The sequence below is a fragment of the Colossoma macropomum genome, unplaced genomic scaffold, assembly GCF_904425465.1.
Source record: "Colossoma macropomum unplaced genomic scaffold, Colossoma_macropomum, whole genome shotgun sequence".
Taxonomy (NCBI): Eukaryota; Metazoa; Chordata; class Actinopteri; order Characiformes; family Serrasalmidae; genus Colossoma; species Colossoma macropomum.
In genome coordinates, this window is record NW_023494810.1 from 20,534,318 (window position 1) to 20,750,416 (window position 216,099).

At 38.2% G+C, this 216,099-nt stretch overlaps 2 protein-coding genes across 8 annotated transcripts; one reads left to right on the top strand and one right to left on the bottom strand.

The window, feature by feature from the left end:
• Positions 1–40,413: 40,413 nt before the first annotated feature.
• On the bottom strand, positions 40,414–172,604 carry nfasca (neurofascin homolog (chicken) a). 7 transcript variants are annotated; one of them, XM_036559906.1, is made up of 31 exons: positions 172,456–172,604; positions 114,648–114,708; positions 104,393–104,568; positions 98,927–98,944; positions 95,616–95,721; positions 94,619–94,815; positions 93,735–93,857; positions 89,372–89,542; positions 84,875–84,986; positions 82,662–82,846; positions 81,283–81,414; positions 81,018–81,161; positions 80,139–80,250; positions 79,706–79,872; positions 78,439–78,586; positions 77,894–78,024; positions 76,391–76,432; positions 74,819–74,920; positions 74,471–74,668; positions 74,173–74,243; positions 73,472–73,694; positions 73,264–73,379; positions 72,065–72,275; positions 71,184–71,306; positions 70,180–70,353; positions 64,152–64,397; positions 63,581–63,700; positions 59,721–59,870; positions 56,820–56,951; positions 55,486–55,555; positions 40,414–45,340 (listed from the first exon to the last, which is right to left on the bottom strand). In XM_036559906.1, the coding sequence occupies exons 3-31, from the start codon at positions 104,484–104,486 to the stop codon at positions 45,112–45,114; spliced, it is 4,047 nt and encodes a 1,348-aa protein (XP_036415799.1). In that variant the 5' UTR covers positions 104,487–104,568; positions 114,648–114,708; positions 172,456–172,604; the 3' UTR covers positions 40,414–45,111. The 7 variants fall into 7 exon arrangements, with proteins under 7 accessions (XP_036415799.1, XP_036415800.1, XP_036415798.1 ...); XM_036559907.1 differs by lacking the exon at positions 172,456–172,604 and adding an exon at positions 139,612–139,932; XM_036559905.1 differs by lacking the exons at positions 104,393–104,568; positions 114,648–114,708; positions 172,456–172,604 and adding an exon at positions 100,086–101,179.
• A 13,093-nt stretch (positions 172,605–185,697) lies between these two features.
• On the top strand, positions 185,698–194,224 carry LOC118799636. The gene is made up of 4 exons (XM_036559603.1): positions 185,698–185,758; positions 190,178–190,908; positions 191,550–191,719; positions 192,755–194,224. The coding sequence occupies exons 2-4, from the start codon at positions 190,207–190,209 to the stop codon at positions 193,626–193,628; spliced, it is 1,746 nt and encodes a 581-aa protein (XP_036415496.1). The 5' UTR covers positions 185,698–185,758; positions 190,178–190,206; the 3' UTR covers positions 193,629–194,224.
• Positions 194,225–216,099: the final 21,875 nt, after the last annotated feature.

Below are 216,099 nucleotides of genomic sequence, written 5' to 3' on the forward strand. Positions count from 1 at the left end.
ATATATATATATATATATATATATATATAAAACATTAATTCAGTAAATAGACATATATGAATGTCAAGGTATTTTCTGCTTAACCATTTCCAGCCCTCTCCTCATGCCCAGTATTATTTGTAGTTATTCTCCAACACTTGGTTTGGCTAATTAGTTAAATCATGTGTGCTGGTGGTAAATTTGAACAAATCCATGCAATGCTTTGGGGTGTCGAGAAGAAATCTGGAACCAAACTTTTGCCCTTCTAACTAGCTTACAAGAAAGCAGTTACTTTATGAAACTACATTTACGAAAACAAAAAATTAAAAAAAAATTCTAAAATTTTGAAATTGGTTTTAGAAGGAAAAACAATAGTTATTGCCCAGATAAAGAGGTCTAAACAGACTTTTTAAATAAAGACACACATTCACTGGCCATTTTATAAGGGACACCTGCCTTGTATCTACATGCTAATACCAGCTAATAATGTTAGTGTCACAGCTACCACCCAAATAATACCTGCTCAAATTATGCAGAGAAACAGATGCACTATAAAAACACTGTTAAACTGCAAAGTGCACCTGTATGGTAAGTGGACCTGATAAAATGGACACAGTGTAGATACAAGGTAGGTGAACTTAATAAAGTGGCCAGTGAGTACATATATTTGTGGTGTCAAAGTTAACATGTTAAAAACATATTAATGTGATAAATGATTAATGCCATTCTTTTTTTAATGTCATTACCACGTTTACCTAGTTCACCTCAAAACATCAGCAGTACTCCAGCCTAAAGCCCAGCTGCTCACGCGCTAACAGCGATTATTGCTAACAGCGATTGTTGTCCTTTCATTCAAATAATTGTCTTGATAAAACCAAAACTTTTTCACCTACTGCCATGATGAATTTGTTTATCACTGAGGTATGTTGAGTCTAAAGTATGATTCATGAGCAGAACACACCTCTGATGCCAGCAACATTAGTAATATCATTAATGTTAGCAATGTAGGATTACACTGGACAGTACTAGTGGGAGGAATGAATAAATCAACCAGCAGCAAACTAACAACAGCAACAGCAAAGTGGAAAACTTAAGTTTCTTTCGAAAAAAGACGTAACAAAGTGATATGAGAGCAAAAGGCTACAATCACAGAGGAGTTTAAAACATGCAGTTACTGATGCTCTCACTATGCCAGGGGTGTCTAAAGTCTGGCCTCAGGGCCAAATCTGGCCCATGGACAGATTTTAAGTGGCCCATGGCTTCTCTTTTAGAGTGAGTTATAAGTAGTCTGGTTGCCAACATTGTAGTTTTTTTTTCACCAGATGGTGGTATTTAGCTTAGCCAAAGCTACAGCCATAAAGCACAAACCTGACACTGAGAACTGATGATTTTGGTGAGATGGAAATGTGAATACCTTTTCATTAAGATGTGTGTGTCTCATATATCAAAAGATTGTGATGAATGTTATACCAATAGATATGTTATACCAATAGATATGAAACAAAGCATGGATGTTACAATGATATTCAGGGGAAGAGATAGCAGAGAAACTAAAGCAACTGCAGCTACCCAGATCTCACAGCACTTCTTCTCTTCTCATTAGAGCAAATCAGTAGTTCAGTAAATATTAACTCTTTAAGGCCAAACAAAAATGCAGCTAATTATGCCATTTAATATTGTGTCTCTCTCTCTTTCACTCTGCCTCTCTTTTCAAGATTGAAGCACTAATAAAAATGAGCTGTGCACTACCTTTGAACATTCCCTTCCCTTTGTCTCAAATCAAGAGCAGTTTCTTTCAGGGGAGCATGTGTGCACCCTTCCTCCACGACACCCACCTCCTTTTCACACCTCAGTAATGAAAATATCATGGTGCAATTTTCACACATATACGTTTGACTGGAAGCGCACTGCCTGGTCTTAAGGAGATGCAATCACTACAAAGACTGGTGCAACATGCGCAAACATCTTTCAGAATGAATAAGGATTATGTGGCAGCACACTCGTTCACATACAGCACTTTATGTGTTACGGGTTGTGCAATGTGTTGATATGACTGTGTTGATGTAGTTTTATGATAATAGGCCATTAATGTTTAGTGAATGTGGCTTTATGGAGGCTCACGCATATCTGCACGTCCACAGCAGGTGGTAAATGTTATTACTGAATTGCTTCAAGCTCTCCCATAAGTTCAGTCATGTGTCTGAGGAAGACATATGCAGCAGGCAGGCAGAAGAGGCTAAAAGATCTTATCACGGAAATGGACATGAGGATATGAGCCTACAGCGGAGCCAGACTTTCACTTCACAGCAAGAAGTAACTATGAAGAAGCACACTGAATAAAATGGCAAACATAAGTTGTGATAAGACGCTCAAAGGCAACATGAGGGGTGAGTTCAGCAAAAGTGGGACATTTTAAAAGATAGACCTATAAGCTTCATGCTTCATGCTTTAAGTGATAGGAGCCAATCAGATGTAACTATTATGAATAATTAGCAAAGAGCGCTTGTCATTCAGTGTTTATTTTTACTGGTCAGGCATTGTCGCTGTAGGAGTGGTCACGATCTGAAACACACGGTTTAATGGCCAAACAAATCAGAATACTTTGAAGGGTAGATTCACTGATTTAAGTTTCTGCACAATTCAGTCAGTGAGTTGTAAACAAAGTCATTCAAAGTTCTTTGATTTGAAAATGTGCACTATAGAGAAACATACCGACTCAGATTTCTTTACAATGATGGTGACAGGAACATGGAGTCGCAACTGGGTGATTTTGCAACAGCAGACCAGTGCTGCATTACTAGTTAGTTACAAATACCAAAGATAGAAGTTTGCTGACTGTGGGTGAACTAATCTAAGCCTTTTGAACATCTGTTATTGAACAGCATGAACCCTAATGAACAGCATAACGTCATAAATTTGTTATCCGGAACCCCCCTAGAATTTTGATTTTGAGCCAAGAGGTTACCTAAGGTGTCCCAGACACCCCAGACACCCCTGTTTTTCCTGTCACACTGCAAATTTTTAAAAAAGTTAAAAAGGACTATTTTACAGATTGTGACCACTCCCACAACAATGATGCCTGGCCAGTAAAAATAAACACTAAATGACAAGCGCCCTTGTGCTAATTATTCATAATAGTTACATTTGATTGGCTTCTATCACTTAAAGAGCAATACAGCATGAAGCAAATTGGTTCCTCTTTATGATGTCCTACTCTTGCTGAACATTAATGAACAAGCTTTGGTTGAGAGAACCTAAAATCCTCTTGCCCAGGTCTTCAACTAAGTGCCACAAAACAGTCCCACAAAACAGACATCCTTCCCCAACTAATGAATCAAGCCTTGTGGTTAAAACCCCAAGTACAACCCTCTGGAGGTCCCCCATCCTTTTCTCAATGGGTCTTTTTTACAGGGACTGCTGGCTACTTTTTGGGAACAAGCCTGAGAGAGAGAGAGAGAGAGAGAGAGAGAGAGAGAGAGAGAGAGAGAGAGAGAGAGAGAGAGAAGAGAGAGAGAGACTTTGACTTTGAAGCGTCTTCAATACAACATAAGGGTAAAGCCAAGCATAGACAACTAACTGACACAACAACAGAACCACCACCACCTTACAAATTCACCAAAACCCCCACCTGCAACTCCCCATACAGCAAAAAAGAGTCCACATCATTAGTAAGGCTATAGTTAGTATATTCCAAATTAAGGTGCTTTAAAATCAGCCCCCTCACCATCAAAACAAGGTCAGTTCCTCCACTTCCCTTAATTCTGGTCTTCCTGGTACACTGCGAATTTAGTTGCTCCATACAAAAAGTTAAAAAGAACTATTTTATCCCTCCCTGAGGCAGAATAGTTTTCTCTGTAAATGAACAAGCTTTGGTTGAGTGAACCAAAAATCTTCTTGCCCCAGTCTTCAACTAAGTGCAATATCTGGCATAGACGTGGACACTGAATAAAAACATGAAACAGTCTCAATAGTCCCACAAAACGGATACCCTTCCCCAACTAAGCAATCAAGCCGTGCCATGTGTCTGTTTGTGGCAAAAAACCCCATGTACGAGAGAGAACAAGAAAGAAAGAGTGCACTTTCAGATAGATAGATAGATAGATAGATAGGTAGATAGAGAGAGAGAGAGCAAGAAAGTATGTGCAAGAAAGAGCAAGCGTAAAGGAGAAAATGCCTGAAAACTCTCAAGTTCACTGAACACGTTGGACACCTTTTAAAGTCATCTTGGTATATTATGTTCATTTATTACTCTGCTTTTAAGAGCACAAGACCAGTATGTCACATGGTCTCAACGGCCCTAAATGTGTATATAGCTATCAACATTAGGCTGCTAGGAAGCCAGCATACAATAACACATACTTTTCCTATGGGCTTTGATTTAATGAAGTATTAATTTTTTTATTTAACAAAATCACTGTGCTTGTTATATATAAACTCTAAAAGTGCTAAGCTCTAACATACTCTTTTTTTATTGCTAAGATTTGGTTGAAGATAAAATATTGGTTTGAAACAAAACTCTTAAGCCATCCAATACAGAATTGTTCAGTCAAACATATTTAAGAGAAAATTTGGTATAAAATTTGGGCATGTCAGAGGCCATAGTGTGAAAGAAGTAGCTGAATTTGCAGGTGTATCGAAGCATGCGGTTCTACAGGTCTACCAGCAGTAGCAAAAATCCCAGTCTACAGGAAATTCTTGTCAGAATTGTGGCCGAAAGACGACACTGACGGACAGGGACCACCAGTGTGTTTCACGGCTTGTGAATAAAAATTACTTCACTTCCAGGCAAGAATGGCTTTTCGAAGTCAAGGCAGGTCCTTCACAACCAATTTCTGAAAGAATACTCCGCAGGGAACTGCATACCATGAACATATACAGCAGAGTGGCACGCAAGAGGCCTTTGCTTACTTCTGCACACAAACTTGCATAGTTACAGTGGATGAAGGGACACATAAAATTGGACTGTTCATGACTGGAAACGTGTTATCTGGTCAGATGAATCTGGTTTCTGCCTGTTTGTGAATGATGCTAGGCATTGTGTTCATCGTAGATCTCAGGAAGCCTTCAATGTAGACTGTGTGCAAGGTGTGGTTCAAGCTGGAGGAGCTCTGTGATGTTCTGGGGGTGTTTTAATTACACGGAAATGGGTTCTTTGGTTGAAATGACAGTAAATTTGAACCACAGTGCCTACATTGAACTGCTGGACAACCAGGTTTTGCCTTTTGTTCATCATCTTATTGAGGAACATAACATTCCTATCCCTGTATTCCAAAATGACAATTTTCCCATTCAGAGGGCTGCAAATGTGACTGATTGGCATGATGAACATTCAGGAGCATTCACACATGTGGACTGGTCGGCAAAATCCCCAGATTTGAATCCTCTTGAAAATCTGTGGGACTACCTGGAACAGCGAGTAAGATGCCAGGGAAGGCATTCACGAAATCTGGCTGAGCTGTGCAATTCTTTGATGCAAGAGTGGCTGAACATTAATGTCACCTACACCCAGAAACTTGTCCAGTCCATGCCAAATCAAATCGCAGCTGTTATTCATGCTTGTGGAGGTATAACACGCTATTAGGTATGTTTCAGTCACAGGTGACCAATTTTTTGTCCAGTGAGCTTATCTATGTATGTAATAAGAATTTTCTAAGTTGAACTCTAAACCTTACCCTTATCTTAAGTTTGCCCGTCAAATTTAACAATAAAATGAAGCATAAATCTTGAAGAACAAGTGTTTATGAAGTCAGCATCATTTGTTGGTGGTTCTATGAATTCAGGTTATTTTTTTACAGAAATTATGCAAAAATAAATACACAAACACTCTTAGACACAACACAAATGCTCACACGCCCCCACAACACTCACACACTTACTTAGCACTGATGAAGAAAAAGAAGGCCACTAATTGATCCTGCTGCCTCAGGATGAAGTCATGCAGGGAAATTAATTAAATGCTCCCAGGTTATGTGGCTCACATACTCTGAGTACATGGGTTTTAAATTCATTTATCTGATAGGATTCTGGGAAGTTCCTGCTCCCCCTCGTACCCCCCACCCCCTGCAGTCTCTCTTTACTCGGGGACTGGGACGGGATCATTTTTCAGGCCCAAATTCCCTCGAGATCTGCACACTCCCTGTCTCGAGCCACTGGCCACTCACTGCCTTTCCACTCCGCTCCCTGCTGTCGTATTAATTTTCATTTTGACTGCTCGAGCCTCAACAAATCTCGTCAGTGCTGTCAGGGCCGGGGCGGCGTGTCTGTGTGTGTCAGGTGCTCAGCACGCTTGTGTTCATTCTTGTTTGTGTGTGTGTGTGTGTGTGTGTGTGTGTGTGCATGTGAGAGAGCGCACGACAGAAAGAGAGAGAGAGAGAAAATGAGACAGAGGGATAGTGTGCCTCAGTTTGTATTTGTATTCATATATTTACAGCGCAAAAACGTCCTGACTTTTGAAGGAAAACCAGAGAAATCAATACAGGCCAAGCAAGTTTATTTATATAGCACATCTCATACACAAAGACAATACAATGTGCTTTACATAAATAAAAGCAAGAATAACATTAAAAGGAAAAATAAAGACAAAGTGCTTAAGAGTGAAAAACAATTTAAAAATGGTGATGTTACTTTTCCAGCATGCTAAGTGAGTTTGGGTAGGTGTTTGTATAAATGTTAGTGTGTTTGAACATAATGTCAGTGAGAGCTTTGGGAACAGCTTTGTTGGGAGGAGACAGCTGGATCTCATTGGTTTTAAGACAGGAAGGATGGCTTTAAGTGGTAGTAGAGCACACAAAAGAAAAGAGTGGACAAAATAAATACTGATAGATTTGATATACACTTAGCGTAGGAAGCTTCTGTGTAATTTTCTGTTGAATATATGTTTTCTGCTTTTTTCCTGACACTGGAAAATAAAGAACTTGTACTCAACGGACATGTTGACTGGAAATCAAATAAACAAAAGGGTGGTCTCTGATCTTTACACAGTACTGTATTTGGCGCCACTCTTGACAATGTGTAAAAACAAGCATAGTGTGTGTGTGTGTGTGTGTGTGTGTGTGTGTGGTTTCAAAGCCAGTGTGATATACTATCTCCTGGATCTCTTTGTTCTGCACATGTAATGAATAGTCATCGTTACTTTGAAACGATGCCGTCACTCCATGTGCATCTGCGTGCTGACTGAAAGGGTGGTGCCCACCGCAATGAAATGAAATGAGGCCACGAAAACATAGAAAGGGTAGACTTTAAAGTGATTGTGAAATTTGTATTGCTTTTGTTCTTTGGCAGTTCTATTGATTTGCTTAGGTTTTGCTAAATAATTTATTTATACCCCTGTAAAAAATGCACAGGTAAACATCAATCAATAAGTATTTGCAACCTAAATTAGGACATAGAAAACATTCTGCGCCTTAATTGTTTTATTAATTTTGTTATTTTGCCCACTGTAGCCCACTGAAAAGATTGATTTTAGAAACCCAGGTTTACTTTACCAAGCAATGGTGCTTGCTCACACATCAGTATGCTAAATGGGTATTTTGAAAGAAACATAACATAATGATTACATAATTGTAGTTTATTGACTAGACAAAAAGACTGCAAAATCCAGCATTCCTGATTCTCTGTCTGCAGCCAGTGAACAGCATACACTATCATAGCATATACTTGAAGGAACTTGGGCTGCTTCTCTGCAAATGGTACTAAGGGCATTACATATTATATAAGGAGGCATGAATGGAGCAATGTACCAGGACATGTCTAAAGAGAATTCAATGTCATTAGCCAAGAACCCAAATGGGGGGAGAAGATGAACATTTCAACAAGACAGTAAGACCAAATATACAGCCAACTCAAGAAAGGTCTCAGAAAAAGAAGAAGGCCTAACTAATTGGGCCCAACTGCCCAATCTCCTGACAGAAATTTGTGGTGCATTTTGAAGTTGTGAGTCCTACAGAGAGACCCTTGTAACCTTTGAAAATTGTTTGCCAAGGAGAATGGACCAAAATTGATCCACAAAGTTGCAAAAAGCTAATTACTTTTCACTGTAGATGTCTCAAAGCCATGATTGCCATGATTGATTTATGATTGCTGGGATTTATTTATGCTTACAAATTCATAAATTTTGTCTGTTTCAATAAGCACAAAGTGAAAACACATTGGACAAAATTCTGAGAAACAGAACTACAGATATTAAGGAAAGAATTGCTGAGAAATAACAATATTTTTTTTTATTTTTAGTCAAGAAACAATGTTTCTTTACACAAAAATATTGTTGATACTACAGAAAATATGCATACAAATGTAATTATTACATTTTAAAATTCAGCTTTGTTATTGTAGGAATTATATGTTAATATGTAAGATTTCATTTTTAATTGGTAAGAATTCAGTTCTTTTTCCATTTCATTATAACTGCAGTATCAATTTTTACTCATATGAATTAAAGTTTCACATGTGGTATTTTTATTACAATTAACAATAAACTGACATGCTGAATTCTAATCACTATAGCAAATTTTTGATTTTATTTCCTGTTTCTCTTGATCTTTTTACACATGTTAAAGCTAAATTTTAGCTAGTAAATATCTAATTCTAGATTTCAATTTGAAATTAAACTTCCACTAGTAAATATTCAATTTTGACTAGTAAAATTTCAGTTTTAAAATTAATTTTAACTAGTAAATATGTTGTTTTTACAGGTAAACTGAATTCCAATGTAAACAGACAAACAAGATTAAAAGCTAAAACTGCAAGCAATATAACAAATTCAAACATGTTACTTGGATCACAAGCCAAATCTACTTTCCATACTCAGCAGGGGGATTCATGAAACATCAAATTTGATGTAGGAAGAAGAGGCTGTTTTAAGTACAGGGCCAGTTAAATCTGAAATCCTACTCAAGCAAGTAGTTAGAAGGTTTATCATGATGTTCAGTCCAAACAGATCACAATGTGTCTTTTCAATATATTGGTGAATCAGCTGAATGTGTGAACATGCATAATTTATTGATGGCCTACATGTGCGACCAAACATGTTTGGGAACATTCTAGAAAATATTATTTACTCCACATTAGCTTCTTACTGTGTTAAATAACTTCTAAGATACTTGATTGAGTAATATGTACTTCACACTAATGTGATCTGCGTTAATTCTAATTAACTGAACTGATGATTTTTATGTACTACCAAAAAACGAAATGTTAGATTTGCTTAAAGATGTTGTCTAATGGTTGCATGCTACCGTTTTAAGTAGCTTTTAAGATGCTCAATCAAGTAATATGAACTTAATATGGTTATGTTTTACTAAGTTCACAGGTGCTACTGTGCTACTTAACTGTTGTAGAATTACGCTCAACATTATGTTACATTCGTAATTTGCTCTTTCAGTCTACAGCAATATAGCTAGGCATTTCTTCATAGAGTATAACAATGATTCACACACAATGGGAGGTAGGCCAGCAAGAAAGACAACACAAAGAGGGTGAGTACAAGAAGTAAAACAACATGCAAATATGCCAGGATGGAAAAGATGTTGAGTTTTACATTGACCAAACAAACCTATAAGAAGTAAAACTGACAACTCACCTAATTTTATTGAAACAACAAAACTCTATTACACTGACTTACATGCATTCATAAAGCAATATCAACGAGACAAAACTATTAAAACCAACAACAGAGCGTCACAGTAAATCTGGCAGTGCGTTTTATGATTCTAACCCATTATGTGTGTAAATCTGAAGTGGATATATTAGGCTCAGATGTACCTTAGCAAAACTGTCTGAATACTTATTTATTTCTCCTAGCTGTAGTATATGGTATAAAAAATGCATTAACCCTTGTATTACACTAACACACTTTGCATAATTCACCTTTGCGTACTTCTGTGTTTTGCACTTTCATTTTGTTATTATTGAACAGAGCCATACATTGTTATATATTCCCAGATTAAGCATAACTTCAGCTAATAAAATATGTAATTCAGTAAATATTTCTACACACTAGCACATATACCACAAAAACACAGTAGCACAAAAAAACAAGCTTAACTTTTTCAGTCACTATGAATAAAATGTTAAATGTTAGAAATTTTTACTTCTTCTCTTTTCCAAGTTATGCCCTTTTTTTGGCTTGCGTCCTTTTATAGAACACAGCTTATATATTGTCACTGACCAAAGAAAAACATGTATTTCCAAAATAGTAACTTTACAGGGAACAGCACAAACTTTTTTTTAAAGTTTTAATGTAAGTTAATTGTGTATGCTGAGAAAAGTTTGTGACAGTACAGATTTCCTAAAGCAAAGTAACTTATGTAACAGCGCAACCATGTCTATCTAATGACCATGCAGTGGACATATGAAATGTAGTAGTATTAATTTTATTTATAAAATGTATGTTTCATTTTATTAAATATTCATTTTTATTTTAAAATGTACATTAAAACTATGGATACGGCTGCACTGAGGCTATACTGATCATTACTCTGGCTGAGCTTTTTTGCTCTTTGCTTACAGTATCTAAGCTGGTTGGCTCCAGTCTCCCTGAAGGTGGCCCAGGCTCCATCTGTTACTCGAAGGAGATCAATAGCAGTGATTTCTAATGATGTCTAAAAGCCCTGGGTAACCCGAGCGCTTTGCCCAGGGCTTTGGGCTGCTGTCCACTGCCATCTCCCTGAGTGATGACCCTTTGGAGACCAGTCCAGCCGTGGTCACAGCCCACCTAGCCTCCACTCCACTGAGTCATCGCTGTGCCCATTGTAAACAGCTAGAGAGAGAATGCAGCGCTAATTGTTTTTCAGCTTTACAAATCCAAGGCTGTGAATGACTGATTCAAGGCCACAGCATCGACAAAGAATGATTTCAACTCACAGTTCGCTCAGCCGCTTAATAGAAATTAAACAACAGAAGGACAGCCGTTTTAGCTGCAATTTAAAATATGCCAGACTGTTGCTTATTTGATGTTAACTCTTAGAAAGATAAATAAATCATGGTGTAGATTCACAATATAATATTCACAAAATAACTTCTCATTCATATCTCATCATATGTCACACATGCAGAAATTCTACAGTAAGTTTGGATGCTAAGCATTTGTTTAATATCTCATTTGTGCTTAAAAGTAGAAGAGATATTTTATCGTGATTTGGATTTGATTAGAAGTTATTGTAGTGTATACTGTCTTGTTTTTTGGGTGGTGGGCTACAGGTAGGAAATATTTTAAAATAATCAAAAAATAAAACGTAATAAATACATAAGATAAATGATACTAATTAATATAACTGTAACTGTATAATATGTATTCTGTGTAAGCTCCTTAATTATCCTCATTGTAATTATAGTATCATTTCACGCTCTCCTGATTTTCTCTCACAATCTATCAGCTCTACATTATGACCTTTTTGATGACCAAATAACAGGCCTAATATTGTTCATTATACCTCTTGTATCTTACTGCTTAATTATTTCCCATTCGGATTTTTGAAAGTCAACCTCTTAAAAGAGCTTTTAAAAACTAATGAGAGAGCTCTCTATACTGCTAACAGCTAGTAATTCTGTAATTCTCCCTTCATTACATTAGTAAAGAGACATGTTTTAAATGTTGGTCTTTACTGAATCCCTGTAAAACTACAAGGATATTTACTAAGCAAACTAAAAGATGTCAATATTAAACATTGCTGGCATGAACTGCAAGTAGGTCTAAACAACATATCTTTTTTCATTAGTCATTAATTTATATATATATATATATATATATATATAGAGAGAGAGAGAGAGAGAGAGAGAGAGTCAGGCCGATTGGACATGCAAAAATTAGCCCCTAGGTGTGAGTGTGTGTGCGATTGTGTATGTCTGTCTGTCTGCCCTGCAATGGACTGGTGACCTGTCCAGGGTGTATCCTGCCTTCTGCCCAATGACAGCTGGGATAGGCTCCAGCACCCCACTGTGACCCAGAAGGATAAGTGGTTTAAATGATGTATGTATGTATGTATGTATGTGTATATATATATATATACATACATACATACATCATCTAAACCGCTTATCCTTCTGGGTCGCGGTATATATATATATATATATTTAGACGGGGAAAAAAAATCTAGTTGTCAACAGGCAGGTTTGGTGGTACAACCAAATTGCACCACTGTATGTAATAAATTATTTAATTACATTGGAAAAAAGTGCCCTTAGCCTTTGAAACCCAGTGCTAAATATTCCAACTGTGATTCATCCATCCACTCTCATGCAGAAGACGTCTGGTCGATGGATCTCACTTTATTCTCTTTCCTTTTCTTTCCACTCTGGGGCAGTGGGACAATTAGCATTTAGATGAAGAGTGCTTTAAGATGCTCCTGGCTGTGGATGTCCCCATCTCTGAGTCTTCTCTGCCCCTGGGGAGGCTGACTGAGGGAGTATTGTTGCTCATACCTGACGGCTCACACCTGGGCACAGGCCTCCAGGGGCGTACTGAACCATCTCTGAGACGGGCACCATCACCCCTGGCTGGCTGTGTGTGTCTGATGGGTTAGAGGGTAGCAGAGTGGTTCATTCTAAAAGAAACTCTGCAGAGCACTCTCTGTCAATCTGCAGCAGTGGTTTCTGCATAGTCCAAGGATATCCAGACACATATTGAGCAAACTATGACTCAGTAATTTCTGTTGGGGGTTTGGTAAGCTCTGAATAAAGAATGTGGAATTCTGATATACAGCTCAGAGGCTTAGATTTTTGATATACAGCTCCACTTTATTCGAAACACCTACTTTGTACTTCCACTCACATTTGTAATAAATGTTCCTCAGTCGTTCTTGGCTTGTACATAAAATTCTAGGAAAACCTTTTAGTACATATAAAACCTTTTTGCGATGTGGAGGATCTTTCAATATTTAAAAGAATCTCCACCCTTATACCCTTTAAAAAAGAATCCACTGAAAGGTTCTTTTAGAATCCATAAGTCGTTCTTCTATGGCATCATTCCAAACAATCCTTTTGGCACTTTCATTTTGAGATCCACCTATATTGTAGTTTCAATATGTAGGTATACAATTACAGCCTATCTGTTGTCATGCAACTATCAACCACCCTCTACCACATTCATCTTTGGTCAGTTTCTGACCACAAGACGACTGTTGACCAGATATTATTCAGAAAGTGGATTATTGTCAACAGATGTTAGTTGCACTGGGTTTTACTCATGTTAGTGTTACAGCACCCAAAACACCCACCCAAGATATAACTACATTATAAGTGTATTAACTGTGTAAAGTCATCTACATGCCTTTTACCTTCACCAAGGCCCTATTCACACCTGCCATTGATGTTGATTGATTGCCAATGGGTCTTGGACACACAGTGTGAACCAATCACTTAAATTAGTGATTCTTAAACCGGTCATCAGGGCCCCCAGTCCACATTTTGCTCCAACCCTATGTATAATGATGTATGTTGAGAGGCAGAGTCAAACTGTGGACCGTCTGGTGGACCCAAACAATTTAAAATGCAATGTTCTTTCAGACCACTTACGAGTAATCATAAAACAATACATGCTGTCCAGCTTTTCTTAGCTCAAATCTTTCTGAATTAAATGGCATCACCAAACTCAAATCAGAAGCCTGCACTTGCGCAACATCACAGCAAAACGAAAAAGCTGTTCATCCTTGCTCCTGAGAGACCCAGGTGAGATGAGAAAATAAACCATAAATCTCAGCCCCGTTTCAGCATCTTTATCTTTAGAAAGTGTCAGGCCAGCCGCTCTGCTGTACAGCAGCAAATCCCAGCGCAGAGACGAGTGCGCAGGCAGCGCTAATGCCATCTGCCTGTGGGACATCCTGTGACAGCGCACCGCAGCGCTGCCAGCCACGAGCAGGTGATGGGTGATAGGAAGTCAGCATCACACCTGTGCCGAGCCAAGCGGAACAAAAGCACAAACAAGAATTCGATATTGTGGGACGTGGGACTGTCATCATCTACCTCAGCCCACTGCAGGGGGTACGGACCACTCTTCAGGGCTTTATGTTAGACACTGAGCTTATGCCAGTTTCTGGGTGCATCAGGAGTGGTCTGATATTGCTTTCTGATCTCAGTGCTCATACTGTAGTATGTTCTTTGGATATCATGCTCTAGAACATTTTTGTTTTTGATTAAAATTCAGGATGGATGATGACATCTGGAGCTTAACTTTTTTAATGGTGCATATTAATGAACTTAAGTGACATCAAAGTGCGAATTTGCCTCCTGCTGTTTGGCTTGCCCCACAGCCTGATAATGAGACTACTAGTGCGCATTTAAGACAAATTACTTAAAGTCAGCGTGAATCTTACAACCTCATTTCCAAAAAAGTTAGGACACTGTGCAAAATGGAAATAAAAACAGAACGTAATAGTGTGCAAGTTATTTAAACACTATATTTAATTGAAAATAGTACAAAGACAACATATAGTACAAGTGCAATACTAGTGTATATTGTGTATATGTGTATATATTTAGAGTCGGTGTATATATATTTCTTTTTTCTTCTTATATATATATATACACACACACATATATATATATATATATATATAGTTTTTTTTGTGTGTAAATGTGGCAATAAACATTGATTTGAGATAACAAATGTTGAAACTGAGAAATTTCATTGTTGAAAAGTATTTGCCCATTTTGAATTTGATGCCAGCAAATGCCTGTGTTTCATCACCTCTTCTTTTAGCAACACTCTGTAAGTGTTTGGGAACTGAGGAGACCAATTGCTGTAGTTTTGAAAGTGAAATGTTTTCCCATTTTTGCGGTGTTTCTGGATCCTGTTTATATATGGTTTCTTCTTTGTATTTGTATTTAACTTGCATTTGTGTATGCAGAGACAAACCGTGTTCGCAGACAGTGGTTTTCGGAAGTGTATCTGAGCCCATGCTTTTTTATCCAGTGCCACTTGATGGCCTGAAGTTTTTTTTAGCTTTGTCCCTTGATGCGGATTCTCTGAATCTTTGAATGATATTATGTACCATAGATCAAGGGTTCTCAACCTTTTTCACCCCAATGCCCATCTGTGTATAACTACAAAGCATAGCCACCCACAGGAAAACTAAAATCAACTTTTTTTAAATACAACTTTATTTTTCTTTTCTTAAATACTGACACTGAAAAGCTGAGAATTAGGGCCTGAAAAAGATCAGATCAGCCATTCCGGTTCTCAGTAGGTTTGCAAAATCTGCAGCCATGTTAAAAAACATAAAACATGTTAAAAAACACATTGTTGTAGTAATGTTAAAAGGGGGGAAAAAAAAATAAACTAATAAAAATGTACGAGGTAGATATTGACTATTTTTTTAAGCTGCAGCCCATCATATTTTCACTGAAAATACTCCACTGGCTTTCCCACAAGAGTAATTGTTTGGTCTCGAGATGCCTCTTTAGTTTTGAGGGTTTTTGTAAGTGTCATTTGGAATTGCCAGACCACACTCCATTCACTGGGCTTTTGGATTACTCTCGTCACAATCAACAATAATGATAAATCTTGCTTGATATCTGCTTCTTTGTCTTTGGCTTAGCAATTTAAGTTTAACCACTCAGGTCACTGATGCTCAGCCAAATATACGCTCTGCGATCCATGAATTGAAATCAAAAGCATATCTTCGCTATTATTTTATGTCTGTTGTTTTTAACGGCAGCTTGTGCTGAGTGTCTGTGAAAAGTCAGTCATGAAAACAGTTGTAATGCTGACTGAATGGCGCTGACGTGCCTCTAGAAGAGAAGGAAAACCAGCTCTACTGATGAATTCCCTCATTTGTTCACAGAGGCCGTTTCCATCTGCAGCGAACTGTGATCTCTGGGATGCTCTTTTTATGCCCAGTCATGTTACTGACCTGTTGCCAATGAACCTAATTAGTTGTGAGATGTTCCACCAGGTGTAGCATTACACAACTTTACCAGTCTTTTGTTGCCCCCCTCCTTTTGTTGCTGCCATTAAATTCAAAATAGCATATATTTTTCAAAAAACTGTAAGATTTCTGTTTCAACATTTAATATATTGTGTTTGTACTATTAAATAATGTAAATGATTTAATAATTTGCACATCATTGCATTCTGTTTTTTATTTAGATTTTCCAAATTTTTTTGGAAACAGGGTTGTACAAAGCCTCTGATATTCCAGCAACTTTTAGTACTTTTATCACTATTGACTTTTCAAAAGCATTTGATAAAGTGGCTTTGACTGTTGCTATAAAACATCTGCTACAGTTAGGAGTCAGGCCTGCCCTAATGCCATGGCTAAATGATGCTGTCATTTTGAATGAAAATGACTTTGAAAATCGTTGGAAGTATGTGAATGATTTAAACCTCATCCATGTGTGTTGAGGTCCCAAAGTAACCTCTCCTCAGATGACCCTGGACAATCTAGACAAGTGGGTTTACAGAAGTCAAAGGACTTTCAAGAGGAACCCACCTCCCTCCACACCTCTTTACCTGTCTGGACAACAGTTACCATCTCGCAACATTATCAAGATACAAGGAGTTTTGATTCAGTCAGATTTGCAATGTGACCATCAGACACATGCTATCGTCAAGTAAGCAAATACAAGACCTCATTTCTTGAGAAGGTTAAGAGGAGCTGGAGTGGCTATATTCGTCTAATATTAGAGTATGTCTGTCCAGCATGGCATGGAAATCTGACACAATGTCTCTCGAACCAGATTGAGACTACTGTCCAGAAACCTGCATGCCAAATTATCATTAGAAGGGCTTATTCTACGTATCAAGAAGCGTTTCAAGCTCTTGCACTACCAATACTCCAAGAGAGAATCCTCCAAGAAGAGAAAAAAATGAGAACAGATGGGTTTGAAAAGTCAGTGACAGTTTAGTTTAAGTGGTCCTTTTTAATGCCAAAACGAGGGTTAGGATTAGGTTTTAGGTTGAGATTAAGGTTAGGGTTAGGATTTGGGTCAGGGCTAGGGTTAGGTTTTGCACAATGGAAGTAACATTTATAATACGTCTACTTAATGTAAGTAATGTATCAACAGTACATCTTCAAGATATTTACTTCAATATATTCAGATGCTCCTCTGTACGGTTAAATGGTTCTGTTCCATAACAGGAACCTGTTCAATAGGGTTCTTTACAGAAACTTTGAAAAACAGTTCTATATAAAAAGATATTCTATATATCTAAAAAGGTTTTGCTATTGTTAGAAGTCATAGACTTCTGTTTAAAATACCTACTACATTCTGCTCACATACTGATTGTACACAAAAAGTTACAAATGAGAACAACATGAATATCTTCAGGACACCAAAGATACCCGGATGATGTACTGCTCTGGCCAAATATTTCAGTACACAGCCAGAGCAGAGATCCTTTCCCAGGGGGAGATGGCAATCATTGGTCTACAAGGCCTAATGGTGCGAGCAGGGAACCACAGGCTCTGAGTGATTGAATGGGAGGAAAATATCCAGGTACCCCAAACAAACTGCTGTTTTGTGGACATAGACAGTATTATAACAAACTGACTGCCCTGTCATGTATCTTCAACATGTTTTCTAACTTATGTTCATTTTTTAACAAGCTATGATGTGTCAAATACAGCTTCTATGAGACAAGTAACAGCAGATGATGTTATGTCAGTTATGATTAATTTACGGTACTGCGCCAGCATCATGGACAACTCGTTTTCTTACATTGCCAAATGGAGACAGTACAACCAACAAAAGATAAAATACTGTGAAAAGGACTGGTACATACCTTTATAGTTTTCTCTTAAAAAGTAAAATATAAATAAAATATGTTATACTGTAGAATTTCTCAGACAGTAGCTCATCATTAATACCTTAGTGAACCTCCCAAGAACAACTCATGAATCTCTAAGAATTAGCTGGCCAAAGTGGGCTTGTTCATGTCAAATCAGCTTTATTGATGTCAATTGTCATTGTTTTATACCAGAAAAATAAGCTGAAGCAGGACCAAGTAGCACACATTTAACTGACAAGCCAGCAAACATCAAAGCCATGCTCTGTTTCCATTTAACTTTATTTTACAATCTTCAGACGATAAAGCTTTGTTCACATTACATAACAGCTATTAGCAGACAGTTACCAAGAAAAGGATCTCTAACAGTGACTCTAGTTTAGTTTAGTTTAGTTTAGTTTAATTATTCAATTTAGACTTGCGGGGACAATGCACATTAAAAAAAACATTGCTGTGTCGTTGGCTAATTTGTTCTAATTTTCATGCTATTAGCTAACCTTAGCTAACCTTAAAGGGGGACTGCACCATTTTTAAAATCTCTGCATAAGTCAAGCTCTAAGATGTAAACAAGTCAATCAAAGTGGTTTGATGTGAAATGGTTCCAAGGTCACAATGTCTACAACACAAGCACAGTTATTTTATTTACTTTCTAAAACCACCAGTGAACCTACATGTGTATTCTAAGTTTTTCAAATAGTAAAATAGTGGCCAATCTGAAAAAAAGAGTTTACTATTTTTCCTCTAATTAAATGAATTTAAAATTAAATGTTAGGACATTGTTTTTCTACATTAGGAAATTGAGTTAAAGGGGTACTCCACCGATTTTGCAAGATTACTTAATCATTCAATGGTTTATCATTCAGAGTAGTTTGGTGTGAAATGTGCCTTTCTAGAGAAATTTACCGAGTTAATATGTTCACGATTATAGTTCTAGGACTATATTATAGTTCTAGAACCAGACTACCAAAGCATTTAAAGGCTCTAAAAACTACATCCCGTTAAATTATTACACAAATTGGCTATGAATGCATTGCTTGATACTTGAGACACTGTTTTGTGATAGTTTTGTTATAAAGTTTTGGCCTAAAACCCATTTTTAGCATTAACTTTTACTCCAGGATTACTTCCGTGTTTCCTGTCAAAACTGCATTCTCAACTGAGATCAATGCACACAAGCTAACGTGCTTTTGTTGTTACTTGCCTGTAGCTACAGCTACATGGCTAATGCCAGCAGCAGCTTTTGTTTACAGTTTATTTTTACAGTTTTCTTACTCTTCTTCCTATTTTGGGAGATGGCAGTGTATGTGGAGGACTTCAAGGAGGTGTGTTTCCAAAATGTCATAGAGTTGAACCAGAATGCACAAATGAGTTGCAGCGGCTTGAAGAGGAGGGAGCCAAAAGGGAGAAAGAGAGAGAGAGACTGAACCTGCCGGTGCCAAAGCAGAACAACCCCGGGCAAATAGAAATTTACGGTGTCAACAACAAACTACTTGCTCAATGTACCAGTATATGGGGTAGGACAGTGAGGTAGATAGTTATTTTATTGTGTGGCCAACTTTAGACAGTCTGTAAGCTAACAGCTAACAGTGATATATGCATGGTGGCTAATGACAACTTTTTTGTTCTACTCACAAAAGTTTTTTACCTTGATTCCAGTTTCTGTGGTGGAATATACAACAGAGGGAACAGCAGTTTTCTTTAGCAGCCGGCAATCGAGGAAATCCGCTTTGCATTTTTTCACTGTGCTCGAGTAGTCTTTGTCAGTGAAGTTGTTCAACTTTATTTGTGGGTAGCTTTAAAACAATTAGCCACAACTTCAGGATTTCTGGTACTTGTAATGGGAACTGGAAAAAAAACACTTCGTACTGTATTTTCTCAATTTATTTTTGCATCCTACTGTAGTGCAGTTCACCACCACTGTGAACAATTAACCAGCAAGGTGCAACTGTGGTCTGTCGCAGCCCCTCTAATGATTACTCACATAAGCTTTGAGTTTTGCTGACAGCGTGTGACGCAACACTGCTTACCTAAACAACAAAATGTGTGCAGGGCGGAGAGGTACGTGCAGGGGGCTCTAAGGAAAAAACGGTACCCACGGAAAAACATATTTTTTCAAACTTAGCACTATTTTATCATTATCAGTGTGACTTATAAACACTTATAAGATACATGTAAGCTCACTGGTAATTTTGATAGCAGATGAAATGGTGTTATTTGTAGTGTAGACTTGAGGGCGTCTGGTTACTAGTACCACAATGGTGACCAACTTTGACTCTAAATTTCTCTAGAAAGGCACATTTCACACCAAATCACTCTGAATGATTTTGTGAAAGTTCGAGCTACGACCCTGCTCAGCAAGTGTAGCCCTTGACCAAAATATAACCCTGATCTCTGGAGTGGTAAATCAAATTTCATTGTTGAACTCAGAACCATTAGCCAACTGTGCTTGCACACAGAGGAATTAGACCTCCACATTTAACCCATCCGTGCAGCGAAACACTCACATACATGCACACTAGTGAACACACACACACTAGGGGGCAGTGAGCACACTTGCCCAGAGCGGTGGGCAGCCCTAACCACGGCGCCCGGGGAGCAGTTAGGGGTTAGGTGCCTTGCTCAAGGGCACTTCAGAATGTCTATTGCAAGCCAGGCCTTTTCATCCAACAGTGGATTAGTGGCTGACCACACAAATGCTCTTTTGACTGAATGGGCACAAATTCCCACAGACACACTCCTGGGGGGCGAGGGCAACTCCATATCATTGCCTATGGTTTTGGAATGGGATGTCCAACAAGCTTAAACAGGTGTGATGGTGTCCATATACTTTTGGCCTTGTAGTGTATGTTACAGAGAATTGATACTAAACTGTGCAGTTTACAGGAAGAAGAGTGGGCTTATGTTAACAAATACTATTATAAAACCCACTTTCCCCATGCAGTAATAAAAGTGAGTTTATCTTAATGTAATCTGATTGAGTAGTCTCCACTTTTCTTTTTAGGCGGCTTGCCACAAAGGCCTAAATGAATAATTTAAGCCATATGGGAAACACCCTGCGGTGGTACTATGCTTTCTGTACGCTACTGAATTAGCAATGCAAGCAGAATAAATCCTGCTCTTTTCCTGTGGCATGTGCAGATGGCCGCATATGTAATTTGAGTCTGATTAATATTGCCATCTCAGCCTGTCTATTGGAAACACAGAAAAAATTATGACAGATCAAGGGGGATGTTTAGTGACAGGAGAAGGGGGAGCAAACCCAAAACAGATGAGGCCCCCCAAAACCCTGTGTCCTTCATACACTCACCCCTGCTCTTATCTCAGCAGATGGGTCCCACGGGACGAGACCCATTAAACTCCATTATCTAGAGAGAGAGAATATGAGACAGAAGCATCGATCCATCAAGGCGAAGGGGGGAGATGCCTATCATCTCTTGTGGTGGTCTTCCTGGAGGGCCTGACATTTTCGGAAGACCCCTGATGCTCAGAGGTGACTCCGCTTTGTGGATGCTTTGTGTCCAGCTGTTACTGACCTTGGCTCGGCTCCCCTGCTGATCTTAAGCGAACATTACCCCAGCAGTCCTGATCTCATCTGCAGACAGAAAGACTTTTAATTGTGGAGTTAGACGATGATGTTTTCAGTGCGGGGCCTCACTGTGAGCACAGCAGATAAAAGAGAAATGCAGAGTCGGCAAACCAGAGGAGGAACAGCAGCATCTCCACAGAGTTCAGATACAGAGATAAAAGAGTCCAGCTCCATCACCGTCAGCAACAGTGCTAAAGCTGGAGGAGTGGAGGAGATCCACCCAACTTCTCCTCCTGTCTCTTTCTCTGTCTTTCTCTCTCTCTCTCTCTTTCTCTCTCTCTCTCCCTTTCTCTCTCTTTCTTTCTCTCTCTCTTCCTCTCTCCCTCTTTCTGTCATTTCTTTTTTCCTTTCTGTTCCTTTGTAGTTGTTCTTTACTCTCTCTCTCTCTCCATCTCTCTCTCTCTCTCTATCTCTCTCTGTTTCTTTCTTTCTCTCTCTTCCTCTCTCTCTTTCCATTTTTCTGTCATTTCCTCTTTGTTTTCACTTCCTTTTTAGTTACTCTTTATTCTCTGTCTCTCTCTCTCTCTCTTTCTTTTTTCCTTTCTTTCTTTCTTTCTTTGTTTCTTTCTTTCTAGCCTTATCTTTCTTAACTGTCTTTTTCTCTCCCACTCATTTTCCCTTTTCTTTCTTTCTTGTTCTCTCTCACTGTCATTTGCTTTCACCTTTTCTTCCATTCTCTTTTATCTTTCTTGATTCTTTTTCTTGTCTTCCCCTCCCTTTCTTTCTTTTTCTGTTCCTCTTGCTTTGTCTATTTATTTCTTCTTTCTCTTTGTTGTCTCCTTTCCTGTCTTTCTCATTCTCTCTCTCTCCTTTTATCTTCTTTCTTTCTTTCTTTCTTTCTTTCTTTCTTTCTTTGTTACTGTTTTTTTTTCTATATTGTTTCCCCTTTCCATGTCTCTCTTTTTCTGTTATTCTCTCTTTCTCACTCTTTTTCCTCTCTCTCTCTCAGTCAGGCTGTAAATAGTGAAATGAGAGAGTAATGAAAACATCAATTCATCTCAGATTAGGCTTTCTCATCCAGACTGAAAGGTTGTGTAAGATGAAAAGAAGCGCACTAATTGGTAACAGTGAACTCAGTGCCATCTGCGGTGGGGTGACTCTGCTTTAGCAAGTGATACTGTAAGATCTGAACTGCTTTTAATCCCAATAGAAGCAGAGCATAAAGACACATTTGTTCATGTAAGACAATGTGGAGAAAAGTTTTTCTGAAATTGCTTACTGAATCTGAACTGTGTGAGAAGCTCAAATGAATTTCAAACGTTCATGTATATCGTTTAGTCTAGCCTTTGCTTTAGATCAATGAGCGACAGATACAATACAATGTAGAAAGTGGAAAGGGGAAATTAAAAACAAACACAGTCTCGACAGCACGAGCCACATATCATCTTCTGACTCGGAAAACGCCAGACGACAGCAGATGTAATGAAATGCGTATTTGAAAGATTAATAAAGATGACTTTGAGGGGCTCATGATTAATAAAACATTACGTGCTTGTTTTAGCCGCCCCCTCGGCTCACAGCAGGCTTCACGGTGAGTGTATTTCATCTACTGAGACCAGACGCTCAGCAGGCACTCGAGCATCACCCAGTCATTGACGGAGGGAGGGGGAGAAGAGAGGGATCCTCTGTTTGTGTCATGTGAGCTAATTGCCATCCAGTGGCATCTGCCCATTATGCCCACTGTGCCGGCCAGTGGGTTCATTATAAACCACTCTCATGTGGCCTTGGGGACTCGCCCTAGGAGGACCCAGAGTTAAAAAAAAGCACCTTCTTTTATTTTTATCTATTTTAATGCAAGTTCGGGATTTCAAGTGTTTTCAAAAATATAAAAACAGCTAAGCATGATTCTGAAATGACTGAGAAAGCTGTATAACATCAATAATAAATAAATAAATGAATAAATAAATAAATAAATAAGACTTCAAGAGCTGTGAACCTGTCATGCTCCAATATTCTAAAATATGCTAATGAGAGAATTCCAATATGATGACGAGTAACTTACAGCTACACTGAATGTGTGAGATGTTTGGACTGTGTGATTAAGAGCTACATTGAATTTCAAATTATGAAAGTATGAGATTTATGTTCCACATCTGTCTAATTCACTGTCAACCATGGTGTATAACTGTCCTAATAGTAGGTAACAGTAGTTTAGCATGCAACAGCTTCACACAATATCCATGTTAGCACCAGAAAACTTTTACTTATCAAACAGGCCAAAAAATAGAATAGATCAATTCTGGCTCACTGAAAAGCAATTCCATGCTCTGAGCAAATGATGCTGTCCCTCACTCCACTCCCACTACACACTGCTCACATACTTAGGTTTCATTATGTGCATCAGAGGCTAGCATTAGCCTTGCGAGCGGACAAAAATCATTTTATATCTGCAATTCTGAAGAATAATGACGCAAATCTGAGCAAGTAAAATCGAGTGACTGGTGTTGGATGACAAGAGAACAGAATCTAACCTGTTCTGTGATGTGGTAAGTTTTTAGCCTATTAAGAAATTGCTAATATAATCCACTGTACTTTGATTTGCTTAGATTGATGATTTGAAGATTTCACTAATTTAGTTTCTGGTTATTAATAATACAGTGAGAGCTTATTTGTTTCCGCTGTGTTCCATCTCATCTGTTAAGTCTGCTCAACTCTTCGATTCTGTCAACTCCATGTTTTTACCTTGTAATTGGCTTGAACATTTTATGAAGGCCTGTGTAATATATGAGAGAGTTTGAGTAATGTGAGTTGGTGTTATTACCAACTTTATGACACTGCCCACGGTGCTCACAGGTGCTGTACGCACAAACTCTGGCCACAAAAGCGTTTTTGACACATCTGCCTCTACAGTGCAGCGCTCTGCACCCTACTCCACTATTGAAAACCAAACTCTGCATTGTCTTCATTAGGGTTACAATAAACAATTATTAGAAATGGTACAAAGAACAAAAAACAAAAATAAACAATATTTTTCAGAGAATGTTGAAGAGAGGATGAAGCTTAAGTTTGCCAGCTCCTTATTAATTTTTTTATTTCACCCTAAATGGTGTCTGAGGTTGCATTCTCAGGCCTGAGCAACTGCTACATTGTTTAAGGTGGAACAGAAAACTTGGATAAGAACTTCAGCTTCGGGAAAAAAGAAACAAGATAACATCCTACTGGTTAGTGATGAAAACTGTACTTTAAATCTGGTGAATAAAGGTTCATTGTCAATTAAAGTTAAGCTGCAGTTGTGATTTTCTCAGCTTCCCCTCGTCATGCTCGAGCTCCCTTCATCAGCTTTATTTTGTAGGCAAACTGTAAGATGTGTTCAAACAGTCAGCTGTAATCATTTATTAAGCTACCGGATGCATACTATAGGTATACTAGATATATCTACTAGGTAATCTATGCATTTTCATTGTATCACTGTCTATAACTACTCAAAGAATTGGGTAAAGTACATTTAGGATGGATGCTATATACCTTTATTACAGGTTCTGGTGCTGTCTTGGTTAAAATTAAGTCTAGGGGTGTAGAACTCCAGAAAACTCAGGTGTATTCCCCATTCGCCGAAAGTAAAAAAGCACAGTTTCTCTTTTGGTGAAGGTAAGTGAAGGGGTTTGGAAACCAGGAAGCAAGGAGTGTTTACAATATGTATAATCGTATATTCATATATTCATTCATTCATCTTCACATTCTTAATGAGTGTAAAGGTTCAAGGATGCTCCTTTGCCATTTTTAGTAGTTGGGAAAAACAATAATACCTCCAAATATTTAACAATTTATTATTTCAACACTGATTATTTTTTATGGTTCAAATTGTGACTTTAGGGGTATTTTAATCTACATTGTAAAATTACTTATTATAAAGATTATTAATATGACAATGTGTGATTCCAAACAGTAATGATTATTTTCCACCCTTTCTTATTTGTTATTTTTTGAATTACTGTTGTTTTTACAACAGCTAAAAGTGACTTTAAAACATAAACTTTGTTGATAATGAAATTTTGCATTTACACGGAATTAAAAATCTATCAAAAGCATGTTTTCTTTATTCTGTGTTTTTTAAATCATTCTCAATCTGCTGCATGTGTTGCATACTGTTGATTACCATGAACTATAAGATCTGTTCCCACGCACTTAGAAAAGAAACTCCACTGACTCAATATATATATTTGATAGAAACCAATGGGCAAGTCCTGAAGAAGACAACATTCACTGTTCATAGTTATCAACTTAATGCTTGTTGAACAATGTTGGAGTATTTCTAAAACAAAGTAAAGCCCTTTTTATGACAATTGTGTGTATGAAAGGTGCTGTATAAATAAAAAATTAGTTGATTGGTTAAAAAGGATTTGAATGGGTGGATGCTGAGGGCTGGTTAACGCAGGAAGCGGTGCAGCCTTATGGCTCTTTTGGCTCTTTGTACCCTCCAGGATGTTTGCTCCTGCCACTCTTCTCAGTCGTCTCTGTGCTGGTCAAGATGCCTTAAAGTGACATTAATTATTGAGAAGCCACTGAGCGATGGATGCTAGAGCTTTTAAGCGCAAAGTGCTGCCTGACGTCCAGGCCGGCCCCCTGTGACAAATGAAGGGTAATAAGATTACATGCACGCTCTTTGTTTTTTTACCCTCTGACTAATGGACAGTGTGTGATGGATGGTGTTCAGACCTGATTAATCGCTGAAAGGTGCATAGATGCATTGATTAGAGTACCATAATCTCCCTAATGTTGTGGGATCAGCTAATTAGCTTTTAATATTACGTGCGGGTGCAATAATGTTTGATTAGCAATATGAGCATTTAATGTTGGCCTACAGAGCTTACAATGACGAAATATATGTCTTTCTCTTTTCTCCCGCTCTCTTTCTCCTCGATCTCTGACTCTCCCAAGCTCTCTCCCACTTTTTCTGTCGCTTATAGTTTTTTATGTGCTTCTGTCTCTCTTCCGCTTTCTCTCTGTCACTGTTTTCTTTCTCTCTATCTTTCTTTCCTCATCATTCACTTCTCTATTTTTTGTCTTTCATGGTCTTTCTCTCTTTCTCCCTGTTTATCTCTCTTTTTCTCTCTACCCCTTTCTTCTCCTTATTTCTTCTTCTCTCTCTGTTTCTCTCTCTCTTCTCCTTTGCCACACACACAAATATATGAATAATTACAGAGACTCTAAATAGGCTGTAGAGACGAACAAATGCTCTCTATCTCTCTCTTTCACTCACTCACTCATTCACACACACACACACACACACACACACAGATGGTCAGTTAGTTAGATCAATACCACTCCTGTTAGGGAAGTGAGAGACAGGATGGAGAACAGCAGAGGTTTAATATCTGTTCTAGTGTAGTAATGCATCTTTGATGCCTTTCTGTGGAGAGATGCACACACACACACACACACACACACACACACACACACATACATATGAAACACTTGCATATACACACAAATTACTTGTGCAGACCCAGTGGCACAACTAATGGAGGGCATAGTCACCCATGACGACTGGGCCCCTTAAAATGTTTAATTTTGCCCCTTCAACAGATACTGACACAACCCATAGCTCACAGAAAGATGTCATTTGTCAACAGCATACCTCACCAGTTAACTGCCTACAACACCAGACAGACAGGCCAGATGTCTGTTTATCTCCCTCTTATTCATAATGCATCTCATCCATGGTACCTGGTTGTGTGCGTGTGTATGTAGGTGTGCATGGGTGTGTAGGCGTGTGTGTGTGTGTGTGCGTGTGTGTGTGTGTGTGTGTGTGTGTGTTTACATGTGTAGGTGTATGTGTGTGTGTGTGTGTAGGTGTGGGTGAGTGTGTATGTGTGTAGGTGTGTGTGGATGGGGGGGTTTGGTGGGGGTGGTGAGAGATTCCTCTTCTCAGACTCCTGACCACAGAGGGCTGTGGCATCTGTGGGATTCCTTGCCACTGTCGCCCCTGGCTTGCTCACCTGGAGGATTTACATTTCATGTTGAAACTTTGTTCTAAACGGATTTCTGTGAAGCTGCTTTGTGACAACATCAGTTGTAAAAAGTGCTATACAAATAAATTTGATTTGATTTGATTTGATTCAAATCAAATCAAATTTATTTGTATAGCGCTTTTTACAACTGATGTTGATGTTTCAACTCATGATCCCTTTTTCCCTTATGATTGTCACCAGACGGTCATGCAACTCTGATGCAAAATTACATAAAGAAATAATGAAAAGATATCAAATTTAAAAAAATGTCAACACTTTATTCTAGTTATTTATTTGCACAGGCAACTGCTGTTTATTTAAGCAGACACTGTTAGAAATAAAGGTTCTGTCCAAGTACATTATTTGTTCACCAGGGTACAAACAATGTAAATGTACCCTCAAAGGTACAACAGTGGGCACCTTAAATAAGTTTTTCCTAGTGAAAAAGTATGTATTTGTATCTTTTCATAAAATGAAAAGCCTGGAGACAAGACAGGGTGTCTGAAGTCAATACAGCTTAGAAAATATAATTTCAATGGATTATGGTACAATTTTGTTTCCTGAAATGTACTTATGAGGGTACCACCCCAGTTGCCTTGACTTTCGCAGTTCCCCTTAACTTCCATTTCCGAACTGTGGAAATTACTCTGACATGTGTGTATAGCCTTCCCCTGTTTTGTAGGCATAATTTAGCTTCATTTTCATATCACCAGCCAGCTGCTAAGAGGGGCCCCTGGTTGTTGAGTACAAGGTTTGAAGAGTCAGAAAATTTATTATGTTCCAGAATTGTCTGGAATCAGCTGGTAATTCCTAATGACAATTCTTAACCTACCCAGTCCTAACCTCTCAATTAAGGCCTAATGAGTTAATTAAGCCTTTAGACTTTACAACCAGAAAGGTGGAAACTTTTACACATGCCACAATTACATTTTTTCTATTTTTTAAGTTAATCAAATATAAAAACCTGTGTATTAACATTTGGAGATATTTTTGATAGTGGTTTTTTTTTCACTTCACAGATCAATAAAATATGTAATCTGGCCTGTAATTTACTGTAAGACAGTATTGACATTACATGTCTCTACATGCTCACAGTCAGTGAATATGCATCATACATCATGTTATATCTAGAGCTACTGAGGCAGAATGAAGTCATCGAATGAAATAGAATATGACTAAATAACAGTGATAGTGTCTGACTAAGTGTACACATGTGGGCAGTGTGTGATTTAAAAAACCTCCTGGACTGTTCTTCATTAGTAGTTTCTCTATATATGCATATACACAGAAACACAATAACATGCACATTTGCTTTGCACTCATCATTAACTTGATCAGAAATATCTATATTGTACTTCCACTCACTGGCCACTTTATTAGAAATACCTACTGTATAGGTTTACTCTATAGATATACAATTACAGACTGTAGCCCATCTGTTGTCATGCACAATATGTCACCGTTTACATGTGTCATCAGTGGTCAGTTTCTGACCACAGGGTCGCTGTTGACATTATCTGGGTAGTAAACCATTCTCAGCAGTGACAGTGAGGTTTTAGGGTTTAGGGACCTGTTTAAAACTATTTATGTGGACAAAAATGTGTTTTGCTTATGCAAATACCCTATAACATTACAATACATACGAATAAACATAAAAATCAACTCACTGATGCCCCCAGCCACTGCATAGTTTTGTTCAAATCTACCTCTTGCACACCTGTTTTAACATTAAAATGCATTGATTAGCAAAACAAGGTGCTGAATAATAACTACAGATGATATTGTGCTGCCATGAGCAAAGGTTTGGAAATGATTTGCACCAGTAACCCATCTCTTACCTGTATAGATGAGAGACTGAGATTGTGAGAAGCTAGTGCCGAGCCTAACTCTCTCTGCTAGCCCAGTTTATGTCAGTTTAGTATTTCCTAAATGAATTTTGTTGTGGAAAATTCCTCCATGATCCCAAAGCGTCTCCCCATCACACAATGCTACCAAGCTGGGAAGGTGAAGGTGCCAACTTTCAAAGCCAGTCACTGCATCTTTTTGAAATGCTGCTAATGTGATGTTAATAGACGTTTCAACACACTTGGAGGAAATACTAACTATCAATTCTGTTACATCTGCTGAAAAATACCCACAGTGGCTGGCATTGTGCTGAGTGATGGGGAAGAGGGGGACTAACCTACCCGCTCAGAGAGAACGAGGCCAGTTATGCTTTCTTGGCTGCCGGCCACAGATGTCTGGGAATCACTATGAATCACACACACGATTTCCTAACAATAGGACAAATGCCTAGATTCATTTGATTGCATATTTTTTTCCTCTCTATATATGAAAGAGCCTTAGCCATGTTTGGCTGCACTCTGTATACTGGCTGCATCATGTTGTAGAATAAGCTATTAAAAGCCACATGTGGCTTGTGAGGTACACAATAAACAGGGGTGGAAAGAGTAAAAGAATAAAAGTATTAATAAAGGAAATTAGTCAAGTAAGCAAATAAGTTTATATAAAACTACTCAGTACTTACTTTGAGTTTTTTGTATATTTGTAATCACAATTTGAAAATAGTGGTTGGTTCGGCTGTGTCATTGGGAATAAACTGTACAAGCAAAACATGAACTTACATTAGAAACAAATGACAAAGTTTTGAGACCTAAGACTGACAGTATGTGCCACTAGTGCACATTATTAACCCATCTTTCTGTGTAAACTGTGTAAAGCACATGGGTTGCATTAACCAGCACATATTTCATGATCTAGATTGTTTCCAACAAAGTAGTTTGAAATCCATAAATGTTTATCCCTTTAAAATCCCAGCCTTGTTACATACTAAAGCTTTTTATTCAGTAACTACAGGGATGTCAAAACAAACTGGCTGAGCTATTCTCAGGTTCTACAAGTGTGGAATAAAACTTTGGCCCACCGGTGGGCCCTGGACATTTATTTGGTTAATGAAGTCAGTCAGCTAACTGCTTGTATGCTTCCTTAGGGTGGAAGCTGAGGTGTGAAGAACTGAAATTTCAACAGATTTCAAGAGGCAGCTCATAAGAATGTCTCCTTTAATGCATTTGAAAATGAATGAAGATGACAAAGTCATGTGTTTTGGTAAAATCATCCTCTCTGTCTAAACTTGAAGTATCTGAACACATCAGCTAGACTGTAGTACTGTAGCATTTTTAGAGTTGGCACTGCTGGGCTTTAACTGGCTTTGAGAGCTAAATGTTTTACATTTTTTGTTTTACAAGCTGAAACACAAATACACATGTATTTTTACTCTATATATCTCGTATTTTATTATAAACTAATTAAGTAAAATGAAAAATGAAGGAAATGTAACAGTACTTTGTTTTAATTCTACTCAAAAAAGCAACATAACAAGCACTTAAAAGAGATTAAATGTGATTTGTTACTTTCCTCTTCTGAAAATAAATGATGCTGGGCTAGATGGATGGGTCACACAAGGTGTGCACGGAAACTAATAGACTACAGTCTGTAATTGTATCCTACAAAATGTATGTGTTTCTAATAAAGTAGCTCATGAGAGTATATGAGTGCAATCATATCGTATGCCTTTATACCAATCAGTGTCATTTTAGTGCACTGGTAAACTTAACTTCACAGCCATCAGTGGGAGGTGTGAATAACAGGGCTAAAGCTTTCATGTAGACCGCAGATGACTTACCCGTTAGCAAACTCTAGAGGTGGCCTCCGTGCCCCCGCTGCTTCTGAGTCCAGAGCTAAAGGCCTGGCCAAAAGTCCCCAGCCACCCACATGAAACACAGCAGCCTCGGCTGTCCACTGCATTGAAGTGGCAGGTGGCTGTGGGGCATGGAGCAGCACTGGCTGTTATGATCAAAAGTTCACTGCTGCTAAATCCAATGTCTCTTCCAGGACACGATTTTGAAGCTATATTGAGTGTTGCAGAGGCAAATTCTCTCCACAGTGAAGATATCACATTTCAGAGAGAGCAATATGGCAAAAATATAAAATTACAATACTGGAAGGCATTTTCACAGTGCATGATATGAATCAGGATATTTAGGTTTTTAATCTTTTTTTTTTTTTTGTTCTAAGGAACACAAAAATAAAAACACCATTTGCACCATTGCACATCCTGTTTCGCTGTTAAATAGGATCTGACATGATTTACTAAACAGACGCAACAGTCCTTTAGCATCCATAATAAGATCTAGGGAGCAGTCATACGACCACAGGTGATGCAAAAACTCAGGCTGGTAGAAATTACAGCCCAAAACTTGTAATTTTATTGCCACTACTTGAGTTTTATCACTGAGGAGACCTGTACATCCCCCTGATAAAGCATCCTATAAATAAATCTAATAAACCTTTCAGGTTGTTTATTTACCCAGTACAACATATAACCATAACCATCTATCTGTATTGTAAATATTTGTCCTTTACATTTTTGACCAGTTTCTTTTCTGCCAGACACAGCAAAAGAAATGACTCACCTTTGAGCAAACACAGGTTTTGTTCATTCTGCTGTCTGTCTGGGTGGAGAACAATGTGCGGTCTGTCAGGCTATCAGGTGTCCTTTCATTGCCATCTACATGTTTGTTAATAGACTGTGCCCATGGTAATACCTGAAAGTTTATCCTCATTCCTGTTGTCACTGCAGGAAAAAAAAATCATTCCCATAATAGGAAAATGTAGGAATAGAAAATCTGTAGTGTTACCACTGTACCCATTCCCATGCAGCTATCTAGTCCATGCTGAAACACTCTTTATAACTTCAATTAATGGGTAGAGCTAAACTGTTTAGGTGGGTATATGTAAATGCAGTGGTTTTCATGACCTTAAAAACAGGCTAATTTTGTAGCTGGATTTCCATGTAAAAACCATATGGGCTGGAAACTGAACTTAAATCAATGTTTACATGCTTAAGATTTTGCATTATTTTGGCTCTTTAAGAAGCTACTTGTTACTTCGCAGTTTGTGCAGATACTGTCCACCTTATTTTTCATGTAACCTCTGTATTTTGAGATTATGGCCAATATATACGGTTAAAGATTCTTTTTATTACTGTTTTAGCTAAGTCATGGAAAATGTGTCTACTTTTGAAGTTTTCAGGTCCCATTAAATGTCTCTGATGCAGTACAGGAAAGTTATGAGCATGAGCCTCTTGAGAAAGAGCAGTATTTCAAAGGACATATGAATGAGCTTCATAATCACTTCTGGAAAAAGCCCAGTTAGTATTGTAAAAATCTGTGCACATAAAATCAAACCAGATGAAGGGCTACCAGTTGAACATCACTGGTTTCTGTTAATAGACTCTCTTTCTCTGGTTTACACTTGGTAATTTCTGTAACTGGATATTCTGCCCTCATTAGAGTAGGACAAGCAAGTTAGCAGAAAGCTAACAGGATAATGCTACATATATAAAATATTAGACAAACTCTGAGTTCAGGCCTTCACAGAAAATGTACTTTACATACAAAGTTGTAATGTTACTTAATCCCTGTTCCGAGCTTAAAATGTCTTCATTTAAACTAGAGCTTACAACAAAATCCAATACAATGCTGAGTTAACATACCATAAGAGGAGCATTATCTTAGCACTCATTCAAAAAAAGTAAATTAACAGATTTTTACATGAAACATTTCTAGGCAATGCCATTGCTTTGCAATTGTATGCATATACTGGAGAGTGTGAACAAAATTATAAAGTTGAAATTAATTATTAGCTTTACTAGCATAATTAAGTGGTGTAGGCTATTCATAATATTTTATTACGTAACAGTGGGAAATCTCAGCCACTTTTTATTGTTATCACTACAGCAACAAATCAAATAAAATCAAGCTGATTCATCTATGTAATATATCAGTCCATGCACTTTAAAGTATTACCCAAAAAATATTTTTACTGCCATTGCTTGATCAGTTATGGACCTTTTTATCTCATAACAAAAATAGTAAATGCTAAATGAACTTTAAGTTGCCTACCAAAATGGCAGCAGTGCAATTGTGTGATGTCATCAGAATACTATGAACAAAGTTCAAAGTCTGACTCATGCAGGTCTAGGTTTCTTGACAGAACAATACAAACATCAACACAAAAGCATTTAAACATCAAAGTAATGAAGATTATTTACAATTTAGGATGTTGTTATTCACATATTAGGCTGTTGTTAGAATTGAACAAATTTAGACTGTTTACTCTTTGTAGGAACTTTCCATAAGCCACTCATAGCATCATGGGGCGTAGGAATAAGGTGGACTGGTTGCTGTTGTTTATAGGCTCTTTATAATTTCTCCAAATATGTCTTTATGATACAGGCGGTTGTTCAGTGTTCTAGATGTACTGACAATACCCATGATAAATGAAAAATCAGAAAATCATATTGTATCAGAATAAAGATAAAGTATCACGATATTTCCCACCACTAATTACATCTACATGGCAGAGAACAGTTAAACCTGCCTGTACATTACTACCAAACCCGCTGAAGGTCTGTAAGGTTCTCCTGTGTGATCTAACTTGAACTAAGTGTGTCTCTGTGTAACAATGCCCCTGTGAATCTTAAGCTCATGTCTAATGGAACAGCCTCATTGATTTGTTTCCTCGCATGTGAACTCAGATAATGCTCTCTTTGGCACATTTGACATATAGCCATTTTTATTACCCACATAAAATGGTCAACTGGCGCTGTCAGCAGTTAAGCGAGTGGACGAATATGCCTGTAGAATGTGAAATATGTCTCACATCTCACAAATATGTCTCATATGACTCATAGAGAAATCACTAAGCAAATAGGTACACTACCATAAACCTGGATAATAGCCCACCTTTCCATTCCATGTACATGGAGTTAATGCACTTAAAAGCTAATGGTGATGCTTTTCACAATACAAACACTAATAACTAGCCTTGCACTTCTCGCTAACCCTTTTAACATATTTCAGAAAAAGAAGAAAAGTGCCATCGGATAAGTGCTCTTATTAAAGAACTACCCCAATCTCATCTCTTTCTGCGTCATCTGTAAGATATGGTTGATTACCACAGACAATAATTTCAATGTGTTTTCCTGTATGTAAAACACTGACTGAAAAGCTACTTGTAATAGAAGCCAACAGACAGGTGCTTCAGTATTGTAGTTCACAAAATTTACTTAAATTTTTCAACCAAATCTCTAATGGCCACATCGGTAGCAAAAGGTTGAGTACCACTGACAATGATTTGGATGCATTTCCCTACATAAGGAAAAGAACAGAAAAACCAATGACTCAAAACATGCTTGTAATAAAAGTCAATGGGCAGGAGCTTCAGTACTCTGTGCCAGTGTTTCTCAACCCTGATCCTGGGGGCCCACTGCCCTGCACATTTTAGTGCTTTTCCTGCTCTAACTTTAACTAAAAAATGAGCTAATTAGGTGGAACACGTGTGTTGGGAGCAGGGAAAACGCTAAAAAGCACAGGGTTGTGGGCCTTGAGGACAAACTTCACCTAACCCCTTATAATCCCAGACTTATTACATGTTAAGGTTTATTATTCAGTAACTACAGGGACTTCAATGCATGCTGGTTGAGCTATTTAGGTATAAGTGCATAATAAAACTTTGGGCCATGTAACGGGTTAAAGCAGGAGTGTCCAATCTTATCCACAAAGGGCCAGTGTGGCGGCAGGGTTTCCTTCCGAACGAGCAGGAGAACACCTGATTCTACTTGTTTAATAACTTCAAAAAATAACTTCAAAAAAACTTCAAACTACTGATCGTGTGCAATCCTGCTTTGTTGGAAGAAAAACCTGCAGCCACACTGGCCCTTTGCGGATAAGGCTGGACACTCCTGGGTTAAAGCTACACTTCTGGGAATCTGGAGACCTCTGTGGATGTGAAGAAGAACAGTTTGTAACTGGTTGTGCTTTAAAGTCTCTGAGCAGATGAATCTGATAATTGTGAGTGCGTTGAAAGCACATTCAAAGAGAACTCAGTAAAAACTTGTTCTATATAGCACCAAAAAGGGTTTTTCTATTGCTACAAGCTTGACATCATTACAATTGCAGAACCCTTTTTGCTGCTATATAGAACAAGTTTTTACTGAGTTCTCTTTGAATGTGCTTTCAACTTTTCAAAAAGGTTCTATGTAGCATTGTCTACACATTCTACATCAATCTGAAGAAGCTTTTCATGATGCAGAGAACCCTTTAATCATGCAAAGGGTCCTTTGAGTGTTCGTGGCTCTATATAGATCCATTTTCTTTACTAAACAACCCTTGAAGAACCATCTTTTTAAGAGTGTATACTTAGTAAAATAACCAAAACCTGTTGACTTTAAGCTGAATTCTACAGATTTTTCTAAATTTCAGCATAATTAATCGTTGAGATGCAAACAAAGTCATTCAGAGTAGTTTGGTGTAAAATTGTGCATAGTACAAAAACTTAAAATCTCAGCTTATACAACTGTTGATAATGGTGAAATAGTGGTAAATAAAAGAAAAATAAAATATAAAAATAAAAATTACTTTTAAATATATTACAATTAAGTTTTCCTTGGGGATTGTTTTGCCTTGTAACACCTTGCATGTACCTTTCTGTCAAGAATGGATACAAAAAAAATCAGTTTTAGCCAAAAGCTTATTTCAAACTATCGTAAAACAATGTCTCAAACACACGCAGACTTTAGAAGCATTACTTCAGATGTCTGGTTCCTATCACCACTGTGAACAACTCTGACTTTCTCTAGAATGAAGCATTTGATGTCAAACCTGTTTGAAAGACTTTTCTTTACATCTTAACGTAAGAAAACTTCTATTCTAAGTTAGGTTCTATTCTAAGTAAGACGTTCTCGTCCATGTTAATCAACTGTATGCTACATATGCAACAGATAGACATTAGGCTGGACAACCCTGGAGTATTCACTTCAGTAAAGGTTTCAGCATCATTCAGTGTCAATGACCACATGGCCCACTCCATTCTTCTAACACATGCTCTACTGCGCAGCAGGTTATTTTGCCAGTGTGGCTGCATTTGTAAATTGAAATAGGGCAAGATGCATGTGATAAATCATATTTGCTGGGGACCAAGGGGCAAGTTTTTTGGCAGTAATCCTGTCTCTGGATGCTGTCCCTTTAGCTGGACGGGGTAATGAAAATGAATTAAGGAGTGAATTAGAATGCAGCGGGATGCGCGGGAGCACTCTGTTAGATTAAGGCGGGAAGCAGGACAGGTTGTAATGCAGCACCTGGCAGGAGTTTGTGTCAGGAACATCTGCCTGTGTTTATTCTAATTGTCCCCGATGGGGGAGAGAGAGACTGAAACAGAGTGAGATAGTGAGAGAGAGACATAGAGATAGTGAGAGGAGAAGCATCTGCTTTGTGAAGTGAAGCTAAAAACCCCTGTTGTTCGCGTGATTTCCCAAGCCGCAGCCTCTCCAATCTCTCTATTGCCCTCTCAAGGCTGAAGAAGCAAGCATGGGGCTCAATATGCATTTTCGGTAAAGGCTACACCTTTCAAAAGTCCTTTCATGAAAGAAAAGATAACGTGACATAGCTTTGAGCTTTATGCCCCTGCACACATGCTCACATTATCATAATAGTGAGCTCAGTCAGTCAAATGTAACACAAATTGGCAGCAATGTCACATCATTAGCATACGTCTGCTCAGAAAGCACAATTAGTCTAATACCTGACTCCAAGCAGCAGCCTTTCCAAGCAGCACGGACACGTTCAGCTTAGAGGCGAGACAGACCCATCCGGTAACCTGTACACTAAACTCTTCCAGACACTTTTCCATTACCGAACAAGGGATACAATTAAAAATCATTTCAGTTTTGCGGTTTTGTCAGCGCACCCCTATAATGGGAGCAAGCGAACACCCCTTTATTCAGAAAAGTAATTACTGAGCCCTATCTGCAAATGAAGAAACTACAGAAGCTCAGCAGCTATGGATATGTGTTAGCTAATGGCTTCTATTAAGCACGGGTGATATGGCAAAAGTGTAACATCACAACATTTTCACAGTACATTTTCTACAGTTTGTGAAGCTTCACTGTACAGTTTGTAGACACCTATTCATCTAATGTTTCTTCTGAAATCATGACTATTAATAGATGGTTTGTCCCCACTTTGCTGCAGTAACAGTGTTTACTCTCATGGACAGGCTTTGGAACATTGCTGTGGTTGACTGGATTCAGCCATAGAAGCATTATTGAGGTCAGGTGCTGATGTTGGATGATCAGTTCTGGATCACAAACAGCACTCCAACACAGGCACTGGATAGAGCTCCATGACTAGATAGATTGCAGTTGTCCTGCTCCACAGCCCAGCACCTGGGGGCTTTATACACCTCTAGATGAGACTTGGCATTGAGCATGGTGCACTTAAGTGTGGCTGCTCCAAAACGTTTTCTATAGAGATTATACAAGCTCTGTGCACTCAAATGAACCTCTGTACAATTCACTAATTAGAAGGGGAGACCAAATACTTTTAGACAGGAGGAAAAACTTAAGGGGCTTATAGCCAAGTTAGCTGCCTGTTACTATGCATTCATAGTATCAACCTCAGAGTAATGTAATAACAAAACCTGCATAGAGATCAGCACCTCTGCTTTTTTGGTGACTGGGAGACCAGGCTAATTGCTCTTCCACAGTTTCTTTATTCAACACATAATAAATAAAAAAATAAATAAATAAACAGGACTACTGTAATCTAAACCAATTTTGATGATAAGCTAATTAGAAGAAGAATGAAATGACATAACAGCTCACTTCCAGCTTATCCTGAATTCCATGCTGGTCTGTGCTGTTTTTAAGCAGGGCTACCTGGAGTTAACTGGAGGTTTTTGTGGTTTCTTTCTTTGGATCAGTTCTTTCTGATCTTAACTTTAAAATGATTGTCCAGGCTATGATATTTTAATATGGGCAATTTGAGATAAATTCAGGAAATTACATAGATACATCACTCTTATAAATTACATTACCAAACTGTGCTATAACTAATCTATATCCTGTGCTATAACTAATCCAGCTCAAATAGGGCTTAAGTGTGTCTTTTTTTAGAACTGACAACACTCATGATTAGAACTCAATATATCTCAATAAGGACAGCATATAGTATATATATATATATATATATATATATATATATATATATATATATGTATATATATATATTTATATATATATATATATATATATATATATATATATATATATATATAATGTAGAAAAATAAAAATCAACAAAAATGGTTTTCTTTGGATAGTGACAATGTATATATGTGTGACATGCGTCACCTTCTTTGAGGGACAGCGAGAGGTAGGGGGCATTAATATTTACTAGTCTCGCGGGGGTCAAGCCAGAATGTATTCACTTCTCTTCAATAAAAGATGGCCATAATACATTTGCTCTCTGTCTGCCGAATTCTGAGCTGATTTATCGCCGTGGAGCTTTTATTAATCTTACTGCTGCTTTCTTGTGTCTGCTGTTTGTAGTTGTAAAGGGACGGACGCTGGCTGTGCGCTTTAATGGACACTGCATAAGCCACTGTGGACTTCCTGACGAGGGGATAAATCAATGGAGAGATATATCGCCCAGCAGTGTGTGTATGTGAGTGAGAATTGCCAGCAGCTCCAACAGAGCTGTAATCATGAACAATACTGAGAATCTGGCAATGTGTTTCTCAAAAAGAAATAAATTTCTGCAGGGACTGAAGGCAGTTTCTAAGGACCAGATGAATTTGTGGTCAATCAGCACTAGACTGGTTAGTTACAAATATGTACAATATTACTTCATCTCTACTTCAAGTTTTCAAACACTGAATTGTCAGTTTATAAGAAACACCTACCTTGTACCTACATTCATTGGCCACACCATACCATATATGTGCGTATGTTTACAGTTACTGACTATAGCCACCCTCTAACATGTCCATCAATGGAAAAGTATCACTAAAGGACCAGCTCTGACCAGATATTATTTGGGTGGTGGACCATTCTCAGCATAGCGGTGACACCAACATAGTAGTGACATATTAAGCAACATATTAGTGTGTACTGCGCTGGTCATAGCTGGATCTACCATATTGCGTACACCTACTGACCACTTTATTAGACACACTCACCTTCTACATGTACAGTTACAGACAATAGCTCATCTTTTTCCATGCACAATTTGTTTGGTCATCCTCTAGTACTTCTTCACTGTTGGCTGGGTATTTTCAGGACTATCCTCAGCCTAGCAGTGACACTAACATGTTAAAAACCCAGCAACAATACTGTGCCTGATATTCATGTACCAGTCCCCTTGCACTGATGGATGAGGCAGAGACAAATTGTGTATATCAACAGATGGGCTACAGTCAGAACCTACAAAGTGCACCTACATGGTAGGTGTTTCTGCTAAAATGGGCAATGTGTGTAGCAACAAGGTGTAAATGACTTTTGGGAAAACGGAAATTAAAGAGGCTTCTAACAGCTTGCATCAACTTCAATTTATAGCCGTCAGATCACATTCAGATTTCAGCTGATCACAAAAAAGCTACGATTAGATCACCCAAACCACATTCAACACAAGTGTAAATGGAATGCATTTTCTATGTCCATAGAAAACAAAGGTCTTGACTTCATTCTTGTGTCCAAAAAGTTTTCTGGATAATGGTGGCAATGCAGTTATCAGCATCTGCAAGACAAATGCTTCTCTTCAAATGCTTCTGGAAAGGCGTTTTAGTGAAGTGTAAATGAAATCCAGCCAAAGTATATCATTGCAATTCATTGCAATTCGAACATGAAACATATCGCTACTGTCGAAAGAAAACATTGTATCTCCAAAATGAGAACTTTACAGGAGAAGGAAAAAACCTACTTTACTTTTAATGTAAGTGAATAGAACCAGACTTTATTCCAAGTTAATTTGGGCCATTTCTTTTGGTCCATTCTTCATGAAATTTACACACAATGTAAAGGGCAACAGGCATTTTCAAATTATGTCAAAAACTGAAAAACAATAAAAATGGAGATGGAAGGTTTTCTTCCGACAACAGTGATATGTTAATGCAAGATGTAAACAGCCACAAAGTGCCCCTAATTACTAACTGTAGATTATTTAAATGGTTCAATGTTAAAAAGCAAACCTGCTAACACAAATAATGTGCCAAGAAGTAATATTTGTCATGACTGATTCACAGTTGCACACGTTAAACATTAGCAAAGACACAACCCAAAGGTAGAGAAAATGACACAGCTTTACTATAAAGAAAGGCTTTTCTAGCAGATTAAGTTGCAGCATCTCATCATACACGCATACATGGTGAATATGGTAATATGCCATTTTTCTTTTTGACTAGATTTACATACAACACTGTTACCCTGCAGGCAGAAGCAGTAAATCAAAGAGCTGTCTTGGGACACTGATGACAGAAAAAAATGGATCAGATTTTGATACAAAACTAGTGTTTTAAATAACAACAACAACAACAGCAATAATAATAATAATTTGAATCTATGGAATACAATGTGATAATTCTGCTTTTTACAGAATTTGTAACAAACAAAAATCTGAGATGAAGTACAATGCTGCTGAAATGCTGAAGTGCATATCTATATTTTCAACTCTTTGACACTTGATATTTAAAACACATTTTTTCTAGCTGAGTAGAGTATACTGACTAGAGTAGTGTATACATTTAGCCAGAAACCAGCACACAGACAGACTGATGATGTAAGAAAGACAGAATAAATGGAGGTGCAAAAACATATTCATATAATATCTGTTCTGAACTTTGCCAGTCCATTCCCTTTTTGTCTTTATGGAAAAAGAAAAGCATCTATGAGGACAGCAAAAGTGGCTGTCAAAGAGGTGAGTCCAAAGGCCCGAGGTGGGGAAAATATAGACACACAAAACAACTCCTATCTTCCATTTCCAAGCAGGTTTGGATGTACCATGATCATTGGCTTTCTACACTCTTAAAAATGCAGGTTCCTAAATGGTTTTAGAGCTAAAGTCTTAGGAAAGACCTTTAATTGGTATAGAACCTTTATATTATGTGCAGGTTCTTTAAACTAAAAAAGTTTTTCACGCTTCCATTGAAAGGTTGTTTTAGGAAAACCAAAAGTGGTTCTATGGCATCGCTCCAAAGAACCTTTGTTTTTAAGAGTGTGCGCTTCCGTAAAACACTGTTACCCTCAAAGTGGTCACTCTAAACGACTACAAGCCTCAGAGATCACTGTCGCTATTCCTCTGTGCTCTTGTGAGTTGTCTGTGCATGTAAATCATTATCTGTAGGCTGTGGTAAAAGTTCTGGTGGCAGATTACTTGATGGAAATGAAAACAAGGACAATGAGAAAAACAAACAGGTAGAATATTGCTTTGAGGTATTGGAAAACGCAGAAACTGATGAAAAGTCCAACATGAGGTTTCAATGAGTTCACCAAACAAAGCTCTCTTTAACGTGAAGGCATTTATCGAGGACATCGCCTTGGACCTGATTTAGAGCCCTTCCACAGAGTGGTCAACGTCGTCAGTAGGATCCTCTAATGTCACAAGTGAAAGGCATGACAGGAGAACAGGACTGCAGCCTGATTGGACGACACTGAGGCGAAGTGGCGTATAAACAGGAAGTGACAAAAAAACAAAAAAAAAACAAACGTACTTCGCCTCACACACTGCCATTTGATCACCAAGACAAAGATTAAGCTTCATCCTCTGTAGAAAGGTGCAGAATGCTACACGAGTTTTGGAGCACTCACTATGTACATCATCATGTAAGATTCCTAGAGAACAGAGAGAACAGCTATGCCACTTACATACAGTACAAAACAAAGAGGGCGCACAAGTTAGCCTCATTCAAATACCCCATCAAAGACCATTACTGAGCCAATCATAAAGGTTGAGTGTAAGAAAATATCTAATCAAAGCTTAGTAATATTTGAAATGCATTTACAACATCTACCATTTCGGGTTGCACTGATTACTTGTTGTTCCACTCCTTTGTAAAGTGTGAAGTCGAGAAAATCAATATTTACACAAATTAAAGAGGACACAAGACCCTATCTGAGCAAAATAAATAAACAATATTTCCTTTCTGTGTCATGTAAAAGTGTACATTAAATAAATTCTAAATATATCAACACATTATAACAGTAATACAATAACAGTAATACTAAAAGAGCAGCACAATCAAGAGACAAAAACGTACATTTAATGGCAACATTATAGTTTGTTAGTTTACAGCAGAAATCCATTGCCCATCCATTGCCACATAGTATGGGTCTAATATAGATCTATTAAAGTATATATTTACCTTACGTTAGGTAAGAAGCTTTCGTGATGTAGCTTTTAATCTGTGTTGAGAGTCACGATTAGGTGACCCTGTGAGACAAGCAGTTAAAATTGGGTGTTCATTAAAGTCAACATTAATCCATTAGTCCTACGAATGTTATAAATTAAATACAAATAAATACTTGATTCTACATACAACCAGCCCTCTGGGGGGAAGTGACTATATTGGTGCAGTACAAAAAGTGGCGCTGTATTTGTGAGTGCAGAAGCTTAGTGGTCACATCCACCACTTTTAAGTGGCACTAGACTTACATATGCATGGCTTTTGTGGGCAGTGTTGAGGCCAAGCTCTAGAAAGAAAGCATGCGTCATCTGATGGCTCCCCTAACATTGTTCGTAACTAATTTTCATACAGTCTCTACAACTGACCTATCCACGCTCCGATCACAAATGCATTCATTTGTAGTTGTTGCAAGGCTGGACAAAGACGTCTGCTACTCAATCCGAGCCTTATGTGGCCTGACATAGTATCAATTTTCGGGCTGGATTTGGGCCGATTTTTTATGTACAACATCAGGCTTGTGTTTGACTGATTTTTTATGCAGTAGATTTGTTTATATTTGAAGGAATATGCCTTGTAAATTGAATGTAATTTAATGTTTGTGTAAATTTAACACAAACATTTTCTCTTCTTGTGCTCTCTCTCTCTCTTTAGTATAGTCTTGTATGTGTGCAACAATGCCTTACTACACTTAAGATGCCTTCATTGTGAAAACATTACGTCCTGGTCATTACACCAGACAAAGGTAGTATTTTAAGTGGTAGTTAGGTAGGTCAGTGTTGGCTACCACAAAACCTCAGCTATAAGTATGTTGAGTTTATTTTAGTTCATTTTCATCATTCATCTCAATCACTTAGTAGCAAAGCAAAGCGTTAATGCAAGAATCCATCTCTGTTCATACGTGCAGGTGGGTTCGGGCCGGGGTTTGGGTGTCAAATTTGGCAGTACAAAACTGGGCCTGTTCGGGTTGGGACTCACAGGTAAGGGACGGGTTCAATTTCATGCCCGTGCAGACCTATAAGGAGAACTTATAGCGATACCAAGCTGGGTTATGTTGTTGTAGCTAATCAAAAATATTGATTACAATGACAATACTTGATTGTCAAAAAATCTACTTAGCATCTATCCTAACTTTTAAAAAACTTATTAAAAATAAATATCGTTTGAAATATGATAATAAATGTAGGCATTTGAACAAAAAAGCTGCATTGTGTGCTAGAATTTCTTACATGGATTTTCCTACAAAGCAAGCCTTGCAACAGTTGCTATAAAACAACACATTTTTGGACAGAGCATAGATAGGTCAATTTCCCAAAAATATACGAGATGAAAATGTTAAATAAAACCATAATTAAATACGTGACTGTTTCTCTCTGTTAAGAAAGCCATTCAGTATTTACTGCTTCTGTTATGGCAGTCCACCTACATTTGCATCTCAACCCTCTTAAACTTCCTGCACAAACTGTTACTAAAACAAAGGACTCGGCCCAAATACTACAAAAAATGGTGGCCGTCAGGTCCATCATCATGATCATCATTTTCGTCATTCCCTTTATTCTAATATTTAGTGCCAGTTATGAAAAATGATTATACAATTGTGTTTTTACCAACATAATGTCTCCCTAAAAGAGATAAAGTCTTCTTTTCATCCTACCCATTGTCTCTTGCACTAAAAGTCTACCATGCTTCAAAATAATATCTTTCTCAACATTTTACGAGTGATGGTGCTTGGGTTGGGACCTATAAATGTCAGTGGCGATTATGGCAACGCTAAAGCTGCAGCCAATGAAAATGTACTTGCAAAAGCTTTCGATAAGCAGCAAATGAAAACATACATATCTGCAGGGAGGATGCCAGGTATAGGAAGTATAGCATTTCAGAGATTTAAGGTTTAGCTTTTCGCGCAAGACAACATTTAAAAAAGAAAATGAGAAGTTTTATCACCCGATTTCAAACCAAAGATAATGTAGTGTGGTAATACATAGTGCATAGCTTTGAATGGCACAGCAAGCTGCGCCGGCACTGATTACAGCATTCATGTATCTTTTTTTTTGACACATCTATCGGCTGTGAGAAGGAAAAAAAAAACAGATCTTTCGTTGCTGAAATATCAATATGATAAACGCATTTGCCAACGTCCCTTTGTGGAGTCGGCCCACAGTTGATATGTCACAGGACTGCCGCTTGTGTCTCCTTTTCTTTGATGCTAGCTACAGAGAGGGAGTCAGGGGTAAAAGCGGGTTCGGGATTTCTAAAAATAAAATAAAAAAGCCACACAAAATGCTTGAAAGTCCCGAGTTGCCGTCCCTTTCCCTATGCCCCCTTGCCCTATAGTCACACTACAGTCTGTATGGGGCTTAGGGACACAGGCACTGTTCTAAATTCCCCTCCAAATAGCGTGGGGATGGGGTTTGTTTTTGACCTTTGACCCTCTTCTTTTCATGGGGACAAGGCATCCCAGCATTCTGTGTAATATGTGTTTCCATTTTGCTCTCTCTCTACATATATTGGCTTAAATATTCGTGTATTTGCGGCCTCCAGTTTCCTGGCGGTGCTGTCCCCAGGGCAGAGCTGAAGGAGGCTCTACGCCAGTGAGTAGATGGCATTAACAGGTGAAGTGGCCTCCGAGCTTTCATTGCCCTCCGTCTCCTCCTTGTCCTTTTTGACTGTGTACTGGCCGATAAAAGAGCCATCCTCGTTGAACTGCCCGTCCCCTCCCTCTCCATAATCCACCAGACTGTCATCGCTTTCCTTCACATTTCCATCCAGAGATGTCTGGCTGCCCTGCAAAGGTTTGTTGTCCTCATCGCTACTGTTGAAGTGATAGAAAAAAAAAACACAGAGTGATGTAACATCCCACTTCACAGCTAAGGGTCTACATGTGTGAACAATATACACTATATGGCCAAAAGTATGTGGACACCCATCCTAATTATTCACTTCAGGTGTTTCAGCCACACTCTTTGCTAAAAAGTGCATAAAATCAAGCACATAGCCAAACAGCAAAGATCAACACTGGCAGTAGAATAGATAGAGCTCTTGGGTGGAGCTCACTGACTTTAAACATGGCGTTTTCATTGGATGCCACCTTAGCCACAAGTCAGAGAAATTCTTGCCCTGCTAGATCTGCCCTGGTCAAGTGTTAATGCTATTACTGTGAAATGGAAGTGTCGGAGCAACAACAGCTCAGCCATAAAGCAGCAGACCACACATAATCAAAGAGCAGAGCTGCCAAGTGCTGAAGCTCATGGTGAATAAAAATCACCTATCCTCTGTTGCATCACTCACTACAGAGTTCCAAACAGCCTCTGAAAGCAACATCAGCACAGGTGTCAGGAGCTTCATGACATAGGTTTCAATAACCAAGCAACTGTACACAAGCCTAGGATCACTATGCACAACGCCAAGCAACGGCTGGAGTGGTGCAAAACGCCACCATTGGACACATGTTCTCTGACAAATGACGCTTCGCTATCTGGGTTTGGTGGGTGCCTGGAGAACGCTACCTACCTAAGAGCACAAAGCCAACAGTAAAGTTGGGTGGGGGACAGATAATAGTTTGGGGCTGTTTCAGGGTTTGGACTCAGGCTCTTAGTTCCAGTAAAGGCTAATGTTAATGCCTACAAAGACAATTACAAACTTCCAACTTTGTGGCAACAGTCTGAGCACTTTCCTGGTGCAAATGACTGTGCCCCTGTGCACAAACTGAGGTTCAAAAAAGACATGGCAGTGTGAAGGAACTCCTGCACAGAGCCCTGACCTCAACGCCACTGAACACTTTTGGGATAAACTGGAATGCTGATCGTGAGCCAGGCCTTCTTGTACAACATCAGTGTCTGACCTCGCAAATGCTCTTTTGACTGAATGAGCACAGGTACTCTACAAAATCCCAGAAGAGTGCGGCCTGTTATAGCTGCAAAGAAGGGGGCAACTCCATGTCAATGCCTACTGTTTAGGAATGGGATGTCCAACAAGCTACTGGTGTATACATACTTTTGGCCATAGAGCACATTAAACCCATTTAGCAAAAAGGTGAAGAAAAAAACATAATTATTAACTGTTAACAAAAAAAAAAACGTATCCACTGTCCTTTAGTTCGGACATCCAGGTGAAGCCACTTGTTTGTTATTGATGTTTTTCCTGCTGCTAAGAACATTTTAAGAAGATACTTGGTTTTTCACCAACAAATGAGAAATTTTAAATTATTAATAGTAATTGATCTGATTCTAGAATTATAGCCAATAATTATGGCTGGTAACTTGGCATAATTTTTGCCCATGCATGCACTGATGCAAGCATAGTCATGCTCAGATGTTGTAGAATAAAGATGGATGTTTTCGCAGCTTTAGAAGAGAACAACAGAAAAGCAGTTTGCGACAAACTTTCAGAAGGAAGGAAACTCATTAAGGACTTTCATTGCTACTAGTCTACTTAGTCATTTCAAAAATTATCATTCCACTGATCTATATAAAGTCTAGCATCATATACGTCTAGCATTAGCAAGAAAATTAACAGCAGCAAAGCAGGGCAAAGGCATCTATAAATTGGACAAATTTGAAAAGGACTGTTTTATTTTATTATTTTTAAATGATTGGTTATGGGTATCAGCAAACACAAGGTATTAATTATTAATTATCAATGTTGTCCTTGAGATTTTATATCAGCATGTGCCTATTCAAGTTGTCTTTCCATTTCTGCACTCCTGAAATGGAATTGCAACCAGGATAACGAATAGTTTGAAACCAAAGAGTCCTCAGAAATAGAAAACTTTGAGCTGCTTTGCTCTTTTGTTACTTTTCATTGTGGATATCCGAGAGAAAACCGCAAAGGAAAACCTTTGCATTGGATAGCAAAGAGGCAAACTATTTTTTGCAGGAATATCTATAATTCAGGAGCTTTCTCACAAAAGTAGAACTTGACATTTTTTTTCTTCTCTCAGAAAACAGACAATAGAGCAAAGATATCAAAAACTAAAGCACAAAAACAATAGTTTCATCCCAGGAGAGAGCCACTTTTTGAGGTGCACAAAGCACAGTGGGGGTAAGGAGGTGGGTGGGGGGGTGCAGATGCTTTGCTTATTGACAAAACACTTCTGCAGCCCAGACACTCATTCATTATGGTTCAGGTAATACGATGGCAAATTACCAACACATCTATGTTCTACTAATTCTCTTGCCCTCCGTTCGCAGACATATGATGCTGACACTGAATCTGCTCACAAGTATGAAGGATAATCATGCAAGAAGAATTAGAAAAGCACATCTGCTCTGTCACAGCAGGCACAGAATTGAAGAGCACTACAGAACCTGGGTAAGGTACTTGAGAGAAAAAAAGATAAAAGGCTTATAGTGCAGACTTTTACAAGATCTTTTCCATTGAATGAAGGATTCTCATTTTGTGGACGATGCTGAAAAAATCAATCAATCAAAGAAGGTGTGACTGACACTATTTTTATCCCACTACAGGACCTTATGATATACTCAAGTCTTCTGTATTGCAAAAATGCTTTCATCCAGTGTACACTTCACAGAAACAAGAAGCATCAGCCAGCCAAGAAGATTCGTCATCCACTTTATTAGGAAGGCCTACCTTGTTCGTCCACTCACTGGCCATTTTATGAGCCACACCTATCCGCAGTTTAGAAAATGTACGACCAACAGATGCCTTTATGAAGTCCGCTATATAAGTGCACAATTACAGACAGCAGACATCTGTTTTCATGCACAATTTGTCAGCCACCTTCTACACCACTAAATCTTGGTCTGTTTCTGATTACAGGTCTGCTGTTGTAGTCCTTAACAGCTGTTCTGCGGACAGAAACTGACCACTGATGAAGGGCTAGAGGAAGACTAATGTGAATTGTGTGCAACAGATGGTCTACAGTCTCTAACTGTAAAGTGGCCAGTGGTGTACAGCGTATGTTTCAAATGACAGTTGTGATATAATGTGGCTAGAGGACATGGTTCCTTGCATGCACCATGCTCTGAAACCATGTCAGCTGGAAGCCCACATCAGTAGCATTGTCACTGTGCTTAGGGGATCACTGAGGCAAAACAACAGAGGCAATAATGTGAACATTACTCCTTAAGTAAAACTGGTTTGAAACCACGTGTTTGGCACAACATATTACTATATTCAAACCTCCATTAAATTTAAAAAAAGGAACAGAACAACGAGAAACTGCTTATAATCAGGGCTGGGTATCAAAGTTCGAAATTTTTACAGTACTGCCCAAATGACTTCAATACTACTAGAATTAGTACATATATCAGATTTTGAGTTATTTAGTACTGAATTTCAATACCTAAGTAGTCAGTCTTAGCATTCAAGATGTGTGTTGCACCTTCTCATTTGAGACCAAAGAGTCTAAGCAATGTCTCCCTATGGGGAAAACAGCATTTTTAAAAATCACGCACTGTATTAAACTAAAATGTTCAAAACTTTATATGTTCTGTTGTGTGTACATTTTCCTCTAAATGTCATTGGATCTTCTGAATTTACAAGGACAAGGAGGTGAAATATGAATGTTGCTACATGCAAGCTAACACTGCTGTGCACTGAACTGACATCATAAAACTGGCATCCTCACCAAAATACCCCACACATTCCAGCAAGCTTTGTCAAATATCTCAGTTAAGCTGTTTGAGTATCTGGTGTTGTTACTGAATAAGGTAAAAGTTTAGTGGTAGACTTACTGTCATAAGATGTCAATTTACTGCACAGGAATGTTAGCTTGCTTCTAGCATGGATGTAGCAATATTCATATTTTGACTCCTTAATGACCTTGTAATTCAGAGGATCCAGTGACATTTTGGGACTAAAATGGACCTTGTTTTCAGGTTTGGAACACACAGACATACATAAAAACTTGCATACCCCAGTCAAATGACATGCTTTGTTGATTTTCTAAGTGAAAATAATTCTCTTAGAAATATCTGCAAATTGTTGTGCAGTTTCTTAGATTTGCTGAGGTGAACACATTGGAGTGTAAACATACAGGATAAAATACATTATAAAATGTTCCATAACCTTTGTACAAGCCACATTTTATATTTTATTTAAATTTTTCGAAAATGTGAAATGTAGCAAATCAACAAAGCATGTAGTTTGATAGGAAAAGCGTGGTTGCTGTGCTTTGGGAAAACACTGATCATTTTTCCGATTGGGAAAACCTCTAGGACTCAGATTTCTTTATATTGGCATGATGCTGACTACTAAATGATGCTACATGATCAAAAGTGGATGGAGAACCTCACACTCACTTCTGGCTTAAGCCACATCCACTTTCAGTTTGCAATTGAAAAAAGGTATCGATATCGAAGTCTACAAGATATCTGTATTAGTATTTTAATGATATCTCTTTACCAATACCCAGCCCTACTTATAAGGAATTTTTGTTTTAATCGATTAATGACACAGGTTGGGACTACAAGATAAATATGTTACAACACAAGACAGGAGTGACAAACCTAACTGAGAAATGTCAAAATGATCAAACCATGTCATTTCAATAATGTTATAATGTAGTTCCAAAAAAAACAAATTCAGCAGGGATTCAGCAGCAGGGTTAAGGTTTGGCCAGAGGCTATCTGGTGAAAAAATCTGTTTGTTTGATGTAGAATACATTTAATCTAGTTGATGGATTAAGGTCAAACCACAGGTCAAATAATGAAAAATGTTAAAGATGCTGAGTGAAATCCACTCTTGCTAAAACATTGGGGTGAGTGTTTTTACATCCTGGACAATGTCGTTATTGATTTAGGTGTGTGTGTTAATCGATTAAAACCAAAAACTCAATGCAGATGATGGGCAAACTGATATTAAGGGAGTCAAAAATGCTCATTTTTCTTCTTTCATACCTTTCCCTTTCAAGAGACCTTCAGGGAACAATAGGGAAAGAGAGGGTTAAAAACAGAGGATGGAAAACCAGTTGAAAAGACAGTTGAGTCACTGCAGGGGGACTGCTGAACACAGAAACCAGTGTAACACTTGTCTTTTCTTCTCACACATTCTTGTCCCTAATATTCTATTCAAGACACGTAGAAGCTGCTATTTTTGTTAATTGTGCATTGAATGCAGAGCAGACGTGCTAATTATTCTGTTTGATGTGAATGTAATCTGGCTAATCAACATCCTACCAACCATATCTCAAGCACAGTGAAATCAAACATTTTAAAATCAAGAAATATGTTGTCATCATATGCCCGCACTGATAAAAAATTATGTCTTGGCAAGTGGAAGCATTTTAACTGTAGGCAATACGTCTACCTTTTCATTATGAGATTGTTGTAAGATTAGTGTAAGATTATTCAACCTATTTGTAGACATTTTTACTTGCTTTTTTTTACTGCACTGGAAAAGCACTTTTCTTGTTTCAAGGCAGAGTCTGCCAATGCAGTAAGATCCGTTCCCTTTTGTTAAGTAATTTTAGTAAAAATGGGCATAATGATTTCAGTACAAAAAGCAAAAAAAAAATTTCACTTGAAATGTTAAATTGTATTGTTGACATGCCCCTCAATCTCTTACAAGGGTCTCTCCACTGTTTTCCACAAAATCCACTGTCAATAATCAAATGCAGGCATCTAGGTGCATCCTATCAGAGTAAAGTGAGCAGGGAGGAGGGAGGGACTTAAAAAAGGAGCAGGAGTTAAAATAACATTCTATTTAAGAAACAATCTGTGCAGTATGACTAGTGCTTCTTTATAATACATAAAATTCCCAAAACTAAATTTAATCTTGTCTTCAGAATCGACAGTCGTACTGAAAATAGCTGTGTCATTGCAACCCTGCTGGAAATGAAGTTGAATGTTCTAACAATGTTGTAACAATCTTACAATGAAACACATAATAGATATATTGACTAAGGTGCTTTCACTTGCCAAGGCATCTTTTTTGCAGTGCAAGGCTTTAAGAACCTAAACATTTTGCTAGCTGTTTCACTGCATGCATGTTCCATGTGGGTCTGACTTTATTTGACCTCAGAGCAGGCTAGAGCAATAACATCATTACACTACATGCAAGAAATACAGTGGATTTCAAGTCAGTAGCTGCAACACTGGGTTCTTGCTGTCGAGTGCTGCTTTTTCAGCAGAACAGTACCTCAAGGGTGTCAAACAGGGCCGGAGGGAGAGGCACTTCGCCCTCCGTTGCTACTCCAGTGAAATTGATTTGACCTCTGCGTCACAGAGTTGGTGCTTTTTAAATGTCAGCCATCCAGCAAAAACAAAGCAATTATGCTTTTACAGGGAAGAGACAAAACCATCTTTTACTGGCCAAGCAAAGCGCTTCAAGACCCGTCAAGCTGTCTCGGGACGCTCTGTTAAATACTGACTTTGTTTGAGCCTCATTAATGACAGGCTGTTAATGGACTATAATAGGGTGGGTTTAATGCCCATTGGCACTGATTATTGTCAACAGTGTAGCTTCATGATTGAAAGTGCAGCCTTATTTTGAATAAAGACATGCCCAATTACGTATCTGACACCCCTGAAGAACTAGATTGCTGACTGGACATCAGCTGTGACTCCACCTTTCTAGCCAACTTCCCTTTAAGAAAAAAACAATAGACCTCTGAGCGACATGCCCAAAAAAGGACTCCAGGTCTAAGCCAGTTTTGCCTATGTGAAAAATGAATTGTGCTACTGAAAATTGCTGCTGTGGCACTCCATGGCAAACAAAAATGTCCCAAAGTCAATATGTTTTATCCTCTATATATTTTTTCCCCCTGAATGTCACTGGATACTCTGGGTCTTCTGGCTACAAGCAGGCTAACACTCCAGTGCATTTAGTTGATATCACTAATTTACAGAAAAGTAACGCAACTAAAAATGGAAGCTTACTGTACTCAAACTGTAGGCCACTACTGCCAAAGCCACCTCACTACCCTACTTGACAAAGCTTGCTAGTTTGCACAGCGTATTTGTCAGTCTTTATTGCTGTTGTCAACATGCAGTAGTTTTAGCTTGCATGTAGCATGTATGTAGCCGTTATCCTTATTTGAACAACCGTGTAATTCAAATGACACGTTTATGTTTGGGGGAAAATGTACATAGGACAAAAGATATAGATAACGGGTACCCAAACGTTGTGTCTTAGGGGTCTACAATGCTGAATTTGCGGTTGGTCTGAAAGCCAAATAACAAAACGATGCAAAACGATGCAAAAAACGATGAAAAAGGTATTTTCTAATAATACACTATATTTTGTTATTAAAATACTTCAAAAGGTACAACTTGTAAAGGAAATCTAAAATTTAATTAAGTCATATACAATATGGAAATATGTTCTCAAATTGAGTGAGGGGTGAAGGTAGAGCAACTTTCTGGGCAGCCAAATCAAATGTCCTCATGGACCAACTTTAGGCAGCACGGGTAGACTTCGAAACTCAGTTAACCACATAGTGCCATTCATTCTTCCCATGAAAAACAACTAAGATCCAGGACTTGTCCGGATGCTGACAGCAAACTGCAAAACAATGACACATCCTCAGAGGTCTATAACATGCTCAAGCTGACAGATGCTGTGTCAAAACCAAATACCTGTTCTCATTCCTTAATAACCAATCCGTCATTTTCAGTGATGGAGGGAGAGAGAGGAAGAGGAGGGGTCACAAGGATGGGTGGTAAAAAGGACATTTAACAGTTTAGACGACAAAGGAGTTAGAAGCAGAGCTATTGAGCGCACGTAGAAGACAGATCTTAACATGGATTTCCACTAAAAAAAGGACTTGGCATTAGAGAGGCAATCAATTACAGCAGATTTGTGGTTTTGAGTCTCTTGTCAGGGAGTACATAGTAAGATGAACTGAATGTGTGCCGCTGAATGCAGAACAGCTGTTGAAGATGTTAATAAGCGGCTGTGTTTTGCAGAAAGTAAGATGAAACGTTTTGCCTTGTTAGTGCACCTGTTAGTGAATGTTTTCCATTCAACAAATTAATACATTATAGTGGAAAAGCACAAGCATGTTAAAACAGCTAATGCTAATGAATCAGTCTTTAGTTCAGTCAGCATCTGTAATCTGTATCTGTGCATCAACGCTTACTGCTTTAGTTTTGCTAAATTATTCAAATATAATTACACACTAAATTATTTAGTGAGTTACACAGTGAACTTCATGTACATTTTATATCGACAGCTTTGAGTTTGACTTTTTATGTTTCCTTCTATGTCAAACAATGACAATCATGGCAAATTACGAAAATGGAAAAAAAAATGTTTTTTCTGTCTGCAAAACAAGAAAATACTTAGGCCTGTCACAACTGTGACAAATAACTGTCTTTGTGAGCAAGGATTTTAAGGTCTTTTTTGTTAATTCTATACAGCTATTAACATATAAACCTAAAGTTTATTAGATGTCAATACTAGTAGCTTCCACCTGATGACAGACACAGCTCCAGTTCAAATAAACAAACATTACTCTCAGCTGCCCTCTAAATATGTTATGGCACTAAGTGGGAAGTTCGAACTTTTGTTGTAGTAAGACCCAAGACATGTCTCTATAAATTAATGTTCTGTGTTTTCTTCATTTATTTACCTCCCAACAGATGACTGTATTGACAAATATAACCTTTTATTAAATCATTTCATTCTAAGAAACAAAAACACTGTATTGACTGAAAGTTTAGAATTTGCACTTTCTACAGAATTTCTCTTCTTGTTTCAATGAGCTCACAGTAAGAAACTATTATTACCAAATTACACTATAAGGTAGATTTCCAATAAGACTAAACAGCTATCATAGGTCACACATAAAATTGTTAGTGACCGTGCCAGCGCACTTTGACAATAACATGCTTTTTTCACTACTATGACTGCAGCTTATAATGAGGTCAAAGGTACAATTAGCACCACACTGCAGTGCCTTGATAACTGCCAAATGGCATAAGGACTGTGTGCCCGAGCAGTATGGCATAAATGCGTGCCAAATGTAGCCCATCCCTTAGTCATCCAGAGTTTGGCTATCTGAAGGAAGACTAGAGGGGAGCAGGGCAGTTTTGCTGACCATTGTCTGGAGCTACTCTCAGCGAGGCCACAGCAGAGAGCAGTCAACTCCATGGCAACCGCCGCTACCTCGTTACTTGAGTGACCGTTGCCCTTGGCAATGCTTGCCCAGCTCCTGCTAGACAGAGAGCTTAATGGGATCAGTGTTTCTGTAAAGCATTTGGTTAGTTTAAGCGTAACAAATGACTGATTTTTAATGTTTTTGTTTCTTTAAAGAAGATTTTATGTAAGTTATTAAGTTATTCATTAGTTTTCATTAATACAGAGAAGGGCTGCTCCCGCTCATCTCTCTATTACGTCAGAGCTAACCTGAAACAGGCAAAAGAAAGGCAACTCACCAACAGATAACACACCAAATACAGCAATAAAATATTAGAAGGCAGAAAGGTAAATAAGCTCTCCTCAGACAGAAGAGGAGAAAATCAAAGTGGAATCTTTTTTGCTTAAAGGGGTCATATCTTGCACTTTTTGGACTTTATCTTCTCCCCCTTAAAGTCTACTTATGATTTTTTGTGGGTTAATGTACCATAAACAGTCATAATTCATTTTACATGACCATTTTCCAACCCTTAGAATTAAACAGGTTGATTTTGTTACTGTGTCTTTAAGCCTGATATAGTTAAACAAGCTCTGTTCTGACTGGCTGCCCTGTATTGTGTCGCATTCTCTTAACTTTGAAGTGAATGGAAGGACTGACTGCTGCAAATTCAATAGGGGAATATATATGTATGCGCTGGTTTTTGTAACATCACAAAACCAAATTCAAAATGGACTGTTTTTGGGCAGTTTCCAATACTGTATCCATAAGTGTATGGAACATTTTGAAACCTTAAAACTACATATTATATACTACATATGGCAAAAAAGGGAGGAGAAATCAAGTTTTTCCATGATATGAGCCCTTTAATGTCAGAATTCAACACTGAAGTTTTTTTGTAAAGCAGAAGACAGACTTACTGGTAATCAAATGATCCATCCTGGTCTTTCTGGTCTACAGGGTCCAAAGGTAGCTCTTTTTTCTCTCTCACTGAGGAAAAGGAAGGAAAATAGGTGCACAATAATGGGAATGATTAGAATATAGAAGCAAATAAACAAATATAGACCTATTACCACATGATCTGTGATCACTGTGTAACACAAATTGATTTGACATAGTTAACAGTACATATAATAGGCTATCTCTACATTCATGAATAACCGTTTGGAACTGTCATGAAATATTACAGCTCCACCTCTGCTGGACTATCTCTGCTACACTGGATGGTCAATGGAATATGTCATTTGTAATAAAAACCTTGTGTCTCCATTTAAAAACAGCCACTGCTCTTTGTATTGTATGTGTATTTCATGATAAATGGACCAATAAAATGATATGTTACCCCGACAAGCAACTGTGTACATTTCACTCTGACTCATGAAACAAGTTCAGATGGAAAAATTGACTAATTTGTCCCCCTTTCTATTCTAATGAATCGGTTTCATAGCATGATTACAATTTGACAACACAAACAGCAGGTCTGAAATCACAGTCATGTTTTTTTCTGCTGTTGGTTCAGTAAATTAAAATTTTTAAGAGCCAATATTTTTCTTGTACTTTCTTTTTTCTCTTTTGGGTCCACTTACTTGCGAAGTTTACAAAAATGGTCGTAATTCATTTTAAATTACCATTTTCCAGCCTTTCTGTATTCCTTAGAATTAAACAGGCTGTATTCATTACTATGCCAGATATATGACTGATATTAAGATAAATGAGCTCTGTTCTGATTGGCTGCCCTGTACTGTGCCTCACTAAAAAAGCACTCAGAGCTGAAACACCCCTTAGAACTTCATTATGAATAGGTGGATATATGATTTTTGTGACACCACAGAAACAATATATTCAAAACGGCCTGTTTTTGCAGCCTAATACAGACTAAATGGACCAGGTAGTGAATAGCACATTTTGATACTTTGTATTACTTCAAACTCCTTTATTTTAAAAAAGCAAGGAAATTGTGTTTTCCATGATATGGACCCTTTAAATCTAGTTTAGAATACTATAAAAAGTGGGAATGTGTGATCTGACTAGATCTCTATGGAGTTTACACTTTACTCCCTCTTGCAAGTAAAAAAATAGATCTGACGTGTAAAAAAAAAACACAGGACAGCCAGCATGGACTGAAAGATAACTTAAAATGGAAGCATATCTGGTCCATCACATACAACAGGACAACTAAAATCTCTTCGGAAATCAGCCCAATGTGAATTGGCCTTTGGAGTGTCATTATCTTTACAGCACTGTTAGTGTTTACCTGGGTATTTTCCTCCTCGGCTCCTCTTTATGAAGCAAACGATGAGCAGGATGAGCACCAGAAGTGCAATGGCACACATGAGACCAATGAACCAGCCCTGCGTGGCAATGTCTACCTGGTCCTTGCTGTAGGCTATTATAAAACAAACATACACAAGGGAAAGAGAGGGAAGAATGATAGAGAGAGAGAAAGAGAGAGAGAGAGAGAGAGAGAGAGAGAGAGAGAGAAATGAAATGTATGTTTCCTAGATGGACTACTCACCACCATTTGTCCTGTGACTTATTACAACCAAATCAAAATCAGATCTTTAATGAATGTCTTTATGTTCCAGCAGGCAAAGCCTTCACTGACAACCGTCCTTTATCAAAAACACATTAGTGGAAGGAAGAGCGCATTAGGACCTGCATTATCAAGCCGTGCACTGTGACAACAATATCAGCACAGAGTCGGCGTTTTCTCAAGAGCTATTAAGACAAGTAAAGGAGCACATCCCTTTCATTCGCCTTTACAAGTCCTACTATGTTCTAATATCTGCATCCAATCAGCCAGGATTCAGGTTCTTAGCCCTACATTTGTGCTTGCTTAGGGCTAAAATGTTGTGCTATGTTAAAATCACTTCTTCAGGGTACTTGAAGTAGGAATGTGCATGGGTATAGTTATACTTTGCTATCAGATTGCTTCTGTTATTTCCAGCCAAAAAGTGTTCAAACCCAGTCAAAATACATGAAAAACACCCAAAATGTACACATCAAAAACAGTCTAAGGTCATATTAACCATAATATGAAATAATATAGCAATTAATCAAAATGCTTTTATGTATCGCTAGATGGCACTGTCTGTCTTTTAAACAAGTTTTTTTGCATAATTGTTGTATCTCTTTCAATTGAAGGTATGGATTATTTGATTTGCATGTGTATGTGTATTTGTATTCTTAATTTATCTTTTAGTTTCTTTCATTTTTGGCCATTTCAAATTATGTAAGCCAATACCTTCAATTATTAGACTTTTTAGCTCCCTAAACTTAGTAACAAAGCTTCATGTTGAATGAGCCCTAGAATGTACTACAACCTGATTTCAAACAGAATTAGCTGCCATACTGGGTGCCGAGCATTTGCAGGGTTATCTTGACAGTCCATGTAAAGGTAATGTGTTTTTCTCATCTATGTGTTAATCAGGGCAAAAAGACATATTATGCTACTCTCATCCAGACACATTCAATATGCTTAATATCATAAACCGGCCCAAGCCAGAGGGGAAACAATGCTGAACGAGAGATAGAGGATCAATATTATATTCTGCATGCTATTACAGAACACAGCGTGGGAGATTTCATCTGGCTTACCACACCTGAGGCACACACTCATTCCATGATCACAGGTTTCATAAGAGAAAAAAACAGGGCTGTTTTCTTATCGATTTGAATGGCTTACTGAAAGACACTACAATCAATGAAACCAGGCGACAATTCCAGAGGCAAAGCTTTGTTAATTGACTCATTCGTCTATGAAACACTGAAAATAATTGCTTACTACTAGCACAAAAATATAACTGCTTATTAGGAATATTATTGTAACTATTCATCGCAAACGGCAATGACTGTACATTTCAACACAGTTACATTATACTGCCCACATATTGCACTTTCTTCAGTACTCTCAGTGGAAATGTCTGTGGCTTGTTAAATTGCTCCCTTGCTGTGGCTCCTTATAAAACATAGAAAGTTTAATTTAGACACAGCACATAAACAACTGCGTGAAACACATTAATTGAAGACTTTTGCAATTAGCTAAGTGCAGACTCCAAACTTGAGATAATGGTTAACGTACACTTAAATTGCTTTATTTATGTGCAAAAACAGCAAAAAGAAATCTGATGAATCTGAAAAGAATCGTTAACCTCTTAAACTGCAAGTGTTTGTGTTCTCACATTTTAATTGCTCTTTCAAAACTACAGAACTTACTCAATAGTTTTAAAGTAGTTACCAAACAACTTCCTAGGAAAGTCTTAAAGGGGCCATAATGTATAATCGTTCTTGTGTTTTGTTTTTTTTTTTGAATAAAATAATTCATTTTCAGGCTGCAACACACCTTATAACTTCAGCGCGAATGGGCAGGGCTAAACTGCCTTAAGCTGACTTGGACCGCTTCATTCATGTGACTTTTTTCTTCTGGTGTTTCTCAGTGGGAGAGTGATAGTGGATAAGTAATAGCAAAACTTTGTTTTGTTAACAAAGGTAATTGTTTTTGATTTATATGTAGTTCATAATAGTTACCAACTTGAAGTCTTTAACATGGATAACACAACACTCCACACGAGAGACCAGCATTTTCCATGTTATTGTTACTGTTATTCTATTAAAAGTATGTTTGTATGACTCCTCACACTATTCTTCCCTAACATTTTAAATCTCCAATCATGAGTGTGTACTAGAACCCTACATGTGTAGTCTTCAGACATATTATTTAGTACAGACTCCATCCACATGCTATTGTGAAAGCCTGAACATTATTAAAAATAGGCTACTGACACCTGCTTCTTCATCGCTGGATGGGCAAGCGATATGGATTTAAGGAAGAAAAAAGCTGTATGGGAGAGGAGGTCATGTAAAATTAGCTAGAAAGTACACAGAAGATGAGACAGACAAACAGGCAGATACCTTCAAATGCACCTTGTTGTGTTTTCATTTCAATACATATACTTCATGGCCTGGGGGAGTGAATGGTGCGTTTTGAAACAATGTTAATTTAACAATGTTTATATACTCCGTCAACCTCTTTTATTTCAAAAAAGCAAAGAAAATATGTTTTTCAGGACATGGACCATTTAGGGTAAATAACTAATAAGCCTGCAGCTTAGAGTATTAGGCCCCAGTTCTGATCTGGTTTCAGGCTAGCCCTCACCTCCGCTGGTCTCAAAGGTGACATACTCGCTGGTGACGCTAGGCTGCTCGTGGGAATAGACACGTAGCCGGTACTTGGCCCCAGCTGTCAGCCCAGCCAGTTTAATGGGGGGTTGATGTTTGAACAGCACACTTTTCATAGGGCCATTACCTTAGGAGGAGGAGACACAAGAGGAGCGTCCATCAAACCAGGACAGAGCGACCTACCATAACGACGACTTAAAGCAGACAGGCAGCAAAGCCGTCTCTTCCATGAGATGGTTAGACACGCTGATTGAGACTGGTAAGCCCTCCTACTGTATCTTTCAGTAAGAGAATAATCATCTGAAGACTTCAAGAGGCAGGCCGAGGCAGTACAAAGTTTTCTGAAGAAGTCTCATTAGCAGATTGCTGAAGGAGCGATCTGTCTGAGGTCACAGTGTAGTTCTCCAGACAAAATGATCGAAAAAGAGAGACAATTCTGTGAAGTGATAGTGAATGGTACTGCTGGCCAAATTCTGGACAGTACTTATATGGCTCACATCAAAGTCTAGCTCCGGGAAATTACAAGAATGATTTCAGCAGTCTGATACCTAACACAGTCTTTGATGCTGAGTTGTTACTTAATACTTCCAAAGGGGGAGCGATAGAATAAAACAATGAGCTTACAGGAAAAAGGAGATGCACCCAGTCTCAACCATCTACCGACCTTATCTCATCTCAGAGGAAGCCAGACACCACTAGCATAACACGCATCGTCTTTCCAGGGTCTCCATAATAGTGAGAAGACATGAGCATGACTTCAGTAATGCACCATGAGCTTCCTTAAAACTCATGCTGGTGACAGCATGCAATGTGCTAAAATAAAATGCTTGGCCAAATCTTACTGCCAAAACAATGTCATTACACTCTTAGAAATAAAGGTTCCTAAATGGTTCTCGACTTGGATGTAGCATTCTAGGAAAACTTGCAATTGGTTTGGAACCTTTCAATTGTAATGAGGTAATGTAAATTTTAAAATATATTTAAAATATTAAATAATAAAATATTAAATATTAAAGGTTCTTCACACTCACACACATAACAGAAACATAAATTGAAAGGTTCTTTAGGGAACCAAAATTGGTTCTTCTATGGCATCACTCAAAATAACCCTTTTTGGCACCTTTATTGTTAAGAGCTGACCACAGCCTTTCCTGCAAAGCACCGCATGGGCGTTTGTGACGGTTAGCTTAAGCTACATAGTGAATGACACAAAGAGGACAGCTGAGACACATTATCTCAGCATCTTGGTGTATCATTTGTAGCTTTAACTTTTTGAAAAACTTAATGGAGAAAAAATCTCAGCATCAAAAAGTAATTTTCCTCATTGTCTCTGCCATTGTACTGGTGAAGATAGAATACATAGTGTATATAATTACAGCAGTGTCTTGAAAAAAAGTGCACAGTGCAATTACTGTGATTACTACAGAATGTCTGAGATTTTGTTCTGCATAATAAAGAGAAACTTCAGCCCCACTTTATTTGGACAGCCTCCTACAGATTAGCAAAAGATGTTCAAATTGTTAACAAACTATGTGGTCAAACTCAACAGTGTTAGGGTTAGGATTAGTACTGGGTTTAGGTTTAGGGCTGGGGTTAGCGTTAGGTTTTGGGTTGAGGTTAAGGTTAGAGTTAGTCTTGCAGGGCCAGATCTGATCTCATAAAGATAATACTCGACTGGGGACAACTTGTTATACTTTTGGTGCTGGACTGCAGCAAAATCTACCGCTAACAAGGGTACAGCCCCTCTAAAACACACCCCAGATTCCTCTAGTCTGGGCTCTTTTACCTTCTAGAGTTCAATCGTTAAATAGTGAAACACTATAAATTAGCACATCCTTAGCTAATGGAACAGTTTTTCCCTTCTCTTTATACTAGTATGCAACAAATAAACACATAAACAAGTGCCTTAAAAAATAATTTTAGATTTGCTTTAGTTGTTAAATATGGTTCTTATTAAAAGTGAAGGGACATTCCAGAAAAATATGGAAGTTGCTCATGGTGGAGATCATGTCTGGACGTGCGAGACTAGGTTATTGTTAAAGTTTAGGGTTGGGAACAATTAAGGTGAATTTAGGAGACATTTAGTTAGATGCCAGGGAAGTATCATCAAAACATATAAAAGGAGCAATCCAAATAAAGAGTTACTGAACCCCTTAAAGTACCATCAGATCAAAAATTTTCCTTTCCAGCCTCACGCTCTATCAAACAGCGCAGCACACACACAGAGCATGCGGCAGCCAGCTACTTCTCTGGGCAGAGAGAGAGAGAGAAGGAGGGCAGGATTGAATCAATATCCTGTGTTGTTAGGAGACATGTCCGTGCCAAGGCTCCTTTATACTGTGCCTGTCTGCGTATCTGTGTGAGCTTGTGTTGACCTGATGCAGTTCCATGATATCCAATCTATCCCTCTGCTCCTCTATGCACAGCACAGTGGGTTCATATTTTATAAACCTCTAGCTGGCCGGCTTTTACACTATCACAGAGTGTGATTGCATCACTGTGCCCTTGAGCGCATGATTCAAGGTTGAGGACATGATGATGAAGCCCCATAGAGATGACCCTGGGCTGGATACATTAACCCCCTCATTATCCCTCTGCCCGAAAAACATCTACTAGCCAGGCCCAGAAAGAGACAGCAGAAGTTTGAGATGTACATCAGGATGTGCCAGCCAGGCTCATGCAAACTGCTCACTGACTAGCAACTGTGAGGCAAGCTAATCAGTAGTGGGGCAGCCGAATAAGGATATTAGCATAAAAGGCACATGGGGGTTGGGGCAGATAATGATGATCGATCCAATGATGATGATAAATATAGATAAATGGAAGACAAGAAAGAGAGAAAGAGAAAGAAAGAGAGAAAGGGAGAGCGCAAAACAGAGGGAGATTGTTGTTAGCCATTGGCCAGCCAATGCTAAATGCCTCTAATTCTTTTTCAACAGGCTAATTATAAAGAAAAGCTTTTTGACTTTGTGGCTGCAAAACATAGATATGCTTTAGCAGTACATCATAATCACCAAACGAAATACAAAAAGCCATTAACAGAATATGGCATTTACTTAATGTAGTTACCAGACTTCGCCTGTGCATTAGGCAGAAAGGTAAAAAGCTAAAGCTAATATCTAGCCATTAGAGGAATAGGCAAGAAAAATGTTTTGAGTGTAAAGCCTGTGGTGTAATGAAGATTGGAGCTGTTATGTCATTTTGATCCCTACTCAATGTTTCAAAATGACCTTCAATCCAATGCTAGTTACACAAGAGGCTCTTGTCTTCTCTCTCATTTTCAACCGCTCTCTCTCCCTCTCAAATTTTTTACTCCAATCTCTCCCTGTTCCTGCAAGCCACCAGAGAGAACAGGAGCTTCCTAAAGGGAACTTCAAGGACTGCTGAGGACACAAAACCGAACCCCACAGGAGACACAATGGCAGGCTCATTTCATCCCTCGGAGATGCTAGATAAAACGGAGCAGTGCCTTTGTTCTTTCCAAAAGTGTCTGGGAGGAATATCTATCAGTATCATCATACAAAAAGGATGTGAACAACTTGCAGAGCCACTCTGCTTGTAGCTGAGCGATATGATGAATGTTTCATCATTCAGCACAACATGTAGCTCACTTTTTATCATAGCATAAAAGTAGCTGGGGCTCACAGCGATGTCTATGGGTATTGGTATATAGCACAAGTTTCGGCAGTAAACTGTTTGGTAAACTAGCGCTCCGTGTAAGTGTTCATATCCTGAGACTGGGTCTGTTATACTGGGATGATTTGGGTCTCCAGCAAGCCCTATCAAAAGCACAAGCGTTCCCTTCACAAGCCCTCAGCAAGTGTGTCTGGGTCTTACTGTCCAGTGTGAACTCTAGCACAAACTCGCTGCTGTCAACAGGGAAGTTGTGCTTCCAGCTGACGTTAGCATAGTCACTGTTAGCATCCACGGTCAGATTCCAGATCTTTATATGCGGGGCTAAGCAGAACAGGTGGGAGAGGAGTACATTTTACAATTCTCAACCACAGGCAACATCAAGGGCTAATACTTACTACATCAGCACATTAGAGCTACATAACTTTAATGTTTTCCTTTTATGCGTCAGAGTCTCCTCTAAGCCCCACAATCAAATTCTCTAGCGAGAGTCTTTTAATCTCATAAAACAATAACAAGCTAATTGGATGCTACTGTCGATACAAATTCGTATCAATGTCAATACTAATTTGGGGAAAGTGCCTTCTTAAGGGTATGGGGCAAACATCAGTCAAGTCCCTGTCAAAAATGGCCACTTTAGCTAGACAGGGTGTCTATGCTATGAATAAATCAACAGCGGGGTCCAGCTTAACTCTCCTTAGCTCTTAACTGCTACTTCCATTTATATTTAACTTGGTCTTGTACAGTGACAAATTGGTGATGTCTGAGGAAATACCCAGCATGTTCATATCCACCCGCTTGATGGTGAAAGGTGGGGTAGGGAGAGTTGTAGTGCTGGAGGTAGTAGTGGTGGTTGTAGTTGGAGTTGTTGCAGTAGTTGGAGCAGGAGTAGTGGGGGTAGCAGCAGTAGTAGGGGCAATGGTAGTAGTTGTTGAGGTACTAATGGTTGTAGTCGGGACAGTGGTTGGGGGAAGAGGGGGAGGAGGAGTTGCAAACACCAAGGCATCTGTAGAATCAATCACTGAGAGAGGAAGAGAGTAGTAGTTAAGCACAACAACAAAGCCTATATAGCGGCACCACAACATGAACAGAGATAATAAAGAGAATGAGCATGGACTGTGATGTTGGATAGAATTCCCACAACTTTAGATAAACACAGTATGAGTGTGTTTCGAATAATCTTCAGAATCTGGCAAATTTTGTGAGGGTCCCGATTAACTGTTCAAATGGCGTCCAACTGAGCTGTCAGATGACTGGATGTATCATAGTTGGCTGTCTTGCAGTTTTAACAGTCTCATGAACTGAAAGTCATAATGGCCCGTATTCATCTAAGCTGTGTAGGAATGAGCACAGATCTAACCGTCCTGAATGACGTACAAACTGTGTCTGATTCAGTGCGTGGAAACCAGCGCACAAGTACCTTATTTGCATGTCATTTGCAACAGACATGCCCCAATTTGCCCTCATATACATATAATTTACATGAAGTATGCCCTAATTCATGCTGATGTTTCAATAGTGAGCCAATAAAAGAATAAAAGAATTTAGGTGAAATTTGTGTGCACTCATTTTACAATCAGACATGACCATATGCAACTTTGATAAATGAGGACCAATGAGATTTCTGAAGCTGTACACTGCAGATAGCCTTGGTTATTTACCGTAACATACTGAAAGGCATATTACAGAGATGGCATATTGTTATCATCAATGGGTATCGGTAATGGCCCGATATCTGAAAATGCTGGATTGGATGAAAAAGAATGAATCTGATAGAATCCTGAAACAACTCTAGCCTGAAATAGTGTACAAACACACATTGTGTGATGTCATACTGTTAGCTGTGTATTTCTTTCTGTGGGGTAGTAGAGATAGTATGCTATTATGCTATAGTATTATATCAGGGCTGTAAGATTAATCACTTTTATATCAAAAATGCAAACTGTTAATATTGGTATGTGAGTTAATATTGGTATCAGTATGGAACAAGAATAAGAATAATAATAAGTGGTTTTGTGCCTTTTCTAGCCTATTAGTCTGATTTCAACCAGCTGATAAATTCACAAAGTGAATTAAGAAAATTTCACTCGATAGACCCTTGTCAAAAAAAACAAAATAAACACAGTCTGTCTTTTTTTTCCTTGTTTGAGACTGATTGCAAATGATGGCACAAAGCTGCTTGCTTGTTTCTCAATGTTTTTTGCTGGGTACTCAGGACATAGGGTCATACGGTTTTAATGAACGTAATTATCTTTGTCAGTGAACAGAAATGTACATAGTGGTTGTGTTTTGCATACAGTGAGAGCACTCACATCGTCGCATGTCAATCGGGCCAATTATTTTTGTACCGTCTGAGCATATACATTGTAGGCTTTGGCTGTACAGGTTCAAAAATGGTTTCAATCATACTATGTGTGTCTGGGTTTAGGTTTTGGCATACAATTTAAGAGTAAATTCATCCTTGTCTTTCAAGTAGATAGTTGTTCACACTGCACAACAGTGCCACCAAGCGGTCATCTGTTTTAAATATCCATTCCTTATTCTATTCTAACTTGACAGCAAATGGAATTGTGGGAAATCCATCAGTGGAAACACATCCACCACCATAAACTGTACTGTAACAATGCAAGAATAGAGATCCTCTTTACTTCACATTATGTTAAAATAACATAGTGAATAACGGACAATTAAAACAGAATAGACAGTCTTATACCTTCTTATCTTCACCTGAAGTCCTTAGAAACAAAGCCACTTCACAGTACCATAACCTTCCATTTTCCCAATTCATGCAAAGGCAGCCCCACAAAATATGCACCAAAACAGAGCTTGAGCATCTCACCAGAACCAATCGACAGGCAAAGGATGATATGTGAGTGACATAAGAACAGCTAGCAGGGTGCTAAAAAGCCCTTAATGGCCAAGGTTATGCCTGCAAGAGGAAAGCCCCTCTCAGCTCTGTGGTCTTGCCAAACCAAGAGAGAGACAAGCTGGTGGAGATGCTTTCCACCAAGTTCCAGTGAATGTGGACTGTCCATTTCAAACGGTCAACCGGCAAGCAGCTTGGTGCGCTCTTACCTGCAGTATCCATATGGGCGACAAAGAACATGGGCAACCACAAAACAGGCCAGAGCAAAAAAGTAATCAAAAGAGGTGGCAGAAGCGCAAGCGTTAGCGGTGAATGGCGTGAGCAGTGAATGAGATGTGGCCAGCCTCTTTATGGACTGATATCAGCGTGACAAATGGACATTTCCTAAACTTCTCCAGAGGAAGTTCCAGGCTGCATGCTCAAACCTCAAGGTGATGGGAAACCAAATCAGGCTCCTCAAAGCCTCTGAAGCGAATCAGTTTAGTGAGTCTTTCATAAGAGGATAAACCTCCAATGCTCCTCCAAGGTAATTGTGATGATTGTATAACATTGCTGGTGGCACTCTTAACCCCCCTCCAAAAGATTATTGCTCAACACTAATACACCTTGTTGCCAGGCAACAGGGATTACTAAAAGAGATCTGTTTCTTAAACATTTAAGTGCCACCCGTTTATAAAAACATCACTTACCTGCATGTTTAACCCTTAGAAGTTGCAATTTTCGAAGAGTAGGGTATAATTCAGAATTAAATATTTCTCGCATTTAGATCATTAAGATCATTAAACTTTCACCCGATACCACTTTAGTAGATATTTAGTAAGTAGACAATTGAGCACAATTTGAATTGAATGAAAAGTTACTGTTGTGTGTACAGTCTAATTTTGCAGAGAGAAAAAAACATCCATTTTTGTCACCAAAACTAACTGAGGTCAAAATTGCAGATTAAAACCTGCTAAATCGAATGTGAATGTAATTGCGTAATAAACCATGTATTTAAATATGCAACCATGTAATTATGTTTGAAGTGTATAGAAAAACAAAAGTAACACCTGGACTTCTAAGGGTTAATGGCGAAATCCGAATAGCATGCTGGGGTCGTCCAAAGGGGGCATGTGACAGGAAGGGATGCTGGGGCAAAGGTGGCAGGGTGCCATCAGGGATCGGAAATCAAACGATACAGAATAAGAAAACAAAGGACATTACTGATCTTATCTTAATAAATCCAGAACCCATTCATAAATGTACCTACACAGTAATAAGTGAAGCCCTCAAGCAGAAAAACCTAAACTGAACTAAACTGTAAGTAGTGTAACAGCTTTCATCTAACTAAGTGTCAGTAAGCAATAACAGCAGTGTAGTAACACGTGTCCCATCCCTGAAAGCACACAGTGATATGGACCAGGACAGATGGACAGACAGACGTACTGAAAGACAGCTATTAGTAGACAGTGCAGTTTAGATCTTTTCATAACTGTGCTGCATAAATTCGTTTATATATACTGGTATATAAAGCTGTATAAGCTGCTATATAAAACCTTCACCTTTACTAAAAAAACCTTTGAAGAACCACTTTTTATAAGATGGAAGGCACGAGGCAATCGCAATCTCATATTTCGTCCATATTGTGCAGCCTTAAATCCTGATATCATATTTATCTGTATCAGTTCAGGGTTGGTAATCAACCCTTCCTTAGGTATTAAGCACTGAACTGCACTGTTGCAGAGGATGAACAGACAGACAGAGGGACAGACAGACAGGCAGACAGTCAGGCAGGCAGGCACCTCCTCATTACCTACACCTGCAGAGTCAGTACCTGAAGTGATAAAGTCTTCTTTCACACCGAGGGAGGGAGAGATAGAAAGAAAGATAGACAGGAGAGGAAGGAGGAAAAGAGGACAGGTCAGGGCAGGGAACAAAAGAAAACAAAGAAATCAAAAAGGCTGAGAGAGAAAACCACAAAAGGCAGAGTTAGAACCACAAAATGGCAAGCAAGCTACAAGAAAAAGGGACAGAGATAAAGAGAGAGAGACAGAAAGAGTGCTTCTCACACAAGACAGAAGGGAAATGACAGACAGGACCACAGACAAGAACACTGGGTGGTTGTGCTCTCAGCGACTGATCCACTTGCTGCTCCTAGCAACAGTAAACAGTGGCGACTGAGCTAGGCTGACCTAGAAAGATGGCCTGGCGATAACTTCAGCGTCCAGTCAAAGGCGTTCTTCATAAGGTTTCAGTATTACAAAAGACGCCTCTGTTCAATAGACCAGAGCAAAGCTGTGTCTCAGGAGACGTCTTTTACAAAGCTCTCGTCTAATTCCTTTTTTAAACAAGCTGAAACACTTAGTCTCATAAATGCCACTGAGCCTGTGCTCCTGTACTGAAATTTGATACAGCTTTGTAGCAGAAGCACCTTGATAACATGTAAAAAAGTGTTTTAACACTGTCCCTGTGTCTCAAATTAGCACTACGGACTACAAATCCTATTACTGCATGAGACAAGCCTAAGCTAACGGTTAGCTAACTTTACAACACCGGTTGCCATTAAAATGAACGTTAGCAAGCTAAAGTTACCTACAACCCAAACAATCCCAGTGACTAAGAAAATTAACAAAAGTTAGCAAGCTAAAATTAGCTATAACCTAAACAAACCCAGTTACTATTAACATTACCTAAAATTAGCAAGCTAGTTAGCAAGCTGGTTAGCTATAACCTCCCTTCTGAAAAAAACAGCTGGTTTATGATGGTCTGGTACTGGTTTAGCTGGTCACCCAGCATGATACCAGCAAACAAAACACAACATATGCTGGTTTTGCAGGTGACTAACCATGACGGTCTATGCTGGCTTATCTAGCAGGGCTAAACAATACTTGCTACCATTACTATTAACAATGGCAAATGTTAGTGAATTAAAGTGAGCTATAACATGTCCAAAAATAAATTATATGCTCTACAAATAAAGTAACTTTGGGTTAAACAACTCGATAAATTGGACAGTTGTAAAATTAGATGACCCCATATATGACCACACACAACTGAATTCTGTTTAAAAAAGAGCTGTAGTACTTGAGTCCAATCTCAGATGAGTCAACATCATTTCTTAATTTAAAAAATATATATATTGCTTTTTCCTATTTGAGCCATTTAAAAATTATTTTAATTTAACTGTCACTAACGTCTGCTGACTCGCTCTAAAGCAGCTCTTTGTGAAATCCATTAAACTATTCAATGTGAGAAATAACCTCTAACCTCACCACATTCAGAGCAGGACCTGGCTGGATTTATTTAGAGCAGGAATTAGCTGCATTCTTTTAAAACAGGTAGCGGTTGCATTCATTCAGAGCAGGCTTTCAGTCCATAGCATACTTGTGTTTCTAAGTAGAAAAGAAGATATTCTATTATGATTTGAATTTAATGAGTTATTTACGTACAGTTTTGTTTTGTGGAAAGAAAATCTCTCCTTTTAATTTTCCAGTAATTTGTACTTTAAGCAGAAAAAGACTAAGGCTTTAAGAGGACTTTGGGTTTTGATCTTGACCTGGTCTTGGTCTTCTTTGGACTTGGTCTCGCTTTCATTTGCCTTTGGACTTGTCTTGGACCAACAAAGGTGTTCCTGACTACAGCCCTTGTTAAAACCCACTGTACTGTTAATAAAATAATCTTTAACTGTTATGTTGGTTGGCAAACACAGTCTACTGTTAATGCACTACCCTGGTAGGAGAATTATTTGTTGCAATTATTCTTAATACTACATTAAATTATCCTTTGAACACTGGTGTATTTTATCATATTGTAATTTGTCCCTGCTTCTCATTCTACTAAAAGTATGCCTAACAGTCATTAAATCACTGTAACACAGGGTTTCTCAAATGTTACAGCACTGACAACCAATGCAAGTGACAAAGGGCACAGTCAGTGGCATACATATGTATTAACTCACCTTCATTGGCAAAGTGAGGCGACTCCTCAGCATAGACCTCTCCAGCGCCAACCTGCGTCCGAGCAGACAGGTAGAACTTGTAGCGGGTGAAGCGGTCGGGCAGACGAATTGTATATTCTGTCTCGTTGGGGAAGAAGCTCTGAACTTGCTGACTGCCCACCTGTGTCCCATTAACTAGAAGATCAACAAATATAATGTAGGAAAATTAGGAAAAAGAGCACCAATCACTGCTGATGAGGAATTAATTTGTCATTCCTCTTCCTAAAAACAAGAAACTGAACTGGATGTCTGTCATTATTTTTGTATTGTTGTTTATTTTATTTTTTATTATTTTGTTCTATGTTTTATAAGCTTTATGCATCATCTGTGCAGCACTTTACTTTTATATGTGCACTATAAATAAACACTTACACAGTTACCTTACCTTTTTACAGCCAATTATACACTCTTCAAAATAAATGTTCCTAACAGGTTGCTGGCTTGAATGTATCAAAAACTGACAGAATCTGTACACTATATGAAGGTTCTTTTAACTTTAAAATTGTTCTTTACATCTTTCTTTTAACTTTAAAATTGTTCTTGTACATCTCTTGGGAACCAAAAGTAGAACCTTTATTTTAAAGATGGTGGTTATAGTAGAGGTGGGCAACATGATATCTTAACAGTATATATATATATATATATATATATATATATATATATATATATATATAATATAATGATATACTACTAGGTGTAGTAGATGAGGTTATTTAATCCTGAATTCCTTTTCATTGGCGTGGATACTTTTTGTTTTAGCTGTATTTAACAAACCTAGCATTCATTTTCAAAAGAAGGCTTTGCATTATTTAGTCAGGTGTGCTCAGAGTAGTAGTGGGACTAATAGAAATAAAGTGTATCTCCAGGAATACACCTGTACCATCCTGCTTTACATGGAGCTACAAATAAAAGCTTCTCACTGTGCATGGACATGGACAGACTTTTCAGATGTAAAGTGCGCTGACCTGTATTATACTTGAGTGTGTATCCGATCAGAATGCCGTTCGGCTCAAGAGGCTTGTCCCACTCCAGGTGAATGGTGTCTGTGTTCCTCTGAACAATTTTGAAGAACTTTGGAGCCCCTGGCACTATTGATGAGTTACAACAGAATCTTATTATTCAGGCACAAAACTTCAGGGTTTGTGACAATAACAACAGACAGTTCTACTGAAATAGAACAAATATTAAAAGAATACTCCAGCAAATACATGATACTCCATTAAAATGTTCTTATTCAACTTTCAAACACTGGAACAACACAATAAAATCCAGTGTCATTCACTTCAATTCCAATGGAACATTAGTCCATTCAGTTAAAGAATGAATTATACAGATTTACAGCTTAATGTACTTAATGCCTTTGATTTAAGAAATCATCATAATGTGCAATGTTTACTGACAGAAATCAGTGACTACTTACTGGCTTCTATTGTACAGTTGCATGCAAAAGTTTGAATATCCCTGGTCAAATTACATGCTTTGTAGATTTTCTAAGCGAAAGTAAGTGACCAAATCTTTTACAGGGAACTGACTTAATGGCATTTTTTCCTGCACATTTTGATGCACAATTTGAATTTATTTGCTGAGTTTAACATACTGAAAAAAACATACTTTATACAAAGTGCCATAACATTTGTACAGGCCACATTTTAGGTTTTATTTTTTCCACAATATTTTAAATTCAGCAGATTAACAGTAACTGTGCATTCAGATGTGCAAAAATGTGTTCACATACAAGTACAGAGATACATACTGAAATTATCATACAGGGTAAGCAACTGTATGCTGCAAATGCAGCTTATAGACATCAGGTTAAAAAATGTAGTAGTATGAAGAAATCTCCTACCGCCTTCCTTGGTCTCAAACTCCACTATTTTGCTGTGTGGTCCCTCGAATTTACTGTTGGCTACGACCATGTACATGCTGTATTTGCTATAAGGGATTAGATCAGTAAGGATGCCAGTGTTCTGAGACACATCACTGTAGAAACCTTTCGTCTTCTTCTCTTTGGTCACCCTCAGACCCTTCACCAGGCTGGCCTCCCTCCAATAGTACAGCTGAGAGAGCAGACAAGAAATGTGGAAGACTGTTTACCCCTTTGATCTGGTCCAAATGCCACTGGCATGCTTTTGATCTTGCTGGAACTGCGACTGTTAATGCTGTAGAACCGCATCAAATGTACGCAACTGGAAGGTGGTACCGATCCAGCTCAAATAAGCACACAAGTCTTTAATCCTCCTCAAACTACCGTTCCACTTCTCTGATTTGGCAGCCTTTAAGGTCTCAGTATTTGGGCTGTATCAAAGCACACCCTAAATGGCCTTAATGTCGACACATTAGATCAACCAACTTCTCTTTGAGTTACTATTACAAATGGTCCACACTGTTCCTGTATCTTTGGTTAAAATACTGACATAGTGAGGTCTTCCAGGACTGCTAAATTAAAATTAGATCCAAGTATGCAAATTCCAATTCATATTTACAAATTACATGTTGACAATGTTCACACTGAATTATTAGTTTTCTTTTACACTCTTTGACAGTTGTGTGATTTTTTTCAGTTTCTTTTTTTCTCTTTTATTCTTTTCTTTTCTCTTTATTGACCATATTTGACCAAAAAAAAGCAAAAAACAGAACAGGTCTACAGTGAATTGGCAAAATCTAAACAAATCTTAACAAATAATCTGTTTTAACATTGTTTGTAAAGAAGCTATGCAGACCGGTGGTGCCATTGCCAAATGTAAAAATGTTGAAAGTTTAATTTCATTAAAGCTGCACTATGTAACATTTGGGGATTTGGAGACTTCTCTGGTGAAAATGTATAATTGCATGCAATGTGTGGAAGCCTTTTTTGGAGGCTGTGTGTGTGATGTTACTACATAGAGAGGTATGACATTGTCTGAAAAACTCCTTCAAAATCTGATTCGACACCTCTGACTTTAAGATTTATGAATGTAGGAGGAAATTTGCGTACGCTCAGCTTACCAACAGATTTAAGTGTACACAACTTTGAAGACTAAACGTGTAACTAATGTAAGAACTCACTCTGTACTCTTTAAACTCTCCGTGAATGTTGCTGGGGTCGACAGGAACCCAGTGCACGTTCACTTTGGTGCTGTCGATCTTTGACACCCTGAGGTCAGCAGGGGCAGCAGAGGGCTCTAAGAAAAAAGACAGGAATACATACAAGGAGTGAAAAAGAAGGTGAAACGTGTATTCAGAGGTGAACATACATTCAAATGCTGGTACTTACTGTCCTCTCCTGAGTGACCAATGACTATGTTTGATTCGGGGCCTCGTCCAAAGTCATTGACTGCCTGGATTTTGATCTCGTAGGGGACATACGTCTCTGTATCCCTGACCACGTGCTTTGTACTGGTGGTGGTTACATTATTCCACTCCTCCTCATGGTCTTTCCTCCTCCATGATACAACATAACGTAGCTCAGGTCCATTCCTTTGTGTGTCCAATAGGGGCTGGGAGCACAGTTGCATACATTAAGTTTGACAAAAAAAAGATTAGCTAAACCACCATAAGTATTTATGCAACTGTCATAGAAGCGATGTAAAAACCATTATCCACAACTTGTGGTTGTAAAATGATTTTCACATGCGGTTAAATGTCTGCAATGTGACGCTCAAGTAAAGCAGTATTTTACACTTTAGACCATTTGGTGGCCTAGCATGTCTTGTCTAAATTGATTGGATTTAGCCATTTTAATGTATCTGAAGTTGGCAGTGGGTCACTTTCCCAGTCAGTCCTGGACTAAGTAGCATTTTGAATGAAGATTCTCCTCTGAATAAAAACATAGTCCAGGATTAATGCCTCATCAGTAAAATCTTGTATTACTGATGAAAATGTCATCCTTTATATCAGTAGATAATTAATACTGGATGGTTCGGACTCAGATCAGGGCGAAAACATGATTGGAATAGAAACTAAACCAGTTATTACCTGCCAAGTGATCTCCATGTTGGTCTTTCTGGTGCCCCACCCTTTAAGGCCACTAGGGGCAACATCAGGGGCTGAAAAACACAGACCTTTCCTTTAGCATCCAGACTTATAAATATCCTCATAGATATACACAGGATCAAAGCCTCAGCTAAATGCTCGTGTCCATTATGAAGTCCATAATGAATGTAACGCACATTCGATAATGCTCGATAATGCATGGTGCTCGTAGTTAAGAAGCTTTCTCCTTTCTCACTGAGGCATTTGCCTTTAATTACTGCCCTTGCCCTAAGCCACTTACGAGCTCCGCTGGTCTGGTAGCGGGTTGAGGGGAGGCTGGGGCGGCTTTGGCCCACGCTGTTAATTGCGATTACTCGGAACTGGTAATTCACAAAGGGAGACAGCTGCAGGATCACTGAGTTCTGGTCGCCTGCATAACTGGACAGATTTTGCCATTCACCTGGTCTCCACCGGTTCTCTTCATATTGAACAAGGAATTCTGTTAAGATGGAACAAGAACAAGGAACAAGGCAAATGAATCCCAAAATCTATAGTTATGTTCTAGTTATGAGTATTCAAGTTTTCTTTTAAGAACACAATATGCACATGAAATGTGCATGTGTGTGCGATGCACTGGCGAGAACCGTACGGGTGACAGGGCTGTTGTTTTCATTGCCAGGGACCCAGGTGAGGCGGACAGAGCGCGCTGATAGGTCAGAGAGCTCCAGGTCCTCAGGAGGATCAGGACGATCTAGAAGAAACACAGCACATCTATAAGCAAACGTGATGTATCTCAGCACAGAGAGACAGCTTGCTTAGGGGAGTTAACAGTGCTCTATTATTATTTTACAGTTAACAGTGCTCTATTATTATTCTCTGATGTCCATTTACTTTTAATAAGAACCATATTTAACAACTAAAGTAAATCGGGAAGATTTTAATGTGCAAAGTCGTAAAAACAGAACTGAACACTATATAGATAAACTTAAGTCAAAAGTGTTTTGTAACTTTAACCCTATGTTTAAGCATGCTTCTCTGGACATGGCCAAAATGGTATTAAATGTTGTTTTATGTCTGAATTTTTCAAGTCATTTGCCTCATATGTGCATTCAAGACGTGCGATTACATCTACTACCATCAAACAATGCCATATTTGGTGAATATTATGTCATTCATGCTAACAGTACCAGAGCTTAGGCTTGTCTAGAGAATCAGGCCCTAAAAATGCAGCTTCGTCTAGAGCAGATAAACAAGGGAAGTGACACTGCAGACAGTGCAAGAGAAAACAGAGGAGCAGCAAGTAGTCTGGTGTCCATGTTAGGCTAAAGGTTAACCCAAAGAGACAGGCCATTCCTTTCACATATTACTGTAATGTCTTACATCTGGTATGACAAACCTAATGCTGGTATACCAGCCACTGCTATTTTGTTTGCTAATTGTTATAGTAATATTTGCCTTTGCAATATTGATATCACAAAAGGCTGTTATATGCAAATGAGGCTCTAATTAGTTACAATCTTTTTTTACTTTGTGTTTACAGTTCCAGGTGAGTTTTGTGGGTGTTTTTAAGGAATTAATGTATTCATGTAATGTAATAGAAGTCAATTACTTTGTCGAATCTCTTTAACCACGTTGCATTATTAATTAACCAATGCAGTTTAATTAACCAATGCAGTTTTTTAATGTAATTCTAATATTTTGTAAATATCGTGGAGCCCTAGTGCAAACAACCATGTACAGTATATGTCATAGGAGTATGTTAGGGGTATAACAAAACACAAATTTCATGATACAATGTGTATTGTGTACACATTTGCACCATGATATGATACAATTTTTGATACAGCATCAAGACAGAAATGCAAGCCTTCATTTTTTGGGTACAAGTGAATCTGTCACATCAAGAATGCAGTGCCTTGTGAAAGCATAATTAATACAAACAAGCAGTTTTCGCAGAAGAAATACATTTCAGTACACACTGTGCGTTTTTTTCCTCAAATGAATATTGATGTGTGTATAGTAACACCCCTAGAGGATGTGTACTTATCTTAAATAGTATGCTTTCAAATGTAAAAGATTTAAATTACAATTTACAGCAGTTTTGCAGTAGATAAATCAAATAGTAGATACAATAACGCCTGCAGAGTCACACTAGTCATTCAGTCATTAAAAAAAAAACAACTCATACATTGTGTGAGAGCACAGAGGAAGGTCATGTTACCTGCGAAGGCACTAGGTTTTGAGGGAGACAGGGAATCATCCTCTGTGAGGTCAAATATGAAACGTTAATGGTTAGTCAGTCTATTAGTAAAGTGATTAAACACTCAAATGTTTAGTGACTATGCTATTGAGCTAAGTGGGCAACCAAACTACAAAGCAACACCAAATACTGACTGTAGACAGTGAGTCAAGCATTGAACAGACATGCACTATATGCGAGGGATGTCCCGATCCATTTTTTTTGCTCCTAATCTGATCCGAGTAAGAGGAATTCCACTGATTTTATAAAATTACAGCATAATTGGTTTGATTAGAAATGTGCTGTTCTAGAGAAACTTACCAAGTCAGAATTGTTCACAGAACAATGTGGCAGAAACCAGGGAACAGATTCACAAGTATCTTAAGAAAGAAAAATTTCCTACATACTACAGAAAAAAGCTGAGATATAATTTTATTCTTCAAAAAAAATCCTAAAATTTTCTTAATTTCTTTCTTAACGTCTCTCTTAAGGACAATTACATGTGGTACATTCTTACATATCTTCTTAACCTCACAACGGTCTCATTCTTGTCCTAGACTGTAAGTATTAAAAGGGCAAACTTCTTAAACTGTAACTTCTGATGATTTTTACAGTTATATGATATATATGTATATATATATAAATGTATATACAAGGACGATTTTCCAGTCAGCTATTTCCTCACCTTTAGTGATTTTGTTGAATGTATGGTTTGTCTTTGTTTTACCTTTATTTTGCTGTACTAGGGGCCTGATGTGAGCTGCTAATGGAAATAAAGGCAATGGTATAATTTCTGGTAGTCTGTAAAATCTAACATGATATTAATGGTCTACATGACTAATGACCTACAGCCTACATGCGAAAACAATTAAAATTTTTTAATAAATAAAACTTTCTTCAGGGAATATTTGAGAACTTCTTAAGTTTTTTTTGTTTGTTTGTTTTCAGGTTTCGAATAATGCCCATTTCCATGGCATAAAACGCAAAAGAACGGGGACTGGAATTAGATCCAGTTTGAAAAGCTGTAATAATATGCCTGGATGGACTCATTTGGAATGTATCAGGACATCCCTACTATATGTCATGTTGAACACTACAGCATTGTCTATGAACTAGAAGAAAACAGATATTCTTAAAGTACAAAAGGAAGTACATACACAGTTTAGGTTGAACATCATGGATATTGGCCATTGGATATTGAGTTACACATGGCAATATCCACAGTAATGTATGTTAAAGTCTAAGAGAAGTGTGAGGAGTGTGAGTAAACATTAAAGCAACAGAATAAGCATTCTGTGCATAAGGGAACAGTGTATGACTCTGCACTAGATTTGTCAGTGTGTTTCTGTGCAGGTGTACAGGAATACATGTGCGTGAGTATATGTATGAGCATGCATATAGGTTTCTGTGTGTGTAAATGTGTGAGTGCGTGTGTGTGTGTGCATGTGTATGAGCATGTGTGTGTGCATGTGTGTGGGCATGTACCCAATACAGTAAGGCGGGCAGAGGCAGAATCTTGATCTAACTCTGTTGTGACTGTGCATGTGTAGGTTCCCTCATCGTCACTGTGGATGTTGGGGATCGACATTGAGTCCTCGTCCTTCTTATACTTGCTCCTAAATGCAGCATACACATTTTTAGTTACATTTAAAATAAACATATGATGCACAATACAAGCAATGAAAAAAAAGAACTGGGTTTACAGTATTGTGCAAAAATCAGAGAACACCCTTCATTTATTTAAAGTCCAGTCATAACAGTTCTGGTATGGAAGTCTGAAAGGATGCATAGCTGTCAAGAGTAGGAAATGGACAAAAATAGGAAAATTTGCAAATCTTCCAAGAAGCTGCTGGTGTTCAGAACAAGGACCTGGGCCCAGTGTCCAGACTCAACATCACTTAATGTGTTTGGGATCATGAATATGAATAACAGCTGTTTTCACTGGAACTAAAATAATTGGGGGGGGGTGGTCCTTAGACTTTTGCACAGTACTGTATAACCTGTAGTGTAAGAAGTCTGTATTTCCATACATCCAACCAAAACTGAGGGGCTTGTCATCTTTGAACCAGCTGACTGTGACAGGGAGTGTGTGGTCGTGTTTGATTCTGCAGTCAAAGCGAGCCAGGCTTCCACGATTGGCAGACAGGTGCTCTGGGATCCGGACTATTCGTGTTGGCTCTGGAAGAGATAACATACTTTAACACCTTTAATGAAGAACATTACACTGTAAGAAATAGAGGTACAGAGCACTGAATGAGAGCCGTCTAGTTCACTTGCCACATCACTTCCATTTGTTTTATTAAAAAAGATATTGGAAGTAAATTCATTATGGATCATTACAAATACTTTGCTTTAAAAGTACCAAGTCACTTTAAATAACAATAACACCGAGTCACTTAGTCACTTTAAAATGTATATTGTCTCTATATTCTGTGTATATTGTGTGTATATTTAATATATTTCAGTTGGTTTTTCTTGTATTTTTATTTTTACTTATTTACTTTCTGTAGAGTGATTAGCTGAGCCTCACCACAAGCATTTCAATGCATAAATGTCCTGACATGTGCAAATGACAAATAAACTTGAAACTTGAATGTGAAACTTGAGCTCACACAGTGAGAAAATATAAATGCTATATAGAAAAAAAGATGCATCGAGATATATATATACATATAGATATATATATAGTCCTGACTGGCTGCCTTGTATTTTGCCTCATTCAAAAACTAGCTCCTGTAACTTTAGGATGAATGGGCTAAACTGATGTGCGCAGAATATGCAGAAATATGTAAATATGTTGGTTTTCATGACATCACAGAAGCAGTAACTTCAAAGTGGACTGTTTTGTGGACAATATAAAGATAATAAACAGAATTATGAGCAAATAAATCTGATAATTATGAGAGCATCAAAAGAATATTCAAAGAGAACTCTTGTTCTCAAAACTTGCTGAAGTTAACTAGGCTACTGTTGTCATGACATTTTCATCAGCGCAATGTTGATTTTGCATTTGAGACCTAAAAATCAAGCTGGACTTTTTTTTCTGAGCCTGCATATGTGTCTTTAATATATAAATACATATGAAATGTTCTGAAATCCCACCAAGTCCTACCCAACACCTCTGACTTCTGAATTACTATTTCAGGCTTTATAGAATGACTTGCAGCAATGCATGCACACTTTTTCCCCTTCTTACTCAGTAATGCTACTGCTTCTAATTCTAACAAACCTTACATAGTGCAGCTTTAAAATAGAACAGGCTTAATAGTATAATAGCATAAAAGGAGGATTTCTCACCCTTGACTTCCAAGCGGACTTGATCCTCAGCCTTGCCCAGGATGTTGCTGGCCACGAACGTATACGTTCCCTGGTCCTCAGGTCGAGCCCGCTTGATCTCCAGTGTACCGTTATTATGTAACCTGTACTTTACACCGTCCAGAACGATGCCATGGCCATTCTTAAACCTAGATGGACCCACGAACACACGGGATAGTGTTTTTCAGTCGATAAAGCAATCATCTGTATGTTAAACCTCAAAACTTTAAAGCTGGGGTCAGCAATTCTGGTACTGGAGGGCCTTATTCTTGCACTGTTTGGTTATTATCCTGCTCAAACACACCTGATTCAACTACGCAGTTAATTACCAGGATTAGTTGGTGTGTTTGAGCAGCAAAGTGTGCTGGACTCTGGCATCTGGCTTAAGCCTTTAAATAATCTGTCTGGAGCTCACCAGCGCACGTCTGGATAAGGTGAACCAAAGAAAGGGCAGTCCAAGAAGGCTTGATGGTTCTCAATCACTTTAATCAGCTGGTTCTTGGGGCCCAGCAACCGAGGTGCCATATCTGTAAAAGAAAACATCAGGCCTGGCTCAGTCACAGCTGTGCATCAGCATTCTTCTCTCATAGCTCCAAAAGTCTTCAGCAATGAACTCTGGGATCTGTGCCTGTTCTAAAACATCTGGGGGCTCATTTATATAATCTGTGGGATATCAGATTTCACACTTATGTACATTTGATCTGACTGATTTTAAAGAGACCACTCTACCGAATTAGTTCAAGCTGCCTTCTAATAAAAAAAAATCACGTTTTCATGTCAGTATTGAAACACAATGAGTTTTAGTCCATAGATGGCCTTATTTAGCCATTCCCATGCATTTTAGAGCAGAAAGTGGGGCTGCATCCCTGTCCCTCACTGCCACATGCTAAGTTAAATTAACAAGGTAGAAAGGTCAACTTTGATTGCAGGTGGACTTTAATATTGCTTTTGAGTCCCACTATATAAAGATATTTCAGGTGGATGTGCTCTTATGTATGTGCATGATTTTAAAATGATTTGTTATTAATAAATATGATTAGGTAGGATTCAGGAATTTCTCCGTGTGTAGGAATGTTTTATAACCCTATGCGAATTACTCTATGCACTTCTTTACAAATGTGGCTTATGATTGAGTTCATCAGGTCTTATTACCAGGCTCTACTTCACCTGAAAGAGGAGTTAAAGCAGGCACTGTGCGTGGCGGTAAGGCCCTCTAACACTACATAAAATGTCACTACGTAAGAAGAGCAAAAGAATATGAACTACATTGTGAACTGTCTTTGCAGTTTGTTACCCAGTATGTTGACGAAAGCATTGGCCAGCAGGTATCCATGTTCGTTTGAGGCATTGCACTGGTACACAGCACTGGTGCTGATTTGCACAGACCTGAAGATGATTGCATCACCTACCACATCCCTGCTCGGGTTCGGCAGTGAACCTGCAGTTTCAGATGCAGAAAACAGACACACATATCACAAAACTGGGCACCTGAATATGTGTTGTGATGTAGTGTAGCATCCTCTTATGTTATGAATGGAAGGTTTGCGGGGCAGACTCACTCTCTATTGGCTCTCCATTTACGAGCCACTCGATGCTGGGTTTAGGGTTTCCACTGGCTAGGCATACCAGCTGTCCATTCTCACCTGGGGCAAGCACCAGGTTGGTAGGCTTATTGAGCCAATAGGGAGCAGCTGTGGGAAAATGAAAAAGAAACAGAGTAAGAATCATATATTTCTGAAAAGAGTAATGCAATCATATAATTTTCACATGAATGAAATATATCACTAGGAATGGGCATCATTCAAAATTGTTCAATACCAATACAAGTACCTTGATTTTGACATCTGAACGATACTTTTTCCATACTTTTTTAAAGAAAAAGTGGGGAAAGTGGGTCTGGCTTAAACTAGAAATGAGTGCTGGAAGTAGGGCAGAAAGATGAATGTTTTTATATTGAAATTGCAATTTAAAAACATGGAACTTTCAATTTGCAGTTATTTTTGTAGCCTTGATTATCAACAACGCTGTTTCAACAAATTTAACCTAATAACACAGAGCATGTGAAAAGAAACCAGAGCCAGAACAAACAACATGGTTATTTGTGTCCTGCAATTTCCCATCGGGATCAATAAAGTTCTATCTATCTATCTATCTCTATCTATCTATCTTTTTGGACTAATCACTGTCAGGGGAAGGTCTCAGAACAACCAACATGGTGTTTTGGACCAATCAATGTCAGGTGGAGGTCTCAGAACAAACAACGATTAGGAGTTCTGTTTAGTAATCACCATTTTGGCCAAAAAGACATTGGGTTCCTCTAAAATATACTGTTAGCTTTAGACCTATTCGAAGCAACCAAACATCCATGTGCTGTGTACATGACAACCACAACTAACTGGCACTGTGGCCCACTACGTTATGTGTCCAAGCTTCAAGCCAGAACAAGTGGATTTGTAAAAAACGGCCTGGACTGCAAAATGGGTCAGAAAAATCACAGTTAGATATTTTGCCCAAATCATTCAGCCATAGCTGGAAACAGGTACATTTACAGACTGCAACTGACTGAAGGCTAACCACATTATGCATATGAAAAGAGAGTACTTTAGACAGACAATCAGCAGACTACATTTTAGAACAAGTTTGCTAATTGGCTCATGGATGTTGGTAAGACTGACTGCTTCGGTACAGAAATTTGGTACCGAAAAACAGAATTTTTCATAACACTGTAATAATTCGGTCAGTATCATAAAAGAATCTCAACACCCAGACTTCTGTATTACATCTATGTTGTATGTTTTGTTCATGTGAAAATGATGCACACATTTGAATCAAGTAGCTTCAGTATATTCTTTCTTTTTGTGTAGGCCTGCAACAGTAACATGCATCACGTAAAGCCTGGAGGCCAAAACATCAGAGATATACTTGCTTTAAGTCTGACCTTTTACTTGAACTGAGATGGAGTGGCGAATGCTGCCAATCTTATTACTGGCCATGCAGACGTAGTCTCCTAAGTCCTCCTCTGACACAGAAACGATACGCAGAGTTTTATTGTAGTTCTCAAACTTCACCTTCCTTTCCGGCAGATCCCCGCCGTTCTTAAACCACTTGACGGCAGGGGTTGGGCTGCGTGTGGATCATAAATGAGAGATGGTTTACATCAAAGATCTGTACATGTCTACCACATTCTTTAAGTGGCTACTATAAGCAAAGTCTGAAGTTTATGTTTTTAATTAAATTAAAACAATGTGGTTGCAGATACATATACAAAATGATTCTACAGCCCCAATTCCAAAAAGTTGACACAGTACGTGAAATGCTAATAAAAACAGAAAGCAGTGTTTAGTAAGTTCTGTTTGACCTGCACTAAATTGAAAATGGTACAAAAACATAGTATTTGATATTTTACCTTATGGATTTCATTGTTTTTTTTTTTTCATTCCAAATATGATGCCAGCAACACGTTCCAAAAAAAGTTGTGACGGAAGCATGTTTACAACTGTCTTACATCACCTATCCTTTTAACAACAGTTGAAATGTATTTGGAGACTGAAGACAGAAACTGATCCAGTTTTGAAAGCAGATTTTTTTGCCATTTTGCTGTTATGAAAGTCTTCAGCTGTGCAACCATACAGGGCCTTCGTTGTCATATTTTGAGCTTAATAGGACTCATATCTTCAATGGGAGAGAGCTCTAGACTGTAGCAAGGCCAGACTAGTACCTGCACTCTCTGATTACGCAGCCATGCTGTTGCAGCACATGCAGAAAGTGGGCTGGTGTTGTCATGCTGAAATAAGCATTGGGGTCTCTGAAAAAGACGTCTTCCACAGTACATGTACATGTTGGTCTAACATCTGTTCTGTGTTAATGGTGCTTTCACAGGCAAGTTCTCCACTTACACCCCCATCATCAGGATGTCATAATCAGGATGGCCCTTTTCTTCTTTGCCCCAGAGATCATGACATCCATTATTTTTATAAATAATCCGAAAGGTTGACTCATCAGACCACAGTACGTTTCCACTGTGCATCAGTCATTTCAGAAAAACTCAAGCCCAGAGAAGTCAACAGTGTTTCTAGATGTATGACTTCCACTGTGTGTAGTTCAGTCTTAACTTGCATCTGTGAATGCAGCGGCGAACACTGTTTACTGACAACGGTTAGTCAAAGTATTCTCGAGCCCACTTGGTGATCCCCATCACAGAAACATGCCGGTTTTTAATACAGTGTTGTCTCAATGGTCGGATGTCACAGACATTCAGTTGTGGTTTTCGGCCTTTTCCTTTGCACACAGATATTTCTCTGGGTTCCCTGGATCTTTTGAATTTTTTTATGTACTGTGGAGGGTGACATACCATCAATCCTTGCAATCCCTGGACGAGGAACATTCTTTTTAAACTGTTGGATTTTTTGCTGATGCATTTTTGGCAAAGAGGTGAGCCTCTACCCATTTTCATTCATAAAGTATGCTCATATACCCAAGCATAATTGCAGTTTAAAGTTTTGCATACTACTGTATAATAACACAGAACCTGTATTTGAAAAGTGATGATCAAATCTTGAGGGAGATAATGACAATAAATATGGTCAACTGATCACTAATGTATATTATTTATAATTTAATAGCTTCTTGTTGTCCCCAAACTATTTCAGATATTGAATGCAAAACATCTAAAAATATATTTTAGGATATAGTTTCAAATATTTAAATCCACACTATTTATAATTTGAGACAGCATATCGGAATGTGGCTGCTTTCAGCAAAGAAATGCTACCATACTAAAGGTGAACTATGTAAGATTTGAGGATTTTGAGACCTCTGTGGTGGAACTGTGTAACTGTATAACCTTTAAACTATTATTTCAAGCCTTACAGGCGACTCGCAGCAGCGCACGCACGCATTTTTTTTATCCTGACTCAGTAATGGTACTACTTTCAGTTTGAACAAAATATCATACATAGTGTAGCTTTAAGTGAAGTGCTTCCATTAAAAAAAAAGCTCATTTCAAAGGTTTTAATATCTGTATCGAATTTGGAAAAAAATCAACTCTAGTTACTACCAATATAAAATGACAGTAAGTATTAAAATTGATGTGATTCCAAGTATTGGAACTGTAGTGTTTGTCTGAGCATGTTTTATTTCTGAGTCACTCACACTCCCGCAGCGATACACTCCAAAAGAAGGTCTTCCCCACGGAGCACCATCTTGGAGCTGTGCAGTCCAGAGGGAGAGAGAAAGCTAGGTGCAGTTTCAGGAATTTTACGTGCTGTGGAGAACAAAAGACTAGTTTATTGCCTGGAATATGCACATATAAACATTAACACAAACAAAGTTAGGCACACAGAATGACACTTAAATGCTTAATGTTAAATGCTTAAAGACCAGTAGCAGTTAGTTGTGGGTCTAATCAGTCTTAGTCCAAACAATAAGGCAAATATATAGACACATTAAACATGTATACATCAACCACAACAACAGCGATCTAATTAAAGAATTTAATGTTAATTTATTACATATTTACTGAATAATCTCACCCTGTCTGACTTGATCAAATCTAGACTTTCATTTTCTAGATAGACTCAAAAGGAGCTGTATGGAGCACCTGATTTAAAGGTCACATCATTATATAAAGAGGGCTGTTCTTGGTTTGGTTTTTCTAGAGCAGCAGATTGGCTGCTAATGTCTGGAGGCAGCCAAAGTTACGAGCTGCAATGCTTAAACAGCCTGCCCTGCCCATTAAAGGATTTATTTTCAACAACAAACCTTCTTGAAGGTTTGGTAATTATGAAACCTTGAGTCAATAAGCCACTGCTTGATTTTACTATGTTAATTCCATTAGCTATTGAAGCAGAAGTAGGTACTGATCATCGCAACATCGCTATCATAGCAACTGTCGTAAGTTCAGATAAGATACACAGACAGTTGGCAAAAATGTCATCCTATTTAATGAATTTGGGCTGCAGTTTAAATTTGCTATATATTGTCCAGTTTCCTGTATAAAATAATACACAATGCATGGATAACACTAGATATTTGGAACATCTCCATATATATATATATATATATATATATATATATATATATATGTTTGTAAATAATCTGAAATAACTGATATGAGTCAATACAGCAGATCTTGGTGTAAAAATATTATTTACTCTAACTTATAAATGATATATGTACAACTAATAATTTACTTTGGATAATGTCTATAGCAACATGATGGCAAAGTTCATAAATACAATAATAGATCATTTTTAAATAACTGGTAATAATTTAAATGTCTTAAATTGTACCCTGCTTCCTCTTCATAAATCAGGAACCTTGATGGAATGTAACAAAATCTTTAAATGAGATTTTGCTAATTTTGTTTTTTCAAAGGTGGTAGACTTTAGAAAGTCATAACTTTGTCTCAGACTAAGATATTTTGAGAATTCAAAAATTAATGTGTTCGTGAGAGATATATAAAAAGCCCAAATAGCCATAATTTCATAATGTGAAGGGTTTCTGCAGGACATGCTGATCATTTCTGATCAGATGCCAGCAATAAATAGCATTGACAGCATGGCTGAAAAAAAACATTAAATAAGGACAGAACACACATGGATTAGTTACAGATGTAATTTCCTGTTATCACACCACTCAAACAAGGAAAACGTGAAGAAAATGTCAGAGTTAGCACCGATTGTGCTGCATTCACACATACAGCAGTGAAATTAGCATTGCCTGGGGCTATTAGCATAGCCTGTGAACAGAGGGACGAGGCCTATTGTTAGTGGCATGGGGAGGGTAGAATAGGCCTGGAGGATTAGCCTATGGAAGTGCCAGCAACACATGTTCCACAACCCTGTGACATGTCTGCGCCAGCACAATGGTGTAGGTTCTGGGTGAATGGGTGCTCCTGGTGGAGACTTTCTTGATGTGAGATGAAGATGACGGTCTAGAACCCCTGGGGGCTCACAAAGCCTGCATCTGTCTGCATATGAATCCTGACAGCTGGTTCTAATGTCTAGAAGTGTTTTTTGTTTTTTTTTTTTTACCCAAAATTCACTAAACTCAAAATAGCCTGAGGTATTTATAGGCTCCCCTGGGTAAGTGGTTAGAAGCGTAAGCACTAGTCTTGTTAGAAGATTGGAAAATTGAGACTAGAGCTGGTTTGGAGGGAGGGGGGAGAAAAACTGCTGAGGCCTTAGGGACTCACCACCATACAGATCAGTGTCGTTCAGAGAGGAGTGAGTTTCATTATAAGGCTCCTCTGTGGACAGAGTTACACCATCAACATCCAGAGAAAGCTTTGTCCCTTGAAATTGCTTACATACAGTGTGGTTAGCTTGGCTCTATTCTCTTTAATCACAACCACTGGCCATTCCTTTGTTTATTTGCTGAATTTTGGAAAACCGTATTGGAAAAAAGCATGAAACAAAAATGTGGTCTGTGCAAAAGTTATGGCATATCATCTTTTTGTTTCATTTTTTCCCAATATGTTAAACCCAGCAAATAAACAGAAACTGTGCACTAAAATTTGCATTTTAAGGATACGTTGCATGCATATTTTGAATATGAGCAAATACAATCCCGTTTAAAAGTTTGGAATTTTCACTAATATATCAATAATATCAATAATATAAAAGCCATTATGTTTCATAAAATATTTCTAATATGCTATTCTTGTTCAGTTTCACAGGTTTAAATAATTAGTAGGAGCTTTGCAAGCTATAAAAAGCTGTATAACATTGAAAATGAAAGTATAAAAATGAATATGCGGAATTTGTCATATTTCAAAAGAGAGCTTAAATGTCAAAGCAGACATTTACATAAATAGATAACATCTAAATATACCTTTTGGTGTTATTACCATACATAAAAGAACATTTTTTTTAAATTATATTGATTATAAACATACATTTCTCCTCCATATGAAAAATACTTTCCAAAAATTTAATTTTGTCAAGTTTAAAATATTGTAACATCTTCCCAAAATGCCAGAGATAACTTAAGACCAAAGTCATTCCTGTCCAATAGGAGAACAGAAAAATGTTGTTTCTACTGGACAACCGCCATTTTGGGCTTAGGTTATGCAGCTTAAGAAACTGTGCTTTGTGAAATATCCAGACTAAGACTTAACAAAGTATCTACGTAATATCCATCCCTACTATACTAAACATAACAATACAGTAGGATTCTTTAAAACATTGGGAAGGTTTTTGTGCTCAAAAAATATTGGGCCTCATTCACCAACCAGTCTTAAGAAGAAATTCCTTCTTAAAAACCCACTTGTGTAGTTTTCACTAAGATTCTGACATTCACCAATGACTTTTTCTCAGGACCTTTCTCAAGAACAAATTTTTAAAACAAACTTAAATAGATGAATGAGGCCCAATGTGTTCAATCGTAATCTCAATATGAACACAACTGATAATTGGTGTAAATAAATGAATAAACAATATGGTGTCTAGATACCACTACAACCATCATTATCTACTTGACTGCAGAAAGTATGCCAAGAAAATACACAATATGTTATTTACAATTCTTTGTAAGTAGAGTCTGTCACTGGTCTTGTCTACAAATAAGTAGTGAACAAAAAGCTCTGACAGCTGTCACTAAGAGGGGGGCTGGTTCCCGTGAGTCATATTATTCATGTTGAATGCTGGCTGGATCAATAGAATCAATCTTGATTTCCTCCTAGTGATTATGAGTGTCACTGGAAAAGCAATGTCATGTTAGAACTCAAGGATGCAATCAAAAGCCTGATTACATAGGCTAATAATGTAATTATATACTGGTGTAATGTAATAACTACATGCTTTGTAAGAAATAGTATATGCTTTGGGAATTATGTGTTTGGTGCTAGGAAAGATTATTTAATGATAAGGATAGATTTAAATGTTTTTAAAAAACAGAACTTTTAAGCAGAAGGCCTCTTAGCATATTTTACATTCTTTCAGTCTTTAGCATAGCTTAAGATCATCAAAATTAATATAAATGAATACAGGAGTTATATGGAAGAAATGCTGTGAAGAAACAAAATGAAAGTGAAGGTCTGTCATTCACACAAGTCCATACACTGAGCAGTCCTTGCAACTTGAAGTTGAGGCCCGATGAAGTATAGTCAAACCACCACTAGAGGGACACATTGTACCTCATATTTGTCAGTATTCATCCTCTGATGTACTGAGGGAGTCAATTTATAGGGAGCCTGGCTGCTTCCTATTTCTGCCATTATACTAAAAACATAAATGCAAAACATGCATGGGAGTGCACAACACTAAATGGCTTAATTATTTAGCCATTGATTCTGGAGCTTCCTTTAATTTTGTAAAGTAGAAGGATGTGTTCTATAAAAAAAGATAACACAATCCATTTTTTTATGCTACTCTTTGTTGAGAAAATATGTATAATATGTATAATATTACGTATCCTGTATAAAAATAATTAAGCATAACAAAACTACAATTTTGTACAAAAGCTCCATAGGAACTCATTCATTGTGGACTCTCTCTACAGATCCCTCTAGTGTCTGACCAACCTGGTAGACATTATTGAATGGTATTTCTCACAACAAATTCTCTGTTATACACTTGAATTTAGCACTGGGCAAACACAAACACAAAAATGCACTGGTTAGCCAATTCTGGGTCAGTTCTTACTCACTTGTCATGACTTTCAGAGAAAAGGGGTTCTTCTGCTGGATGGTGTGCGTGAAGAGAAAACGAGCATTGCAGCTGTAGTCAGTGCTAGCATCCTTAGCTAACACGTTGGAGAAATAGAGGTCCCCATTCAGTCCCATTGACACCCGGCTGTCCTGTGTTATGGGCATCATAGCTGGAGAAAAGAAGAGAAAATTGCTGTGAAAACTAGGGGTGGAAAGATTTACCGAATTCACAGCTTGTTTCGATACAATACAGTGGTTTCTTGATCTTATACATTTTTTAATACAGCCAAAAGAATTGTGGCCAAAATGTGCCCTACATTAATACACTATTTCCACATTCAGTTTCAAAGTACAATCTTTGAATCAAATGCTTTGAGTGCATCTCATCCTCTTTCCTCACTGTACAGTACATCTCTCGAAGAAACACAGGCCAGAAGTTGACATGAGTGACAAAGTGCAGTTCATACTAGCATGCTAAGCTTTCAGAAGCCCAAAGGCTTTGGTTTCTCAAAGCTAATGAGGTTTTTTACCAAGGATGCAACAATAAAGTATATTGTTTCACAGTTTCCTTCGAAAGTATTGCAACAGCAAGGTCAGTGAATTTGTTTTTGATATACACTGAAGATATTTGGGTTTGAGATCAAAAGATCAAAATGAGATGACAGATCAGAATTTCAGCTGATTTCCTAGCATGGGAAAGAAATATTCTAAATGAGACCTCCCTTTTGATCTCAAGTACTTCTAGACATGGTTAAGTCCAGTTTGAAATCAGAGTGAGACTTCAGCCATTTTTTCCTGTTTCTGAAATTTGGCTCCTGAGAAATAACCCTCAGATTTTCTCACTTTGATTGAAATGTTGTCATGCATTGTGCCTTAACTCTTTAGTGTTTGACTTGTCTCACTCCAGTCTCAGCTGAATAATATCTCTTTAATATTTAATATTTTAATATTTAATATTTCTTTATGATCTCATCGTCATCTATCAGTGCAGTAGGAGAACTCATGTTTTTCTCATTTATCACCAGGATGTCTTATAGTGAAATGCTGATGTTAATCTCTTCTTTTCTCCAAAGGGGGTTTAGGAAAAACAATTCAGAAATCAGCCATCCTTTATTAATATAATATTGAGATGTGCTTTATTTCTCTGAGACAATCTTAAGAAGGAAAATTTTTCCTCTGGGCTGATACTTACATTGAGATGTGTTACACAACTTACAACGTGGCACCTTTTGTTTAAACCCACCCATTTTTCAAGTGAGCAAAAATACTGGTTGACAGGTGCTTCTTGTTGCCCAGGTGTACCCTGTTACATTGACTGTACAAATCATTCATAGCTCTAGATGTTTGCAATTGCTTTGAGCCCTGGGTTTCATCTGTAAAGACTGCATTTGTTGTTAAAAAGGATAAACCAACATGAAGACCAGAGAATCATCTATGGGAGAAAAGCAAGCCGAAACAAGCCACTTTAAAGCTGAGAAAAGATGGAAAATCGAGACATTGGAATTTGTAAAAAAAATACATAGATGAGCCACAAAAGTTCTGGAACAGAGTTTCATGCACTGATGGAACAAAGATTAACTTCAACCAAAGTGGTGAAATGGCCAAGATGAAGGAAAGAAAGGATCTGTTCATGATCCACAACATACAACTTCATGGTATAAGCATGGTGGAGGTAGTATCATAGCTTGGGCTTGCATGGCTGCTTCTGGTATGGACTCGCTAATCTTTATTGATGATGGTAGTAGCAGAATTAATTCAGAAGTCTAAAGAAACATTCTGTCTGCCAATTTACAGAGAAATGCATCCATTCTAATTGAGAGAACCTTCATGCAAAAAAAAAAATGACTCAAAGCACACTGCCAACAAAACAAAAAAAATGCCTCCGGGAAAAGGTGCCATGTTCTAACTTATTTAACACATCTAGACGTAAATATGTAAATCAGGAAGTAATAGCTGAAATTCTGATCTATTTCACACTTATCTTTTGATCAAAAACACAAAGGTTTTCAGTGTATAGCAAAAACAAAAGATCTAGCCTTGCTATTCCAATACGTTTGGAGGAGACTGTAATACAATACACTTTATATTCTTACCTCTTTACATCCTTAATGAAACCCTCATTAGGTTTGGGAAATAAAAGCCTGTGGGCTTCTGAAAGCTTAGTATGCTAAGCTAGTGTGAACTGCACTTTGTCACTCATGTCATCTCCTAGCCTGTGTCTCTTCAGGGTATACAGAGTACAGTGAGGAATGAGAGTGAGAGGCAGTCCATTGGCTAGTCATGTGTTTTATCACAATAAGTCATGCTAAGCACAGGGCAGCTTCAAGAGATGGATGGTGTGGTCATGTAGGAGGAGCAAAGTACAGAAAGGAATCTTCACACTGACACAGACTTTGCAAATTGGTTTAGACATTATTGTCTCTTTTGTCATTATCCATCCTCATACAATAAGTATTTTAAAGGGCCCATGTCATGGAAAACAAAGACTTCCTTGATTTTGTGAAAGAAAAGAGCATGTAGTACTTAAACACTGTTGAGGTTTTGAAACATACCATTCACGCTCCAGTCATACAAGTTCATATATGAAAACTATGCAGCAAAACAGCTTGATTGTAATTCGCTGTTTTCTGAAGTGATAAACCCCAACACAAATTTAGCCCAGCAGCAGTCTAGCTCTGCCCACTCATCTCTCACTCACTCATCATCTAAGCCACTTTTTCTCCTGGGTCACTGGTGGTGCTGGAGCCTATCCCAGTGCTTCTGCCCACTCGTGCTGAAGTTATAAAGAGTATTTCAGCATGGACTTTTTGAATGAGGCCCAGTACAAAGGAAGCAAGCAGAACTGAGGTCATTTACATGTATCAATCTTGAAGGGACAGTAACAAAACAGCCTGTTTATTCTAAACGGTAAAACATTTTTGGTACATAAAATTATTATAAGTGGACCTCAGAAGAAAAAGTAAAATATACGATTATTGCAGAATATGGGCCTTTTAGTATCTTAGAATCTACTAATATTGAACTGCTGCCTGTACTGACCTATCCATGGTCTGCCCACAAATGCATTCTTTCGTAACTGTTGTGACGTTGGACAAGCTTTACAAAATGTTTGCCAAAATCCCACTCATTTGTAGGGTGGAGTTTAGATTTGCTACATAATATTGACTTTCCAGCTTAAAATTCAACACTACTAAACTGGATTATGTTGTTGTAGCTAATCAAAATGCCACCATGCTAATATTAGCTCAACTACATGACAAAAAACTATCCCCAAACCACCCTAACAGTGTGACCTTTCACACATACACAAAATAAATAACATTTGAAAATAATAATGGAACTAAATTTGAGTATCTTGACAAAAACTGGATTTCAGTTTTTCATTACATTTCTTGCCAACAGTCTGTGAAGTTTGACCAACCTAACAACAGTTGCTGTGATAGAGTTCATGTGTGGGTGGAGCATAGATATGTCAATTCCCCACACCCTTTTAATTGCTAGTGTTAATTATGTTAATAGGAGAATGCTTTAACTAGTAATTTTTTTGTTTTTTAATTCGCAATATTTATATCATAAATCTAAAATATCACAGCAGGATTTTTTCCCAATATCATTCAGTATTTTCCCAGCACCATGTTACCGATGTAATGAATATGCATAATAAATGCGCATGTGTGACTCCTGAGGTTGAGGCTGCTAAAATGCCTTCTCAGCTCTTTGCGAGGCACTGCAGTCACATGCACACATGCTCTCACTCATACACGCACACTAGGTCAGCAGTAAGACACAGCTATCCTCAGGACAGGTGGGTGAGAGAGAGCTAGAGAGAGAGAGAGAGACACAGCAAGAGAGAGTGACTAGCTATGTTTCCATTCAATTTCTGCACAAATTGCAAGCAATAAACTGAAAATGCAAAAAAAATACGTTTGCTATATTTGCCGTCCATCAGCTTGTTTCCATCAAACCTACTTCTAACACTAAAATGTTTCACCTAATGAAGTCATTTCCTGCAAAAAAACTGTTGTTGCACAAATTTTGGTTTATCGATAAAAAAAGTCTGACAAGTTTCCATCTCTAATTTTATGTCATAACTTGTGTAACATTGGCTTCCCTAACTTTTCCATAAACTACTGATAACTGCATTTTTATTTTATTTCTATTATTATTTTTTCCAATGTAGGTTTTTGCAACATTATCAACAATTTCCACTTCTACAGCCTATATTGACAAACTTTTTGAAGCAAAAATTCCTTGGATGGAAATGGAGCTAGTGATGGAGAAAGACAGAAATTTTATGGAGAGACAGAAACAGAGGCAGTAAGCACAACCAACCAACAAACGTTGAAAAAGAAAGAGGCTTACCGCTGTTCATCCAGAAGGTGTTCGGAGGGGGCAGGCCAGGAGGTGGATTGCAGGGCAGGATCAGCGGAGACCCCTCACTGACCACCACCGGCTCCAGAACCTCTTTAGGCCACAGCGGAGACTCTGAAGAACACAGGACAGTGTCAAAAATGGGTCCATATGTATTTTCTGTGTGTTTGTATTAGTGTATGACTATGTAAGTAAAGCATGTAGGTCTATGGCTACTGACTAAACATTAATTAAAACATCTTGACTAAACTGCAGTGTAGTCATTCACATACACTATAAGGACAAATGAACCTACAAAATCCAGAATTTCCCCTGATATCAAGGGTGTTGCTTGGGAGTTTGTCCCCCCTAAATGAGCTAAATAATGCTGACTGTACTGCAGGGTGAGAATTTCCAACTGTGTTACTGCACTTGTTATAATATAATATAATAATAATTAGAATTTTTTTGACAAAAGCCTTTTGTTTTCTGGTTTCTTTCATTATTTGCATGTCAGTTTTATAAATGGGATATAGGTGGATGTTGTAGCTTCATTTAACTAAGGTGTTTTCCGCTACCTTCTGTTTGTCTCGCTCAACATAACAAGGAATATCAGTCAGTAACTCAGTCAGTCAGTCAGTGGCTCAGTAAGAGACAGTGACTCTCATAGGCTGGCCCATGGATGGTCCAGCAAATATGTTTTGAAAAATAAATGTCTAGATTTTTTTTGCTTTGATTTTTTTTTCTTTATAAAAGAACACTTGAGGTTGTGTGTCATCTCAGATAACAACCTGACAGTGACCTATGGCACAAGCCAAAGGCTGAAACCATGACGTTATTTGAAATGACACAGCCTCTACCATGCTCTTCTGCTTAAAGATTTCAAAGGTACTCACTGGATACTCGTAGAAGTATTTTGTTGGAAACTGCAGTGCCAAGGTCATTTGAAGCGAAGCATTGGTATTCTCCTTCGTACTCTTCAGGCTTTCCTCCACTCCTGAAGCTTATTTCCAGCGTACCAGAGCGCTTCCGCATGGACACACGCGGGTCTTTCTCCGCATTAAAGTACTTACCATTCCGTCTCCACCAAAACCTGTAACATTTAGGAATATTTTACTTATTTATGCTGATGATAATTACACAGTCTGACCCATAGTGAAGACCAGGGAGAAGTTTACATCATCAACAATGTATGTAAAAAGATTAGGATGCTGATTGGGGGACATAAAAGATCCATGTGAACGTTCAGTTCAATAACTGACCCACTGGGTACATTATTCTAGCACCATGGTTCCCCTAAGGCTAGGCTAGTGGCAGGTTATATAAAGCCCAATAGGCCTGCAAACAAACAGCCTATCTGAATAGAAGCACTGTGTTCAGCTGCCCAGGCCTCCTTTTACGTAAGCTGGGAGAGGGATGGGACTAGATGGGACCAGAGCCTGCTGCCCCGCTGTCCATCTCTCTGAAGGCATAGCAAGAGGGAGGAAGCGGGCAAAACTGGCAGTGCCTCTGTCAGGCTGGAACACGGAATGCCACCTAGCAGAATGTGCTCAGCTTTCCGTGCCCATACTAATGACTGTCAGATTTCATTAGAGAGAAAAACACAGAGAGAGACAGAAAGAGAGAGATGAGAGGGAACAGAATAGTACAAAGGACAAAAGGGCAGGATATTGTGACAGGACAGTAGGGACAGTGAGACTGAACAAAAGAATACCAGCAAAATAAAAGGACGCAACAAAGTAAAAGTGAAAGACTATTTAAGATGTAAACAATTGGAACACTGGCTACTGCTAGGGTTAGGAATGTGAAAATGGACGTAACTGACTGAGACAAAGAGGGAGGGAAATGAGAAAGGAGAGAAAGAGAGAAATAAAGGGCTTTGTGAATCCTTACATTGGCACAGGGTTCCCCTTGGCCTCACACTCAATGATGATGTTATCTCGGGGATCTACAATGTAGTCCTTCACAGACTGCTTCACAATGGTAGGGGGCTGTTTCACTAAAGGAAAAAAGGAAGAATATATCAGCACAGCTCTATGGATTGACAAAGCACACACACAAGAGATAATTTGGAGACATTTACACAATCTTCCCCAAATATTGATAAGCCAAGACATGATGTGCCTGAAGTTTGTTTCTTCGGCTTTGCATTGGAGATAAGAGGCCAATATAGCAAACAAACAATGGAAGCTTATATCTTAGCATTAAAACTCTCTACCAATCCATTTGTTCCCTCAGTTCTTCTTCAGCTGGGTGGCTCACCATTCCTTCATCAACCCTCCATAGTGAGCATTCTCCAGATTTGCTCCTTGTCTTTTGAACTCTCTCCCTTCACAACTCCAACAGTCTGATTCTCTCCATACATTCAAAATCTTAAAACTTATATGAAAAATTACTTTTAAAAACTCTATTTTTCCCTATGTTATCTCTGTATTGCTGTAAATTTTTGATGTTCTGTGTTTTGCTGTAATTGCAAGCATCTCCACATTATTTTTGAGTTTAAAAGTTTGAGTCAGTTCTTAGTGACTACTCTGCCATTTCTGTTGGTGAAGTTAACTTGAATTGAAGTTGAAGTTGTTCACTCAATCCCTGGCCCCCCGAGGATTAATCTAACACCTTCCACTTGAGCTACTAGATAGTATTCGATTGATGTCATACTTGTCGCCGCCACCATATTGTTGACATACCACTGACAGCATCCTGGCTGTCTAATGTCATGAGGAGAAAGAGGCTGAAGAGCTGAGCAGGCAAAGGAGATTTTTTTTGATAGCGAGAATAAACAGGAAATACTTTCAGTCTTCCTGCAATACCAAAGTTTGCTCTCGTCATTTTGTCACAGGTTGACATTCAGGTGAAGGATGAACTCTGTAGTGTTGCCTTTGACTGTTTTCGAGTGTTGAGAATTGTTCATGATTGATAACTGCCACTGACTGATGACTGATTTATGCAATCTTACTATTTTCATCTAGGTTTGTGATGCTTTAGCTAGACAATGAATGGAGTTGAGAGAATGCCGGGATGCTAGCCGAGCTCACGTTAGCTTGAGCTAGAGTCAAGCCAAAACTGATTAACCCCATCAAGCACAAATACGGTACTGTTACTCACTTTTGTGATCATAACGGCGTTTGTTGGTGTAGCTGATGATACAAAAGACAGAATACTGCTGGCCCTTCCACAGACAAAACAATTATATGATTCCAGCGATTTATATGCTTTTAGCTCCCACCATATATATGCTGATGCAGTACGTAGGTAATTATATATGTCTGGATATGTTATTGTGGGCATTAACATAACTCGAAGATAACTTGTCGATTTGGTATGGATCAATACTTCCGATCAAACTGACTTTTTCTTGACATCTTGATTTGGAAGCCATCAGTGGCATTGTTTGTTCATGCACATTATGCTGACTGAATGTCAACAATATGGCTGCGGGACACTTTTCTGGGTTTTGCAAATACTATCTATAAAGTAAAGGACCAGTCCTTAAGATGGTGTCAGGAATTCCTCTGAGGGGAAATGGCAAGACCAAGTGGACAAGGGCTTGTTAAAAGTGTTACTGAAACAAAAGATGTCCTGTTGGTCCTCTTAAACAGTTTCCAGAAGTTCAAAAGTAAACTCTTCTTCTCAAATCACAGCTATTATAGTAGTACTTCAGAAGACGAGCTGACTGCTACTACTAACACAGATTTTATGTGTTACGTGTTATGTTTAGAGCGTTCTACATTTAGACCTGCTCATAAATCCTACAACACAGACAAGCAGCAGACCAGGAGACCAGGCCAGTAGAAGGAGTGTGCCAGTAGGACTCTCTCAGTGATGGAGGTTATAAGATCACATTGACCCTCCCCATGCACCTCCTGTTGTCATTGGCCCCGTCAAAGCTGGGCTCACAGTATAATACATATTAAACAGACCACTTTAGGTGCATGACTGCTAATTGTTTTCCACCCTTATTCAACTTCTAGCTAGTTGAGTGGAAAATGTGTTCTGGCATAATATAATCATTAAAAGTTACTGGCAATAACAAAAGAGACATCTAATTTAATGCTGATTACTTTTCACTTGTAGCTCACAGTAGCAAGTGAAAAAAATCAAACTTACAGATTCAAACTTTCTAAAAATATGTACCATACTACCAAATTAGTTCAAACTGATTTAAGGAGGAAAAAAAACATTTAAAAAACAATGAAGTATTCAGATATTTACAAGGATTATACCATGACTGATTTAAAACCACAGCTTTAACTGAGTTAGCAAACTCAGTAGTATATATAAAATATCATTTAGAGGGTACTTTCTATTGGGAGGTGGCTGTCCGAAACCTCAACCCCTAAATTTCAACTTGTGAAAGAAATAATTCAATTAAAAAAACAAAAAAAAAGTGTGTTGTTTTTTAAAATATCTTTTTATTTCTTTCAAAGTGCAATTAAAATATTTAATTTTACCACTATCATTATAGAGTAATGCCACACTCCTGCATTTTAGAGCAGGAAGTGAGACTGCATCCCCGTCCCTCATGGCCACATGGTTAGTAGTTAGATCCCATTATGTTGAAGTAAATGTGTCCCAATGTCTTAAATTCAGTGTGCAACATTAAGAACTTCCGAAACACATACTTTTTACAATTAAACTTTTTCCAAGTCCAAAGTCAGTTAAAAGCCTGAAATGAGTTTTCAACTCTGACTTTGAACCAATTTGGTAGAATGATCCATATGCATTTGATGAAAAGTCACTGCACACAATCTTGTTTTATGGAATTTTTTTACCAAGTTTCTGTCATTTGTTGACATCGAAACAGATAAAAAAGTGCATACAGACTAAAAGCTGTCAATGCAGACTATAAATTAAATGTAACTTCACGCAACTATGCAATTAATCATGTAATTGTGTAATTACTTTTAAAGAAGAAAAATGCTGTTACTACATCCAGACTTCTAAGGCTTATTATTATCTCTGCCTAGGCAATTTCTAGTCTTGGTCTGTTTGGAAGCTTGTAGACTTGGAACATGTGCAGCACAACGACAATATGAGTCTTAATCTCCAGTACACAGCATTAACGCACTCTAGAGGAACTGTGTCCAAAGATCAGCACTGACTGAATGGTTCAGATTGTAGATCTGATAACCTCAGTTTAAAGCTTAATTGGAACAAGACGCTGTTTAAATGAACAAGTTAATCCGTGTTAATGAAGCACTTACAGTCTTGCTGGATCCTTGCTGTTAGTTCCAGGGGAGGGGTAGCCAGAGAGAAGAAAAACAGGAGATGTAATGGTGAAAGGGGAGGACAGAGAGAGACACACACAAAAGTAGATGGAGCTGAAAGCCTGAATAATGACTAAGTAGTATGTTTAAAGGGCCCATATCACAGAAAACAAAGCTCATTTTTTAAAGATTGAAAAAGAGCTTGATTTAGTAATAAAAACTGTTTAAAATGTAAGTCAAAGCTATCCATCTATAGAAAATAAGCTGCAAAAATAGCCTGTTTTTAATTCACTGTTTTTGTGATGTAATGGAAACTCATATATATGTTTAGCAGCAGTGTTGCTCAACAATTTATGCTGAAGTTATAAGGAACATTTCAGCTCAGATTACTTATGTGCAATAAATAATAAATGAATGAATAAATGAATAAAGCAGCCAATCAGAACAGGGGTCATATACATACAGTCATATGCAAAAGTTTGATCGCCCTTCTAAAAGAAGACAAGTACACATCCTCTACAGAGAACACACTTTTGCATATTTTAAGGCACAGTTAATGTCTATTTGCTGAATTTAACATACTGAGAAAAAAACACAAAATGTGACCAGTGCAAAAGTTATGGCACACATGTATTCCAATAGGTTAAACTCAACAAATAAACAAATACATAATTGCATTGATTTATTTATGTACTTGTAGAGGAAATGTTGACCTATTTTTACAAAACAATAAAACATGTAATTTGACCAAGGGGCAAAATTGGTATTATATCAGTCTTAAAGGTACAGGGACAAAAACAGCCTGTTTAATTCTAAGGGATACAGCGAGGTTGGAAGATGCTTATGTAAAAAAGAACTGCAGCTGTTTTTCAAACTTAAATCACATATATATAAAAAGTGGAAAAATTATAAGACAAGAAAATGTAGGATATGGGCCCTTTAAGGTTTAGTAAAAGCAACAATAAACATATAAATCCAATCAGTTACACTGCCAGACAATTCAACTACCATTAAGACTAAATGACATTTATTAGAACACACTTCTCAAGTTATTATTAATATTAGGAATACAAACTTCTTCACATAATAGACATCACATATTAGACATCAAATACACATAAGACAGGCTAAGACACTGTCACAGGAAAAGACATACCTGTTAATGGATTACAGGCGTGTGGAGAAGAGAGAGAGTGGAATGAAAAGAGAACAAATTCAGTTAAGCGTATTTCTAAAGCTACACAGTGATGGCAAACAAATAACAAGGGACATAAATTAATATGGCACATTAAATAACAATGCATTACTGTCACAGTCAAAGCACAATCAAGACATTTTTCATATTGCAACGTGACAGCATATTTGCGTTTAGTTTTAACTATTGCTCTTCTTCTGGTGTTTAAAATGACAGACTTGGTGGGGGGCTTGGCATATTTCATAATGACTGTAATCAGTGTGATATATGATTGTGAGGAATCAAATGTGGCGCTCTATTGTGCCACACTAATTAAAACAGATGACCTTTATTTAAAGGTCAGTACTCGAGAGGACTTTATCAAGAGGCCTCTATATGTCTATTGTCATTTTGATAGTAATTTTGCGACAGATGCAACTCTGGTTTTGGCTGTTTATCATCTTACTTCAAACATAGCATATGTACAAAATCTCAAGGGGACAGAGTATCTTAAGGGAGAGATAGAGTGAGAGAAATAGGAGCCAAGGTCAGCTGCAAGGCGAAGACAGCCCTCAACAATAGTGCACTCATCAGTAAAGGGAAGGAAGGGGGTAATGGGTCAACAGAGGGCTACATGCTAACAGCTAACCACTCAGAGAGAGGTACAGAGAAATGACCCCACAAATCCCACAAATAACAAAAAAGAACACTGTAAAACTGTTTATGGACATGTTCTCTATGTTCTGTCTTGATAGGGATGAAAATAACTAAACTGAAAACCTGATTGGCTGGAATAAGACCTGTATAAGTCAACATCCCTTTCAATTAGGGATTGGAAATATGACAATATGTTATCGATTATGGTTTTCTCAGAAGCTTTTCTGAGTACATAATGGGTATTGCCAATGCTACTATACCATTAAACAACTGCATGTATAAAAAAGATTTAGACCAAATATAGAGAGCCTATAAACAACAACAACAACTAGTCACTATTTGAACTGCATAGTAACAAGTAGCAGATTGGATGTCATTATTTTTATCATTATTTTATTTTTATGTATTGTTATTATTATTAGTTATTTATTTTCACTACTGTTTAAAAGTTAAGAAAATAATTATTAGGAAACTGGGATATTAGTAGGAAAAAACACAATATTTTAGATGATGATCAGAGCTGCAAATGATTCTATACTGATTGCTGTGTATTATGAAGAATGATGTTACAATACATTTAACATAAAGCCTCATATTTGAAAAGTGCTGATCAAATCTTGAGGTAAATAACTTGACAAAAAATTACTGTAAATAATTACAGTATGGAATTCACAGTGTATAATAACTCAAATAACTTAAAAATGTTGAATAAAACGTAAAAATACCTTTTGGTGTGTAATTTTAAAGATTTAATTAAATCTATATTGTATAAGTTATTCTTGCAAATAAAATAACACAAATTATTAGTATAAAAAGTGATTTTAAACTTCTGAACAGTATGTGAAGCAGTTTGATTTTTCCTGCTTCTCCTTCTTAAATCGTTTATTTTTGCAAAAGTTCAATGTGGTACTACTATTTTGCCAGTGCGTTTTACCCATTCTAACTCATTCACCAATTTCAGGAAAGCTAAATATTGTGATATACATTGTGTACTGCATAAACGTCTCCAAGTATCATGATACAGCACGGTCCAAAAGTCAGAAACCACTGGGCATTCATTGAAAAGTAGAAAACAGGACTTTCCAAAACTGAAGTTATTCAATTATTAAAAGATATACAGAAAATGTGAGATAATGTCTTTTCCATATGAGACAGAACCTGAACATCAGACAGAATATACTATACTAAAATATCATACCATATGCTACATAATACAAAAATATAAAATATAATTTTCCACAGTACATTAAACTACAGAATACATATGTTCTGTTTCAAATCTTTAACAGCAATTTCCAACAACACATAATATCTTCTAAAAGCAGATGCTACTGAATCCATTTGGAAGGGTTAAGAGGTCACAGGCTCTCACGCTTTTCTCAGATGTGAGAGCTGTGGTCCAATCATCTCCTTCTTCAGAGATCAATAGAGGTTTATGACACTAAAAAAACAGAAACAAGCAGAGATGGAGAGAAAGAAGGAGGTGTTGCCCATGGAGCAGGAGAAGAAAAAGATGACTAGGAGGTGTTGACAGCCTCTGGTCAGAGCAAATCTGCCCTCATTGTTCAGAGTGGTGAGGACACCCCTCCAGAGGGTGGGGACACGGGGTCTGTCCATGCTCTCTCAAATCATTTTTCATAAGAGGCCAGTGTGAAATCTGCATCACTATTGTTGAGCAGAGAATAGAAATTGAACGCAGCAAAAAAAGAGCAGAAGGGAGACTGCATTATCTTTTTCTTAGTTTGAAATCTCTGGAGAAGTCTGAGAAATGAGGGAGTGTTTTCCATGTCCTTCTGCTAAATTGGCTTTGCTATGATTCAAGACAATGCCATGGATGAAACTGACTTTCTAGAAATAAAAAATTGAGACATTAAGTCCTCTAATGTCTGGGGCTGCACGATATGGACACAAAGCTAGTACTGCAATTATATCATGCTTGTTGCAAATTACAATATACCTTGCAAGCACTGTTTTGACCAACATTATTTACCCTAGTTGGATTACATGCACTTTTGATTCATCAAAACATCCACAGAAACACAAAGACGAATTCTAGTAACACAGTAAGAAACTATAAGATTTCTATAGTAATTCTATAGTAATTAATAATCACTTTTGTAAAATTATCCTGTAACATACCCTACAAGCGAATCTTCATTTATTTTTCTAACTTTTGCATAATTCAATGCCTGTGATGTAAATAAAGTCATTCAGAGTGTTTAATGTAAAATGGTGCGTTTTTAAGATTTTCTTTACAATGGTGGTGATAGGAACCAGGGGTCACAATGGCCCTTATTTAAAGTTGCATAAAAATTGGGCAGATTTGTCCACCTTAGATGACATATTCTGCATCTGGTCTGTAGAGAGCAGAGGTTTGAGCGTAAATAATGAATCAGCTTCAGTTTGTAAAATCAAGCACCAGGCTATCAGTATGCCATTTACATATCATTTAAATTAAGCACAGCCTAATTCATGCAGTAAAGCGATAGCATTCAGCGCCACGTGAGCCAATGGCTATACTTCTAGGCGGAGTCATTGGTATTATAGATGATACTGACAATAGTTTTGGTTAGTTAACAGTTAAAAAGACTGTCTGTGAAATTTGCGTGTGCTCAATTTATGATCAGATCTGACTGTGCTCACCTTTGATGAATGAAGGGCCAATGTCTACAATTATATATATATATATATATATATATATATATATATATATATATATATATATATATATATAAATACACTTTGGACATCTGGCTCCTCAGCACTACTGTAAACAATTCTGACTTGGTTAATTTCTCTAGAGTGGCACATGTCACATCAAACCACTCTGAATGAATTTGCTTGTATCTTAACAACTGAATTATGCAGTAAAAATGATGGGACTCCCTTTTAAAGTAACCTATAATGCTTGCGGAGTATCTAGAAATCTATAACAACTGTCTAAAGATTCCTTAAGATTTCTAAAGGAATCCTATAGCAATTCCTGTGCTATTATTAGGATAAGATTGGTCAAGCTGCCCATAGTAATAAGTATTTGTTGGCAGGCTCATCTGCACATTGCATCCTTCTAGGATATCAGTACTGGAAAGGCCAATATCAGGATAACAGTTAAATAATACATTGTGCAACCATGCTAGTGCCTATAAAGTCAAATATGTTCTTTATGGAGAATTTTTTACGGGGAAGAAACGGCATGATGCACAACATAAAAGAGAACTCATAACAGCTTCTCTGGGTGGTGTGAAATAATGATAGAAGATGACAGAAAGCATAAGGACTCATGGCATATACATTAATTCACACTACAAGTGTTGAAGTCGTCTGAATTGAGGGTGAGGTGTGTATGTATGTGTGAAAGGGGGGGTATGTGATGCTCTCTCTTCTCTCTGTAAATTATATTTAGACATGTACTGCACTCTTCTTTCTCTCTAATGATATGCTTACAACACCTCCATATTAACATGTAACACAATCATGCACCATAAACACGTCAACAAAAGCAGTTTAAACAATCAGCACACAATGCCAGCAGTCTTTTTACCCCACCAAGTCTGCATTATGTCAATAAGTAATTATTCTAAAAGCTATAATGACTGTCTACATTTGTTATGATATCTGTGCATATGACTCACGGTCTAGAGGAACGTCGATGGGAGCCACCTTCTTCCACAGCAGCACAATGATTGGCAACAAAGCCAGAGCCGCTCGCTGCCCCTGCGGCCACATCTCTCTCTCTCCGACGAACGGCTGGCCCCTCCTTCCTGGCTCGTTTTTGGCTTAGTGGCACACCTTTGGCAGCGGCTTTGACCTATGGCAACAAAAGATCACTTTTGTTCATTTCTTTCCTTTCAAGCAAATAGCAAAACATACAAAACTACAAAAACAACATTCGCTATTGTGCAAAGTAAAAAATACTAACAGTACTTACATCAAAACTGCAAGCATAATTTTTGTGCATTGTAAGGCTGTAGGAAAAACAGTCAGCTTTTCCTGAACAGCGTTATCTATATAGGTCTACAAAAACGAATAAATCATTGCTATCCAAAAAAATCTCCATTTTGTTTTGATGATGATATCGTTTTTACATCATTTGAGTGCTTTAGATGCCCTTTTTATTGTGTGAAAATTTTATGATGAATAAAACTGCTTGGAAGAAAATCTCTTTACATTAAACCACATTTAGTGATTAGCTCTGCAGTAGAGTGGTTAATACCCTAATGTGGAATACCTAGGTTTGAGTTCTGGCTAAAGCAAGCACACTGCTGCTCTGATATTAGACATGTCTTGTAACATTTAATTCCCGCCAATTTAATTACTCTCCTCTTGCGCTGCACGTGTGTAATGTAATTTGATCCACTGTCCTCACAGCCCTTCACAATGTGTTTATCACGGATTAAAATAATAAATAATGATAGACATTTAAGCGAGAGAACACAAGAGGGAGTGCGATACTGGAAATAACATTGTGTCTGTGATGATCTACCACTCTCACCACTCAATCGTGCCCGTGACCAAATCACAGCCAAGACGTTATACATGATAACATTCTGTTACTTTTATACGACTGGTCTACAAAGTAAACAAAAAGGTAAAGCAAAGAAGCCCTGAAATTTGCTTCAAATATACACCAAGAAGAACAGATGCAATGGTTGAGTGCTGTTATCATATGTAAGAACAATAAACAACTAATCAGATCATGTCGTCAGAACTTTCGTGCATGTGCTAGCTGTTCATTACAAGAATCCCATATACTATACATATGGATATATGCATTATGAAGATATGAGAGAAAGGGAGAATGCAGTAGACATGTGTGGAGGTTTCAGCTGGCCTACATTTTCAGCTGAGGCAGGCGCTCCCGTGAGACAGTGGCCTGCTCACAACTCCAGAGACTTCCTTAACTACAGGGTTACAGCATAGTATAACACTACATAAAAACTAGAACTCCACACAGCTACTCAGTGAAGCAGCCTACAGTCGGTTAGGTGACATAATTAACATTTTCCTCCATTGCATTAGCAGCAGTTTGAAAAGATGCAGAGGCTTCCCATGACCCTGAGGAAGCACATGCTAACCTTCACTATCCCACCTTGATAGCATCATGTGATGCTTTTTCTTTAGGGTCAAATAACAGCAAATGAGACAATGTGATTAATCTTGTTTAATTACAACAAATTAATGTTATTAATCACTCTAAATTTAGTCATTTGACAGTTCTAAAAAAGTAAAAAGTCAAAATAAATACAGGAAGAATAAGAAGAAAAAATTGCAAGGTTTTAATACTTCAGCAAAGATATGCTGTGCAAAGTCAGTTGTAGTTCCCTAACAAAACCACTGAGCCCAAAAATACAGTGAATACAGTGAAGAGATATGCAATACCGAACACATCAAAAAATGTTTTTTGGGTGTGGATGTTAGCTATGCTACAGTGCAGTGGTATGTGACAGTGGTAGCGTGACTGTATCGCTCTGCTCTAGCAACTCTAAGTCTCTGCACCAGTACATCTGTCAGAGAGAGGAGAGCTTAGCCACAGGCCTGACAATTTGCCCAGAACTCTCACTGTTCTCTCTCTCTCTCTCACTCCCTGAAGGTCAGTGGGAGACCCGTCCTTCTCAGCCTGCGTGTCAACAGCAGACCATCTGAAACTAGACACTTCAGGTGGTCATTAAACATGGAGCCACTTCTTAAAATGCTGGTTTGAACCTTGAAAATTAAAGAAAATACCTTTAATAGAAACTGTTGTTTTTGTTCTATTTTACATTATTACTGTGCATTTGTAGAATATGAATGTACAAAGTAAATATTTGTATTATTTAATGTAATAAAAAAACATATGCATTTAATTTATTTTATAGCTACACACATGTACACAATCAGTTCCAAAAATAAGCCAGCCATAAGATAAAACTGTTTTGATATAATATACTTCACTATTTGTGTGGAAATGATGCACATACTAAGAATTAAGTTAATTCAATGCATAATTTTTTCAATGTGTGCTTGATTTTAGTGTTTTACAGAATGAACTGTATTTACTATTTGAGTATTTATCAGGCAAATGTATTTACCTTTTATCATTACTAGAGAGCTGTACATTCTATAACTTTATGTCTCCATAGCTCAGACATTGAGAGGGTTTATTGTAGAGAAACTGTGGTGGTAGGAACCAGGGGTCGCAGTGTCACAACACAAATATAGCCATTTTATTGATGACCAAGAAACATCAGTGAACCTACAAGTGTTGAGGTTGATGATGTTAAAATAGTGGTAAATCTGAAAAAATAAGTCTTTAGGGACTTTTTTTGCCACATAATGCCCTGCAGGCACCTCTCTGCCATGAATTTAAATGATACAAAATATATTTTAAGACAAAAACCTTGGCAAAACTATCATAAAACAATGTGTCAGGCATCAGGCAGCATATTCATTTCATGTAATAACTTTCTGTGAGGGAGCTTTTAGAAGCATGAAACTCTGCAGATGTCTGGTTCCAACACCACCAACAATTTCACATTTCGCATTTCACCAACCACTCTCAATGACTTTGTTTACATCCTAACCATTTAATTATGCAGACATTTTGAAAAATCAGTGGAATTCCCCTCTAATGATTCTAATAATTAGAGCTGTCAAAAGATTAAAATAATTAAGTGGGATTAATAACATTTATTTTATTTGCTCCAAATTGTACTTCAATGTTCACATGAACTGAGTTTGAAAATCATGTGAATGCAGGGTGACACAGCTTCCAATTTTCATCCCTGATGTCCAGTGAGAGCAACAGTGCCTGCATGTTCCAACTTCTCCATGATTGTAGCCTCTCACTCTGATAGCACTATGTTACATCTTGTCTCAAGGGAAACTATAGATTTCGACTTTGCCGTTGCTTTTGTTAGTTTCTCATCCTGCGAGCACTGTGCAGCATAGTTTGACAAATTTCTGAAACTGCCAGCATCAGCAGGACTACTTCCAGCTTGACATAGTTTGGTGATTCATTCACAACATGGCAGTAGCTGGACGTAACAATGGTTTTATCAAGAGAGGCATCAATGAAAAAATTGCAATTTTAAAGCTGTATCTGAACGAGAAGACTACAGCCACAAAATCACAGCAACAGCATTTTAGCAGCTGGGCTTCATGCTGGAACTATGGATGGTTTAAGGGGTGAAACAAGGAAAATGTGTAAACAGCATTAAACAATAAGGCATTAATTACTCAGTTATTAACATGTTACCTTTGACACCACTACTTAAAATACTTCAAATTTAATTACTGTAGAGAAACCATCAGAAATAGGTACATTAAGTTGTAGAAATGTTGTGCGCTCAACTGCAGTTAAGCCCATACGAATAAGACACATTGTAAGAAAGCAAGGAAAAAATCATGAAAACATTGCCTTAAAAGTCCTTAGACCACATCAACATGAGCACTGTCAGGCATGCACAACCACACGGACTCACAGAAACTAACCCACCACCTTCCTGCAAAATGCTTCATCTGTCCCAGTGGAACAGTCATTCCTCTATCTCTCCTTTTTCATTTATTCCTCTATCATGCAGTGGGGAGGCTGAATCTAATTTTGCAGGTGTTGAGATTTTGAGGGGTGTGAGCGGTGTGTGCCTTCTGTGAATGACTGAGTGAATAAATTAGAGATATGTAGTAGATATGAGGGTGGGAGAGAGAGAGAGAGAAAAAGAAAAACTCCATTACCATGCTACCTTGAAACCTTAACATTTTGAAAGATAGTAACTTCTGCTCCACTCACACACACACACACAGATTCAAAATGTCTGGAGAACAGACATGGTCAGAGGCCAGCACAAGCCTCCACTTCCTGCTTCTATCCCTACCTCCCTTTCTAGTAGCGCAGCAACAATGGCCAGCAGGCAGGCCAATTGGTATATATATATATATATATATATATATATATATATATATATATATATATATATATATGCACCAATTGGCCACTTTTTCACTTCATTAAGTATACCTCTCTCACTTTGTACATCTACAATTACAGACTGCAGTCAATCTGTTTCTCTGCATACTTTGTTAGCCTCCTTTCATCCTCATCTTCAATGGTCAGGACCTCTAAAGCACTGCAGTGACACTGACGTGGCAGTGGTGTGTTGTACTGAGTGGATCAGACACAGCAGTGGTGCTGGAGTTTTTAAACACTGTGTCCACTCACTGTCCACTCTATTAGACACACTTACCTTGTTGGTCTACCTTGTAGATTCAAAGTCAATTCAAATTTGAATTCACAATATTGAATTAAAATGACGATTAGTGGAATTTTTAGTTCCTTAAATCGGTATCAAAAACGTTCGAATCAGTCAGGCCTTACAGTCTACGCTGCAAAAACTTGCATATGTCCAGTACAAGTACATTCCCATCCATGCTGGTTTTGAGGCGAAACAGCTCGCCATAAATAATGTGAGGTACTGTACACACACACCTACGCACACGTACACAAACACATAGCCCCCTGGCCAACATTGGCAGGATCTGTTTGGCAGGCTCAGCAGCCTGACCAGGCTACAGTGAGCCTGTTATTGGTACAGTAACAGTCCAACTCCCATACGGCAGAATGGCCCGAGGTACTGGAGCCAGCTTTCTCTCTGCCAGGACTTCCTGCCTCTGTTCCATTCTAATGAGACACTGTGAGAGAACAGAGCTGCAGCAGACACATATGACAGGCTACTGAAAGCTCACTGAACTGTGCTTCATGAAAATTATAGATAGGCATGTGATTGAGCATGTGGGCTGCTAGCTTGTGCCAAGGCTGCAGTCTGTGACCCCATAAATAAGGGTCTTAGGTGTTTTACATTGGGCTCAGAACCTGAAAATGTCACCATCTTGTTCGGCCATATGCCACAAAATGAGTATCTCAATATTCTAGCCTTTGGTGATAAACAATAACCTGTATATCCTGATATTAATCCATTCCTCTGCAATCGCTTACAAGAGTGATTTTTCAATCTGAAGATATTAAATGCAATGAGAGATGGAAGTAAAAAACGTTGCCAAATAGGTATGAAATGTTAACTGAAATAAGATCTATTTAAAAATAAAAATCTATTTAGAAATAATTAGTAATAAGTCTGGTTTTCACATGACTGGCACAGTCTTTAGGGAACTCAACTATGCGCATAATATGAGCATAAAACATGCACAAAATTTGAAAAAACACACATGAGATGTGCATAATAGGTTGCATTAAGATCACTGCGATATTCACAATGATGCCTAATTTGGCATCTCCAAAAAAATCTGCATGAATATATTATAATATTTAATGCATCTACTGTCTTATATTTCGTGTAGAGATGATGTGGCAGCTATGACCTTCAAAGCAACAGTTACTGCTTCTTCAAAATGTCAAAAAAAAGCACCATCATTTATATTTGCTAGACTTAATGCACTTAAAATTATCTCTTTTAACACAGAGGCAATGATTAACGCTCCCTTTAACTCTAATCTTCTCCTTTAATAACATTACTTCTTGATCCTGTTCTAACATTTATTTTGATCTATAAAGAACATGATATAACTAAGCTGAAATGTAAACATGTTTGTGTTACAATCTACCATTTTTAGCAAGAAAACATATGAATAGGAATGTATATCACACTTTAGACAACCTTTATTCTTCTATTAAAATAAATCAACACTTTTTTTATGTACCAAAAATAAAGGCAGCTTGGTACTTCTTTTATATAATGGTAGAAAACACACACCACACAGAAAAACTCTAATTTCACATGCTGGGTAGATAAGAGTCAGAAAGTTACCTATTAGTTAAATACAATGACCACTAGCAGATAGTAAGCAGTGCTCCAGTCATATCATACTATACATTTTGCAGAAAATGAGAAATTATGTATTTTAGAGCCATATAACTATTATAACACAAGATAAAATCTCTATGTAGCACAGAACATGAATTTAAACCTTGTAAATTAACATCTAAACAAGGGCTGCCCAAAGTGTGGCCTGCAGGCTAAAGTTGGCCTGTAAGGATGTTTGATTTAGACCCTCAAGAAAGTTACTCTAACCCCACTCCCTCACCCAGTGAGAGAACATTTTTATGTCATACATAACTTATTTAATTCTCATTTTCCTTTTAAACTGTATTCAATATATCAGTAACAAAATATAGTGTAACATTATAAAATACATTTTAAAAGCTTGATTTAAAACCCACCTACATTCCTTACTTGTGTACCCCAATCCACCACAAACATTGCATATTGCCCCCAAGACAAAACGTTTGGGCAACCCTGATCTAAACATTCTAAACCACACAAAATTACAAAGTTATGCATATTAAACAGTGAAAATGTAAAAAATGCTTCTCGGTTCCCTAGCACTTCAAACATGACTTTTCATTACAGAATATATTAGTGTGATTTTTTTGCAAGTTAGTGTATGTCTACTCATATTGCTTTAGTGTTCATTCTTATCCATTTATGGCAGGAGGAATTAAAATAATAACGCAGCACATAATAGCCCTACATGACTGATCTAATACTGACCTAACATATTTATAAGTCTGATCTGACTGCTACAGATTTTTAAGAACAACGGAACCAAAAGCAGGGAAAATGTAAACTCATATGATGTTAAAATATTAAGAAGTTTTTTTTCCTATCTAGCTTTTAACCTCACAGTCTGAATATATCCTTAAATCTATGTACATATAAAGCAAACACTGCAGTTTAATTCAGCTAATTAAACTAAGAAACAGTGAAGACAACTCCACATACTATTCATCAAAAAATGAGAGGAGACATGAGGGAAGCAAAATGTTTAGTTCTACGGAATTTCCTGTTGTCAGACACCTCTCCTCTTACAGCTAAATAAATAAATAAATAAATGCATTTAGAAGGTGTTGTTGAGAAATGGCTTGTAAAAATGACTGAAGAGCTGCATTAGGCTGCTATGCGAAACACACAGAAATGATTACGAGCATAATGGCCCTTAAAACCTGAACACACTTCAGCCCAGTGTGAACATGTGGGCATGCTGCTGTCTGCCACTCAAGAGCTAGTGGTGTGCAGGTGGTAACAGTATGGCTGATGGATTGCAATCCCAGTTTAGAACCTCAAAGCCTGGCATCAGCCGTAAGACTGTGTCTAAACAGCCTCATGGTCACCAACCACTGAATGTTTTAGGGGCCTACATTCTACATTTTTCTTATACTTATTTTTTCCTCTGAGGTCCACTTGCAACATTTATGTGGTTTATCTATCAAAAACATTCATAATTCATTATTTATTTTTACATGGCCATTTTCCAATCTCTAATTATCCCTTTAAAAATTGGCTGTTTTTTTACTGTACCTTTGAGACTGATAATAGATGAACTCTGCTCTGATTGGCTGCCCTAGGCCTGTCACAATTATTACAGAATCACCAATTTCTAATGCTTTTGCATGTATGCTAGCAGAAGAGTTTTTGTTTTGCTTACATTTTCACTTTCAAGAAAAAATAGGCTTTGCTTGACTACACACAATTCTGTGAAACTGAGACATTTGTCTGAGAGTGTGTGCATGCACCCAACAGGGTGGTGTATTTGTTCAACAGTACCAGTGTCAGCTAGGAAGCAAGGCTAATAAGCCTATTTGTCCACTTTTATAAATGCATACAATGAAAAGAAAACACAATTAAATCACTAATCGCAATAATTTATGACAACTGATCATCAGATAAAATTTCATGATCATGACAGTTTATTTGTGTGCCTTATTCATGTGCCTCATTCAAAAAGCACAAAAAGCACTCAAAGCTCAAACACTCCTTAGAACTTCAATACAAAGTGGTGGTGCTAAACTGCTGTAGGCTGAACAGGTGGATATTTGTAAATGAGCTGGTTTGTGCGACATCACAAAAAGAATGAATGCAAAACAGGCTGTTTTTGCAGCATACGTAACATATATGGGCAGTATGGACTGGGTAGTGAATGCTATGTTCTGAAAATGTGGCTTCTGGTTTGAAAACGCTTATGTTAGACTACTATTTGCTGTTAAATTATGATGTTCAATGAAACATCATGCAGTAAGCTAACTAAGTTCAAATTAAGTTAAGATTAATGCTTTTTAAAATTGTGGTGGTACGGAAACATTGCTGTACTGAAAATTTGCCACTGCAACAGGCCTAATACGGTAGCACACAGAAAGCTCAGATTCCACCTGTCGATATAATTCACTATGCCCAATGAGGACATGCAGGCAGATCATGGTCACACAATCTTGTTCACACTTGGTATTAACATCTGTCTTGAGTAATCTGATCAAAAGTGAACTGCGTATCCATTTACACTTGTCTCTGTTTCATCTCTGATGTGATAATGCTGTTGATTAGGCAGCCCTTCATAGTGGAATGCATCGGAACACTTCAGTGTTCACACTACAAATGGTATGTGGTCATATATAGTCATATTCAAAGGTTTGGGACCCCATGTCAAATTACGTTTAGTTCATTCAAGTACAGAGAACAAACCTTGGCACATTTTAATGCACAATTACTGTTTTTATGCTGAACATACCAGAAAAAAATAAAACATAAAATGTGACAAGGTGACAGCACATTTAATATGTTACATTTATTTTTTTTAAAACTCTAACGTTTGCAGAAAATTGCCCTATTTAAGTTTACTTTTGCATATGACTATGTCCCTGATCACCTCTGAAGCCAGAGATCACATCACAATGTGCCTTGGGAGATGCTTTGGTTCAAATATGTACTTGGTGCTGTCCACTTGTGATCAGATTATCCAAGACACCATGTGTAAATAGGGCCACAGTCCCTAAATGTCTCACCAATGATACTAGGGGTCCACAATGATATCAGATATTAGAATCATATTGGTTTCAGCATTGGACAGATGTTTAGATGTTTAGACTCAGCGATGCTGGACTACTATGCTAAAAAGTCTGCATATTTTTCATTTTACTGTACTTGTAAACATACAGAATGTTTATGTATCAGCATCGGCAGATATATATCTGAAAACATCGGGTACTGGTATTGGCCCACAGTTCCCACACATCAGTGCATCCCTAAATGACACATTACATAAGATACTCATGTAAGCCCATCATTAAAGTGCAGATGGAGAAGGAAATGAGGTTTAAGGACTTGACAGCCAAAAAAGCCAGCTAGAGCACTCCAGGGTAGAAGGCCTATGCGTGAGTGCCAAAAAGGGTTAATGATGCATAGTGCCAAAAACATAAAAATAAAATGGCACAGTTAGGGCAAACACTTAAGCCCGTAGTATGACTGTAGGCTGAAGACTAAGCAAGCTGTGTCTCTCCCTCTCTCTCTTTCTCTTACTCTGCTGACAGTAGCAGAGCCTAAGGCAGTGACATGCCCGTCATTCTGACTCCTAAACAGCCCCCCACCTCACAAACACACACACATAAAACACACAGTACCCATACTCTTGATCTATAAATACTCTCATGCCCATCACAGCCAATTACCCTCATACAAGCTTTGGCCTCCCTTGCTCCAGACACTCCTTACCCAACCCCCCGTTCACCCCTTCATCTCCTCCGGCACCCACCGCAACCCCCTCCTTAAATGAGACAGGGGTAGGGGGAGGCTTAAAAAAAAGGTTTTAAGGGTATCCCCCCCAAATGAGCATGCAGAAGCAGAAACAGTATCTGCGCTGGATTTTCAAACGATGTGAAAAATGTTACCCATGTATTATCTTAAGGCATGTCAAGTTAAACACAGGTGTAGATGGATTAAACACATACAAAACACATACACACACAAACAGAAACAAGGATAGGAGGTCGCATAGAAGTATAGAAAATTTAGTAATAATAATAATAATAATAATACATTTCACAATTGGTAATGGAAGCTTACTTACACAAAATATGCTGGAAAATGCCAATAACCTTATGAACGTTGAAGGCAGAGGCTTGTGAGACCTGCAAGGAAACAAAAGAAGTTTAAATTGTCTTCAGCAGTCACAAAAAAAGTCCACAGCTTCATCCATTCCTTGGGATACTTTCAAATGATGATGGGCTGCCATTTTTTGAATTATATTGTCATTGCAACTACAACTTAACCAAGATTATGCACAAAACAAGAAAGGACCAAATACAGAACCTAGAGAAACCCCTAGGATCACACATATAAACATAACACTAGGGAATATAGGGGGTTTAATGTTGCTTTTTTCTTCTTTAATATTCTTTTCTTTTCTGAGCACAGCACTGCCTCAAGGAAGACAAATGAAGGGAATTCTCAGGAGAGACCACCATATGTAGACAAGACGGTCTGATTTGAAATATCTCTCTAGGTTGTTTGTAATTGCTTGTTTTATTCATGACTGATTACACAAAACATTGGTTACATGTTACAAGTACACCTAGAGTTTGTATGCATCATTTTCCTTTCATAGAGAAACACAAAGTAGGCCACACTAATTAAGGGGCTTTTCATAGTGAAAAGTACTGTGTGCGCAACTTAAAGGGAGATAAAACTTTGCTCTCAGGTGTGTCCTTCTCTAAGGACACTGGACCATGTGGTCTGCATTGCTCAATTATTGAACAGACAGCCTATGACACTCCTAGCTATGTAACTGCTACCTCTAATGTTAAGGAGATGTTGACCTCTGTCACGTAAGGACAGCACTGAGTTCTTAGCTGATGAACAGTGCACACACAGTGAGGAAAAGAGGGCACATCAGCAAAATAGACATGACAGATACACAGAAACTATGCAGAATGAAAATGGTGACCCATCGGGAAAAAATGATGGATGGTTGAAGTAGGTCTTGCTGACGGTCTTCGCAGCTGAAGAATGCCCTGTACAGACTAGTCTCTGTGGATGCTGAAATAGTGCATTGGCCTGGAGAACATGGCCTCAGAGGTCAGCCCATATGTTGTGTGTACATATCAGCGTGCTTAGATGTGATGAAAAGGCATGACCAGGCGACAGCTTGTCTCCTTAAATGTATGAGTGTCCAGATCCACACTGACATTTCTTGCAATGTAGGGACTAGAATTAACTACAGCTCATGTCAGTGATTTAGGCACTGAAAGGCTTATGTGATGGGGACTAATTAACAGGCTGTCATGTCACACTCAAGAATAACTTTGGGACAGAATGGTAGATGCCTTAAAAACAGTTACTATACAGATAAATCTAAAGATAAATACTAAATTTAAGTCTTGACCAATTGATCATTTGTTTCTTTAATGTCACGAGAATCAACACATTTACATATATCCACCTATTAAGAATGCAGCAGTTTAGCCACACCCATTCACATTGAAGTTCTAGGGAGTGTTTCAGCTCTAAGTGTTTTCAGCTCTGCCTTTTGAACGAGGCGCAACACAAGACAGCCGATCAGATCATTTATCTTATATCAGCCTTAAAGGCACAGTTTTTAATTCTAAGAGATAAAGAGAGATCAAAAAATGGTCAGGTAAAAATGAATTATAACCCTTTTTGGTACATAAAACCACACTAATATTATAAATGGACCTCAATGCAAAACAGAAAATAAAAGTAAAATGTAGGATATGGGCCTTTAAGGAGCAAAAGATTTAGATACAAGCACAATGAATTTGGCAGATATAATTTTAGATAAAGAAAAAATATATAAAACAGACACCAACAGTTGTAGATAACTATATAAACTTAACTATATAAATGTAAGATTTTCACTGTCAGCTGTTTAAATATAACTGTCAAGGTTTAAAAAGAACATGATACCATTTAAATCTACTGAAATTAATGATATTCCTGTTAAAGCAATGTACTCATTATATATAGTTCTAAAAAAGTTGGGACAGAATGTCAAATGCTAACTAAAGCAGATTAGAGAAAACTGTTAGAGAAAACTGTACAAAACACAGTATTTTATGTTTACCTTAATAACGTCATTGTCTTTGTAATTATACAGTAATTCTAAATTTGATGGCTGCAAAATCTTCCAAAAAAGTTGGGACCAGAGCATGTTAACCACTGTGTTACACCATCTTTTCTTTTAACAACACTTAAAAATGTTTTGGGGACTGAAGACAAAAACATTTTTTTGCCATTCGTCTGTTATACAAGTCTCTGGCTACACAAATGAACAGGGCCTTTGCTGTTGTATTTTGAGATTAATAAGACAAACATTTTCAATGGGAGACAGTTCTGGACTGCAAGCAGGCCAGTCTAGCACCCGCACTCTCTGATTACACAACCATGCTGCTGTAACACATGCAGAATGTGGCTTGGTGTCATCATGTTGAAATAATTATAGGTATAGCTGAAAAAGAGGGCGCCTAAAAGGCAGTAAACGTTGCTCCAAAATGTGTTCAGTGATAACGGTGCTTTTGCAGATGTGCAAGTTATCCACTAATAGCCCCCATACTATGACAGATGCAAGCTTTACGCAGGCAACAGTCTGGATAGTGCTTTTCTTCTTTAGCCCAGAGAACACAATTAACACCATTAACAATATGAAAAGTTGACTCATCAGACCACAATACACGTTTCCACTGTGCATCAGTCCATTTCAGATAAGCTTAAGCCCAAAGAGGTCGACAGCGTTTCCAGAAGCTTTTGACATACGGCTTCCACTGTGCATAGTACAGTCTTAACTTGCATTTGTTGAGGCAGTGATGGACAGCGTTTACTGACCTTTTCAAAGCTTTCCCAAACCTATGCATTGATATTTATCACAGAAACATGCCGGTTTTTAATGCTGTGCCGTCTGAGTTGTCAAAGCTCATCGGCATTCAATTGTGGTTTTTGGCCTTGTCCTTTATGCACAGGGATTTTCCTGAATCTTTCGATGATATTATTCACTGTGGGAAAATTACCTAAAATTTTTACAATCCCTAGCTGACGATGTTTTGCTAACATTTCACGGTGTTCTTAGTCTTAATTGGCCCTGTCCCAATTAAAATGTTTTTGGAACATGTTGCAAGCAAAAGCTTCAGAATGAATTTATATTTACAATAAAACAATGACATTGTTAAGGTAAAATATTACATATCTTGTGTGTGCTGTTTTTGTTCAAATACAGATCAAAGTAGACTTACAAATTACTGATTTATGTGTTATTGACCTTCAGTCCCAATTTTTACGGATTTGGATTTGTAATATAAAACATACATTTGTTGCTGATATTGCTAAATACATGAAACCTTAAAAGAGAAACCTACATATATGTTTAAATGTCTGCATATTTAAATCATTCCAATGTAAATAAAGTCATTTAGAGAGGTTTGATTTGTCACAACTTAAAAATGATCAATATAATTAATGATCAAAAATGATCAAATGCATATAAAAAGAAGATACATGTAGGTTCATTGGTTATTTGAATTGCAAATTAAATGGCTATTTTGGTGTTGTAGACATCACAATGCCTGGTTCACTTCACCACCACTGTAAAGAAAATCCAAACTGGTAATTTTTAAACCACTCTAACTGCCAGCTGAAACATCAGCCAGGTCCTGCTGTAAATATTTTTCAACATATGTCTCAATAATACAGCCAGTATTGTGCCCTTTACACAAATTTCAGTTAACTGGTGATGTAAGTAAAAAAAACTAAACTAGGCTACTCAAACTCATAGAGTTTTAATAGCCACTGTTCATTCATGCAGAAAATCAAACAGTAGGCACTGGCCTTAATCACAGGAGTTGGCATTATATTTGGAGTGTTAGTCATATACTACAAGCAGTGCAAATAACCAGTCCTTCCGGGAATTACACACGCTAACAGTGCACCAAAAATGAGAGCCAAAAACCATTTCTGACATCTAATAATGTACAAACTGTACCCACAAGGCTTTGTTGTTTGTCTAAGACTATGAAGCTAACAGAGGACCAGGAGTTCTTGTATGAGGGCTTGATCTACACTACATCTGCAGAGTCAGCTATTACAGTGTGTACAGATCAGTGTTCAGCTGTCATTTTTTCTACACTCTTTTTGTTGTTTGTGTCATCAAATGTAGCCAATCAGAAACATGCCACTAAGCAGATCCAATCATAGCAGGGATTTAGCTTTAGAGACCCTCCCACAACACTGCATTTTTATTTCAAAAACCTCACTGCTCTCACACTGTCTTAACAGGTTTAAACATGACTAACAAATTTCTTTTGAAAACTTCAAAACATTCTTGAAGAAAATCCTGTTTTTCTACAATTTAATATCAAATACTGAAATACTACAAATGTTTTTGAAGGGCACTGATGATGAGGCTGGAGACACTTGTCAGGAGAAAGGCCAGGATATGGGCCTGTAAAGCTAGATAGCAATACATATCATCAGTAACAGCATAAGCTAAAAACACCTACTGACAGCGCTGGACCTGAATTCCAGCATGGTACCACGATGGGATGCCACCTGTGCAACAAGTCCAGTTGTGAAATTTCCTCGCTACTAAATATTCCACAGTCAACTGTAAGTGGTATTATAACAAAGTGGAAGTGATTGGGAATGACAGCAACTCAGCCACGAAGTGGTAGGCCATGTAAAATGACAGAGTGGGGTCAGCGAATGCTGAGGCGCATAGTGCGCAGAGGTCACCAACCTTCTGCAGAGTCAATCGCTACAGACCTCTAAACTTCATGTGGTCTTCAGATTAGCTCAAGAACAGCATAGAGAGCTTCATGGAATGGGTTTCCATGGCCGAGCAGTTGCATCCAAGCCTTACATCACCAAGCGCAATGCAAAGTGTCCAATGCAAGAGGTGTAAAGCACGCCGCCACTGGACTCTAGAGCAGTGAAGACGTGTTCTCTGGAGTGACGAATCATGCTTCTCCGTCTGGCAATCCGATGGACGAGTCTGGGTTTGGCGGATGCCAGGAGAACGGTACTTGTCTGACTGCATTGTGCCAAGTGTAAAGTTTGGTGGAGGTAGGATTATGGTGTGGGGTTGTTTTTTAGGAGTTGGGCTCGGCCCCTTAGTTTCAGTGAGAGGAAATCTTAATGCTTCAGCAGACCAAGAGATTTTGGATAATTTCAAGCTCCCAACTTTGTGGGAACAGTTTGGGGATGGCCCCTTCCTGTTCCAACATGACTGCGCACCAGTGCACAAAGCTAGGTCCATAAAGACATGGATGAGCAAGTTTAGTGTGGAAGAACTTGACTGACCTGCACAGAATCCTGACCTCAACCCACTGGAACACCTTTGGGATGAATTAGAACAGAGACTGCGAGCCAGGCCGATGAGCGAATACTTTTGGCAGTATAGTGTATGAGTATAACTGCAACATCGTATTATGCAGCCCTAACCAGAGCACTGAGTAATTGCCTTCCATCCTTTCTATTGCCAGAGTGATGATAACCTTCATTTGAGAATATGTTGTCTGGGTAAATTTTTGACTCCTCTATCACAATATTTATGTCACTTATCCCCTAATATCAATCAGTCCTAACTAAAATGAACTAGACCCTCTGGGTCTTTAACTGTGCGGTTCGAAAGACAAACGTGGACATGAGCTCTGAAAACTAAGTCACACACAGCGATTGCCTAGAGGAGGTAGTGTGAACTACTATCCATGTTGACACAACCTCATAAGACCCAGATCCACACACATACACACAAACACACTAAGATACATGCCCTAGCTTCACTATGCTTACTTTCACTCCCTCCTTTAGAGGTCACAGGAGGCTCTTGACCTTGGACCCATCTGCCCAGTCCTGTTCATAAACTCTTTCCTGTCTCTCGCCTGCCGCTCCCTAATGAGTCCAATCTCTCGCTTCCCAGAACTCTCGGCTGCGGGGCTACTTTCCTGCCCTGACCTCTGACTCAGTGCATTATGGCACTGGACTGGTCAGAAGATCACAACAATAACCGGCCACTCGGTTAGGAGAACAAGGTCAAAGGGCTTAGGGGCATGACCCTGCAACCTCATCCACGAGCCATTCTATTTATGCCTCTGTATTTGTTGTAAGGGTGACAGCTGTGACATCAACACTGATAATGAAGGCTCATAGGTAATAAAAGCTTCTTAAGCCTGAATGACATTAGGGGGAAGGGGAAAAGAGCAGCTCAGGTTCAGATTCAGGCAGGAGTTAAATTGGAATTTAATTTAGAAGGTGGTAGAACCTTCAGTAGTGAGCAAGAGAGATAGCTGCTGATGATGGCAACTTGGTAGCAAGCTAATAAGTTTGATTTATACATCATGGGGATCACAGGAGCTAAATTAAAGTTGAGAGCACCGGAAATATAATGAGTACTTTAATGATAAATACATTTCCCCAAATGCTTATAATCAACTTAATTTTTTCTCTTAAGTGGCGCAACCATTTAAGCACTGTCCAGTTGTTGAGAGATCACGAGTTTGATCCCTATTGATGAAACCATCCATCAGCCAACAGTAGCTGGGAGCCCTGCAAGCCTTCCTCCTCCCATTATTTCCCCTGGAAATCGGGAGAGTCGCTTTGATTTTGACTTATTTTGTGACTTAATTCAAGCATCTTGTGATTCACACAATTTCTACAAACCTTCCTCCATAATACACTATCAGACTCTACATTATAGGCAACAAACAGGATGTTTCTGAAACATCATCGGCTCTTCATTTATCTTGTGAAACCTGACAGGTCCTTGTTTCTGTGATGCAGTGACAGTGAATGAGGTTAATAGTTCAGTTAAACCAGGGTACTCTGGGTAGAGGATGAGTACAGTCAATTATCAACTATAATTTCAATACTGGGCCAATAATAACAATGATATTTACAACATATCGCCAATATCTCATGCACTCTTCCCAGTTACCTAGAGGGTGCTGAAATGCCTAATTTGACCCCAGATTCATGGAAGGTAGTATCTCAGGACAAATGGGCCTGGACTGCAGAGCAGCCGAGCAGACCTCGGGGAAGGTAAGACGGAGGGGACGGACGAGTGCGCCAGCGTGGAACACATCTCATGCTTGGCAGGAGCGATGGCTCGATGCTGCAGAGTGACCTAGTTTTAACAGCAGGATCAGAAAAGTGGACGCGGGGAGGGGACGTGTGTGGGGAGAGAGACAGAGAGAAAGAGAGAAAAAAGGAGCGAGAAGGGGGGGCACAGAGATGCAGTACTTAAAAGGCAGGTTACTGGAGGAAGCAAGAAAGAGGGGGAGGACAGAAGGAAGAAGAGTCTGAAAAAAAGGACACAGTGAATGAGGCATCTCCTTTTAGCCCTGAGGGGAAGCCAGAGGAAGTGACTTGCTCAATCACAGATAAATCAATCCTGGATGTTCCTGAGCCATGTTCAGCCCTTCTTCCTCCTTTACCTCCACGTTTATGTCCAATGCACAAGTCAAGGCAAAAATCCACTGAGTTGCCACCTACATTGTAACTACACTTACTGGCTATTTTTCTAGGTGCAATTATCCATACAAGTGCACTTTGTAGGTTTATAGTTTCTGACTGTAGCTCATCTGTTGCTGCACAATTTATCAGTCACTGCTGTGTCGAGAAACCACCCAGATAACATCTGTTCAGCGGTGGTTTCCTCATAAACTGTGCAGCAACAGATGGGCTACAGTCAGTAACTGTGTCTACGATGTGCATCTATTTGGTAGGCCAAGAAGTGTATGTACAAGGAGGTCCCACATGGCCAGACATTATCTTATGATGAGAACAACTGGAGACAACCATGAGAAATTTTAGGCTAAATGTGGGTGGGAACAAACAGAATGTGAAATTTCTAAACCATTCCAACACTGCGTAAAGACTGAGATCATAGCAGGAGGTGATAGTATGCTTGTTACATTGTGAGTACATGTTCTAAGTACAGGTCATTCTAAATACATGCATGTAAGGTAACTTAGCACTGGCTAAGAAAGCTTCTGTTAGCTGATGTAGCAGAACTAGTGGTTAGTCATCTCCTCCAAGCACATTCAGCTGCATCCTAACATTGTAATGAAAAAAAAGTGACAATGTGTCTCATGTAGATGTGACAATGCATTGTTGAGAATGGCCACACTATTAATTATTGCATCGAAGGCAGCTGCCTTGTTTGAGCACCAAAGTTTGCAAACACACACTACCAATCAACAATTCATATTTGGTTCAAAGTATCTCATAGCTATTGTCATTCTTTGCTAAAGGAGAGCCTTGAGAGAGATCAAGAACATTCCAGACATCAACTCAAAATAAATTCAGCAGTGCATCAGTGAAAGAAATCTCGCCCCCCTGGCATCCACTTCTCAAAGCAAGTCTCATCACTTCACTGCCGCCTGACAGGTTTCAGTTCATCAGTGAGTTGGAGAGAGAGCAGAGCTGTCTGGATATTCCACCGGAAGCTGCCAGCTGCAGTGATGTACAATAATGACGAGACAAAAAGGGGAGTGGTTGTGGGGTCCTTGAGGCAAGGAGACGAGATCTGGGTCATGGCGCTCCGTCAAAACACAGGAGCAGACAACACAACACCCAGGAACTAGGGCCCGACCGATGTAAAAAATTTGTCAGCGATACCATTTTTAAAGCCCTATTCGGAAAGGATTAGCTTTACATGGGGAGAAGGAGTAATGTGATTTTTTACTGGTGTTTCTCAGTGATTTTAGTCCCATCTGAATACGCCATGTCAGTCATTTTTACTAACTGCACGCTCCCACATCAATGAAGGTTCTGGCACCTTTTAACTTCTGTAAAATGAGCAGTGGAAATAACCTCAAGTTAGACTCATCGTATGAATCCATAGGGTTTAATATGATATCGGCCCACCCTCGTTTAGGAGTGTGTTTATGGGAATTTTTGACCATTCTTCCAGAAGCTCATTTGTGAGGTCAGACACTGATGTTGGACGAGAAGGCCTGGCTCGCAGTCTCCGCTCCATTTCATCCCAAAGGTGTTCTATCGGGTTGAGGTCAGGATTCTGTGCAGGTCAGTCAAGTTCTTCCACACCAAACTCGCTCATCCATGTCTTTATGGACCTTGCTTTGTGCACTGGTGTGCAGTCATGTTGGAACAGGAAGGGGCCATCCCCAAACTGTTCCCACAAAGTTGGGAGCCAAAATCTCTTGGTCTGCTGAAGCATTAAGAGCTCCTTTCACTGAAACTAAGGGGCCGAGCCCAACTCCTGAAAAACAACCCCACACCATAATCCTCCCTCCACCAAACTTTACGCTTGGCAAAATGCAAAAAATGACTGTGGAATATTTAGTAGCGAGGAAATTTCACAACTGGACTTGTTATACAGGTGGCAACCTATCACGGTATCATGCTGGAATTCACTGAGCTCCTGAGAGCGACCCATTCTTTCACAAATGTTTGTAGAAGCAGTCTCTGCATGCCTAGGTGCTTGATTTTATACACCTGTGGCTATGGAAGTGATTGGAACAACTGAATTCAGTGATTTGGATGATATAGTGTATCAGTAAAAACGCTATATCAGTTAAAACGCTATTGTATTCTTTGATAAAAGAGTTTGTGAAGTATGGAGGCACTTAAAGAAACATTTACTTTTGTTCTCACATGAACATATTACAGAAAAAAGTTAGATTTTATGTGGTGATATTGACTGCTGACTGTGCATACAGCCTAAAGGTGATGCTACTGAAACAGTATAGTCACTGTACAGATGGTTATGCTAAATGGAATAATGGCAAAATTCAATGTTTTAAAATGTTTTCTACTTTTTTCTATAGTAAAGGCAGTGCATAAATTGAGTAGCCACTCCTACCTCTGTCATTTATTCACCTCTCCTTGTAAAACTAATCCTGTCCGAATGGGGTTTAAGAAGCTTCCACCTACCCCAGATGCAGCCAAGACATGTTTGGTGTTCACATTTTGGTTCTTTAGTTCAGCGCTGGATCTATAATGTTGCTAACAAACCCTATAAATCAATAGTCATCCAAATCTTTTCTGTAAATGCATCCCCAAAACTTCTGTCAGCCATGCTTAAACCATTTCCAGGTCTTCACTAAAGCAGTGGTGACTTGTCAATGTGGTTTAGTGCATATTATAACTGACTGTAAACTACAAAAATACGTAACACTTCACTGTGTAGCCGAATACTGAGGCAGCCATTTTATACAACAGGTGTGAAGCGGAATTCTGTCCCCTTTGTGTGCTACAGACTACATTTGAAATTTCTGTTGTTTTTTTTTAATAACTGTTATTCTAGAAGTTTTTGAACTGAAGATAAATAGAAACAACAGAAATTTTGAATGTAATCTTGTATTCTCTGTAGCCAGAATTTCAAACAACACCAGTTGTTTAAAATGGCTGGAAACCAAACTGTCAAGTTTGCATGACCTTAATGAAGACCAGCATGTGGTTTGGGAAAAGTTTTGGGAATGTATTTATGGATAAGATTTGGGTGACTATTGACTTCTAGTGTTTGTTAGCAATGTTAGCCTCATAGCTCCTGTGCTAAACTAAAGAACCAAAATTTGGACACCAAACATGTCTTGGCTAACCGACTACAACTGAGATAAATGAAAAATTGTGTAAATTTGATTTTTCACCCAATCTATTCCTTTACGCCTCTACTAGTTCAGTATGTGAAGTGGTACAAGAACATGAACCTATTAACCTTCCCAGAAATAACTTTTTTTCTCATGCTAGAGGTGTGAGTACAGTATGAGAACTAACAAGCAATGTTAAAGCAATATCAGTGCTATCACCAACACTGAGTGCGTTTACATGCACTTAATAATCCAATAACTGCGAAAATCAGATTTTGTCAGTAATCCAATCAACACATTTACATGCACTTGAGTAATAAGATAATAGGAAACTCCGGGTCTACATGAGTCAGACAGTAATCAGATTTCTACTTTGTAACCAGCCAATAAACTCACAGAAGAAGACCTGACGTAAACGTAACGTAAAACTCAAACTTCATGCTGCGTTAAAACATCACGCCACTTTACCTCAAAATACGAATATACATCATTTAGAAGATGAAGAATATTTAAATCCTTCAATGTGTGTTTGGTTTCAGCACCTCTCCAAAAGTGTTTTGCTGCCAAATTGCGACATCCACCGTATGTCAAACTGAGAAATCTGACAGAAATCGGAGTATGAGTTTACATGCACTGAGAAATCTGATTGCTGAGCTAAAATCCAGCTCTCTTTATCGGATTTCTTAATCGGATTTCTAGTATGTGTTTACATGAGCATTTGAATAATCGGATAACTGCAGAAATCTGATTATGATCGGATTATTGAGTGCATGTATACGCACTCAATGATAAATCTGTGGCACCTTAATATAGGCTAATTTTATAGAACAACTGATGTTCAAGTTATTCAATTTCCCAAAATTTTAAATTTTACCAAAAACCAGCTGAAGCAAACAGCACTGAACTTCATCTACACACCATGATCTTGTATTATGTTTCTAATGGAGACCTCATTTAGACATCATAATGCTCAGTGATAAGTCAGTGACTTATTTACTGACTCATACACTTATTTACTGAATAACTGGCTTACTGGCTTATTGTGGACATCCTCGTTAGTTTGCTCACACACAGCTCACAGCGCTTAAGATTTCCCTGCATGGAGACAAGACACTGGCAAGCCTATTAGATGGCTTGTTTTCATCTGTGTCCTTCATATCCAAATGTAACCTCTGCCTTAGCTGAAATATTTAAAAGCCCTGTCGTCCCCTTAACACACCACTTCCCCACCCATCTCAGTTGTTTTGTTTAATTCTCCCCAATGGAACCCACCGATCTGTCCTTCTACCTTTTGACACTTTGTAGTAATATATTTTCTTTCTAAGAATGAATTTTTTGTGGTAATTAAGATAACACATTATTGATCCCAGGTAGGAAATTTAGGTGATTACAGCACTATGACATATAACAAGAGACAGTAAACATAGAATAAAAAACTAAACAAAAGGAGAATGAATAAGAATATAAATATCTGTAAAAATGTGATGGATGATTGACATGACATGCATTTTTTTGTGTCCATTATTTTCCAAAAAAATAATTTAATATACACCTAAATCAAATTATTCAACAATGACTCTTTTATGTGAAACAATTTCCAGTGCATGCATACAAAATACATTTTTGTTTCTTTTTGCCTCTAAAAGACATAAAATATCAGGTGGTGCAATGTCCAACCATATATGTTAACTATTTAAAAAGGTAATTTGGTTATACAAAATTCTAAATAAAATAGTTTGGCATGACTTTATGTTTGAAAACTTTAAAATAACAACCATGTTGCAAAATGAGGCAACTTTAAAAGCACTCAACTTACTGAAAAACTTTTGTCCACAATTTCTTACTTCCTCAAATGTCAGGCGGCACAACCAAAAACTATAATCCTAAGAACTAATTTGACATGCTTTTAGGGGGACCAGGGTATTGCATCATAAACAAGTGTATATATAGTCACATGCAAAATTAGCTGCACCTGGACAAATTGTTTTGTTGACTTAAATAACTATGTGATAAAAACTTCACATCGTCTATAGATAACACACTTCTGCACATTTTAATGCACAGTTACTGTTTACTTGGTAAATTTAACATACTGGAGACAAAACAATACATAAAATTTTACTCATTATGATATTCACACCAATGTATTAAACTCAGCAAATAAACAGAAACTGTGCACTAAAATCTGTATAAATATGTAAATGTATTCCCTGTTCAGAATCTGCTAACTTATTTTCACTTAAAAAAATAAAGTAATTGACCAGGGGTGTTTAAACATTTGCATATGACTTTATATGGTTCATATCAGTTCATTGCAATTTATGCAGTAAAGTCTATTTTTTATCATTCTAGTTTTGAAGGGTGTCATAATTACTCAAGATATATATAGGTCTATATATATATATATATATATATATATATATATATAGATATATATATATATAGATATAGATATAGATAGATAGATAGATAGATATAGATATATATATACATCTAATGATGACAGCTAATATCTCAACCCAAGCCTGAACCCAACCATCTCTCCAGGCAAAACTGTTTATCACAAGCACACAAACCAGACCAGACTCCATTACCAAATAAAAAAATGCAATTGGGGTGTACCTAATTACACTATTTAATTCCGTTCCATGTCTCAATTCCATCTCTCTCTCACCCTCTCTCTCTCTCTCTCTCTCTGTCTTCCCCCACTTCCCTGCCTTTGAAAAGCAAAAACAAAACACACGCTCATTATCCGAACTGCATCTTGTTTCCTGTGAGCCCTCTCTCACCCCAGGCTCCACCCTGGCCAATAGTGGCAGACCTGGTCGCTAGGGCTCCTTAGCAACAGCATTGGGTGAGAGGAGAGTGTGAGTACGCATGAGTGTGTGCGCGCATGAGGCTTGTCCCAGAGGGTGTGTGATAACAGAGGTACAATCCCCACTACCAACCCAGGGTGTACGAGTGTGTGGTTAAAAAAGCATGTCTGAAAGCAGAAATCATCAGAGTAAGAGCAGTACTTACATTACAAGTCCTAATCGCTGATAAAGACACACAGCTGGAGCATAAATAAGAACATTTGCTCATGCAACATTTGATTATTTTTTTTATTTAAAGAGAAATTCCATTGTTTTTTTTTATTTCTGCATAATTCAATAGTTGAAATATAAATAAAGTGATTCAGAGTGGTCTCAGATGACTTTGCAGTGCTGGTGATATTAAGCAGGAGTCCCAATTTTATTTACAACCTAAAACACTCAGTGAACATACATGTCTCATGAGTTTTTAATATGTAATGTTGAAATGATAAAATAATGGAAAATTTAAATATATATTTGAGGACTCCTCACAATGCCCTGCATGTACCTCTCCACCATGAACAGATTTTAAAATTAACCTTTTTTTTATTTTAGGCCCAAACCTCAAAACTATCATAAAACATCAACAAATATCAACAAATATTATTGTGCATTTCACAGCACTACTCTGAATGACTTTATTAACATCTTAAACTCTTAGATTTTTTTTTAATCTGTGGAATTCCCCTTTGATTAAACTTCAAATAGAAAGTTAAAGAAATGTAAGTCACCAATTATTGACGTAAAAAACTTGATGCATATGTCATGCATATCATGTATTGTGAAAATGTTTTGGAGTATCGCAACATTATATTTTTGCCCTTTTATCCAGTCAATGGTCGTTTTCTTTTTTTTTGGGTCAAAGTCTGTTTGCCAATATGCCAACATACCAACATTTATTTTCCTTTTTTATTTTTTTTTTGGGTCAAAGTCTGTTTGCCCTAACTAGACAAACACAAACACGTGTAGACGGTTTCGCAATGAAGGGGAGTTGCTTTCTTACTTTCACAGTTGTCTCTTATTGTAAGATGAGTGGAGAACTTTTTAACAACAGAAATCAACTGAATTTATGTCAGTACGTCTGACATCGAAAAAATTATTTTTATTAAAACTGTTCCTCAGTGTGTAGGTGTTAGCAACCTGTCACATTAAAAACAGTAAATATTAACATGCATATTGTGATGTGATGCATTACAAAGCACTGAACTGAAGTCACATCGGAGAAAGGTTTTTCGAACATTGTATCTTTCCTGGTGAAGAATATAATCTAAATGTTAACGTTAAAAGCAGATTTACAGGCGAGCGCGAAATCAAGCAGTAGCACCAACATATTGCATCTCCATGTGAATACTAAGCTTCGTGTTACCGCTATATGTTTTCCATATGTGGATTTAGAGGTCATGCATGGGCCAGTCATGAATATTTAATGCACCCTGATGCCAGTTTGCCGTTTGAAGCCCTGCGCTGCACTAATGATGAAAGCAGCGAGTGGTCTGACTTGATCCAAATTCTGTAAGAAATCCTAATGTTTGTCTATTCAAAATTTGGAACCGTGGTTTAGATCTTATTAGAAAGACAAAAAGCTCTAATTTTATCCACCTTAAAAAAAAAACAGAAACGTGGCCAAGTGTAATCAAAGAAAGACAAGCTAATGAATGCTAGTTTAGTTTAGCTAGCGAAACGGGAAGCTTATAGAAATAGCTGGTGGGCCTAATTTGTACGAGCCCATCTGCCCGAGGTTACTGTGGTGATTAGAGGCATTCTGGGATTCCTGATGGGTTTGGCTGTGCTGTGGTACCTCCTGAGACGAGGGTATCCCCCCTGTTCTCCCCCTATTCTGCTTTCTACTTTCTCCTCCCTTGTTTGCCGCGAATGAAGCATTGGCGAGCTAAGTGGTGAGAATACAGTCCCCCTGAGACCCCCATGGTCTCCGTGCTCAGAAGAGCGTTTGTGTATGTGTGTACAAGCGTGTGGAGTGACAGAAGAGGGGTTTGAGCGGAGCTGCTGACAAATCCATTAATTAAATCCTCAGAAATCTATCAAGTGCATAATGACGACTACAAGAAAAAAAAGCCTCCTGGAGCTAATTTGGGAGGCAGCGGTCTTCTTTCTTTTGTGATTATTCTGGACACATGCTGGCATTAAAACAGCGACCCAGATTATGGAGATAACCAGCCAGTGAACCCAGTCAAAGCAGGGTCTTGTAATGGAGAACATAGCCATGACCCACTGAAGGCAATAAGACAATGAAGACGAAACCATCCATTTGGCTTGTTGTTTGACCATGCTGACAGATACTCTTGGTCTTGGTGTCAAAGCCTGAGGACTGAGGTTCTGTAAAGATGTTTGAATTCGACTGAGCCTAAAATTTGATCAAACATGACATTCCAGATATTCATTTCAGTACTAACATATAAAGCATGCATTTCTTTGTTCGTTGAGCCACTAAGTCAAATAAGATTTTCATCAGAACACTGTGTATCAAGATTTTCTTCCAATCACATTCAAATACACTCTTTAAAATAAAAATGCCAGAAAGGGTTCTTTGGAGCAGACAGCATAGAAAAAACCTATGAAAAAGCGTATGAATGTATCAAACGTTCTTGTCAACGATACATACAGAGACTCTGGCAATGTCCCCTTTACATCATTACAACCTGCTCCCAGAGTAGTTTTACTATGGCCAGCGCATGTAGGTAGATGGATGAATGGATGGATGGGTGGATGGATGGATGGATAGATAGATTTTTTTTTTTATTTAAACACAATTATTTTTCTAGAAATTCAGCATCAGGCCTTCTTTTCTCAAGACAGCCAGTACATTCATTTTTTCAGGCTTGCGGCTTGAATGCTAAATGTAGTGTGTGTGCCATGACTGTCAGTGAGGGTTCTTTGGTTAAACTCCTTTAAAACTTGGCAAGGCAATGTTAAATAAAGCAGATTTTATTTTAAGTTGGATGATATGGATTAGCATTATGGACAAATCTAACATTATTTATTTCTAGAGGGTTGCAAATATGCAAAATTAATAAAATATAAAAAAAGATATTTCAGCACAGTATCCCACCATTGCCTAAAGTTTATGCTCTTCCAGAGTACAATAAATACATCATCAAGTATCAGTTAGAGAAAACAGTCAAATTTAAACATCTATCTGATGCCAGTATTTTTTAGCAAATACTTGCCAGTACTGAAATGACTCTGCTATCACTGTGCATCCCTAGATTAGTAGATTAAACAGCAGAAATAAGAAACCCTAAGAACCCTTGTTTTTACAAGAGTTCAATTCTAAACAAAGGGGCATTGGCACTAAAATATTAATTATTATGAGTTATTCTCCTCTGCATAAAGAACAGGTTTCTTAGCATTTTTGAGGCCCTGCAGCATGTCTGAGATTTGGGTCTTCCCAGCCAAACACAAGAAGAATGCTCCCCCATCTCTCTTCACCGCCCTATCCATCTGATCCTGTTTCAAATGCCAAAGGGTCACTTCATGGGATGAACTTGGTAATTTATGCGCATTAAAATAACATGCCTTTTTATTGATAACATTCAGTCCAGCTTTACAGTGTGTACTCAAGGCTTAGGATTTGCCCAGATGAGGAATGAGCTGCAGCCAGACACAAAGAAACAAACAAAGAAATGATTTTCTCAGTTCAGCACTATGGCTGACTGTATTTTACTGCAAACTGATGCCAACTCAGAGACTATTGGTCATACACTGACCTGCTTACGTCGTCCTCATGCTTCACTGAACCATAACTCAAATCCACCTTGCAAAGCTGGCCTAAAGGCATGTGACCCTGTGCAGGTTAATGTTGAATCATAACCCACATTCAGTTGCTTCAAAGACACAATGTCACAATATAAATTTTCTAACTCTTTTACCCTCGTAGTCTCAGATCTGTTACAGGATTGGATGGGATTGAGACATTTTCCCCTTTGATATCCAGTGGCGTGCCGTGACTATTAAAGCTAAGGCTTCAATTTGGGCCACAAAGGCCAAAACCTGAGAAAAAAACTCACTAACTTTCCTTCTGGAGATTTACTTTCTTGCAGAGTTTAGTTCCAAGCTGCTGCCTCCCTCTTACCTACGTCCATTGCATTTAATCCAGACAATCAAGGACTTCTGAAGAAGTTCATTAGTTGGAGCAGCCGTAGCATAATTGTGGTTGGAATTAGACTCCACAGAAAGGTAAATTTTTTGGACTGGGGTTGGTGACCACTGGTTTAGAGTGCAGTTTTTTCATGAAATTGGTCTCATCCATTCATAATCAAAACATGTTTGGTTGATTTCTCTGTCACTTCATAATTATGCTTACTGTTAATCTAACACATTAGAACTTCTCTTCAACTCTTGAAGCCCTAACCAACAGGAGAGCTCGCTTAGCTATTTCAACCTAGATACTTAGCGGAAAACAATTCCTGATTAGCCAAACTTTCACTGGGTGTTTCAAGAATTTAACCCTTTTATTTCAATCCTGTATTTAACAATAAAACAAGAATAGTACTGTTATACTTGTAGAGATTAAATACAAGCATGATTCTGTTAATTCTGTAAAATTACAAGCATGATTCTGTTAAATAAAAATGATCATGCATTTTTTAGTTCACAGATATCATTAGGCCTTCTCTGAATGATATATTGTGCATATTGTTAGTACATAAAAAAAAATGTTCCCAATTGCATATCTGATTGCATAGCACAATACCACCACTCCCCACCTACTTTACTCTGATAGGATGCACCTGGGTGCTTAGTTTTAAGCACTGACAGTTGTTTCCAAGAAAGACTGCAAATGAGAAAAAAAGAAACCCTCTGAGGAGGCTGGTGTATTGGTGAGGGCACATTTGCAAAAGCTAAAATTGTGATAATGATCAACAAATGATATATTGTGCAGCAGTAGTCTATTTTTTCACATTTCTATTTTCTTAGCATTTTATTTTACATTTCAGTCTGAAACACTGCTGACAAATCCACATCTCTCCAGGCACTGGAAAAGTTTGCTCCTTTTCCCCGCCTTTGGCCAAAGATGTGCTTCTAAAGATGCAGTCCCTTCTCATCAAATAGCAGTCACAAGACATGTTCTGACATCTCCAAGCTACACCCAGCACTAAGCATGGATAAATGGTGGAAATGACATCCTAATACAATTACGTCTTTCTATAATCACATAGGAAGTCAATCTCAGCTTGACTTGGCCTTTGCTTGAATTTTACAGTATTTCCATATTTCCACACAAAGGAAATTTCTATAGATCATTGAGTTTAAATGTGCTTCTGGGCATCAAGCTCCACAGAAGTTTATATGGCACATGCATGCGTACAGAAATGTATAGAAACTCAGTGATGCACACAGCTTTAGGTCCAACTGTGCCAACAACTGCGCCAATGTCTAGGATTAGAACATCTGGCCTACATTCACTTCAGCTGGTAAATGTTCATATCTTCCGCCAACAAGACTGTCTGTCCTGTGTCTGAACCCGATGAGAAATGTAAAGAGCCTATGACCTGTAGTCGAGAGTTTGTCTAAAAATAAGCCAAATGGAGCTATTTTTGAAAATAAATGACTGCATGCAGCATTCATTTTGCTGAGGGAGTCTCTTTTTAGGCTGAGATTCGCTAGAAGCCACGTGGACAGCAAAAGCGCTTAGCTGGTGTTAACACAAACGGTGAAAAGATTAATATTATTGGCAGTCACCACTGCTATGTCCCTCATTATGTAAAATCGAAGGGGACCTCTGGCTCATAAGCTGGAAAAGGTCAGCTCTGGAGTAGACAGATGTCTTTAACCCTTAGTAGCAGAGTTATAACTGGTGTTGCTATACTATTTCAAGGCAATTGCATAATTAATTACACAGTTAGTTATGTGAAGAATGACATTTATATTTGATTCTATGTCAACACTTTGGTCTTTTTTTGTTTGTTTTAACATTAAGAAATAGCAAAATCACTGCAAAAATGTAAAGGATGTTTTTTTTTTCTTTCTGCAAAACAAGACAGTAATTTTGCAAATCTGACCAGCAGCTGGTATTTTTGACTTGTGTCACAAAATGTGCCCACTGTTTTCTAGTAGCAGTGTGCTTTGAGTCAACATGTTTACTGTTGTCAGGTAAATGCAGATTAATGTCTCAAAATGTTTGTCCATGGCAACTGATTGCAAGCTACAGATGTGGCAGACAGAGATTCGAAGTATTCCTTTACTCTGAAAATACATCAAGCTTTCCTTATAGTCAGTGATAACTATGACTTCTAAGGGTCACTAAATATGCCAAAAAAGTCCAATTCTTTCTCAGCTCCATGACTGTCAGACAGTAGAGTGACGAGGCTAGTGTCCTCTCTAAACAACCTCTCTAAAACAATGCACAGTAACCTCAATTACAGGTGCATTTGCCTTGAAATTGAGAGAGATATTCAGTGTATGAGATGAAGGTCACAGCAGATCTAACAAAGAGCAATTATTCTTCCCTGCACTCGATGGCTGCACACTAAAATGTCCAAACAGTAACGCATGCTGTATATGAATCCTTAAGCTGCCTTACACGAAACTTGCACGCAACTTATGTTGTTTTTCCAAGACATGGGAAGATATAGGTTCATTCAGTGCAGAAGGCAGTATCATATTGTACAGTATATGTGCAATCTGTCTAGGGGGAGGAAAGGAGATGGGGGGCTTTCAGAGCTTTAGCCTAAATATTTGCTTTGAAAGGCAGCCTCTGTCCATTAAACCCTTCTCTCCAGAGTCCTCAACCTCTTCAGCAAGACCAGCGTACACAAAAGGATGGGTTCCTCCCCCACCGAAACACACATACACACACAAACACCCACACACACACTTCCCTTCATTTGTTCCCTAGTGCACAATCACCCTCTTGTGTGCTCTGCCATGTAACAACTGTACAGCTTATTCAATGGCATTAGCGTTATTACACAACACCGTAATGTCATTGTCGTGAAAACACCGCCCCGTGCCATGAGTGCTGATTTCTAGCGCTTTTGAGAGCACTCATCTGTGCTCCTAATGCATTCTGTGGCATTTTAATTGAAAGGATGGATAAACTAAGCTTGCGAATCATAGTTACAGAGAAGCAGTGGTGTAGTCTAGCCTGAATATATTGTGACTAGCAGACCCTCTCCATATCCACAGACAGAAGCACAGCCACTACATTCTATAGCATCACAGCACATAGCAATGTAACTAAAATACTTACTAATACTAACTAAAATACTAGCTATATAAATGCCTATGACCCAATAACATTCAATCAATGGTGTAATTCAAACGTAATCTTGAATGTATAACTACTACTTAATATTAGAGGCCTAATATATAGTTAGGCCTTCAGTTCAGGCCATACATGTCAAAACCTGGTCAAAAACAAGGACAAAAACACACCTCTACAATAATGCAAATTACTACCAGCACATCTATGGGGTTCTAATACCATGTTAGCTCTAACTTAACTAACAGTGATTCATAAGAACATCTTTAGGCCATTCTAGATTAAATACGGCATTTGGGCATTTGAAGTTTCTAAAAGACATTCCATGTTGTATCTGAAGCTTGGAACAGGCATATTAAGATATATTTTATCTAGTATGTAGCAGGTATACTGGGAGTCTTTCAGTAAAGAGCCCTGGGACAGAGCTGCTGCCACTGTTTTACATATCTAACAACTGACTGGAACCTGGTTGGACTACAGCTCATATTCACAGCTAGTGAAGTATCTAGGACTTCCAGAAGAACTGGAATGACCTTTTTTGGACTCACTGTAAATCAAAACATGATTAGTTGATTCCACTTTCACTTCCTATTTATCTTAGGCAAAGTTTCTGAAGTCCTTGTGAAAGAAATTTCTGATTTTAACCAATGTGTTTCCACACAAAACTTAACAATGAAATAAGAGTAGCAGTACAATATCTAAAAAGTAAAAAAAAAGCATGAGGATTCTACAAGACAAAAATAATCCAAAAATTATAGACATACTTTTTTTACATCACAAAAGTGATTAAGCCCTCTCTGAAGATCCTGATGGTTCCTGACTGAATTTAGCTACTGATATCAGAATCAGTATCACAAGAGAAAAAGATATGTCTATCCCTGCCTAGTGGTGTCCTAGTGGAAGTACAGCATTTACATATGTATGGGGAATACATATTTGCAGAGCAGCAAATATGCTGGTATGCTTGTATTTGTGCAAGCTTTTCAGACTGTTCAATGACTGGCTTGGGGAATGACAAGAGACCAAGCCAAGAGGTACCCATGGCAGAGCACATCCAGACACAGTGGCCTCAGACAGATGTGACTGCTGTGTTGCTAACGCTGCACATCAGTAGAGTGAGATGGGATGAGATGGCTTTTCCTAAAACATCCCTGACTAAAATGTCAAGCCAGTTTAATGAGCTGTTCTACTGGTCAGATCTTGACCTGAACTGACAAATCTGAACTCAGATCAGAGAGAGAGAGAGAGAGAGAGAAAGAGAGAGAGAGACAGAGAGAGAGAGAGAAAGAGAGAGAGAGAGATGGGTTAAAGAATGCATGTAATGAGTGCAAAAATTAAAAAAAAGAAAAAAAAACACAGTCCTTTTTCTTGCCAAGCTCTAATTGCTGTGTAACGATCTGTGAAAATAAATTGTGAGAACTACTCTAATTAAGGTCTTTTACAATGATAGTAGCCCTTTAATGAACTTTAAATACCATCAAACAAAGACATTTGAATCCAGATGTACTACTTAACAAAGTCCTCACAGCATCTGTTACCATGGCATTTCTGCAAGTTCCACAAGTACTAATTAAAATGTGTAAAGTGCAAGCAAGAAGAATGCCTGTTAGTAGGTGTGAACTCACTCACTTTCTCTGTGGGTATGCAGACTTGTGATGGAGGCAAGTTCTATGGAGAAATCTGACAGCCAGTGCTAGAGATGACGCAATACCACTTGTCTTTCTCGTTATCGATATTGAAATTATAAGTATCGTCTGATACCCCCACCAATGCAATATTTTTTCTTTAAAAACTTTAAAATTAGCTATTTTTAGCTGGGAGAAAAAAAAACATGCTAAAATATGGCTTGCATGTGCTGCTGCAAGTTGCCCTGAAAAGCTTGAAATAGCAATAGAAACTCAGAGGCATCATGTCGAATGTCAAAGAAATTTTTTAATCACATCATATGCCCTTAGGTATTAACATCACACGCACCGCTTAGGTCTCAAATGCAAACTCAACGTTATACTGACTTAGATATGATGACAACAGTTCACTTCCATCCTTGGAAGACAAGAGCTTTCTTATAATACTCTTTCAATGCACTTGCAAATATCAGATTCATCTGCTTGGGCAAGGGGGCCAAAGCATGACTGACATTACAAAATGTTTCCACTAGAGAGGTCTCCAAATCTTACATTGTATAACTTTAAGAGGGGTAAACTACCCAGTGCTAGTGCTCCAAAATTTCAGTCACCAAAAATGTTAAGCTGAAAATGTTAAAAAAAAAAACTAGTGCACTTTCAGTTTTAGGCATTTAGGCAAAATTTTACACTTTATAAATATTTTTAAATATAATGACAATTAAAAACTGTTCTGTAGTGATTTGTAATCAATTTTCATGCCAAGCTTCAAGAGGGGATACAACACCCAAGAACTTCTCCATTAAGGGTTTAATACACCATTTGAAAACATGACATTGAACTCAATACACAGAATACAGCAAAACAACAGAAGCAGAAAGGAAATTCATAAACAACAGAGCCAAAGTACAAAGTACTGTATATACTGCAGTTATTTTATAAAGTTTTATGTTAACTGTTTTTATTTATTGTCAGCTTTATTAATAATAAATGTGTTTTCTCATTTTTGTTTCATTCAAAAGCATTAATGTCACACTTGTGCAACAACACTTGTGCAAAAATCTCAATTTTTGTCATTTTTCACCTTTTTTTCGTCTAATTTGAAAACTTGAGTTACCCTTTAAACACTGTTAAAATTACCTGATAAATGGACCAACACCACTGGCCTAAAATTACTTGGAAAAAATGGTTACATTAACTTTCATTTCAAGTTAAAAAGATTTTTCTTTCTCCTGTAAACTATTTTGGAGGTACAATTTGGTTTTTGGTGCAGCATGTTCCAAACTTTTTCTGTTTTCAATGCATTTTAATATGAAATCACTGTTTGTTTGCTTAATAAAATATGTTGGGAAAAAATAAAAACACAAAATGTGTTTTTTTCCAAAATGTTGAGCAAATACATAGAAACTGTGCACTAAAATTTGCAGAAAGTAAAAGTTTATTCTCTGTAGAGGTGGCGTTAACTTAGTTTCTTAATCACAAATATCATGGATCACTGTTACTCTAGTTTCATACTTAGCTTATTATTCTTACGCAGTGTTAGACTACTTGTGGCTACTGTTATCACATGACCTACTTCGCTTCGCTTTACATTATGTAGCAGTTCTGGCATTTTTTCTCTGATACACGATCTAGCACCCGATACCAATACTGTGTATGTGATCAGTGCTATCACAAGACTTTGCAGGAATCTGACCACTCTACACAGCTGAATCTGACCACTCTAATCATCAAATCTCTGGTCAGTTTGAGCTGAAACATGCCCCCTTATCTGTCTGACAAAATATGATCAGAGTGACTCTAAATGACCAACGGCCAGCAGACAGGCTGTCAACAGTTCAGAGCGCAAAGTGAGGGGAATCCCTGGCATTACAAGAGAAAACATAGAGGTTGTAGATTATGAGGCCCATGAGGCGCAACATGTAGATCTGAACCAGTGAGAGCGATCGATAATTCCACTCGTCTGTTTCAAACGAACTCATCAATGAGTGTCTGACTGAATTGGCTTGGGAAGAGCCTGGCTGTCTGTGTAACACCTCTGTTTAACTCACAGTAATATCTATGATCCACTACTCACAGCATTTAACACATAACATACATCATACATTATCATCCGAGCCCAGCAGCGGACGTCCTTTCAAAAGTGCTCAAAAGCGCATCATTAGGGAGATGTGCAGCCAGCGTGACAAATGACCATCACTGCTCAAAGGCACACAATTATACACTGACAGTCTTTTGTCAGTGAGATAGATATCAAACACAGAAAGTCCAACACAAAGGCTGGAGGCTGTAAAGTCACAATGTTACAAAGGGGGTCTTGCTTAGAGCTTCAACAATTACTCAAATGATGCTAAATCCATGAGGTAAATGGCAGACAACAAAATGTGTGGCATTTGTGAAAGTGCAGCATGGTAGGATGAACATGCATGGAGAAAAGATCACATGTGAAAATGAATGAAAGCTGTGAGCATGTCAAGCTCTCCCTGTATGTCTCTCTCTCTCTCACTCCCCCTCTCTCTCTTTCTCTCTTTCTAGCAATGAAAGGGGCAATTACCAGCCTCCAGTGCCAGTGCTTTTCAATTTGACTGCAACAACAAAAAGCCTCTGAAAAAAGTGATGCACTGAATTTACTCAAATGTGGGCATTATCTCTATATGAATTAAATATATTACATTTAGTCCTTCAGTTTACTCACTTTTGGCAACAAAATATGTTGATGTAATATATCTTAGCTTACTTAGAATGAGAACATAGGTACAAAAGAGAAAGAAATTACCTTTCATATGAGCTTGTAGGTGTCGGTATTGGTCAGTCTGAGCTGGACCGGAGCACGAGACATCTCCAGCGGCACTAAAATAAGTCCTCATGTGCTAGAGCCGGTGCAGTGATTTATGACGCCAGTTTAAAATCCAAGTCTGGGTCACTGTGTCTTATTGTCTCCTGGAGTAGAACGCAGTAACAGAGCGGCGTGTGCGCGTGTTAATGATGCCGCTATCCTCTGGTGGTGCATCCCTTTCGCTATGTATGTTGCGCGCTCTCTCTTTTTCTCTCTCTCTCTCTCTCTCTCATTCTCTCTGGTTCACACACACGGCAAACACAGATTCCCATCTGTCGCCGCCCACTTTGCCTTCTCCCAGCCCACCTCATGAATAATAAAAAGCCCCCTGGGCAGGCATCCACCCCCATCTTTGAGAAAACACACACACGCACACACGCACTCACACGCACATGCACAAACATCCTTGCGAACATACACACACCTCGGTACATACATACATACACTCATATAGCAGGGGCAGTCAACCATGCAGGCCAACCCCCATGACTTCCAGCCTGCTTCTTTCTCTCTGGATGACTGTGTTGATTTTTCTGTTCAAGTGCTGTATTTTTCTTTTATAAATATTACAGTACTACAAGTATTACAAGAATAACACATTTTATTCTTATCTATTTATTCTAGCATTCATGTGTACTTTTAAGTGAACTCCACAATTAAGTCCCCCATGGTACAAATGTACTATCAAAGATGCAACATGGTCCATATGATCCAAATTTGTACATTAAATGAGTTTTAAAGGCAGATTACATTCACTTTCCCAGGAGAAATGGGCCTATTTAAACCTTTTCAGAAATAAATTAAAATAAAAAGCCTAGAGTGAAGACAGGGTGTATGGATTCAGTGCAACATTCAATATGGCACAATTGTGATCCATAAATAGAGAAGCTGAACACATGGCCTTGAGGCTACCACCCGGGTTTTTTTACACTGAAATGTACAGGTGTACGCATTTGTGAGACAAAAGAAGACAAATAACAAAAAGAAGACAATTAAAGAAGAACTTGAAAACTGTAGATTGTCAGAAGCCTGCTGAGGCGAGCTGTCAGCTGGCAGGGGATTTAGCGTTTTCCCAAGCCAAGCTTGAAGAATCCCCCTTCACTCTCCATATTTCGACCTCTGAGCTTCGTCCCACTTCTCACCCTACATTTTCGCTTGCACCTTCTCCCATCCTCTCTACCAACCGCTAACATGCTAGCTAGGCATACACGATCATTCTGATTACTTCACAGCCTAATTTGCTGATGGTCAATCTTTTTTAACTGAACAGCTTTATACTAGCCATATAAATGACATTAATTGCTATTTAATGAGCCAACCTGGTATTTTAATTCTGTAAATAGCTACAAGTAAAAGGCAACTCACTATTTAGCAAAATGAATCATGCATAATGATGCTACAATATTTTGTTATAAGTGTACCAGCAGCATTCACATACAGCGTGAGTGCACTTTTCTGGCTTACATTATTTACAACACAATATTGCAAAACAAATCAGCCAAAATAATAAGTTAACTGGCCAAATGCAGATTGTCTGCTGATTCCAATCTTGTTTGATTCCAATCATGTCTCCCCAGTGTTGGCTGCCATAAGAAAACATCATAAAACCTGTTTTATTTTATTTTTTATTTTTTTTCCTGCTCTTTACAGTGAACAATTCAAGATCAACAGACAAACAGAAATGGTACTTGGTACTCCTACTAATCAACAAAAACGAATGTGCACTTTCAACAGAATTTCTCTCTTACTCAGCAGTAAGAAAAAAACTTACTATACTGTTACCTAGATCTTCTTTGGGTCACCAGGGCACAGGGATTTCACATAGACTGATACAGAGAAAGAGAAGATAGTGGAGAGAGCAGCTGAGGAAAGAGAGAGCAACTGAGGAAAGAGACAGTGGCTGAGGAAAGAGAGTAGCTGAGGAAAGAGAGAGCAGCTGAGGAAGAAGAGAGCTCCATAAAATCAGTGGTTCTTAGTGTGAGCTCCTGAGGAGATGGCAGGCGGCGGAGGTAAATGCACTGCACAGACAGAGACTGCTGAGCCAGAGACCAAGTGTTAATTAAGCACTGTATTTCTGGCCCCTCAGACTGACCAAAACATAGTTTACGCTTTAGTGCCCACTGCACAAGACAGAAATACCACAGGCAGTGCCTGAGTCTGCATGTGCATGTATGTGTCTGACTATGTATTAAGCACACTGTAGAGACTAAATGTCCTGAGTATGAGGAAAACATTACATTTTTCATTGAATTTTACAGTTTTAAATTAAAACTGTCATTGATGATACTGATACAGCAATATTGATATTTATTATAGTCCACATGAGCAAAATTGCATTTTCACCAAAAAGGTCTTTTATCTGAAAAGGAAATAGTAGCAAAATAGCAAGAAAGATTTCCCTTTTGATTACTGAGGATAAGGTTAGGGTAGGCATAGGTATAAGACAGAAGTATTTAGCTACGCTAATACAGAAGTCAAAGGAAATGCTCCACAAATATGGTAAAACAGACATGTGTGTGTCGTATGTAAACGAAAATAAAGACTACAAAGAACATTACATTATTTTCCATCAGGTTGTTTTAAAAATTCTTTCTCTAATGTCAATCTTGTCTGGAGCGCTTCATATCCCTGATCTCCAAAAGTACTGCTCATAATCAGCAACTCCAAAGGGGTTCAGGGAGAAACGGTCATCAAGGAAGGGAAATTTGACTATGAATCACTTTATACTGTTTATTCAGTCCTGGTGCTTTGCCAAAATTGAGCAAGGTCAAAGACTGCCACTGTGAGATCACTTAAGAACCAGAGCGTGTGATTTATGCAAATGCTTGATGAGAGGAGACCAATTAGTATGACCCGATGTAAGAAAATCTCAACACAGCTATATTCACAGGTATGCCGCTCTAACACAGACCCAAGCATTAAACCATAGCCTCACTTTCTGCTCAGATCAGAACTATGGGACAAACTCAAATGGACAAACTCTAACCAAACACTGTCAATATCCTGATTGATACTGAAGGTGGTTTCAAGGGGTTTCATCTTAGTCAAGTAATTGACTACTCAAGTACATGTTACGTAACCTCCTATTCGACTAGAAAAACACTAAATTTGCTGTCTGCGACCAAAAGAAAAAGAAACATCAAAAACAGACCCGCATGAAACAAAGTGGTATTCAATGTTCGAGCAATTCCAAAATAATCTCTTGAATAACTTTTAAAGACAGAATACTATTATAAAACGAATTTATACATTTCGAGTATCTGCTGTCTGATCCACTCGTACCAACACAACACACACTAACACACCACCACCACGTCAGTGTTACTGCAGTGCTGAGAATTATTAACCACCCAAATAGTACCTGCTCTGTAAGGGTCCATGGGGGTTCTGACCACTGAAGAACAGGGTAAAAGGGGCTAACAAAGTATGCAGGAAACAGATGGACTACAGTCTGTAATTGACTACAAAGTGCACCTGTATAGTAAGTGGAGCTGATAAAATGGACAATGAGTGTAGAAACTGATCAGTGTATAAAATTCAGGCTGTTTATAATTCATTTTCAAGTAACCAATTGTTCTTTCATTTCATACTAGAGTACTCGAACAAAAATCCCTGCCAAAAAAAGCAGCATAGACCAGAATGAATTCTGTGCTTACCTAAGCCGGTTCATACTGGTCTGGTGCCGGTTTAGCTAATCACCCAACATGGTCATGCAGGTTGCCCAGAATACCAGCATCCAACACAGAACATTTGCTGGTCTATGGTGTTTTTTCTTGCAGGGACGACTCAAAATGGCAACTTTCATCCAAATTCCCTGTTGTTCACAGGGAACACATCTGACTCATTACAATATGCCAGCAGGCAAAAGTCTGCTTGGTTTCCACTTTTGTCACCAGTGTTTAAAAAAGAGGACAGGTGCATCTACATTATTGTAAATGCCGGCCCACTTTTAAAAAGCCAAGTGCAGAAATACATAGGTGATTGACAGCTAAGTCAGCAGGAGGTACCCCCTGACTCACTCTGAGGTAGGTTCAAGGAACGCGTTACAATTTAGGGGGATTTAGTTCTCCATGGTAACCAAATTGAATTATGATAAGGCATCTCCTGTGTGGCTACTGCAGAAATCAACGGTGGGAGTTTAACAGTAAGCACTGAGACACAGATAAGGGCTTCATTTTTATGCTAAGCTTGATTAAACACAGGAGCGACCTTTCTTTGCTCCTCTTCAGCTCTCAGATCGAGGAATGTCATGTGTAAACGCTAGTTATTGTGGATGTTTTCTGTGTTTCTTCGCTAGAGCTACAGCTGAGTGGACCACAGGGTGGATATCCCAGGCTGTGGGAGATGTTTCACATTCTCTTGTTACTTTTGACGTCTATTGTGTGGGTTGATGCAAAACAATGGCAGCGTGGACTGAATGAGAGGGTTGTTTTCACTGTACGTCATTTGCAGAGCTGTAAGTGAGGAGTGTAAAGCTCTGAATGATCTTATGGAAACAGTGAGCAGGAAGAACACTGAGAAGTAGATCTTCTGAAGTGAACAGGCCTTGGTTCTGCAGCTTTGTAAAGAAATTGCACATAAGAGTCAGTGAGGTGTTTGTTAAAGGCACTATTTTCATAAATCTCAATGTTAACTTACAGTCAGCAGAAGCTAAAGTTGTCAGAGTGTAAGACAGACATTTGCCATCAAGCAAAAGCAAGTAGAGCCCAACAGATGGGAAGATTTTGTGGCAGATACTGATGCTGATTTTATAATCCAATAGTTTTAGTTAAACTGTGCTTTAATGACAGATATGATATTAAGTCCTCAACAATTTCACATATTAAAATCAAATAAACAGCAGAAACTCACATCACTGAGGGGTGGAGCTATCCAGAGTTCTTTAACGTTGTGGTTTTGCTTAGTTAACTCTTCTTTTTCTTTACTTACTTCAGAGAAAAATGTATTGGTGCTATACACCAAAGACTGTATGTTTTTGTTATCCTAAGCATAAAGGTGTTTTGTGTACAAATTCACCGGTTCAGATTGTATTGTTGTCATATTGATAAAACAGGGGGTGACTCATATTGCGCTTCTCAGTGGTGCAACCATCCACGGTTTCACCCCATTACTGGGAATCCCTGCGATGCCATGACTAAAATCGTTAGTTCTGATTATCACAATATTGACAGTATTTTTGCTGACATAGAGAAAACGACTGTTATTATTATCTCACGATGTATCTGTCAGGCTATACTCCAAAGAGCCATTTTTTGGCATATTTGCCAAATGCTTCATTTATGTCCTACAGTAAACAGGGGAGGACAATATAGAAAACATATATCACCATACTTCAAGATGTTTTCATATGTACATGAAATATACATAAGTATCACAGTTTATCTGGGGTTTATCTGAGGTTGGAGCAGACACAATGCAAAGTGATTTAAAAAAAGGAAGTAAAAATATGAGCATTTTTTTTTACTGGACATAATTACATCCAAATAGCCATGAGCAATTACACTCTTGTGTACTATAATCTTCATCTAGATTAAAACACACAATAGATCAAAACCTTAGAGAGCTACTCCACAGGGGAACCTCTCCTAAACCTCTTTTTAGGGAAACATGCACTTGGTCAGTGTATTTTTAAACATGCACTTGGTCAGTGTATTTTTGAATATATCCAAAATATATCCAAAATGTGCTCAGAAAAGCTTTTTGTGGTGTAAATTATCATATCACATCATATGATCATATCGCTCATCCCTAATAGTATATTGTATTAATTTTATTTACACAACAAGTAACTTCCACAGGCAAATTAAAGTTTCCTCAGCCATCTACAAAAAAGAAAAATAAATTCAGACGTCCAGTGTACTGTTTGATATATAGTGTAACCAGTGCATGTTAGCATCACAACCAGTACAAGACTAAACACAATCAAAGAAAACAACGTATAAGATCAGGCAGACATAAGCACGAAAGCGCCTGGATATGCTTACTATGTGGTGGGTAATTAAAAAGCACATTCTTCTACTGCATGTTTCAAGAGCCATCACAAAGGCCTTTTCTCTTGATGGCATCAGGTGTGAGGCTAATTGCACTGTTTAAATATTTAGGAAGTTGTGCTGGATCGCCATAGCCAACAGAGAAATAAAGGGAGTGGGAGCGAGAGTCAGTGAGAAAGAGAAAACCAGATAGAGAGAGAGAGACAGGCAGAGTACAAGATGTGGCCATAAAGGTGTGGAACAAAAAGCCTCTTGTTTGCGTAACTTGGGAATGGCACTGAAACCCAAACATGAAGGCGCAATACTAGAGCAGCGGAGCTGTTTGGGCAACACAAGGCCTCCTGTCGTGGAACAGCTCAGAGACAAACAGGATGTTCCACCACATTTGTGCCTCCAACTCCACAGTAATCAACTGGACGCCTCATTAGGGACTAACAAGAGCTTTGGAGATTTCTCTAGCAGAGGCAGCGGAGCTGCCAAACTGATAGTGAGGCCACGGCTAAAAGCTGCCTGTAATGAGCTGAAACAGGACCATGCAAGCCCCAATGGGACAGATCTACTCTGCCACATTCTGTCAGACTGAATTAAGCAGTGTGAACTCATTTCAAAAGTTCTGCATAGTTTCTCTGCATGACCTTATCTCAACAGATCACAGAAAAGCGACAACCTACACTACATGGCCAAAAGTATGCGGACACGAACATCACATCCATTTGTGCTTGCTGAACATCTCATTCTCAGATCATGGGCATCAATATGGGGTTAGTCCTCTATACAGGCTCCACTCTTCTGGAAAGGCTTCCATTTAGCCACAAAACCATTAGTGCGGGGTTGTCCAATTTTATCCACATAGGGCCACTGTGGCTGCAGGTTTTCACTCCAAACAAGCTGGAGCACACCTGACTCCACTTGTTTTATCAGTTGGTCTTAGTCGCCAAACCCAGATTTGCCTGTTAGACTGCCAGATAGTGAAGTGTGACTCAATACTCCAACACGTTCCCACTGCTCCAGAGTCCAACTGCGGTGTGCTTTACACCACTCCAGCTGATGCATGCCACTGCGCTTGTATGCAGCTGCTTAGCTAATCCATGAATTTCATAGGCAGTTTGGAACTCAGTAGTGAGTGCTGCAACTGAGGACAGACAATTTTACAGATTATCTTTAGCACTCAGTCTCAATTTGTGAGCTTGGAAGGCCTACTGTGTGAACAGACTGCTAACCGGTGAAGCTGTTCAGTTCTTCTCAGTATAGATGTTGATCATGGACTGATGTCTGATTGGAAGTATATTTAGGTCATGTTAGGTGTGGAAGTCTCCAAGTGTCACTGGTTTACAAATGTGTCTCAGGCAATAGCATGTGCTGTGTATCACATAAAATCACCACAGACAAGTAATCAAGTATTATTGGTACTAATGCCAGGTGTCAATGGATCAGGACTCAGCAGTCTGGCTGGCAGTGTCTCCGTTGTGGCAGTGTCTCTAAGATTAACCAGTGAGAGAAAACATAATTACATAAATGCCATAATTACAGTGTCATATCATAATACTCAGCATGTCACGTATCTTTGAGAATCGCAATAGAATTGTACCATAATAATATCATATTATGGTTCTTTTAATCATTCCCTCCCTATTTAATACTAATAGTGGACAGGAAACTTGACTATGTGTATACAGACTGCCTCACTGTGGGTTGCCAGTAGGGATCTGCAGTACAATATAAAAGCTTTCTGTGCCCTGTTCAGTTTAGAAATACAAGACAACAAACAAGTAGATTTAAGTAACCATCTAACCAACTTGTTAGTCAATATATCTGTGTTGTCAACTTTGACACAAGTGGCTATTAAGCCTGAGGATTAGACCTAAGAAGAGCCTTTGGGTTTGGAGCAGCTGGTCTGCCTGTTATCAGATCCACACAGCACTACACCTTCTCTCTCTCTCTCTCCGTCTCTACATTGATTTGAGGCCCATGTGCTCTTGCACTGAAAGAGACAGAGAGTGGTCCAAGGGTCAGATTAATGGTAGCAGTTGAGAACAGCTGCTGCCGCAGCCAAACAAGACTCATCTGCGTCCGCCTGTCTGCTTCTTCCATCCTTTCTCTTCACTTTCCTCTTTCCGTTTATTCATTTTACCACGAACGCAAACAGATAAAAAAAGAGATATGCAACAAAGGAAGTAAGAAATCAAGCACTTATGCCTCGGAGCGAGACAGATCTGAAATTAATGACAATGATTAGCTTTAAGATGTACTTGAGAACAGGGAATTGCTTTAATGATAAGTGCAGTCTAAGAAAGCTTTCTTGTAGCAGCCATTTGTCAATTCCCCTTTGAAAAATATTTTCCTGTCTATATACATGTCTATATACATCCAAATTTCCCTCACCACAGCTAAGGGCAAGAGTTCAAGACCACAATGTTCAGAGCCCTGTCAAGTAAAAAAATAAATACACTCATGACACTCTAAAATTAATATAACCTTTGGGCAGTTAAGAGGTCAGAAGTTAAGCTAAAGTACTACATCTACTAGAGCAGATGTCAAATAGGCCTTTGCCATGGAGACAAAGAGACAACACCATTATCAACAGCAGGGCCCTGAGTGTCCGCATGTCTCCTCCATATGCCCCGAGCACACTGCTTTAGCTTAATATGAGAACATGAGCAGGTTAAGCAATTGAATGAAGATCCAAGACAACAGGGGTGCTAGAGGGGTAAAATGTCCATGTCTCCTGATTAGAACATTCATTGGAAATGGAGGCAAGAGAGGAAATAAAAAAAAGAACAATAACAAAAACTGCTAAAAAACAAAAAGATACAGTATAATAATAACAACAGCAAGAAGAATCAGAATCAGTCCGAGGGAGCAGTTGGTTCACAAGAGGAAAAATGAGCGCAAACTGAAATTATGCAACAGTTGCAAAAGCCACAATGATATAAGATGGCACCTCATCTGCTGAATGTGTCCTTTGTGGTTTGATAGCAATACTTCAATATTTAACATGGCTTTTGTATTCTACAAAAACACACATCTGCCACACCATATGGATCATGGTTCATGTGTACAACTGACCCCTCTGAAGTCTTTATCATACTGGTTTGTGCAGCGTAATTATTGTACTGTATTTACTGTTGGGCCTTTGAGCCTAGTTTTGCACTGTTGTGTTTACTTATTGTATTGTAACCTGACATACTGTACTGCTTTTTTACCACTCTGTGCTTATATATGGATGGAATTAGCGCTGTTCAGATTATTCAATTACACTAGATTAAAAACACTAGATGAGCATTTAGTTTCTTTATAAATCAGCAATAATTACTTGGCAGTTTGCATGATGATAATGCACTTTTTTTTTCTTTTTTCTACATTCAGTGACATCTTTTTAAAGACTTCCTTAACTTTTTTTCCAATAACATGCTCTATAATTAATGAAGGGCAATGAATGGTTTGCTTATTTAATACTTTGATTACTCAATTAATCATCAAAATAACTGTTCTCGATTACGATATGATCAACATAATATCCCCTAAATGGGATAACAAGTTCATCTTGACTCTTAAGCACTGCAACTACCACACACTGTGACTTCTTTGCTGTGATGATAAAACCATACTATTAACAAATGTAAGATAAAAATCTTACTTAAAACATACAGTCATAGCCAAAACTTTGGGCAACCCCGGTCAAATTACATGTACCATTATCATGTGTGACTTAGTACTATCAGCAGTCTGTCCTCAACTGAAAACAGCTCTCAAACAAGCAGGTCAGGATGGAGTCAAACGCATGCGGAAGCCAGGCGCTAATCTATGTCAGTCAGGGAGGCAGCTCTGGTCTTGACATCCGGTGTGTTAAGCCCTGGGGTCGTGCTTCAGTTTAGGCTCCAGACCTACTTTACACCCACGCCAACAGAAGGCCGAGCCCGCGTGTTAGTTAACAAAAGCACTACCCTGCTCATCAGTCGGCTGTCACTTGCAGGCCCATTCACTCCTCTTCTGTTAAGGGGGTTGTTTGGCGCCCCCCCCCATCAACAGGAGGTTATGTCGTTGCTTCAGTTAATTGCTGGCGAGCCTCCCGACTGCCCTGCAGAAGTCTGGACAGAGGAGGAGAAACCTTGGTCTCCTACCAGCGCGCATGTGCACCCCCTCTCTAACACACACACAAGACAAACCAGCGTTTTGGTAGACAATAGGGCATAGCAGCTGGACGGCAGCACCACGAGGAAGCCCTGCATACTTAATTACCGAAACCAAGGAAAACCATCTGTAGCGTAGACCAAACATCTGCTTGAAATCAATAAGAAATAACAGCAAAAGAAAGTTGCTTTTCACTCATTTGCAATTATTTAATGCTTCTTTTCATTTTATAATTAGATTTTCACATTTTGATTCTAGTCATGTAGATTGGTCACATGCTAGTATGGGCTCTCCTTCTACTGTCCAAGTCCAGGGCTGTCACTATGAATTATATTATTAATTACATAATCTACTGATTATTTAATTGCAAAATTAGTTTAAGAATAAAAATGAACTTAACCGAGCAATAAAGAAACACACAAAGCCATCCAAGGATTGTAAATTACATTAATTGGAAAAGTAAATCTTTAAAAAGACTTTAAAATACATAAAAAATACAGTGTGATAGAGCCGCTAGATTACGGCAAAAATCATAATCATGATTATTTTGTTCAATATTGAGATTGTGACAAACACAATTACTCATTGACTTTGGAAACATGACACATTTAGTGCACTTAAAAAAGATAGTTGATCTTATTTATTTGAAATGTAGTGTAGTGTAGTGCACTCCCACAACCAACTGAAAACTACTAAACATAATAACATTTTAATCAAGAGTTTTTAATCAAGTTTAATCAAATAATCGTGACAGCCCTATGAAAGTCTGGTGTTTGGTTCACTGTCCGTACTTTGAGATGCACTGATAATGACGTAACCTCCCTTTGGGACCCGATGGACGCTTGTTCTGTATGTAAACACTAATGATGATTTGTACCCTCAGACATTCCTTAGAGATTTTTGTTAATGGGGTTGGGAAGATAAAACTGGCAGGGGATCTAAGAATAGGTGATTCCTCCTATGACATAATCAAAACAGTATTAAAAGCCTCTCAAATTCACGTTAAGACATGCAGAGCAACCCTGGCATGTGGGCATTTGTCATTCCCATAGGAGACATGGGAAAATATGGTGACAGAGACATCATGGCTTACAGTCTGCTTTCCTGAGATGCATTGAATTACAGACACCCCTCTGTGAAACACCTGGAGGCATGCTTAGTATTCCTGGGAACCAAACACTTGACCAGTCCACGGTTACTATATCTCACGCTTCATCTGGTGGGACAGACACAGCCAAATGTGACCACCGTCCATGCTGACAGCCATGACTTTTTCTTTTTAAAGAATCTCTGCTATGCTTCCCTACCATTCAATGAAAAGTGAAGAGTTTAGTTCAGCACTCATATTAAACCTTGTGGTAACAACTGATAACAAAATCAAGTTGTAGTTTTCTATCAATTATTTCGGATTTGTGGCTCAATGAAACAAGCAAAAATATTCTTACAAAAGTGATGATTCTGAATTTCCAATTAATATCACATTTGTGTTTATAAATAGAAGAGGATATACAGTCATATGCAAAAGTTTGAACAGCCATAGTCAAATTACATGTTTAGTTAAAATAAGTTACCACATCCTCTACAGGCAACAAACTTTTGTTTGTTTTTATATTTATTTGTTGAGTTTACCATGTTGGACATAAATACAATATGTATAGTATATACTACTTTGTAGTATTTTCTAATATGTTAAATTCAGCGAATAAACAATAATTGTGCATTAAAATGTGCATGTGTGTATACTTATTTCCACCTCTGATATCAAAAAAAGGAATCTGACCAGGAGTGCCCAAACCTTCAAATACTTCAGTATATTCAATCGAATCAAAAGTTATTTTAGTACATTCTTGTACTGCAGAAATAAACTTTTTTAGGCATGTTTTTGCTAATTTTTTGACATGGAAAAAAAGAAAAACATCACAAATGGAACAGGGCAATTTTATAAATCCTCTAAAACTATTTGCACAGTCCTAAAACAATTATATGACCTTCTACACTCTGGTACATTGGCCTCTACTATGTATTGATGTATGGTTCTACTATACCATAAAGAGAAACTGTTGAAAAAACTTAAAATATTAAGGCAACAGGATGTAGTAAGCTTTTTTAAGTTTTCTCAACTGTTGCTGCTAACTAAGGTTAATGTATTTAACCAACTTAGATCCGTTTGTTCATCCAACGTTAGGCTACCAATAAAATATTTTGTTTTTTTAACATAGGGGAAACTCTACATTACATTTATGGCATTTGGCAGACATTCTTATCCAGCATGACATACATACTAATCATATCACAGAGGTAAGCTAATGTAGCATTAGGAGCCTTGCCAAAGGACTCTTGTGTTGTGTATGTGCTATTTACCATACTTGCAAATTATTTACTAAACACTTTTTGAGACACGGTTTGTGATCAATAGAAAAGACAATGGTAACTCAATGGGTAATACCTCTGCCCTACCCCCAGCAGATTCCCCATGGAAGCAAGTTCATCAGACTGTACCAATACATGTCCCTGGGCAAGCCTCCTAACATTTAAGCCAACACTCCTAACCCCTGCAAGATGATTAGACTAGAAGACGTTTTGGATAAGAATGTCTAACAAACGCTGTGTTGGCTCACTTTCCTCTGTAAAAACATGTAATATTTTATTGCCAGACTAAAGTTGGATGGACTAATCTATAGTGGCTATACAAATGCATTATTACAAAGACGACCATGTAGCTGTTAAAAAATAAAAAAAAACTTAATCCATCATGTTGCTTTTGTTTTGAGTTATCTCAACATTTTTACAGTGTATGAAAAACAATTGTCCTAACAGAGCACTGGTATTGGACTGGTAATCAATATCAAGTTATCAGTTATCAGATATTGGTATCAGGAGAGAAAAGCTATATCAGTGCCACCCTATTACCCTTTTATCCCTTTTATTATGTCATTCTTTTACTAGATTTGAATGCTACAGCAGAAAAATAATAATTATAATAGTAAAAAAGTAAAATAAATAGTAAAAAACTTCTAAAGGCCTAGAATTAAGACAATGCTCTTATTTTTCATGGAAAAGAAGATAAAATCTTAACAATCATACAATTCATATTTCAAATGGATGTAACTCACAACCATGCATTACTAAAAGACTACTACTAGAGTGAACGATCTTTTGTTTAGCCAGAGGGTCAGGGTTGGGTTATGGCTGCTAATTGTGTATGGTTCATTGCAGACTCACTAATTTACAGAATCAGTCAATTTGGTCGTAATTAAATGAGATTTAGGGAGTGGGTCGCCCCAGCAACCAGGTTGCAGGGATTCTGTAGGCAGGAGGTGGTCTACTCAGCCTGACCTATATGCGCCAGGAAACAAGACCCCAGGGCTGGGGGTATTTTTAGAGAGAAAAGAAATTGGTGTGAGAACATGAATATAAATGGATGGTAGCAATAGTCATTCAATATTCAAAGTGTTCAAAAGGTCTAGGCTTGTCAGTCCAGCAGGGTAGCCCTTGCCACTGGTTAGCAGCTAATATTCATTCATGAAATACTGTAAAGAAGGCAGTTTGCTTTGAAATGGAATTTCATAGAAATGCATTTGGCTTACAGGTGCAATATCTCCTCTGGGGGATAATCTATTCACTTCAAATGATTCGACGTGAGTAAAAAGAACCCTCTAAGAACACTATCAATAGAGTAATCACAGTCAATTTGGAGTGCACGTGGGCAAAATGAGTGGTGTATATCATCTCATGTCAAAATAAATCTTTCATGGTAGCCCCCCTGTCTCCTCCCTGCAAGGGTGCCTGCCCATCCCCCTGCACACTGTGGGTTATTGCACCAGGCTGAGTTATGGCAAATCATAAATTAATGTCATACCGTTTTTCTTAGTCAGTATACAGCACTCTGACATTTGAAGCTGACCTGCCATGGTTCATTAGTCTATAACCACAGTGTGCTTCTTTCACGACTGGAGGTTGTCCCTTCCGCACAAGTCAATGACCCTGTATGGGGTCAGCTAGCATTGGTAAAGTCCTTCAAAAGAGAGTGACAAAGACTACTGACCTTTAGGTAATGGCCTTAGTGGGGAAAAAACAAGCCCACAACCTGATCAGATAACAAGCAATCTCCACGTTTTACGACCAATCATAATGGGAAACAGCCACTGACTATAAATGCTAGGATAAATAATGTCAGTGCTCAAAGATAACAGCAGAGACACAGGGCGAGGGACACTGTTGTGAAATGCAACGCAAATATCTTGACCTTTGCTGAGACTGGACCTTCATTAACTGACCTTCAACTGTCTCATCACATTAGCCCCCAGCCCATCGTGACCCAATTAAACTGCCTACAGATGAATAAGTGTAACATGAAATGGGGGGCAAATCAACAAGAGCATTCTATATGATTCAGGAACACCTTGTATTTCTGACCTCGAGTTATAACATGAACACATTACTGATATTTTAGTGACGAAGGTGACATATATACGCTATTGTACTAATGCTTATCAATGTTTATCCAGCTGTTTCATGAATGAAAACATGGATATCATAAATCCTACAGATCAACAATTAAATTTTTATAACCAGTGTGCTTATAAATGGCCTAAGGGGTCAATCCACATTGCTATGTATCATATAGGAGATTGTGAAATATTAATGTCAAGTTTTATTTTCAGCTCCCATGTGACAATATCAGTGACGTTATATACTACGTATTGGGAAGAGCCCATACTTTCATTCACTGGCATTCAAATGAAATATTTAGAGTGTTGTCCCAGTTTTCAAATTAGCCCAGTTCATGTCGTCACATTTTACATATCTATGATTTATTTCTAACACAGTTTAATGAGGGAAATGGAATTAATTTGTGAATAAACCGTAACAAGTACAAATTCACCTCTCTTCAGCAGAGCAGTAGATTATATGACTATGCTGATGTATTATTACAGTTTCACTTACTCCTGAAGAGGAATTTTACTCAATTCAGTTTCCCATATGCTCTGATTATAACCATCAAGTGAGTGATCTTTTTTTTCAGAATACTCCTAAAGCCTCTGTGTTCCTTGAACCTTCATTTAACAGCCCCATTATATGCCAAGCTGCAGCCTGAGTGCTTTGCTTTACAGGCTTCATTTATCTGTCTGATATCCCTTTGTGCCACTCTGTCACTCACTCTCTCTATCTCACTAACTCGTGTGCACAATCCTGCAGCTCTCAATGAGTGCAGTATGTGGCACAGATGGAGGCGCGTGTAATTTGGCTGGTTTACCCCTAAAAAGCCAACAGCATGCATCTAGGACAGGAACTAAAGCTCACTCACTTCAGCATCTGAGCTGCCTTCTACTGGAACAATGAGGTGAGCAGCTAAATAGCATCTGATTGCTTGTAAGAAATTCTCTCGCTGCTGTGTTGAAACCGCTTTTTTGGTCGTTTTTTATTTTTTATACCGTTTGAAAACCTCAGCTGCCCTTCGAAAGGAACAATAGAAATAGTCCCAAATTACTTGGAGGAAAATCTCACTACATTATATTAAAGTTTGGGTTAACTTTTTTATTCTTCTCCTAAATTACCATTTCAGAAATACCATCTTTTGTATACAACAGCAACAATACAAATATGGCCAGTAACGTTAATGCATTAAATTGAAAGCCGCTACTGCTTTTTAACAGCACGTCAACCAGGTTTAAAAGGCTAATAGAACTGCATTATTATATTTTTTACCATTTTATATAATTTCTACAAATCAGCATGTAAATTTCTTGCCCACAAACATAAATCTACATTAATCCCTACCTACACCTTCTATAGAGGTTTCATGAGACAACACAACATTTTTGGCCTGATGAGTTGAAGAGATGGTATATGGATTTCAAGGGAGAGTGAATTAACAAATAGGGTCCAGGCTTGATCAAACTGTGAGGTGACACTGTTAGGTAGTTTTAGTTTTTTTCTTAGGAAATGTATTGTGTAAGCAGTGTGTCCCACTGTGACCCACTTGACCCTTCTCTTCGAACTATTTGTAGTAGTGCAGGCTGAAACCCAGCCGTGTATGCTGCTATAAAAGAAACCAGAATTGTAGCCATCTCACTGAAATACAGCTTTTAAATGACTTTCAAAGCAATATCGTTAGCATCTTCGGTAGCCTATGTTGGATAGTGCTCACAAGAGAACTATGCATAAATCAACAAGCAGCAAAGCTAACAAATGCAATAATAAAGTGGAAAGCTTAAGTTCCCTTCAAGAGCCTCCATTGTTACAACAATATACAAGATCTACGAACAAAACAGGGCTGCACCTGCTGCGGACCCTGGACATCTTACTGGACATCAGTTGTGAAAACTGGAAACTATTCACGTTATGGAAATCACGTGACTTTCATGTTCACATTTTTGTGTTCTATATATATATGTATTAGGGGTGGGAATCTTTAGGCACCTCATGATTGGATTCGATTACGATTCAGAGGGCTGTGATGCATCTTTTTTTTCTATACAGGATTTCTATTTACTTACTGTGTCAGGACTTGGAACTTTTAAAGCAAAGTATTTGTAATGATCTATAATGCATTTACTTCAAATATCTTTTATTAATAAATCAAATGGAAGTGATGTGGCAAGTGAACTAGAAGGCTCTCACTCACTGCTATTGCTTGGAGCACATGAGCACATGAGAGTAGCTGTTGCTACTCATCTGCGATAAAATGCGCAGTTACGTTGAAATAAGATCCAGTGGCAGTGGATTTCCAAGCAGCACATTACAGCCATCCTGCCCGTTTTCGTTAGTGATTTTATAACTTCGGTTTTGGCCTTGTTGTAGAGAGTGGGGGGATCGCTGTGTCAGTAAAATATCTTCGGGACGTGTGCAACATAGCGCGAAAGCCCTGTTTCACAACGACTGAGAACTGGCGTTCTCCGACTGCAGGTCACCTAGCAACGATGCGTTATCCGCATTCATAAGCGCTGCTGTTGGTTTACTTGCAAGCTAAATCTGCAACGAGAGACTATCAAACACTAAAAAGTTGCGAAGATGAAGTCGCTTCTCTTTCAAATTTTCCCGTTCCACCTTAAATGGTGCCGCATTTACATTCGTCACCTCAGTGAGAATTTAAGGTGGAACAGGAAAATTTGAACAAGAAGCTGAAGTGACTTAAAGAAGCGACTTCAGCCTTGTAAAACTTTGAGAGACATTTTACAAGAAACTGATCTACTTTAGAGGAAAAGTTTTCTGGTGGAGATGGAAGGAAAGCGGCTATAGCTAAAGCTTAAAGCAGAGAGAAGTCCGTGTTTTCATTTATATTTTAACCTAACTTAGAGCAGGACATTAACACATACTGAGACAAGCTGGACATAAATGTTGTGGCTGCCAAGGTGGTTTGATTTTTGTTGAAAGGACAAAATGGCTCTTCTTAATATTTGGGTTGTGATTCCTGACCTAACCTGGCTTTTAATGCAGAGGGAGCCGGTCGGATTTCTCGCTCATCCAGTTGTGTTTTTGTTATGTGCCGCCCCAGACTTCCGCACTTCCAGGTTCCGCCTTCTGCGTTCCATCAACATTACGGTATAAATTAAATATTTAGAAAATTGTTTTTTTGACATTTGTGAATCGATTCAGAATCGTTCACGTCCACATCACGATGCATGTAAGAATCGATTTTTTCCCGCCTCCCCTAACATATATATATATATATATATATATATATATCAGACACACAGATGCCACAATTTCTTGACTCAACACAAGGGTGTCCGTATGTTAACCACTCCCATTCCCCAGAACACTAAACACACACACACTTTTCTTTTTTTGTCTATTTCTAGCAATATATTCGAGGCCTGACCCCCTAAGGCGATTCAATTTAGCCCGAAACATCATGCACTCTTCTGGGATCCAAACCCTCTGAGCGCCATCTCGCCCTGTGCTTGACATACTGCTCAACTCAACCCTCAAGAAATTTAACAAACCCACAAAAATACGTCAGTCACAGTCCATTTTCTTGGTTCGTGTATCTTTCTGATCGCTCCCGCCCCTTTTCTGTTAATCTTATCCCCTCTGTTTGGTCCTCTCTTTCTTGGCCCACTTTTGGCTGAACAATGAGGACAATCGGGCGTCCCCCTGAGGGCGGCGCAGGGTGAGTTTAAATATCAAAAGGCTACAGGGGACACCGGGGCAGACCCCAAGGAGCAGCTCTTTACCCTGGCCTCTATTGTCCATCTGCCGGCTTGAGGAGAAAATGAGAGGGGGAGAGAGAGCGGGAGCGGGGGAGATCTTGGGCGAGCGCGGGTCAGAGACAGTGACAGACTCTTGTCTCGCGCGCATTAGCGCTTTCATTTTTCCTCTTATTGTTTTTGTGCAAGGCAGCCGTGCTCTTCGCTGTCAGCTGTCAAATGATACAGCTCCCCCAACATCCGTGGCCCTAGACACGCGCATAGCCTGCGCACACACAACTGGTTTCGGGTCGGAGGTGTTTTTTCGAGTCAGAGGGAGTGTTTCAGACCATGTAATTCATCCTTATGTATTAACATCACACATACAAACTCCTAAAGAAGGTCTGGCTCAGATTTTGGGTGTCAAATCCAAAATTAACATTACACTGATGAAGATATGGCGACAACAGTGGATAATTCATTTATGTCCTCAGAAGACACACCCTTCACCAAGATCTGACCAAATTCTCTTTGAATACTCTTTCAACGTGCTCGCAATCATCAGATTCAGCCCCTTGGGGAAAGGGGTCCGAAACATAACCCAATAACAAAATGTATATGCTTCCACAAGTTGTGTGCAATTACACATTTCTACCATAGTGATCGCCAAATCAGCTGAAGCTGAAAATAGACTGTTTTGCAACTTTTCAATAAGTGTACCGTATGTATTGGGGAGCAAATGGTATGGTTAACTATTTGATTTTAAAGAAAGTGAGGAAAATTCAGTTGTCCATGATATGGACCTTTAAAAAAATTAAACATGTAGCTTTAGTAAAAAGTGCTTTACAAAGTCAGGATCTTTTCTTGGTCTTGACATTGTAGGTTACTCCTGTTTTTCTCAAGACATTTTCATCAAAGAATTGTATGAACACACACACACACACACACACACACACACACACAAAACCTTCGCAAGCCACCCCCTCCACTCCTTACAAGCCCTGAGGTTTATGTTTTGTTGAAAAGAGTGAGTCTTCATTTTTTCATATCATCCTTCTGTTGTCTGAATGCACTGAAAAGCCATCGCATTGGGACTGCATGCATGAAACAGAGGCTGAAAAAAGTACAAGCTCACAGTATAAACACGGCTGGTTTGTGCTACAAAAAAGAAAAAAAAACATAAAAGGACGTAGGTCTCAGTTTGTCTCAAGTGATCTAGTTATCCTCGCTGGCCTTCCTGCAGCCGGCCCGCAATACTGGAGTAATGGCAGCAAATCTGTTTTATTTGTTCTTATTAGATGCTGCTCTCTGTTGCATGTGGCTTGCCATGCCTGACGTGCACCTGGTGGCCCCATCTATGCACGTGGCCCCCAACTAGGGTGGAATCTGTGACCCTTGTCCTATCACCCCTATTAACACAGCTTGTTATCTACCAACATCCAGATCTGGGTGAAAGGGGGACGGGCATCGATATGCAGAGAAAGAAAGAGACATCTACGTGTATTTTGGCATTTGTATTAGAGATGGCAGTACCAACAGAAAATGCTGGATTGGATAAATTAAATTATTGAGATGCAAGTCATTGTGAGTGGTTTGATGTAAAATACTCCATTGCAGAGAAACTGAAAATTAGTATCCAAAGAAAAAAAATCTATATCACAGTATAATTCAAATTTTTGATGGGTTCAGTATACACTATATGGACAAAAGTGTTGGGACATCCCTCTTAATTATTTACTTCAGGTGTTTCAGCCACACTCATTGCTAACAGGTGGATACAATTAAACACATAGCCTTGCAGTCTTGGGTCGTACTGATGAGCTCAGTGATTTTAAACATGGCGTTGTCAAAAGATGCCACCACTGCCACGTCAAAGTAAGTTTGTGAAATTTCTGTCCTGCTAGATCTGCCCCTGTCAGCTGTAAGTGCTAGTATTGGAAAATAGAACCGTGTAGGAGCAACAACCGCTTATCCACGAAGCAGTAGACCACGCAAACTCACAGAGGGCTGAAGCACACAAAGCCTATCCTCTGTTGAATCACTCGCTAACGAGTTCCAAATTGCCTCTGGACGCAACATTAACAAAAGAACTCCACGAAATGGGTTTCCATGGCCAAGCAGCTGCATGCAAGCCCTACATCTCCAAGCACAATGCCAAGCGTCGGTGGGGGCATAGTGTTGTAAAGCACACCGCCACTGGACACTGGAGTAGTGGAAATGTGTTCTGTGGAGTGACAAATCACTAACTTCACTATCTGGCAGTCTGATGGATGAGTCTGAGAGCTTTCAACTTGTGAGAACAGTTTGGGGAAGGCCCTTTTCTGTTCCAGTATGATTGAGCCCCAGTGCACAAAGCAAGGCCCATAAAGGTGTTGTTGGGTGAGTTTGGTGTGAAAGAACTTGACTGGCCCACACAGAGCCCTGACCTCAACCCCATCAAACACCTTTGGGATGAACTAGAATGGAGACTGTGAGGCAGGCCCTTTCGTCCAACATCAGTGTCTGACCTCACCAATGCTCTTGTGGATGTATGGGCAACAATTGCCGCAGACACACTCTTACATCTTAGCCATCTTAAGTGAAGTCTATCAATTAAAATAGTTCCTTTTAAGCATAGTAGTTTTTAAAGAAAAAATTCAGATTGGAATCAGCTGATACTCAAAAGTTTCAGTTTTGGTTTCAGAAAAGAAAGAATATTTCTGTGTCATCTCTAGTGAGGGTCTCTCGTCCTGTCCTTCATTGTTCCGAAGAACAGGTGTCTTGACTAGCTGGGTTTCATTACTGGATGCCTTGCTGAATGCTGGGGCCCCTGGGGATGGAAGCGATCTACTACAAACACCACGCCCATCTAGGTGTTCCGAAGTGACAATGCGTCAGATCGAGTGACTCCTTCATCACTAATTCGGTCTCAGGGGTATCGATTTGCTGTTAGGGTAGCTCAATCAATCTTAATCAGATAGGAAGTCATTTGAGGGAATGGGACTGAACAACAGTAATAACTATCGATTATATTAGTAAACTAGTAATCCATGAATAATTTTACAGAATAATTTGATGATCAGAGGTTCCTTTTTAAAGGTAAAACCTGACCTAACTGAACAATAACAAATCATACACAGCTTTTCATGGATTGCAAAGTATTTCACTGTATAAAGATAAACAACAAAGCCTTTAAAGAGACTTAAATCCTCCATATCACCACAAAAAAACAAAAGAAAAACATATAAATTGGTGTGTCCATCAGACTCTTTTTGATATTATGAGAAAGAGCAGTAGGAAAATTCATCTAAAAGGTAAATTTTTTTTTTTTTTTCAAAATATCAACATTTGATAGAGTATTTGTGACTAGAGATGCATCAACGTTTCAGACACTGCAAATTTTCTGTCAAAGTTTATGTCTGTTTGTGTCTTTTGGTCAAAAAACATAAGTGCCCTTTTTACCATTTTTCGCTGAAACAGAAAAACAGCAGAAAATTTAGATGGACTAAAACAAAGAAAAAAACAGTGAACAACAAATTGAAATTAAAACGTAAGACTTTGCCAATAATTTAAATATTGATAGAAATGAGAAATGATTAGTAAAAAGAAGTGATTAAAGATGCACTATGTAAGATTTTGGTAAGACTGGTGTAATTGCACATAACATGCAGAAGAATATTTTATACTGTGGTTGGTGCTTTGGACCCCTTCCCCGAGCAGATGAACATAATGTTTGCAAGTATGTTAAAACATTTACCTTATGTAAACTGTTTTTATCTGTGTTTCAACTCTTTATCTTGCTGAAAGCAGATATGACCAATGGTACATATTTTTTTCTATTTCTTCATTACCTTGTTCTTTTCCAAAATCATACATAAAATGGCAAATTATATATGTATGTGTTTTATATATAAATATGTAGTTCATATATATATATATATATATATATATATATGTATGTAAGAATATGTAGTTTCGGGACACCACTAATCACTGTAGTACTTGTCTGAACAGGGGTTATTTGGTCTTGTGTTCCCCAATATTTCTACCCAAACAAGCAACGGTTAGTTGTGGTTCAAAGTTGCCATTATGTTTTCTATGTTCCAAACACTAATTTACTCTATTGTTTTGTGGTGCAATTTAAATATAGTTTGTGATCTATTAAAAATACATTGACGGACACTTAATGGCATGTAATCTTTCACCAAAGTTATTTTATTTTATAGTTTATAGAAATTATGTGTCAAAACACATCAGAAACCATGTTTTATTAGGAACACTTATAATACACAATTAAAACAAATTATTTACCAGTGTTCATTTGCATTTTGCAGCCTTTTTTGGTAATATATTACCTATGTCAACATTGTGATGTTACAACGACAATATACTTTGAAATCCTAGAACAGAAATGAAACATTCTCTAATGGATTACAAGTGTTTTAACCCTGCCAGTAATGGATATTAATGTCAGCATATGTGCTCCACCCAAACACCAGATTTCCCTGTCAGTTTGGGACTTCAGACATCTGTCCTTTAAAGAAAGCTCAAATGGCCCTGGTTTCAGCCAAGAGTACATTTCAGAGGTTAAATAGAGCCCCGAGGTCAGAAGTAGAGCGACAACAAAGCCAGAAAAGCCTCCGTGTTAACGGATTCCCTGCCATCAACTAGACAATAAATCAAACAGACTCAACAATAAACCACATGAATAAACAATCAGCAGAACTTTTTAGGGGGCAATGTTTTGTACCTGAAACTGAACTCAAAAGAAGACAGACATATGCAAGCTCACCTGACACATCACAAATAACTGTATTCAACTATAAAAACTAGGGCCGAACCAATATATTGACTGGTCAATAATATGAACTGTGCTTTTATCAGATGGACAAAACACATGGGCAATATTAACGTTTTGATAGCAACACAGACTTTGAACACAAAACATCATCATGGTTCGAATAGCAAAAACATGCATCCAAAATTAGCCTTTAGCATAACAATGTCATAACATACGCACATAAAAAAAACCTTTTTATGATAAGAATTAATAGTAACATGGAAAAAACCAAAGGAGCAACAAATTAGGGCTCACTCCACCCCGGTGCTACAATATTTATATAACTTAAGACTTGAGTTTAAGGAGTGAGACTGTTGAGAACTAATCATTTCAGTTGAAATCAATCACACCATATAAAATGTAAGATAAAAATACAAAAGAAACACTGGCTAATATTGTTACTGGTTATTGGAATTTTTAGGAATTTTTAGTAATCAATATCGGTATCAGCTACAAAATGTTCATAGCAGCTGTCCCCCAAATAGACTGAAAGTTTGACTACACATGGGGGTAAAGATTAAGTAAACCTATCAAAACAAAAAAAGTTCATTGTGTCTTGTCAATCGATTCTTTTGTTAATGATGCACTACAGTCAAAAATATTATTTACAAAGCAATTTATTTGGGCAGTAAGCATTTTTTACCAAGAAAACAGTAATATTAAAACAAATACGAATAACATTAATAAGTAATGTTTTTATGTATGTTAATGTTTTTGTTTAATCAGTTCCAAACCTCTTCTTAAGGAAGCCCAATATTATTTGTAGTCACCATCAAATGACTAGTTTGACTCAAGTGTTCAGGTGGGGTAATTTAACAAATCTATGCGATCTGGAAACTCACATTCTTTTAACCAGCTCACAATATCTTAACTACTTTTTTGAAAGCCCAAAATTCTTGTTTGCATTTAGTCTACTGTTTTCAGTTTGTTTTTTTCCAACCAAAACACAGCTAAAATGGTTTTTAATGCTGCTGAGACGCCCAAAATTTTGCTTCTGAATTTCACATTTTTCTGCATTAACATCAATGTAACACCGCACATGATGTCATAACCCCAGCATGATTACACACACACACACACACACACACACACACACACTCATCATTAGTCTCATAGCCACTCAGACTTTGCACAGAAATGGCGACAATATTTCCTTTGCTTTTCATGCTTAATTTATGGGCTTAATCTATTACAGCAGATCCCTGGAGAGAACAGTGTCCTCCATCCATATGCATGGCCCAGTGATCCACAGGCCCAGCCCAGGTGCAAGGCTGCTGAGTTCAGAGGCCTGGCAGGGTCCCGTGGGGATTGGAGGGGCATCATGTGGTCCGTCCTCAAAGACTCGGGCAGAAACACTGAAGCTACAGATGTGTGCGGCAGCTGTGTGGGTGGCCGTATGAAGTGCATATTTTCATATATCTAGGAAAAGGCTAATGCATCATGTGCAGACCAAGGACCCATCCCATTTCACCCCTTACCAATACCACTAAGCCCTTACCCTTCCATTATGCGCATTCACGCCTAGGAGTAAGGTGTCCCGATTTTTCTTGAGGTAGAGGGGTAGGGCCAAGTGTTAGGGTTACATGGGCCTCCAAATGGAGGTTTTTCAGAGGCACACTCTAGCCAGAGACACATGGATATACTTTGCGGATCCTTAGCACAACTAGATATTACTAGGCAAAGTAGGCATGCACAAATCTGACTTTTTATCTGTCCTGATGCCCACTCCAATACACTGTCAGTAAAAAAGGTACACTCTTACAAACAATGTAAACGTACCCTCAATGGTACAACAGTGGTTTTAAGGCCCAATTGTGTTCCTTAAATACGTCTTTCATAACCTGATGTTTAAAAACACAACAATAAAATAAAAAGCCTGGACACAAGACAGGGTGTGTGGAGTTAATGCAAATCTAAATGCAATGGCTCAAGGTACAATTATGTTGCCTAACTAAAGGTACTGAAGACGTATCCTTGAGGGTACCACTCCAGTGATGAGTGCCATACCGGCCCAGCAACAATTTAGAACTTTATAGCATGTTGTTACATCGCCTCCCTTCGTGCCATTTTGCATTTCATGATACTGACAAGCCAACTCTTAATGTCACTCTGACATGACTGAAACCACCATCAGATGGTGCAACTTTACATGTATAAACATTTCCAACCTTGAATGGTTATAGAAGACCAAAAACCAAAACATGATGTAAGAAATTTTGGTAATTACATATAACGAACCACACTGGACAAGTATTTTGCATTCAACCATATTTTCATAATTTATTTCAGAGATACAAAGTCTGATCACTGTAGACATCTTAAGAGAAACTGATTTCTTTAAAAATTGCATAATTCACACTTTCAGATGTAAACAAAGGCATTTAGAGTGGTTTTATGTGAAATGGTGCATTGTAGAAAAAACGGGTCTCAAATTTTTGTACAACAGTGGTGAATATCTACAATGCAAATATAGACATTTTATTTACTATTTAAAAACACAAGTAAACCTACATATATCTGAATATCTTATATGTAATATTAATAACGGTACAATAGTGGTAAAACTGAAAGAAAGTTTTCTTTAAGGACCATTTTGCCTCGCAATGCCATACATATACCTCTTCACCTCGAGTGGCAAAACAGTGCCTCAGACAACTTATATAAATATAATATATTTGTAACCACATCGTATAATAACCTTCTGTGATTATATGCATCAGAGGTCTGTTGCCAGCTCACCACCTCAAAAGCCATTCTGACTCATTATGTTTCTATAGAATCATGCGTTTTACACTAGACCCCCTTTTTTGGTCAATGGTCTATAACGCTTGTCCAACAGCTGTTATGAAAAAAAGCATTTGTGGGTTGGAGCATAGATATGTCTAGTCACTATAAGGATACTATTATAAAAACAGAATAATCACTAGAATTCACATTTTGCTCTCTTTAATCCTGGTAAACAAAAATAATACAAAATAAAAATAACCCTCACAATCACCATACAAGTCTAGAATGATGTCCACTTTGCTTTGATACTGCACATCAAAAACACACTGCAACAAATGTCAAGGGGCCATTGTTTTATGTTCCTATTCTTGGTTCTACAAAAGGTAGAGGTGAACCTGACTCAGATAAAAGAGTGTGCTGGATGGAGGATGAAGCTGAAGTCATGGACACCTCAGACATTAAAGAACAATACTCAGTAAATAGCAAATCCATACAGTGTTGAACAAAACAACTACTTTACATGCAACCCATCAAACAGTGAGTCATTCTTTGCTGTAAGCATTCAGGGTCAGTGTTCTCTCTAATTATATTAAATGGACATCTCTGGTGTGCCTCACACTAATGACTTCAGGCTGAGGCACAAAGTGGGCAGAAGCCCAAGAACCAGTGATCTTGTTTCAGGAACCAACTTGAGCACACTTAAGAAGTCCAAACAGTCAGTCATTCTAGCTCCAGCCTCATCTAGAGTTAACAGAAGACATACACTGTGTACAAAACTACATAGACCTGCTTTCTAATCAGTCAATTCAGACACTTTAAGCTGCCTAACAATGCCCAATCTGGGAGCAGCACAGCATCACCAGCAGCTTCAGTGCCTTGCCCAAGAGCACAACCAAAAATACCCACTCAGTCCTGGGATTTGAACCTGTGACCTTCTGGTTGGTGGTTCACCTCATCCAACTTCACCATCTGACTCTCTAGTAGTTGAATGCTCTTGTAGTTGAATGCAATCAAATCTTCACAACAATGATCCAACATCTAGCATAAAGCTCTCACAGAAGAGTAGCAGCTGTTACTGCAACAATAATGGGGGGACATACTCCCTATTAATACCCTTAACTTCACAAAAGACATCAGATAAGCAGGTGTCTACAAACCTTTTGGCCAAATAGCGCATCAGTGCCAACAAGCATATTAAACAGGAGTACATCAGACACTATGCAAACATCCCTGTTCAGTTGCTCACAAACTAGGCATACAATCATGATATTTAATACATGCTAATGGCTTTGGTAACAGCCCACAAGACCTTTTTGACCACTAAAAGGAGTCTGTGAATAAGCTAGAGGCCAAAATGTATTGATTGAGCCCCATGCACAGCTGGTAATCTATTCCTGGTTTAGCGTTCTCTGAAATCCATAACCATCCTGCACATTGACTGAGTTGAACCCAGACAGAGTGGCCTTGGGGGCCTTTTTCTGAGTCTTCCATTAATGTCTTGCCATGCTCTTTGTTGTTACCTCACAGGCTTGAGGCCCAGAGCTGTCTACAAGTAAAAAACAAGAGCAAGTGCTTCTAATGATATATTTAAAGGAATACTCCAACATTTGTCAATCTAAGATATTTCTGATGCATCTGTCGTGTATGATCATTTACCATGGAAAGAAATTTCCCTGTACGTAGAGAAAAAACCTGTTGACTCACAACACATTTTTAATGGAAGTCAATGGGCAGATGCAGAAGCTCGAGATTAGGACTGAAAAACACAGGAGTATTCCTTTAAGTTATTTCTGGCTTTGGCTCTCTCTCCTTATTTCTTTCACTCACACTGTGAGCATCCTCAGAAAAAGCAAGAGAGAGAGAAAACAGGGCTGGGCTGGACTTCTACTGGCAAAGTTCCAAATCTCATCTCATCTCTATCTCATCCTCAGCCCCTCAGATCATGCAGCACGTTCTCTAGGCACAGGCCCAGGCTTCACTCTTAACTTTGCCCTCTTCCAGACGTGCCCCTCTCACACTAGCCCCCCCAGGGAGTAAGCTGCTGAAAAGCTAAAAATAGTGCATCGGGAAAACAAAGGCAAGCAAAGCGAAAGGTGCACATCCAGTTGCAGTATGGGAAATTTGAGATGGGCTACAGTGAAGAAGTAGGGAAGCCTATATGAAGGCATGGATGCTCCTGAGGGAGGAAAAGGCCACAATTCACCTTGTCTTTTCAACTGAGCCATTCAGTTCAATGAAAAATGCCATAGAAAGCTTTGTATATAATTCTGATAATTGTTATACTTCGTACATCATATTACATATATAGATAGCACCGATACAATACTCACCAGCAGAAAATGTTGGACCAGCTGTCGGACAAAAAAAACAAATCTGGTTCTGTAACAAATCTAGCCTAAAACAAAATGGCTCACAGCACAATGTAATGTAAAGTGAAGTAAAACAGGACGCGACATTATGTGCAGCCTAACATTAGTAAAATAACAACAAATACCGTGCTAACTACTATACTACATTTACAGTTTATTTTACATTGTCTAATTTTGCACACATTTGCAATATGATACTTCTGTTAAGCAGTTTACCAGAATAAAAAAATTTGCAGTTTTAATAAGTCATGTTAACAGCTATGTATTTCGTCCTGTAGGGTAGTAGACTGTGCAGTTTAAGCATGGTAATTTTAGACAGCTGCCTTAGTATTCTACCAACCAAGATATGTTTGGTGCACAAATTTTGCTTCTGTAGTTCAGCGCTGGCACTATGAAGCTATTGTACTTACAAACACTACACTATCAAGAATCACCTAAATATTTTCTGTAAATACATGGCAAAAAAAGTCACTCAAAATCTTAATGAAGACCTGGCTGGAGTTTGAGAGAGCTGAAAGAAGTTTTGGGCATGTTTTTACAGAAAGAGATCTGGCTGACTACTGACTTGTAGTGTTTGTTAGCAACGTTAACCTCATCAACCCGGCGCTAAAACAAAGAAGCAAAATTTGGACACCAATCGTGTCTTAGCTGAACAAAAACCTGGATCAATATCAGCCGATACTCAAAGTTTCAGGTTGGTACTGGGATCAGAAAAGAAAAAGTAGTATTGTGCCATCTCTAATTGCACATATATCACATATGTTATTCACTACAACGTCACATCTTTATAAACTGTATTATACATGTCCTTCAAACTCCTCTATTCATCTCCCAGCAAAATCGAAATGCTGCTGAATCTGCTACTGAATACATATGCTGTATGTATTTACTAATAATAGAGAATTGATTGCATACAGTCAGGGGCTTTTCTTGCTGAGTGCCCGGAAAAGGAAGGTGATGGCAGGTTTCTCTAATGCTGTTTTAATTGCAGGCTTACTGTGTGTATCCACAGTAGCAGTCGTGACCAGCATGGAAGGGCCACAGCCGTTTTCTACTGCTGTAATATGGACAAGATGCCAGGTAGGAGGATTACTGAAAATACAGCCATGTGGCAGAAAATAGCACTGTAGGAGGTGAAATGGATGGAAAGCAGAAGTCTGTGTGTGTGAGGATGGGTGATGGGTAATTTTTAACTTTCCAAAAACGAATGTCATATGTTTTCTACAAACATACGACATTCTCATGTTAAACATATAAGTTTGTTCACCCCTACACTTAAAGCTATTCAAGAATTTGTCGTATAACTGCACACTGTATTTATGTCACGATAACAGTCTAAAGCCTATTTAGGCTGCTCAGTCATTCAGTAAAGAAGCAAACTATGCTTTGGAAAGCAGGTAGAATATCAGCATCTAGTGGGGGATTGTGGGGACTGCAGTTCAGTGCAAGGCGAGCAGTGAAACTGCAAGTAACTGTATCTTATTCTTCAGCACAAGCAAGAAAAGCCACATTAATCTTCAAATACTTGAAGAACATTTCAAACACATGGTGAAGAGAAACACAGTTAAATGGGCCATAACTTTCTATGCACTGAGATATGCATTAAATCCTGTATAAACATGTTTCCTTTTGCACTGAAGGCAGGAGGCAGCACTTTTTCATGCAACTGTGAACAGAAATCTATTTTAAAGGAATTTTTAACTCAAGAATGCTAATGTTGCCAAAGTTAGTGAAGACCCCTTAGCATGAATGCTTCTTACTAGGGTCAAGCTGCTATGATATTAATCTTTTCTAACATTTGTATATTTCACATATGCATGCCTATTTTTGCACATTCTATTCATGCCTTGATAATTATTCTATGCACTCTTAAAGGTATTAAATCTTTTCATGATGTCTCGTTGTTGCAAAATACATAATCGTTGTGAAAATTTGTTTCTATGTTCCTATAACTCTAGGAAAAAACTGTTGGAAGATATTAACCACAAGCATTGCTTATCAGTACCACTGAAAAGAAAAACATTCCTTTTAAGGTGCAATGTTGTTTTGTAACAGTGGACTGTGTTCTTTGAACACGCTGTCTGTGTACTTTTATGTGTCTCATTCCTGTTCTGTTTCTACAGCATAAAGCTGCCAGACAGCACTGATGTTGACTAAGTTTGAGAATATTGAGGCCACACAACCCAGGCCTGTGGCCAAAACTAATAATCTAGGCATTGACGACTTACAGCAATGACAAATGTTAGCATGATGATTGTGTGAATGAGGCCTAAACATATGAAGTCACAAGTTCACAGGCCATAGTTGTCAAAGGCCATAGTTACTTTTATTTATCTGCCTCTGTGTTCAATTTTGAAGCTTTTGTAAGCAGTACAGCTTGCTCTGAGAAAAGGAACAGTGCTTCTCTATCTTAGACTTTTTTTTCACAACTTTTTTCTGTAACTACTTATTCCTAACTCAAGTCAACAACCTTTTAATCACGATCATAACTGGTGGATTTTTGGATAACTGCATAATTAAAGTATTCCTTTACAATGAATTGAATGAAAAACCAAAAACAACTTCTTGCCCATTCAGGGGAACAAACACAGAGAGCAGCTCATGTTTCACTTCACGGTGAATTAGGCCTTTGTGAAAGAAATAACAGCTCATTCTGAATGGAGGAGATGACATATGTACATCTTTTGCTCATTCGGGCCAAAGCGTCCAGCAGCCAGGTCACATGGCCACAGATATCATCTGAAGTGGACTCCTTTGCATCTTTAATTCATGGTGGAAAATACTGGGGTTCAGTCAATGGGCTAATTCTGCTGTGCTGAGATCGGAGGCTCTCCAAGCTAGAGGCAGTAATTAAAAATGGAAACTCTATCTCTGTAGACCAAGGGTTATACATAGATATCAAAATGAATGACAGAACGTGCACAGCCAAGACTCTGGGCCTGCTAGGCCCATTTTCACAGGTTCTAATATGTATTTTATTTTTTAAATCCTCTACAAGCTGTGAACGCACCCAACAAGCAGCATACAGTACTATTTAAGGCACCTGCGTGGGTAGGTGGCTGGTTGGATGGATGGATGGATGGATGAATGGATGAATGAACAGATAGATGAACAACCAGTAGCTTTGAAGACGCCAGGCAAGATGACTGTTCAGAAAGTACTGTGTTTTTGTTTAAGCGTTGTGATATGCATTTTATGTACGTCAATAAATGTACTGTTCTAGTAAAACATTACAGGGATGATAACTTAGTTTGTTTATATGTAAAAACTGGACTAAATCACTCATAATAACCAAATACATTCTTAATGTGCCCATTGTGATAATGCTATTAACATGATAGTCTGATGGGAGGCTTGTATTGCCACTTAACTGCCATAAGAATTACATCAAACGAAATGCAATTTTTGTTCTTGTTTTACTGCAATGATGTAGGTTTGGCTGGACACTGAGGGACAGGCAATTCTTGTCCTGTAGACTACATGTAGATCTGTGTGTTTGTGTGTGTAACCAAGGGGGGAAATCCACAAAATGTGTCCCGTATTAGTGCATTATACTGCACAAACACAATGAAAATGAGTCTAATAAACCCTCATCTGCCAGTTGCAATGACTGATATACCCAATGGCCATGTTGCAGACAACACCTGTGGTATGAAAACATTTGAACAGCTAATTTCAGACAATTCCTCACACTAACTGCTATTAACAACCTATCACTCAGGTGTCCAGTTCATCCTAGGCCTGCTAGCTTGCTGTTACTGAGTAATGCTAGCCAGCCTTTCAACAACAGCAATGCCTGGCGTGAAACAACATAATAACACTATATAATTAATCTAAACGTCTTATATATGTCAAATTTATTTTCAAGGCAAGTTAGTTGTCTCTCAACATTGATAGGAACACGACCTTTACATCCCTCACACAATCTACGCCTGTCTAAAGGGCTGAATTGGCTCAGACACCTGCATAAACTTCTTTTAGCCACCCATGCTAACTACAATCAGGCATAGTACATCCGTCAGTAAATAATAACATTAATCTTGAGGCTGTAAGCCTAAACCTGACAGCTCGATAATGGGTTCCCCGCATCCTTAAAACACAATGATAGCTTAAATGTTTCACTTCTGCCGTGTTTTCTAGAGGGGGTCCGCATCACTAGGCCTCTTACCATGAGCACAGACTTTAACTCTGAGGAGGAGCATCCCTGCCCAGCACACGGCCTCATAAACAACTAACTTCACAGCTTCAAATTAGAGACTAATTTCCCTTAAGCGCTCAAATATCGTGGTTAGCCACTGCAGTGGGGCTATTTTCGAGCTATTTCTTAGGAGACATCAACTGTATCACCGGGAAACCAGCCTTGTCGGCGATTTTGCGCAGACAAGCAAAAATAACCCGCATCAGGAAGAGATGCGCAGAGAGGCTCCACCGGCACCGCGAGGCTCCGTCACATCAGCCCCCGTGTTTACCGAGGAAGCTGACGTTAAAGCTACAGCGCGGCCGTCATTTCCATCCGTTCACTCATTTTCATACAACTCGAAGCGACGCCGGCCGCGTCCAAAAGGCTACGAAGCGAGAATTAACGCGAAACAGTCAGACATGTCGCTCTTGCTTACCTGCTCCGTAGCGATGTAGCCGCGTGGATTCCCGCTCTGCGTGAACGGCAGCGACGCGCGCGGCGCACTCAGCCGTCCGCGAACGAGCGATGCGGTGCAGTGGGGCTGACAGTGAGAGTTCTCTGAGTGTGGGAGTGTGAGTGTGGGATGCGCGCGCCCGTGTCCCGTGCTCGCTCCTGGCGCGCGTCACAGCGGGAGGGGGAATCGATTAGCCAAACACAGCTGGACAGGTGTTTCAGAGGAGGACAGATTATTCCGGCTCTTCATCCTCAGCGTGCTTGTATGCTTTTCCCGATCAGCCAATCATCCACCTCCTTGTTTCAAAACTCATTTTCCATGTTAATGAGCTCTGCTTAACCATATAGGTGCATTTTGTAGTTCTACAATTACAGACTGTAGTCCATCTGTTTCTCTGCATACTTTGCTAGCCCCCTTTTGCCCTATTCTTCAATGGTCAGGACCACCACAGAGCAGGTATTCTTCAGGGGGTGAATAATTCTCAGCACTGCAGTGACACTGACATGATGGTGGTGTGTTGTGTTGGTATGAGTGGATCAGATACAGCAGTGCGGCTGGAGTTTTGAAACACCTCAGTGTCACTGCTGGACTGAGAATTGTCCACCTACCAAAAATATCCAGCTAACAGCGACCTGTGACCATTGATAAAGAACTAGAGGAGGACTACAGTGCTGATCACTGCAGTGCTGAAAATGATCCAACACCCAAAGAATGGTGGTCCTGTAGAGATCCTGACCACTGAAGAACAGGGTAAAAGGGGAGTAACAAAGTATGCAGAGAAACAGATGGACTACAGACTGTAATTGTAGCACTGCAAAGTGCATTGATATGTCAAGTGGAGCTGATTAAACGGACATTGAGTGTAGATACAAGGAGGCATACTTAACGTTATGGCTGATCAGTGTATGTATGTACGTATGTATGTATGTATGTATGTCGTTTATAGTGGTCTAAAGTGTATATGTAGCCTATACACTGTAAAAAATCCAACTAAAATGTGATGCAGCATTTTCTTTGCTACCTGAGCAAAGAATTTGAAAATATTGTGCCTTAATACTCAAAACACATAAAATACTAAATATCAGTGTTTTGCAATTTAACTTGCTTGACCTAAAATGTTGAGTTATTTTAACATCAAATAGTAAGCTAGCAAAACAACAATCTGTGTCTTACACTCTGTTATGTAAACTTGTTATCTTATGTTCAGTTGAACTTAGAATTTTAAGTCAGCCATGTTGCTTCCTCTTTAACATCACAGTGTATTAAAGATGTTTGGACATGAAAATGCAGGTGATTTCACTTGTCCCATTGTCAGGAGACTGTGGGTTCGAACCCTGATGATACCAAAAGCCCAGAAAATGTCTGTTGGCAAAGGCCTAATGTTATTTGTACTTAAGTAATTATTTGTTTTCTTGCAGTTAGTTGCTATCACTTAATCCAGGGAAGTTGTTTGTACTGTTTGGGTGAAAATTCAAGTGTACTTATTTTAGGGAGTAGAGCAAACTCAAAAAGATGAACAATAAGAGAATATGCGACGGAGTTACCCAGAGTTTCTACTAAGTTTGTTGATTTCTGTTTATTATGCTGCATCCAGGGGCGGCATGGTGGTGCAGTGTGTAGCGCTGTCGCCTCAGAGCAAGAATGGCCTGGGTTTGATTCCCGGCCGGGTGACCAGGGTCATTTCTGTGTGGAGTTTGCCTGTTCTCCCCGTGTCTGCGTGGGTTTCCTCCGGGTACTCCGGTTTCCTCCCACAGTCCAAAAACATGCAGTCAGGCTAATTGGACATGCTAAAACTGCCCCTAGGTGTGTGTGTGTGTGAATGTGTATGTCTGTCTGTCTGCCCTGTGATGGACTGGCGACCTGTCCAGGGTGTATCCTGCCTTCCGCCCAATGACAGCTGGGATAGGCTCCAGCACCCCACCGCGACCCAGAAGGATAAGCGGTTTAGATGATGGATGGATGGATGCTGCATCCAAATTGCATACTACCATACTAAATAGTATGTCAAAAATAGTATCCAATGTTAGAAGTCCATTCATTAATGTAATATAGTATGTGGTTTTGGTTGTAGCTTAGATCTTATTTTTCCTTCAGATGTTGTTTTCAAACAACATTCACGTTTTACATACATACATATGTATACATAACAATGATGTAGTTACTTTAACATAAAAACTAATGTTTCTGCAACAGTATAGTTTAAGTTATGCACACATATATTTTGTATAGTTTGAGGATATTTAACTCCATGTATAATTTCAGACAAGAGTTTTAAAACTTAATTCATTTAATTTCATTTGTTATTGTTTGTTTATATGTTCCTGTAACTCTGGTAGATGCTGTTGGAAGATATTAACCACAACATTGCACAACATCACTGTTGAACAGAAAAAACATTCCTTTTAACGTGAAATGTTGTTTTGTAACAGTGGACTTTGTTCTTTGAACCTGGCATATGTGTACTTGTATGTGTTTCGTTTTTGTTCTGTTTCTACAAGATAAAGCCACCAGCCACAACTTATGTTGACTTGGTTTGAAAACATTGAGACTACACAACCCAGGCCTGTGGTCAAAAGTGGCATTGGCAACTTACAGCTATGACAAATGTTAGCATGATGATTATGGCATTGTAGCATTGTTAAATGAACTAACAATGTGAGTTAGGAGAACTTTCCCCATCACATTATCCCTATTCTGATTGGTTTTCTAAATTGGTTTTGATGTCACTAATTACCTGAAGCACAATCCATGTCTGCATCAATTTATGCATTGCACTGCTGCCAGATGATTGGCTTATTGCTCTGTACTACAGAGCAGGTGTTCCTAATATAGTGGCTAATGAGTGTGTATGGGTGATATTGATGTTAGTAACACTTTGTGCTAAACTAATGTTTTATAAAACTGTGACAGTTTGTTTTGATTGGACTCTTGTTTTCTTCTCTTAAAATTAAACCAAATGGAACCTAAAACAGTATTATAAATATAGAAATAAATAAAGCAGTTAGCCTACAAATCTGATCAGTAATTAACAACATAGTTAAATATTATGACAAACCTCAAATTTACTGGTTACAGGCCTAATTCCAGGCATCTTTTACTGCTGAAATCTGTAAGCAATATTGTTATTACTGATGATTCCTAGTTAGGGTTTAAGTTAGGATTAGGGATAAATTAGCATACTGACTGCTGACTAACATAACAGAGAAGACATAACTCACTCAATAATATGCATTTGATGCTGGTTATCATCTGCAGCTTCAGTTATTATGTTCTATTAGTAAATGGGGGATTGGGTTTTACAAGGGGGCTGCTTTTATACTTTATAACAAGGCATTTGTATCCTCTTGCTTGTCCAGTTGGCCTGGACAATGAGACCACATGCAAAGATGAGCTAAATTAGAACACAGTGCAGCCACACCTATGTAAATTTCATGAAAACCTCCCCTGTCTCTGTGTTCTATAGTCCCCCGGTCAGGCGGTTGGTCTAAAACAACATTTTCAAGCATGTCCGTCATAAACAGTAAGGAGACAATAGAAAAAGAGAAGCTTTTGTCTGCTTGCAAAAAAGTCCTGGTTCTGCCCCCTATTACAGTCATGTCCTTTCAGCTGATTCATCCAACTTCCCCACTGATCTTTAAATGCTTGCATTTGTGATTTCTGCGCAGCCTGTTTAAAGTTTGAGCTTCAAAACTGAGCTTCACGTGTCATACAAATATATTGTTTAAAAGGTTAGTGTGCTTTGTCATATGAACATTTTTTGTTATTCTATTTAATATATATATATATTGTCACTGATATAGCAACTTTACAGGAGAAAGAAAAAACCCTTTTACCTTTCAAAACACGTTATATTAAGCAATATAATAATGCAATATAATATATGCCTGCCATATATATATATATATATATATATATATATATATATATATACCCATATTGTTGATCCCTAGAACACAAAGCAGGTCTTTCAGAATATACTTTGCATTCCTGTTTAAAAGCTGAATTGAACTAAAAAAAAAAGTAAACTAACGTGGATCACTGCATGATTAAATCATGAGATCAGGGGGATTTAAGGCTGATCTTCAGGAGTCAGGTCTGTTTGGATTACATTATTCTGATAATTTTATAAGATATAGCAGAGTGTATACACCCCCACACACATACACAGACTGGACCCCAGCGGTATCTGTAACATGACAGGCCGCAGCACATGCTGCCCTCATCAATGCCCCTCTGTTCCATACACAGCGGCCTTTGACAGCCTGAAGGCTCTACATCATCTTCTGTAACACAATACCAGACTGGCACAGTTCAGCATTAGACATGACCAGGCACAGGCAGACATAGATTACACAGTATATCATCTATGCTACATCTATAGAATGGGGATGGAGCATAGGCATATCTGTGTGGTGCTGGAAAATGGGTGAATTTGATTTCTTGCAGGTTTTATTCACTAAAGCGGATTTATTTCTGACAGTGTATGAGGGGTTATCAGAGCATGACATGCACTTCCACAGAGACACACAGGTTTGTTTTTATACAATGTCAGAACTTGGGGTCATACATATGTCACATTTATATTACATACATGTAACTACAGTACTGTGCAAGACTCAGAGACCACCCTTAATTTATTTAATATCCAGTCAAAACAGGTAAAAAGTTATTGATTTTTCAACATCAGCAAATATTTAACAGAAAATTACACAGAAACTTCAAAAACGAAATATAATATAATTTATCTCAGTATTTAGTTCACCTGTTGTCTTTATTACAGCTTCCAGTGTTTTTTCAGGAAACTTGCTTTCAGTTATTTAAAGAAATCTACAGGGATATTTTTCCACACGTCCAAAGTTCAGTCTTAAAAGTTGGTTGCAGTTTGGGTGGTCTACTAGGTCTTGAGAGAATACTTTTAGAAAGCTTACCCACTAAATATATTTATACCATCTTTAAAACAAACACCATCAATGCTTCTTTATTACATATTATAAATCAGCACGTGGCCTGTAAAAACATAACATGAAGCTCCTACTAAAGCCTGAGTAGACTAATAAATCAATGTGATGAGCATGTTATTAGTCTTGGTGTTACTAAACTCCTTTAAGGGAAGAAGGAACTGAACAGTCTTCTCAGTAGTGGGCATGTTTAAGAGTAACAAGCTTAGCATTGGTGTTGTACTGGACATGTGTATGCATTTGATGGACGGTTACATGCATTATTAAATAAAAAATCACTCAGCTACTCATTTCATAGTCAAATTGGCAAGATTTTGTTATTGGGATATGGTGACTTATTTGCAGTGGTCAGCAGTAGACTGAAGCAGACAATGAAACACACATTTACACCTGGGCCAATTTAGCATCTCCGGTTCACCTGACTTCATGTCTTTGGACTGAATCACTTTAGGGCAGTGTATTGAGTATTCAGCCATCACTACTTTTTCAAAGCATTCTGTTTAACCCTGCTCACGTGCATGAACACACACACACACACACACACACACAGCTGATTCCAGACAGCAGCGTGAGCAAGATAGAAGTCGAAAGAAGAATTACCCCCTCGCCCCCACCCAGCACTATTTTCCAAGGAATTAAAGGCGTATGCCTTAATTATGCTGCCAAACTTTGGTGGAGCAGAGGGCAAATGATTTGGTGGAGATTAAATCTCCACAAGCCTTGCCTATCAGAGTCCACTGATGTTTCATTAATTTGATGTTTTTCAGAGCGGAGGACTTTCCCTCTTTTAAATCTGTGCGGCTGGAGGGGAAATCCCTCAACATGGAAATACTGAACCGACTGGACTGAAATGTACTGATCTAGCTGAATAGGGAAAGTGTTAAAGCTGCTTAATTATGCTCAGCTGCATTTAAGCTCTTTGCCCTCTGTTGGCACTTCCAGGGCACATTCGTATAAATGGGGGGTTTTGGAGAACTGATGGCTTTTCATAGTGAGTGAGAGTGAGAGAGCTAATTTCCCCCTGTGACAGGCAGAAGGCCTCAACAAAGACACAAAGCCAGTTTCATGGTGTTATAAGGTAGTTCCATGTCTATATGTCAAAGTCAAGAATAATTCCAACTCCTATATAAACTCTACAAATAGATAGCTTACAGATAAACTGGACCAGAAATGAAAAAGGAACAGGTGGGATTGGTGATGTAACTAGCATCTTAAGGGTTTCGATGTTGTAAGTACAACTTGATTAGTGTTCAAGTAGTTTTGGCTGAAAACAATATAGATGCTCTGGAGTAATGTTTTTTGCCAACTTTTGTTTTTCTATTATTAAAGAGAGTCTGTTTATTGTGTGTTACTGCAAAAAATGAAGAGAAGAGAATGCTTATGAAATGAGTAATGTTTTTTTTTTTTATCCAGATAGAAACATCACATGACGTGCTTGTGTTTTTTTGTGTGTGGATGATTGTAGCCCGCAGTGTTCATGTGCGGCTGCTGAATGACTGTAACATAACCCCATATGCAAACTACCTTAAATGCATGACAGATAATGCAATTTGCTTGTTTAATGGCTTCATATCTCAAACAAGCTGGTGCTCTAATGTTTGCAATTGTGTTCTAATGTTTACAAATAATGTTTGCACTGAAGTATATTACAAAATCACCATAGCTGCCCATGAGTGAGAAGTGTAAACTATGTAACTGGGCCCCTCTGCAAAATGAAGATACATACATAAAATATACAAGGGTGTCTACATTCAAGCAAAGCTTACAAAGAAAAAATCTACCTACTAGTCATTTAACTTCTGTCTGCCTGAAATAGCACTTTAAGTTCACTTTGTGATGAGAACCGTCAATATTGTCATCGACCCCTCACATCGTGCTCTCTTGCTATTGTTGTTTATTAAATAGCGATGATGTGAAGATGATGAAGAAGTCTCCACTGACACCGTCTTGCTTGAATAAGATGTTTATTACAAAGTAAAACAGTATCATATCAAGCACCATAAAGTACCTGAGAGGGGATCCATGCCAATTCTGAAGTGTCCCCTTCAGAACAATACAACCTTCTGCTTCCAAGCTGCTTTGGACACTATTCATACCTGTAGGCTACTTAGCTCTGTCCACTCAGGACTGGATCACCCAAGACATGTGTTAAAGTCAACCTGAAATGAATATGGACCTTTCTAATTTGTAAGTAAATGACTCTATAACTCTTACATAATCTTTCATCAAAATGTAACAGCACTTGTTAAGAGAGGAATTACCTTCTTGCCCCCACCCAGCACTATTTTACTGAATTAAAGGCACATTTCTTGTTTATGCTGCCAAAATTTGTTAGTTAAGAAGGTAAATGACTTGGTGGAGCTTAAATCTCCATAGGCCTTCCCTACTGGAGGCCACTGGTGTTTAATTAATATGATATTTTTCCAAACTTCAGAACGCAGGATTTTCCCTCCATTAAATCTTTAAGGATGGAAGGGAAATCCCTCCAAAATGTAAGAACTTTTGCCCACCTCTAAAATGTTTTCTGATTTTTGCCTACATTACTGTGCACCAGGGGGAGGGGGAAAATTATATGAACCAATCATGTTTTACCTTCCACTCCCACCTTTCACTGAGAGAAAACATTCAGCTAGCTCAGAGACTCTACCATGCTTCCCTAGGAAATGTCACCATACAATACATTACTGTACAGGATTAAAAAAAAGAGACTGTTTCTTCTCCTGTAACCCTGTTTAATGACAGACTGCATAAATGTGTTTGTAGTCAACTCCACAATTATCAGCACCACCTCAAAAACAATCATAGAAAATAAACAATACATATAATGATTCAAATAATCAATAGAAATAATAAAATCATTCCTACAAGAGTGTTATTATTTTAAGAATAGAGTGTTCTTGTAAAAACATACAGAGCAAATTATTAGCACCCATAAAGAATATTAAAAATTATTATTGCTCCTAGTTTCCAGAAACTACATTGCTGTCTCTGACCATTTTTTCCCTGGGGTATAAATATGAGGTTACACACATGCAAAATAACTTTGTCTTCTATCAAAATGGGTAAAACCTAAGAGTTGTCAACTTAAATGAGACAGAAGGTGGTGGACCTACACAGATTAGGAAAGTAAAAAAATCTAGTCAGTTAAAATTACTGTTAAGCACAATCAGAGCGATCATAAAAAGTTTGAAAACCATGGAAGAGTTGAAAATTTGTACTCATGAGCATACGGCTCCCATATTTAATAAGGAGGTGGGCAAGAGAGGCAAAGAGGTACACAAAGCTCACAGTTTCAGAACTGCACACTTTAGTTGAATCTTGGGTTTTTCAAATTTCATATTTCACTGTCAGACAAAACCTCCATGACCAGAACGTTTTTGGAAGATATCCACGAAAGAAGCCACAAAATGCAACACGTGAACTTTGCAAAATGCCATTTGAATTACAAATGGAATCATGTGACATGGCCCAGTGAGATGAAAATTCAACTTTTTCATCCACCATCATTACATTTCGGAAAAAAGGGACTGCATATAATGAAAAGTACCTGATGCCCACTGTCAAATATGGTGGTGGATCACTAATACTTTTGGGCTGTTTTGCTGTTAGTGGCCCAGGGGCTCTTGAGAAACTCAATGGCCACTACATACCAGGAGATTTTAGCCCAAAGTCTGTCTGCCTCTGCCAGAAGGTTAAAACTTGGCTGTGGTTGGATCTTTCAGCAAGATAATGATCCCAAACACACATTAAAATTCACCCAGAACACACAAAAAAATTGCAATTGACCTCTAACTCTCCAGATTTGAACTCCTTTAAAACCTGTTGTGTGCGTGGCAGAGGGCAATCCACAAGCGATGACCCAAAAAATGATCCAAAAAATATTCTGCATGGAATAGCAGAATGTGTTCAACATGTGTTCTCCAACAATCCAAAGTTGTTATTCTCACAAGCGGAGGCTTCACCAAATGTTAATTATGTGCTGCCAAAATTTTTTAAACCTATGTTTACTAATAAAACTAAAAAATGTAACAAAAAGTGTAGCAATAAAAATATGCAGCATAACCAGAAATATGTTTAGGCCAAAAATAACATTTATTTCATGTGTGGTTTATTTAAAACCTTAGATGGCCAGGGCCCACCAGTGGGCCCAAAGTTTTATTACACACTTAAATAACCTAAGAATAGCTCAACCGGCACAGACGTCCCTGTACTTATTGAATAACAAGCATTAGTACATAATAACCTTGGGATTTTAAGGGGTTAATATATTGATTTTTCTTAATTTATATAAAGGCTGCCAATAATCCTAGAGTTGTATTGTACATAAATGCTGCCACTACTGGAATAGAGGAATGAACAAAGCATCCATCAAAGCATCCATACGTTTCTCTTCTTCTTCTTCTTCTTCTCATTATGTGTATGTTTTTTACCTTTTCTGTTCAACTCTAAATTAGTTACTTGTTAGCAGGTCTGTTTTAACATGAGCTATTGCCAGGCAGCTTTTTTTATAAGTTCGACTTGGCCAATGACCTGTTCTGATTCTGAAAATGACATCAATTATTTAGTTTTTGTCATGGTATGGATGAATGAATGTTGCCATTTGAAGGTGTGCATGAGCAAAAATCTGTAAACAGTTGGTTCACCCATGGAAAAATCCATCAGGCACAGAGAAACCTAATCCTGTATTCCATTCAGAGCCGTCTGCAAAAGTCAGCGCTGCATACTAAACCTGGAAGACAAAGGGCTGCTGCGAGGCTCTCACATTACCATTATAAACTCAAGACACTGACTGGTACTTGACCGTGCACTGTAGACCGGATTTGCTGGCCTGGATGGCTGAGCAGTTTGGCTTCAACCAAGGTCATTCATTCAGGTCAAGCTTTACTGCAGGTGTGAACTGCAAACTGCTCACACATGCAGATATCGCCCAGGCATTGAGAGCTTTCTGCCCTCTAGTGGTTAAAGAGAGTAAGTGCAGAGAGTGTTTAAGGCTGGCGGTTCATGTTTACCTACATTAAGGCCCAATGCCATTTCACCCTTTGCCCCTACCACTTAGCCCTTAGCCCTCTGTTTTGCGCGTTCACGTCTAGGGTTAGGGTGTCCCAATTTTGCTGAGATGGAGGGGTAGGGCAGTGTTAGGGCTACATGGCCCTCCAAACCAAGATTTTTCAGAGGCACACTCCAAACAGTGTTATCAGAAAAAAAGAAAAACCGGCAAGATGGCTGCGCAAGCGACCAAAGAAACACACAAATGTGAGTATTTTCTCAGTTAAAAATTACAATAACTATCGTTTTATCTTAGTTTAATGTTGTTTCAATGTATTATGGTCGTTTTCTTCATAACAAGCATAAAAAATCGCTAATAGCATGCTAATGTTTCGGGAGCTATCTAGCTAGCTTCTCGTTCCACCTTAAATAGTCCAACAGTGTTGACGCCTGAAGCGCCAGAATGTAACTGCTGCACCATTTAAGGTGGAACGGGAAAATTCAAACAAGAAGCTGGTGAATAACTATTAGCGGAATTAGCGGTGGGCGATAATAAATATTTGCCTTAAACCCCCTCTTTAAAAGCATATGATGCCCTAAATGTAAATAGTAACTCAGTTCAAAGGGGTTAGGGTGACACTCGAAAACAAGGGGTAGAAGAAATGGGATTGGGCCTAAAACTGAATTTCACAGATGTTTACAAATGAAACATGAAGAAAAATAATTCAGAGTAGTTTGGTGTGAAGTGGTGCGGGGGTGATACGACCCAGGGGTCACAATGTGTCTTCTGAGTTTTTATATGCAATGCTGATGATAGTAAAGTAGCTGTAAATCTGAATTCTTTGGGGCTGTTTTGCCTTAGAATGCCCTGCATGTACCTCTCCACCATGAATGGGTTATGTCTGGTTCCTATCACCACCACTGTGAGCTATTCTAAATCCGTAAGTTTGTCTGAACTGGAGCACTTCACGTCAAACCACTCTGACTGTTTACATCTTCATTATTTAATTATGAATTATTAGGTTAATTAAATTTCACATAATATGCTTTATTTAGCTTTATTATGTATATACTGGGGCCAGTGAACCTACATTTGTCTTCTGAATGTTTATATGTAATGTTGATAATGTTAAAATAGTAGCAAATGAGAAAAAAAACAAGTTTCCTTTGGGTACTATTTTGCCTAATTATGCCTTTCATGTACATCTCTGCCACTATGTCTTTTATTTATTTATTTTAATTCTATAAATTGCATTACATCTTTCTTATCAATGTCATTTTAGACTTTCTGAGGCTAAATTAGCATGGCAGGCTTTATCAGGCTTGTCATTACTTCTGCTGAACAGTCTTTAGTACGTTATAAAGTTTGTCAAAAGTTTGTTTGTAGACTACTTGGCCTGTTTCGCACACCCAGAACGCCTAAATCTGAACCAAGCAGGATGTTTAATGAAGAAACATCATGCTCATTGCAAAGCAGTCCAGTTTAATCCATGTCCACAGTGTATCTGACCGTTGTGCATTTACAACACTCATTCCACATGAAGGCACTATTTCCTGCCTGGTGTGTAATTACAATATCCACTCCACCAGAGGGCGGTATGTCCCAATTAATAGACCCCTGGCACAGGCAGTGCTATATGTTATAGAGCGGCACCCTCTCATACTGTTGCTGTAAACTTTACAGTTTCTCACATAATGGCTTTCTTTACACTAGAATAATGGCAACTGGAGGCTTTATTATCATTACTGTATACTAGACTGAATAGATGTAAATAGAATAATGAATAGAATGAATGAATTTTTAATCATGCATGAAAAACCGATGACTTCACAGATGCTGAAGTTTAATGCATTGTACAAATGCATTAAACATACTGTCTGTCCTATGTTAACATTATTTTAAATATACAATCCTGTTTCCTTTTTCCAAAAAAGCTGGGACGCTGTGCAAATGGTAAATCAAGAAAGAAAGCAATGAAGCGCAAAACATTTAAACCCTTAATTTAATTGAAAATAGTACAAGGACAACATATCAAATGTTGAAATTGAAAAAATGTTACTGTTTTTGAAAAGTATATGCCCATTTTCAAAAAATTTGGGACAGGGTAACAACACTACAATATGTTGTGTTTTGGGTGCTGGTGTGCTGATCAGCAGCAATAGAAGTTAATATACTGATCGCCACCAAACCCAGCAGATGTTGTTTTGATGCTGGTATGCTGGTCAACCAGCCTGACCATGCTGGGGTGACCAGCTAAACCAGAACCAGACCAGCACTAGACCAGCATGAAATGCCTGTCTGTGCTGTTTTTTTCAGCAGGGACCCCAGGCCCACTGAAATCTCACTCTAACAAAAATGTAAAAGTTGGCAGCACTATAGACAGTTGGTGCGGTTGGCGGCAGTGGGGTGACTTGTGTCCAGTGTGCAGTTAGCTAAGATGCTAACATTGCAGTTAGCCGACTGGCTAACTTGTCTAGCACAAACAGTAAAAACACAAAAGTGAACATAATTCTATGATATGACTATATATGTGCCATAGTATACTGCTGCACATTGCATCTGTAGCAAAACTTTATAGTTAACAGGTAAGGTCAGTGGCAGTAGGGTGACTGTGTAGCTGAAGTTAGCCATGGAGTTAACATCACAGTTAGCAAGCTGACTAATTCGTCTAAAACAAACAGTAAAATCCCAAAAGCAAAGATGATAAAGTCTTTTGACTGATTGCATATCATACAGGCTCTCTAATACAAAGGTTGAATTTGTGTTTTCTCATTTTTATGGAGATGTAAACACAGCCAAAGCAGTAGCGCTGGTAGAGGATGTTAATTTGTGTGTCAGAGATCCCCAAAGCAAGTAAAGAATACTGTTTGTATATGTACAAGGGTCCTTGTTTAAGCTAGAGATACCGTTGAATGTAAATATACACTACATAAGCTTTAGTGCTAACATAACATTGCATGTCATGCCCTGGTTATTAGATCAAACCTATCCCTACCTACATTAAAGAAAAATGTATTGGAATGTAACGCAGACCGCCTGATGTATTGTCAGTATCATTTTGATTGATAGTTGAACATTTACTCTGTGATAAATTGAAAAATTCTCTTAGTTATTTTCTGGTTATAATGTTACAGTATGAGCTAATGTTTTAGGTTTTGATCTGCTTCATCTCCTCTGCTCAGTATGTATCAGATAAAACCCCCTTTAGCTTTTCTGCTGTGACCCCACCCTGAGGGCCTGACTGTAAACTGAAAATGAAAGTGCAAATCTGCTTGATATATAAAGCGTGCACGGGTGCTTTTTCTGTACCAGTTCCCTTTTATTTTACAAAGAAGAACAGGTAAGTGCCTTTTGAATTTTGTATGTGCTATTTCTGACTACAAAAATGATAAATGACTTGTTTTTCATACCTCATCTTTAGATTTTAAAATGAGAAACAACTATACCATACATTTATCATTTTTTTTATTTCTGTTTCTGAAATAAAAATCAAATAATCGAAAGGTATACAGACCTCTAGGCTTATAGTCTATTGTAAGTAAGCATTTTTTATGTTAGAAGTTGAGGACTCATAACTTACTTGTTGAATTTAGATATTTCACATGTCAAAGTGTATTGATCTGATGTGTGTCTTTCAAAGCTAGCACCACTAATAAGTTGCTTATAGACAACAAAATTAAAGCGCTGGACTGCTAAGATGTTATATCAGTGAGTGTGCAGATCTTGTAGGGGGTTGAATGTACAGGGTAATACAGACTGGCTGATATATTGTTAGTATAGTTTTGATTGATGGTTGAACATTTACTCAGTGAAACATTCACATCTTTATTTTCTGGTTATAATGCTACACTGTGAGCTAATGTTTTAGGTTTTGCTCTGCTTCATCTGATCTGCTCAGCTGCTACGTATCAGATAAAACCCCTTTTAGCTTTTCTGCTGTGACCCCACCCTGAAGGGCTGACTGAAAATGAAAGTGCTGCTGCTCAACACATTAAGCATGTGTGCTTTTTCTGTGCCAGTTCCCTTTTGATTTTATTTTTTTATTTTTTTGGTTTTTGTGTCTGCTATTTCTGACTACAGAAACCAAAAAAAAACTTTTTTATATATCTTGTGTTTAAATTCTAAACTGAGAATGAACCATCATTTTTAATTCAATTTCAAGTATGCATGTTCATAGTACCCTATTGTTTTTATTAGCGATTTTCTTCTTATTCTTCTTCTTCTTCTCCTTCTCCTTCTTCTTCTTATTATTATTATTGTTGTTGTTGTTGTTGTTATTCTGCCACAAAACAATATGGGCAGACCAAACTGTAAGTCACAGAGACATAAAAGTTAGTCATTAGATAGTATTTTGTGCCGTTACACAGTCACACAATATAAGCCCTACTGGCCTCAAGATTCTTTGGTTCAAACTATTTTCTAATCTGGACAATTTAGCTCTGCCTACATGATCCTCATGTAACTGGTATCAAAAAGTTTGCAAGAACCTCAATAATGAACCTCAGTAGTTAACAAAAACATGGTGTCTTTTGTAAGCAATATGGCTGCCATATGCTAATTAACCTTTCTGGAATTATGTCAAATTCTGCTAAAAAATCTGTATCTTTTTCTAAAAAATCTCAAACTTTGCACAGATTTCAGCGATTTAACTGCTCAATAACTGTTTCTCAGCACCCATCCATCCGATCAAGCTGAAATTTTGCATTCTGCATCTTTGAGACAGATTTCTGAGGATGACTTGATAATTCAATATTTATGGCTGTCACTAGCTTTCTAATAAACAATGAAGTTTCAAAAGATTTGGCGGTGCTGTTCATGAAAATCAAATATATCTTGTACATATGTTTTAGTATGGTCAGGTAACTGGTTTCAAATAATGCAGTACAGTGTTCCAAACAACTTTGCAATACAAATGTATTTTTAAAAAAATCTGAAATATTTTTCAATCACTAATCATTTGAAAACTGCACTTTTTGTACTAAGCCATTTTCAAGTTGGCTTTGAGATACTCTGTGGCCTCTGTTAAATAATTACCAAAAATGTGGCCTCTGTAAATAATTACCAAAAATGTTGACTTTTTTGTTCGACATGGTCTCCCTCTACCAATCAGTCATTGTGGCTGTGGCATTTCTAACTTAAATTGTTATAACTCAAAAGCAACTGGTCTGATCAATGCAATATTTCAAACGCTTGTGTATATAGAGACACTGATGAGGTGTGCACATTTTGGTCCAGATTGGCCTGCAGGGGGTGCTATAGCACTCAACTACTTAAAATGTAGAAAAATCCTGTTATGATCATATTATGTAGTCCACAGATAAGCAATCAGTGCAATCTAATTAAGTTTTCTGTCCTTAATAACTTTGCACTTGCATGTTATGTCATAAATTGGACTTCTCTGGTATTTTGACTCATTCAAAGACTTTAGCATGTATCATGTTTAAAGACCACCGTTCAACATTTATTGCAAATGAGGGCCTTTTGATAATCTCTGACTTCCTTTCATTTTTAACTTCCATTTGTGAATAAGGCCCAAACTGCATTAAGCCTTGTTAGACCTCACAAGGTACACTTACAGCAGTTCAGATTTCTTTACAGTGATGGTGATTGAAACCCAGGGTTGAGATGTCTACAATGAATATAGTATTTTATTTAAGATTCAAAACAATCAAAACCTACATGCATTTTCTGAGTTTTATAAGTAGTATCTGATAATGATAAAATAGGCTCGCTGGTAAATTAAAACATGTAGAACAGCTCCATAATTACTGGCATCTAAAAATAATGTAAAAAACAGGAAATAATGTATTTAAGGTAAATTAGTTCCATCTCTCACATACAATATGAAAGAAATATTACATACATTCATATAGTACTTTGTGCAACTTTTCTTGCTAACATAACAGCAAAGAGTTTTCCCCTGTAAAACATGACAATGGCACTAACTTTTTGAAATTGACTTTACTCATCTGTAAACCTATTAATGCAAATCTAGTAACACTTACTGTTTTTTATACAGTACTTTAAGAGTCTTTTGTCCAAAGCTTCCCAGAATTTTTATCAGTGTTGTTGATTTCTGTTAATTAACTCAATTTTTCTAATTTATCATTAGTTCTATTCACATGATGATGTTTTGAAGTATTTTAACTTGTTTTTGTTATTCTCATCATGATGGTGTTTTGTGTTGAGGTTTAGCAGTTCACTTTATAGCAAATGAAACGACTCACTTGTGACAGTTTCGTGCTGTTCAGCTGATGGAGGTGTCAACAACACAGATGAATTCAAATATGTTTTTTTTTTTTATTTCTGCTTTCGGTCACTAAGCAGTGATTGGAGGGCCGAGAAAATGAGGCAGGGCTTGAGAGCAGGTGCAGTTAAACATGCAGGAATCATGAATGATGCTAAAATTTGTTAAAATTCGATCCATGTCATTTTAGTGCCATTCTTGCAATAAATTATTAGCCATCAAGCGGCCAAGGGGCACATTCTTCACCACCTCGTGACAGTACAACATGATAATACAGTTTTAGGGCCTAGGCAACTGCTTTTTTGGCTTATTATGGCAGCCATGATCGAAAATCATTTAGCTACAATGGAAAAAAGAACCTTTATGATACATAAACATTTTACAGCGTGCTTCTGGTGAAATATCTGCTTGATTGCTGTCAAAACTTGTTTTGTATTTGTCTGTACGCTGAGAAATGTGTAAAAACAGCTTGTCACATAATACAACAATGCCTATGTGCAATAATTGTTCATAAGTATAATGGTGTGAGGAAAGAAACTTTTCTGGAGTTGTTTTAACCCTCATTTGGGTGAAGCACCGAAGGAGCTAAAATAGGTCATGTGATGGATCAACAATAATTTTCTCTGCATGCTTTTTAGTTCTGGAGGTGTATAGATCAAACAGAGCGAGTGGGTTAACACCAATGGTCTTTTCTTCAGACCTAATGATGTAGCTTGTGAATGTCATGTTTGGTTGCAGAACTAAACCAGACTGTGATGGAGGTGGTGATGACAAACTATAACATTTATACTTCACCACTAACCAAAGAAAAACATGTTTCTTTCTCCAAAATGGCAGCTTTTCAGGAGAGGGCAAAAATGTTCTTTACTTCTAATGTAAGTTAATGTAACGAGATTTTATTCCAAGCAATTATGGAGCATTTCTGTTGGCCCATTCATCATGAATTTTTTACACAATGTATAGGATAGCAGCCATGCCCAAATGATGTAGAAAACTTTGGACAGCGATGATTTACACCCCCAGCAATTCCTAGCCTCCCTCTCCAATCACAGAGGTCCATAGCAAGATGAACCAAGTGCAATGAATGCTGGAGCAAACATAACCTAAAAATGACATGCCAAAACATTTCTTCAATATGCTTCAATCCAAAACAATACCATACAACACAATCCAATACAATACAATTAGAGTGCATGACTGCTGTATGAGTAGTCTATGATGAACTGCACCAGACGAGATCTGTGACTGTAGTGTCACCTAACTTCAGGTTTTTGACAGGGGGTTCATACAAGTACATTAATAACATAATAATTAAGTTTGTAATGAATTATTAATCTGTTTGTCAGAGATAAACATTATGAGTTTACCCTTTGGATCTCTTAAATGGCCACAATAGTCCTTTCAGTCAAATCACAGAGATTTTACAATATATTCATGAGGTTGCTTCACAGAATTCATTTAGCTTTTGTCCAGTCGTGTTTTTTTTACTTCTTTGTTCTTGTCTCTTTACAGTCTTTCCTACTGCCCTTTAATTATTCTCAATGGAGGAAGCAGATAGGTTGGTTGAGCTGCTCTTCCAGTGGCAAAAAAAACAGGAAGCTTGTGCTGATAAGCTTCTGGCTCTAGCAAAAGAGCTGGAGAGTATTCGATGCGTGAGCAACACAACTCAGATAGTTGGAAATGCCACAGCTGTGGTCAGCTTTGCTGCAGCTGCAGTTGCCACATTCCTTACAGCTGGCCTGGCGGCCCCTCTAGCAATTGGAGGAGCAATTGGCACAGCTGTAAGCTTCTCCTCCATAGCAATAGAGACTATCCTCTCCAGCTTGAACATGAAAGATGCTCAGAAAATTATTAAAGAAGTTGAGGAAATTGGAGATAAGATGCAAGTGCTACTGAGAGCTTTGAATGACCAGTGTGCCGGGAATGCGCTTGGAGCTCATTCTTCTGCAGAGTCCTCTGATAATGGAGAGAGTGAGGTGATCTCTCAAATTATGGGAGCGCTGGCCAGAAGAAATAGGATTGACGTGCCTCTGGACCTTCTCAGGAGCTTCAACAAAGCCACATTCTCTCATCAGCGGACCTTTGGTGAACGTAGACCTTATGCCACATCGAGTTGGATGACTGGGGCTTTAACCACATTTCTTTTCTTTACATTGCATGCAACCTTAACAGTATCAGCCAAAAATGCCGTCAAGAATCTTGGGATCATTGGTTTGAAAACCCTCATAAAACGATCAGCCATGGTATGGAGTTATTTTCTTTCATATTCCATTTGTATTGAATTATTTTCTTTCAATTTTAAGATTTTATATTAAGCCTTCATGTTGACAAAAATGTAATGTTACAGTAAAATCTAGTAATCACAGAAAATGCCATACTGAAATATTAAAGAATAATTCTGTCAATTTATTAGAAAATCAGCATAATTTGCTCATTGCAGTTTAAACAGTCATGCAGAGTATTTTGAAGAACTATGGCCTGTCTCAGAGAAACTTGTCAAGTTGGAATTCTTAACAAGTTTTTAAAAGCTACATTAAGTTTGTACCTACAATATATCTTTGTATAAACCATGTTCTGGTTACCTTGTGTTTACTTCTCACTTACTTCATCACTTCGTTACTACTTATAAATCTCAGAAGTCACAAAAGTTTTCTTTGCATTTTTAAGATCATAATTTCTGATTCTTGTCACTGCTGTTGTAAAGAAATTGGAATCCATACATTTCTCTAGAAATGTTACCTTTTCTTGCTTCAAAACACTGTGTATTACTTTATGTGCCTCTCAATGAGCCATTTATGCTGACATTTTGAAATTAGATTTTTTAGTGTATTTCAGTAGCATTGTTCACACTGACTTTGGTACATATTTTTCTGTCTTTGTCCAGGTTGCTGGTAGTTCTATAGCTGTGGTTGTGTCCCTCTATGACTTGGTTAAAAACTGTGAAGAGATGGAAAGAAACAATTACGTGACCAAAGCCAGCCAGTCCCTGCGAGATGCTGCCAGAAAAATAAAGGAAGATACAAGAACTCTAAAGGAAAAGTTGGATGCACTGCTGTACGGTCATAATTTTTGCTTTTACAATTGCACTTATTTCCCAGGTTGCCTGAAATGAAAGCAAAATCCAAACTTTAAAATTAAATTAAAGTTAAAGTAAAAAGCTGCATCACCATCCTATCAAAACGTAGATGTGCCGTGATATCGGCAGTACTTAATTCAGTGGTTGAGATGTAAGTAACGTCATTCAGAATGGTTTGATGTGAAGTTGTTCATTTGTAGAGAAACTTAGCGACTCAGATTTCTTTACAGTGGTGACCATAGGAACCTGGAGTCCTGATGTCTACAGTGCATATGTAGCCATTTTACTTACTATCCAAAATCACCAGTGAATCTGCATGTGTCTTTTGAGTTTCAGTTTATGTAACGTTAATGATGGTTAAATAATCATCAAGAAAATACTCAGCAATGCCTTTGAACACCCTGCATGTATTTCTCTACCATGAAAGCATTGAAATAAATTGCTTAAAACATATTATAGACCAAAGATTTATCACAAAACCACTGTAAAACAATTGTCAGGCTGTATATTTATAACCATGTCATATAATTACTTTCTGAGAATGAGTTTATAGAGGCATTAAGCTCTTAAGATTTCTGGTTCCTGTCACCACCACTGTGAACAAGTCTGACTCTGTATGTTACTTTAGAACCAAGCATTTCACACCAAACCACTCTGAATAATTTTGTTGATGTTAACCATTTAAATATGCAGAATTTCATTTGGATTTAGGGTAACACACTGTATGAAATGTTGAACACAAATAATTGGATTCATGTTTTTTTTCAATATGTGGCACTTCTTTGTATGTTCTAACTTATGTCAGAAAAAGTAAATATAAAGTGACACATTGTGTCATAAAAAAATCTTGCCCAACTTTACCTTAAACATTGCACAAGTGAATTATGACATTGGATTTGAGAACTTAAATGCACCTTAATGATCAGTGACATATAGTAATGTACATGAATCTGGTTTTACTGCAGCATTAATAATGCAAGCTGACTTTCACTGTCTGACGTCTATTATTACAGGGACATCATCAACAATTTATTACATTTGAAGAAACGTATCAAAAACCTGGGTGATTACTCTCTCGTTATGAGTGAAGATGAACAGGAAATAGTGGATTACATCCAAGCAACATGCCATGACCCCATCATTGTTTCCTGGCTGGAGACAAGAGAGCATAAGACTGAGATTTTGAATTTTCTTCGGTTTATTAGGAACAACCTTGATAAGGAAATAAGGGGGCGAAACAAAAGAGACATACTACACATTGTGTTTGTTGCTCATGGTGCTATTGTTGACCAGTTTGTGCCAGCAGCTAGCCTGGTGCCAGCTAACATCATTGATACCGTTCTCTACTCTCCATGGAACTGCCTTATTGATGCATGTGCTGCCTATGGCATTGCTCAAGGGTGCATCAGACTTCACCAAACACGCTTTCTCAATTGGCTGACTCGTGCCACAGTTTCCCCTAATATTTGGCCCAGGCACTGGAATTTCATGAGTAGACCCACACCTGACATCCCACAAATTTTGCTTGCACCTGTGGGACACAAGGAACCAGTATGGAATGAATTTCAGGAAATTGGAGGGTCCCTGCAAAGTGGTGATCGTATCATCATCCCATACCTTGTCCCAGAAAACTTGAAAATAAATTTCCCAGTCCTCCATATCCAGACGGTCATATATGCGTTATCAATTGTACTCATGATTACAGAAAGAAGAGCCACTGTGCATCTGGCTGCTTGTTTGGGGCGTAATGGAACCCCTCAAATGGTGAAAGAATGGGAGAGACAGTATGCCTATACAAACGACGACACCATCATGACCTTCGATTTGGATGAAATGACAGTGGACCCTTTACTATTCCAAGCATTCAAGTTAATGTTTGGCATCTAGGGTGGTCAAGGGCGATACCGAAGCGAACTGCTTTAAGATGTGATCTTCACCAGTAAAAACCTGTTGAATGTTGAATGATTACAAAGCTCATACAACTTGTAGCCAAAGATGTTGTAATTTAAAGGAATTGTAATGTTGTATGTAAATGATGTCAAACATTCCAACTGAGCAGTTTCAAGAATGCTTTTCTCATTTGTGCAAAAGTTCCACAACAGTTATTCAACTCAACATTGCATACACATTCTTATGTCATTTGCTCAAACAGTTTTTACAGTACAGGGTGTTGATGTACACAATTAATCTTACGCTGTCTGTTCATATCCAGATACTGCTATTAATTCAGTATATTTCATGTTAGTATAATCACTCCTATGTGTTATATCTATATCCATACACAATCATATATGTCCATTTTGCAAGACTGCAGTCTATTTCAAAGGGAAAATACCTTTGGAATCACTGGTTCAGAATAATGCAATAATGAGATATTTGCTTTCTGTTAGATTTCATTGCTTATCTTTTGTTAGCTACCCAGAGTGTTAATTGATGTTATATTGCTTAATATTCTTAAAACAGTGTTGTTAAAACAGCATGTATGATACACCTGCCTGAACTTGCATCTATATGCTTGTCATTTCTTCTCGTCATTCTGTATCATAGGAAGTATTAATGAAATAAATTAATTTACCATAATGTTACTGGATTTATTGGTGGAGGGAGTGGACTTTATTTCTGAAATGATTCTTATATTATTACTACTGAGTTACTGTGTGTCTGTGATGCCCAAGTAAATGCAAATACAATCAGACCCAGAGCACAGGCCCTGACTTTACTGATCAAAAACAACTAGGCTGTTATGAACAGCTGTGACATATAACATTTAGAGCCAATGCATACTTTATCATTCAATTATAGAAAAACTAAGCAAGGTTTACAATAGCATACTAGAATAACTTAATTTAACTTTATCAAACAGTATGCAGTAGGCAGTAATAAAAAAATAGTGAACACCAGGGGTCCCCCCAAAAATTATGCCATACATGGCACGTAGGGCTAAGCTTTTGGAGTGCTCTTAAACCTCCAGCTTCTGGAGATCTAGCATCCTGCAGAATTTAGCTCCAAGCCTTATCTAACACACCTAATCCAGGTAAGGAAGGCCTTCAGGAGCATCTGAATATTACAGCTAGATATGTTGGATCTGAACTCCCCAAGGGTGGTAGATCTCCAGGACCAGGCATTGGCAGCCCTGCCCTAAAACTTGCTCTAAACCGTAAACCATAGGGATCATCAACAATGACTGCATTCATTAACCAGCTACTTGTGCATAAACAAATTTATGAAAGGAAAATATTCAAAATTAACATTAAACCTTTTGAAACAGTTGTTTCCAAATTTCTGTGCCACTGGTACACATCCTTTACAGAGAGCACACTTCTGCACATTTTCATGCACAATTACTATTTATTTGCCGTTATTAACGTATTCTGTGCAAAACAGATAGCACATATTATTATATTTTCAAGTATGTTAAACTCAGGAAAGAAATTGTGCACTGAAACTTGCAAAATAAACAAGTATATGCCATATTTCATTTGTTCCCTATGGAGGATGTGTACTTATTTTCACTTAGAAAATCAGCAAAACAAGTGGTTAAACTATCTGATCATAAAGAGACAAGCGATCATTTGTTCAAATCCTGGTGATATAATAGGCCTCCATGGTCATGATTCTGAGAGTAGGAAGCACTGATTAGACCTGAGAAACGAGAGAGCTAATTTCTCCCTGTAGCAAGCAGAAGGGCCAAACAAAGAGGGCACAAAGCTAAGAATGATTCCAACCACGTAGCTATGCTGAGTGTTTATGCTGTTCATGCTGAGTGTGGGCAATGCTGTCGTCAACACACATCTTGCTCTTCTACATTCTAGAACCTTTCTTCAGGAGCTAGATACGGGACAATCAACACAAACACCTGGTATTGACATCCGTCTCAAGTGATCTGACCTCAAATGGACAGCCGAGACAACCATTTGCATCTGGCATTTCAAATGTGTTCCAAATGCATCTCCAGTGATCACTTGTGATAGGATTTTAATTTCACTAGTACTCCAGCCACTGCAGAGGATTTAGCTTTAGCACAATTTTCAAACTCAAAAAAAGTTACAGAAAGTTTATAGTTTTTATATAAAATGCTAAAATATAATTGTCATATGGCAACAGTATATGACAATGGAACTGCAATCTGCATATGGGGTTCAGTGAATACTCTGCCATTGGACATTACACAAATATTTACAAATGTACTTTTTAAAATAAATAATATTATTTTCATACTTTTGTGTTCTTAAAGCATTTATTAAGGTATTGAAGTTGTTATACATGTTTTTTTCATGCCTGGGTAATGAACGTGACTATGTCCTAGGCACTATATTTTTTCATGTATATTTCATAATTCATGCAGTAAAGGTTTAATGTGAGCTACTGCCAGACAGTATTTCTTGCAGTTCTTATATAACTGACTTGGCCAATGAAACCCATTCTGCTTCTGAAAGTGTCAAGTTATTCTTGATGGTACGGGTGAAGGTATGTCACCTTTTTAAGGTGTGTATGAATAAAAGTCTTTAAACAGTTAACGGTTCACTCATGGAAAAGTCTGTTATGCACAGAGAAACCTAATCCTGTATTCCATTCAGAGCCATCTGAAAAAGTCAGCGCTGCATATTAAACCTGGAAGACAAAGGGCTGCAGTGAGGCTCTCACTAACTCAAGGCACTGGCTCTTGACCGTGCACCCAATTGTAGACCGGACTTGCTGGCCTGGATGGCTGTGCAGTTTGGCTTTAATCAAGGTCATTCAGTCAGGTCAAGCTTTACTGCAGACATGAACTGCAAACTGCTCACATATGCAGACAGTGCACTGGTGCTGAGAGTCTTTTACCCTCTAGTGGTTACAGAGAATAATGTAGAGAGTGCTTAAAGGGGAACTCCACTGATTTTTCATTTTTCAAATTTCTGAACAATTCTGATTTCTTTACAGTGGTGGTGATAGGAACCAGGAGTCCCGATGTCTACAACACAAATATAGACATTTATTTGCTACTTTTTTACTACTACTAAAACCACCAGTGAACCTACACCTGCCTCCTGAGCTTTTATATGTAACGTTAATGATGGTACTAATCATAAATCTGACAAAATAAGTTTTATTTGGGGACTGTTTTGCCTTACAACACCCTGCATGTGCCCCTCCGCCATAAATAGATCACAGTAAATGGATGGAAATCCATTTTAAGCAAAAACTTTATCACAAACTCACAAAACTATGATAAAACAATGCATCAGACATCAAGCAGCATATATATATATATATATATATATATATATATATATATGAACTTGAGTGACATGCCATTCTTAATCCATAGGGTTTAATATGATGTCGGCCCACCCTTTGCAGCTATAACAGCTTCAACTCTTCTGGGAAGGCTTTCCACAAGGTTTAGGAGTGTGTTTATGGGAATTTTTGACCATTCTTCCAGAAGAGCATTTGTGAGGTCAGACACTGATGTTGGACGAGAAGGCCTGGCTCGCAGTCTCCGCTCTAATTCATCCCAAAGGTGTTCTATCGTGTTGAGGTCAGGACTCTGTGCAGGCCACTCAAGTTCTGCCACACCAAACTTGCTCATCCATGTCTTTACAGACCTTGCTTTGTGCACTGATGCGCAGTCATGTCGGAACAGGAAGGGGCCATCCCCAAACTGTTCCCACAAAGTTGGGAGCGTGAAATTGTCCAAAATCTCTTGGTCTGCTGAAGCATTAAGAGTTTCTTTCACTGGAACTAAGGGGCCGAGTCCAACTCCTGAAATACAACCCCACACCATAATCCCCCCTCCACCAAACTTTACACTTGGCACAATGCAGTCAGACAAGTACCGTTCTCCTGGCAACCGCCAAATCCAGACTCGTCTACTGGATTGCCAGACAGAGAAGCGTGATCTGTCACTCCAGAAAACACGTCTCCACTGGTCTAGAGGCCAGTGGCGGCACTTTACACCACTGCATTTGACGCTCTCTACACACTGTTCTTGAGCTAATCTGAAGGCCACATGAAGTTTGGAGGTCTGTAGCGATTGACCTCTGCGCACTATGCGCCTCAGTATCCGCTGACCCTGCCCTGTCATTTTACGTGGCCTACCACTTCGTGGCTGAGTTGCTGTTGTTCCCAATCGCTTCCACTTTGTTATAATACCACTGACAGTTGACTGTGGAATATTTAGTAGTGAGGAAATTTCATGACTGGAATGGTTGCACAGGCATCTTATCACGGTACCATGCTGGAATTCACTGAGCTCCTGAGAGCGACCCATTCTTTCACAAATGTTTGTAGAAGCAGTCTGCATGCCTAGGTGCTTGGTTTTATACACCTGTGGCCATGGAAGTGATTGGAACACCTGAATTCAATGATTTGGATGGGTGAGTGAATATTTTGTATAGTGTATATAGAACGAACTGCCGGCTCCGGCTGTGCAGCGAGTGAGCGAAACTCGTTTCTCTGACATAGCAACAAGCTGCTTGTTAAGGAACTATAATTTGGCGGAAGGAACTGCTAACATTAAAACATACTAAATGCCACATTCACTGCCCAATTTATTTGTTTCTTACTTTATTTATTTAACTGTTGTATAAAAGCAATAGAACACTCAAGGTCGTGTGTTATCGCTATAACATCACGGCTGTGATGATCTACGGCGACCAAATCACAGCCGTGATGTTATTTCGTGATAACACATTCCCTCTCGTGTTCTATTATACATACTAAATATATTATTATAATTACTATTATTACTATTAGCAACTACTAGTACTCCTACTATTATCATTATTATTATCATTAGGATAAAACCAGAAACTACACAAACTAAAGGTGTAATATATTTTCAGTGAATGAATGTTCAAAACCATGTATAGAAAATGACAACTGTATTGTTGATATATCTCTTGCTCTGTTCTCCTCCTCATTTACTGTCCTTTGTAGAACCTCTATCACTGATCAAAACTATAGGCATCTGCGTCCTATCAGATTAAAGTGGACTTTCTCAGAAGTTGTGATTTTTAATTTATTTTGTTACTTTTATTTATCTGAGCCAAACATGTAGAATAAAGACATCCTAAACTCATAAAAGATTTAAAATAGATTCAAATCTAGACCTCAGAATTGAAACTCGTATCGAATCTGAACATACGTATTTCATGACACCCTTATATGAGCTTTGTGTTTGTGTGACATCTAGCTGCAGCCCTGCAAACCAAGCTCCTGTCAAATAGCTACTGAGCTAGCCACACAAATTAAGTAGCTAGCTAGCTGCAGTGCTGGTGAGGTAGCTCACATTACCATTAGGTAAATGTTTTACAGTAGTGGTGTGTTAGTTACATAACTAATTATGTACAGCTGAATACCTTATTACCTTGTTACTTAAGACTAGCTAATTAACAAATATGATTGGGAGTGTAGCCAGGCTTATCTAAAATGCTAACCCTAAACCTTAATTTCTAACCTAACCTTGAAGTGAGTTACTTCTCCAACACTTACACCAACAGATACATTTTATGGCCGAAAATATGGGGACCATCGCATCCATATGAGCTTGTTGGACATCCCATTCCAAAACCATGGGCATTAATATGGACTTGACCCCTCCTTGTGGCTATAACAGCCTCCACTTTTATGGGAAAGCTTTCAACAAGATTTTGGAGTGTGTTGGTGGGAATTTGTGCCCATTCAGCGAAAAGTATGTTTTTGAGGTCAGGCACTGACGCTGGATGAGACGGGCTGGCTTGCAATCAATGTTCCAATTCATCCTGTAGGTGTTCAGTGGGGTTAAGGGTTGAGGTCAGGGGCCTGTGCATACCACTGAAGGTCTTCCACATCAACCGTGCCAAAACCATGTGTTTATAGACCTCACTTTGCGCACAAGGCCACAGTCATCCTGGAACAGGAAAGGGCCTTCCCCAAACTGTTGCCACAAAGTTGGAAGCATAATTGTCTAAAACGTCTTTGCATGCTATAAAATTAATATTATCCTTTACTGGAACTAAAGGGCTGAACACAAACCCTGAAAAACAGACTATTATCCCTCCTTCACCAAACTTTACTGTTGGCACTATGTATTCTGATAGGTGGCGCTCTCCTAACACCTAGCAAACCCAGATTTGTCCATAAGACTGCCAGATAGTGAAGAGTGATTAATCACTCATCATAGTGCCAACGTTTCCGATGCTGCAGGGTCCAGTGGCACCGTGCTTTACAACACTTCACCTGACGCTTGGCATTGCAAATAGTAATGTCTGGTTTTTGTACAGTTGAAAATTGAGATGAATTTGAATTCAACTTTTTGGTCACACACCATCATCCCATTTCAGAAAAAAGGGACTGCATATAATGAAAAGTACCTGATGCCCACTGTCAAATATGGTGGTGGATCACTAATACTTTGGGGCTGTTTTGCTGTTAGTGGCCCAGGGGCTCTTGAGAAATTCAATTGCCACTACATACCAGGAGATTTTAACCCAAAGTCTGTCTGCCTCTGCCAGAAGGATAAAACTTGGCTGTGGTTGGATCTTTCAGCAAGATAATGATCCCAAACACACATCAAAATTCACACAGAACACACAAAAAAATTGCAATTGACCTCTAACTCTCCAGATTTGAACTCCTTTAAAACCTGTTGTGTGTATGGCAGAGGGCAGTCCGCAAGCAATGACCCAAAAAATGATCCAAAAATATTCTGCATGGAATAGCAGAATGTGTTCAACATGTGTTCTCCAACAATCCAAAGTTGTTATTTTCACAAGCGGAGGCTTCACCAAATGTTAATTATGTGCTGCCAAAATTTTTTAAACCTATGTTTACTAATAAAACTTCACAAAAAAGTGTAACAATCACAAACTAGAAAAATGTTTTAACCAGAAATATGTTTAGGCCAAAAATATCATTTATTTCATGTGTGGTTTATTTAAAACCACCAGTGGGCCCAAAGGTCACTTAAATAACCTAAGAATAGTTCAACCAGCACTGAAGTCCCTGTACTTACTAAATAATAAGCTTTAGTACATAATAACCTTGGGATTTTAAGGGGTTAATATATTAATTTTTCTTTGTTTTTGTAAAGGCTGCCAATAATTCTAGAGTTGTATTGTACATAAATGCAGCCACTGCTGGAACAGAGGAATGAACAAAGCATCCATCAAAGCATCCATACATTTCTCTTCTTCTTCTATTATTATTATTATGTGTGACCGGAAACTGAAAATGAAAGTGAAATCTGCTTGATATATAAAGCGTGCATGGGTGCTTTTTCTGTACCAGTTCCCTTTTATTTTACAAAGAAGAACAGGTAAGTCGCTTTTGAATTTTGTATGTGCTATTTCTGACTATAAAAATGATAAATGACATGTTTTTTATATCTCATCTTTAGATTTTAAAATGAGAATCAACTATACCATACATTTATTCTGTTTCTGAAATAAAAATCAAATAATCAAAAGGTATACAGACCTCTAGGCTTATAGTCTATTGTCAGTAAGCATTTTTTATGTTAGAAGTTGAGAACTCATAAAATAACCTACTTTCACATGTCAAAGTGTATTGTGTTTATGTCCCGATCTGATGTGTGTCTTTCAAAGCTAGTACCACTAATAAGTTGCTTATAGACAACAAAATTAAAGCGCTGGACTGCTAAGATGTTATATCAATGAGTGTGCAGATCTTGTAGGGGGTTGAATGTATAGGGTAATGCAGATTGGCTGATATATTGTTAGTATAGTTTTGATTGATGGTTGAACATTTACTCAGTGAAACATTCACATCTTTATTTTCTGGTTATAATGCTACACTGTGAGCTAATGTTTTAGGTTTAGCTCTGCTTCATCTGATCTGCTCAGCTGCTACGTATCAGATAAAACCCCTTTTAGCTTTTCTGCTGAGACCCCACCCTGAAGGGCTGACTGAAAATGAAAGTGCTGCTGCTCAACACATAAAGCATGTGTGCTTTTTCTGTGCCCTTTTCCTTTTTGATTTTATTTTTAATTTCTTTGGTTTTTGTGTCTGCTATTTCTGACTACAGAAACCAAAAAAGACTTTTTTATATATCTTGTGTTTAAATTCTAAACTGAGAATGAACCATCATTTTTAATTCAAGTTCAAGTATGCATGTTCATAGTACCCTATTGTTTTTATTAGTGACTTTCTTCTTCTTCTTCTTCTTCTTCTTCTTCTTCTTTTGATCCTTCTTATTATTATTTTTCTTCTTCTTCTTCTTCTTCTTCTTCTTATCATTATTATTATTATTATTATTATTATTATTGTTGTTGTTGTTGTTGTTGTTATTGTTGTTGTTGTTGTTGTTGTTATTCTGCCACAACACAATATGGGCAGACCAAACTGTAAGTCACAGAGACATAAAAGTTGGTAATTAGATAGTATTCTGTGCCACTACACAGTCACACAATATAAGCCCTATTGGCCTCAAGATTCTTTGGTTCAAACTATTTAGCTCTGCCTACATTATCCTCATGTAACTGGTATCAAAAAGTTTGCAAGAACCTCAATAATGAACCTCAGTAATTAACAAAAACATGGTGTCTTTTGTAAGCAATACGGCTACCATGTCCTAATTAACGTTTCTGGAATTATGTCAAATTCTTCTAAAAATTCTGTACCATTTCCCAAAAAATCTCAAACTTCACACAGATTTCAGCGATTTAACTGCTCAATAACTGTTTCTCAGCACCCATCCATCCGATCAAGCTGAAATTATGCATTCTGCATCTTTGAGACAGATTATAAGTGATTTCCTGAGGATGACTTAGTTCAATATCTGTCACTAGCTTTCAGCAAGCATTTGGCAGGTTTGAAGTGAACCAATTACCATGAAAATTGAATGATGTTTCATTGTAGGCACTTTCTAATAACCAATGAAGTTTCAAAAGATTTGGTGGTGCTGTTGAAAATCAAATATATCTTGTACATATGTTTTAGTATGGTCAGGTAACTGGTTTCAAATAATGCAGTACAGTGTTCCAAACAACTTTGCAATTACAAATGCATTTTAAAAAAAATCTTAAATATTTTCCAATCATTGATAATTTGAAAGCTGTGCTTTTTGTACTAAGCCCTTTTCGAATTGGCCTTGACATACTCTGTGGCCTCTGTTTGTCAATAATTATCAAAATGTTGACTTTTTTGTTCGACATGGTCTCCCTCTACCAATCAGTCATTGTGGCTTTGGCATTTCTAACTTAAATTGTTATAACTCAAAAGCAGCTGGTCTGATCATTGCAATATTTCAAACACTTGTACATATATAGCGACACTCAGAGGTGTAAAGAGTACTGAAAATCCCCACTCAAGTACAAGTACTGTTACTGTAGTGATCGTTTACTCAAGTACAAGTAAAAGTATTAGTAAATAAAATTACTCAAGTAAGAGTAAATAAGTAGTTCGCTGAAAAACTACTTAAGTACTGAGTTACTTAGTTAATTTTTCGTATTTCCACTATCACAACCTAAACATATTTCTTAACGGACTCGGCTACATCACTGGAAACAATCTGCACAGAAAAACACTAAAGCTAAAGTTCTGAGAGCTGAGACTGATTACAGTTCACTCTGCTACTGAATATTTACACAGCTTTCTGTGAGCTGTGTAAGGAATGAGGTTTACATTAAACTGCATGCATTTCATGGTTAGACATTTATTTAAGATATCCTAGTTTATCTGTTTCCAGTAAAGTATTTCAGAATCCCTGAAAGACTGTGCAGAGGATGTTACTGTTTCAATAAGTACATTTAAGAGAAAAAAGAGTCAAAATTATGAGTAAATTGCTTAATTAATAATGTGATTTTAGTGACAGTCCTGCTGCCCATCAGCTCACTGGACTCTAACTTACGTTAATAGGTGTGAACCTCTCACAGCCTTCAAACTGTATATTATTACTGATATCTGTTCAGATCAAGGATCAGATCAGCCCTGTCAACGACTGCGCGACAGAATCACTGCTCAGAGTTGATAAAGATCCTGTATTAGACTAGGTTTCTTGTCTTCACGACCGTTAATCTCCAGAACAGCAGCTAAACTAGGCTGTATAAACGGTAACATGTGGGCGACACCTGTTAACTAAAGTATCTGACAGACACTAAAATATACACAGCAGATTTCCAGTGTAATAAACAGAATCATTATAAAAGAAAGAAGAAACCCGTAAATACGGTACCTGTTCAGCTCGGATCAGCCAGCTCGGCTAACGCTCCCTCAGGCTGGAGTCGAGCTGTGAGAGCGGATCTCAGCAGGTTTCGTGTTTGGCCGCTGATAATAACGCCGTTTTCTTTAATTCTTGTTAAATGAATACAGATGACCGTTTGGACGCGAACTGTTCCTCGTGTGTGCTGGTTCAGTTCTCCTCTGTCCTTCTACACTAAACAGGACATCTCTGTACTGTTTTTCCTAACGGAACTGCTGTTTTTTTTTGGTGAATCTTTTCATTTTAACCGCCCTTCGTTCGTATTGGTGTCTGGGCTGATATGCTGATCATTTATTTTTACTCTGTGGCGTTATGAAAATTAAAATAGCGAAGTAAAAGTATTTTATTAAAAATTAACTCAAATATGAGTAAAAGTACTATGATTTAAGTCTACTCCAAAAAGTACCGTTACAGGAAAAACTGCACTCAGTTACAGTAACGAGAGTAAATGTAATTCGTTACTTACACCTCTGGAGACACTGATGAGGTGTGCACATTTTGGTCCAGATTGGCCTGCAGAGGGCGCTATAGCACTCAACTACTTGAAATGTTGAAAAATCCTATTATGATCATATTATGTAGTCTACAGACGAGCAATAAGTGCAATCTAATTAAGTTTTCTGTCCTTAATAACTTTGCACTTCCATGTTATGTCATAAATTGGACTCCTTCTCTGGTATTTTGACTTTAGCATGTATCATGTTTAAAGACCACCGTTCAACATTTATTGCAAATGAGGGCCTTTTGATAATCTCTGACTTCCTTTTATTTTTCACTTCCGTTTGTGAATAAGGCCCAAACTGCATTAAGCCTTGTTAGGCCTCACAAGGTACACTTACAGCAGTTCAGATTTCTTTACAGTGATGGTGATTGAAACCCAGGGTTGAGATGTCTACAATGAATATAGTATTTTATTTAAGATCCAAAACAATCAAAACCTACATGTGTTTACTGAGTTTTATAAGCAGCATCTGATAATGATAAAATAGGCTCGCTGGTAAATTAAAACATGTAGAACAGCTCCATAATTACTGGCATCTAAAATAGACTATAACATTTATATTTCACCACTAACCAAAGAAAACATGTATCTCCAAAATGGCATCTTTTCAGGAGAGGGCAAAAATGTTCTTTACTTCTAATGTAAGTTAATGTACAGAGATTTTATTCCAAGCAATTATGGAGAATTTCTGTTAGCTTATTCATCATGAAATTTTTACACGATGTGCAGGATAGCGGCCATGCCCAAATGATGTAGAAAACTGAAGATCAAAAAAATTGGAGATACATGTTTTACTTTGGACAGCGATGATTTACACCCCAGGCTCCAGCACCCCACCGCGACCCAGAAGGATAAGCGGTTTAGATGATGGTTGGATGGATGATTTACACCCCCAGCAATTCCTAGCCTCCCTCTCCAATCAGAATTCATAGCAAGATGAACCAAGTGCAATTAATGCTGGAGCATACATAACCTAAAAGTAACATGCCAAAACATTTCTTCAATATGCTACAATACAAAACAATACCATACAACACAATCCAATACAATACAATTAGAGTGCATGACTGCTGTATGAGTAGTCTATGATGAACTGTGACTGTAGTGTCACCTGCAAACTTCAGGTTTTTGACAGGGGGTTCATACAAGTACATTAATAACATAATTATTAAGTTTGTAATGAATTATTAACGTGTTTGTCAGAGATAAACATAATGAGTTTACCCTTTGGATCTCTTAAATGGCCACAATAGCCCTTTCAGTCAAATCACAGAGATTTTACAATATATTCATGAGGTTGCTTCACAGAATTCATTTAGCTTTTGTCCAGTCACGTTATGGATCATATAATACTATATGTATGTGAATAAACTATAAAATCTATTCTAAAAATAACCAGTTGTTTTGTATATTTAACTTTTTTTTCTTGTCTCTTTACAGTCTTTCCTACTGCCCTTTAATTACTCTCAATGGAGGAAGCAGATAGGTTGGTTGAGCTGCTCTTCCAGTGGCAAAAAAAACAGGAAGCTTGTGCTGATAAGCTTCTGGCTCTAGCAAAAGAGCTGGAGAATATTCGATGCGTAAGCAACACAACTCAGATAGTTGGAAATGCCACAGCTGTGGTCGGCTTTGCTGCAGCTGTAGTTGCCACATTCCTTACAGCTGGCCTGGCGGCCCCTCTAGCAATTGGAGGAGCAATTGGCACAGCTGTAAGCTTCTCCTCCATAGCAATAGAGACTATCCTCTCCAGCGTGAACATGAAAGATGCTCAGAAAATTATTAAAGAAGTTGAGGAAATTGGAGATCAGATCCAAGGGCTACTGAGAGCTTTGAATGACCAGTGTGCCGGGAATGTGCTTGGAGCTCATTCTTCTGCAGAGTCCTCTGATAATGGAGAGAGTGCTGTGATCTCTCAACTTGTGGGAGCACTGGCCAGAAGAAATAGTATTGACGTGCCTCTGGACCTTCTCAGGAGCTTCAACAAAGCCACATTCTCTCATCAGTGGACCTTTGGTGGACTTAGACCATATGCCACATCGAATTAGATGACTGGGGCTTTAACCACATATCTTTTCTTACATTGCATGCAGCCTTAACAGTATCAGCCAAAAATGCCGTCAAGAATCTTGGGATCATTGGTTTAAAAACCCTCATAAAACGATCAGCCATAGTATGGAGTTATTTTCTTTCATATTCCATTTGTATTGAATTATTTTCTTTCAATTTTATAATTTTATATTAAGCCTTCATGTTGACAAAAATGTAATGTTACAATAAAATCTGAAATATTAAAGAATAATTCTTTAAATTATTTAAAAATCTGCATAATTTGCTCATTGCAATTTAAACAGTCATGCAGAGTATTTTGCAGAGTATTATGGACTGTCTCACAGAAACTTGGCAAGTTGGAATTCTTAACAAGTTTCTAAAAGCTACAGTTTTCTTTGCTTTTTTAACATCACAATTTCTGATTCTTGTCACTGCCATTGTAAAGAAATTAATACTTTAATAATAACTAATAATTTCTCTAGAAATGTTACATTTTCTTGCTTCAAAACACTGTATTACTTTATGTATCTCTCAATGAGCCATTTATGCTGACATTTTGAAATTTGATAGGAAAATTTTTTTGTGTATTTCAGTAGCATTGTTCATGCTGACTTTGGTATATATTTTTCTATCTTTGTCCAGGTTGCTGGTAGTTCTTTAGCTGTGGTTGTGTCCCTCTATGACTTGGTTATAAACTGTAAAGAAATGGTAAGCAACAATTACGTGACCAACGCCAGCCAGTCCCTGCGAGGTGCAGCCAGAAAAATGAAGGAAGATACAAGAATTCTAAAGGAAAAGTTGGATGCACTGCTGTACGGTCATAATTTTTGCTTTTAGAATTTCATTAATTTCCCAGGTTGCCTGCAGAGAGGAGAGCAAAGTCATACGTTCCCTGAAATATGCAGCATAGTAGACAGAGTTTAATTTAAGAATGTGTATCACTATCCTATCAAGAAGAAATTCTTCACTGACACATTAGTCATGAAAATGTGTAATTCAGAGATAGCTGATATCCAAATCTTCTGTCATATTATATATTATACATATTATACTCATGTGTACTGATTTGTGGCTGATTAGCTAATTATTTTTGAACAGATATATTCAGAGTTAAGACATTGGCTTTGAGAACTTGCACCTTATTGATGAGTGACTTATAGTAATGCACATGAATCTGGTTTTACTGCAGCATTAATAATGTAAGCTGACTTTCACTGTACAATGTCTATTATTACAGGGACATCATCAAACATTTGTCAGAACTGAAGAAGCTCATCCAAAACCTGGGTGAATACTCTCTCATTATGAATGAAGATGGGCAGAGAATAGTGGATTGCATCCAAGCAACATGCCAGGACCCCACCACTATTTCCTGGCTGGACATGAGTGATCATAAAATTGATTGTCTGAACATTATTAGGTTTCTTTTGATTCACCTTGAGCTGAAAATAAAGTGGCGACACAGGCAAGACAATGGAGACATACACATTGTGTTTGTTGCTCATGGTGCTATTGTTGACCAGTTTGTGCCAGCAGCTAGCCTGGTGCCAGCTAACATCATTGATACCGTTCTCTACTCTCCATGGAACTGCCTTATTGATGCATGTGCTGCCTATGGCATTGCTCAAGGGTGCATCAGACTTCACCAAACACGCTTTCTCAATTGGCTGACTCGTGCCACAGTTTCCCCTAATATTTGGCCCCTGCACTGGAATTCCATGCGTAGATCCACACATAACACCCCACAAATTTTACTTGCACCTGTGGTACATGAGGAACCAGTATGGCATTATTTTCGGCAATATGTAGGGTCCCTGCAAAGAGGTGACCGCATCATCATCCCATACATTGTTCCACAAAACTCAAAAATAAAATTCCCAGCCATCCCTTTCAGCATGCTCATACAAGAGTTATCACTGGTACTCATGTGTGTGAACAAAAGAGCTACTGTGCATCTGGCTGCCTGTTTGGGGTATAAAGGAGATGATCCAAAGGAGGAAGAATGGGGGAGACAGTATGCCTACACAAACGACAACACCTACATGACCATCAATTTGGATGACATGGAAGTGGACCCTTTACTATTCCAAGCATTTAAGTTAATGTTTGGCATCCAGGGTTGTTCAAAAGGCAATACAGGAGTGAACTGCTTCAAGATGTGATCTTCACCAGTAAAGACCTGTTGAATGTTGAACAAAGTTCACAAAACTTGTAACTAAAGATGTTGTAAAAGTTTACAAATAAGCTAATTCATCAAATAATGACTGTTTTGGGAAAAAGTGATAGACACATGAAAGAAGTATTTAGAGGATTTCAAAAAATTCACTCCTGTGTGTTATATCTACACTGATCAGGCATAACATTATGACCACCTCCTTGTTTCTACACTCATTGTCCATTTTATCAGCTCCACTTACTATATAGGTGCACTTTGTAGTTCTACAATTACAGACTATAGTCCATCTGTTTCTCTGCATACTTTATTAGCCCCCTTTTACCCTGTTCTTCAGTGGTCAGGACCCCATGGACCCTCACAGAGCAGGTACTATTTGGATGGTGGATCATTCTCAGCACTGCAGTAACACTGACGTGGTGGTGTGTGTTGTGCTGGTATGAGTGGATCAGACACAGCAGTGCTGCTGGAGTTTTTGTAGATGTAAATTTAGAGACGATAGCTCATCTGCTGCTGCACAGTTTGTGTTGGTCATCCTCCAGTCCTTCATCAGTGGTCACAGGACGCTTCCCACAGGACGCCGTTGGGTGGATATTTTTGGTTGGTGGACCATTCTCAGTCCAGCAGTGACACTGAGGGGTTTAAATGCTCCAGCAGCACTGCTGTGTCTGATCCACTCAGACCAGCGCAACACACACTAACAGACCACCACCACTTCAGTGTTACTGCAGTGCTGAGAATCACCCACCACCCAAATAGTACCTGATCTGTGAGTGTCCATGGGGGTCCTGACCACTGAAGAACAGGGTAAAAGGGGGCTAACAAAGTATGCAGAGAAACTGATGGACTACAGTCTGTAATTGTAGAACTACAAAGTGCACCTATATAGTAAGTGGAGCTGATAAAATGGACAATAAGCATAGAAACAAGGAGGTGGTCATAATGTTATACCTGATCGGTGTATATCCGTGCACAGTCATATATGTTCATTGTGCAAGACTGCCGTCTATTTCAAGGGAAAATACCTTTGCAATCACTGGATCAGAATAATCCAATAATGAGATATTTGCTTTCTGTTAGACTTTCATTGCTTATCTCATCTTAGTTACCCAGATTGTTAATTGATGTTATATTGCTTAATATTCTTAAAACAGTGTTTCAGCATGCATGATACACCTGCCTGAACTTGCATCTATATACTTGTCATTACTTCTTGTCATTCTGTATCATGGGAGGTATTAATGAAATAAATTAATTTACCATAATGTTACTGGATTTATTGGTGGAGGGAGTGGACTTTATTTCTGAAATGATTCTTATATTATGACTACTGAGTTACTGTGTGTCTGTGATGCCCAAGTAAATGCAAATACAATCAGACCCAGACCACAGGCTCTGACTTTATGAAAACAACTAGGCTGTTATGAACAGCTGTGACATATAACATTTAGAGCCATTGCATACTTTATCATTCAATTATAGAAAAACTAAGCAAGGTTTACAATAGCATACTAGAATAACTTTATTTAACTTTATCAGACAGTATGCAGTAGGCAGTAATAACAAAATAGTGAACACCAGGGGTCCCCCCAAAAATTATGCTGCGCATGGCACGTAGGGCTAAGCTTTTGGAGCACTCTTAGACCTCCAGCTTCTGGAGATCTAGCATCCTGCAAAATTTAGCTTCAAGCCCTATCTAACACACCTAATCCAGGTAAGGAAGGCCTTCAGGAGCATCTGAATATTACAGCTAGGTATGTTGGATCTGAGCTCCCCAAGGGTGGTAGATCTCCAGGACCAGGCATTGGCAGCCCTGCCCTAAAACTTGCTCTAAACTGTAAACCATAGGGATCAACAATAATGACTGCATTCATTGACCAGCTACTTGTGCATAAACAAATTTATGAGAGAAAAATATTCGAAACTAACATTAAACCTTTTGATACAGTCATTTCCAAATTTTTTTGTCACTGGTCACAAAACATATTCTAAGTGACAGTAAGTAAACATCCTTTACAGAGAGCACACTTCTACACATTTTAATGCACAATTACTGTTTATTTCCTGTTATGTTAAACTCATATAAATAGAAATTGTGCACTGAAAATTGCTAAATATACAAATACATACCATATTTAGTTTGTTCCCTTCGGAGGATGTGTACTTATTTTCACTTAGAAAATCAGCAAAATCAGCTGGTGATATAACAGCCCTCCATGGTCATGATTCTGAGAGTAGGAAGCACTGATTAGATCTGAGAAATAAGAGAACAAATTTCCCCCTGTAGCAAGCAGAAGGCCCAAACAAAGAGGGCACAAAGCTAAGAATGATTCCAACCACGTAGCTATGCTGAGTGTTTATGCTGTTCATGCTGAGTGTGGGCAATGCTGTCATCAACACACATCTTGCTCTTCTACTTTCTAGACCCTTTCTTCAGGAGCTAGATACGGGACAATCAACACAAACACCTGGTATTGACATCCGTCTCAAGTGATCTGATCACAAATGGACAGCCAAGACAACCATTTGCTGTCCATCTGGCATTTCAATGTGTCCCAAATGCATCTGCAGCGATAACTTGTGATAGGATTTTAATTTCACTAGTACTCCAGCCACTGCAGAGGATTTAGCTTTAGCACAATTTTCAAACTCAAAAAAAGTTACAGAAAGTTATAGTTTTTATATAAAATGCTAAAATATAATTGTCATATGGCAACAGTATATGACAATGGAACTGCAATCTGCATATGGGGTTCAGTGAATACTCTGCCATTGGACATTACACAAATATTTACAAATGTACTTTTTAAAATAAATAATATTATTTTCATACTTTTTGTGTTCTTTAATCATTTATTAAGGTATTGAAGTTGTTATACGTGTTCATGCCTGGATAATGAACGTGGCTATGTCCTAGGCACTATATTTTTTATGTATAAATGTCAAGTTATTCTTGATGGTACATCAATGGGTGAAGGTACATGTGTGTGAATAAAAGTCTTTAAACAGTTAACGGTTCACTCATGGAAAAGTCTGTTATGCACAGAGTAACCTAATCCTGTATTCCATTCAGATTTATCTGCAAAAGTCAGCGCTGCATATTAAACCTGGAAGACAAAGGGCTGCAGTGAGGCGCTAACATTACCATTACAAACTCAAGGCACTGACTGGTACTTGACCATGCACCAAACTGTAGACCAGACTTGCTGGCCTGGGTGGCTGTGCAGTTTGACTTTCAGGTCAAGCTTTACTGCAGACATGAACTGCAAACTGCTCGCACATGCAAACAGTGCTTGAGTCTTTTGCGCTCTAGTGGTTAAAGAGAGATGTGCAGAGAGTGCTTAAAGGGGAACTCCACTGATTTTTCATTTTTCAAATTTCTGAATAATTCAGTCCTTGAAATGTAGAGTCATTCAGAGCAGTTTGACATGAAATGGTTCATTGTAGAGAAACGTACAGACTCTGATTTCTTTACAGTGGTGGTGATAGGAACCAGGAGTCCCGATGTCTACAACACAAATATAGACATTTATTTACTACTACTTTACTACTACTAAAACCACCAGTGAACCTACACCTGCCTCCTGAGCTTTTATATGTAACGTTAATGATGGTACAATAATCATAAATCTGACAGAAGTTTTGAAGTTTTATTTGGGGACTATTTTGCCTTACAACATGCTGCATGTGCCCCTCCGCCATGAATAGATTACAATAAATGGATGGAAATCCATTTTAAGCAAAAACTTTATCACAAAACTATGATAAAATAATGTATCAGACATCAAGCAGCATATATCTAACTATTTCATTGAATAACTTTCTCTGAGTGCACTTTCAGAGGCATCAAGCTCTTCAGAAGACTGGTTCCTATCACCACCATTGTGAACAATTCTGACATGGCAAGTTTCTTCAGAACAGAGCATTCCATACCAAAACACTCTGAATGACTTTGTTTACATCTTAACCATTTACTTATGTAGAATTTTTGAAAAAAAATCAGTGTTCCCCTTTAAGGCACCTGCTTCATATTCATCTAAATTTAAAGGGAATTTCACAGATTTTTTGCAACTGAGATATAAACAAAAATCATTCAGAGTGGTTTGGTGTGAAGTGGTACAGTGTAAACAAACTTATCGAGCCAGATTTCTTTACTGTGGTGGTGACAGGACCCAGGGGTCAAAATGTCTACAACACAGAAATGGACATTTTATTTACGATAGACAATGAACAGAGAACCTAAACATGTCTTCTGAGGTTTTATATGCAATGTTGTTGATAGTAAAATAGCTGTAAATATAAAAAAAACTTTGGGCACTATCTTGCCTTACAGTGCTCTGCATGTACCTGTCCAGAAAAACCAGCATAGACCAGCATGGCTGGTCACCAGCAAAACCAGCATATGTTGTGTTTTGGATGGTGGTATGTTGACCATGCTGGGTGGCCAGCATTAAACCAGCACCAGACTAGCACTAGACCAGCATAAACCAGCATAAACCAGCTTATATCAGCATGGGATTCAGCAGGGATGTGCCTTTTAACTGCTTGCATGCAATGTTGATTATGTATAAATAGTGGTAAATAAGAAAAAACTATTTTGCCCCACAACTCCCTTCTTGTATCTTTCTGCTATTATGCATTTCATTTAGTTAGTTATTTTTTAATCAGTGGAATTATCATTTAAATTGCCTACATCTTTCTTTTCAATATAATTTAGGCATTTTTGAGGCTAAATTTACATAGCAGGCTTTATTGTTACTTATTTTTCATTTCTACGGCTGAACAGTCTTTGGTATGTAATTAAGTTTGTGGACAAATAGTAATAGTTTGTGGGCCCTTGATTATTTGACCTGTTTCCCAATCAAAGCGTAAGGTTAAACTTGAACTAAACAGGATGTTTAATGGTGAAAAACCATAAGCATTGCAAAGTAGTCCAATTTAATCCATGTCCAAAAACGCAGCCCATAGTGTATCTAACCATTGTGCATTTACAACATGCATTCCTCATCAAGGCACTTTTCCCCCCATCATATTACCCAAGAAAGGGGAGCCTGGTGTGTAATTACAGCACCAACTCCACCAGAGGGCGGTATGTCCCAATTAATAGACCCCCTAGCACAGGCAGTGCTATGTGTTACAGAATGGCACCCTCTCATAGCCGTTGCTGTAAACTTCACAATTTCTCACATCATGGCTTTCTTTACACTAAAATAATATCATGGCATGTGTGTCCTTTTTATATAATAATAATTATGATAATAGTAATAATAATATGTGAAATAATAAATATTTCGCATATTATATTGTACTAAATTATAATGGGGCTAATTATACCTGTCCAGGGTGTTTCCTGCCTACCGCCCCATGACCGCTGGGATAGGCTCCAGCACTCCCCCGTGACCCAGAAGGATAAGCGGCTTAGAAAGTGTGTGTGTGTGTGTGTGTGTGTGTGTGTGTGTGTGTGAGAGAGAGAGACTAATCACACTTTCTCTTTAATAAAACATGCAGATGGTCAGTATTGTTTGAGTACTGATGATATCCATGATATGAGAAATGCATGTTGTTTATCATAATAACAGAGTTTATCACAGTAACAATAAATTATCTTCATATTACCCATCTCTTGTCATACATACTAAATATATTATTATAATTACTATTATTATTTTCAGCAACTACTATTACTACTACTGTTATCATTGTTATTGTCCTTAGGATAAAACCAGAAACTACACAAACAAAAGGTGTAACATTTTTTCAGTGAATGAATGTTCAAAACCATGTATAGAAAACTGTATTGGTGATATATCCCTCGCTCTGTTCTCCTCCTCATTTACTGTCCTTTGTAGAACCTCTATCACTGATCAAAACTATAGGCATCTATCTACATCCTATTAGAGTAAAGTGGACTTTCTCTGAAGTCGCTTATATGTCTTTGAAGTTGTGATTTTTTATTTATTTTGTTACTTTTATTTATCTGAGCCAAACATGTAGAATAAAGACATCCTAAACTCATAAAATATTTAAAATAGATTCAAATCTAGACCTCAGAATTGAAACCCGTATTGAATCTGAACATATGTGTTTCATGACAACCTTATCTGAGCTTTGTGTTTGTGTGACATCTAGCTGCAGCCCTGCAAACCAAGCTCCTGTCAAATAGCTACTGAGCTAGCCACATAAGCTAAGCAGCTAGCTAGCTATAGTGCTGGTGAGGTAGCTCACATTACCATTAGGTGAATGTTTTACAGCAGTGGTGTGTTAGTTACTAATACTAATTACGTACAGCTGAATACCTTAAAATTAGTCTTTTGGTGTGTTATTAACACTAGCTAATTAACAAATATGATTGGGAGTGTAGCCAGGCTTATCTAAAATGCTAACCCTAAACCTTAATTTCTAACCTAACCTTGAAGTGAGTTACTTCTCCAACACTTTTATGGCCAAAAGTATGGGGACCATCACATCCATATGAGCTTTTTGGACATCCCATTCATAAACCATTGGCATTAATATGGACTTGACCCCCCCTTGTGACTATAACAGACTCCACTTTTCTGGGAAAGCTTTCAACAAGATTTTGGAGTGTGTTGGTGGGAATTTGTGCGTTTTTGAGGGCAGGCACTGATGTTGGATGAGACGGCCTGGTTCGCAATCAATTTTTCAATTCATCCTAGAGGTGTTCAGTGGGGTTAAGGGTTGAGGTCAGGGCTCTTCCACATCAATCTTGTCAAAACCATGTCTTTATAGACCTCACTTTTGCGCACAAGGCCACAGTCAGACTGGAACAGGACAGGGCCTTCCCCAAACTGTTGCCACAAAGCATATAATTGTCTAAAACGTCTTCGCATGTTATAAAATTAGCATTACCCTTTACTGGAACTAAGAGGCTAACTTTACTGTTGGCACTATGCATTCTGATCGGGGGTGCTCTCGTAACACCTAACAAACCCAGATTTGTCCATAAGACTGCCAGATAGTGAAGAGTGATAAATCACTCATCATAGTGCCAACGTTTCCAATGCTGCAGGGTTGAGTGGCAGCATGCTTTACATCACTCCACCTGACGCTTGGCATTGCACGTAGTAATGTCTGGCTTTTGTACAGTTGCTTGGCCATGGAAAGTCATTTCATGAAGTTCCTGACACACAGTTCTTGTGCTAATGATGCTTCCAGAGGCAGTTTGGAACTCTGTAGTGAGTGATAAGCAGAGGAAAGGCGAGGTTTAGCACTCAGTGGCACTGATCTGTCAGTTTGCATACTGTGCTATTGTTGCTCCTAGACGCTTCCATTTCACAATAATAGCACTTACAGTTGCACTTACAGTCGTTACAGTTTGCAGTTATGTACAGATCTAGCAGGGCAAAATTTCACTAATTGGCAAAAGTGGCATTCTATGACAGTGGAATGTTTAAAGTCACCATGCTCTTCAGCACAACCCATTCTACTGCCA

Coding starts and splice junctions, on each gene's coding strand:
- nfasca (XM_036559905.1), bottom strand. CDS start 100,368: ATGAAATATGCCAAGCCCCCCACCAAGTCTGTCATTTTAAACACCAGA. Junction 93,858..94,618: donor AATACTTCTACGAGTATCCA/GTGAGTACCTTT, acceptor TGTGTTCTTCAG/AGTCTCCGCTGTGGCCTAAA. Junction 81,162..81,282: donor AAATGGAGAGCCAATAGAGA/GTGAGTCTGCCC, acceptor CTGAAACTGCAG/GTTCACTGCCGAACCCGAGC.
- LOC118799636 (XM_036559603.1), top strand. CDS start 190,207: ATGGAGGAAGCAGATAGGTTGGTTGAGCTGCTCTTCCAGTGGCAAAAA. Junction 190,909..191,549: donor TCATAAAACGATCAGCCATG/GTATGGAGTTAT, acceptor GTCTTTGTCCAG/GTTGCTGGTAGTTCTATAGC. Junction 191,720..192,754: donor GAAAAGTTGGATGCACTGCT/GTACGGTCATAA, acceptor CTATTATTACAG/GGACATCATCAACAATTTAT.